The following is a 284326-nucleotide window of genomic DNA, read 5'->3' as shown; positions in this document are numbered from 1 at the left end:
CCACTGAGGTGGCTCTGGGACCAGCCCATGGTGGTCCCCAAGGTCACCCTGCACAAAGCAAGGCTCTGGAGCAGCTCAGGAGAACAAAGACATGGAGCTGCTGGAGCAGGGCCAGCAGAGATCCTCCGGAAGGACCTGGAGCATCTCCATGGCCAGGAAAGGCTCCAGAAAAGGGAGAATCTAAATTCAAGTTCAGCAATTCCTTTCTTCTACACAGCTTGTGTGAACAAACATGTTTGCTCCTGTTTAAACTCTGAAATCAGCTTAGCAGGCTCCAGAAATTGAACCATGCAGCTGAATTTTGTCTTGCCCAAACAAGTGAAATTGAGGACCTGGGGCTGCTCAGCCTGGAGAGGACACCCTGGGTGTCCCTGACTGCAGGGACGCAGCCTGGGGTTTTTAAGGGGAAAAAATACTCAACTATTTCATCACTATTAGATTAATAATATATTGCTTTCTTTTTTAGATCTTCTTTACTCAACATGCAAAGTTCCATCGAACTTTGTTTCAAGGTTCAGCAAATCATTTTTCTCGTGGGCCAGTAGCAGACCCACACGACCCTGGCTGATGTCCAACACCTAATCCCAGGGGATAAACCCTCCTGCAGAATGGATGGATCCTTTTCATCCCACAGATATTTCTAATAGTGGAAGAAGTCCTGAAAATTCCCAAGTGGGAGATAAAAAAAACCAGATTTATGTTCTCCCCAGCTAATCCCTGTCTTCTCCTCTGCTTTTTTTTTTTAACCTCTCTCTAATATCAACACACAGAGCTGATGGCTCTGTTTTGACTCATGCTCTGGAAAATAGCAATAATTCAATTAAAATCACCAAGAATTTGAATCCTGAATCTAACTGAACTCCTGATTTTTACTCTCCACAGGTCTCAAAGGAGATGCCCAATTTTTAATGTATTTATTTGAGGTTCTTTTTTAAAAAAAAAAGATGAAATGGATTTTTATCTTGGAGGACAGAAATGTACTTTAAAGCTTGACTGAAGGAAATAAGAGAAACCCATGTTTTAGCTTGAGGCTATGCATTTACCCAGCCATCTTTTCCCCTAATCTTGTAGGCACAAAGCTGCACACAGACCCTCACCTCACCACATCCATCTCTGCACTGACAGATTTCATGTCTTCCAAGGAAAATCCATCCAGGATGCAGCCAGCCCTTCCTCCTGAGTCTGGAAAAACAACCCCTGACTTGCCCATTTCTTCCCACTTCTCACACTGCTGATGATGCAACCCATTGCAGACATTTATTTCCAGGATGCATAAAGAGAAATATTCCAGCAATTAGGTAATGATCTCACAAGATCCCAAACATCTGAAAACAAGGGCACCTGCAGAATTGTGTGGTGAGATAAATCTACTCAGGAGTGTTTGTTATCCCTTAGTAAACAGACAGCTGGGAGCAAAAATTACTGCTTTGTGCAAACAACAGAGGGGTTGTTCAGTGAGCTCAAAGCAAAACAGACAAATTTGGGTTTCTGTGGGAGTTCACCTGAGTCCCTTGTGAATCCCCCACCCTGGAGAACAGGGGCTCCTGACAATGGCCCGAGCTCCTGCAAGCCCCAACTCCTTGAGCAGAACTGAAGATCCAAGCCCCAAAGCACAAAAATTGCATTTTGCACTTTCTTTTTGTGCTTAACGGCCATTAAAAATTTTTTTTAAAAGATCCTGCATTTCAAGAAGCATTTTCCTCCATTATGCACTAAGAAAAGCATTACTTAAAGATCAGTTTTACAGCTGGAAGTGAAAAACAGGATGAAGAACAATCACTCCATTCATTGCTGCAGAAGGAAGAATTGGATTTAGCAAAGCCCCGAATTCTGAATAAAGATTAAGAACTGGCCAGAGAAACTCCCCATTCTGCACATCCCAAGGGGTCCTACACTGAACTGTATGGACTGGAATGCACAGTCCTTGCTCACAGCACAGCCCCTGAAAGGCTCAGCCGCACAAACACCAAATAAAACCCACCACGGGCTCTGGGAGCCCAGGGAAAGGCAGGAAAGGAGCCCAGAGACAGAGCTGCTTTCTGAGTTTGGGCTTTCCTGTTCTGCTGCCACCCGCCTTGCTCCAGTTCCCTCCCAAATCCCTCATTTTCTGAGGAAATCTGGAGCTAGAATTTCACTTTGCTCCTTTTTCTGTGCTCATCAACCACTACAGATAAATCAAACCTATCCCCTTCTCCCAGCAATATGACAAGCCAAATCCATCTGGAATCTAATTCTTGTTCCAATGCCTATTATTCCAATATAAATCATCGAGAACTACAATACCAAAAGGAATCATCTGTGGTACTGCTAATGCTTGCCTTGCTCCATTCCCAACTATCTTTGTGAGCGAGTCAAGGGTATGATAAATGTCCCCAGTGATGCTCCTGAATTTATAACCCAGATGGATCAATAGGTTCCCTCTGACAGGCATTCCTGCAGGGATTCTGGACAGGATTATTGCTGGGATCAGGGGAAGAGCACAGTGACATCCACAGGAGGGTTTTCCTGGTATCCAGCTCCCCGCAAACAAGCCTCCAGCCCTCCTTGTCCTCCTGCTGACTCCAGGGAAGCTCCTGCTGGATGCCATCCTGCTCTCCAGCAGCTTCCCTGGGGCTCCTGGCACATCCCTGAGCAGAGCAGGGGATAAATGAAACCCTTCTAACAAAGCATTTCCAGGCTGGTGACACATTCCAGGGTGGGAAGGTTAGGAGAGTCCCACAGCAACAGACGAGAGACACAGGAGAGGAGAGGGTGTGGAAAGAGATGGAATGAGAGAAACTCATCCAGGGAGCTCCAGGCATCCATCAGGGAATATCAGCAATGAGGGATTGCTGATATTGTGCTGTTCTGTACCAGCACTGAGAGCAACGAGAGGAAGAACAAACACAGCAAGAGGTTCTTGCAGAATTGGATTCCCCTTGGGCACTTCCTGAGCCAAACCCCAGCTCTGGGACAGCAGCACCCCACACCAACCCCCAGAGCTCCCAGGAAAAGCGTTTTCCTGCTGCTTTCTTTCAGGGCAGCTGAACAAGTTCCCAGCACCTACAAACCACAGCAGTGACTTCCCCAGGCTGTTCCCTGTGTGCAAACTCCTTCTGGAGCTCACTGATTCTTCTGATGCCTTCAGTTTTCTCTCCCCTGTATCCCAGGTTCTGTGGTGCCCAGGGGCAGCTCTGAGCTCACAGTCAGTGTCACTCAGCTCTGCACACAGCAGGGACACAAAACAAATCCTTCTCCTGCTGCACACCAAGGACAACTTTCAGCCCCAAAGCACAACCAAGGGTGGGCTGGAGGGAGGGACAAGAAGGATGGGACCTCACAGCCTGGAGCTGGAATGGGACAATTCAACCCCAAGGTGCAAATGGACCAAAACTGATCCAAGTGTGAGACCTGGTGACTGTTTGTCCATTTTGTGACCATTTTGGATCCCCCTTGGGTGTAGCCCTGGCCAGGCTCTTGTCCTGCCCAAGGTGGATCCTAAAGGCTTTTTAATAAATCTCTCCTTTATTCTCCAGCTCTGTCCCAGCTCAGCCTTCCCAAGGGATCAGTTAGACCCTAAAGGTTCCAGCCCCCAACTCACTGAAGAGAAAATGAAGTGACACAGAGGCACCCAAACTGTGCTTGGGAGGGTTTGAAGTACCTCAAACTGCCTTTGGCCACTCCTTCATGCACAGCACTGCACAAAAAAGCTGATTTCCAGCGAACAGAAGGTCTTAGTGCTGCACTCCACAGACACAAAGGGTGTTTTAATAGTTACTTACTGAGCTCTTCAGTTGTGGTTACAATCTGCTGCCACATTAATCTCACCCCATAATTAGCTGCCTGGGGAAAACGTGTTATTATTCAGAGGAGCCAGGTGAACAGGAAAACAGCTCCAGAGGTCTGAACCTCATGATTTATTTCCCTTTCAGAACACAAAGGTGAAGCAAGGCATATCCCTCGCTCCATTATACGCACTGGACAATTTCGCTGTGCACTTGGCAAGGTGCAGGAGTGACAGATGACCAAAAATAGTCCTGCAGAAAATCAAAACTACTTATTCCTGATACAAGAGAACAGCAGGAAAGCCCTGCACTTAAAGATCTCCGCCAGAGTGCTCTTAAGAGGCTACAAGGTACTCTACAATATTTATGAGTGCAAGATATATCCTATAGATTAATTCATAATTTCTCCATACATAATTTATAGTCTATTTACAGAGTAAAACAGTCATCACACAGCAAGCACCACAAATGCATTCACTTAAACTTGAGGGCATCTGTAATGTCTGCTCAGAAATCAGAGCCCATAATAAACCAGTCACAGGCAATGAAAAGCTGACTAAAATGCCCAGGAAAAGAAAGGAAATGTATTTCCGAGGCAGCTGATGTGCTATAAATATTTAATGCTCTATAAAACCTTTCATTTAGTTATATTTATGTAGTATTAAGGACGTTGTTCCAGTTCAGAGCAAGAAATTAGTCTTAACTCAAGTTTTAGAGAGAACTTAGTTTTTCTTGCCTACAGTTTAACCTCACACTAAAAGCTACAAATCGTGGCTCAATGAATTTGTACTAAAGCAGCATTACTCCTCCGTTTCCTTAAAAAATCCTCCCTGAACAGAACTATTTTCTCTATTTAACAATGCAAAGCAATTGTGCACTCACAGAATCCCAGAATGGTTGGGGTTGAAAGGGACCTTAAATCCTATTTCACTGTTCCAGGCTGCTCCAAAAGCCCCAATTTCCAACCCGACCTTGGGCACTGTCAGGGATCCAGGGGCTGCCCACCCTCCCAGGGAGGAATTCCTTCCCAATATCCCATCTAACCCTTTTACAGGTGTCAGGAGTAATAAATGTACTAACTGAACACAGGCACTGATGATGCTTCCAGATATAAAGCAAGAGCCCCTGTAAGTGTGTGTTTGTCACCTTGAAATAAAAGCAGATTTTGCTGCTCCATCAGCCAGGAGAAGCTGAACTGTGACTCCTGCAGTTCTCACACGCTGGAGGGAGACACAATTCCCTGGCATCGCTGCTGCAGAACAATTAAAACCATCAGCCCTTGAGTTGCACCTCGTTCCACTGTTTCCCCATAAATCAGCTGTGAGATCACAGCCTTTAAATGCTGTTCTGTTTATTTACCGAATGCATTCTAAATTTCCATCACAGGACTAGAGAACATCTCTTAACGTGCATTATGAGGTCCCTCCTTCCATAGTTAGTTTAAAAAAACGTTGAAGGATGTTGTTAGGAGGCAGCTTGTTTCCCTTTAGGGGGAAAAAAACCAAAAAAACAAAACCAAGCAGGTTAAAAAGCAGTGGTGCTACCCTGAACCACAAGGCCCAAGATGCACTTTTTGGGTTTGCACTTGAATTTCTGCAGTAGAATGTGCTGCCTGCCTTGGCCCCAAGCCAGCAGATCCCACTCCTTAACCGAGCACTGTCCTCTTCTGGATGGCATTTTTTGTTCCTTAAATGTCTTCACCATCTTCCTCTGCATCCATATAAAGGTTTTTAATTGCTGTTTAATATTAATGCAGTTTTCAGAATCAGTGAAAAAGCTGGGGTTTAAATTTATTTTTTATTTTTTTTTAAGTCCACATCAGCTTCAAAGTTGCAGCTATAAATAGGAGTGTTGGAGACAGACATAGCCAGGAGCTACAGCAGGGTGCAGTTTATCCTCTGCACAAGACTGGAAATCACAGAACATCTGAGACGCCCCAATTTTCAGCAGAGGCTCCTCAGAAATGTGTCCTGACCCCACAAACCCTGGAGGAGTCCAGCAGCTCCTGGGTGAGCTCCATCCTTCAGAGTTGGTGTTGAGGAGTTACAGTGAGGGGAGAGGTGAAAACCGATTTCACTCAGCTGCACTTCAATCTCTCACCTGTCACTTGGGCCATGTTTGATAGCACATCAACTGCCTGTGTTTAATACGGGATTTGTTGGGATAATAAATCTTCCAGCCAGGCATTTTCCTTTGTCCTGCTGATGTTTTAATTGACTTCTAAGGACAAAGCTGATTGGATGGTTTTGGGCTTTAATTGCTGCTCACTTGCCTGGATTGCTTTCACACAATCATATTAAGCATTAGGTTGTTTAAGGAGATTAGTGAGTCTTACCATTGAATACCACACTCCCAGTTACAATGGAAATACACTCAGTGGTAGAAATTGGTTGAACAAGAACTTTGAAACTCGTTTTGAACGAATTCTCCGGGTCTGTTTCACACAGTTCCATAGAAGGGAGCCTAAGGATTATGTGAAGGAGTAAATCTGACACTGCTTAATGTCTCAAAAGGACTCGCCTCCACCTCCAAAATCTGTAATTATGTGTGATTTGCATTAATCCTCAGAAAGAAATAGAAATCCCTACACAAAACAGAGAAAGCAGATTAGGAGCCATATTCTGTTGACAGTCCCGCAAATGATTTGTGTCAATGAAGATAATTCCCGTGCTCTCATGAAATCACCTCTCACTCCATCAGCTTCAGAAGAGGGGGACACTAACCCAGAGCCACACAGCTCCACCTCCCAGGAAGGAACAAACCCCATCTGAAGTTCACCCAGTGAAAAATGCATTACATCCAACGCTGCTTCAAAAAATAAAAATGGGAAAAAAAAAAGCAAAGCCATCGAGCAGGAACAAGAGAAAAGTCATTTTTTCATTAGAGCCTGGAGATGTGCAGAGATGAAGCCATGGAAGGGCAGGTGTGATGTGTGCTGGGGCTGAGCTGCTCCTCACATATCCCTGCTCTGCTCCTGCACCCACCAAAGGTCAGGGAGGATGACAACAGGAGGCACAGCCCGTGCTGCTTTCTGCCCAGAGAGATGCTGAGACATCCTCCATCTAACAGGCACCTCTTCAGGGATATTTCTGGCAATTGATGAATCATTTTGCAAGTCAAGGCAGAAAAGGCATCATTAAGAGCACCTTGTTGTTCCTGCCACAGGCAGTTCTCGTTTCCCAACTCTTTGTCAGTGCCTCCGCAGATAAAAATTTTCCAGCCTCTCAGAGGTTTTAATTTGCCCCCAGACAGCAGCAAAGGCTAATGCTGCGCTGCAAAACACGTCTGAGGAGGAACTGCTGCGCCCTGTGATGATATCCTGTGCGTGAGTAGGGGAGGAGTTGGGACAACTCCTCCAAAAGCAAGAACAGGCTCACCAAGGCTCTCTGGCAAAACCACAGCAAGTGAACCAAAGGTGTGCAGCAGCACTGATGGCAGGCGGCTCATTTACATATATGCAAATTAACACACAGGGGGGTGTCTTGGGCCATTTGCAGTTTCCACTGGGAATTGTCAGGACTCACCTTTCAAAGGTGGTTTCCAGCAGTCACAGAACCCCAGAGTGGGCTGGATTGGGAAGGACCTTTAATCCCATCTGGTGCCACCCCTGCAAGGACACCTTCCACTGTCCCAGAGTGCTCCAAACTCTGTCCCCAGCCTGGCCCCGGACATTCCAGGGACCCAGACTCTGTCCCCAGCCTGGCCCTGGACATTCCAGGGACCCAAACTCTGTCCCCAGCCTGGCCTTGGACATTCCAGGGTGCTCCAAACTCTGTCCCCAGCCTGGCCCTGGACATTCCAGGGACCCAAACTCTGTCCCCAGCCTGGCCCTGGACATTCCAGGGACCCAAACTCTGTCCCCAGCCTGGCCCTGGACATTCCAGGGACCCAGACTCTGTCCCCAGCCTGTCCCTGGACATTCCAGGGACCCAAACTCTGTCCCCAGCCTGGCCCTGGACATTCCAGGGTGCTCCAAACTCTGTCCCCAGCCTGGCCCTGGACATTCCAGGGTGCTCCAAACTCTGTCCCCAGCCTGGCCCTGGACATTCCAGGGTGCTCCAAACTCTGTCCCCAGCCTGGCCCTGGACATTCCAGGGTGCTCCAAACTCTGTCCCCAGCCTGGCCCTGGACATTCCAGGGTGCTCCAAACTCTGTCCCCAGCCTGGCCCTGGACATTCCAGGGACCCAGACTCTGTCCCTGGACATTCCAGGGACCCAGACTCTGTCCCCAGCCTGGCCTTGGACATTCCAGGGACCCAGACTCTGTCCCCAGCCTGGCCCTGGACATTCCAGGGAACAAAGCAGTGCTGGCCATAAGTGAACCCGGCCAGGGTTACCTGGGAACGTGTGAAATGCTCTGTAATGTTTATCTCCAGGCAAACTGACTCAGAGAAATTGCTAATGAAATGCAAGAATGCTTAATTGGCACATTGTTAGGAGAACATTAATTGGCAACTCTAATACACTGAATAAATTAGCATAGTCAACAAGCTGAGGACTTACATGAATTATCACGTTCCTCACAATGACTTTTTAATTATTCAGAGAGCAAATAAATTATTCCCAAACTTGCATTTTCCTCTGTTTCGTGTTGTCCTTGTGGCTTTCAAATACATATTAACATTTTTTTTTTCCCTTTTACAATTCAAGTATACCAAGCTCTGGTAACTCAGCTTGGTTTTCTCCTTCTATGGAAGTATGGGATGGGAAGAGAAATCACTGTGTCACTTGTAAGAGCTGCAAGGTTTTAGTCATACTTTTAAAACCCAAACCCCTCAGGCTCCAATGACACAAACAACACCTTTGCAGAGGAGGAGGAAGAAGCTGCTGATATCAGTTTTAGGCACGTCGATGGGTTTAAATGTATTTAAATATGGTGTTTTTAAAGCCACACAAACAAGGTGTTAACCACATTTCAGTCCAACTAACCACAGCGTGGCTTGGATCAGTTTAAAATGCCCTTTTTTAGAAGAATAACACTTTGGACTAATCAAAATAGGCAGTTTTGATCTGCCACAGGTATCTCCTCAATAACTCCCAAGCTCATAAATCTCTCCTCCAGTTCCCCCTTTCAGTCCCAATTACAAACACTATTTTTAGCCAAAGCAAATGTCAGTGTACAAATAAAATTAAATCCGCAATTAACATTACCAGATATAATGAGATGTTTAATTACCCTTGAAACTAGGCCTTGTGAAGAGCCAATAAACTTTAAAGTGCTTTTGTTACCAATCCAATTACCCATCATACAGAGCATCAGACTGTTTGCATCGCCCTCAAACAAAGGTCCAAGAGTTTGGACAGCAGAGCAAGGAAATGATTCTGGCATTAATAGCAGAGAATGTTACAGAAACCTCTGCTGTAAAAGCTCAGTCCAAACCCTAAGAGGAGAAAAGAAAAGCTTGATAAACTATAGAATATCCGAAATACTTCCCTAGGGTCTCTTGTGGCAAAGCACTAAACAAAAAATACTTCATATATGGACCCTGAAACTGTGAAGTGCAGCACAGCAGGGATGCCACCAGCCTCCAAAGCCAAAATTCCAGCTCCCAGCACAAAGCTCTGGGGCCAGGTGAGAGTGGGGAGGAAAATAACCTGCGTTTCAAACACCCCTGCACTGTAGAGTACAATAAAAACCAAGATCTCTGCAATAGTGCAAAATGTTTAAACAGTGAGACCTGCAGGTGCCAAATCCACCGTGAGATTTTATCAATTTCATGCACATTTGGAAAAGCAGATGATTCAGGAGGGGCTGGAATCCAAATTGTCCTTAAGAAATAACAAAATCACTCACAAAAAACCCCAAACCCCACCAAAAAAAGGCAGCAAAAAAGCCCAAAACAACCTGCATCTACTTTTTGCCCAAATTCACTGGATGGTTTCCCATACATAAGTTATTTATGTCATTATTACTTTTTTTTTTTTTTTCCTGGACAAAATCAACTCCTAGGAAATGTTGATTAATTTGCAGCTTGATGCATAAAAAGTGAGCTTGTGAAATTACCAGAAGAGGTAAATAAATGATTCATGTGGGTTGGTTTTGCATGAATAAATTATTTGTTCCTTCTCCGTGTTTCATCTGATAGAAGAATGCAAAATTAATGCTATTCTATGCAAATAGAAAGCCTTTTAGAAAATTCTGACCTAATTATAGGTGTTTGCTAAGAAACACTTGAGTTTTTCAGGGAAAAAAATTCCTTGGTGCCACTTTAGTGTCACGGAAGGAAAGACTCAAACAGTAAAACATGTCACTCAAAGCTTATTAATAGAAATAGATATTATTTTCAGATTTTTTTGTCTTCTTTAACCCTTTCCATCCTGTTGGAGAGATGTACAATTAGCACCCAAAATGCTCCTCACATTGAGAACACAGCACAGAATTCCAAAGACATGACTGCACATCATGCAAAGCTCTGGATCCCAGCAGATTTTCATTAATGCCAATAAAAGAGATGGCATTGCAATGATGTGGTAGCCAAGGAAACAGAGAAGCACCTGACAGATGTTATCCCCCAGCCTTCTCCTTCAGAGGCAGCACAAATGAACACTTTGGGCCAATCCTGCAAGAGCTGATGACCAAAGGAAACATTAAATCATCCTGATTGCCAACACCGTGGAGCTGACTGGGAAGGAGCTTTTAATAAGAATTGTTCATTAAAAAACAAGTGATGAAAAAAGCCTAATTATTTCTTTCCAGCCACCATCTGAAACAACACAAAACAGCTTGACCAGAGCAGCTGGGGCTGCCCCTGGATCCCTGGCAGTGCCCAAGGCCAGGCTGGACACTGGGAGGTGTCCCTGCCATGGCAGGGGTGGCACTGGGTGGGATTTAAAATCCCTCCTAACTCAAACTATTCTGGGATTCTCTGATCTCCATTTGGAGCTTGTGTCTGGCAGTGTTTGGGTTTTGTTTTTTTTTTTTTTTTTTCAGATTTTACAGTTTTCTCTCTTTAACTGCTCACCGTTAAGAAATTCCACTAACAGGATTTCATCACAGTAACTGTCCAACAATTCAGGAAAAACTAGCCAGAAAATATCTCAAGGATTTAGACAGAGCTAAAAATCTCCAAACTAAAGCAAATTTATCCGTAAATGTGAAGATTAAAAAAAAAATTCCAAATCTAAAGATCACCTTTATTCTTTCACACCTTTAAAGTGAGAGGAACCCACACCATAAAGCTGACAGGAGCCAGAACAAGTAAAGAAAATTTGTGCTATCAACCACAATATTTCCTATGGTTGTATCAGACACTGTCGTTTCAACATACAAAGCCCTTCAAGAAAATTCACCTTAAAGTCTTATTTTATGTAAAACAGAAGACATTAAATAATCTTTCCTGTCTGACCAGCGCTGTGTTATTTTAGGGATATTCACGCAGTTGCTTTGGTCTGCTTGCAGGTATTTTCCCCAAGGCCATCCCACTGCTCTCTCACTAACTCCAAGCAGCTCTGTTTGTGTCTCTAACAGACAGAGAGACTGACAGTGATTGATTCAGTCACAGAATCACACAAGAAGGTCCCTTGCACTGACCTGGCTGCTCACACCTGGTTCTTCTGGCTCTGACCTCAGTGAGGGCTTCACTCCTTGCTGATAACACACAGCACTGGTGGTCCTGTGTTTCCTCTCTGCATAATTAACGTTCATGCAATAATTCCTCCATCAGTCCTTCTGTGGATGGTCAATTTGCCAGAAATAAATAACTCAGCTCAATAACAGGCAACCCCAACCAGACACTGCTCCCAGCAGAGAACCCTCACGGACAGAGGCCTCAGTGCACCTACACTGAAGGCTGGAATTCCTTCTTCAATGGATATTTAAGTCAGATTAATGGGAAATACTCTTTGGAAAGGTCCACAGAGCAATGAGACACTTGTGAAGCTCAGGCCATGATTCCTCCCCAGCAATCCTGCAGCTGGGAGCATCCTCAGAGCAAAATGTCCCAGCCATCTCATCCCCCAGGAGCAGCCAGTTTGGGCAGAGCTGACTCCTATCGAGATGGATCTGGCAGATTTTCCAAGGGCTGTGGATAATTAGTGGCTAGAGGTGAAACAGCCACAGAACTCTGGGACTCCATTCCAAGCTTGAATGCCCTTGATGGAAGCCAGCGAGGTGTCGATTCCAAACATTTCTGTTTCTGTACACAAAGTGGCTGCTCCGATTCAAAACACACGATTTAGTGGGCGGATCTGTAATTAAATTATTATGGCTCATATCTAATTAAAACAGATTTCAAGGCACATTTCAAGCTGTGGTTGGATGTCAGTTTGAAGCTGCCTCGCACGGCTTGGCAAGCACGCGTGCTGAAGGAGGGCAGGAACAGCATCCAAGAGTAAGAAAAGGAGGATCTAAAAATAAAACTGCTCTGGAATGCCTGCCTTTCCTTTTGAACCCAGCACTTCAGTACTGGCACGGTACCACCCCATGGATATCTCAAAGGGCCCTGGGACTTGGAGAAAGGAGGAGAAACAATTGGGAATGCACAGCCCGTGGTAGTTCCCGAGTTCTGCACAGAGTTTAACAAAATCCAGCGGAATAAAAACCTTCCTGATGTATGGGGAAACAGGCTCGGGGGGAATATGTAATTACAAGCTGGCCCAGGCAGAAAGGTACAGCCCAGTGAGACACACTACAGCGTTTGTTAAGCTGAACATACACCTCGGGCTTAGCACTGACTTCTGAGAATTCACTGATGGAGCAGGAGCAGCAGTTCAGAGATCACGTTTCAGAAACTAACAGAAGGGTTTGAAAAGCCAAAGTTTAAAAACGTTGCGACTTCTTTTTACTCTTTCATTTCCCTCCATTCACCCAGTGGGAGCCTATTTCTGTATCACGTTTGATTTAAATAAATGGATGTTATTTCCACAAGACCTCAAGGTGCTGAAGCCACCGTGGGACTGAAACCACGAGAGGAACAAGCAGGAGCTGAAACTCCAGCTCTGGGCTCCTTTGGGATCTCCCCCCAGCACGCCCATCCTGCTCACTAATTACTTCCCCTCCCCTCGTTTTTTCCTCCTCTTTTCCTTATGTACTTAAACACATTTCAAACGTAATTGCATAAAAGATTGCCTGGTTCACACAGGAACTAATAAGTCCAAGTAACTGTTATTACAAAACTCAAATCAAAGGCACTGAACATTGCCATTGCAAAGTAATTAAGGCAGTAAAAACCATCGGCGACTTGAAGGGCTCTTTCATTAGTAAAGAGAATGCAATTATTTTCCTGCCATGTCTCCTGATTCTATTAGGCTGACATGCAGGAACAGTAAGCAGGCTGATTTGTCTCCCAGCACACTGACACCCTGGAAATCCTCCTTCACGCACAGCTGAGCCACTGATGGTCACCACAATCCCTGTGCTGTCAGGGCTGAGCCTGGCTATCGAGCTTAAACATGAGCTGAGCAGGGCCTAAAACCCTTCAGCTCTCATTGAACAGCAAATAAAAGTCCAGCTGGTTCAAAGGGAGCACACAGCACCAGGCATGGAAGGTGTTCATGGCAGGGGGTTGGAATGAGATGATCTTTAAGGTTCCTTCCAGCCCAAACCATTCTGGGATTTGGGGAAAACTCAGATGTCCCAGGGAGCAAAGGAGAGGACAAGAGGAAACAGCCTCAGGCTGTGTCAGGGGAGGGCCAGGCTGGACATCAGGAGGAATTTCCCCAGGAAAAGGGTGGGGAGGCTTTGGAAAGGGCTGCCCAGGGAGGCTTGGAGATCCCATCCCTGGAGGTGTCCAAGGATGTGGCACCCAGTGCTGAGCTGGGGATCAAGTTTGACCTCCAAGGTTTGGGGAGGGCTTTTCCAACCTCAGTGATCCTGAGATTCTGTAACCTGAGATCAAAGCAAACTCCTGGGAACTCCTTAAAACTTCTGATTTTAAAGGACAAGCATCAAGCAGCGTTTTCCTGGAGCAAATTCCAGCCACGGTTTGTATCCCGTGTTGCAGCAGGCGCCTTCGGCTCGATTGTTCCAACTGTTTGAAATCAGGTTAAACAGCGAGAAGAACAGAGTCACATTTGGATCTGAGCAGGTTAAAGAATAGAAAACAAATATGCTCTGCAAGTAGAGACCCTCGCTGTGCACGCCGGGGCTCCTGAGCATAGATTTATAATGAGGAGTCACTGCCAAACTCCCAGAGCATCTTAATACCACCAAAATTCAGGCTGAATACTGAAAGGGACACAGACCGCTTGAAATTCAGCTCAAGAACGCTCCTACCTGACACACCAAAAGAAAAAGGGCTTCGTTTCAGTGGGTGGTACAGTTTTATGACAGAGGAAAATAAATTTGCCTCAGGTATGATTGGCACTTCTGGAAACTGAGTTAGCTTTGTTTCCAATCATCACGTCAAAATAGATTTGGGTGTTTCTATTCAGATCAGCACCGTAATCAAAAGACAAGAAAACACTTGCTTCCCACTACACCATTTGAAGTCATCTCTTCATTTTGCATTAAGGCTTCTCCTGATCTTGAAACCCAAAACACGGAATAAGATTTCTTCCAAAAGCCAGGGTCTCGTTTCTTCAACATCTTTAGAGGATTTCAGAGAATTGTAACTGGTTTGGGTTGGGAGGAACCTGAAAGCTCCTGTTTTTCCAACAGCTTCCTCTGAAAGGTCCCAGATTATTTCAGAGGTGACAGCAAAGCTTCTCTTTTGAAATACTGTATTATCTGACAACTATTTGTTACTAAAGAACTCCGAGCTCTCCCAAAAGAAGATGCAATTCTTGAGCTGATTACTTGCAGGAAGTCATTCCCACCCCTCAGAGCCTGTGGCAGCACTGCTGCTTATACCCACACTGAAATCTGGAAAGGGAAGGTGCACCACGGCCACCAGGAGGGTTTGGCACTAATGCCATGGACTCACAGGCTGGCAAATCTATCAGGAAAACCCCTGGGGACTTTCACAAACAGGGACAAGCAGCCAACTTCTCTCCTCTCACAAGCACCTGGAAAAGAGCTTTTCGCCTGAAACCACAATACCTGAGACATCAATAAACTGGTTTCTCCTTGTACTGTCAGCACACAGAGCCCTGCCCAGAGCTGCAACAACAGCACAGAGCAGATTTGGAGAGAAGCAGAGAGGCTCTGAGCCGTGCCTGGGAAAGGCTGAGCCCAGGGAGGACAATATTTGATCCAGAAAGGGAACCTGCAGTGCCAGGCACAGCACACTGGGGTGTAACCTCATGCTTGGGGAGGATTTGAGGTGAGCACACACGGCTCAGAAGCTGCTCACAAGTTTCACCTCTCAGTTCCAAGGCTTTTGATGTTTCTGGTTCATCCAGCGCCCATTGATCAGTATCGATGTCACCCAGCCCTTCTGGTTCAAAGGTTCCATTATCAGCCCCAGATTCATGGCTCCTTTCAAGCATCTTCAACAAGCTGTCATCTAAACAACAATAGGGAATTAATTTTTTCCATCATTTTCCTGGGGTTTAATTAAGCACTCTGCAGTGAGGGTGGATCAGCTTGGCTGGCCATGCTCCTGCCCATTTACACCACCAAGAGCACAATAAACACATTTTCCTGCCTGAAAGCCATTTGTTAGAAGGGATTTTCTTCCAAGAGCCATGGCATAAGGTCAGCAGACAGAAGGTGAGTGAGGGCTCATTCAGTTTAAGTGGGATTGGTGCTAAACACACCTGACCAGCTCACCCCATTAGTGGTTAATTCCAGGTATTAAGGACATTTCAATTAAATGTCATTTAGTCGCAAGGACTAAGAGCAAGGTGAGATTGAGGAAAAACCAATTGGATTCACATGGATGAAGCCTCCACTGGCACAGGGCCACTGATGTGAGGGATATTCCTCAGGCATCAGGAGCTCTGTTCCCCTGGCAGAGCCTCCACACTCCCATATCCAGATTTATTTTGCCAAGGATCATCTGCTGGCAACGTGTGGGCTCAAATCCCTCACCTGCCAAACCAATTTATTGCCTGGGCCTGAAAACCAGGTGCACCAGTGCTGAAATGACACCTGTTCCCATCTTTTCTGTCACCATTAGTAAGTGGCTGCTGCCAAGGCAGGATGATTCCTCTGCTCACAGCATTTGGGAGCTGCTGGGGCACTCTCAATGTCCTGACACTGCCGTGACATTAATGTTCTGTTCCCTCATTTACAGAGGAACCAGCCAAGGCCAGGGAAGGTGCTGGGGAGACAACAGGCAGTCCCAAAAAAACCTGCTGGATTTATCCAGTCCCATGGCACAGCCTCACTCCATCAGCATCCCGAGGGGCTGAGGATTTATGAGCAGAACACAGGTCAAGCAGCCCTTTGCTGGGTGAGAGAATTTACAGGGCAGCCTTTGCTCTCCAGGAGAGCAGTAAAGCAGTTCCTGGAGAGCAGAGATTTACAGGCAGCACCAGCTCCTCGAGCTCTGAGTTACTGGCAGGTTGTGGCTGTGCTTTCAGCTGCTCAGAGCAAAACCCTCCACTCCTGTCTGCAAGAATTAAGTCAAAAACTGGGTTTAAAACGGAGCCAAGCGTGTGCATTTCATCAGCTGGCCAGCAAAGGCAAAGAGAAAACCAGCCTGAGATGTGAAAAAAAAACACTCACAGGAACAGATTTGATGATGATAACATATGATAAATGAAACAGAAGTATTTCCTTCAGCCAATTATACCACTCAATCTTCACAAGTCAAACAGAAATGTTAAATAAAAATTATCTGGCATTTCCACATGGGTCTTTAATCCATCTCACAAGCACAAAGAATTTTGAACCCCATCATCACTGTCTCCATATGTATAACAAGATGGTCAATGGAAAGCACCTGATACATCCTCCAGCCACTGGAATGTTGGGAAAAGTCTCCAAAGCTGCTCTCCACGACCCCTGGATTTGTTCTGAGTTACAAATTAAGGAATAAATACTTTTTTCCCTTAAGAAGCTGAGGACACAGTGGGATTTCTGAAGACATCAAATGATGTGCAGCTGCAGCAGAATGCTTTGAATCATATCCAGATTTAGGGTGTGTTTAACAATAAGGGATAGAGTAAAAGACAACGTTGCCTACGCTTAATTCATCTGCTCTAAACAACTGAATAAGTCAAGAATAAAGCCAAAAATCAGTAGAAATGCAGAAAATAAAAATAATTATTTAACAACATGGAACAACTTATTCTCATTTGAGTGAGAGCAGATGAGGTCATCAGCCTCCTTTTTGCAGTGGCAAACTGGAAGTGGCCTGAATATCAAAAATATAATTGCAATCAAAGAGAGCAAAGCTTGGAACAGTGCAAGAGAGCTGCTCCTGTTGTGCTGCATTCTGGAGCACAAGAGCTCCTATCAGCACAGGTTGGCACTAAAATCAGCCATCTCTCTCTGCTTGCTGTGAAAAATAATGATCTGTTGATCTTGGTTTGTCATTCAAACCGTGTAACCCACGAAGGCAGCATCTGTCTCTTTACTGGATCTTCTTCTGTGGTGTTTGCCAACTGTCAGGACTGAGCAAAAACAAAAACACAGGGACAAAACTTCCAGAAGCACTTGGAAAGTGAGATGTGTAAAAGGGCCTGATGGTAATGATGGGAGTCAAAAAACCTCATCTATAATGAGTTTAGGACCATGTTCTACATTATGACCTAAGGACTGTGACCACGTTCCACACAGAAAAGTGTATGAACCCATCCCCTTCCCAAACACCAAAGTTTTCCAAATAATTCCCTGTCAGTGAATCTTTCACCTTCCCTGAGCTAAAATCTCCCCCATAAACACAGTGAACAACACATCTGAATGGGGAAGATGAGAGCCTGAGATTTCAAACTCACACAAACCACTCTAAGATGCATTTTAAGTGGAAAGATTCAAGTTTCCACAGGCAAAGGTGGGGAAGGTGAGACAAAGAACAAGGTGCTGGTGGCTGTGGCTGGGGAAGAGCTTTGCTTGGTGATTTTACCCGAGTTGTGTGCTTAAATTATTGAACACCTCCCTGAAGAGAGGGTCTGAATGCAGTTGACTTATTTCTGGGATTTCAGTTCAGGCCAAAAGGAAGCCTCTAAACTCCAAGATCCCTGAAAGCAGCTCTTTCTGCACATTTAAAAGAAAAAAAAATCCCTGAAATGCAGCAGAACAGGACCCCAAAGCTGCAAGATGTGCCTGTCAGTGATCCAAGCAGGGATTTTCCCCTTTCCCTGCCATGTGGCTGGGCTCAGTGCATTAACAAGCTTTCCACACTCCAGCTGGAGAGTGGAAGGAGCTAGTGCAGCCCCTCCCTGACAGAAAATACTCTGTGCTCCTCCAGTGCAGCCCCCAGCAACCTTCCAGTTAAAATATCTTGTCTTTATGCCTTTAAAAAATCTAATTATTAATTGTCCTGATTTGGTCACGTGCTATCATTAAAATCACTCCAAAAGCATAGAGCATTTTGGAGTTACTGTGAGAAAATGAAATTATTCTTCATTAGCAGGGTCACCCTCATCTTTGATAATGCAGAACATTACTACACCACTCCTCAACCTCCATCACACCCAGAGGAAGATAACGAGGCACGTGCTCACTGGTCAGACAGCCCAAGGTTCAGGTGGCAGATGGCACAAGCAAGCCCCAGAGTGCTCCCCAAGGAGCTCCCTGAAAGCATCCAAAGTGGGGCATTTGCTCTCTAATTGGATTCCCTGGAAAGAAACGTCCATGGAAGACCAAAAGGCTTCCATGGTGCAGGTGAAGAAGCACAAAGATTAATTATCCAGCTGGAAAGGAGCAGGCCCAGAGCTCTGCCCACACCAAACCTCCCCTGCTGCTTTGCTTGGACAGAAAGAAAACCTTTTTTTTTTTTTTTTCTTTCTAGATTATCCAAAATCAGATTCTAGTCTGGAAATTTCCTTTTAAAGAACTCTGCAGTTGTAGGAGCCCAAATTACATTTAGGCAAAGAAAATGATGGAGAAGTTGGAGCTGCTCCTGACATACCCATGTGAAGAGCAGGTGAGCTTTTGGGTTTCTAAAAGAATGAATTATTCTTTGCAGATTTTATGAAAGATCACAGCTCTAATTAGGAGCTTCAGGGGAGGCAGTTTTAGGTGCTCAAGTGATGAGGTTGGCTCCACACTGAGGGGGAAGAGCTGGCAGAGCAGAGTGGGAGGTGCCCACATTGTCACCAAGCTGTTCTCCATCCACAAAGGAACGTTTCCTTTTGCTCATCACACAAAAGGGACTGGTGTCAGGAGATGGGGGGATCCCCCAGACCCCCAGCAGTGTCACACAAACCCTCTTGGGGTGACACAGCAGCAGTGCTGCACAGTTCAAAGAGAAATGGGTGACACCAAAAATGGGTGACACCAAAAATGGGTGACACCAAAAATGGGTGACACCAAAAATGGGTGACACCAAAAATGGGTGACACCAAAAATGGGTGACACCAAAAATGGGTGACACCAAAAATGGGTGACACCCTGAGGGGCTGTATAAGCAGTCAAGACTTGCACACTTTAGGCACTGCAGATTAATTAGTGCATTTTATGGGAATCCTGATGAGAGTGTCAAGGAGCTTCAGACAAATCCTTCACAGCAATTCAGTATCCTCACACAAGAGTTCAGGCCATTGGCTTATCAATTACTAATTAACCCAAGCCACCACTCTGATTGTCTGGAATTGCTGTTGGAAGCACCCACTTTATTCCCCTCTCAGTCTACTGCAGAAATGGGTTTGATGGGCTCCAGCTCTCCTGAGCTATATTATTCCAGCTGAGCACAGGTTTCAGCAGTGAGCCCACCTGTTAACGCAAGGAAAAAATGAACACCAACCACTTGGAAATCGTCTCCTTTTGTTTGGAGGGGGAAAGAGGAGTCAGCAGCACCAGAGCAGTGGAAAAGGAGAAGCACAAGGCTCTGACTTCCTCCCTGCCACAACCTCTGGCTTGCCAGCAGCTGGATCACAGAGCAGATGAACACCTGTAAGCACTCCAGAAGGGCACGTCATTCATCTCACTACTTGTACTCTACCCAGAGCTCACAAAGAAAATAACCAACCCTTCTGGGGGTGTTCTCCACATTTGGAGGACGGAGTTCAGACCTCAGCAGTTTTACAAAGCAGCTACAAATATTACAGCACTGAAAGAGATGAGAGCTCAAAAAACTCTGAAGGACACCGCAGGATTCAAAAAAGAAAAAAAAGATTTGCCAAGTAAATATGATTATTTCTTGTCAAGACTCAGTAATTCACTAAAAGCTGCTGAAAAAAGCTAATGTATTAATAATGCAAAACAAATACATGTACACACACACTCATACAAGCAGCATCTCCAAGCACCGCTGTGTTTGTCAGGAGATGAATTGCCATGTTCCAATCACAAAATGCCAGTAACAAAAGATTGTACATCCTTCTCACGAGCAAAGAATTAGCTACCACTGACTGCAGTGGGTACTGGTCCCAGAAACCACCACTACCTCGAGCAGTATTTGCATGCAGAAACAATCCCTCCAGCGCTGCTGCAGCCCAAATGGTGGGAAGCAGACTGCCAGAATTCCAGCTGCTCAAACCACAGACTCTCCCCCATCCTGCTCATCCACAGGCAGGAGCCTCTTCTCTTTTTTCCTGCTAAAATCCTGCTCCCTTTCTCTTCCCCCTACTGAGAACAAAGGTTCTAGAGAAGCTAAAAAAAGAGAGGGGGGAAGAAAAGAAAATCCAGCCTCAGTCCTGCGGAAGGCAGAACATCACATAAGGAAAAAATACATTTTATTGTGTTCTTGGTGCAGCCTGTGCACAGATACCTGTGAGAGAGGCACAGGTGGGTTGTTGGGAGTGAAGGCAGGGGACAGGCAGGGTGCCCACCCTGGGAGCCCTGGGGACAGGCACAGGACAGGCAGAGTGTCCAGGAAGCTTTTTAGCCTGGGTGAGAACTGATTTTTGACATCCAAACCTTTACACTCCTGCCAGACCTCTGCTCCTGTTCCACAAAACACCCTCTGCATTTGCAAACGATCCAGCAGCCTCCTGGAAGCCTGGCAGACAGCTCCTGCTGCTTCCCTGCTCTTGTTTCAAGGGTACTGAAACTGTTTGTACCTCCTAAAAATGGCTAAACTTTTCTTAGGTGAAACCAATTGCTCAGAACATCTTCATTATTGAGTTTTTAGATGGATCAGGCATCCACTGCTCCAAAAACCCACCCCAAAAACCCCAAACCACATCCCTGGCATCACCAGGTACACAGGGATTTTGCTGGTAAGGAGAAACAGAGCTCAGATTGTGTATCCTGAGTGCAGGACACTCAGATTTACCTGCAAAACCAGCTCGTGCATGGTTTGAACACCAGGAATTCCGTATCAGCACCTATCCCAAACATCAGGGGGATTTTTCACCTGCTCAGTTTGTCTGTAACTGCCTGACTGGATCAGGTCTGAAGTTTCCTCACTGAATAGAGAGCAAAAAATACATGGCAACAGACCGGCCTTGAACTCGAAAGTTTCAGTTCTAGGAACACTTAAAGCAAGTTTATTTTTTATATAACACTTTGTTCCTTTAATGCACAGCACTTGGGGGAGCAGGGTGCTGGCCCCCATCAGGATTCTGAGGTGCTACAGTTCTAATTAAGTTAAACTGATTAAAACACAAATCCCCAACAATAACAAAAATCATATTGAAGAGGAAAAAAAAAAAGCTCTATTAAAGCCACAACTACAGCAGTAAGGAAGTTAATAAGCCTTCCAATAAAAGTGGCAACCACACAGAACCTCAAACCTGCTATTAATTAATTGAACAGAAAATAGCACCTTTTCTATAGCATTTTATAAGGTGGACAGCAGTCTCTGACACAGTTACGTGTTTGCTCCATAATTAGGTTGGGAAGCCCTGGAGGAAGGGCTCTCTTTTGTGCCATATTCTATTATGTCCTTACAATGCTCTGCTATTGATTTGTCAGCCCCAGTTGCCTCTCGCAGACTTTTCCAAAAGGTTATTCACAAACAGCTGCTCCCACGGGCACAAGAACCAGGAGCAGCTCCAGCACAAAGACCCTGATCAGTGTGTGTGTGCAAGTCATGGGATGGTTTGGGGTTGGAGGAACCCTAAATCCCACCCAGCCACGGGCAGGGACAATTTCCACTGTCCCAGGCTGCTCCAAGCCCTGTCCAACCTGGCCTTGGACATTCCAGGGCTCCAGCTGCTCTGGGAATTCCATCCCAGCCCCTCACCACCCTGACAGGGAACAATTCCTTCCCCCCAAATCAGCTCTGACAGGTCCCACTCTGGTTTTCACAGAGGCAAAGCACAGCAGCTAAAAAATGTTCACCACAAAGCTCACACCTCAAAACGAGGAGTCAGGTTTTGTCACTGGCTTTTATTCCACACTGAACTTCCAATTTGTACAAGTGTCAATCTGGTGGCTTTGTTGGAAATCGGTGAGGTGAGATTATTCGAGCAATTAAGAATCAGGATGAATTGCTGTGTTTGAGAAAAAAAACAACCAACCAACCAAGAAACAACCACAAAATATAACCCTTTCCATTGTCCAGCAAAAATGCTGGTTGCAAGTTTTAAACAGCAGTAACAGGTTATCTTTGAGACATGCAGGAAATGCAAGCAAGGCTTGGCTTAGAATATTTCAAATATAGTTTAAAAAAACTCCCAAGAGAACACCCCAAACAAAAACATTTGGGATATTCTCTTCGTTTTATTCTGCTGGCATTTTCCTTGCTCCATCAGATTCACCATGTTCATGCTTTCATTTTCAGAAAACGTGGAAAATTTGCATAGAACTCCCTTAGAGTTTAGTACCTGCAGAGGATCAAACAAGTTACTGGCCAATCTTGGTTTATGCAACACAGAAACTGAGACAAGTCAATGTGCATTAAGACCAGACAAACCTATTTCAGTTTTCCCTTCCCTAGTCTTAGGGGAAGATGGAGGAGATGTTGTAGCCAGTGATGGTTGTAATTGTTTTTCTGGGAATGGATATTCCCATGGAATACAAACTGGGCAGTTTATTTAACAAAGAGGAGGGTGTGTTGGCCTGGATCCAGCACTTATGGGGTGGCCATAATAAATGCAGATTAACCTCCTGCATTGAGGACAGATGACCAGACTGTGCCCTCAGCTGCTGCTGCAAGCCTCCAGCGATGCTCCTGGACTGCTCATCTCTGCAACAGTCCCAAATACACCTGGGATTAACCAAGTCACACTCAGCACACTCTCTCGGGCTCCAGGAAGCTCCTTCACCTCCCTGAAATAAAGCAGAATTGCTGTGCAGATTTGCTGGATTTTCCTACAGCCAAATCCTGCATCTCTGCTGTGGCCACGTGGTTTAAACCAAGTGAGACCAGGCTGTGTTCTGCCTTTCCTTCCCAAGAACCCAAACACCAGCAAGTTCAGCTCAAACCCTTGTTCAGCTGAATATTGCCCCTAGAATGTCTTGACCAACACAGTGTGGGCTAATGTTGGTGGTTACTGTGGCTTTCCTCTTGGGTTGCTCTGGGAATTCTGCTCTCAGTGGCCCTGAGCTCCTCTGGGAGCAGCATCAGCTGCTGGGAAGGTGTGAGGGTGAGGAAAGGGAACTGAGACACCAATAACCTTGGGGAGGAGCACCCCACAAACCTGTCTCAGAGCCATTCCCACCAGCCCTGGAGCTCCTGAAGGTGCTCCCACTGCTCTGCCAGCCGCTCTGGGAGCTCTGGGATGGAGCCCACGGGCAGGAATTCATCTGTTGGAATTTTTATTTGTGCTTCTCGCCCACTGAGTGGCCAAGGTCAGCCAGAGTTTCTTTATTCATGAGATCCTGGCTCTGCCCTGGTGGGCACAGGGCCTGAGCAATGTGGTTTTTCCAGCATCCTGATTCAAGTCCCTGCAAGGCACTGAATAAAATTCCTCTAATTAGAGGCGACTATTCCAAAAGTGCAGCCCTTGCACAGCCTTGCTCAAGGTCATGTGCTAAGTGGCTGGTGAACAAACAGATCTGCTCACTTTCAGCAGAGTGAGGACTTAAAATCCGATTTAACTTCAGCATCAGCCCTGGTATTTGACACTGTCAAAACAATTTTCTGTTTGAAAGCAACAGCAGACTGTGAGTGAGGCGGCAAAGGAAAACTGGCAGTGAAATTTCAAGTCATTTTGTTCCAAAAATTAGATGATTTTTGAAGAAAAATGTTTATCAAGAATATTAATTAAGCAGAACAAAGTTTCAAATCCAGTTTTCACTGTTCTGCCGGACTGCTAGATGGAGTCTAAATTCAAATTAATAATTGAACAAAGGTTTTCCTTAGGCATATTCTTCATATTAAACATACAGTGCCCAAAATGCCTTAAACACACTGATTTTCCCCTACTCATTGAGCTTGATCCATAACAAAGTGCACAGGCTGTGAACAGATCAAACAGTAGCAGTATTTCTGTAATTTCATACTCTGCAGCTACTGCTCAATAAACATTATCACCTGCAACCAGCATCTTGTCCTCGAGATAATTAAGAAATTGTTGGAAGAAATTATTTTTCACATTAAATGATAATTGCTGTTAGCATGTCAGCGCTCTTGTGGGAAATGCTGATTCTTCCCAGGGTTGGGCTGGAGCAGCACCCAAAGGTGCAGGGTTGGACATCAGCGCCTTGCCAAGCCTCATCCCAGCCACAGCCACATCCTCACTGCCCCTTGAGCCTCAGCCTGCCAAAGGGCAGCCCAAAGGAACACGGCAGAAGCAAAGAATTCCAAACTTCCAGGAAAAGGAGAGGAAAGGGACACAGCTGAGCCTCCAGCTCCCGGCCCAGGGCTGGGACACCTCAGACCACCCCACGCCTCTGCTGCCTGCAATTCAAATTATTCCTGTTTATGGCTCAGAAAACTGCCCTTGCCGGAACTTTCTGTGACACAAAGATTGTGAGGAGGGGTGTGAGCCCTTCCTGATGGTATCTGAGCTAACACAGCCCTTCTCCAGGGATACACCACACTCCACACCACCAGCGTGGGGGAAATTCTGCATCTGTGATGGGTGAGTGACACAGCCTCACTCCTGGGGACAAAAACCCCATTTATTTATCCTGTTTAAGGCTCAGGGGATGGCAGGAGGACAGTGGCAGTGCTTCCCTCCTGAGTGACCTCCAGAAGTGCCAACAAAAAGGCCCTGCTCACTGTCACATCTTCCCACGAGCTGCACACAGTGACACATCCTGGGCCCCAAAAATGGTAATTTTTGTGTGCTATTTCCTCCCAGAGAGCCACTTGATTTCCTTTGCCACCCTCCTCGTCCTGGGCTTTGTTACAGAGAAGGTCACCCAGGCACAACAAACTTTTGGTGGATGCTCAAATGCGGATAAATTAATAGGGAGAGAACACAACTCAAGGCAAAAAAAATTGGAGGAAAGAAGCACATGCCCAAACCTAGAAATGGTAATTATATGTAGTTTAAACCTTTCTTTTTGGAGACTAACCACAAATATTAGAAGAGGTTTCACAATTCCTTTCTCTTCTCCATTAACAAAACCAATCCCTGACCTTTATTCAGTGAAGTTATGAGAGAATCTTCCTTCTCTGCAGTGAGATGACTTTCTCCACTAAATCATTTACAGCAGGAATATTAAAAGGAACCCCTGTCAAAAAATGAAAAAATGACAAGACATTTTCTCATTTTTAGTGAACTGCCAGGGGAAAAAAAATTAAAACCAAAAGGTATGGAGATGAGTCAAAAATTGTTCATATTCCCACAAAACCATTCCAAAGCATCTGCTTTATGGTTGGCTTAAACCTTAAGGGTCCCCTTTCAGGTTGGGAAAGTTAAAACAGGCGAAGAAAACACGACCTTAGACAATTTTTAGATGCACCTTTGAGTTTCTTAAGCTAGCCAGGTATTTCTGTGTAACACACTGAGGGGTGATGAGCAATTGTTTCAACACAGGAAACTTCAAAAGGAGTGTTTATTCCTAGGAGAATATTTCCATGAGAAATGGCACTGTCTTCTGACAAACTCCACATGCCCAAAGGACAATCCTGTCCCTCACCCATACAGACTTTGGGTGTTCTCTCTCTGTGCCCAGCACACCAAAAACGACAGAGCCAGAACATTTGATATCATTTGATGAGATAAAAGTGAGGCTGCAGTGGTGAGAACCTTCTCAGGGAGCTGAAGGACTGTATTTTACAGCAATATACTCTTCTTCATGCTGTTCAACACAGAACTGCACCACAGAAAGAACCTCCACGATTTTAAAACTCCACATTTCACACCAGGGAGATTATTGGGTCGTGTTTTTCGTGGAGGAACAAACGTGTGAGGTGTTCTCTGGGAACTGGTACAAAACAAGTTTGTGCTTTGCTGGCTCAGGCAGGACAAAAGGTCAGCACAGTGCTGACAACTTTGCAAACACCCAAAGGGGAGTGAGATGTGACCCCCTTTACAATCTCAGGCCACTCTCCCTCCCACTGCAGGGCTGAGGTCACCTGGTGTGTCCCCAAGCCCCTGCAGGGTGAGGGCCCACAGAAATGCACATTTCCTGATGGTAAATCAGCACTTCAGACTTCACCTCCAACTTCTTAAACTTCTGATACTTAAAGCCCTCTAATTTTTATCCTTCCAAACTCTCTCGCACAGTCTTTGAATCAAACGTGAGTCAAGTCTGTTCCTTTATTAATCATCCACAAAACTTCTTGGCTACAGCTCTTCTGAAAACAACAACAGACAGCAGAACACTTCCATTTCTGTGTGTTAACAAGGGGCAATAAAACCACAGCCTAAAGGAATATGCCTGAACATTCCCAAGAAATATTGGTCTTGGACTTGTCTTCTTTTGCAAGGAACTCTTCAGGCCAAGACACCAAGCAGGTACAGGAAGGAGCATTATTATTATTAAGTATTCACAGAGTGCTGATAAATCTGCAGTTTTTCACAAACCCCAGTACAAAAAGTGCCAGGATATTGCAGTGATTTAAGAAGGCACAAAATGATGCTCAGCACACTGCATTTTTAACAAAAACATCTGAACACCATCAGTCCTTCTCCTTGTACCCACAGAGAAGAAAACAGTTCACAACATGAGTAATTACAGCATTAATAACCACCAAACTGGATGTATTATTGAACTGTTGGTCCTGCTCCCTTTTCAGCAGGCAGAATGATGAAGCTGCTTGTCACATTCTCCTCTAAATATTTCATATTTATGGTTTTTCCTATATATAAAAGCCAGCACAACAATTCAAGCATCACTCCACACCTGGCTGGGGATTTGTAAACCAACCTGGCTGCACTTACATTTTCCTCTACAAAAGACATTGGCCTGGAAATGTGATTCAACTCCAGCTTCTCACACAGAACTGTCCTGATCTTTCTCTCCTCGTGGTCATACAGGGATTAATGCAGGAATTAACTGGTGAATTTTACAATCCTCAGTCCCAGCTGCTCACTGAGCTCACACCCAAGTCTCCAGCTTGTTGTGAGGTTGTACCTAACCCTGTTAGCAGACAAAACCTCAGTGACAGGGGCCTGGGAAAGGTTTTGCACTCAGCAGTTACACACAGGAGTATGTTTGGAGGGGATTTCCAACATCAACCTTTAAATAACTCTGCACTCAACACAGGCAATGTGCTGAGTCAGGAATGTAACAGCAAGTCAACAGGATTGTCATCTTGGCAATTAAATCCACAATGAAACTTCCAGTAACCCCTCAGTGCAAGGAGCTGCCTTGTTTTTTGTATTGGAAAAGAAATTTGTCTTGTTTGTGTCTGAAATTATTCTGACAGTAATTCTGCACCTTCAAGTAACATCCCCAGGCTGGGACATGGGAGTCACACACAGCAGAGGCACTTAAATTACTGGGAGAAAGGATTATTCCATCCCAGGAACACCTCTGGAAACTGATTGAACAAGTTGTTGATGATTGAACAAGTTGTTCCACATCTTGGCTCTCCCATCTACCACCTTTTCTCTACAGAACATGAAAATTGAAGAGCAAAAAAAAAAAAATCACCCGGGATTTATGAATCCAATAGCTGCACTGGAAATATGACACTGTTTATCTTCAGGCTCAATCAGCCTCTGCAATCTTAAAGTAAGTAAATAGTCACAGGAGTAGGCACAGCCTCAGCTCCATCACCAGTGCCCAGGTTAAAGGGGTGCCAAGGCAAAGGTTTGCCCACAGGTCTGAGGAGCAGCTCTGCCTGCAGTGCCCCTGACTGACAGAGCCCTGCCACCCAGCTCTGGCTCATTTGTTCCCATTGCCAGCTAATAATACAGAATCAAATCCTGTATTAGCTTCGCTGCCAGAACAGGTGGCACAAGGAGAAAAACAATTTAAGAGCTTATTTGTATGAATATTTGGGCATGTTGCGCGATGTTCTTCGCTTTGTAGCAAGCGAATGGAGAATTAAGGGGTTCTGAGGAAAGCGTGCTTGTTTTTCAGCTGGATTTCCTGAGGCAGCTGTGCTCCTGCAGGGTCCCCACAGGGTCAGCTGCTCACTCAGGCCACTGCTGTCCCCAGGGCAAGGGGGACCCAGAGCCCTGCAGGTGCCTCGTGGTGTCAATTCCTGCCTTTCCAACCCCTCAAGGGCTGTCACAGGAGGGACATTTGCAGAGGTGCCCCATCAGCAGAACCCCCAGTGCCAGCTCTGCTGGGGCACTGATGAACTGCTTTGGCCAATTAGACAAATTGGGGTAAATACTGGTTTTAGGTAATTGTCACAGAGTCAGCAAGGCTGCAAGAGACCTTCAGCATCAGCCACTCCCACCATGACCACCCCTAAACCATGGCCCCAGTGCCACATGCAGACCCCCTGAACACTCACAGAGACTGCAGCCCCTCTCAGCACCTTGTCCCAGTGTCTGGGACCACCCAAACCACAGCTGCCAATAGACATCCCCCTAAATAACATTTTGTATTTTCTCCTATGGTCACGACTTTTCTTTGCAATTCTGATATTCTGCTGCTGGCAATACACCGAGAGTGAGAGCTCTTTTCTCTCTGCGGAATCCAGCTGCTCCACCTCCAACAAGCAGCTGTGGGAGCCACGGGAATGTTGAAAGGTCCTTGTGTTCCAGCCTTGGGAACCAACCCCAACTCCAGGGCAGTGACTCCTGAGGCTCGTGTTCTACCTGATCCTGGTGTAACACAATCCAAGAGTGAATTAAGCAGTTTGATCTCTGACCCTTTCTACCACAGTGCCAGTGAAGCTCCTTTCTTGCCTCTGAACAGCAGCGATAACATTTGCAGCAGGGCAGCACGGATTAAACAAGAGAACTAAGAACAGGAACAACTTCTTAAGGAGATAAGAAATTAAAGCACCTAATTGCTGCAAAGAAACACACAAAAGCAAACTAAGCTCTAGAGAAAATTACATTCTATTCCTACTGCCACAGGGGACAGGCCAAGGACCATAGAGATGCCAAACATAAACCAAATTGTGCTCCTAAAATGAGATGAGGGCTGATTCTGTGCATGCACCCAGCGACTCAGCATTCAGATGAATTTATGACAAAGAGTCCAACACATGCAAATCTCTGTCACTGCTCCTCATTTCCTGCTCAGAGCCAGCTGAAAGCTGCTGCTGTGCATTAGGCAGCCCCTCTGCCCTGGGACTCTCTGATTGTGCCATGGAAGGTGAGTAATGAAAAGGCTGATGTCAGATCTGCCGCCAGCATTCCCTACACAAAGAATTCCAGAGCCATTGTGGGCAGGACTGCAGGGGCTGGAGATAAGGGAAATGCCTGAAACAAAACTACAGCACAAATTTCTGTTTTCCCAGGGTGCTGCTGGGGCTGCTCTGTGCAAGGGAAGCAGCGCCAGCCCTCAGCAGGAAAACCCACATAAAATTCACAATTGACTTCTCCAGGAGAAATATGGAGCATCACAAGACAGAGGAATGGGCACAGAGTCTACTGACTTCTCTGCTCCTTGATATATGGGAGCTGAATTAGACTGGAATTTTAATAGCAGCTGCAACTCACCACAAATAATTACATCGTTTATTAAAATTAAAGTCCTCCATATTATCTCTACTCCAAGGGCAGAAAGGATATGGATGAGGTTATCCTAATAATTTAACTCTTTGGGATGACCCACACTCTGGCTGCAATATTCAGAAATTCTCCAATCTCTGTTCCCTACATGGAGCTAAATGAACCTCAGCTCTGTGAAGTTAAACCGGCACCAAAACCTTGGAACAAAAAGTTGTCATTCACAATCAGAACTAAATTCAATCACACCATTTCCTCTCAACGTTGTCACAGCCTACTTCTGTCTCCTGGAGTTTATGCTCTTGCCAACTGATTAATCTTTTATCACCCAATTTGGCATTAAGAAAGTCAACTATTCCATATATAATGACAGGAAACTCAAATCCAAATTTTAAATAATGCATAACAGCTCGCATTATCTAAAGAGCTGTTTTCAAGCCCTTGATTTTTTCATTTCTTTAGTAATTTTTGATCCATACAATGTGGCAGTTTTCCAGCAGAACATAAGCAAAGCAATTATTTCACCCAGTAAAAGGTAACAGCTTTTGTGACACAGAGGTCACACACCATTACCACCAGTGCTTTCTGTGGTCTTAAAATCATAAATATTTCGTTTCATCAAGGCACAGGTCAGGCTAAAGAGGGGGAAGTTGGCAGCAGTAGGACTAAGCTGCAACAGGAAAAATTCTGCACAGTCCTGCTGGAGTGTTCTCACCAGAACAGGGATTAATCAACCTCACTGGGAAACAAGGAGACAACAAAAAATGTAAATGACAACTCCACGGTAAAAATAATGAAAACTAAATACCAAGAAAACGGATAGAGAATAGCCGGGCTAATTAAAATTACATGATATTTAACTAATCACAAAATACCCTCTCAGCTCTCATCTGTAAGAACATGTGCCAGCCCTGAAGGTGATCCTGCTGGAATTCTTCCAAGAGATTCCTAAAGAACAAACCTGTTTACAGCAATGAGGCTCTGCAAAGTGACTCAAACATTCTGCACAGATTGCCTTGATCAATACCCAGCCACCTGCACATCAATAATCCAGGAAGATTGATTATTAACGGGTTCTGCACCTCTCCCCATTTCTCCAGGGGGGCACAAAAACCCTGCAGTGCTCTCCAGCATTTCTGTGGCAGGAAAATTCCCACGGCCAGATGTTCTCCTGCACCTTTTTTCCTCACCACAAGGTCAATTAGTAGCAAGATATTGCTAAGAAAAGCACTCTGCTCTCTAAAATATGTTTTGTTGCTGCACTTTAGAAAGGAAGAATTGGCAAGAATTTTTGGGATTGAGACTTTTTTTTTATTATTAAACTTTTACCTGCAGGAATCCTGAATGCCATCACACCCCTCCCAGCACTGTTCCAACATTCCCAACGCTGCAGGAAGGATACAAGAGGGAATAAATCCCTCACAGTGAGAGTTTTGAGGGTTAAAGGGTGGAAAACACCAAAATATCCAAGTCATTCTAGGAGAAACATTGACACTTTCTCAGCGTTGGAGAGGAACAATAAAATTTTATAATGCTGCAATAAAACGAGGCCGGCAGCTAATACTAAAAACTGGCATTTTACCAAGTGCCAGAAGCAAGATCAATAAATAACCACCTCAAAAACCAGAGGAAAAAGGCTGAGGGGTGTGTGACAGGAGGCTGCTGGGGATGTGACAAAAACCTTGTGGCAGGCCAGAGACTCATGAAGGTGTAGCAAATTCTGAGGGTGTCCAGCACCTCCCAGAATGGCTCAGAATTACTGTGAGAGGGCTGAGCAGATGTGCTTTGGAAAAGCAAAAATGCGTTATTAAAGCTGAAAAATTTTTAGTTATTAATATGTTATAATATATAAATGTATGCTATCAACACTATATATTAATATTGAAATATATTGTGGTATATTGTGATATTACTTACTATTATAATAATTATTAATATATATTATATTGGTTGTATACTAGTGACATGTTAATTTCTTTTATTATTATTGTGACTTGTTAATTAGAAAGTAAACTGCTTTCATTCCCAAGTTGCAGTGTCCCAGAAGCAGGAGCATCCCAAGCCAACGCTGGAGCTGCCCTGCTGAACACAGAGGTTGGATCAGGAGTGTTTCCAGAAGGATCAGAGCCATTTGGCCCAGCAGGGGATGGTCCCTTCCCTCTCCTGCACCCCCTGCCAGGCTGACTAATTAGTTTTTTTGAATGACCCAAGTGTTTTTGTCCCGTCCACCTAAACTATTATACACTCTTTAATTATCTGGAACAAAACGAAACAAAAATCAAGTGAATTACCCTGAAATACACAGTGAAAAACAGAATACATTTGCATTCCATGAGAATAAAGTTGCATATTTTGTAGTTTCCATGAGGTCCTTGAAAAGCCAACAGACAGAAAAGGAATAAAATGTTTATTGGAATAAGTTCTTTTAAAGACATTAAAAACAAGAGATGGGTGTTAAGCAGAGAATAAAACAAGAACTTTAGCAAACAACGTGAGGAAAAGAGGGTTTTGAATAATTTCTTGTTGACAAAGGAGACCAACACTGGCCCTGAAGCTCTTGGTGAGTTCCTGGAAGAGCTCAGAAGTCAGATGTCCCATTTCCCATGTCACCAAAAGCTGGGACAGTCCCAATTATCAATTGAAGTCTCTAATTTCTCATGTCACACCTCAACCAGAAGCCTTGTGAGACCTCAGAGACCTCCAAATGTGACTTGGGGCTGTGTGACTTCAACACAGACAAGTGAGAGAAAACACCATCACCCTGTGCTGCAGAGAGGAAGGTCAATATTGCATAATTCACCAGCAAATAGAGTCAGAAATGGAACTTTCTGTCAAAGTGGTCTTCAAGTGGTTTAATCTCGAGTCTCTCTTAAAAATGATAAAGTAACAACAAAGCCCAGATACAGAGCCCAGTAATGAACAGCAGACAGGTTGAGCAGGAGGGTAGAAGCAAAGCAGGAATTAAATCTGATTTTCCCTCACATGCCCTGCCAGAGTCACACCAACAACCTGTCCTCACCAGAAAATCAAAAAAGGAGAAGGAGAAGATGACCTGGCAGCTGCACCACCACTGGGCAAACCACATTTTAGTCCACGTACATTGTGACAGAAGAACTGGAAAAGCTCATAAAGGTCACTTGTTCATTAAAATAAAGCCCCTAAAACCCTTCAGCAAGGGGCAGGTGGGGCAGGAAGGGCCTCCTGTGACACAGCACAGTAAGAAAAGAGCATTATAAAGATGGAATACATGCCACCAACTTTAATTTCATTGCTTTGTGGGTTTTAGTTTAAGGCCCAGTGTTATCTTAATGTGCTTCCTGGCTCCCATAATTAAATTCACTAATCCCCAGTCTTAAGGCATCAGCAAGTTAAGCTAATTTAAAGTTAGTACCTGAGCCTACATCCGTTGGTTGATTTCTTTCCCCTTTAGCAAAAAAACAAAATTATTGAACCCTTTCCATGGCAAGGAAGTTGGTTTTTTTTTTTGTCTCTGCAGTTTTAATGGCTCCTTCTCCACAGTCCTCATTCTGTACTTGAAGGGTTACAAAGACAGCTTAGGATATTCATTCCTGAAGATTTAGATGTGTCTGGATATTTAATCAAGCACAGAAATTATCTCACAATATCCCCACTGTGTGGCTGCTTGATACTCTGAGTGTTTGGTATACTCAGCTCTCAGTATTTGGTAATATTTGCAGATTCACCTGGTTTATGTCTCATTTTTTTGTTGTTTTGGGGAGGGGAAGTCCTGAAGGCAACACCTGAAAAATCAGAGTGTCAGTCACACCTTCCACCACTGGGACCCAGCCAGAGCTCACAGGAAAAGCAGCATCAGCTCCCCATCAATCTGCACACTGCAGACAAACACAATTACCAGATAAAAATCTCCTGGAAACATGACTAGCTGGAAAAATAAATTTACCTTGCTATCTGCGAAGAAATCACCCGAGTTTCTCCATCACTTCAAAAGAACGTACCTGGGTCATCTTTTTAATTACACAGAGAACATTTCTCAAGTATTTCCAACTACCCAAAAATCTTCCTCAGGCCTTTTCCATCAGCAGCATTAGCCATCCTATGGCCCTGTTTTACCTTTAGCAATCGTTTGTGCTCTGCTTGAAATTCCTTTTTGCAGTTCCAATTATCCCAGTATCATTTGCTCCCTGTCCCAAACCACAGCATTGTCCCACATGATCTCCAGAGCCACCAGCCTTTAGGCAACACCCCACTTCCCACGTGGATTTCTCCCTGCTAGATGCCACAGTTATCCTCATCCTGCTTTTTCCCAGACACTGCACAGCCAATGCAAATCCAGCATCTATTCAAACAGCCATCAGCAATAAAAAAAATATCAAAATATCTACACTGGAACATCTGCAATGGCATTCCAAGTGAATATTGAGGAGGATGAGCAGATCTGGATGAAAGGAAAGATGTTTTTCCCCCCTTTATCCTTGCTGGAACAGCTCTGGCTCCAGACCACAGCCTCCTGCTGGTTTCCCCTTAGTGCCAAAGCCACAGCTCAGGGATGGGTCTGGCTGAACCCAAAATGACAGATAACAAATTTACACACAAACAGCAGCACGTACATATATATTACAATCAAACCTTCAGTCTGATTGCTGTCTTAATTAGCATCTTATCTGAGCAGAGCCCATGTGCAGCACTGACTCCAGAGCTCTGCTCCCCTTTCCCTGGAGGAGTGGGAACATTTCTTGGGCAGGATCTCTCCCTCCTTTCTCCACCAGCCTGCTCCTTCTCCAGCGAGGGGGAGAAAGCACAGGCAGGATCTAAAAGCAGGAACCCATTTTTCCCTGCCACAGGCAGCAGGAACTCGGGGCTGTGTGCAGGGCAGAGCTCATCCATCACTGGAAAGGATGGCTCTGCTTGTTAAACTTGGGCTCAGCCCACCACTTTCTCCTTTTTTTTTCTTTTAACATTAATTAAGCTTTTTTTTTTTTAAAAAAAAGGCAGTTAGGATAAGAAATGGCAGAAAAATTATGGCCATTTTATTGTTTGTTCCCTAACTGCACATATAATGAGGCAAATTTAAAGTAGTGCACCTCAGAAGTTGCATTTTAATGACGCTGTTACTGTGGTCTGAGTGCTAATGCCCTCGTTTATATCACCAATTGCTGCTCAAAAAAAGGCCTTGTTAAGAAAGGCTTAAAAGGCATAATCATAGATGGTTCCTATTCAGGTTACAGTTAAGAAGCCAAGAATTTATTTCATGAAAATTGACTTCTTGTGTATTACATTGTGCTGGTTATAGTCTCAGTGCTGTACAAGCACAGAGCCTTGGCAGAACCCTCATGAACAAAAGCTGTTCTGCTTCCCATTGAAACACCGAGTGCTAAATCAACCAAAAAGAGATGCTTGGCTGGTTTTCCAACTTGAGATGCATCTGTCTGTCCTGGAAAGATGAAACAGCAGCAGCACTTCTGTCTGTTCTCCAAGCAGAAAGAGCACAGAGGTGAATGCAATATAATTCCCAAACTAGGGCTCAATTACAGCTCTGTCAGCATTTGTAGTTTGATTTCCAGCAGGAACAGGCTCCCAAACTCACTCTCAGGCCAGGCTGGATGAGGCTTTGAGCAATGTGGGACACTAGAAGGTGTCCCTGCCCATGGCATTGGATGGGCTTTAGAGCTTCTTCCAACACTTCACATGCCACGATGAATTCCCTGATCCTAGAGTTCCTCTTTCCTGCCCCACAGAAGAGGGATTTCCTCTGCATCAGGACAGACAGGGCTTGGATATTAAATATTTCCAAATAATGGAATACCAGGAGATGCTCCCTGAGCTTTTATTGCAACATCAGCCTCAGTACAGGGTGAGACAGAGATGGCAACAGCAGCCAGAATTCTCTGAGTTACAAGAGAGAATTAATTCTGTGTTCCAAGGCCTTTTAACAGTTCTCTAACCAACAGCAAATTGTTAAGAGCTACAGACATCTGCATAAACCAATCCTTAAAACTACACACCCACCTTTTATCTAACAATAAATAGGTGCTTGTTTCATATTTCTTATTCCTCAGGAACTTTCTATGCTCTTCTATAAAGAAAGCACAGAGCCTCATTATTAAACTTTTCTATTTTGCTTAATGTATTTTTCTACTTGCTAAGGCCTAACTCTACTCAGCACAAAAACACAGACTAATTATTCTGTGTCCTTAATCGGGTATCTTTTTAGCTCTAAGCCTTACAGCCACATTGCTAAGCAAACTTTCTGCTTTTTCCATTTCCCACTGCAGGGGTGTCTGGAAAAGCAGCACAGGACTTGCACACCTCACTTAAAACAACCACAGAGGCTCTGAGGATAAATAACTGGATAAATAACTAGATTTTGAATTCTGCTCTCAGAGCAGTGAGAAGCCCTTACGTAATGACAGATTTATTAACATAACAAGTGACAGTAGAAAAAATTCATGTTTGCAATTGAAATGATGAATAAAATCTTCCTTTTTGCATGAAAACTTCAAGAGTCACAAGTCTTTTTAGCATCCTTTTCTATCTACTTCTGCTGTGCTGGACAAACACACATTTAACTTAATAAAATCTATGGGAACTAGTCCTATGAAACATTTCCCATAAAATCTATGGGAACATTTCCCAGAAACCCTGAAACTTTTATAACTAGAGAGAGATGGTAAAAAAAAAAAAAAAAAAGCCCATTAATTATAGAGGGATATTAACCCTGAGACTGCATCCTGAGCTATTCCCTCAGACCCCAGTGAACCCCTCATTTGCTCAGGCAGGCACAAATCCCTTCAGAGACCCAGAAACTCCTGGAATTTTGTGTTCTCTATTTGTGTTCTCTATTTGTGAGGATGTTCAGCTGCTGCTGCAAGGAAATGAGTAGCCAGGGTTGGAGTGTTCTAATCAATTCCTTCTCGGAGCTCAGCCCCTGCCCCAGCCCTGAGTGTCCCCCAAGTTCATGTTCAGCTCACAAGGCTGAGAGCTCTGGGCAGGGAACAGTAAAATCAAACAATCATTTACTTTCCCTTCATGCTGAACTTCAGTGAGTTATAATTTGCCTCTCTCAATACAAAGTCTCAGCAGGAGACAGTTAATGACTTTTTTTTCCCCACCTTAAAATAAGCTGTTCCACACTGTGCTCTCTCAGCTTTGTGTGGAAAGCCTGAAGTCAGGTAAAATAAGCCTCTTATGCCACAAAGGAAAAAAAAAACACAACTTCAAAACTAAAATTAGTCATATGGCTTAATATCCAATTTTTAGCATGTTCCATTGGGGTTTTTTCCCTGTTTAGCCTGCACTGGGAGCGTGTCTCCATGAAGTGGGATAGTCAAATTCTGCCCTAAGCAAGCAAGGAAAATGATCTTAATAAAGAACTGGAATACAAAATGTGACTGTACACAAACCCCATCGCTCCAGAGAACACTGCCTCTGCTTCTCACTGCTTCAGCCTCCTTCACTGAACACCAAGTCTCCCCAACCCCAGATTTAATTCTGTGTATGTGCAGAGCTACACTCTTCAGAACAGGGGTCTGGGAAATCTGAACACATTACAGGATTAATTATCAACTTTTTATTATTGGAAAAAAAAAAGACTGCATAACTTGCAGAGATGGCCACATGACTTCAGCTAAAAAACAATATATACCCCTTCTGTTTTTTAAATTTTTTTAAGGTGAAAAAAGAATGAGAAAGAAAAGGTGTGGAGGTAATTTATAGCAGTAAAGTAGAACTGGATGGTAGAATTCAGTGGCTAAAATCATCAAGAAAAAAAATAACAGATTTTTTTTATTAAACCAAAGCATATTTTAGTAGCAAATCTTTGGAAAAGAAAGCTATATAAAGACAACAGAAGGACCAAGGATAACGTTCCCAAGGACTGATAATCAGGAGTTTTCACATTCCTCCTGCTGAAAACCCAAGGACAAACCCTGAAAGCCAGAAAACACATCTGTGTGAAGCACAATGAACTCTTCATCTCCGAGGAGCTTTAAATGTTCAAGGACAAACCTTTGACAGATTTCATGAGTTGGGCCAGAGGTCCTTAAAGGGAACTGCGGTGATTTTCTGTCCCTGTGCAGGCTCTGCCTGCCGGCCCCACAGTGGGGCAGGGATTGCCTCCTCCTCTGGGGCACAGTGCTGCTGCTGCTTCATTGCCATGGGATAAAGCCCAGAGCATCCTCCTGGGGCTCGGCATCCCCAGCCCAGAGCATCCTCCTCCCGGGGCTCGGCATCCCCAGCCCAGAGCCATCCTCCTCCTGGGGCTCAGCATTCCCAGCCCAGAGCATCCTCCTCCTCCTGGGGCTCGGCATCCCCAGCCCAGGGCATCCTCCTCCCGGGGCTCGGCATTCCCTGCCCAGGGCATCCTCCTCCCGGGGCTCGGCATTCCCGGCCCAGCAGCCTGGGGAGATTCCTGGCAGCAAAATCCAAAGGGAATTAACAGAAGCTCCTTGCAGAGCTTTAAGATGTGGCATCCCTTAGAATTAATCACAGAATCCCAGGGTGGTTTGGGGTGGAAAGGACCTTAAATCCCACCCAGTGCCACCCCTGCCATGGCAGGGACACCTCCCACTGTCCTGGGTGCTCCAAGCCCAGTGTCCAGCCTGGCCTTGGGCACTGCCAGGGATCCAGGGGCAGCCCCAGCTGCTCTGGGCACCCTGTGCCAGCCCTGCCCAGCCTCACAGAGAACAATTCCTGCCCAATATCTCATCTAAAGCTTTTGCCTTCCAGTTATGAATTCCCACAGCTCCAAACAAAGGTGTCTAAAACTCACCGAGACAGAGGTACAGGTCTATTAATAGCACCACAATCCTTCTGTCAACCAGGTTGTTAGTGTGGTTCATTACAGTGTCAGAAAATATTTAGCCTGCCACACTCAAACGAGGTGTTTTATTCCAGGTGGAAATCTAAAAATAAACTTTTCACGCCTTAACACGCAGTTTGTCACAACATTCCCGTTCCCAGGGCCGGGAGGTGACAGCAGACAGCAGCACTGCTGATTCAGTGATGGTTACACAGTGCAGGCAGCAGTGCAGTGACCAGCTAAGCAGCTGTGGGGGGGTTTTACTGCCCAGTCCTGCTGCTCTGCCACCCCTCAGTGCTGTTCATGCAGCAGTTCAATGGAAATACCTGCTCCCATGCAGAATTTTGGGAGGAACAGCTCAGTGCTCAGCTCCCAGCTGCAGCCCTGTGCCCAAATACCTGCTCCCATGCAGAATTTTGGGAGGAACAGCTCGGTGCTCAGCTCCCAGCTGCAGCCCTGTGCCCAAATACCTGCTCCCATGCAGAATTTTGGGAGCAGCAGCTCGGTGCTCAGCTCCCAGCTGCAGCCCTGTGCCCAAATACCTGCTCCCATGCAGAATTTTTGGGAGCAGCAGCTCGGTGCTCAGCTCCCAGCTGCAGCCCTGCACCCCTGGCTGGCAGCAGGGACAGCACTGCCCCAACTGGTTCTGCATTAATTGATTTGTGGTGAAAAGGGAAGAAGAAAGTGATGCTCTGTGAGGAGATCACAATTGTTTCCTCCCGAAATTTGCCCTGAGCCAGGACAGCAGCTCAGAGAGCAGCAGCCACCACTGGCAGCATGGCACTGCCACCCTTCTCTGCCCACAGAGGGGACAGGGCACAGCCAGAACCACCAGGGAATCCATCCCCTGGCCCTGAGCCCTGCACCACGTGTGTCCCTCTGAAGGAGAAAGCTGGGAGGAACAGGAGCAGCTGGGACATGTTTTGCTCCAGCAAAGCACACAGTTTCCTTTAATAGAAGCGGATTTCTCATTTGTGTTCTACCAGCACAGCTGAAAATATTCAGACTGGTTTGGCTGCTTCAAACACTTGGTGCTCAAATAAGAGAACTTTTCTGGAGGGGTCTCCACAGGTCAGTGACACTGCAGCAGGTGTCACCGTGTCTGGCTCCAGCACAAATAAGCACACACTTGGTGAGTGCAGGACAAGAGAACTCACACCAGGAATCCAGAGCTGCTCATCCCCCGAAATGGTGGGAAGCAGTTTACCCTCTGCCCACAAACAAAATTTAAAAATAGTTTTAAACTATTAAAGTCTATAAATGGTAACTTATTGAGAGAGAAAATACACTTGGAAGTTAACATCATCCCACTCAAAGACATTTTCCAAGTGTCTCTTCAAATGATCCCCTGGGAACTGAGACCAGAGAAGGGAAGAAGGTGATCAAGTCACAAATTAAGCAACCAGCACAAACCCAAAAACTGATCTGACTCACGAAATCTTCCTCAATTCTAACTCAGACTTTCATTCTTACTTTGTTTCCCATCTACTAACAAGTTACTCATCCATTTTACACTACAAATAAATCTTTTGTTTTGAAGGGACTCTGCTGAAAGTGCTGTGAAAAAAATTAATGTACCCATTAACTTGACCACTCTTATCTCTTATCCACACATCTATTCAATCCTTGGGACAAACCTGATTTACCAGCATGAATCTCTTAAAAAGTTTTATTTTCTTACTATTTCAAGTTTATATAAGTGCAGAATTCAGACTCCACACCTGTGGTTCCCACTCCTTCCCACAAAGGACATCACCCTTTTTGTCTCTGCAGCTCTGAGGCTGATTTAAGTGACAGGTCACTCCACAGTTAATAGCCCACATTTGAGTTCTTTTTCACCAAGGATGCTGCCATCTGTTCCTGTCGTTTGGTGCCTTTATTGACTGTTTTGACCATCTCCTCCTGACACATCAATTTGTGACAGTTCCTGACGCTATTCCCACAGGAAAAGGAGCCTCCCCAAGCCTCTCTCCACCGTGTGCCGCTGCAAATCCGGCACTTGCTCTTGTGCTGTCACATCCCTTCCCTCGAATGGGACTGGGATGATTGTTTGGTGCTTTCCCATCCATTACCTGTTCGCTCAAAACACGAGTGCCAGCCTGGGAAAGCCTCTTTTTTTTTCAGAGTGTTTTCTTGGCCTTTTTTCAATTAAGGCCATCCATTCCTCTTTTTTTTTTTCAGCTTGTCTTGTGGCTTTTAACTTAAATTAATCAGAATGTATGTTCTTAACATCTCCCTTCTCTTCTCCTTCCATTCATTTTCTAACGATGCTGTTGGTGTCCTTTCCAAATCATTGTGCTTGACAGCGTTATGCTCTCAGTTGTTCTTTTGAAATTATGTCTAAACAGCCTCTCAGGTGCCTTTTGAAGTTAAATGCTCTACTGTGCCGGATTTATTGCTTCTCCCAGGAGGTCACATTTGACTAAAACGATGACAAACCTCATAGCAGCATCCTGAGTCACGTCCTGGTCGCTAGGCAGGATTAATCAAGATTTGCTTTGCCTTTTCAGATGAGGTTATTTATTTTGCTGCAAATACCAGAGGTTTGTAAGATTTCAAATCTGATCTTCAGCCCCAAACCCAGGCAGTATTCCCATAATTGCAGTCTAATTTCTGCTTTGGCAACTTTTCTAATCTCTCTTAGCCTTTCATGGACACTATCACTAGAGCACGACAAAAGCTTCTGTCATTGTCTCATGATTAAAATCATTCCACACAGATTTTTGTTTTATTCATAAAATCTCACAGCTCCTTTTGATGCAATTTAATAATTTACCCTATTTGACTAAACTGCCTTGAATTAATAAATATATAGATACATCACAATTCCTCCATAGTATGTTCCCTCTAACAATCCTATGTAATTTTTACCCTAGAAAAACATCACTCTAAGTAACTTCCTTTGAAATTTGGAGAATGAAGAGAATTATAAGATATTTGCCTGAACAGGGAACTGCATGATCTGCAATAATTAATTCACAGCTACCATGCACACACAGAGTTCAGCCCTGAAAACCCACAGAGATCAGGATATTCCAGTTACACCGCCCCTGGGCACAGCTGCCAGAGCTGGTGTCACAGGGGAATGACCAGCACCTCGCTGGCCTGCAAGGAGAGATTTGAAATAATCACAGTTTTCATCAACCCCCACAGCTTCAGCTGCTGGGAGAAGGAAAGATTTTGATGGGATGGGATCTATCAAGCTCCTGGTTTACAGAGACACATCCAGACAGAAAACCGGGGAAGGATCTTTTCCTCCCTCTCAGCTTACAAGTATTCTATTGTTAAATCACTCCAGGTTCCCGTGATTACACACATCAATACAAGGACCAGGGACACTTGGAGACTATTTGGCATCTGCTGATGCTAAAACCCTGCTGTTAAAACCAACTGTGCTGTTCTGAAATTGAGGCTGTGAAGGTCCTGAGAGCAGGACAACCAGGCACACTGCTGTTCCCAGCCCAGGGAACGAGTCCTGCCAGCTCCGGAGCCCCAGCTCCAGTGGGGAGGTGTTGACCCGGCTGTGTCTGCAGCCAAATTCCAGCCACAGCATTGCAGATGCTCTCCAGCAACCTCATTAACTCCAGAGCCCGAAATAGGCTGCTGTAACTCTCAGCAGCACAAGGGTGCGAGAGGCTGTCAGGTGTAAAACTCCTCCAGACACTAAAATAAAATATTTCCTCAGCTGAAGTTTCTTTATATCCTCTGGGTCATTCTCTCAGAGTTAACGGTGTCCCGTAAATCTGATTTAACTACAGTGCATAAATCTAACGTCTCAGTGACAAAAGCTTATGTAAACTGATCTCCATTCCTCACTGGGGGCTGGGGCTAAGTGAGGCACAGATTTAGGGTTTCAGACAAACTGAGAATACTTACAGGCTCTTCTAAATAAAGTCTGGGATTTAGGAAAAAATAAACCAACCCCGATGTTGCTTTCCCTGGGGCTGCCATATTTCTGTCTCAGCACAGAAATACTCAGCCATGCTCTGTGCTCCTGCACAAACCCCCCACACCTCCACAGGCTCCGGGGATTTACAGCTCCTGCAGCTCTTCCCACTCACAAACAGCTGCCCAAGGGGGTGAGGCATCATGAGGAACACCCAGGGGCACTTTGTTCCTGGCAGGACGTGACCTCTGAGCTCGGGTCAGGTGGACAACAAGGTTATTTTGGTTTGCCAGATGGTTCAGAATCTAAATCGAATGACTGCAAAGTAAAAAAGGTAATTTTTGTTCTGCTGGAATTCTGGTCTGGATGAGACAAGAAGCCTTGTGTCAAAACCCAGCTTTGTCCAGAGGTACCTTTGGACCACAGCCCCATGAAATGCAGGAAAACTGGATTCAGGACACCCAGATTCAGGACACCTGGCTCTACTCCTAACCCAATAACCAACCCCCTGGCCCACAATGGGGATTTTTCTATCCAGTTACAAAATACCACCCAAACCCATGGAGAAGGTGAAAAAAGGACTGGCCTCTGCCCTAAATCCTCTATCTTGCTTTATATATATATATATATATATATGTAACTATATACTAAAACCTTAAACCCTAAGTTTCCCACCCTGTGCTAGCACACATTTCTATTCAAACCACACACCCACAATCCCAGGGCTGTCACTCCATTTTGGAAGCCATCTTTGAGTTTGTCATCACACCTCAGAGCAACAAGATGTTTTATTGTTTCATGATTCATTTTTTGTGTTTGTGGGCACTTTGTTAAATAGTTTTTTCCCACTTCTATCTGGGGAGATTTTTCCCAGATCTATTGGGGAAGGGCCCATTTGGTTTTGCTTTCCAGAAGGACCCTATTTGGAGGTTTCCTCCCAAATTTGCCCTAAAGCAAGACAGTGCCACTCCTGCAGCCCCAGAGGGTCACACACACCCCCAGGGCTGTCCCCTGCAGTGCCACCACACATCCCAGTGCTCACTGTGGTTTGCTGGTTCCTTCCCACTCCTGATCTCACAGCATCAAAGATGAGCCGCAGAATACTTGAGAGGAAGACATTGTTCTGTTCCTCCCACTGAACTTGTTCTTTTTTGCATAAATAAATATTCAGGAGACACACAATTAGAATCCAGCTCTCTGTCTCACTTTGTCCATCCCAGGAGTCCTCTACCCCACTGGCTATAATCACTCCTTTCCATCACTTCTCTCTCAAAGACAGAGTTTTCCCTAATAAGTAGAACAACTTCAGTAGAAAAGGTTGAGCAATCACTCTGTAGAATACTCCTTAGCATGGTGCTTAGAATATTTATTGGCTATTACAGGAAAATAAAGAATTGAGCACAAATCCCACACTGGAAGAATTTAATGATGTGTATACAGGACTCTTAGCACTGAGTAAACTATTTGTACAAAGCAGTCCCAGAGATGCACAGCGAAGGCACCACGCAGAGTGGAGGAGAAGAGGGATCTCTACCCACTGCAGTCAGAACTGGATCACTGGGCTCCTGTCCCCAAAACACATTCTTCCAGATCCCTGACCATGCCCACGAGCCAGAGCAGCACAGGAGAGGCTGAAACCCATCCCAAATCACTGAATCCAGGCAGGGAGGCACTGCTGAGAGATGGAGCCACTCAAACACCTCCCCAACCCACAGCCAAAGGGGCCTGACTCGCCCTGGGCATTGTCACCAGTGCCCCAGCAAAGGGACCTCAGCTGTGGGGTCCAAGGAGCTCACAGAGATCCAGCCCCACCTCCCACACACTTCTCTAGGAGCTTTTCTCATTCAGTGCTATCAAAACTATTACCAGCTACGTATTTTAATCATGGAAAAGGGAATTACTAAGAGCTAATAATAAGCTCCAAAGGAGCTTCCAGGCAAACAGTTCATCTCTGAAAAAACCCTCTCTCTAAAACCATTAGGAGCTTCCCAGAACACTGCACCTATCACTGATGAACTGTGCTGTCATCCACCAAACTGTCTGGGAGATTTATGTATTCCCTCCATTCCTCTGTTTCGGTACCTTTGATGGATAAATTGATTTAGTTTTTTCTCTCCCAGTTTCTCAGAAAAATTAATTCAGTACACAGATAAATTCTCTCCTGCCATCTTGGACCTCTCCTCTTTCAATGCACAGTCCCAGCTCAAACACTGCCAAAGTCTTCTTTGGGATATTGTGCTTCTCACCTGGCAAGGGCCACGCTCAGACTGTCCTGTCTGGCATTATCATTTCAGCAAGTGGCAAAAAGAGGAGCAACAAATACTCAGCAGTTCCCAAAACACCACTCATTTTCTGCAATGGCTCAGGCAGCCTGTGATGCTGAGAAAGCAAAAAGCCATTTACACGGTTTCATGAGTTAAAAGCAGAGAGAAAGGAAAAAAGCCAGATGTGCTCGGATTTGTAACTGCTTTTCTTGGTACAGCCCTAAACTTTCCTTGCATCTGAGGGCAATAACAGTTTCCAGAACTCAGTATTGGATTTCCACTGAAGTGCCTCTTGAGAGAGCTGCATTTATTAGTGAAAACAGACTGAACCAGTGCTAAAAACACATGGACTTGGTTCTTCTGTGTCAAAGAACACAGCCAACAGCCACCAGTATTTATTCCAAATTGGACCCCTTTTCTACAGTAAAATCAACAGCTCACAAAAACAACGTTTCTGTGCAAGCACTTTGGTCTGGAGTCTCTTTGCTGATTTCCAGCTGGCAGCACCTCACGGCACCAAGGAGCCAAGGCAGGAGAAAAGCTGGAATAACCTCAGCGGGTCAGGAAGGGCTGGGCAGCTCCACAGCTTCCCACCCAAACCAGCCCATGGTGGTCTGGGAAGTGCTGGCACCACTCAGGTGCCCACATCTGGCAGCTATTCGCCTGTACCTAACATGAATATACTTCCCCCTAGGAACCCTGGCTGGAATGCAATTAGTTTATTAGTTAATTATCTAGAGGATTTTAAAACCCAAGAAGCAGCAACCACAAAACGGAGCTGAGCCTGAAGGAGAGAGCTTTGTATCAGACAGAAATGCAGCCGTAATAAATCACTGGGGTTTTCATATCCTGGAGAATTATTGTTGTGTTTGTTATTTGCAACAAGTGCCCTCAACTACAGCCAGAGAGTCCCTGCCTTTCATTATTTCCCAAGTGTTCAGTGATAATGAGCCACATCTGATTAATCCTCCTGCCTTTGGGGGTTTTGGGCACCAAGCACAAACCAGGCTGAGTTCAGGCTCTCTGAACACAAAACTCTGCCCAGCCCCACTGAAAGAGAGGGCAAATAGAAACCTGTAATGAGTCCCTCACACCTAGAGTTTGGATTAATATTTCCCAGCAGCAATTAGAACACCGTGTACCTCCAGAAAGTGGAAAGTGGCAAAGGGGAGATGGCCGTGATGTTTTTATTTGTTAAACGGTGCAGTGCAGAAGCCAGGTTCACCCCTAACACACACCAGTCAGAAGGGCAATGATCAGCCACCAGAAAGGAGCTGGTTTCCATAAAGACCCCTCCCCTGGCTCTGCCTTTCTTCTTGTGTGCTCAGATGGAGCAATTAAGAGAATAATCCATAGGAAGCCAACCCCCAAAAGCCTCTCACAGCTTGCTCCAGCTGTTTCCTTCTTTTTGTTGCCAGCAAACCCAAGCTCTGAAGAGATGATTCACCTCAGCAGGACTCCAAACTCTGCATCTGCTCTGGGGGGCATAATCTTTGCTGGCTACATGGAAGTGGTCTTTAAACCAATGGAGTCACCAGACTGAGCAAAAAAAAAAAAAAAAAAAAATCCTCTTCTCTGAACCCACACACAAAAGGGTTTATTTTTCAATTTTATTTCTAGATGGGCATTTTCAAGATGATCATCCTTCTTTTTTAATCATCATAATGCTGCTCTGCAACACACATCGCTCTCCTAAAAGGACTTTACTGCACTTTATAAATGCAAATCTGCCTCATCTTTTTACAGATTCAGGCTGTCTCCAGTGGCTTGCCCAGCAACACAGAATCCCTGGAAGAAGAGGAACTGGCATTCAGTGACCATAAACCCTCCCAAACCATAATGCTGCCCCCAAAACCAACGCTGAGAGATACAGAAATAGGTTTTTCAAATGGATTTGAGCTTCCCATTCACCAATAAAAGAGAGTGTTCCACTTGAATTACAGCAAAAAAAGCCATGTCTGGAATTCCTGGGAAGGCTGGAGAGTGTCCCCAGCCCAGGGAGAAATCCGCAGGGAAACTGAGATGGAGAGAGAGGGCAGAAGGATTCCTTTGGAGCAACACATGGAAAACCACGGAGAGGTTTTTGGTGGCTTCCTTCTTTGTGTCTCCGTGTAGAAAACACAATATTAATTAAATGAATATTAAGTTAATAACACAGGATAAGTAAAGGGAAAGGTAAATTATTTTTTCCTAGTTATATAAAATGAGTACAGATATTTTCCTCCCACATGTGGAAGTTTCTCCAATTCAGTATTTTACTGGAAAAAAACCCACTACTGCTGATCACTCCTGACATGGCCCAGACAAGTTCCTCTGGTATAAAGCTAAAAGAAACTCACACTGAACTTTATAGTTGATAAATACAATTTTCCCTTTTCAAGGAAGAATACTTATTTTCTGTGAAGTCCAGAGAAGTCAGAGAAATGCAGAATAAAGTAGTAATTTTCATCACTCAATGGTTTCCTGGCTAAAAAAATTTCCTATGGATAGCAGAAACTTATCTCACAGATGCTGAACAGGCCCATTTCCACTCTCTGGAGACCAAAAATTCTCTTTTGAACTCCTGGGATTGTGAATTGTCACTCCCTCCACATTCATTACCCAGCTGCCATCTGCCAGGAACTAATAAAAACAACAGTTACCTCATGCTCCTAAGATAACTAATCTCATCACCTTTGGAGAATCATTAACAATGAAAAAATGCAAGCTTCATAATCCCCCCCTTTGGGATTTGGAGAGCTGGGCATGTATTATCACAAATGAAATTCATTTTCGCTGTATATTTCACAACATGAGTTTCCATGTCAGACAGAAAAACTAAAGATGAGGAAACAAAGGCTGGAAAAGTCATGAATTGTGCTGGGCTTCCCCAGAGAGGAGAACATAAAAAATGGTCCAAAGCTCAGACTGCAGCTCACTGAAATAACACCAAAAGGGACCCCAAAAAGAACACAAAAAGGACTCTTGGATTGTGGGGGTTTGTTTCTGAAGCACGACAACAGAACCTGCTCATTGTCACAGCATAAAACATGACTCAATAATGAACTTGCTGACTGCCACAAAGAGCTCAACAACCTGTCGTTTGAAATGTTTTACATGGGAGTAAAGAGGCAGCTGAAATCAGATAGAACCTCCTGGGCTGGGTCACCGTCCCCCAGCGCCCCAACATTAAACTGCTGCCACCTTCAACCACCCAGTTGGTGTTTTCATAGAGGAGACTTTTCAGCCCAAACCCTGACATCACAGCAACACATCACAAGGAGACACAAACCTTCAGTCCCAAATCCTGGGGGGAACTCAGCCAGCTCCAATCCCACAGTGCATCCAGGGCAAGCAGAGGAAAACAGTTCCAGCCTTCTGAAGAGTTAAGGTTATGACCTCTCCCCACAAACCCCACTTCTGTTATGGCCTCTGAACTAGCTATTAATAAAATCGACTGATAAAACCGTGGTGGGGTAGAAATCAAACTTTGAAGTGTCCAAACCCTGCAGAAACACCTGTTGCTATACCTATTCACCCAAACACTGCTCGGTTATTCTCATCCTTGCTGACAGCATTACTTAAAATTACTTAGTGCATAGTCGTCATCAAATCAAACTCTGCCTTTTGCTCAGCTCATGAGCAGGGTTTGAGGCCCTGCTCACAGCCCAGAGTGAAGGGAAGTCCAAGGCAGTGCCACATCCAAGTGACACCCCTGTGCCAGGGCTCTGCACCCCACCAAAGGTACTCCTCAGGACCAGGGTGCCCTCCTTTACTGCTCTGTTGGCTATTTCTGTTCACATCACAGGGCTTAATGAGGCCTCTTGCAACTAAAATTACTTCTTTGGACTAATTTGTAGCAGAGAATGCTTTAAAAAACAAGTTGTTTCTGTTCCCAATGCCATGGCTCAGCTACACCTGTCCCCTGCTCCATATCAGCTGTTCTGGGGAAATCTCCCTCATTGCACAACTCTTGTTGTCTTTCAGGCTCCATCTCTCTTTTTGTCTCATCCACAAAGCTCAGGTCCAAGTTACCAACCAGGTGATAGATTTTTTCCAAATAATTTAAACCACAGACTCACTGATGTTGGGAAAAACCTCCAAGATCAAATCCAATGTTGGACTGGATCCCACTAAATCCACTAAACCACATCAAGTGCCACATTTGCCTGGTTTTGGAATAAAGCTTTAGTGAATTGTTGAAGTGAGTTGTCCCCTTTGTCCCCCAAAGTCCCACAGCCTTTCCAAGCCTGAACTTGCTTTCCTACAAATTCTTACTTGAGGAAATCCCAGTTTTCCCAGGGTTTTACCTCCTCCTCAGCCTTTATGTGAAAGGTCTGCCCACGGTGCCAGCCCGTTCCAAGCCCCCAGCACAACTCCAGCAGCACCATCAGAGCTCACTGTGGTTGTGATTTCCATGTGTTTCATCCCACTGGAGCTGCAGGATGTGATGTCTCCCCTCTTCAGGAAAACCTGCCCACATACCCCGGGCTGAGCCTGCCATCAGCTCCTGAGCCCGTGGGATTGAGGAGGACCTACCTAAACATTTAGGATGAAATTCAGTATTTTTGTTCCTGTTCAGAGAGGCCTCAGCTCCCTGGGGAATCCCTGAACACAGAGGTCAAGTGTCTCATCCCACAGCAAATGTCTGTCCTTTATGACACCGAGCAGAACGTGAATTCTCATCTATAAAAATCTTTAATTTTTACTCAGAGAAAAATCTAAGGCAGATGGGAAGCAGGAAGGAGAGTTAGGAAAACACCTCATTATTACAGAATATGAATTATTACCCACAAGTCTCTTAGGTCACCTCTGCTCTGCTGTGGAGCACTCAGACTCCTTGCACAAGGCTTATTAAAGCACAGACTATGTGACAGAATGGGGCTAGCTCTTACCTAGGCTGAACAAGATCCAGGCACCCTTCTCCAGCACTTAAACTCATCCTAAAAAGCACATTAGCAAAGCGCTACAATTGAGCAAAGTACCTCAGAGTGCAGGTTTTGCCCCATCATCCCCTTTTCTGCTCTTTTTGCTGCCAAACACAGCGAAGGGAATAATGTGCACAGGCTCCCTGTCCCACAGAGCTGATGTGACAGCAGCTCCTCCTGGCCATTCCCAGCCCAGGGACATCCCCACTGCCACCAAACCAAGGGGACACAGGAATCCCCCGAGAGGAAAGGCTGCTTTGTGTGCTGCAGGGATTCCTGACCAAGAGAAAAACTGGAATTAGGATCTTCTCAGACACTCCCAGCAGTCACTCAGCAAAAAACATCCAGGGTGCTCCTGTCCTGTGGCATCAAGGCCAGGTTGGAGCACCCTGGCCTGGGGAAGGTGTCCCTGCCCACGGCTGGGCTGTCAAACAAGGTCCCTTCCAAACACTAAAATGATCTGAATTTTTTTTTTTCCCCAACTAAAAGGTCTTCAGCAGATCATATTTAACCCACCGAGTTACAACCTTTTTGCCTTCTTTTATTTCCTGTCCCTGAACTGCTGTCTTCCCTTTCACACACACAATCCTGCTGAGAAGGGTTCACTTCTTACCTCCTCCTATCTCCAGAGCCTCTTCCTCCCCCGGGCATGTTTTTAATGGCCTTACCAACTGGCTGGTAATTAACTTTCACTCTGGTTTAGTTATTGACCATTTCCCAGGATGGATTATGCAGGAAAACTCTTTCACCCATAGCACAGCTCTAGCCAGAGGTAAAACAGATACCTAGGAACAGAAAAAAATTTTTTTTCCCCTCCCTTCTGGGAGAGTAAGTAACCATGGATGCACAAGAAACAATGCCTGCAGATAAAAAGAACGTCTCTAGATAATAATGTTTGTCAGAAGAGATTTGCACATTTCTTTGAACTGATATATTTATATCCTGCTAATTATTTGAGAAAAGTCTCAGAGACCTTATCACAAAGACAGTCAATGCTACAGTTATATATATTTTTTTTCCTTCAGGTTTACGTTTCTTCCAAATGCATCCCTCAAACTTTCAAGTTGGCTTTTCACAGCTCTCAGTCATTTGAGTAACTCACACTTATGAAAACATCCCTACCCTAAAACACACCTGTACAATTCCTCAGGAAACTCCTCCGGATTTGAAGTCACTGGAATTTTTCCACAACCAGCCCAGGTCATGTTTAACTCTGCTGTAAATACTCCCTCTCTTGTTGTTACTCTGCTTTTCCAGGAAAGGACACCAACACCACACAAGTTGTACAAGCAGGAACCAAACACGGGGAGGTCACCTCAGGGTCTTTTTTCCTTTATAGCCTCTGGAACGGCAATTTAGAGAATGTTCTGCTCAGCAGCTTTTCAGCTGCTGCTTTTCCTCACCTCTTAAAGGTGTAAGGGGGGGAAAAACACCATAGGAAGGCTTTGAAGGAACTCCACACCTGGACTGCAGGAATGGCCAAGCTCAAGGTCATCTCCAGAGATGACAAGGGGAATAAAATTCTGTGCAGTCACCTGCAGACCCCTCATTTCACTGTTTGTCACCTTCAGCATCCCCTGGGTGTCTCCTGCAGGTCACAGCAGCTGAGAGCACTCTCCATGGAAAACTCCAAACAGTGAGGGGATATCCAGGAGATCTGGGAGATGGGAACTTCTGCTGGTACTTCCCAGAAGTCAGAATTCTAACAGCATTACACAAGGTACCCCCCTCCCTTCAGGGACAGAACAACCTGCTCGAGATGGCAATTGTCAGATTTGAAGCAGCTCTTAAATTGCTCATTTTTTCAGCAGATGAGCTGATGGGAGTTGATTTGGCTTCAAGTTACATCAAACACCCCAAGTCTGAGCAAGCTGAACTCAGATCCAACCGGGGAAAAATCAGCTCTTGCTTAGAAATGACAGGATGAACCGGCCCCATCTCACTCACTGACACCACAGGGAAATGATTCCTTCTACAGAAGCAGCCCTAATTATAAGGATTTTAAAACACCCTAAAGTACAGCTGCTTCTTCACCAGCAAGGCAAGGCTGGCTAACAGAATTTCAGCCTGCAAATCATGGCACAGGCGATGTCATTATGTTCTCCTGTGCCACTGGAAGCTGACAGATTTCAAAAATAACACGCTTAAAATTGTTCCACACCACCAAATATGCAGAGCAAGCAGAAATTCCAGATGTCTTCACAGAAGCAGGGACACCTCACACCCACAGAGCAATTCCTTCTTTAAAGCTCAGTGTCTCACTCAGTCAATTCCTATTTAAATGGTTAACAGCCTTTTGCACTTTACAGTACTGAGCACTAGGCTACAAATCTTACTCGTTTGAAATAAAATATCACTTTATCATTTCACTCAAAATTTAGTGAAACAAAACCAGTGAGGCACGGGAAATCATTCACAAACAAGTTGATATGAACATATTTTAATTCCTGCAATTAAACAGCCAACCTGATGTCCCTCAGGGGCAGAATCTCTGCTGGTGTCAAGAGTCACAACTCTCTTGATCTCAGTGAGGAATACTTGGATCACCTGAGACCCATTTCTTTTTACAAAGGCAAATCATAATCAATGGTGATTAACCAATTAAACTGCTCCAACAATTATTTTGTCATTTATAAAGACCCCAGGTGCCTGATAGAAAATAGGAAGCCTGTATCTATTATGAAATACAGCTCTTTTCCTCATGCTGGAACAAAGATGCAGACACTGGCAGCACAGAGAAGCTGCTCCCAGAGCCTGACTGCAATGGGACATTTCTTTCTGCTTCCCTTGGGGAGTCCCTGGGACCCCAGGGATAAAGGCAATCACTTCTCTTCTAAAAACATCCATCAAATAGCCACAGGTCCAATCTGCAGCTTTTAAAGCCAAAAAGTGCCACAGCTCCTGTATTCTGGCCTCTCAAAAACCAGAATTTGTTCCGTTCCACAGTCCACTCCCTCAGGAAGGGCAGCATTTGGGGCTGATGGTGAGGGATATTGGAACTGAACCTGCCCAGAACTGCTAAAGGATGTTGGAAATGCAGAACTTCTGGCTGCAGCTCCTGTGATCAAGGCAGGTTTTATTTCCCCTTCTTCGTTATCTCTGTCTCCTGCATTAAACAATTTGTGTGCTTTGTTTATATTGTCAATAGCACTGTGTGCCAATTGTGATAGGAAAATTTACTCAGCATTTAATTACGTTTCAGAAGCCCCTGGGAAAACAATGGAAAGTGGGAGTGTGAGAAGAGAGGGGGAAGCATTGTCAGAGTAGAAAGTTCTAAGCTCCTTTAACTCTATTTTTTTTTAATGTGAATCTTGGACATTAATTACTCAAATTCCTTTACCACACGTACGTCCTTTTCAGGTGAGTGGAACAAAAAAATAGCCACAGAAGAATTTTGTGATGCCAAGTTGGTGTCTGTCCTTAAATCCTGGAGTCACTCTGGGAATATCCCCTCAGAAGACAAGGTGACAAAGCCCCTCATTGTCTGTTTGGGATGTGTTTATGACAGAACCCCAGCAGCCAGGTCTCCACTGGAGCTGCTGGCCCAGTGAAACCCAGCACAAACCATTACAGCTGCTCTGCATTGACACTGCCACAATAAAGAGGAGGGAACAAACCTGAGGGAGGGTAAGGATGGGGAGAATAAATCCCACACACAGCTCAAAGCACTGCTCAACTCATTATCAGAGCCAGGAAAGAAAAGGCATTTCAGTCCTAACAGAAAACATCCTAAATCTCACTAAGATTATGCCACAGAACTCCAGGAAACACAAAGTCACAAAGTGACATCCTGAAGGTGGGAGACAAGAGCAAGCTCAGATAAAAGGCCACAGGGAAAAAGTAGATCCTATGCAAAAGGGCGAAAAAAAAAAAAATGAAGTATTTTGGCTTTGTTACTTGGTGTAAAATCTTGTCAGAGTCTTTTCCCTGGAAGGAAAGCGTCTGTCAGAGCAAACGGGAGCGGCAGATCTGAGTCAGGGGAACAAAAGCAGAGCAGCAGAGTAGAAAGGAGTCAGCAGCCAGTCCCCAGCAGTCTGGCACACAATAAAACACACCAGCAGCCACAGCTTCGCTGAGAGACAGCACAGGAGCTGCAGATGAGATGAACAGATGGAAAGACAAAGCCAATCAGGAATCAAAATGCACAGTTCCAGCAAGGAGACTCCCCACCAGTGTGCATTCTGCAGGCTTTAGTTCCAGAACTAGGTCAAGAGATTTTTTTTTCCCTCCCTTTACCCCTTAACTGCTGCTCAAAGTAAAAAGTTCTGAAGTGAGAATGGATCCTAAGAAACCCCCAAAATAATCTGAGCAAGTATGGAAAGTAAAGCAGTGGATGAATATACAATATGCAATGCAAAAAAAATCAGATTCTAGCTTAAGATTTAACTGGGGTATAGAATGGGGCACTCCATGAAAATGTATGGGGAGGGGATAAAATATAAAGTGATTTTCAAAATGACTGGGGAGTTTGGGGATAAATATGTACACACAAGGCTGACAGATGGTAAAAAACCCTTGGTAATTGCATTCAGTTCTCTTATCAATAGGAATTCATTTTGCCCCTTAAGCTTAAATGTTTCTCAATACTCAAACTACATTTGCGATGGTAACAATAACATGTCTCACTCTTTACAATTCCAGGACCACGGGTTTATGAAGGGCCCCATGAAAAACCCAGGAGCAACACCAGGGGCTGTCCAGGCACGTGGACAAAACTCAGTCACTGCTCAACAATCCATCCCTGGCAGCAAACCCTGCACAGACACCCCCAACAAAAGGCTTTTCCCCCTGTGCCACCCTGGCATATGTGGGGATAATCCCAGGCAGGGAAGAGCCCAAATGCTGGGTGGGATCACAGATTGTGCCCAGTCTCCCAGGGGTGAGGCACAGCACAGAATCACTGAAGGTGTAGGTTGGAGAGACCTGCAGGATCAAGCCCAACCCAGCCCCAACAATGGCACCAAGTGCCACATCCAGGCTTTGTTTAAACACACCCAGGGATGGTGACTCCACCACTCCCCAGGCAGACCATTCCAGTACTTTATCACTCTTCCCATAAAAAAACTTTTCCCTAATATCCAGCCTGTATTTCCGTTGGTGCAGCCTGAGGCTGTGTCCTCTGGTTCTGTCAGTGCTGCCTGGAGAAACCCCAGCTGAGCACAGCCACCTTTCAGGGGGTTGTACAGACTGACAAGGTCACCTCTGAGTCTCCTTTTCTCCAGGATAAACACCCCCAGCTCCCTCAGCCACCCTTCATGTGGCTTGTTTTCATATGGCCATCATTCCCCAGAAACAAGAATTTAAGGAATCTCTGACCTGACACCCCCACAGCAGCACAGAAATGACAGAGGTGTTTGATGCTGGAGGTGATGCTCCTGTAAAACCAGGTCTAACCAAAAAGCTGCTGCTGCCAAGGGAAGGATTGCCAGTGCCTGTCCTGGGGTTTGGCTGGAACACAGGGAGAGGAGAGCCCTGCTGGAGCCAGGGCAGCAGCTCTGGGTGCTCTGCTCCGGCTGTGCCACCTGGGCAGGGAGATTAGGACACACTCCAAAGACCTGAATCCCTGCCACATCCTGCTGGGGAGCCTCTGATGAGTCATTTGTCCTCTGGCCCTCTCTCCTCCCGTCCTTCACTCGGCTCCTTCCTGAAACGCTCCTGATGTGGTTAGAAAAGTCAAAAGCACAGTGCACCGAAGCTGCACCAGCCTCTGCTGACACAGATCAAGGCTCTGGACTCCTGCTCAGAGTTGAGCTTCCCACTTTTATGTCCTGTTGGCCAAGAAGCAGCCTTTGGTCTCCCGCCAGCCATCTGCACTTGAGCTGAACAGAGGCACAAACCCGCTGAGAGCACAACGCCAGTCATGGCTTTGGAACAGACACCAGCAAGGACACACGAGTTCAGGTTTCATTTTCAAATGGTTATGAATTCGGTTCATTTATTACACAGGCTATTCCTTCATTTTCCTCAAGTGAATAATAGCTTTAGAATGACTGGCACGTATATTAAAACCTCCAGAACAATTAAATACAAAACTAAACAAAAAATAGACAAGATGTGCACAGGTAAGAAAACTAACACTCGCTCTGAAGCGAAATTATAAAAAGCTATAAAATTGGAATAACAGTATAAAATATTTATTATAGTAATGGAGACCTTAGCAAACAGTATTGGGTTGTATTAAGACAGAAGATTAAGGCTGAAAATTACAGAATTGCCCTGGTAAAGTGCTGTGATAAACATTCCATGTGAGTGGAGGAAACAGCCTAGTGCCAGTGCCATGGAAGAAACTCAGATTTTAACAACAAACAGCACCAACTGTAGAGTTTTCTCTACTAATACTTGTTTGAAAAGGGACATTCTCCGAGAACACATTTACACCCTGAACTGAATCCCTTCCCAAGTGGCAGCAGGTGACAGTGTCCCTTGTCCCTGCCCCAGGGGACACCAGGAGAGGGAGGCTCAGCTCAGGGGGTTTATCCTCATTCCTGGGGGGCTTCTCTCCCCACTCAGAACTGCAGCCAGCAGTGATAACCCAGCCTGTCCCTGCTGACAGCAGGAAATCAGTGAACACAGCTCTCCCCACAGCTGTCAGACACAGGCACAGCTCCCCAGGAGAGAAAACCTCCTGCAGACACCCAAGGCCATGCTGGAGTCACAGGGAAACAGCATCTGCACCCCTCTGAGCTCCCACCACCTGCTCCAGGAAACACAGAGGAAAAAAAAAAGGGAGTTTTTCAGCATTAACAGATCTGGGCTCTGTACGTGGGGATGTACAACAGATCAGAAGGGCTTTCACACCTGACATCTCCTAACTCTGACAAATGAGAGGGATTACTTGTCCTTTGCCTGAATCCGTACAGCACCTGCCAGGAATACAGGGAGATTCAGTTTGGGGAGGTAAAAGTGATCCTTTTTAACACTCCCTGCAACAGAAACCCCTCCTGTCAGAGGGATGGAAGAGATGCCAGCCTCAGAGCTGCCTTTGGATTTCTCTCGAGCAAAACACAGCCCAGAACCAGCTGCCAAGACCACCATTAACTCCATCCCAGCCAAAGCACTCATTAAGAAATGTATTCTTGCTGCAGGACGGGAGTGAGACTTCCCAGGGCTGACAGAGCACCGCAAAGCAGAGCATCCTTTTAATTCCGCTTGTTTTCTCAATCCGCAGCTCGGGCGATGTGAGCTGAGCAATGTGGGGCTGGTCCAGAGGAGGCTCCGGTTGTCCCAGCTCTTGGAGCAGCATCGCACCGCCACCTCTTGGCGGATATTTAGATAACACAAAAAAAAAAAAAAAAAAGACAACTATCGACGAAGAAATTCACATTAACAAACCATTACAAGCTGTAAACAGAGACATGTTTCTCTCACAAGCCAAACAAAAAAACCATTGAAGGTCTAGCCCAGGAGTCTCTATCCATTTCATTTCCCTGACTCTCAATACTCGTACTTAATGTTAAACACACTTAAAAAAAAAAAATATTGAAAATTTAAATATAGTCTAGCCCACACCCCCCCTTTTTTTTTTTCATTTTTGTACAAAAGAGTAACTTATTTTTAAAGCCAGCTAATACAAGCAGCACAATCACTATTCTGAATTCAAGATTCTACCCACTTGATTAAAAGAATAACAAATTACCATCAGACTTACAGGCAAAAATATGACTCAAGGTTCTTGGTTCTTTCAAGTATATAAAGTGGCAAATAACATCTCCTAAAGAGCAGGGAGCTGGGTTTCTTTATTTCCTAAAAACCCTTGTCAAACCTTTGGGAAAGAGATTCTTTATCCAGCTCAGAGCTGTAAAACCCACTCTAAGAGCAAGTCCCTAAAACAATGTGGGGATTTAGTCCTGGTGAAATCCCACAGCGCTTGGGGGACTCTGATAAATTTTATTCATGATTTCCATAACTACGTGCAAGTCATCAACTCAAACACACAACAGGGAGTTTTGGCAGGTCCAGGAGAGTTCACCCCTCTGCAGCAGAGGCTCCAAGAGGTTTTTAGGGAGACAGCAGCCAGAAATCAGTTAAACAAGAGCCCTGCAGAGCACCAGGGTCATTCCCCACTATTCCACCTCAGTGAACACAAACTGCAGCAGTTCAACACCAGCCCATCAAATGGGGCTCTCTGCAGCCTTAAAGGAATGACAAGAGCAAGATCTGTAAAAAAACCACCCAGAATTATGAAGTTGCAAACACTGGGAGATAAACAAGGTCACTGACTTCCTGGCCGAGATGCGGCTGTATGGGTTTGACCTTTCTGTAAAAAGTGGTAATTTCAGTGAAAATAACCTTTCCGTTCCCAGGGAAAGGGGAGTAAGTCACATCTCCTGCCCAGGCAGTGTATGATGAGACTCCCAGCCCTAATTTAAAGGTCACCAACAATCCTTTGAAAGCAAGATTGCTTTTCACTTTATCCACCTTTCATGTAATGTGGTCAGAGCTGAGTGGTCCACAACAGCAAAAGCACAGCTCCTGGCCAAGCAGGCAGCTCAGCCCTCCTCCTTCCAGCGCTCAGCACTTCCCTGGACACACCAAAATTCCAGCAGGGTAATCAGTAAGAGACCGCTGGCACAAAGGATTGCTCTGCTGCTCTGTTTTACAGTTCTGTCACTATTTTCACTCTGCTAACAGGGAGAGGAACTGAAAACCTTGCTATGCAACACTCCTCCAGCCCAGCTAACGCTGCCCTAAAATCAGAGCTCCAGGTGTTTTCCAAACAGGACCAGCTTTCAGTCCATCCCTGCCTGCTCAGCACTTTGTGATGAGGGCTGGCTGCAAAGGACGTGCTGGTGGAGGTCACAGCCAGGGCAGCACTGCTGAGCTCAGGGATAGGCTCCTAAAAAGTTCAACTTCCCACCTGGAGACTGCCCTGAACCCCCCCACCGGTGGGTTTGGGTTGGATTTGTGTGTCCAGGAAGAGCTGCTGCAGGAGCTGGCACTGATGGAGCCCTGCACACACCCAGAGGCACAGAGTGGTTCTCCTGGCTCCCATTTGTCTGCCCGGCACTGGAAACACTCCCAGGACTGAGAGGTTTCCATAAAATCCCAAAATGGTTCCCTGCCAGGGCAGGGACACCTCCCACTGTCCCCAACCCCAGTGTCCAGCCCGGCCTTGGGCACTGCCAGGGATCCAGGGGCAGCCCCAGCAGGAATTCCTTCCTGATATCTAACCTACACCTCCTCTCCATCCGCTTAAAGCCACACAAAACCAGCGTTGCATAGAACATTAGGATAAAAACTGAGGGATTACCTTCAAAATTAATAGTTCTGAAGGGTAAGTGATTTTGAAAAAACTGAAATCCTACATAAGATAACTTTTTTTGTCCTAAATTTTCTTTGAGAAGGAGCATTTAGTATTTCAGCGTTATGCCTTTGAGATAAATTGTATTTAAAGGTTACAGCACAAAACTACATCTCTCAGTCCTAGGCAAGATGGTTTATTAATTGCCCTGGATACACACACACTCATGAATTTGTTTGGGTAATTTGATGAGGGGAATTGATTTACTATCACAGTGAAATACTACATTAAACACACAATTCATTCTTTATACTGCTCCTCCCCCCTTAAAAGCATCCTGTCTGACTGCAGGCCACACTGAATTATTATTCTGTAATCATTAAGTGATTTATTTAACCACAGCACACACAGTTAACATTAATCTATATTCCTATTCTAATTTCACCTTTATGTTTTCTGTTGTCCTACCAACAAGGAAAAATTATGGATTTCATTTCAACCAGAGTACAGTTATAGAGCAGCAAGACAAGAAAAGGAACATTTTTTTTCTCAAAACATATCTTTTTCAACAATTCAAATGGAAAAAAAATGCAACGTGAAATCTTTCTGAAAGCATAAACAGCACAGAACCATCACAGTGAACATTTTGTACCATACTAAGCAAGTGTTGCTTATGGAGGAAAAAAACCCAACCCCTAATTTAATTCCTGTTAAATCACTTAATGAAGGAAAGGCTCAGACCAAGATGCTGCATGTGATGAGAACTAGAAAGACTTCTTCCATGTTTCCAACGTTTGCTTGAGATAAAAGTGGTTATGCCTGACTCAACCTTCTGTTTATCCACAGAGCACTACAGTTTCCATCAGCCTCTGCTCCTGTGCATTTTCAGAGGACTTGCACTCGAGAGACACCAACCAGCAAGATGAAACACTCTCAGCAAACCACCAAAAAGAACCACTCCAACCAGAGCACTTACAGGCACTAGGCCACACTAGTGATGAGAAACCAAGAGCAGAAAACTAAATTATTTATTTCTGAAAGGAAGCTAAAAAAATATATATATATATTCATTACACCCTGCTCTATGAGGTATAGAGATGAGAGCTGAGGAAAAAAAGGAAGCATCTAGATTGGCTGAGAAGGCAACTTCAGTCAGTACAGTCCTTTGGGGCAAATGGAGATGAAAATGCTGTATGCAATGTGTCTATCCACAGCCCAGGGGAGCTCTGATCCACAGAGAAAGAATAAGGAAACCCCTGAAATAAAGAGTAATACCCCAAAGGCTGCCCTCAGAGCTGGCAGTGAGGTTGTGAGCAGCAGCACTCCCACCCTGGCACATCACACAGCCACCTTTGTGTGCCACTGTCACCCTTAACAAGGGACTGAGGTGTCACCTCCATCAGCTGGGTGCTCCACAACACACAGGAGTCACACAGGCTCATCTGGGTGACAGCAGCACTCCCACCCTGGCACCACACACACCTCTCTGCACCCCTGGGCAGGTGACACAGCCACCTTTGTGGTGCCACTGTCACCCCTAACAAGGGACTGAGGTGTCACCTCCATCAGCTGGGCACCCCACAACACACAGGGGTCACACAGGCTCATCTGTGTGCCAAGGAAATCCCTGTCTGCGTGACAGCAGCACTCCCACACCTCTGCACCCCTGGGCAGGTGACACAGCCACCTTTGTGTGCCACTGTCACCTCTAAGAGGGGAGTGGAGTGCCATCTCCACCAGCTGGTGTCCCACAGGCTCACCTGTGTGCCAAGGAAAGCCTCTCTGGGTGACAGCACAACTCTGGCTGCTGCAGTCAGGCCCCTGCAGGGCTGAAGGCACTGGAAGCACAGCCTTGTGAAAACACAAAAGCCACCGTGTCACAGGCAGACCCACAGGAGCTGCACATTCCGGGGCAGCAGGACAGCAAATCCACGGGGATCCCCCCTCAGCTCCATGTACTCTGGCACAAGGAGCAGCACATTCAGTGCAGCCACCAAACAGAGTTTGAGCAGAAGTTTGCTGAGCCTGCTGTACCACTGAAACATCCACCTGAACACTGCCTGCAAAATCCCCGGGAGGTGCCCACGACACATGGAGCCCATAAAAGACTTGGGTGGTGTGCAAATCCACCTCCCTCATCCGGAGGGAAATGCCAGAGGTCACTGGTGTCAAATGAGGTTTGTTCATACAAGGCAGATGGGGAGCGCAGAAGGAATTTGATGTGCACTTCAAAGGGAAGGAATTGGCCCAGTCCGGGAGGCAGTTCTGTGGCTCACTTGGTAATGAGTTTCTTTTGAAGAAATACTGTCACACAGAAATCTGTTTAACTGAAAGGCTGTTCTACAGCTTTCTCTAGTAACAAAAAATGAATAATACACTCAGAAAAGAGTCCCTGCAAAACATCAGCACGGTTTTAGCCAGGAATACATTCCTAAACAGTTTGAGTGGCCCATCTAGTCTTTATAAGTGGCTCACCTGCTGCTGCCAGGCCAAAATAGGGGTGAATTTAATCACCTGAAATACATCAAAACTAATTGTCACAAAACCACCCTACTATTAATGAGGACTCCATTTGCACGGTGAGAGCTGAATTGTTCCCCTTGTTCTCACTGGTGGCTTTGCTTACACCCAAGGATATGACAAAATATAAAGCTGTAAAACTTGGTTACTCATCTCAAAGTCAAGGCTCTGAGTATTGGCAAAGGGATCGATGGCTCCTGTTACCCAATGGATGCTGCAGGAGCAGCACACGGGGAGGGATGAAATGCAGAGCCCTGTGATAACCAAGAGCTCAACCACCACTTAACTCCTTCAATGTGTCCCTGCGTCAGTTTTCTTATCGCTACAAGAAAGGAAACAAAGTTCATCTCTCTCTCCGCAAAAAACACTTTGAGATATTTTGATAAAACCGCGTTTCTCAAACACAGCATTTTCCAAGGTCAGCCCTCTCAGCGCAGCTAAGGCACACTTAAACAAGCCAAGATTCTCAACTTCTCCTCATGGCATTTACAAACATCGCTGCCAGAGCTCTCCCTGTGCCTCGGGAGGATTTGGGCACGCAGCAGGAGCCCGGGATGAGGAATGACCCTCCCCAGGAGCAGCCTCAGCCCCCAAACCCCAGGCGGAGGGAATTCCTGCACAGCCGGGAAAGCTCCGATGGATCCAGTAAATGGCCCAACCACGGTTTTCCCAGCTGGGCAATTAGCCACAGGTGTTAATGAGTTCATTACATTGTAATCAGGGAGGAGTTACACCTGTGGCAGGTCAGGTGTTGGTGGCTGCCTCTGAAGCACGAGGAGCACGCAGTGAAATGAGAATGGTTCAAAAATGGGAAACACAGAAATACGTGTTGGAGTGGCCCATTTTCAGTGCAGTCATCATCTCTACCTCATCCCGGCAAAAAGCAATAAAATCTTCATACAGGTGTCTCCACAACGCCCTGAGCACTCGAGAGCAGGCACTGCTACACCACATCCAAGTGCTCCTGTCTGTACACCTGGCCTAAATGCTCTGCAGAACACTGATATTCTGTTTTACTAGTAAAAAAACAATAAACTGCAAGTGTTCTAATAAATCCAAGCACCTCTTTGCATTATAAGCACGTTTTAAGATGTGGCTGTTTGCCAGGAACACACCTGAACAAAACCCTGCCAGGACGTGGTTTTATCTCACCTGCCCACTTCAGTGTGGGGACACCAACCTGAACTTGTCCAGCCCCAGAATATCATCACTTTACTCCACTTAATGGGATATTGACTTTTTATACTCCCCTCGCTGCAAATCGATATTCTAATAGACACAAAAGAGACCGGCAGAAGGATGCAGAGTGCCTGCCCACCAACCTGATGGGGATGATGATCCGTAAATGAAGGGCAAATCAGAGGAAAAGTTAAACCCGACCAGAAAAGAACAGCAGCACAAAGAGAAGAGTCTTTAAATAATGGAATCTTTTTTAAAAAGTAACTAAAATTAACTAGAGGAGGAAGGAGACACAGCCTGGAGCAGACACAGATAAGGCAGTTAAAACCCTCAGCCAGGGAATGACAGACTAAAGTCCCTTTGGAATGTCTGTGCTCACACCACGATTTAAGAAACTCTTCAGGAGGCATCTGCAGTGTATCACACAGGAAATGTGCTGCCTTTTAATGTAAAATAGCAACTTGCAGTATGTGAAAAATATCTGAATAAGCTACTCAGAACAAAGTCAGAGAGAAACCATGCCGAATGTAAAATAAAACACTTAAAAGGGATTACCATATTCTTTTGGAGACTGGTTCCGTAGGAAAGCAGGAAGCCAAAGGGAGCATCCAAACAGGCTCCTGATCACCTTCCCTGGGAGAGCCCTGAAACTGGGAGCCTTTGGGGCCAAAACCAGCACAAGGAAGCCACAGCCGAGCTGATGGAGAATTCACAACACCCCCGGCTGGAAAAAGGGTTGCACCAAATCTCCAAGAGCACTGATGTGACATCACAAACACAAGGAATTCCCGTGTTTATCCCCTGGGATGGTTTAGCTTCCACCACACCCATGTTAGAAAGGGCTTTGATTTCCGGGCTTTTTGCCTACCAGAGAGACAGGAAAGTTTTGACTCCAGTTTCCTCTAGACCAGGATTGTGCGAGTTTTCTGAGCACATCTCCCTTAACTGCAGCTGCTGAGTCACAGGTCCACACCTTGGTACAACACACAGCCAAAACTAGCCACCAAAATTCGGTGGAGTGAGGTAAAGACAAAAACTCCCAGTTCCAGCACAGTTACCTTTCCAAATCTCAGTTTTCAGAAGAATATTAAGAAATCCAAGGAAGCGCAAGAGAGAAGTCACAAAAACAATTTATGAGCAGAAAATATGATTTACACAGAGGAAAAAGCCAACAGTTTAATACATGCAATGCAACAAAAGGGATTTGCAGTCCCATCCCAGAGTCTGCAGAACCTCCCAGGTGCCTCAGAGCAGCAGCACAAAACTCACCTCCAATTCACTCTCCCAGCTCCATTTTAAGCTGTCCTTCCACAACAATCTTACTTAACATATGAAAAAAAAACCGAGTTTTTACCCATTTTTCACCCACCCTGAGCCTCTCAACACTTGAACCCATTCACAGTTCAACACCACAGAGCCCTGGGTCAGAGGAGAAAAGGAAAATATTGGATTTTCATGACCTTTCACAGATTCCCAGACCCCTCTCCTGTACATACAAGCAATCTGGTTCTTCCACGAGAGAGCAATGACTCATTACTTTAATTGTTTCAAAACGGTAGAGAATTCCATCTGGCACTATGGCCCAGCAGCCAAATCACAGTGCCTTGATCTAAAGGTCAGCTTGGTAATAGCAGAAAGCCCTAAACTGAGGTTATCTTAACATCACCAAGCACTCAGCATTTCAGCATCTCCCATAAAGCTGATGTGCCACCTTCCCCACGCTGCAAAGGGCTCACAAGGGTCACCACGAGCAGCTGTGGGTGGCCAAACCCAGACAAACCATTTTTAAACCCTTCCATCATGTACATTCCATTCAGTAACAAAGCACTGATAACCACAAGTTTAAATTGATAGAAGTGTTCCCCAAAATTAGGTAGGCCAGATACTGGGGAGCCCTGACCTCCAGAAGGGCCTCTTCCACACCTCCCCTTCTCTTACAGCTTCAGTGCAATAAATAACCCCTTCAATTATCCAACAACACTTCCATTATCTCCACATCAACTCTCTATCCCCATTATCCCCCATAAACACAAATTTCACAGTCCAAACTCACCAGAAACTCTCCTGCTGCTGCTCAGCTCCTTTTCCCAGGCAGAAGGAAGGAGACTCTTTCCACTTCCTAAACGCCGCAGAATGAGGAACCAGAAAAGCCACATCGACGTCCATCCCAAGGAGAAGAAGCCACAAGTAAAATCTTCCAGCACACCCCAAAAACGTCTGACGCCCAGCTCTGAGGGGGAGGCTCATTTATAGGTGCGCTAATTGAGTTCCAAATGGGAACACATGGCTCATGCACAGGGGAAAACCGTTGGAATGATGCAACGGCTCCTTTAATTACAAACGCAAACCACCTGAGCCGGGGAGATCAAACAAAAGGTGATGGGACCCCCAGAGTGGCAGCACAAGTCTGGTTTTGTTTGCCCGAGACACGGGGCAGTTTCCAGCTCAGGAAGAGACAGTGCGAGAGGCTTTAGAAGAACATCATACATTGCACGGCCGGGACTCCCCTGAGCCAGGTTTAGATGAGAGATTGGGAATAAATTGTTGGCTGTGAGGGCAGTGAGGGCCTGGCACAGGTGCCCAGAGCAGCTGGGGCTGTCCCTGGATCCCTGGCAGTGCCCAAGGTTGGACATTGGGGATGGAGTGACCTGGGACAGGGGAGATGTCCCTGCCGTGGCAGGGGTGGGATGGGTGGGCTGAATGTTGTTTCCCACCCAAACCAGTCTGTGATCCCAAGCCACAGCTTCTTCCCATGGATGTTGGTGTCTCCCATCATCCAGAACGCTGTTTTGGCTGGATTATATCCTGCCAAAAGCCACGGCCATGGCTTTTCCTGTCCCCAGGACAGGAGCGTGTGGCACTGCCTCCTCCGTACGAGGGCTCCGAGTCCCATCCGCTCATCAGACACATTAACTTGTTAGAAAAAAACAAAAGCAGAACACCTTCAAAACAAGGAAGGGCTGACAGCCACGTGAGGAATTAGAACAACTCAGTGCTTTATTATTATTATTATTACAGCAATTATTATTGACCATTGATGTGAGCGCACCATCGCACCAAGCGGCAGCGCCATTTGGAGGCGCAGCCTCGGGTAGAAAGGGACGGACCGGAGGCGATCCCACCGCATTCTCCTGTACCCTGCCACGGGCAGCTGCATCCCTGCGCCGGGCTGGGATTGGGGCAGGACCGGGACCGGGCCGGGGTGGGATGGGACCGGGAGCAGGGCCGAGGGGAGGCCGGGATGGGACCCGAGAGTGACCGGCATCGGGGCCCATGGCGCTGGGTCCCTCACAGCTCCCGCCCCGCTGTGGGCGGCACCGCGCAACACGGTGCCCGCCCCCTTACTGTGCTGTCAGTCACTGCTCCGCCCAATCAGCGAGCTGCACCGGCCCCGCGCAGCCAATAGGCGCCGAGATTCGGGGCGGGGGGCGTGGCGCGGGCATGGCGGATCTGAGCGGCGGCAGCGAGGCCGTGCCCGTGGCGCTGTGGCCGCCCGGGGAGGCCCCGCCGGCCTTCCAGGTACCGGGGCGGGACAGCGGGGAGCAGAGCGGGGCTGGGGCACCTTCCCCTGCGGGACACCTTCCCCTGAGGGACACCTTCCCCTGCAGGGACACCTTCCCCTGCGGGACACCTTCCCCTGCAGGGACACCTTCCCCTGAGGGACACCTTCCCCTGCAGGGACACCTTCCCGTGCGGGGACACCTTCCAGTGCAGGGACACCTTCCCGTGCGGGGACACCTTCCCCTGCAGGGACACCTTCCCGTGCGGGGACACCTTCCAATGCGGGGACACCTTCCAATGCAGGGACACCTTCCCGTGCGGGGACACCTTCCCCTGCAGGGACACCTTCCAATGCAGGGACACCTTCCCCTGAGGGGACACCTTCCCCTGAGGGACACCTTCCAATGCAGGGACACCTTCCCCTGAGGGGACACCTTCTCCTGCAGCCCCCTCCAGCCGGGCCTCGGACACCGCCAGCGGTACGGCAGCCGCAGCTTCTCCTGGCCACCTTACAATGAAGGATTTATCCCTGATACCTAATCTAAATCTGCTGTCTTTTAGTTTGTGTCTGTTCCTGCTTATCCTGTCACTCCAGGATGCGTAGGAATTTGCTTCAGTGGTATTAGGGAGTCTTTACAAACCAGATTGGAGAAGCTTCTAATAAGCCTTGGGAAAAAAATTCAGGTGTGATCTCTGTAGACCCGAATCTTCCTGAATTGTGTGGTGTGCTTGTATTTTACTGAAATGGGAAAGGTCGTGAGGGTTGAGGAACACTAAACTTGGTTTGGAGTGAAGACTGAGAAGCTGATGCTTATTAAAAAAAGAAACTTGCAAATGCACTGTCATCTTTCACAACACCCTGAACCTGCCAGGTACAAGCTGCTGTAAAATATAATATTTATTGATAGCACATCCTCCAGGCTTCTAAATAAAGCTGAAAGCTGAGAAGGGAGTGAAAACATACCCCTGACTGCTATATCTTGGTTTCCAAATGCAGCAGCTTCTCTCAGGTTTTGTTTTACAACACTCCGTGGTTCTGTAACCATTCACCTGCTGGGGGCACCAGTGTCATTTTGAGGACCTGATTTTCTACCGGAATTAGGAGGAAGTGTGACCGCAACGCGCTGAAGAGATAAATTGAAAGTATCTTCATTTTTAACGTAATTGTGTATTTGAAATTCTGTGGCTTAGAAGAGCTACAGATGAACCTTAGAAGTAACTTTATTGAGCATCTTGAAGTGTGGGGAGAATTAATTTAATACCTTAATCATTCTGCAAATAAATACACCCATAAATAAATATCTTTGGTATCTCCATCAATGAAAATCGTACATGGTAGAGTAAATCTAATGAGGTGATTTATTTTTTTTCTGCTGAGCATGTTTTGTGGCCAGGGAGCTATTTTGAGAAATTCAGGCACTAAGGAGATTAACAATATAGATTCCATATAGACCAAACATATGGAATGTCTCATTTGTATTCTTTGAAACATTTGGGACAAGTCTGAGTTGGAAGTTTACGGAGAAGCGACGCCTTCACGATTTGAGTTCTGGGATCAGTCCTTTGCGGACACAAACTTGTTTAAAATCGTGGTTTCGAGCAGTGCTGACGCCGAGGCTTTTCCTGCTGTTCTTTTTGCAGTACAGCCCCGACAGCGTGGCCGGAGCAGACGGACAGATCGACCCCAGCGAGGTGACCTTCCCGGGCTGCTCCTGCCGCAGCAGCTCCTGCGTGGCTCCACAGTGCCCCTGCCTGCGCCTCGGCCACAGCTACAGCGGGCTGCGCCTCGTGCTGCCGGAGCAGCAGCACCATCAGCCCTTCTCCAGGCCCGTGTTCGAGTGTAACAGCCTGTGCAGCTGCGGGGACAGCTGCCAGAAGCGGCTGGTGCAGCGGGGGCTGCGGCTGCGGCTGCAGGTGTTCCGCACGGAGCGCAAGGGCTGGGGAGTGCGGGCGCTGGAGCCCGTGCCCCGCGGCAGCTTCGTGTGTGAGTACGCCGGGGAGGTGCTGCCCCCGGCCGAGGCTCACAGGAGAATCCAGGCTCAGGCTCCGGAGCAGCCCAACTACATCATAGCGCTCAGGGAGCACCTGCACGACGGGCGGGTCATGGAGACCTTCGTGGATCCCACCCGTGTTGGGAACGTGGGCAGGTTCCTGAACCACTCCTGTGAGCCCAACCTCTTCATGGTGCCCGTCAGGGTTGACTCCATGGTGCCCAAACTGGCACTCTTTGCAGCTGCTGATATTTCTGCGGGAGAGGAACTTACATTTGATTACTCTGGAAGATTCCATAATTTCCCAGGAGCTAGCAGAGAACAGAGCCAACCTGTGGAGGAAGAGAACAGCCTGAGGAAACCTTGCTACTGCGGTTCCCGCACGTGTGCCTCCTTCTTACCTTGGGACAGCTCCCTCTTTTCCACACCAGCCAGTTCTCCATAGCCTTTCAGCCTTAAACACACCCAAAATGTACTATTTTCTCTAATAGTTACATAAAACTCTTTATGTTTCAACAAGGAAGCACACGTGGGTTTGAGGAGCAGCAAAGAGACGTGGTTTCGAGAATTAATTTTGTGCAAAAATTCAAGGACTTTTTAAGGTTGATAGTACAAGGGATTATTGGAGCTTTGAGATGTTCCAAAACCAGGAACTAGTCAGTGGTTTTGTCTGGTTTTCCTCTGACAGTTTGGTCTATGTTGAAGCAGCTCTCTCAGTTTGTATCCTGCAAGAAGAATTTGTACCTTTGGCATTTGTATGTGGACAGGACATGTAACAGCAGCAAGTCACTGACAGTGGCACAAGAAAATGACACCATGAGCCATGACTCTTGCAAAAAAAGGCATAAGGTTCCTTAAAATCCATTAAATTATTATTTTTAAATTACTTGGTGTGATTTTTTTCTTGTTGCACAAAGCATAGTAACTCCAAATTATTGACAAGGAGGAGAAGAGTAGCTTCAGTACTTTGTGTGTCCCATGCAGCTGCATGCCCAAAGCAGCTGTGACTGACTGGCTCTTTCACTCCCATTTGGCTTTGCTCAAGTGGTGCAGCACAGCAGTCTCTGAGGACCACAACATCCCCTCTTCTTTAATCACCTCAGCCTCCAGGCTGCTCCCATCACATCTCTGCACTCACAACAAGCAGCTCTTGTTACTCCCCAGCACTTTCAGTCCATGCTCAGGAAGCAAATCCAGCCCCTGCAGCATGAAGCAGGATGATGCTGACAGCTGACTGAAAGGATAAATACAGAAGTGCATCTGAACACCGACAGATTTGTGGTTCTGTGCTGAACAGATGACAGATGCACGAGGGTTCTTTCAGCTGCTCACTGATCCATGATTTCACTACTCCAGGGCCAGGCTGCATTGAGCAAGGCCTGGCCTTCCCCAGCACAGGGGGAAGGTCATTCCATCCTCTTTGCATCATCCTTGTCCAGCTCTAACAGCTGTGCAGGGCTTTTCTGAGCACCTCCTTCCAGCAGGGAAGGCACTGCCCGATGGGCACATCCTGTAACTGCACCTTCCTTCCTGCAAAGATCAGGGTAAGGCAGTTTCACACAGGCTGCTTTGATATTTAAGATGGATAAACTGCAGTGCAGTTTTTTCATTCCTGTCACACTGTGCCATCAGCAGCACAAACCCTCAGTCATTTGCTCTGGACAGTTTGATCTTTACCTTTTTCCATCCCCTTGGACACAACACGCACAAGGGAGAACATCTCATGGGGACCAGCTGTTCTGCAGGTGATCAATAACTTCATTTTTAAATGAAGATAGAAGAGCTGTAGATTAACCTTAGAAGTAACTTACTGAGCATTTTCAAGTGTGGGGATAATTAATTTAACAATACCTTAATAATTCTGCAAATAAATACGTCCATAAATAAGTATCTTTGGTATCTCCATCAATGAAAATTGATGACAACTTTGATTTGGACCTAAAAGATTGGTGCCACTGAAGGACTGAGCTGTCACTCCCAACTCCCTGTGCTCTTTCACAAGGAATCCAGGCAAAGAACTAAAAACTCTGTAATCCTGTCTACTCCCAAAGAGCAGTAATGACTATCAATATTTCAATATTCATTGGGAGGTTTACTTTCCTATTGAAATAAGATCAGAATAATTCAAGGATGCAGCTCTGAACAAACTGAAGGTCCCCTGCTCTGGGGAGAGGAGTTGGAACAAGATGAGCTTTAAGGTCCTTTCCAACCCAAACCACTCTGATTAACCTGATACTGACCAGGGATAAAGGACATTTTGCTGTTTACTGAACAAAATCCTACTTGGTGTTTACCTTTGCTTCCTTACTCAGATGCAGTGTTACCCTCTCCCATTGAAGTGCCTTCCTGCTGCTCTTGGGGTTTACACAGGGCTGTGGGTTTAAGATAAACGTTACCACGGGATTTCTCTTGGGGTTAATCATTAACCACCACTTCTGTCAGTGCAGAAACCTTCCAGAGGATTTCAGCTGCTTGTCAGAGGTAGTTCACAGGCTGAGTGGATTTTAATTTTGCTCCTTGCCTCAATAAAGGTTCTTGCTGCTACAGCAGAGAAGCTCCCTGGATCCCATACCTTGGAATGGCCAGGAGTGGAGAGCACAGCTTGGACTGCAAGGCCTCTTGTGTAAAGGAGAGTTTTATCTGAGTTTTATCAGTTTTCTCCCTGCAAAGGCACCAATGCCAGCCCCTTTCAGGCCACAGGGCTGGGAGCTGATGATCCAATCCACTTCCTCTTTCTCTCCCGAGAAAATTTCAAGATTAGTGTTACAGCATCTGCACTCCTCGTTTTCAGGATGACAGTTTGTTACCTTCCTGTTATGAGCATGCACTTGGCATGATTTTGAGTAGTTAAGGAAGTGCAGATTACAAAAAAATCCAGCCACCTTTAGCACTATCTTGGTCCTCGATCAGAGGCTGACAGCAGGAGCACAGCTGAGCCCTGTGTCCCTGCAATCCAAGCCCTCAGCCCACGCCAGTGCTGCAGCTCCTGCCAGTGCCCTAATCCCAGTGATCTGCAAACTTAGAGCAAACTTCCCAGCACAGAACAGCAACAGTGCTGGACTGCTCAAAACAGCCCCACTGGAGGCCTTGCAAAAAACAAAATAATTGGTAATTGAGTTCTAAACCATCCTGACTGTTGTTGGTGGCCTTTTCCCATGCAGCACGTGCACTGTACTGCCCATGCCTTGGCACTGCAGCTGCCTGGGGGAGTGGACCAAAATCCTACTAAAAAATGCCTGTCAAGAAACTAGAAAAGAAATAGACCCTTTGTTGTATCTGCTGAATTTCTTTCCCCTTCAGGCTCAGGTTCAGAGCCCAGTCTGCCCCTCACAGCTCAGTGTGCTCTGCCACAATGAATCCAAACAGCTCAAAGGGCTCTGAGCTTCCCCTCATCCTCCCTCCTCCTCTCTTCTCTGAGTGCAGTATTAATGATCAATATCTCAGTATTTTGCCATGTCATGGTGTGTCCTGGAATAGATTTTTTCTGCTCCTGGGCTTACCTGGACCCCACTGGAGGCTGGTGTTTGGTGAAGGGCTGTCCAGGTGTTCTTCTGGGTCACCTTTTCAACATGAAACCAGTGCAGGAGCTGGCAGCTGATGGATTTGCATTAAACTCAAACCCAGTTTTCTACAGCAAAGACAAGGCTGGCAAGGACCAGCATCAGTGCAAAGGCTTTTGACAATCCACTGTTACATTCAGATCCCAAAACGAGGTTGCTTTCAATTACTCCCATTTCCCTTCTTGCTAAAATTCCTCTCCTTTTCAGTGAGGAATTTTATTTGCAACAAAACAGTTTAGAAATTTACCCTATTAGGCCTTAGGGCTCACAGTTCCATCTGCCATCCCTTCCATGACTTTTATTCAAGTGGAATCATTCATTAGCTTCAGTTTCTAATGAGGCCAGTTTTGCATTTTCCAAGTCCTTAAAATAAGCTTACGTTGCATCCAAGAAATTCAAAGGAAATTGTGCTTTTCCATCAATAAAAGTCTTTGGCATAAACAAATGCTTGACATTTTATTCAAATATGTACAAGATTTCTAATCATCATCAGCCTGAGGATCATCACCCTCAGCTGCAGAAGGCACTTCCTAAAGATCAGCAAATATCTCCCTAGAAGAAGCCCATTTCTGGACATGATTTTCACTAGAAGTGGAATGTAACGAAGGGTGAGCTGCCTGTGGGTAGAGCTGTCATCTCCCAGCCCTTCTTCTTGGCTCCTTCATTCTCTCTCAAAGCTGCATAGAATTTCCTGACTGCCTAGAATTTCTTTTCAAGCTGTCTAGAAGTTTATAAAGCCTTTGCTTATTGCATTTGAGTGCAGAAGCTCTACATAAATAAAATTAATAAAGATCTTGTCTAAAGAGGAGCTGTTGTAGTTGACAAGGTGGTGGTCGGTCAAGGATTGGACTCATGGACTAATTCTGGAGGTCTTTTCCAGCCTAAATAATTCTGGGATTAAGTAATCTTTGCAAACATCACGGGCATGTTTCTGCTCAGTTGTGTTCCAGTTGAATGCAAACCACTCAGGTCAGGATTTAAACCCAGGATTTAAACCCAGGCCAGGTTGCTCACAAACATGAAGGTTCGCTGAGCGCTGTTGAGTCGCGCTGGTTTCTCCTCCCTCAGCAGGAAGGTTTTTCCCATTCTGTGCCATCAGCAGGGGACACTGCTCGTGTTTGCTGTCCCTGGGGTGGGCTCCAGCCCCTGCTGTGCCCTGGAGGAACATCCATGCCCTGTCAGTGTGGCCCCGGGGCGGCGTCGGCGGCGCAGCGGAAGCCCAGGTTGGACGCGGAGCTGTCGGGGGTGTTCTGGCTCCGAGCTGCACAGCGGTACCTGTAGCAGTAGGACTGCACAGCAACACAGAAAGGGAACTTCTTAGCACAGCTGGGGCTCCTCAGGCAACAGTTTGTTAGATGAACAGATTAATTAGTTGGATTAATACAGCCTAACGGCTGTGGGATAGATCGATGAAGTGATACAGATGGAAATGGCTGCGTTAGAGATGAGGGAATCCCACACAGACACCAGCTGACATGACACAAGAACGACACTGAGTGGCAAAGTGTCTGATAAAGTGTCAGCCAAGAATCTCTCCTGCTCTGGGAAAAAGCCAACACAACCATCCAGCTTCCCCCCAGAGCTGTGTATCCATGTGCTAATGCCCCACTGGAATGGACAGGTACTGGCACCTGCCTGGAAACATTTCCCTGAATGAGATGCCAGACTTTGGGGATGGGATGTACAAAGGTGCAACTTCAGGCTCTGTGAGCTCTGAGAGGGAGAAGAGCACCAGCACACAAAGATCAGTCTGAGCAGACATCAGGCACCTAATAAAGAGCCCTTGTACCAACAGCAGCCAGTGGTTTTTGTCTTGATACACAGCCTAGTTTTATCACCTACAAAAAGAGACTAGGGCAGACTAGAATCTTCACAAACCTTCAAAATGGGTCATGTTATTCATCACTGAAGAGCCTATTCCAGTGTTAATTTAATCAAAACTGCTAATTAACATCTGACATTGATTTCACCTAAGAAGGAAATCAGTGTAGAAAATGAGATCTCACTGCAGAAAATTTAATCTAATTATGAGAGTGATTTGCCAGCCACAGGCTTTGCAAGGGAAGAAGAGCAGGACAGTGTTAATGAAACAGGAGATGTACAGTGAGGGGTTTTAAGCACTGCATGAGCAGTTTAAAACACCATTTTGTGTCATGAACAGCCATGGCTCTGTGGTGACATCCCGGCTGTTCTGAAGGATTTTCAGGTGTGCCACCAACTCAGCTGAAACACTTCATCTCCCAGCCAACACCTGATATCATAGAACCACGGGACTCTAAAAGGATTTGGGATTGAAGGGCCCTTAAAGCTTATCCAGTCCCAACCCCCTGCCCTGGGCAGGAACACCTTTCACTAGACCAGGTTACTCAGAGCTCCACATCTTTTCTGGATCAAAGCCATTCTGAAATTTAAAAAACAAAGTCACATCCATACCTTCTACTCTGGTAAGTATCACTCAAGCTCTATCATGAAAACAGCGTTAAAAGCCTACATCAATTTTAAGCTCTGCATCTAAACCCCATACTGATTAAAAAAACTTACTTGTTTTAATTCCAAGCTAAGCAACAAGAGGTCCTTAGGAACATCAGGTGTTGCTCTTCATAAATTCCATGAAACCCCTTGACAAGCATCCAGGCTGCCAGGAAACTCTGTCAGAGGATCATTTCATGGTCAAGTGCTTTCAAAAGGAAGAGGAACATGAAAAGAGCACCATTACCTTATGGCACATGTAGGATCCACCCTTCTTCACTCTGTCGGTGCCCGAGGACGGCCCTTTCTGGGGAGGGGAGGACACTGGTCAGTACTCAGGGAGGAACTGCTAATTACAGGGAGGCAAGGAGATGGACAAGGAGCAATCCCAGACACAAATGGCAGTGGTGTCTGAAGCAGACAGCTTGAAATCATTGTGCCATACAGGATTTGCAGGTGACAGTAACTGTGCTCCCTCCCCAGTGCTGCAAGTATTTCACATCCCAGTTGCTGCCCACTGATAATGCCTGCTGACAGGGAGGTTCCTACAGAGGATTTTGCCAGGAAGGAAATGAGCTTTCCTCAGTGACCACCCTGTGAGCAGTCTGCTCACACCTGGCATGGATCCCACTCTCCTACCCTGTATCCCACCCAGGGCTGCATTACTGGGGTGATGTTCTAGAAAGATCTACCCCAGAAGAGCATTTGTACCTGAACATAAATCCTAGGCACTGCCAGCAAACCTTGAGGTGATGTTGGTACTCCAGAAGCTCCTGCCTGCACCCCTTGAGTTTGACTGTGGTGAAAGTTCACCACACTGATTGCAGCAGCTTCATGTTTACTGCCAAAATATTTATGTGTGAGAAAGAATTTGGCCTATCACTGCATTTCATGGCACACAAATCCTCAGGGAAAGCCACACCCTGAGGCAACATCCGCTCTTTCCAATCCTGGGTGTTGCTCCACAGCCCTGCTCCCGCTCTGAGGCCTCTGGAAATTGTCCTCACAGCCCCTGAGATAAGCTCTGAGATAAGCCTTTAACCAGCACAGTCATCCCCCAGCCTGGTAATCTCATTCTAAAGGAAGCCAGGAGAAAACTGACCTAAAAAAAGTTCCCCAGGAATGGGACAAAGCAGAACAATGGGGCTGTGGAGCAGGATTTCCCCCAAAATGCTGCAGTGATGAGCAGCAATTTGTGCTACTGACTCCAAAGACACTTGTAAAAACGAAGAGGAACATTTTTTGTTAGGGTTAGAAAGCCCTAAATCGATGATGCGTCAGCAATTACAAAGGGCTGACCTGTGCTGAGCAGTGTGTGAACCCAAGGCTCATTAAGGGCACCTTTTTATTAACTACAAATATCCTCCAGCTGCAAAAACTGAGCATCAAAGGCTATCTGGCAACAAAAAAAACCCACAACTTAAATTGACCACCCTGAAACACTTCACCACCTGCAGAAATCTGCTGCAGGGTCCTCCATTAACCTACTCTATTACAAAACATCATTCTCTTATTTAAAATCACAGAAGGTAAAGAGTTTATCATCAAACAACTGGCAAAGATGTCAGAAAATCAGAAAACCAATAGCCATCAGCAGCATTTGCAGTGTTAATGTGTGCACATATCTCACTTAGAGATGAAGGAAACTGCCTTGGCCGTGCTTCCCCTCACTAAAAGCTTATCACAGGCCAGCAATTAAGGTCACATTTGATTAAACCGAGCAAATCTCTGTTCTCTATCAAACCCCATTGTTTTATGGGCTGTCCTGGAGAAGTGCACCAGCTGGTACTGAAGGGGAAGGACCTTGGCTGCCTGGGGCAAAGGGCCAGAGCTGCCCAGACTTTGACCCCAGATTTAAACCCCAGAGTTTACTGTAAATTAGCATGGTTATTCTCTACTAGAATACTGCAATAGCCATATTGCAGTAAGCCAGTCTGCTTACATTATTACAAGTGCTTGTGCAATCCATTACCAAAGCTCATAAGAGCAGGATTGTTCTTTTAAAAGTTACTAAAAAAAAACCAAAAAAACTTGTAGCAGCTTTTTTTTTTTTTTTTTGTTAATGAAAATAAAGTTGTATTTCTTTCACTACATTAAACAAATGTTTTCTGATGGTGCACGGTGATTTTCAGTGCACAGCCATGTGGTTCCTCTGTTTTGAGAGAAATCATACCAAAAAAAATCAGAGCCAGAAGTCACCACAAAATAACCCCTAAAGGTTTGACTGACCTCACACACACACTTGGGTCTCTCTGCTAAAGGATCAGGTACATTTTTTGGGAGGAAATTGTTCCCTGTGAGGGTGGGCAGGGCTGGCACAGGGTGCCCAGAGCAGCTGGGGCTGCCCCTGGATCCCTGGCAGTGCCCAAGGCCAGGCTGGACACTGGGGTTGGGGACAGTGGGAGGTGTCCCTGCCATGGCAGGGGTGGCACTGGGTGGGATTTAAGGTCCTTCCAACCCCAAACCACTCTGGGATGCTGTGCCTTCAGTGAGGCACCTTCATCAGAATTATTTATTTAGGTGAGACACTTTGGTGTTGATGATGCCAAAGCTGCAGCACTCCCCTGCTGGATTGGGGTGATGGTGGGGAACAACTGTCCCGGGAATTTCGCTCTGGTAAACTCCAAGAGTTTGCTGAAGTTTTAAACCCAGACACTTCAGGAAGTATTTAAAAACTAGGTGTTAACAATGACGCTTTTAGGGTTTTTTTTTTTTTCCTCTGACTAATTGTCAGAATCCAATGTCTGAGGCAGAACACTTCAAAAGTGAACTCCAAAGGGTTTTTCTGGTTAAATGGGTAAGGAAAGTGAATCTCCTGATGTGAAAAGGTGTCCCAAAATAGCCAGGCTGCAGTTATCTTCTGAGACATTAGAACTGATTAGCACCAGATCTATCAGAGCCCAGCTCTTCAGTCTCTGCAGAGCACAAGGCAGTGTGACCTAAATACAGGATGTGTTCTCTGGGCTGAAAGGACTGAATTCTTCCAGAGGGTCAGAGCTCAGACAAAGTTTTTTTAACATATTTAGTTTAACACGCCAAATCTTCAAAGCAGTGAGACTCTGGGCTGTGCTGGGGATTGGTTACAAGGAATGGATGGAATTCTGCACACAGATTGTTGGTGGGGGGGTTCATAATTTATTGTCTTGCCTTCACAAATAATTACCAGGAGTAAAAATAAACCTGCAAGTGCTTTCTAAGTTGTGAGCAAATAAAAATCACGGTTTTTGGTGTGGGTTTGAGTGACAAACTCTATGTGGCCTTACTTGTCATATTCATAAATCGTGGGATTTATTAATCTTGGATAACTGGGAGAGGAGCAGGTCTAACACTGGAACTGAAATCTGCTGAGCCAGAGCATCAGTGACCCCACAGATCCCACCCTGCAGGACCCTCGGTCTGCCTAAGGAAAACAGACATTCACCTCCCAGAGCCTGTGACTTCTCCTCAACCTCAGTTTTGTCACATGTTGAATTTCAAACAAACTACCAGAAGCCAGAAAGATAATTCATGATGGTTTGTCCTCTCTGCCTGAGAGGGGGAAAATAAGTACAGCTAGTAGCAATATAAATGAACTAAAAACCTTCCTTTTTTATAGAAGTCATTCCGTAAATTCTTGATTTCTGTAACATCAGGCCAGTTTGGAAGTATTTATGGCTAACCAGGTGTGGACAACGAATCAAACAGCACAAAAGTGGCCCCAGAGCACTGTGACTGCAGCGTGGGTGAGCTGTGCTGTGATGTCCCAACCCCCAGGAGCACAGAGCAGGAAGGAGACCCCAGTGACAGAGGGGATTTTGGCTCAAGATGATGCCAAGCAAACACTCACAGGGTTGTGGAGGTCCTGTGGGGAGTGGTGCACAGCCCACCAGTCAGATGTCCACTCCCAGGCATTGCCCACCATGTTGTAGAGGCCATAACCATTGGGGGGAAAGGCAGAGACCTGCACAGGACAGGGAACACAGCTCTGTGAGCACTCCACACAAACACAGGGCAGGAATCCTCACCCCAGGCTGCCGAAGGTGCACTTGGAGGAGCCCCAAAAGCAGCCACCAGCTCAGCAGTGCAGAACTGGAACACTTCCACATCCTGCATTTAAATCCAGCAGGATGGAAAGCTGTGATCACCTCTGTGTCCTCAGCACCCTTGTCCAGTGTGACACAGCAGCTCCTGGCTGGTTTTGGAGACTGACCCTTTCCAGAGAGGCACAGTTTGAGCATTCCCCCAACCTGGCACCCACCCACAGCTCCCAGATTCCAATCCCACCAAGGAAAAGCCAGGGCTGCCAACTCCTGCTGTGCAGACTCCTCTCCTGATGAAACTTTTGGACTTACTTAACTACCATTAAATAATTCATTCACATTCTTGATTGCCTTTAAAATTCCGCTCTGGTTGTTATACTAGGCTGGCTCCACCTTAGCCCAAAAGGGAAGTTTAATTTCTTTTAAACTATTGTGTGATTTTTGAGTTCACAAAACTGAGAGGCCCAGAACTGCAGGCAAAAAGTATTTCAGCTTCTGACTACAAACTGACTGGGGAGGGGGAAAAGAGGTCAGTTTGAGAGGAACTAGAAGTTAAAGTGAAAAGTAATCTTTACTTTTCAATTAGCTTGTAAAAGAGTCCCTTGATAATGCTCAAGCCTGCAGTAAAATTTATGCAACTTAAAATCTAAAATGAAAGAGCACAGGGATGGAAAACAGCCATGGCTCATCCTGCTGAAGACAGAGCTTCATTTTAAGAAGATTAAGATAATTTCCACATGCAGGATTGTCTTTGAGACACTTACAGGTGCAGTCCCCTTGTACCCATCCGCTGCTGTGTTATTGGTGGGGAATTCTCCCTGCCAGATATTGGCATAGTGCTGCCCTTTGGGCTGCAATTTGTTGCCCCATGGAAAAAGCCTGGGAAAACAGAAACAGAGCGGCTGTCAAACACTTTTAATCAAAAAGTCAGTGTTATACAGAATTCCAGACTGCTTTGGGTTGGGAGGCACCTCAAAGCTCATCCTGTTCCAGCCCCTGCCATGGCAGGGACACCTCCCACTGTCCCAGGTGCTCCAAGCCCAATGTCCAACCCTGGACACTGCCAGGGATCCAGGGGCAGCCCCAGCTGCTCTGGGCACCCTGTGCCAGCCCTGCCCACCCTTGCAATAAATATCTTTTCCCTAAGACTCAATCTAAACCTCCCCTCCTTAAGTTTAAAGCCATTCCCTGTGTCCTGTCCCTCCAGCCCTTGTCCCCAGTCCCTCTCCAGCTCTCCTGGAGCCCCTTTAGGCCCTGGCAGGGCTCTGAGCTCTCTCTGAAGCCTCCTCCTCTCCAGGTGAGCACTCCCAGCCCGGCTGCAGAGCAGTTCTGAGGGTAACAAACCCCTCACAACCCCTCCTCCTGTTCCAAACCCCAGCTGCAGCCCCTGGTGAGGGGCAGCCCTGGGACAGGTACCTGTTTTCCAGGCCCCCTCGACAGCTGTACTCCCACTCAGCCTCCGTGGGCAATCGCTTCCCTGCCCACGTGCAGAAAGCCACAGCATCATTCCAGGACACATGCAGCACTGGATGGTCCATCCTGGCAACAAAAGGAACAGGACAAGCTGCTCAGGGCTGGGGACACCCACACAGGGGCACTCAGGACTGACAAGGCTGGAGCAGGCACCAGGTGACTTCCACAGGAAAAAAAAAAGCGACTTAAGGAAAAGCAGCAAAATGCTGGAAGGGAAATGCAGCCATCAGAGGGGATGAAGGAAGAGAAAATAATTAACTGCTGTTTGTCTCATATGTTCCTACACCCAGCTCCAGACTTAAAGGTGTTTATGGTTCAGTCAAAGATATTTATGGTTCAGTTAAAGATAAAGATTTATGGTTTGTGCTTCCTCAGGAGGCAGCACAGGACTGTCCATGCCCTGCTCTCTGTGGGTGCTTGCAGAGCCAAAAGAAGGCACCAAAGGCCTGCAGCAGCATCACCAGCTTGGCAAGGGGCATCTGGCATCAAACCAGCCTGGCAAGAGGCATCTCAGCCAGAAGCCAGGATTCCCAACAGGAAAATGCACATTGCAATTTAATGGTGATGGTTCTTCACTCCCCTGTGGCTCTCCTGCTCTGGGTCCTGTCCTTGCTGCCAGCTGTGGAGTTTTGAAGGAGAAGGGACATGAGGAAGAGTCTTACCAACATCAGCTTTTTCAGCACTCACTCCAGGAAATAGAATGGCAGAAATTTACCTGGGAAGTGATTTTCCTTGGGTGCTTTACGCAGTCCACAGTCCACACAAGAGCTCCCATCTTTAATGGGGTTTAGCTCCAGGACTGACATTAAAATCCTTGTCTCTTTTTTCCAGAAAAAAAGCCCAGGCATTCTTGCAGAATGACCCTCCCCATCCAAACCTCCAACAGACCAAAACGCTTCTAGAGCTGAGGGTCCAGGAGAGAGAAGGACTTCCTATGAACTTCTCTTTCCTGCCCCCACCATATCCCTGTCCATCCCTGGCCACTTCCACGTGGCAGGTTCCCAGCAGCCAGGTTTGCACCACCCCTGCACGAGGCCAGAGTTTCATGGCAGCTTTCCAGCTCTGTCTGCTGGCTCTGACCTCAATTCCTGGCTCCCTCTAACAACGCCTCCAGCTATTATCTCTATTTTTGCCTCAGATCATTCTCTCCTTGCCCTTGGAGAGCAGACAACTCGTTACTGAGCGCTTCAGCCATCAGATGATGGTGCACTAACAAAGTCCTGTCCTTAGAGGACTCACACACCTACTAGATCTAGGCTAGAGAGTCTGATTTGATTTCAAAATGCTGTCAGAAACTTTCACTAGTTGATGAAGTGCCAACTTCATTGACACCTGCCTAGTGAGAGGAGCAGTTGCACAAGGTTAAGAGGTCCCAAATGAAGACAGTAATTTGATTTTCTAGGCCTAAAATTCGTTCCACTTGAGAATGGAAAGCAATTGTATGAAGACAAAGATCAGGAAGTTTCAGGGTTCATGGAGGAAAAGTGTGGCACTAACTAAAAAAAAATCAGTTTTCCAAAGCATTCAGAGGCTCTAGATAATGACAACTGATTTCCCACAAAGTCAGAATACAGTTTAAAAAGCACAAAACTCCTCAGTCTTCTGTTGCCAGAGAAAATGGCTTCCAAATCCCACAGGGAAGAGCTCACACTGCCCAGAGCCCTGGAGTGTGCACACAGTGAGGATTTATTCTCCCTCTCCAAACTCAGGTCTGCCCTGGAGTTTCTGACCCTTTCTGACATCTGCTGTGTTTCACTGCTGGTAAAAAACGTGACCAGCAACCACTGAGGCTCAACCAGCCTGGTGCTGACAGAGTTTTGTGCACTCCCTCACTGACCACGGCCATGGAATGCTAAATACAGCACCTCAAAGGTGGGAAAACAGGCCCAGAAGCAGCAGCAAAGAGATTAAATAAACCCCCTTTCCTGCAGCTCCATTCCTGGAGGGAGCCCCAAGGATACTCACTGTGCTTTGTGTCATCATGTTCCTACAGCCAGCTCTAGACTTAAAGGTATTTATGGCTCAGACAAAGATATTTACAGCTACATATTGATATTTGTGATTGGATATTGATATTTATGATTGGATATTGATATTTACGGCTGGATATTGATATTGATGGTTGGATATTGATATTGATGGTTGGATATTGATATTTAGGGCTGGATATTGATATTGATGGTTGGATATTGATATTGATGGTTGGATATTGATATTTAGGGCTGGATATTGATATTGATGGTTGGATATTGATATTTAGGGCTGGATATTGATATTGATAGTTGGATATTGGTATTGATATTAACATTTAGATGTTGAATGGGTGTTCTTGGCTCACCTGCTGGAGATGCTGGAGTCAGGGCCCTCAGGGTGCTTCCAGCTGGCTCCTTTCACAGGCAACCACCAGGGAGCAGCTGCCACCTGAAAAAAGACAAGAGCAGCAGGGAAGGACACTTAAATTCCCAGCTAAGGGATTTTCTGATAAACCACCAGATCCCTTCTGACCCAAACCACGCTGTGCCTGTATGAAATTTCACTTCCTGGCTGACTTCAGTCTGATAAAATCTTCAGAGAGGGGAAAAAAAAAGATTATTTTGGCCTAAAGAGCATTTTCACCCTAATTATTTGCTCTCTGGACTCAGTGTTTTGAGATCACCGAAACAAGCCCCTGATAATGCCCTGTAGCTGGGGGTCAAACACACATCTTGTGACACATTTGCTTTCCAGGTCATTAACCCACTAAGCTGATCTTAAATTATTTCCTCTCAGCTTCCAGAAGGTGGAGACAGAAGAACCACACAAGGGAAGTGAAGCATGAAGCCTTTTCTCCTTTTTTTTTTCCTCAGCTGGGAAACATCACTCAGCCAAAATCCTCTGTAGCAATGCAGACATTGAGTAGCTCTCTTGAAACCAGAAGTCCCAGATTTGGTGCTTCAACACCAAAGAGTTTTTCCTGGAAGACATTCTTCAAGGATTTCTTCTACAAGGCTTACTTCAAAGCACAGGAGGTCGAGCTTAATTGTTCTGTTCTGATGCATGTTCACTGAGAAATACTTATTTTAATAATGGGGCAAAAAAAGGAATATTTATGCCACCCATCAACAGTGGGTATATTCCAGCAGCTTCCAAAATACTCTTATGACAGAGACAATGTCTATAAAAGAACAAAAATCAAAGGAAATAAGCCTGGAATGCTTTAGGAGGGAAACAACCCAGAGGCTCTTTAGTCCTACACTGACTTTGTCAAGTGTTATTCACAGAGGTAGGAAAGGTGCCAAGAGTGTTACCCTTTAACTCACCAAACCTTCAGAGCAAAGTCCAAAAAGTCACTGCAGGCTGGAAGTGAGGAGGCCCAGAATCAGTCTGGTCAAACAACTTGAACAGCAGCTTCTAGGGAGAAGCTGCATCCTTGAATAGAACATTTCATTACATGTGTGTGGGAGAAAAGATTATCTGTGTCACACACAGACTGCTGAGAAAACTTTGGTCACAGCTACACACCAAATCCCTCACTTGGATATTTCAGCAGGAAAACTCCCCAGAAGTGCCCAAACTCACATTATTATCCTGGGTTTAGAGCCCCTCAGCAGCCTGTGCTCTGACACTCCCCTGACAACACACACGGATTTTGCCCACAGCACATGTGGGTCTCTAAAAGCTCCCTGTAAATCACCAGCAAGCCTGGACGAAAGCTGCAGAGCCCTCAGCTTTTTGGGAGCCCTGGGGAAGGGCTGTGAAATGCCTCAGGAGGCTGCAGGGCCCCTCCAGGGAAGGAGCTCACACACACACGGTGTGGAGGGAACACCTGAGTGTTAAGCACCAAAGAAACAAAGATGCCCCCAGCAGCCTGCTGGTGACCCAGACATTCTGTCCTCTGCTGTCCCCTCTGTGGGACCCCCCAGGCAATGAGAGTTTGTACAGACCCTCTCTGACCTCCCCAGCACATCCCTGAACAATTCCAAGCCCAGTTCTGGCTCAGTGCCTAACAAAGGTCATTCTCACCCTCAGCAGAGTCACTACCCTTTGCAAAAAGCATGAGCAATACCTGATCTCTCCCGGGGAATTACAGCTCTGTCACTGAGCATTCCAACCCCAAAATGAGACCTTCCTGCAGATACTCTGCTCAACTCTCACAGCACTAAAGCTTCAGAGTGATGGAGCTGCTAAACTGATACAACAGTGAAGGGGTTTAAAACTAGTCTGATTTAACCAATTCCTTGCCCATATTGAGATTTGACCTTTAAACTGTACTGAAAATAGGACAGAAATCCAAAATTAGCATTTTACAGCTATTTAAGGAAAGCAAAAGAGCAGCAGAACCATTTGCTAAAGCTAAAATCTGAAAGATCACAGGAAAGATTTCGACAGCTTCTAAGCACAACATATTTCTGTAAATTAAACTGCTGGGTTTTAGATAAAAACATCTCTGCAGGAGACCGCAAAGATTTACACTTTAGACGCCTTTAATTTTGGAAAACATTTTTGTGATGCAAAAAGCAAAAGCAGATGCTTTCAATCAGCCTGGTTTATTTTAACCCAAGAAAAATGGCTCTCCACAGGAGAGCACGGCGTGTGCACAGCTCCTGATTGTGGCTCTGCTGAGCTGAGCACCAAATGGCTGCCAGGCTCTGCAGAGCACCCAGAGCTCCAGAGCAGCCCCACATCCAGTGCTGGGACAGGGACAACAGGGACAGGGCAGGGAGAGCCTGCAGGAATTACCTGGAGATTCATCTAAGGCAGCCCCTGGCTCCAGTGAACTGGCTGCTCCTTCCAGAAATCTCCTACCTGAAATCCACAGTTCTCTCCCAGAGAACTTCTCACAAGTCTTTAAAGCTTTTAATTGCTCTAAATCTAATTAGCAGAAGAGCTAATTAGACAGAGATATTACAACATCACAGTTAATACAGCCAAGTCCTCCCTTGCCAATAATGAGCTTAGTTACTTTCATAACACTTCACGTTCTGCTTCCCTCCGAAACATGTTCTGTGCACTGGCAACAGATTCCTGCTGTCAAAACAGCAGCAGATGCTGCTGAATAGATGCTGAATCACAGGACAATCCCTTTCCTTTTGGTTAATTCTTGCAGCATGTCACCTGTCCCAGGTTACCACACCTGCCCTGCAACCCTCATACCCTGGTGCACAGGGAAACATTCCCAAAGCAGAGGCACAAAGGCTCGTTTTGGTCTGATCCAGCTGGAAACAGGGATTATCCAGCTCTCCCCTTCAGGATTAAACCTTAAGAACTCACTGTTCTGCTTCTTGCAGCCTCAGAGCACTGTGAAAAGAAAGCCCAGTGTGCTGACACTGGGAAGAGCTGGAACAATTAATTCCGACCCACGAGCTTTGCACTGGGGCAGAGCAATTTGAACTCCCACTAAAAGCCTGCAGAAAACTCTCCTCCTAAGTATTCCATTCTCCTTTCCAAGTAGGCTGGGACAGCCTAACTTTAATTGCTCCATTACCTCACAATGTCAAGATTTTTAAACTACTTCACAAGTACCTTGAGGAAAATTCCTTCCTAAATCTATGTAGGAAAAAAAAAAATAAATTAGAGCCAGGAACGTCACCAAGTGAGTTTCATTGTCAGCATTACCCTGCTGCTGCTACAGCAGAAGGGGAATATCCCTAAAAACCACCCCAAAGCCACCCAGCCCAGAGCCAGAAAAACATTTCTTACTCATGCACTAACATGACACAGGCCATGTTCAAGAACTACAACCCCCACTTGAGGAGCAAATCTCAAATTCAAATCAGATTTATGTATTCGAAAAAAATTACCAAAAAAGAAACTCAACAGAGTAGCTCATCTTGGCTCAGACTCCAACGTTTCCATCAAGTAGCAAGTCCACTGAAATAACAAAGCTGTAGATTTGAGCCTTAAGTCAGGCCCACAGAATGATGACAAATTCATGCTGCTGTCCAGACACAGAGCACCAAACATCTTTTTTTTTGTGCTACAGCATTCTAAAGCTACTTTACTGTAGCAAAGCCTTCCACCAGGTCAGGATAAACAGCTGGGAAAAAACACAAGTGACTGCAGAGTAAGGACTTCAGAATTAACTGTGTGAAGAGAGATTTGGAGTGAAAAGTAGCCCGAGTCTGGAAACCGCTTTAAGAGTCATTTATTAAGTGGTGGGCTCTTAAAAAACCACTCCAGTTCAGAAGCTGACTTAATAGGTTACCACTTGTTTGAATCAGATGGTGTTAAGCTCTGCACATCTTTAATATGCAAAAGGATCTTGCAAGCATTGGTAGGACGTGAGAAAAAAATTGTTATTCAGTAAAGAACATCATTTTTTTGGATGAGGTTTTATTTTACCCATGTAAGGCAGATCCACATAAATCTCTGACAGTTTTTCCTCCTCTAAGCCAGATCCTAAACCTTGAGCACTGATTAATGAACTACCAAAGAAAGAGGCAGGCGGAAAATGGCACATTTTTAGTAGGGTGAGAAGTTTAAGAAATAAAAATAATTACTGTGCAATGGATCCACTTCATTGTCCCTGCAGAGAACAAAGCTGCTGTAATTATGGACAAGAAGTGAGGAGAAATTGGGCCGTTCTGTCACACACAAACCCAAACTCCCAGTTTGTCCAGCACAAACCCACACCTTCATGAGGATCTCCAGAGACCCCTTCCAAACCCAGCCAGCCTGGGATTTTGGGAGTACCTGGTTTTGCCAGCCCCTGCAATTCCCATGCTATTTATTCTATCAATTAAAAGTCCCAGCTCCCCCAAAGCTCTAATTACAGAAGAATCTGTTCTCAGTCTCATGTTCCAAAGTTAATGGCCTCCCTCATGAGCTCCGAAACGGAAGCAACAAGGGGGTTTGTTTAATATTGAATATTGATATTATCTGCCTTAAACCCCAGGGTTTTACAGCAGTTGGAAACTGCGCACCAAGGAAAGACAGCAGCTTTAAAATAGATTTAATTTTATTTTGTAAGTCCTCAACTACAAAAAATATTTCACACTTGACTGGAAACAAGCACTTCTATGAAGAGACCTTTTCTTTGCATAAGGAAAGGTCATTGAACTTCAGTTCAGACAGTGTAAAACTTCACAGCCCTGTCAATCCTCCAAGAAAAATAACCACAAATACGTGATGTTAAAATCCAGTCAGATTCATTAAGTGCAAGTTTTGGAATCAGAAGAAGCTTCTTTTGAGGAACCGATATTCCTGGTGAAGGCAGACACCTCTGGAAGTCTGATTTCCAGCCAACATCTAAATCTGCAGCCCCAACTGGTCATTTTTTCCAATAACCACGTGCCCATGAGCTGTAAGGAAACGAGATGAGCACGGATTTTATCCCCAGCCTGAGGCACAAACCCTGCTCTGCTTTCCTGCTGCAGCTCTGATAAACACAGGCTAATATTCCTGGCAATTCCCAGGGAGAATTCCTGCACATCCTTCTTTATCCCAGCAGTGGGAGTAGAGCACAAAAACCCACAGATGAGCAGTTCAAAAGCTCCATCTTCCAGCTCCTTGCAGGGAGAAGCTGAAGCACTGGGGGCTGCAGGGAACAGCTCACCCTGCCCACACTGGCACTGTCCCACCTGCACCCTGGGCTCCTCTCAGCAGCAGTTTGAGATGTTCAGCTGAAATGCAGAAAGTTTCAGTTATGAAAGAGGCATGAAAGCTCCAGGCCACTGCAGAGATTTCCATACCAACAGGGAGGAAAGTAGCACCCCATCGTTCTGGATTGGCCAGAGCTTAGTGTTTGCTTGAGCTGCCAGTGAGCCAATTCCACTGTATCCCAGACCCAAAATTCCTTACAAAGGGGCAGCACACACATTTATATGTTCTCAGGCTCTTCAGTGCAGAATTTATCTGGCCTTGAAGCAAAAAATAATTTTTCTGCCTTCCACAAGCCAAGAATAACAATGTCCCCCACTGCTCTCAGTGAGCAAATCTGAGGCTGCACTCCTGTTGTGCCATCCTGGTTCCCTCTCCCATGGTACCTGGGCAGAAGGCAAATCCTGCAGGGATTGGCAAGAGCTCTCAAATTCCCTCAGAATATAATGGAATTCAAGAATGGTTCAGGCTGGAAGGGACCTTAAACCCCATCCATCCCACCCCTGCCATGGCAGGGACACCTCCCACTGTCCCAGGTGCTCCAAGCCCAATGTCCAGCCTGGCCTTGGGCACTGCCAGGGATCCAGGGGCAGCCCCAGCTGCTCTGGGCACCCTGTGCCAGGGCTGCCCACCCTCACAGGGAATAATTCCATCCCAATCTCCCATCTCTCCCTGCCCTCTGGCAGTGGGAAGCCATTCCCTGTGGCCCTTCCCTCCAGGCCCTTCCCAAAGTCCTCCTCCATCACTTCTGGAGCCCCTTCAGGCCCTGGAAGGAGCTCCAAGCTCTCCCCAGAGCCTTCTCTTCTCCAGGCTATATGTGAAGAACTTCAGATGTGGAGTTCTCATAATTTTTTAAGCCCACACAAATAATTTCAGCTTCAAAGGACCTTGCACCCTTGCCCTACAAATTGCTTTTCCATTTGAAGGAGCCCTCCCCAGCTCCACCAGCAACACCCTCATCTGGCACAGCCCTAAATCCTCCCTCTCTGCCACGTGACCACCACAAACTTGGAGGCCAAAACTACAACTTCAGTTCCCAGAAATCTGCAACAATTCCATCCCTGGCTGCTACACCCCTTTTTACTGCTTCCCCTCCAGAGGCTGAGGCCAGCCCACATTCCTTTCAGTGGCTATCTGGGAGCGCACCTCAGCTCCAGGAAAGGCACACCCAGAGCTCCAACAATCACCCTACGTGCTCAACTGGGTCACTCCTGCAGCAGCTGCCACCAGCCCCAGCTCTGCCCCCAGCCAATGGCTTTGAGGCTCTGAGAAATCTGCTTTAAGAATTGGAGAGGGCAAAGTGGCCAAACAGAGCAAAAACCCCAACAGACACACACAGCTCATCATTTGTGTTATAAATCATTTAGTTTGGTACCTCCACTTTCACCTTTCCCCAGTTATTTCACTGCATGTGAAATAGTGCTTAAAAAATTTACATTCCTGTTGCTCTTGCCCTGTAGTCACATTTGCATTTCACATCTCTTCACCTGGAGAAAGTCCTTGAGAAAATACTCCTGAGCCACTGAGGCAAAGGAAAACCACAATCCTTTCTCCCACTGGTTGGTTGGAGGGATTTTCAGTGCCAGTAACACACCAATATTTATATCTGATTTCTGCTTTTCATCTGGCAGTTATTACTGAAGAAGGTGACTTTTAACAGCAAGTTTACTTTTAACAACTCCAGAAAACCTTCATAAAGGAGCAGCCAAAAAAGACCAGTTTGGGCTCCATCCCAGGCCTCTGGCACAACACTTGTCCTGTGAGCACTGCAGCAAACACTTGGAAATTTGGCTGACACGCTCAGGAAAGTGGCTCCCAACACTCTGTCTTTACAAAATTGCCAAGGCTGAGCTGACAGCAGCGTTCTTGGGCTTTGTTTGTTTAAAACAGAGAACTTGATTTGGGGATTTCTGCATCCCAGGACTACACAGGAGAAGGAATTTCTGCAATATTGACTGTTGGGAAGATAGGATGAGCCACTCGTTTTTTTTTTTAATTTGCATTTGTATTATTTTTATGAAGGCAGAACAAATCCACGGATGGATTTAACATCAGTTATGCTGGTGGTGGGAACTACAATTTAGCCTTATCTCTCACAGTGCACAAATGCTAGTCCTGAATTAAAAGATTACAAACTGCACTTGTAATCTTCCTTTCCTGGCAGGAGGAACCCAAATCCCACGTCCTTTGCCAGTCCCTCACAGCACACACTCACCCAGGGCTTCCTGAAACCTCCCATCTCTCAGGCTGCCCCTTGAAAACAAAAATCAAACTGGTGCCCCAGCAGAGCTGAGGAGAATTCTGACAGGAATCACTCAGGATTTTGTCCAAACCTGTGCTCAGAGCAGATCAACTCCTCCAGGAGATGACAGGACACAATCTGCTTATCTGCCAAGAGCTGCAAAGGGGACCTGACCTGTTAAGGAGGTAAACGGAGCCTGAGGAAGGCTCAGCAACACGTCCACAACAGAAAAAAGAGGAAAGAGAGGGCAGGGAAGATTTACTACAGAACTTTCTTTTTAAATCAGTATTCATTTTGACTCAAGAGGAAAACTGGATCAGCTCCAGCGTAGTCAGCACTGCCCCTCCCAGGATCACTGTGGTGCCCAGGGGGGATGAGGGGAGCTGCAAAAGCAGCAAATGAACACAGGAGCTTCTGTAGAGGAGGAAACATCACCAACTCCAGCCATTCACAACACAAGGGATATTACAGACTCAGCCTGAACTTCTCAGATAGGAGGCAAAAAAAGGACAAGAGGTTGATACCAACTTTTGCTAATCAGGAATAGAGGTTTTTAATTGTTGGGGGGTGTTTTTAAGGAAAAGGATAGAGAATAAATTGCAACTCCTCCCCACTTCAGTCCATGATTCCAGGCCAAACATCTCTCCATAATCCCCATTTTTGCACCTGGCTTTGGGGACATCACAGAGTTCAGTTTTCCCTGCTGGGATTGCTGACAGAGCCCAGGAATTCCTCAGGGAGTTCCCCCTGCTGTGTTACTCACTGCTTGGTGGATGTCAGCCTTCACTGCTTCACTCAGCATCCCCTCAAACACAAAGGAGTCACCAAATTTCTCTGCCTGTGGAAAGAACAAAGGGTTCAACCATTGTGTCACCAAAGGAATGCTGTTCTTAGAACCACATGCAGCTTTGACAGCTTTGCTTTATCAAGATAAGAAAATCCAGAGAGTCATTAAGGTGGGAAAAGACCTCCAACACCATCAAGTCCAACCTTTGACCAAACCAATTCTAACAGTGAATTGGAGTTCTCTTTCAAAGAATCTGTTTTGGAACAGAAAATAAGGGCTTTTTTTTTCCTCTGGATGTTGTTTTTGTTCAGCAGCCACGGGGCAGATGGCAGCTCACTGAGCTTCTGCACATGTTTTGGCTTTTATTAATTAAAAATGCAGTTCTGATTGTCCCAACTGCTTTCAAATGCTACAATCATCACTCTAATATGAAAGGGCATATTTCATTCCTCTTATTTTTCCTCTGGGAATCACGATAAGAGACTTGAGCCTTGTCACTGCTTCATCATCACTAGAACCATGTTTTCAAGTGCTGCTACAACAATAAAGAGTTAAAAGTAACTCAGTCATTATATCTAGCATTATATAAATCCAAAGAATAAAAAAAAATACCAATATTTTCCATCAATCACAGTACATGATACCAAGAGGAAAAAAAAAGGGAGGTGGTGTAAGTGGAGCACACAACTAAACCAGCTGAGCCAGGAAGTCTGAAACAGACCCCACATGATGCAGTTCTACCTGCCAGAGCTCCGGGAACATTTGGATAACACTCTCAGGCACAGGGTGGGATTTTTGGGGTGTCTGTGGACAGCCAGGGGTTGGACTTGATGATCCTTGTGGTCCCTTGCAACTGAGGATATTCTGTGATTCCACATCTAACCCCAGCACGAGTTCATGAGCTTTGTTTCAACTCCACAAAGAGTTAAACTGCCTTTTTATTCATAATTATCAGAGCTAAGAAACAGAAAGAGGAGACAAAAGAAGCTCTTCATCCACGCAGAGGATCCTGCCTTGAAAATGAGAACCAGTTCACCAAGTGAATTCAGCAAAGTGCCTCCTTTGAGACCTGCTCATTACCGAGGCTTTCATTTGCCTAAAAGGGCTGTCAGGGCTTTGTCAAAATTGTGTAGGAACAGTCACCTGTCAGGAGGGATCTGAGCTTCAGGCGGCTCCTTTCTGGGAAGAGCCTTCACACATTCTCAGTCCATTGTTCCCAGAACATGCACACAATTCCCACTGCAGCTGCTATTGTCTCCTCCTTAGGCTCTCTGTCAGCAGCCAGGAGCTGTGCTCAGCCAGCCTGCAGAGTCCTCGGCCATCTCAGTTCGTTACATTCCTTCTCCAAGCTCCTCTAAAATAAGGAAAATCTAACCTGGTACTAGTACAAAGAGCTCCAGGACCCAAATGTCAAAAAATCTCAAACAAACCACCCCCAAAATCGCTGTAGAGAGCTGCTGGCATCATGGAGGCTGCAGGGCCGACAAGAGTTCAGATGACAATTATTAAACACAGCAACAAACCCCTGACTGCCCTTTCAGCCCAGGACAGCAAGGCCAGACAATTCCTTCTCCCCACTACTTCCATCAGAAATATTGGAGTGTGCAAATCCCAAACAAGTATTGTGACAGCCTCCAAAAAACAAAAGCCTGGGTTTTCAGCTGTGATTTTCTCAGGCTGAGAGGAGCCAGGGCCCCCTGGTGCCTTACCTCAGTGATGTAGCCCGTGGAATTGACAAATCTCTCAAACTCCTGGTTGCTGACCTCGTACTGGTCCATGTAGAAGCTGTCAATGTGGACTCTCCTGGCAGGCCCCTCTCCATCCTGCTGGATTTCAGGCTCCTGGGTGCCCATGGTGAACACCCCTCCTGGAATCGCCACCATCTGCACAGCAAACACCACCAAAAGGTTGGCAAAACGCAGGACTGAGGAGCCCCAACCTGGTTTTACTCCTCCTGCATCTCATCTTTGCAGATGTTTTTGAGACAGCATTTTGGCCAGCCCATTTGGGGGAAACAGCAAACAGAACTGAAACTGAGAACAAATCCCCATTTGCAGCTTTTTCACGTCAATTCTGGGTCATGCTTGTGCTCCCATGAGGAGAAGCATGTTCTGTTTCCTATGTTACACTTGGCTGTCATTTCTGCACTGCCAGGGTAGCAGAGGAGCAGCAAATGAGGGCACAGCAGCTCCCCTGGTTCTTCAGGGCAGCTGGAGTGAGTATTTGGCATCACCTTCCTCATCCCATTTCAGGGCTTTTTCTCCGCTGTAGTTCTCTCCTGCTTGGGTCTCTCCCAGCAGCACCTAAAATTCACACAACTTGCAACTGGCCCATAAAAAAATGCTACAAACATCTTCACCTTCAGGCTACCCACATCTGGAGCTGCCTGTGTCCTCGAAACTTTCTCCTCGAGAAGAATCTGAGCTCTGACAGATAGTCTGAAAGTGACTCCATAAAAGGGCTTCAGAATAAATTTGCTTACATTTTTTAGGCCTTAGGAAATGACAACGTGGTGCAAAGTTGCATCACACCCTCCCTTCCAATCTCTCCTCAACCCTCGGTGGCTGAACCCCCTGAAGAGGTTTCCAAGCCAGGCTCAGAGCTCACTGCTCTGAAGCCATGTGCAAAATTACCTCTTGCTCTCTCCCAGTTATAAAACCATTCTGGAAATAAATCAACTTGTTTGTGGGTGATGCAGAGGGCAATTCTTCTCTCACTTCTCTGCCAGTAAAGATGTTTTCTAGCTGAGCATCATTAGGTTATATTCTGAGCATAACTTAAACCAGCAATAATTAGCTTTCCTTACTTACTGCTGGAGCTGACAACCGCACAAAGAGACAAAGGATTTTTTCATCCTCCAGCCCCGCAGTGAACCGCTCAGCTTTGTCACACAAAATACCCATTGGCGACACTGAACCCAAACACCGCGGGGATTATTCAACTCATACTCCTTAAACATTTTGCAATCTGTGGGGGCAGGCTGCAAAGCCACAGCCACAGCTGCCGCTGTTCACCTTTCACTCAGCGAGCTCGCACACGGCCTGCTGCATCCAGCCCTGGCCGGCACCAGGGCACAGACATCCCTGAGGGAGCCCCTCGGCTTCTCCTCTTTTCTCCGCGAGGCAACAGCCAAACGGGGCCAGAAGCAGCACCCGAGCCCTGTTTCTCAGGGGTTCGGCCCCCCCGCCGGTAATTTAATTTAAGTTTCTCCACAGCGGTTCCCCGGTCGCTCCGTTATCCCGGAGGAGGCCCCGGCCCGAGCCCGCCGCTCACCGGCCCGCGCCCGGCGCTCCGCCCGCTGCCCGCCGCCGCCGAGTAACGCCGCGCCGCCGCCTCCCGCCCGTCCCCGGCCGCCCGGCTGGCGCTACAGCCGCAGTGCCCGGTGCCGGGGGTGCCGGAGGAGCCGGGGGAGCCGGGGGTGCCGGAGGAGCCGGCGGCCGCCGCCAGCCCCAGTGCCAGCAGCGGCGGGAGCAGGCAGCGCCACAGCCGCCAGGGCGCCGCCATCTTGGCGGCGGGGCCGCGCGCCCTCACGTGACCGGGCGTGGCCTGAGGGGCCGTGAGGGACACGGCGGGCTGTGTGCGCCTGGCGCTGCCCTGTCCGCTCCTGTCCCTGCCCTGTCACTGCCCTGTCCCCTCCTGTCACTGCCCTGTCCGCTCCTGTCACTGCCCTGTCCGCTCCTGTCACTGCCCTATCCCCTCCTGTCCCCTCCTGTCACTGCCCTGTCCGCTCCTGTCGCTGCCCTGTCCCCTCCTGGCACTGCCCTGTCCCCTCCTGTTCCCTCCTGTCCCTGCCCTGTCCCCTCCTGTCACTGCCCTGTCCGCTCCTGTCACTGCCCTGTCCCCTCCTGTCCCTGCCCTGTCCCCTCCTGTCACTGCCCTGTCCCCTCCTGTCCCCTCTTGTCACTGCCCTGTCCCCTCCTCTTCCCTCTTGTCACTCCCCTGTCCCCTCCTGTCCTCTCCTGTTCCCTCTTGTTCCCTCTTGTCACTGCCCTGTCCCCTCCTGTTCCCTCTTGTCACTTCCCTGTCCCCTCCTGTCCCCTCCTATTCCCTCTTGTCACTGCCCTGTCCCCTGCTGTCCCCTCTTGTCCTTCCCTGTTCCCTCCTATTCCCTCTTGTCACTGCCCTGTCCCCTCCTGTTCCCTCCTATTCCCTCTTATCACTCCCCTGTTCCCTCTTGTCACTCCCCTGTCCCCTCCTGTCCACCTCCTATTCCCTCTTGTCACTGCCCTGTCCCCTCCTATTCCCTCATCACTGGCTTGTCCCCTCCTGTCCTTCCCTGTCCCCTCCTATTTCCTCTTGTGACTCCCTTGTCCCCTCTTGTCACTCCCCTGTTCCCTCCTGTCCCCCCCTATTCCCTCGTCACTGTCTTGCCCCTCCTGTCCTTCCCTGTCCCCTCCTGTCCCCCCGTGTCCCCCCGTGTCCCTGCAGAGGCCGTGCGGACGATGGAGCAGCGCCCTGCTGAGGCCTCTCTTGTCCAGAGAAGGTGGAGAGAGGAGCTCAGCAATCCACAGAAATACCTCAGACACCCGGGGGAATCTCACCCGTCCGTATAAACACCTGCAATATCCGTACAGACATCTCAGAACGAGCACCAACAATGTGCTTCCAGGCCCTTTCCAAGGAAGGGTTGTTTTGGTGCTCCCCCTCTCCATCAGGGAACTCGCAATTCTACGGTCTCCTGCGTTTTTCCTGCAGTTCACTGGAGTTTTTCAGGATTCTGTAAGATCTTGACTTTCTTGTTGAAGCTTCTGTTCAGAACTATCAACAGAATGGATCTTCTGCATCATCCCCCATGCCAAAATAAATCTTTACTCATCCTGCGGGACGTTAATTCAAAGTATTCAGTGTAATTTTCGCTTATACTTTGCAGCAAAGAGAAGCACGGCCAGAGTGAGGGAGGGGTTTTGTTGTTTGGTGTGTGTGAGTGCACTCAAATGTGTTTGCTCTGTGAAGTTTTAGTGTGTGTAAAATGGCACTGCTGGGAGGCCTCGCAGGGATGAATTCCAATTATCCATCATTTGTCCCTTTTGCCCTGTGACGTGCTCCAGAAAACCATCAGCATGTGGGAAAACAAACGAATGCAAACTTAATTATACAACCAATCCTTTTGCTCTTTTAGGGTCAGAAAATGGAAATATTCCTTCTGTGTTGACACGGTGATCTTTGCCCTTTGTTGAGGAATGAATGTCTGTGAAAATGAGATCTAAACCAAACTTATTTTCTCCTGCTAAATTTTTCCCAACACAATTCAGTGAAGCGAGAGCAAAACGTAGGCATCCAAATTCTACAGACTTCCAGAACTGAGAACAGTCTGCCAGGATAACGTCCCCTTCCTAAAGCCCTGGGATTCTGCCTGTATGGTGACAGAATTCAGGAAAATCAGCTGATTTCCAATGAGCTGGGACAGCTCTCTGGTGTATCCTGCCCACTCATTCTCATGGCTCGTTTTCCTGGAATTCTTGTGTGCAGCATTTGTGTAGTTCCATCAGGAGAGTTCACACTTCTTGCTCTCCCCGGAGAACAGATGAAATAATTACAGTTTGCCTCTGAGCAACATCCAGCTTCCAGTCGGAGACCCTGAGGACTTGGGAGAACTTTTGCTGGTCTGGATCATTTTGTTGCTCAGCCACGCAGGCTTTAGTTTTTCTCTTTCCTCACACTGAGTCCCCACACTTCTGATCTTGCTGTTACTAAAATGTGATGGGAATGAGAGATTTTCCAGCCCTTCGCTGAGAGGCTGAGGTGTTCTAGCATTTGTCAGGAGTGCTTTTCATCCCCATGGATCTCCCTGAGGACAGGGAACCTCTGGGATCATCTTCCCCACTGTGAAGACCAGCCATGAGCAGGAGGAGACAGATTGATCCTCAGAGTCCTGGAATATCTTCTGCTCTCATTTTTCTTCCAGGGCTGTTGAGCTGCAGCTGAGCCAACAGCAGAGACAAAACCTGTGCAAAGCCACCCCACAGGCTGGAGGTGCAATGTTTTCAAAAGAGCCCAGGAAAGCCAATGGTTTGTTGTAAACTTGTCGGCATAAAACAAGACAATGGATATAAAAAGCAAATAAAAGACGTCAAACTTCATTTTAGCATCTTTCTTCCACGCTGAATTTCCATAATTGCTAAAAATAAAGTCGGAGTGGGGCAGAATAAGGTTCGAAAAGGAGAAAAAGAGTGAAGTACTCCAATAGTGAAAAATAAAAATCCCTCACAAGTTGTTTCCCTGTGACTGAAACCACACGTGAAATTGGGCCAAACATTCATAGCACAGCTCCCAGGGCTGAAGTGATACCTACCCAGTAGTGTTTTTTCGCCATTTCCTCTCTGAATTCTTGAGTTCATTCCCTCTGGGGGTGTGTGGGCTCCAAGCCCAGCCCTCATTTGCTGCTGAGTGAACAGGACTCCGTTCCCATCTCAGGGCTGCCTCCTGTAATTCCCATTGTCAGGGAAAATTCCTTGAAGGGAATAGCTCTGGTCCTTCCCGAGGTGACCTTTCCCACTCCTACACTGCCCTACGATTTTACCTCTTTTCAATGCTGTAAGATTATCGGAGCCCCATGAGCTCACTGTGTCTGCAGCATCCCAGAGCAAGTTCCTAAAAACAAATGGGAACGATTTCTTCCATTGGAAACTTGCATGATTATCTTGTCTTTGCCAGCACCCCTTCAAATCTAGCAAGTTCTTCACAGAGCTTGGTCAGGGTTTATTTGCCTGGAGGCCCAAAAATTGGTGAGGGGCCAGCAAGTGCATGGAATGACAGGATAAGGAGGAATGAATTCCAGCTGAGAGAGAATAGGTTTAGATTGGATATTGGGAATAAATTGTTCCCTGTCAGGGTGGGGAGGCCCTGGCACAGGTTGTCCAGAGAGAGAAGCCGTGGCTGCCCCATTCATGGAAGTGTCCAAGGCCAGGTTGATTTGGGCTTGGAGCAACTCAAAACTATTCTGGGCTTCTATGAACTCCTTAGCCTTTGAAAAACTGGCCAAGACCCAGAATCCAACACAGTCCACAAGCAGAACTGTGGCCTTTGGTATGTGGGAGAGGAATGTCTCCAGATGGCAGACTCCATTCCCTCCTGGGCAGCCCGTTCACCCCCAGAGCTGCTGTTGGGATTTAGCCCTCAGTGCTGGAGCTATTTCAAGGCACGCTGTTTGCAGGGCTGCTCAAGGTGCTCAGCAGGCAAAGCTCTGCCCCTGGCTCTGGTGACAGCCCTTCTGTCACTGCCTCGGAGCCACTGCAGCCACTCACAGCCTCCGCCTGCTGAACCCATCCAGAGATTAGATTTGATTACACAAGAATTCATTAGGATTATCTAATGATATTAGGCACCACTACTCTGCCAAATTCCTGATGAGTAATGGCTTGTAGTATTGCAGCCATGTAGGAAACCCATAAAACTCTGTTCTCTGACCTTCGCTTCAGTTCCTGAGTCACGGGCTTCAACTTCTGCATATCCTTGTTCCAGAGCCACAACTACAGCTCCTCTGGAGGTATTTTTAACGGAGAGCCAGTGCAGGGGGAGGTTGTGTTGATTTCAGACTGGTTAATCTGGGCTTGTTCCCATCCATCAGCGTTCTGCTGCTGCTGTAGGGAGGGAAACAAGGAAGGAGCTGGGCACCATTCATACCTGTTACCCCGGGCAGCAGGTGGGTGTGGGTAAAGTGACCAGAGGGAAACATTTCCTTCACCTAAATCTCAGTTCAAGTGATACAGTTGTTCTGCAGGCAAACACAGCACCCACCCTGTGCTCTGGGTGCTGCCAGCCAGCCACAGAGGGCAGGAAAATTAGGGTGTAACAGTGGGAAATCCCCTTGGCTAATATTTAAGGGCAAATAATTGCATAATACAGTTAATAAATGAAATATTACTGTTTTTTTTTTTTTTTTTATTCGCTGCTGGTCATTCTGGCTGAAGTCGTGATGTCTCCTTAGTGATACCCCTGTGCTGTAATTTTAGTGAAGAGGAAGCCCAGTGACACTCGCTATTCCCAGAGTTTGGAGCCGTTTCTTGCAGAACCGCCGTGATTCTTCTCAGCCAAGGGCAGAGAGTCACGGCAGAGGTGACAGCACCTGTGCAGGCAGGTCCTCACCTCAGCCGTCCCCTCCCCGCTATTCTGTGCTCCCCGAGTCGCGCTGACACCCGGTTTACTCAGTGTTTACTGCCCGGTACCCCCCGATCGCCCCCCGCCCCATCCAGGGCTCTGTGACAAGCCCCCGGGGCCAAAACACATCCTCGTCCCCGCCGGGGGCTTCACTCCCATCGCTGACAGCACGGACCCGGGGGTCCATCCCCGTCACCGACCTCAGGGGCCAAGCTGTCCATCCCCATCACTGACCACACGGACCCTCTGTCCATCCCCATCACCGATCCCACGGACCGAGGGCTCCATCCCCATCACCGACCGCACGGACCCGGGGGTCTCTCCCCATCACTGACCTCAGGGACCATGCTGTCCCTCCCCACCACCGACCGCACGGACCGAGGGCTCCATCCCCGTCACTGACCGCACAGACCCGGGGGTCCATCCCCATCACTGACCGCACGGACCGAGGGGTCCATCCCCATCACTGACCGCACGGACTCGGGGGTCCATCCCCGTCACTGACCGCACGGACCCTCGGTCCATCCCCGTCACCGGCAGCACGGACCCTCGGTCCATCCCCATCACTGACCGCACGGACCGGGGGGTCCATCCCCATCACTGACCGCACGGACCCTCGGTCCATCCCCATCACTGACCGCACGGACCGAGGGGTCCATCCCCGTCACTGACCGCACGGACCTTCGGTCCATCCCCATCACTGACCGCACGGACCGAGGGGTCCATCCCCATCACTGACCGCACGGACCCGGGGGTCCATCCCCGTCACTGACCGCACGGATCGAGGGGTCCATCCCCGTCACCGACCGCACGGACCCTCGGTCCATCCCCATCACCGACCGCACGGACCCGGGGGTCCATCCCCATCACTGACCGCACGGACCGAGGGGTCCATCCCCATCACTGACCGCACGGACCCTCGGTCCATCCCCATCACTGACCGCACGGACTCGGGGGTCCATCCCCGTCACTGACCGCACGGATCGAGGGGGTCCATCCCCGTCACTGACCGCACGGACCCTCGGTCCATCCCCGTCACCGGCAGCACGGACCCTCGGTCCATCCCCATCACTGACCGCACGGACCGGGGGGTCCATCCCCATCACTGACCGCACGGACCCTCGGTCCATCCCCATCACTGACCGCACGGACCGAGGGGTCCATCCCCGTCACTGACCGCACGGACCTTCGGTCCATCCCCATCACTGACCGCACGGACCGAGGGGTCCATCCCCATCACTGACCGCACGGACCCGGGGTCCATCCCCGTCACTGACCGCACGGACCCGGGGGTCCATCCCCGTCACTGACCGCACGGATCGAGGGGTCCATCCCCGTCACCGACCGCACGGACCCTCGGTCCATCCCCGTCACTGGCCGCACGGACCCTCGGTCCATCCCCGCCACTGACCGCACGGACCCGGGGGTCCATCCCCGTCACTGACCGCACGGATCGAGGGGTCCATCCCCGTCACCGACCGCACGGACCCTCGGTCCATCCCCATCACTGACCGCACGGACCCTCGGTCCATCCCCATCACCGACCGCACGGACCCTCGGTCCATCCCCGTCACTGACCGCACGGACGGAGGGTGGCCGCTGCCCCCGCCCGAGCGCGGCGCGGTGCACGCTGGGAGCTGTAGTCCTGGGGGCCACCCCCCCGCGGCGGCGCGGCGGCGCCAGGACTCGCTTACCCAGCGTGCCTCCCGGGTTATTTAAGGCACGGCGGCCGCCGCGGAGCGCAGTGACCATGTGGATGCGCAGCTGAGGCAACGGCGGGCGCAGCCTCCGGGAGCGGGACCGGGAGCGCCGCCGGAATGGGGCTGCCGAGCCGTCCGTAGCCCGCCCCGCCGCCTCCGCAGCAAGGTAGGGCCGGGAGAGAGCGGGCACGGCTGGGCAGGGAGGGAGGCGGTGAGCGGCCGCCGGGGCAGCCCCGTCCCGCAGCCCGAGGGATGCAGCCTGGCGCTGGGCGGGGATGCCCGGGGATGCAGCCCGTTGCTAGGCGGGGATAGCCGGGAATGCAGCCCTCTGCTGTGCGGGGATGCGTTTCCGTGCTCGGCGGGGATGCCCGGCCGCCGCAGCCCGGGCAGGACCGGGCACAGACCCCTCCGCCCTCCCGGCGGGTCCCGCGGCGCTGCCGGGCCGGGCTCCGGTCCCCGGGACCACCGCGGGCTGGGCGGCCGAGCGGCGCGTCCGCTCCAACTTTCCCCGTGGTTTTAGCGCCGTGCTCGGGGCTGGGCTGCGAGGGATGGTTCGCGTTATGTAAACACTGTGAGCGCCGATGGGGACTTGGCTATGGGCGATCTTCCTCTTAAATGGTCAAAGAGCGGGCAGCTGTGGGTGGATGTTTCGGAGGGTCCCGGCGACCGGCCTGACAGGCCAAATATTTGGCTGTTTCCCGGACTACAATAACTGGACTTCGGCGGGGGAAGGGGTGGGGGAACATGTGCATTCCCCATGCACGTACGTGGGATGTGCCATAATCCCGGGAGCTTTCCCGTCTTTCTGGCCGCGGGTTGGGGACGGGCTCCGGGGCTTTTCCCCGCGGGGAAAATGCTCCGTACCCCGGCACCAGCTGCTCTGCCTCAGCCTCTGCCCTCCCCGCCCCAGGTGGGTTCGCTCTGGCTGCCAGGAGTTTGTCTGAAAAGACTCCAACAGGTGAAGAAAGGTTTGAGTTGGATTTATTGCCTTTGCGGCCGTTCTGTGCCTGCTCGGCCGCGGATGGATCGGGCTGCGCTCCTGCTGCTCGCGGATCAGGAAGGGAGAACGTGGCTAATGCAATCCAGATCTTTGCCTGATGAAGATTTAGTGGCTGCAAGTCGTGTGGGGAGTACTGTGTGTGGGAGCCGGCGGTTTTATTTGTTAGTGAGGGTCGGTACCTGCGCGTGTGTTGTATTCCTTAAAGCGCGTTTAGTTATTTGCCTTTGCGGCCCTTTTCCTGGGCTCAGCAGTGTATCCCGGGACTCGCAGACCTGTTGAGCTGCAGGATTGTCTCACTCACAGCCCAGAGGCCCACGGTGGAGCTGTTTTCCTACAGGGCTCATCTGTGTGAGTGTGGGATGCCATGTGAGACCAATATCCCTTCCCTTCCACTCGCTGCTTCCTCTGCGGCCAAGTTAATGGGCTGCCAGGCGCTGGATTTCTCCTTGGTTGCTTTTCTGTACCGTAATTTACGCCAATTTCCTCACACAGCGAGGATTTCACGGTCTGAATGGCTGGTGGTTTCGCTGGTGTAAGTGCCTGAAGCAGCAGCAGCATTGCAGGGTGCTGTGGCTGGAGCAGAGCTTTGGCTGCCCCAAAATATTGGATATTCGGTGAGTGGAGAAGGATGGGGAATTGATAAGGCCAGAAATTCAGGGTTAACAGGACGCTTGGTGAAACGAAGGTGGGGATTGACCGCTGTGAGATACAGCAGCTTGAGCTGGGGAGAATGCTCAGTAATGCTCAGTGTGCCTGAACCAAAAAAAAAAGGAATCGCTGTGAAAATAAACCCACAGTTCCAGTGTGTTTCAAAACAAGCTGATGCTGAGCTGATTATTTCTAATGTTTTCTTTAAACCGCCTGTTGTTTGTCAATAATAGAGGGTTTTCTTGTTAAAATACCTTCTTTCCCCAAGATTAAAGTGTTTGTTTAGACGAGATTTTTTTTTCCCCCATCTGCTTGTTTTGCAGTGTTGATTAAGCCTTGCAAATAGTTTCTTCTTACAGGGTTTCACAAATTCGGAAGTAAACAAACAAGAGTAACTTCGGCTTGCCTTTGCAATCATTGGGTGGAGCTTAGCTCGGGGAAATGGTTTTTATGAGATGTGCTAATCCTGAGCACCATGGTTTGAGGGTGGAGGAGGCCTTAGTGAAGAGCACAGGAGAGGGACATTTGGTGTGTTTCTTTGATGATGGCTGGTGGAGCTGTGGGTGTGGATGGACAAAGCTGTCCTGGGACTAGTGAGCAGTCCCAGGGGGTGTAAGGGGCAGTTGTGATCTCTGGTTATAAATGAGAAGTGTAATTTTGGGAGGAATTCTTCATTTAAGGGGCTGCCCAGGGAGGTCATGGAATCTCCATCCCTGGAGGTGTGCAAGGAACTCTTGGATGTGGCCCTCAGTGCTCTGGGCTGGGGACAAGGTGAGGATTGGGCACAGTTTGGACTCTACCATCCTGGAAGTCTTTTCCAGCCTCAGTGGTCCTGTTACATGATCTTATCCACAGCACCATCAATCCTCTCACGTTCCCTCAACAAACCTGTTTTGGAGCGGCGTAGTCTAGAAAACGCACAAATCAAGTTAAAGTGAAGAAACAATCTCAAGTCCTGGCAGCTGACAAGTGAGGCTGGTGCAGCTTAGAGGGAGACTTGCAAACCACGATGTCCTGCTGCTGTGTGGTGTGAGGTCTTGGTCTGATTTTGTAGGAAATCCTCTGGTGGAGACAGCACAGAATGTCCCTGACAGCGTGGCAAGCACGAGAACAGGGTACCCCCAGGGGAGGCAGGTTTGGGGTGAATTTTGGGGATCCAGCTCCTCCAGTACTGTGTGTGTGCCAGAGAAAAGGGAACAGTCCTGGGCTGGTCCAGAAGTCTGTTCTGGATGCTCTTTTTGGCTGCCTCTGGTCAGATGAGCTGGTCTTTCCTGGTAAATCACTGAAATGGACAGCATTGAGGTGGAACTGCTTGTTCAGTGGTGTCAAGCAGGATTAAAGCAGATCCCAGGTATCCTGAGCTGTTGTCTGGTACCTGCCCTTGAATTGGATCCCTCAGAGCAGATGCTGCTTGTTCTGAAGAGCTCTTGGAGCAGGTGGAGCTGCTCTTGGCCACTTGGGCTTGTTTGTGCCCAGGTGGGCAAGAGACCAGTGCCACCTGAGCTGTGCCAGCAGTGGTGTGACATCAGGACCAGGGCACTGCCTGTCCCTCTACTGGGCATTGCTGGGGCAGCTCTTTCTTTCTGTCAAAAAAAACCCAAACCCAAACATTTAGGAGCTGGAGTGCGTCCAGAGATGGGAACGGAGCTGGGGAAGGGTCAGGAGCACCATGAGCAGCTGGGAAAGGGGCTCAGCCCGGAGAAAAGGAGCCTCAGGGATGATCTTGTGGCTCTGCACAACTCCTGACAGGAGGAGGTGGTCGGGCTCTGCTCCAGGGAACAGGGACAGGAGGAGCAGGAACAGCCTCAGGCTGGGCCAGGGGAGCCTCAAGGTCAATATTAGAAAAAACCACTTCACTTGAAAGAGTAGCCAAGCACTGAAATGGGCTGCCCAGGGAAGCAGTAGGGTTCTCATCACTGGAGGTGTTCAAGGATTGAGCAGATGTGGCTCTTCCATGATTCTGGCTGGTCCATTGCTGCACACTGAGGAATCCCCACAGTCAAACTCCTTTGGAATATCGGATGTGTCAGCTTGCAGAGTGTACTGGGAGTCTTGGAGACATTATTACCCCATAAATACAAGACAGTTGTAGTTGTAGGATTGTCTTCCAGCCAGGAGGAATCCGAGGCTCCCGTGGGAGGTGGGATGAGGGTAGTGGCTCTGTAGTAGCTGGTAGACGAGCTGCTGGCTCGCCTGTGGGTGAGTGAGAGGGAAGGCGGCCTCACCAAAGCAGCTTAGGGAGACCAAAGGCTTTAGAGGCAGAAAATCATGTGCTGCTGGAAAGTTATGTAAATGTAACATCTCTGTCACAATGAGCCCGTGCTGTAAATCCTGACTCCTAAAAATCTGCATTACTGTATGTCCCAAATTAGTTTCTTCTGCTAAGATAGCAACAGAAACTGAAGGTGCTTGGGTGACCTGGAGCCTTTTTTTTTTTTTTTTTGTGCTGTTTGTGTGTGATAATGCACAAGGGGAGTCAAAAACTGCCCAGTTTCATCCAGTGCAAGGCAGGGACAGGTGCTGCTTTAGAGAGTGGAAGAGCAGTGGGCTGTCCCTGTGCTGCAGGGCTGGATGCTGGCTGTGTCCATGGCTGTTCCCAGTGATTCCCGTGCTCTTCTGCCGAGCCTCCTCTCCTGGAGGCTGCTGTGGGGGGCAGGATGCCAAAACTGCACGAGCTTTGATCTGGCTCGATATTCCTGTCTAATTCCTGCTCCCCATGGACACTACAGAAGCCCTACAGCAATTATTGCCTGGTTCTCTGTCTTGGCACGAGCGGGCAGTGATGGGGGATGGAGGCAGGTCCCTTTTTCCAGGGTGCTGTAACTCCTTGTTGGATTAGCAGAGGCACCCAGAGGCTCCTCGTGTGGCTCTTGCCTGTGCTGTACCTATTGAGAAAATACATTTTCACGTCTTCAGGGCAGTTGTGGTTTATGGGATCAAATTTGCTCAGAGAAGCCGTGGCTGCCTCATCCCTGGAAGTGTCCAAGGCCAGGTTGGACAGGGCTTGGAGCAGCCTGGGGTGGTGGAAGATGTCCCTGCCCATGGCAGGGAGTGCAATGAGATGATCTGGAAGGTTCTGGGATTCTGTTCCGTGTAAAAGATGAAATGGAAACTGCAGGAACGACAATTCAAGCGAGGAAAGCTGCAACATTCAGCTGTGGATTCTGAGCTCAGAGGAGTTTCATTTTCATGCTTGTGGTTTTGGTTGAGCTTGTCAAAACTTGGATCAGAACTTCCTAGCAGCAGTTCTATGGAGAATAAAATGCCGGTTGATATCTGAGCCAGTTAACCCTCTGGAGTGAAAAATGGGTTGGAAATGTGCATGGAAGTCTGTGTTATTTGGGGATTTGTGGCTTGTGGCAATGGAATTGCAGCCTCACGTGCCAGAACGCCAACATGAAGGCTGCTGCAGGAAGCTGAGTGTTCCTATGTCACTGATCATCTTCTCTGGAGGTGTCCAAGGCCGGGCTGGACAGGGTTTGGAGCAACCCGGGACAGTGGGAGGGAGTGGAAGGAGATGAGGATCCAGGTCCCTTTCAAGCTAACCCAGTCTGACTCTGATCATTTGGCTGCAGAGGTGATCAAAGGAGGGAGAACAGCTCTGAGAAATGGAAATGCCAGATGTTTCTGGGTTAGGACGTGAGGTAATGCCTCTGCTGTGGGAGTAACGTGATGCTGAGCTCTAAGGGAGGAGGTTTGCTTGGTTGAACCCAGCGTCACAATGGACACAGGCAGCTCATCCTCTCCTCATCCTGGTGCATGATATCTGTGCTCAGAAGGTGATAATCTCTGAGGATGCACATGGAAGGAATTTCTGATCACACTAGGCCAAAAAATGGCTGCTGCCCAAAGGCCGTACTTTGTTGTTTTTTTTTTTATGGAATTGTTTAGTACAGTTTTGCATGAAACTTGTATAAACATTTCTTTTGTGCCTTGGCCCATGCTGTTCACTTCTCCAGAAATTCAGCAATCTGCCAAGAAGTTGTGAAGAGGAAAGCTTTGTTTGCAGTCCAGCTCTGTCCCATCTGCATCCCACTCCAGGAGGAAACACATGGCCACAGATGCAGGCACCGACCTCAGCTTGAGCTGAAGGGTTAATTGCAACCTTCTGATTGAAATAACTCTGCAATCCTTGGCTGCTCCTCTCTTAAGTGTTCAGTAGATTCAGATGCTAATGCTCGTGGGTGGTTCAGTAGTTCTGAACTTTTGCCTTCTAGAAAATTACAGTTGGGAGGCCAACAGGTACAAGTCAGCCTGGGAACTGGAGCCTTCATCTGTAAAGGAGCCTGGCCCATCAGGGCTTTGGGGCTCAAAGTAGGTCCCTTGGCCACCAGTGGCTCCTCCACACGTGCTCATCATGTGCTGGCAGTGGCTCCTCCTCTTGGGCTGGTTGTCCCGGGCGCTGAGGTTTTATCCAGAGAGCCGGGAGCCAGCCGCGGTGTCCGGGAGGGTCTGCCTCGGGGACAGCAGCAGCCCTCGGAGCCTGCAGGAGCTGCCCAGCAGGACTTGGAAGCTTTGGCTTCGCTGCCAGAGGAGCCCCAAACGTGCCGAGGGCCACCCTGCCCAGCGCAGCCCTGGAGACCGACAGCGGCCCCGCCATGGAGGAGAGGGAGCCCCCGCCCAGGTGCGGTACCCGGGAGGGGACGGGCTGGGGACAGAGGGATGGAGGCTGCTCAGGGGACAGGCAAGGAGACTGCAGTGCTGAGTTTGAGCTGATGTGGGGAGCGGGAGCCAGCCCCTGCTGTGGTGAGCCCTCAGTAGACACTTGGTCACGCCGAGTGACATTGGGGCTGCTCTGTGCCCTCTCCTTGCCTGGCCATCGTTGCTCCTTGGCCAAACTCCAGTCGGTGTAATAAACCAAGCTTGCTGTCTTTCCCCATGACATTGGTTGTCCTGGTCCTTTTTGGCGTGTTCCAGCTCTCTCCTGATAGAAATCCTCTGGCAAAGGTTGTGTGCTCACAGGGGCCTCGTCCAGAGGCTGACGTCCAGGCTGCCTCCTCCCTGCAGGGCTGGAGCCAGCAAGGATGGACTTCAGCAAGTGTCAGCTTCAGTAAGTGCTCCTTACTTTTAATGGGATTAAAAGATGCTGTCAGGTCGTGCTTGGTTTGGAACAAAAAAATGATATTTTTTTCCCCTGACAGTGTGTCTCTAATAGATCTTCTTTTTCCAGCTGTCTGCAGATGCCTGTCGATAGGACCTGTCAGTCATGTTCCTTACCTCAGTCAGTGGCTGCTGTGGAAGGGATTGCTGTCAGAGTGTAACTTCCATGCTTTTGACCTGAATTTTCTGTAACTAGCTTGTCTGGTTGCACTGGGCCAATAATTAAAATTAAAAAAAAAAAAAAAAAAAAGGCAGGTGCCCTTTCTAAGGAGAAAAGGACATTGTGCACGTTTGCTTTCCTGTACTGAGGTTTTACTGAGGTTAAAGTTACCGAAATGAGTTGCTTTATCTGTTTTCTTCAACTGCTGCTGCACCTATGAAATAGTAACTTGTGAACAAGTTTGTCAGTGATACGATAAAAACCCCTCTTTATCTGCGAAGTGGCAGATAGTATGAATAGGACGTAATGAACTCGGCCATCATCTTGCTGTGTGACTTGACACTCCTCTTCCTAATTATTTTTAGAGGAAGGGGAAGCGTGTGCTGGATCAGATGTGGGGTGAGACTGCTCTCCCTCCTGGGAGCAGAGTGGGCTGGTGGATGGGGATTCAGGAGACCTGGATTCCCGTCTGGGCTCTGAGTCTGACCCGCTGCGTGTCCTTGAGAAAGTCACAGTGCTCTGCTGCTCCTTCCTTCCCCTCTTCCCCAGCCTCCATTTTGCCTGCTCAGCCTGGAAATTGGGGGAGAAAAAAAAAATAAAAATAAATCTGCTGCATTTTCAGCGTCAGGAGGAGAAATAGTTTGTCTGAGAAAAGTGCATTTCTCCTGCTTAATCTAACGGTTCATCAGCAGCCCATGTGTGGCATCTCGCAGCCTCCTGGACATGAAAGGTTGCAGCTGAAGGGGAAAACAAGATCCTGTGGTAGATAAATGTACTGCACTGATGGGGTTTTTTCCTTTTTTTAAGGTGTAATCTCTGAAATGGAACTCCATGTGCAAAAAAAAAAAACCCAAAAAAACTGATCAGTGCTGAACTCTCCCGGCACCCTGAGCTGGGTCCCACTGCAGGTGTGGGAGGATCCCAGTGTTCAGGGCTCCACTTCCCAAAATTCCCTTTATTTGCCTTTCCCTGGCGAGTGCAAAGAGCTCCTTTTAGATTTGCTAAGTCAGAAGCTTTGCAGATGACAGAGCTCTGTCCTCAGCCCCAGCACGCTGATTATTCACTGGGTGAGCTTTTAAATAAAGCACTTCCTCCCTTCTTTGGCTGTTTTAATGGGATTCTTAGGAATCTTTCTTAGCTTCCTTTTTTTTACTGAAATAAGAACGAGAAACATCAGGTTTGGGTTTTGATTTTTTGAGTTAGCTGCACCTGTGAAAATACAGAATGCTCTGTGGGTGTTACCCAAAAGAACGCATGAAATCTTGGTTTAGTCTACAGGACCAGATTTTCAGCCAAGTAATCTTGTAAAATTTGGATTTACCAGATTATCTAAACATTGGGTTTTCAGTATAATACAGGGTTTGATGGCATTTAAAAGATGTTATCTTGCTTGGCCTAATTAACCAATATTAATGACCTGATTCTATTTAATTCAGACACAGACTTAGCTGGTCTTGGGGCTTCTCAGATCTGTTAATTTGTGGAGGATTCTGCTTATGCCATTAAGCAGTTCTTTCTGTTTGCTTCTTTGTTGTCTCCCTACCCTTAAACTCTGGTCTTGTTTCTGTCAAAAACTGAAACAGAATTAAACTTTCTCTCTGGAATTTCCTGTCGGCAGTAATGAAGTTGAAACACTTAAATACAGTTGGAGATTCTATTCTTAAACAAGTGAGATAGTGAAAAGAGACTTTGATAAAAGCGCTGCTCCGGTTTTGGTACCAGTACATGTAAAATTGCCAGTGTTTATTGAATTGAGCACTAAACCACAGTGAGAAATCTGCCAGCAGAGACCTGAGTGCATCCTGGGACTGCAGGGCACAGCAAGGAGGTGTTTTTTGGGTTTTTTGGGGTTTTTTTTGCTCTACACAAACATCATTAGAAGCATCTTAGACACAGTAATTTGTGTCCCGGTCGCCGGGAATCAAGCAGTCGGCAATAAGACACATTTGGGCTTGTTTATTTTCCAAACAGGATTCGCAGCATTAAAATCCCACACGAGGCAGGCGTGTGAGGTGTGAATTCAGGGGAAGGGAATTCAGGTTCTCTGGGGGTGAGGGATGGCAGCACAGGGATGTTGTCACACACGGTCCCCGCTTCACAGGGGCCTCGACTCGGCTCTTCAAGGAGCACAAACTCCCTCTTGAAACCTGTTTTTTTTAAATTTGACATCGGGAGTGATGGGAGAGATTAGCTGGGAGCGCTGATGGAGCAGTGGCTCCCCATCCAGAGGGTTTCCAAAGGCAGCTGAGGTGTTCGGTGTTGGGCACTCGCTTGGGTCTCACGCTGTTCTCACTGCTCATCCCGCTCTACCTGCCGCTGGGAAACGCGTTTGCATGAGGAAAAGGGATGAATTTCAGGAGCTGTGTTAAGCTTATCCTGGTTTATTCCAGGCCAGGAATATGCTCTACTTGTGCCATGAAATAAAACTGAGTCCCGAGAGCCACTGGGACCGTTCTGGGTCTGCAGAGCTTCTCCTCGGCTTTGGGGACAGACCGTGGTCAAAGGCTCCTACAAACCCTTCTTTTTATTTCAGAACTGGGTCTGCTCAGTCCTTTTCACTGTAGGAAAAGCAGCTTGCATTGAAGAGACACACGAGATCATCTGTAGTAAGAAATAATGGGAACTGAACCCCAGAGCTGTGTTGTTTTTTGTTCAGTCAGAAAATCAAACTGTGGTGCAGATTTGTGCTCGCCAGAGCAGGAGAATCCTGAAACTCCTGGTTTTCCTGGGTTTAATTCTCTGCCTGGATTTAGCTAATACATGTTCAGCTCCAGCCCCATAGAGCAGAGCTTGTGGGTCAGTTCCTTGAAATTCGCATGAAATTCAGCAGATTTTGATGTTCATTGATTTATTTTAGTCAGTTTCTTAAACACAAACTTGATTTTGTTTTCCTGGGCAGATAAACCGTATATAAAACATACCGAGAAGCTAACTTTGATACAGACATGAGGAAACAGTCACCGACATAATTATAAAAATTCAGGCTTTCAGAGCTTAAAAAAAGCGCTGCAGAATGCGTTCATATCTCGGGAATTTTTTGGTGTCTATGGGCAGATATAGTTAACTTCTCAATGTACAGTCCACTTTTAGTTCACGTTTCTTTTGTAGCCTGGCAGGTCCTCCTGTCTGTTAAAATTAGAACCTGGGGCTTAGTGGGAAAAGAGCATTATTTTGAAGCTGCTTGGAGAAACCCGACTTGATTTTTGCTAGGTAATGCCATGCTTATCAGTGCTTCATCTTTGATTTATTTTTTTTTTTTTCCAAGAGGATTTACCTGGAGGGAATGTTGTTTTCCTGCAGCGTTTAAGGGGAAGAGGAGGACAATGCTCCCTGGGTAACAGTGCCGTGTTTCAGCTGGAGCAGGATGAATTTCCTCTGGCAAGGCTGTGAGAGTGCCATTAAAACTGGGATTATGCACAGAAGAGCTGCAAGTGTTCTCTTAGGGCCGTCCCCTCCTGTAGCATAAATCAATTGCTCTTGGCACTGGCGTATCTAAAACAAATAAATAGTGGGGTAATGGTTGTGTTTGTCTACGGAGCACGATTGCCCTGTTGAGCAGCGTGATTGTGCTGGACCCGTGAGAGGCAGGTACCGGGAGGATGTGGAAATCCTCCTGTGCTGCTCTTGCAGGGAGTTCAGCTGGTCATCCCTGTCAGCCCAGTGCCTTGGGGAGGGAAATGTCCCCTCCACAGCCAGGGGACACACAGGGATGCTCTGACTGGCGCAGGGATGCTCTGGCTGGCGCAGGGATGCTCTGACTGATGTGTCCAGGAGCAAACCTCTTCTCCTCAGTCCCTGTGCTGTGAACTAGGCATAAATGTGCCAAGGCTGACAGATTTTTGCTGCCTCCGCTTCTGGCTTGTCCTGCAGAAGAAAATCATCAGAAATGACCCCCACAGAGGTCTGGTTTTGGGAGGATTAGTGTGGTCAGCTGTTGTTGAGGGCAGCTTTTAGAAAAAAAAGGTTTTCAAGTTGGATACCTGGGAAGTTTGCTCTTGAAAACTTGCCAGTTTTACTTTTGGCTTCACATTTCCCAGTTGTCAGAGGTGAACAAATACTCCATTTGAGGTGGCTGCTCATTTGGTGTTTGATGCCAATAACTGGAGCGATTTTGTTGGCGCCTTGTGAGGAGACTGAGCTTCAAAGCTTTTTACAATCAGTGTAGCAATGATTCTTTTCCCCTGAATGTGGGGAGGCCTGTGGGGTCACTGAGTCCCTTCTCCATCTGCCAGTCCAGCGTGTTCCTGAGCCCTGGCCAAGCTGGGCAGCAGCATTTGTAGGGAGAAATGTCAGAGGGACTGACTTTGGCTGGTAAAGAATAGATGTAGCCAGTTTTCATTTTGACTGTGGGGAAGCCTGAGGATAAATCAGTATTTTCTAAGAGTGAGAATTGGCTCCCTGCTTCCCGAGGTGGTGCAGCATCTCCTGGTGTGTTGGAGATGGCATCACACTGACAGGTGTCAGAACAGTGTTCAGAGCTACAGGAGCAGGGGAAGTGAGGATTTACGTGGTGATTAATCCTTGCTGCAGCCTTGGGAAACAAGGTTATTGCAGCCACATCAGCCCTTTGTAAAGCTTGACTCCAGCTTTGCTGGAGTTGTGAGGAGCACAGGGAGAGGCTGGGGTCCCAGGCTGCACCCCAAACCCTGGCTGCAGTGATGCTTTTTTTTTTTTTTTTTTTTTTTTTTCTTTCTTTTTTTTTTTTTTTTTGTTTTTTGTTTTTTGGTTTTTTTGCCAGCTCATCCAGAAATTCTAAGGGTGGTCTGGTGAAGAACCCAGCAGTTCAATTCACTGAACTGCAGCCAGGCTCAACATCATCTTTGTTATCCAGAGCTCTGTGATGGTTTGGGTAAAGCTGATAAACATTTTGTTAGTGGAATTGTCAGTAAATTGCTGAAGTGTGTTTTTTTAGGGGGTTGCACTATCATGATCTGTCAGTTACAATATCATGGTGTGTTGGGGTCTCCCTTGCTGGAGAAAATGTAAGAAAATTGAGGCTGTATCTTGGAAAGTGATGCAGGAGTTTGCTTGTCCATCCCTGAGCCTGGTTTTGGTCAAGAGTCTGAAACTTTTTTTTTTCTCCAAGAAAAAAATCTCGAATGGAAGTCAATAATTTTGACCTTCACATTCCCTTGGGAGCAGCTGTGGTGAGCAGCTGCCTCTTGTGAGGAAAAAGCAATCCCCCTCACAGGCTGGGAAGGAATCCTTCATGCCATTGTAGGAAGGGTTAATTTTGGGAGTATCTCTGGGTTTTGTTGGCTTACACAGCTTTTGCTTTGGACTCTATTAATTCAGGGCTGAGCCGAATTTTGAGGGATGAGAAGTGTTTTAGTCTGAAGTTGGTAGTTTTACATCCAAGTCAGGAAACGGGGAAAATTTTATTTCCAGTGGAGCTAATTCACTCCCTCTGCATATTTCTGTGTGTTTTGTGGCATAGATCTGAAAATAGGTAGCAGTGTTTTCCTGTCCACTTAGCAAGAGAGAATGGGAACAGACTGTGTGACTTCAGTGGCTGCAGGACTTGGCATTTAACAAGCAACCTGGAGCCAGAGGGGTTGGGTTTGTGTGTGCCCAGATGTGATTCCAGAGGAGCTGAGACCTTTACCTGCACATCAGCCTGCCCTGTTACCTCTTGGTTTTCCTGGATTTGGTTTTACTGTGCCAGTGACACAGATTTCCAGGGACAGAATGTCAACGGTGTGCTTTGGTTTAATAATAATAATGGAATTGTTATGGATGTTCCCAGCAGGGCAGATCCTTTGGGAGTGAGGAGGGAGAGCTGGTTGGAGTTTTTAAGAAGTGTAACTTCAGGTTTTTATTGCCCTTTCATAGCTGCAAACATCACCCTTTTAGATCTCCGTGAATTTGTCCTTGTTGAGCTCCAACCTTTGCCTAACAACCTGATCCTTTCACTTTTGGTAAACAAGATAATGTCCAGGGAAAGGGGATATTTATCCCTCTCCAGTCAGGGCTGTGCTCTAGAATAAACAGAATTTCCTGTTGCTCAATTCTTCTGCTCTTAGACCATTCAGAGCCCCTTTGGGGTGTGATGGAGAGAGAGGGTGGGAGTGTTTTGAGTTGTTTTTCCCTCCCTCAGCAGTGGCAGCGTGGCCCTGGGCAGTGCTGGCTGGCAGAGCTCACAGCCTGCCAGGAGGAGCAGCCTGGAAGAGCCTTGGTGCTCCTGCTCTTTGAAAACCTGCAGCAAAGGAGCTGCTTGGGCCGTTTTGGACTTGGTGATCAAACAGCAGAGCTTGGGAGGATCTCCAGGAAACCAGTAAAGGGGCTTGGAAAAGATGTCTTTGAAAATCTGTTCCAATGGGGTTTTTATCCGGGCTCATGTTGCCTCTTTGTTGCTGTGACAGATGGAAACTCTGGATTCTGTAGGATTTTTTTCCTGTATTTATTGAAATGACAGGTGGGTCCTGTGTCATTTGGACTTGGGGTTTTAGAGAAAATCAAGTTCTTAATACAGTGGCAGTTGGCAACACTCAGTGTCTGTCTCCTCAGTGTTCCATTTAAGCCATCTATTTTAAACCCAGGATTGAAGTATTACTGATTTCACAGGGATTTGGGTTCCTGATCAAGCATTTGACTTTGAAAAATCTTAATTTTTATGTTTTTACATACAAAATCTGCTGTCAGGCATGCTGAGGGGGTCTTCACCTAATTCTGGTTTGGGGCCTGCAGGTGTGAGCAGGAGGCTGCTGGTGTCGTGTCAAAATTTTGATGTGACCAGTAAATGTTACCATGAATCGGGTCAATATTTTGAATTTCTCAGGAGCACCATTGCAGCACAAAGGAGAGCCTTGAAAGGATGCTCAAACCTATCTTTAATTCTGGCCAGGAAATGTGCTTTAGATACAAATGCGCCTTGAACTGAGGCAGTCTCCTCTCCCCCTTACCCCCGGCAGGTGGGAAGGGTTGGTGGAGCTGAACTCCAGCATGCTCTGGGATCAATGCCTGCCTGTGAACCAGCCCCACGTGGAATGGATGCCAGTAGCTGCTTGTTTTTCCCTGGTTTATTTTTCCAAGCGAGCGCTGCTGGCTTTTCTTTGATACCTGAAATTCCACTGCGAGAAACTTGTTTGGTTTTTCAAACAAACCAGCAATCAAAGGCAAAGGGTCCTGTTGCTGTAACCTCTGGTAGCTGCACCAAGGAATTCTGCCTGACTGATGTTGTGCTTTATTCTTTCCTCTTTCTTCCAGGGGCAATAAGCCAGAGATGACTGACAAGATGTCGAGCTTCCTTCATATTGGAGATATTTGTTCTCTCTATGCAGAGGGCTCAACAAATGGATTTATTAGCACTTTGGGGTAAGAACAGCTGTTCTCTTGTACTAAAAACACCCTAAGAAGGCCTAGCAGAGCTCAGCTCGCTCTCCTGAGCCTGATCCCAGGGAATACTGGCTAAAACAAGGGAGCTTTATGGATTGATTCGGCCCTACGTTTAAAAACGGCCTGAAGTGAATATGGCAAGGTAGATTTTGGGAGGCTGGAGAGTGTATCAATGGCTGTGGTGCAGTTTTGTCCCTGGTGGGGAGGAGGAAGAACCTTGGCAGGTGAAGGGGTAGAGGGGGAATGAATGCAATCCAATGATTTTCATGTTGTTGTCTGTCCCGTGTCCATCCGTGTGTCCCGTCCTGTCCCTCCCTGCCCCTTCCCCCAGTCAGGGATGAACAGACCCCAGTGCACTCTGCACAAAGGATGGAGCATAGGCAATGGAAGTAGTTTAAAAAAAAATCTATATCTAACAAAAAAAAAATGAAATTCCCGAGTGAAGTGGTTTAAATACCAATAACTCACCACTACAGCTAGTTTGGTCTTAAAGCTGAGGTTTAATTTGAGGTTTCTCCAACAAACATAATTGTTCTTCTCCTATCAAAGGAGAACATGTTTTGACCCTTGTGCTTTGCCAGAGCTCTGGAGCTGCAGTGGGAGCTGTGTTGTGCCAGCTCCTGCCCTGGGCATCCTTCCCACAGAGCCCCTTTGTGCTGCCTTCCACAAGGACACGGAGCAGGGAGAAGTGAATGCTCCTCCATTAACCCCAAAAAAAGTAGCTTTTCACGTGGGAAAAGGACGAGCTGGCAGAGCAAAGCCATGGGATTGGAAAGCAGCTCTGAGGAGGGCCAGGGAATGTTTGATCCTGCTGAGGAGGAACCTCTGCCAACATCTGGGTGCTGTTTGGGTGAGAAGCTCCAGGAGCACCTCTGGCCCCTGTTCCCACGTGGCCCTCGGGGCTGTGCCCAGCAAGGGGCACACACACAACCTGCTCTTTCTCATTTCCAGTAGCCTTAAGGGCCTCAGGGTGGGTACAGTCACAGCACATTTTTTGCTGCCTACAGTCCAGATGCACCTGATAAATGGAGCTCCCAAGCAGGGTACAGAAACAGCATCCTGGTAAGTGCCTCGGCAGGAAACCATGGGCTGGAATCTCACCTGAGTGACTCCAAACTAACTTGTAGGTTTAGTCCTCTAGCTATTAGGATTCTGGAAAATAAGGGGGCAGAGAAGGAAGCAGACACTGAAGATGCACCATGATCTATTATAGGAAAGAGAAGAAAATATGGGATGCTGCCAGAAAGGAAAGAAGGTATGCTAAAAGCAAGGGATGTAGTAAGTAGGGTTGGTCGAATAGTATTTGGCGAATGTATTTGACAAATTTCCCAGGTCCTCGTCAAATATGACACGTGCACTCTGCAGGCCTGGATCAGCTGTGTAACGGGCCAAATACTATCTGCTGAACACTGGCAACATGAATTATCCTCTACATCTGCCCATTGTTTCTCTCCCCAGCCCTGAAGCGAGTTGGGCAGTAAATAATTCCAGGCCAAGTAGAAAGTTGTCCTGCCATGTGGAATCCCACGCGGTGCATGATGAACAGTACGCAGTGGCTGTGGCTTCTGATGGCATTGCTGAGCAGAGGTTTTTCACCATGGGTAGTCCTTTTGGACATGACAAGCACGTGTGTTTCCTAGGCTTGAGGAGATGTCCTCGTGCCAGGCCTAAAGGCCTCTCAGTGTTCAAGCCTCCTCTTTGATTTGCTTAGTGCTGTTTTTAAGGTAACTGCATTATACAATGGCCACGTATCTCTGAGCCTAATTTAAGCCAGAAATCCTAATTGCTGTGTGAAACGTGAAATGCATTATCATCTTAATAAGCCTTTGTAATCGAATCAGTTTTTGTCCCATATTTAATTTAGTCTTTGTCCTGGAGAAAATTAAAGCAGCAAAGGAAAGATTTGGTGTAATTGTCCTCCAGCCCATGTGGAGTTTGGACAGTCTGATGTCATAACCATGTGTAATGCCTTGTTATGTGGTTACTGAAGGTTGAGGAGCAGATACCACTCGACATTCTAATGCTGTCCTAAATCTCTGAAGAGGGTTCCTATTTAATATTCCTATGACGTGTTGCTTAATCAGAACTTTACTCTTGCTGTTTCCCAAACTCAGTGCTGTCATCATGATGATTACTGGTGTACAATATATCCTCTTCTGTCTTCCTCGCCCTGTCAAATTTCCCTCTCACTAGTTTGGGAAGTTCCTCTTTACTTTCAACTTAATCTCAGATGAGAGGGATGCACTGCACTGAGATGATCTGTATGGGATGATCAGAGCAACCTATTTCCTTGATGTTTTTGGCCCTATGTTCACCAGAAGCAGGTGCTTCAGCTCAAATGTGAATTCACATTGGAGCACCTTTATATTTTTATATATATATAGTGCTGAGTAGGGAGCAAATCCATGGGGAAAAAGCAATTCACTCTGAATGTTTGCATATGCAAATTTTAGATGCCTAAAACTGTTGATGAACCCCCTTAGTTTCTCTGATCTCTGAATTTTCATGCACTTCCTTATTTTCTCTAATTGTTGTCTCAAGATGCTCCCTGCATGTGACCAGCCTCTGCAAGGAACAACTCTCATATTCTAGGTCTCAGTCTTTCTCGAGTTGATTCTGCATGAGAATGGACCTCTCAAACCTCTGACCTTGGAGTTTTACTTTCTACGTTTGTGTAGAAAGCCTCTTTGACAGATTGGTTGTAAGGGGCCCAATTTGAGTCATTTAGGATCAAATCCAACCCCAAAGTGTTTGGTTACAGGTGCAATTTCCCAGTTTGGGAAAAGCCCCGTTCCACCTTGATCCAAAGCTGCTCAGGCAGAGCAGTGGGAGCAGCTGCTTTTTGGCTATTCCCTTTATTCTGTGGGATTTCAGCTGACCCTGTGGGGCTTGTGCAGGGACAGACAGCTCTGTCCTGCCATTCCCTCTTGGAATCTCCTGGGATTGCTTGTCCAGCTCCCCCCCTTCCTGCCAGAACAGGAGGAGGTTGGCTCAATCAATCCCTCAACTCACCCTGTGTTTGGCTGGTGAGCAGGAGAGTACATTTGTGCCTTCCTTTCTCTCAGGAGTCCGCTTTGACTGTGGCAGTGACTGTTCCTGCCATTCCTTAATCCTGGAGGGGTCACAGGGTCAGTGTCCAGTTTGCACAGCTGTGATATGTTCTCCATTCATAGAAACACATTTGCAGCGTGACTCAAATCTGTCCAAGAGGCAAGAATTGTCCTGAGGCTGTCTGTCACCTCCCTAGAATATGGGCTGTTCTGTCTGCACCTCGAGCAGGGGACATAAAGATGATGCAGAACACAGGAGCAATGACTTATTTATTGTCCCACCCTACCAGGAGCATAGCTCTGGGCAACAGCCAAAAAATCAGCTGCATGCTTCTTAGAAAGATCTGGCATAAGTTGGCATTTGGGGAATGTCTTCTGCTGAAGCGGCCACTCGGATGAAATATTGCAAGTGAACGACTTTGGTTTTGTTGAGGAGGATGGAAGGGGCTGCAGGGGGCTGCAATCTCACTTCACTGCTCATTTCTTTGCAGCCTTGTGGATGATCGGTGTGTTGTACAGCCAGAGGCAGGTGATCTTAACAACCCACCCAAAAAATTCAGAGGTAAGTCGGTCAGACAGCTCCTCACCCTTCTGCTTGGCAACGAGTCTTCGTTTTGTGCAGTGATGTGTAACAGTTTCTGACCTCCGTGCTTTTCTCTGGCATATTTTAGTGTCACCTTCTTCCATGAATGACATGTCAGGGGGAAAAATGTGTGTGTTCAATGTCTGTGGGACTGTGGTGGTTTAACCTGAGCCCCACCCAGAGGGATGGGGGAGAGAACGGGGAGAGTGTTCAGATAAAGCAGTTCAGGAGATAAAGGAAAAGCTCCACGAGGAAAAGCAAAGTAGATAAAGGAAAAGCAACGCAAAATAATGAATTGATTGCCCATTTCCCTGGGCAGGCAGGTGCTGGGCCAAGACAAATCCCATCTCCACAGGCACTCCCAGCTCTGTGTCCTGGTGGGATGCCCCGTGCTCTGGGCTGTCCCTGGAGCCCCTCGTGCATCTCCCTGGCAGGAGAGGTGAGGAGCAGAGCTCTGCTCAGCACTACCTGAAACCTCCCTGTGGTATCAACAGCTTCCAGCACAAATCCTGAATGTGGCTCTGCCAGCTGCTGCAGGGAAAATTAACTCTGTCCCAGCCAAACCCAGGAGTGAAGAAAGTTTCATGAGGGGATGGGGTTGAGGTTGTCAGTTGTTTGCCTTTCAGATCCAACTTTCAGGATCCCAGAAATTAATTACTTTTCCTCCATTCTACCACACATTCTTTTCATTACCCAGTACCAAACCTCGGGGAGGAGGAAAATGAAAAGGAGCAAGGGTTTGCCACAACTATTGCTGTCTGACCTAATTTGATATGAGCTACCTTGGGCTTTGCTTTCATTCTGCCAGGAAACTTTTGCTCAGTGATAAGAAATTACTGTTCTGCTTTTCACTGTTTGGCAAAGGCTGACTTGTTCAAGAAAGGCTTCAGACAGGAAGAGAAGCACTAACTGGGATTTTTTTTTTTTTTGCAAAAGCTTTGAATTCTTTTTCTTGCCCTTGGGTTGCATCTTTTACCCAGAGGATAACTCAGCCAAATATTCTACGATTTTGGTCTGGATTTTATTATTTCAGGTGTAGCAGCAGCCGTGTGTCCTGTTTCTTTGGGTGAATCTTGTTTCCTTGGTTATGCTTTGTCTTTATCAGGGCTTCAGAATCACCATAATTCTATTCAGGTTTGGCCAGAACTGCAGGTGATTGCCCTTGAAAAATGATGTACAATCTGTACTGTTCGTTGTACTTGCTGTTATTTCAGTAGTTTGGGTTTTTTTTGGGTTTTTTTTGCCATGACACCATGTCATAGATAACAAAACTCTCCCTTTAAAATATTGCCGAAGTCTGTGAGCTCTTGTTGGTCTTATTCCTCCCTTTTTCCTGGAAAACTGAAGAGCTGATAATTGAAACGCTAAAGAGGCAACCTGGGGAAGTTTCAGCATTCAGTGGTAAGCTCTCCAAGAAAGAACAGTGTTGTTATGTGAAGCAGAGCCTTGACTCGAGGCATTCTTGAGGTTAAAATCGCGTGGAAGAATAAAGGCAGATTTGACTGAGACTGCTGGGTGCAGAGGGAGGCGGAGGGAGAGACAGAGAGAGAGAAAAGAATGAGAGAAAGGCAATTCTTGCTAGCACAGTTTAGGAACTGCAAGTACAGAGAGACATTTGTCTGACATAAAACACCGTGGTTAGACATTGTAAATGTTCTCATATTACTTATAATTTATACAGGGAGGAAGAATGGTGTGAACCTTTTCCAACCTTTGTAGTTGCTGCAGTGAAGCTTTCATGGGGAAGTTTATGCTTAATGGTAAATGGCAACAAAAGCCATAAAATTTTAGCAGCCTTTTCTCTTATTTATACACATCCTTTGCAAGTGTAGTCTGAGATAAAATGCTTTCCGTGATAAACGTGTTCAGAAGGAGTAATAATGGAGTTTATCACCCCCTCTTCACCAGAAATGGAAAATACCCTGGTTTTCTGCAGCAGTTGGGTGGGGTTGGAGCAGCCTGGGACGGGGGAAGGTGTGGAATGGGATCAGTTTTGAGGTCCCTTCCAACCCAAACCGTTCTGTGGGTCCTGTTGGTCAGCTGCAGGCCTGAGGAGTGGGGTCAGCCACTGGGAAGCACGAAGGAATATTCCAAATTTTTCTTGGAGCAAGCAGAAGATGAATCAAATGGAAGTGACTTACATTACACCCTTAGAGAGGACTGGAGAAACACTTGTGTGGTTCTGTGACCTTTGTGTCCCTGTGCTCCAGGATGTCCACATGCAGCTCAGTCCCCTCCTGGGGGGACACTGAGCCTGTCACCTTTGGCCAGGCTTGGGGGGATCTTCTTTTTGGGTGTCATTTTTTAAGAATTGTCATTCTGAACTTCTTGGAGCAGATGTAAACCAGTTGTAAATACAAATTTCCTGCTTAATCAGCGTGAGGAGAGATCTCTAGAAGCAAGATTGACTGCTTAGATATGCATGGATGACTCCAAGAAAATTCAGGGTGAACCTCAAGCCTGTTTATCCAGTGGCAGAATGAATCCCTCCTGCTTTTTTTTCCCCTAACCACAGGTGCTTCAGGTTGTAAAAAGTCATGTTGCCAAGGCTACATTTAATCACTTGCATTTGGTGGCAGCAGCAAGACCCTGGTTTAGAGGGTGGGGGGATTTTCTTTTTGCTTCAGAGCCTTGAGCTGGAGCAGAGCTGCTGTGCACAGGGTGAGGAGTGTGTGCAGCATCCCTGTGCCTGGAGAGAGGGATGTGCAGTGCTGAAATGTGAGTGTTTCTGTCACTGAGCACTGCTGACCTGCTGGAGGTGTGAAAACAGCCCTGCCTGAGCAGCCTGGTCCTAAAAACAGCCGAAAAGGAGCTGGGGTTTGTGTTCTGGGGAAATCGCTGCTTGGAAAAGGAGTGTCTTGGAGGCAGCCAGGGAATGTGGATTTATGTTTGGTGGGACAGGAGGATGTGCAGCAGCAGGGCTGGAGCTGGAGCTGGGAGGGACAGAGCTGCTCAGTGTGCAGGGAAGGGATCCTGAGGACACCAGCACTGGCTTTGTTGACAGAAAATGTGGAAGAAGTTGGCTGACAGATGGATCTGGTGGTGGGGGAGCCCTGGGAAGGGTGAGGTGCAAGAGGCAGCTGAGAGTCAGAGGAGGAGTGTGGAGTAAAAGTGTAAATGAGATGGTTAAAAAAAAAAAAGAATCCCAGGGTTATTAAATGGAAAAAAGTGAAGTGCTGGAGTTGGAAAGAACTCTAGAGGAAGTCAGTGCAGCATGCTCAAGTTCCTGTGAGTGTTTACCTGCAGTTATTTCACATGTTAAATGCTGTGGTGCCTCTACATCATTAAAATATTCATTTGAGCACTTGTTGGTGTGGAGGCTGATCCTTTTTCTTACTCTTCTCCATCCCAAGCACAATTACTTAGCACCTGAGGTCAGTGGTTTGAGGTTGGATGGTTATTATGGTGTAAGATTTCAGTGGATTTTTTTTTTTTTTATTCTGGCTTTCTGTGTCCACTTTAAATACAGTGGTTTGGGTGTGTTTGGGTTGTTTTTTTTTTTCAAGCAGAGCATTTCTGTGGCCCTTCGTGCTTCCACCTCCAAACAATTCAAAAGTCCTCTAAAACTGCTTTTCAGAATGTGAAGACTGAGGAGTACAGTATGTTCATTAGGATGTTTCTTTTTAATAATGTTAATATGCAAAAGAGGGTTTGGTTTTTTTTTTACTCAACTGTTGTAAATGTACTGTGCACAGATGAGATTCCTGGAAGAAATCCTACTTGTATGAGTCTCCAAAAAAAGAAAGTGTGTGTGACATTCCCTTAGTTATCTGCACTCCTTTAAACAGAAGAGACCTTGAATGTTTTTATTAAGCCCTAATTGCCACGTTGGAGTGTGACTGTGCAGCTGAAGAGGGGCTCTGGATGAATTTCCTTTGAATGTGCACGGATTGATGTGGGGAATGTGAATTGGGGCTGACCCTCAGCTGGGCTGAAGCCCCACATTTCACTGGGCACCATTCCTGCTCAAACACACACCTTTACGCTGCAAAATGAAAAATCAGCCCTGCCCTGCTGCTGGAGCTGCAGCCGAGCCCGAGGGTGGTGATTCTTGTGCTCTGTGAGTGAGCTGGAGTGTGCATTTATTCGCAGGGGTTTATTTGTGTCCATTTGTACTGGAGCTGAGCCCTGCGCCGAGCCAAACGCGTTTGTTTAATGCGAGACGCTGCTACTACAGCGGAGCAGTCTGTCTGACAGGCTTCTCAGGAAATTCCTTCCAGCTCTGGATTTGGGATGCAGAGCTGTCTGCCAGCCCTGCCTGCGGCTCTGCAGGAGCTGCTCAGAGCTCTGGCTGAAAGGGCACTCACTGGGTTAATCTGGCCAGCAGCTCCCCTCCTTCCAGAACATTGTTTTAGTAGTTGCTGGGCAACACTCTTTTTTTGGCAAGATGTTCAAGGAATGAACCCGTATCTTAGACTTAAAATACCCTCATGGCGAAGCAGAAGAGGAGTAGTTCAAATCCTGTTTGTGCTTTTGATCCTAATGCAGGCTGTGCTCCTGTGGCTGGTGCCTGTGCAGGTGCTGGGGGCCAGTCCTGGGGGGCTCAGCCTGGGAGCTGCAGCTGCACTAGCAGGAACTCCCTGGGCAGCTTCAATTTATAGTTTATATATAAATTTAATTAAATTTATAATATATATTATATAATTTAATTTATAATTTTATGATAAAAAGTGTATTTAGTATGAATCATGGGATAGTTTGGGTTGGAAGGGAGCTTAAATTCCCACCCAGTGCCACCCTGGCCATGGCAGGGACACCTTCCACTGTCCCAGACTGCCCCAGTGTCCAGCCTGGCCTTGGGCACTGCCAGGGATCCTGTGCCAGGGCCTGCCCACCCTCCCAGGGAACAATTCCTTCCCAATATCCACAGCTTTGATGGATGTTCTGGAGTTATCCCTGGTGCATGAGCTTCTCCCTGGCAGAATTATTTCATATTTTGTCCTTTGTAGCTTCACCATCGGTGATCTGAAGCCTCGCCGCTCCTGCTTTGTGTTACGTGCAGGAAACTCCATATGGAGGAAAAACATGAAGGAAATCTGTGATTCATGCAGGTCTGCTGGAGGCTCTGCAATCCTGTTGCACACATACACATTATTTACCCTTATTTAGCCAGGCCAAGCTGGCATCAGGGCTGACGTGAGGGATTCTTTCAGTTGAAGGGTCACGTACATAATTTTCCCAAACGCTTCTGAAAATGAGGAAACGGGCTAAAACAAATAACCAGGTCCCTCTGGCTGTTAGTTTTTGGGGAGTAGGAGCAGCAGATAGAGTGCCCTTTGTAGGCTGTGGGATGGTGCAGTGCCACCCCCTGTGTTCATCACGAATTTTCTGTGGCATCAGCCTGAATTCCTGTGTTCTGCCTCCAGAAAGTGGGCAGCCTTGGATCCTGGGGCTTTTCCTGGGATGATATCAGCTTTTTAAACTTTGATGTGAAATAGCCTGAATTGTTTGATTCTCTCAGATTTGTTGCAGTGGGTGTTCTGCAGAGGTTTGAGCTGGAATGGTGGTGAAGAGGATGGGGTAGACCTGAGCGGCACAGCCAAGTTTGGGCTTCTTTTCCTTCTGAACATGGAGTTTGTGATGCTGCTGAAATGCTTGGATGCATTAATTATTAAGGTGCCTGGATTCTAATTCAATTTGAATTAGAATCTAAATTTTTCTTCTTTATTCGCCTTCTGATATTAGCAGTTCAAATAGCAGGGTTTGTTTTTCGTGCAGGAAACAGAACTTTGGGGAGTGCCTGAGTGCTGAGGCCAAAGCTTTCTTACAGAGGCATCCATCACTTGCAATAGAAACTCTTTTCCAATTCTGAGATGTCCAAGTCAGACTCAAGTGCCAGTGCTGAATACCAGCAGTAGAAATTGGAGCATAATAGTGAATGCCCACTTACCACTTGTCTGTTTTGCAGCCAAACACCATAAAAAGAAAAAAAAAATGCCTCTTACCCACTTTTCAAAAAGAGTAAAAAACAAGATGAGGACTGTTAAATGAAAATAAAATTTTAGGTTGCTTGATGGAAGAGAAAAATTGATAACAATACAGTCTGTTGTTGTGCCTATAATTTTTTTTTTAATTCAAAACTGAGGCATTGAGCATTTTGAGCTTAAAAAAAAAAAAAGTCTTGCTGAATTAGGATATAGTTAAATCTAAAATATATTTTGCTGCCTTGATGAGGAATCTTTCAGTATTTATAGAGCTGTGCTAGAAAACTGCCAACTGCTCGTACACATTTGAATTTGCTGCCCTTTATAAGATGAAGAAATCCTGAATCCTGTCTCTGAATTGTGAAACTTTAGCCCACTGCAGCCTACGTGCAAGCAGATGTTGGGGGCAATTGTCACTGCAGCATTTAGGTGTTTAAAAAAAGCTGGGAAGTTGGGAGAGTTGCTTTTTCATGCAGACAAGTTTGCCTTCTATCTGCTAAAGCTTGGGGCACCCTGACCAGGGAGGAGGCAGGAATCAAAGGGAAGGTTGGTTGGGTTTTTTTATCCTGGACAGTGAATTGGAAAGCTGTTTTTTACTCCAGTTCCCACATCTCTTGCAGTGGTTCTTTACTGGCCTGTGAGGCCAGACAGGTTTGTGGTGCAGTCAGGAATTATCTGTGATGGAGTACCAGGACATCCCCAAGACCTCCTGGCTCTGGGGTGCTTTGTTACCCAGAGCAGCTGTGGCTTCTCCATCCCTGGCAGTGCCCAAGGCCAGGTTGGACACGGCTTGGAGCCACCTGGGACAGTGAAAGGTGTCCCTGCCCAGGGCTGGGTGGGAATGAGGTGGGATTTAAGGTCCCTTCCCACCCAAACCCTGCAGGGATATTCTGTGTTGATGTGCTTAGCAGAGGTCAGTGACTGGCTGAGTCACTGCTGCCTTTGTCAGGGTGGTTGGGGTTCTTTGTGTGACAGGGATGGGGGACTGAGATCAATGGGGACAGTGTCCAGCCTGGTGTGACACCTGGGGACAGTGAGGCACAGGTCAGGAGGGTCTGCCCAGCCTGGTGTGACACCTGGGGACAGTGAGGCACCGGTCAGGAGGGTCTGTCCAGCCTGCTGTGACACCTGGGGACAGTGAGGCACAGGTCAGGAGGGTCTGTCCAGCTCTGTGTGACACCTGGGGACAGTGAGGCACAGGTCAGGAGGGTCTGTCCAGCTCTGTGTGACACCTGGGGACAGTGAGGCACAGGTCAGGAGGGTCTGTCCAGCTCTGTGTGACACCTGGGGACAGTGAGGCACAGGTCAGGAGGGTCTGTCCAGCTCTGTGTGACACCTGGGGACAGTGAGGCACAGGTCAGGAGGGTCTGTCCAGCTCTGTGTGACACCTGGGGACAGTGAGGCACAGGTCAGGAGGGTCTGTCCAGCTCTGTGTGACACCTGGGGACAGTGAGGCACAGGTCAGGAGGGTCTGTCCAGCCTGGTGTGACACCTGGGGACAGTGAGAGGAGGTGGCTGTGTGGCGCACAGGCTGCAGACGGTGGCTGGGCTGTTTCCCTGCTGCTCTGTGCCTGGGCTCCTGTGGCCAGCAGCTGTCTGCCAGCTCCAGGGCTGGAAGCACTTTCATCTGGGATGTTTTGCAGGGAGATGAAGGCAGAGCAAAGCCCCTTTGAGACAGAAAGGGACATTAATCTGCATAACTGGAACACTGTGTGAAACCCAATCTGTTGGTCCAGGTACAGCAGGGGAAGGAGAGGGATTGATTTGAACTCCTGGGGAGAAGTTTGATCCCTGCACTCAATCCATCTGCAGATGTGGGTGGCAGTTCCATCCTGATGAGTTCTGTGTGGGACCAGGGGAGTTGGCTGTGCCCTAAAATCGAAGACATGAACCAAATGCTCTTCTGAGCGTTTATTCTTTCTCAGCTCTCACGGGTCTGAGCCTTTTCCCCGTGGAAAGCTCAGGGTATTTCAGGTAGCATCGAGGAAGGGATTTGCCAAAAAAGCAGGGCTGAGCTATTAAGTGGAGCAGTTCTGTTAATAAACCTGGTCCCAACCTTGTAGACAAAAGAATACTGTGGCTTTGTTGCCATAGTTTCAGTGCAAAATCTGACCTTAGCTACAATAACATTCGGTTAGAAAGAACTAGCTAATCAGTTTTCTAAAATTAGTGTGTTCCCTAGTACATAAGCCAGTATGAACAGGATATTTAATGAAATATTATACTTAGTCACAAGAGCCCAAGGGAGTGAAATGCCTTGATGGATCGTGGGGGTGGGGTGACATTGGTGCCTATCTTTTCATATTGCAAACTTAATAAAATTGGTGGCTTGCTTAATATTTAGAGTAGTCAAGTGTGTTCTTGTGTGCAGCCCGTGTAGTTTGCTGTGTCCTTTCTGAAAGGCTCTCAGAGCCTGTCCTGTGAGCTGGCAGGGTGGAGATGCTGGGGACTCTCATCAATCCCAAGGAATTCCAGAGGACCTTCAGGTCCCCCTCAGGGTGTGAGTGTTGTGTTTTCTGCCAGCACAGCCCCAGTGCTCTGCACAGGAAGGAGCTCACTCGTTCAGAAGGATGCAGGCAGATGGATAGTGTCATAAATTGTGGGGAAAAAAAAAACCACCCTGTGTGTGAGGACACGAGTCTCTCAGGTACTGGGAACATCTTGAGCTGTGCACTCATTATCTGAAATGCTGAGAGACTTAAGGGAGAGCCTCAGGTGTGGTTTGGGGTGTAAAATCCTGCTGACAGTCCTGAGCACCTCCCTGGGAGTGCATTTATTGTCCCCAGGCTCACTGACCTGGCCCTGGGTGAGATTTTATCCAACTCTGCTAAGTTAGAGGCAAAGATTTATTTCTTTGCAGTGCAGGAGATGAGGTGAATTACTGTTTTCTCATGTGCAAGTTGGTTACTTGGGTATAAATATAAAAAATACAAAACAGGCAAGGCTGGGGTGGGAGGCTGCGTGAGGGCTGTCTGTTCTTCTGCTTGGAGTTCTTTGGAGCTGTGTTCACCTGCTGTTGGGTGTTTGAGACGCCCAAATACACAGGAAAAGGTCTTTTAGGCAAGGATCATCTAAATTATGCCTTCCAGTTTGGTGAGAGCTTTTGGGATTTGCTACCCAGTGAGTTAAAGTCACCAATGGGTCATCACCTCTTGTGGCAGGGCTTTGCAGTTGAGGCTAAAAGTGCTTTTATCCAGTCTAAAGCAGCTGTAATTCCCTTAAAGACATTTCCAGGACTCAGCTGTGGGCTGTGCTGGATGTGTGTGGAAGCACAGCACCACCAGCATTTGGTGCCAAAGGCTCTCAGGTTTGGTGGGGAAAAGCATCTGCAGCTTGGAGAAGTGCTGACACTTGCAGGGCTGAGGCTGTGGCTCGTGGCTGCCCTTGGCTGGCTGATTCCTGATGAGCAGAGGGAAGGTGTGATGCTGCTCCTGCATCCTCCCCTTCACATCCACACGGGCACATTGATGCTTCAGGAGTTCTGGTTTTAGGTTTGCCTTCCCCAGGAACCACATCTGGCCTCTCAAGCTTTTTCCCCTTGACATTTCTCTGTGGCCAGGTTTGATATCCTCTCATCCCTTGACTCGCTGTCGTCATGAGGAGTTTGGTTGTTCAGAGGGAGCAGTGAATGCTCTGTGACACCCCTGGGGAGCTCATCTGTGTCAAACTCTGCTCTGGATCATCTCCCTTCTCTCACTTTTAGGACACAGTGGAGTTCTGTGCTGCTTGCAGTAGTATTTAGTATACTAAATAGCACTAGTTTAAATAGTAGTAATTTTAGTATACAAAAAAGTTCAATTATTTTACTTAAAAATAATCAGGCTTTACACTTTGAAATGAGTTACAATTCAAAAGCATTTCCAGTTTAGGTTATTTACTTAAGAAGACAAGAGATAAATATGCTAGGTACCCATATCAAGGAGTCCTTCCAGGTGCTGTGTCCAAGTGCCACATGGAAGTCATTATTCCAGGAGGAACCCAACCCAGAAGTTAAATAATTTCACTCATGATTTTCTGGGCAGCCTGTTGTTCACTGAGGCAGAGTCCTGACTGCAGTGGTGCTGTCTCAGGGAGGAAAAGCTGGGAGTGTTAGTGTTTGGGAGCAATCAGAAGGAAAGTGGAGAGGCTGCCAGCACAGCCAGCCATAAAAATGTGCTGTGAAGGAAGCCAGAGTTGCCAGGTGTCTCCAGCAAACACTCTGTGCCACTCTCACCTCTTCCTCCTTCCCACACTCCTGGAGATGGAATATTCTGCCCTTCTCCTTGCAGGATTCATCCTTCAGGATGAAGTGTGGTGCTTCATGTGTCAGCAGCTGAGTGTGAGCCCTCTGCTTCGATTCCCGCTGCAGTTCCAGCACCTCCAGCTGCATTTTTCACATTGCTGGGTGGAGATGGTGGTGCCAGTGCTGATCTGTCAAGCTCCTGCTGATTTGGGGCTTGTCTCTATAAAAACCTCCAGTCTTTCCTGCCTGACTCGAAAGTTTGTGATCCAAACTCCAGGAAACAAGTGAGCTGTTGGTGAAGGTGCTTGTTTCTGACAACTGCTTTGCATTTTTTTGCCATCCGGAGAGGAATTTGCTGCTTTGAGGTCGGTCTTGAAAAGCACCTGACTGGAGTAAACTTTGTTTCCTTGCTTGGCAACTGGGTAGGGAGCTGCAAAACTGCTGGATTAGCTTCAGTGGCCCCAACAAATGTGTAAAAGAAGCCTTGTGTCTCACACGAGTGTGGAAACACCAGAATGGCCATTACAGATGGACACAGTGTGCCTTGAGAGCTTTATTCCAATGAGCAGCTCCTCACTCAGAGAGGGACTGGGACTAACCCTTCTTCATTCCTGATCTGTGAAAAGACTCAGCACTGAGCCCTCAGTGTTGGCAATTATCATCTGTTTTGATGATGTGACGTGCAGGAGTTCAGTGCAAACATAACTCCTTGTGTTGTTGGTTGAAGAGCCTTGCTGTAGCAAGAAATCTCCTGCAAGCTCTGCTGCCAGCAGAGAAAACCATGACAGTGCTGAAAACACTGCCCCAGGATCCTCCCCTGCCTCAACCAGAACAAATTATGCCTGAGCTGGGTTTTAGTGAGAGTACAGGGAGCTGTGCTATGCAGAAGCAATCTGGTAGCACTTAGACCTTGCATTTAGTGAATGTCAACCCTTTTTATTTGTCGAGGTTAAAAATTACACGAGGAAAAAATAAACACGGGACTTGCAGGCATGAGGAAGTGAGGGAGCAGCCATCCTGAAAAGGAAAAAAACTCTGAGCTAGAGCTGCAAAAATGCTTTCCCTCCCCTTTGGAGCACCCCAGTTGGCTTTGAGCAGCCCCAGGGGCAGAGGTTTGGGCTGGTGGTGGCCCAGCACTCTCCGGGAGCCAGTCCAAAGGGGCTGCTGTGGCTTGGGGATTCCAGCCCACAGCTGCTCCTTTTATTGTCGGAGAAGGAGGAATAAATCTCGGCGTTATTCGAGTGTAAGCAGCAGCAGTGTGGAAAGAGGGAAGAGTTCAGTCCCCTCTGAAGGGGAGGACAGGAGCAGGGAGGGCTGAGCTGGCTGTTGACTCTGGTGCTTTCCCAAACTCCTCCCAAGAGCAGGAATTGCAGTGCTGATCTGGCAAATGCTCTGCACTTGCAGATTTGATTTACCCAAGGCCTCCAAGAAAGCCCTGAGTGGTGGCTCTGTGATGTTCCCTGCTCACCAGTGCCTTCAGCACAGGGCATTGCTCAACCCCACTGTGTTTTCATGCACATTTAACTGGATTTTTATGGCAAAATCCAGGTGCCTTTGGCTTCTTGCTCGTGTCCTAAACACCAGGATTGAGCCAAGAGGCTTTTTGGAGCAGACACTTTGGTGCAGCTTTGCTGGAGGAATGTTGACTTTGTTCTGACCTTCAGAAGTGCGTTTTCCTTGTTGATTGGAAAGCAAATCATGTCCCATACTCACAAAAACTGGTCAGAAATTGAGGTTCTGTGAGAGTGGCTGAATCACCACGTTTTCCTGGGAAACCAGAGTGGTGTGTTTGCTGCAGAAACTTTGGGCAGTGTTATGGGCTGGTGGCTCCATGCCCTGCGTGTGCTCTGTACGGAGAATAATCCTCCCCTGCTCCAAAGTGCATCCCCAGTGAACAGGAATGGCAGCACCCCGAGCTCCAGCCTTGGCTGGAGGTAAATCTGAAGGCAATATAGATTTTACAAATAACGTTCTTGCTTGGCATTGACAAGCTTTAAAATAAGTGAAGAATTTTCTATCCTCCCACTCCCTGTCAGGCAGATGGCCTTGGTCATGAAGAATGACAATGAGGAGAAGATCCTTCAAACATGATCTATAAGATTTAATCCCCAAATATAATTTTTTTTCCATATGCAGCCTGTCATGTGCTGCGAGTTTTTGTGTGCTGGGAAGATTTGGGCAATTTGACAGATGCTAATTCTGCCTTGGGATCAGAGTTTGCCTGCAGAGAACTCTGGGCTTTAATGGTTTATTTGTATTGCAGTCTCCCTCCAGGTTCATGTGCACATCTCTACATGTAGATATAAACAAGTAAACACTGTAGGAGAAAGGAGTACAACACAGAAAGCTGATTTTTTATTTAGTTGTAGTAGCTTATGCCATGAATATCCACTAATACTTCCCAGCAGCTCCTTTTAATCTTAATGTCACGGTTGACATTTAATTTGTAGCTCTTATCTTGATGCAAAAATAACTGAGAGGATGTGTTATCGTGTTTATTTTTCAGTGTTTAGGTGCAGTTACCTTGAGGGATCAGAAAGCACCAGCAGAGCTGCTCAGTGTTCCCAATCCTCAGTGCTGAGCAATATTTGGGAGGACCTCGAGGGCAGAGGAGGAGCAGGGAGATGTGAAGGGAAGGAATGTGATGAATTCTTTGCTTTTATGGAGTGTTTGATTGAGGGAAAACCCTGCAGATGTGCTGGGGCTGTTTCAGGGTGTGTTTTCAGAGGGGTGTCACAATTCCCTGGGCTGCCTCTGCACCCACGAAATGGTGAGAGGGGAGGAAAAATCTTAGCAAGGTTTGGAGATGTGGAATCCACATGGAGTTCTTGTTCTTCCCACTAATGAGTAAAACTATGTGCAGAGTTGAAGAGGAGAAAAAATTTTCTTCTTCCAGCTTCTCCATGAATCCCTTACTGAGAAAAAACATGAAAATATTCAAGTTTCTCATTTTCTGAAATCCAGCAGGGAAAAAAAATGAAGCACAACCCAAAACCTCAGAGAAAAAGTAAAGTTCTTTGGGGGGGAAAGATAAAATCATAAAAATTGGTTCTTGTTTTCAGACTCTTTCCAGGGACAGGGGATTTTTCTGAGCAGAAATTCCTTTCTTTGAGCTTTCAGTGTTATTTTCGTACCTGATGGCTGCATACATTTGTGCAGTGCTGAGGATCTTTGTGATCCTTCACCGAGGTTTGTTCCTGCCTGAAACCAGGAAGGCATTGAGGGGAGCAGTCTGCATCTCACACTGAATTAATTCCATCTTGTGTTCCCTCCAGGTATTTCCAGTGTTTACATTTGCTCTTCTCTTTCTTGTGCCTTTCTTTTCTGTGCAGAAACTGTGAGATTTGCCTGTCTGCTCTGAGTTTTTAGAAGTCTGCTGAGCCTGCTCCTTGCTCTGATGTTTAATGCAGGATTGAAGTTAAACATTGTGTTGGGAGCTAGATATCAAAAGTATTCAAAAACCAAAAATAAAAAAAAGGGGGGGGAAAGTGTGGTAAAGAAGCTGCAGCCTTAGACTGAACAACTCAGGAACTTTAAAAGAAAAACTTTTTTATCTGTCAAGAGATTTTTTGAAGTGCTTGTCACTTAATGTTCCTTCCTTCAAGTCCTGGTTGGAGGCTCATTTCAGAAACCCACAGTGACTCAGCTACTTTGAATAATCTGTTCTGTGGCGCGTGTTGGAAGCTCCCAGAGTTTCTCCCGCCTCCAAATGTGCCTTTTATTGGTGGATAATTCACTGGCAGTATCTTGTGCACTGTGCTAAATTAAACCACGCTGCCAATATTTAGCTTTTTTTCAAGTGTAAAGGCATAGTGCCCTGATATTGGGGAGTAGAAAGGAGAAGGTTTGTTTATCAATATTTATTATTTTGCAAGTGTTCAAGGTAAGCTCCTCTAGATTTTTGTTCCAGATAAATGCTGAGTTCCTCTGTACAACACTGGATGTTCTCGAGGGTGAGGCTTGCCATGTGCTGTTTTATGTCCTCGAGCTCTTTGGGAATGGTGTGGACAGAGTTGGTTCTGGACAGAGCTTTTGCTGAAGCAGTCAGGTGTCCTGGTGAGAGTTCCTGAATGCATCCAAGGGAATTTCTGAGCAAATCCTGTGTAAATACACAAAACCAGAACTAGTGGACTGCACAGGAAGGAACCACGTGGCTGTGGTTGGGCTGCAGTAACCTTTTTGTTCCTGTTTAACACTCAGAAGGATGAGGATGGTAGGAATAGATGGTAGGGACTGGATATTTGTGGTGGTTGGGAGAGGAAGGTGTCCAGTGGATATTGTGATGGTTGGGAGAGGAAGGTGTCCAGTTGATATTTGTGATGATGACTGGGAGAGGAAGGTGTCCAGTGGATATTTGTGGTGATGACTGGGAGAGGAAGGTTTCCAGTGGATATTGTGATGGTTGACTGGAAGAGGAAGGTTTCCAGTGGATATTGTGATGATTGACTGGGAGAGGAAGGTGTCCAGTGGATGTTTGTGATGGTTGAGAGAGGAAGGTGTCCAGTGGATATTTGTGATGGTTGAGAGAGGAAGGTGTCCAGTGGATATTTGTAATGACTGGGAGAGGAAGGTGTCCAGTGGATTTTTGTGGTGATGACTGGGAGAGGAAGGTGTCCAGTGGATATTTGTGATTGTTGACTGGGAGAGGAAGGTTTCCAGTGGATTTTTATGATGATGACTGGGAGAGGAAAGTGTCCAGTGAATATTGTGATGATTGACTGGGAGAGGAAGGTGTCCAGTGGATATTTGTGATGATTGACTGGGAGAGGAAGATGATGACTGGGAGAGGAAGGTGTCCAGTGGATATTTGTGATGGTTGAGAGAGGAAGGTGTCCAGTGGAACCACCTTTTCCTCAGACATGGATCCACAGAATTCCTCACCCATCTGTGGTGGAGCCCAGTGAGGCTTTGCTGTGCCGGGTGCCAGCACCAGCTGCCAGGTGGGCTTTTGGGCTTACATGGAGCCAGCCCCACCTCTGGCTGGAACTTTTACAAGGACTGAGGAGCTGAGGGGCTGCCCTGGCTCCGCAGCCGTTCGGAGCTGAGCTCACAGCCACCATCCCACGTTCCTCTCCCCGAATTTCCCCGGAGTGCAGGGAAGGGTTGCCATGGAGGAGAGCGTGGGGTGGGTGGGAGTAGGCAGGAGCCAGCTGCCGCAGGGCACTGGGGGAGGATGCTCCTGCAAGGCTGCTCTTGCAGGCAATCCTGGGAACTTCTGTCCAGAGCTCCGTGTGTTCCTCGGGGAGAGCTCACGCAGTCTTCCTTGGGGAAGGATGGAGCTTTCATGTGGGCAGAGTGGCTTTTCCTGCTCTGCTTGGGAGGGAGGAGGTGAAGACCTCATGGGCATGGTGGCCTTCATGGACCTTTGGGTTTAGTGAAGCTCCGTGTCCCTCCTGTGTGCATTTCTCTCTGTTTAAACTGATTAAACAGAGTCTGGATGTGGTGGCACTCAGTGCCGTGGTTTAATTGATGAGGAGGTGTCTGGTTGTAGATTGGATTTGATCTCAAAGGTCTTTTCCCACCCAGTTCGTTCTGTGGTTCTGCCTCTTCATGATGTGCGGAACAACTGTTACTTCATTGGAAGTCCTCTGCAAGTTTTTCATCTCTGCTACTTGTTTGAAAGTCCTCTGCAGATTTTTTAATCTGTTACTTCTTTGAAAGTCCTCTGCAGATTTTTTTTTAATCTGTTACTTCTTTGAAAGTCCTCTGCAGATTTTTTTTAATCTGTTACTTCTTTGAAAGTCCTCTGCAGATTTTTTTTAATCTGTTACTTCTTTGAAAGTCCTCTGCAGATTTTTTTTAATCTGTTACTTCTTTGAAAGTCCTCTGCAGATTTTTTTAATCTGTTACTTCTTTGAAAGTCCTCTGCAGATTTTTTTAATCCGTTACTTCTTTGAAAGTCCCCTGCAAGTTTTTAATCTCTGCTACTTCTCTGAAAGTCCTCTGCAGATTTTTTTAATCTAGCAAAAGGGTGTTCTGATGGCGAACTGACGGATCCATCTGCTCCATCGCAGTGGGTTTATCAACAGTTTGAGTTTAAATATTTTTAGTGGAAAAGTTGCTTTGTGTATGTAACAGGCATATGGCTTAAGGCTTGTACTCAGCAGCTGTTTGGGTGTATTTATTAGGGAAAGTTCCACGCAGGGATGTTTGGTAAGGAAATCTTGTGTTGTGGGGCGAGGTTGGGGTGTTTGCAGTCACTCAGAATCCACGAGCAGCCCTGGAGTGCAGGCTGGAGGCTTCCTCAGCTTAGCGGTCATTTGTGTCCCCAAACGTGGGACACAGTGTCTGAGAGTGTGGGCAAGCTGATGACAACTTTCCAGACATGTTATATCAAAGGAATGGAGATAATGTTCATGAAAATTACAACACTTGGCGGTGTCTGTAGTAGTGCAGTTCAGGGCTGGAATAGCAAATCTGTTCCATCCCTGTGTGCAGCACTGTTCTGTGCCTGCTCTGACCTGCTGTCACACTAACAGCCTCAATATTGCCTTGTAAAAAAGACAGGATTGTTCTCCGTGTCAGAGGAGGGATTTGGCTCAGAAGCTGCTCTGCAGTGCACGTGATTCTCCAGCAGCTCATCTGTTTCTCCTCAAACGTGGAGGTTTTGTCACGTTTTTAACCATGCTTGCAATGCCTTCACCTTGTGAAGAAAACCCTTCAAAGCTTTTTTTGAATGAGCAGGAGGGGAAATGTGCACAGGGGCACTGGTGACACTCGTGTTCATTGATGGGTCTCTGTTCCTGCAAGAGCTGGAGATGGTGGAAATGCAGTTCACTGAGTTTGTGCCAGCCAATATCTTTTGTTTACACCCATAATCCTGTCTTGAAGAAGCTTTTCATTTCACTTACGGTGTAGTATCCTAAGTGCTCTTTAATAAAAAGTAATGGTTGGTTCTGCAAGTGCCTAAGATGCAGTTTGTGTATGTGAATGGAAAAGCAGCAGACTTCTGGAATAGTTCCAGTGGGCAAAGAGAAGGCAGGGTTGGCATTGAGAAGTTCACCTTTTAAAAGTCCAGAGACTTGGCAGACAAATTCACCAAGTTGCTCCTAGTGGTGTCCTCTTCACAACATCTCAGTAAAATGAGAAATAGATGTGGAAAGTCCCAAGTGCTCATCCAGATCGAAAAGCTCAGGAAACTGCAGAATAATCAGCTTTTCACATCTTTTTCACGTAGTTTTTTGGGGTTTTTTACATAACTTTTGTATCCTCAGATGTTTGGAGGGGAATTTTTGTTCCATTTGTACCATTTATCTTGTAATAAGGTTCAGATATTTCATCAGGACAGCTGGCACTTTCCATGATGGAGCCTTTGGATAACATCAGTTGTCTGGGTTTCATTTGGGATTTGCTGAACCAGTTGTTATTTCCAAATTTATTTTTTTTTGAGCATCTCTAAGACCAAGGACACTTGCCATCCAGATTTCACAATTTGTGTCTGGTTTATCACGTGGGAGATGCTTGTTGGACTGAGAGCTTGGAAATGTTGTGGGTAAAAATTATTCCTGTGCCCTGCAGGTGAGTAACAGTTGGGTACTACCTCGTGCTGCTGCAATTTTGTTTTTCTGGGGCCATAAATCTGGGAAGCATTGTTTGAAACCTCTGTGGGAGAGCTGGCAGGGGCATTGAGCCCTCCTGGAGCTGAGGGCTGGATTTTAGGGGCTGGAACCAGCAAGTGGCACCACTCAGGTGTGGTGAAGATCTGAGAACTCCCCCTCAATTGACAGCAGAGCCAGAGAGGGCTCCAGGAGCTTTTGGAATGCTCCAGGCTGGCTGTGAAACCACCAGGACTTGACTCTTCTGTGGGATTGAATTGAAGTGTGGCTGCCTTGGGCACGTGTCACCATTTCAGGCTGTCCCAGCTTGTCCCCACCAGGGGCTTTCACCTCCTGCTCCGTGGCTCTGTCCTGCTCTGGGTTGTGAATTGATATCATCAAATCTGTGGGATAGAATCAGATTGGTTTGGTTGCTTCTGCTGTTCCTGAATGGCAGGGTTTGTGCAGAAAAGGGAAATTCATCTGAAACCCAAAATCCTGCAAATCAAGGCACAAAACTGGTGTAGGTCTGGAAGTAGAGACTGCACCACCTGACAGAACCAGAAAAGGGTTCTAATGCAGTTATGATACAATTAATAATTGGAAATAAAGACAGTGATTGAAACAAATGAAGGCAGAGAACGGAAAGGAGCAGACAGTGTTAAAAGAAGATTTCAGTTCATTTCTCTGAACTTGGAAGGTTATTTCTGCTTTGAGGCTACTGACAGGGGTGGTATTTGTGAGCCAAGAGGACTCTTTGCTGACTCTGGGTGGATGGGAGTGTAGGATGCCTTCAGTGGTGCAGCTGTGTCATTTAATAATTCTCCCAGCCCATCCATCACTTCTGAATCCAGCTTTCTCCCTCACTGATTCATGTGTTATCATTGTGTCAGTAAGGCAGCTTGAAAGATGGCTGAAAACAGTGAAAATACCTAATTATTGTTCTTTGTGGAAAAGGAAGTTTTTAAATAGCTGTAGCACAAAGCAGCTTGAATACATTTATTTTCTCTAGAGTTTCCAGGCTCACACACAGGATATTCTTTTTACTGGTTGCTTTTTCTCCAGGATTTCAGGGCAATAAGGGAGGCACTGTCAGCACCTAAACCCAGACTCCTTTCCTTTGTAGTGCACACAGAGTTAAAGGAATGAAACCTGTGGTTTTCTTTGCAGGTGTGTTTTAACTCCTTGGTTTATCCCATGGAGTTTTGGTGCTCCTGTGGGCGCTTGCAGCCTGTTCTCCATGGGGGTAATCAGCTGTGATAAACCAAGGAGCCAGAGAAGCTGGAAAATAGGCACCAAGTTAGCAGAGTGTTTATTTCTGCAGAAGGCTCACACTGGGAGCGTGTATGAAACATCCCTGAGATGGAGATAGCACTTTCTGCCTCTTCTGCTGGAAGACAACGAGCTGGGAGAGCAGGCAGAAATAAATTGAATTACATCCATGCGTTCAGAAAAGAGAAGGGAAACAACAGCTCAGTTGACATTGGAAAAGGAGCAGTTTTTCTTTAGAATCCCCGTGTTTGTGTTTGTGTGGAAGCACTTGGGCAGCTCAGGTGAATTTTATCCCTGTGGAACACACGGAGCATCCCCAGGACCCGGGGTGGAATTTGCAGGCTTTGTCTTAAGTTGAGCCAAGGGAAATTTAGGTTAGGTGTTAGAAGAAAGTTTTTTAACTGAAAGAGGGATAAAGTACTGGAATGCTCTGCCAGGGCAGGTGGTGGAGTCACCATCCCTGGGTGTGTTTAAACCAAGACTGGATGTGTCACTCTTGGTTTATTGAGAGTGTTGGGGCTGGGTTGGACTCGATGATGTTGAAGGTCTCTTCCAGGCTGGAGCTTCTGTGGCTCTCAGGTGCTCCAGGTGCCCCGTGGGTGTCCCTCTGGGGGTTTCCCTGCTGGCAGTGGCAGCCCTGCATTAGCAGCCCCACGGAACCCCCCGAGGCCGCGCTGCCGGCGAGGTGAAATCCTGCAGACCCATCCTGGCGGGCTCTGCTTCCGTTCAGGACCATTTGTTCTTCCCATCTGCAGTGCAGCCCAGCGGGGCTGGCTGCCTCCCATCCATCCCTGTGCTCCAGCTGTCTGTGCTCCCGGATCCAGCGTGCCTCTGCTGCCTTGGCTCCCGCCGCTCGCTTCCCTTATTTGGTAACGCGCGGCTCTTCAGCCCTTCCTGGAAAGGGGCTGTTTTACTACTTTAGGGACTATTTTCCACTTTCATTTTTGATCTCTAAAGCCGTGGATTGTGTTTCAGCAGCGCTGCTGGCACGGCTTAACTCTTAAGTGCTGTCAGACTGGAATATTGTGCTTTTCAGAAGTGCCTGGCTGTTTTACGCTCTGCGTTGCTGCTGCACAGGCAATCTATGGCAGCACTTGTGTTTACGGGGTATATACACCTTGTCAGCGCAACCTGCTTATTAAAATGACTTCCAGAGTGCAGCCTTCAGTGCTGAGATTACGTTCTGGAGGCCAGATTTTAATTAGCTGCATGATTTGTTGGCCTTTCCCGTGCTGTGTTCCCGGGAGGGGAAGCGGCGCCCAGCGCCGGAGCGAGCTTGGACAGATTGAGCTGCATCACTTGATAAGGCTCAGCAGAGCATCTCTGGGCCCCTGCCAGAAAGGATGGGGACTGTTTAAAGTGGAGAAAAGGGAGAGGCCTTCAAGAGGTGGAAGACTCGAGCCCAGCAACAGAAAGCAAAGAATAAAACTTGCAGGCTCGGAACAGATGTGGGCAGAGGTGTTCTGCTGGGTTTGCCCGGGAATGCAGCACAGCTGGGCAGCAGGGCTCTGCCCAGCTCTGCTCCAGGGTGTTGTCTCCTATAGTTAAGGCAGGCCTGGGTTGTTTTTTTTTGTTTTGTTTTTTGTTTTGCATTTATCTTTGCTTTATTAAACCAGTTTCTGGGAGGCTGAACATCTGTGGCAGCTCAAACCTGCTGGGTGCTGCCCACAGTGTTGGTCACAGCTGGCTGTGCTCTGTGAGCTCTGCAGAGCAGCCACCAGCTTGGGAATTCACTAGAATCTGTCAAAGACTGCTCTCAGTTGGCTGCATCCAGAGAGGAGGAGGGTGGGCACGTGGCACTGTGATAGGGAAGGATCCATGGTGTGGGAACTGTGGTTAGAGAAGGAGTTGTCAGTGCTGTGCTGTGACAAAAAGTGCAGTTGCTGCCTTGGAAAATACAGAAAAAGAAACATGGCTGTTAAAAACAGGAATTTTTTTTTTTCTAGTTTTGAGCTCTGGCAGAGCTTCAAGTGAAGTTTCTTGTACTTCCAGAAAGGTAGGAAAGAAAATCCAGGAGGGGAATGGGCAGGAACGCCACCGAGCAGTCTCACATCTCAGTAGCTGTGGGACAGAGGAGCCTGCAGATATTGCTGGGAGAGGGAGAGGTTCTGTTCTGCCGTGTCCATGTGGAGAGGGAAGAGAATCATGGCATGAAACTGCAGCAGTGAATCAGTTAGATACAGAGATGGAATGCTGGGAGGGATCACTTCAGATTTTTGTGCCAGGAATGGAGCTAATTCTGCCCTTGGAAGGGAGGGATGAGCTCAGGAAGCTCTCCAAGGGGCTGCCAGCCCTGGGAACCTGCATTTGGAATTCTGCAGGAGGCAGTGGGCCCGGAGTTCAGGGCAGCACCTGGTGCAGAAGGAAGGAAACAAATAAGCAGTGTTCAGGCAAGGGATCCCAAGTGCTTCATTAGAGTAAGAAAAATTGAAGCACTAAATTCAATTTTATTATTTCTTCCATTCTTCCAACCAAGACCTCAATAATATTATCAAATATTTATTTCATCTCCCTACCTCTTTTTATTTTTTTTTTTTTTGGCAATGCAGTTTTTCTTTAAAGCCAAATCCCTTTAAGAGCTTGAAAATGGAGCTGCTTGATTGAAGAGCTGAAAAATTTGCCTTTTCCTCTTGCATGATGCTGTGGTGGTTCATTCCCTGCGACACACACACGAAAAGTGTGTTTTTAAATAGAAGTGACTTTTATTGTGCTGTTCAGGCAGCTCTGTGTAATAGCACAACAGTGTTCTTTCCATGCTGGTCAACACTGACGCTTCCAGAAGGGGTTTGAAATTTGATCTTGCCTTGTTCTTCCTGTGCTCAGATTGTCCAAAGCTTTCCCTGCCTCCTGCCCCCACTTCCTGCCCTGTTTTCAGCAGGAACTTTCATCCGGAAAAGCAGGAGCAAGTGAAGAAGCAAATTGTGAGAGTGAAATCCACTGGGATGAGCAGCCAAAAAGTTAAATGAAATTTGGCCAGAAAGTCAATATGCCTTGGTGTAAAGCCAGGGTGAAATGGGGACTGAAAGGAGCCGAAGATTTTGAGGAGGGAATGTTGCAGGGTGCCTGTCCTGAGAATTGTGTTGGTGTCTCACTGGGAGATTTGTCATGGAAACTATTAAAATGGGGATTGGGAAGGAGTTCCTGGGTCAAGGATCCAGCTCTCCCCAGGGCTGGGACAAAGGCTAGAGCCACAACAATTTACTGAAAACTGCTCCTGCATCTCATATGACATTAGTTTGCTGACTTCTCTTCTTATAAAGTATGAATCCTTCTCCTTGTGTGTAAAAATTGATTTTCGGCGCTTCTGAGGGAGAGAAATTCAATTCATTTCAATAAATAAATTTCAATTTATCCGGGTGAGAGTTTATTCAGGGTTTCTTTTCATGCTGGACCAGAGGCTAAGGCAGAGGCTCTGACTGGGACCAGCAGCTTCCTTGGGATCCTGGACTAACTCACAATCATTTGTGCAGCTCTGAACTCCTCACTTAAGGTTTTTTTCCCTCTCCTCAACGTGAAGAGGGTGGTTTTTTTTTTTTTTTTTGTTTTGGTTTTTTTTTGTGTTTTTTTTTCCCTGACTTATATCTGTTATTAACCAGGAGCCATCAAGGTGCTTTGATGATTTATAAAGAGATTATTCTTAATTAGCTTCTGCTGGTGGAAGTGATCCATTGTGTCCATAAATGAGGCTGTATTTTAGTGCCCCAGGGGTACCTGGTGCATTCACTGTGTCCTTCACAGCTTTCTCTGAGGAGCTTGCTCTGTTTTATCATCTCAGATCTTTTGTTGCCAATGTTGCCCATCCAGGGACACATTATCCATTGTGATGACAAGGAGAGGAATGGTTTTCTTGCTTTTTTGAGCCTGAATGGATGTCAGATGGGATGTGTTGTAGTTAAATCAGTGAGGTTTAGGGAATTTTTTTCTTTCCTTTCTACTTGTGCTGCTCTCCCTTCTGGCTCTGAGTTTTCACGCAGCATCTTCCCTCAGTACCAGAGATAGAAAAAAAGCATCTGGTCTTTCCTGCAAATGTTTCCTTTTGGAACTGCCTGTATATCCAGTGTCTAAATATTTCTCTCTTTTCGAGTAGCAGTTTTCTTTTTGAAGGAGACCAAAGAGGTTACGTGTAGAAATAAAACAAACACTGGTGTGTTCTGAACTCTTTGGACCACAAGGTGTTTACTTAAAGGTGCATTTCTCAGGTCGGCTTTAGCTTCAGCAGACGTTGCTACTCAGTGTCCAGCCCTCAGGTAGATAATTTTTCTCTCTCTGAAATCTCTGTTCAGTCTTCTTCCTTTGCTTTGATACCTCAGCTCCAAGTTAATAACAATTACATTACTTCCTGTGTTGTTACAGCTTGAACAAATGAAGCAGCAATTCCCATTGGCAGGGCTTTGCATAGATGAATATAATAGCAGGAGGGTGGTTACCCTCGTGTCTTGCAGATAGGAGTTGAGGGTGGTTATTTTAACAGAAAAATTAGAATATATTTAGATCACAAATCGTGCACGCTCTCAATTTAAATGTTGGTTGCAAGGGTGATTTTCCCCCTCTTTATTCTGCTTTAAAAAGCAAAGCATTGAAAGCCCTTGGAGCACAAGATGCAGCAGCACAGAGCAGGGAGGGAACAGGCATCACCACGGCAGAAAGCCCTAATAAATGTTGTCATGTCATTAGTTCAGGGTTTGCATCCTGAGTGATCGGGAGGTGACTGCTGAGAGATCTTTGGGCCTGGAATAGAATCCCAGAAGGAAGAGGATTCTACTCTATCCCAAAGACTGCTGAGAGACCTTTGGGCCTGGAATAGAATCCCAGAATGGGTTAGGAGGGGCCATAAATCCCATTTGCTCCACTGCCATGGCAGGGACACCTCCCGCTGTCCCAGGTGCTCCAAGCCCCATGTCCAACCTTGGGCACTGCCAGGGATCCAGGGGCAGCCCCAGATTTCCCTGTTCCCTCCCAGTGCCCTGCTCACCTGGGCTTCACTTTCCCCACCTGTGGAATGGCAACACGAGGTTGGAATTCAGTTGAGTTCTTCCACCAGGCTCAATGTGGTGCAGGGTCCAGGTTTGGTTCTTGCTGGGATGGAGCTGTGCATGGATGGAGCTCCTGTGGAAAACTGAGCTGCTGTGCTCCCAGCAAAGCTTCATCGCTGCAAATTGAAAATGAAAGGATGTCTTCTCATCACTAAGAGAGTGGTTTCAGCAGGCTCAGGTTCTTTCTTTCTCCCCCTTCATGGAAATGCAGGAATGATTAATAATCAACACATTTCTGCAGCTGCTTTTGTTCTATATTCTTTGAAGCTCTTCGGCTGTCATCTATTAATTTTACATCTCAGAAGGAACAGAAGTATAGAAATAGATGATGGAGTAATCCGAGGGTTTCTGGAAAGGTGAAACTTGTCTAGGATTGAATACATGCATTTTGTATTATTCTGAGTCTCCTGTGGGAAAATACTGCATTTGAGCACGAGAGAGGTCTTCATTTTGTCTTTAAATAAACTCCTTATCTTGTGGTGCATTACCATCCTTGTGAGTGTATTAAAGCTGTGCAATTTTGTAAATACAAAGTCAACAACTTCTATTTACAGTCTCTCCATCATTGCCAGCTTTGTTACTTCTTCGTTGCTGTTATTCTTTCATATTTAAAATAAAAAAATAAAAGATCCTATCTGTGGATTTATTCTCTCCTGTGAGCAGGCTTTGGCCTTGGGAAAATATCAGGTATCTAAGTATAGAAAAGTCTTAAGAGAAAATGCTAAATTTCAGCAGGGAATTGCAGGTTTTCTTTTAATTTTAGTTTTGCTCTGCAAAGATGAGTTTGGTTTTTTCCAAGTAATGAAGAAACAGCTGTGTTGGTGTTAAATGTTCAGTGGATTTGTAAGTGACTTATTTAAAGAGCTTCATCTTTATAGATTTCCCTCACTTGAAAGCGCCCTAAAGTATGATTTTTGTGAGGGGGAGTAATTCCTCTTGGTTCTTACCTTTCTCCAGTTGGCATTTGGGAGAGCCTGGGTTTAAAACCCGAAATAACGACGCACCTTTTTGTTGCCAACGGGAAGTATTTGATTCCTGCTCTCTCCAACTGCAGAAAAGTTGGTGAGGACCTTCTCCTGAGTGCTTAAAATAGGCAGTGGAGATTTGGAAAAAATGATGAGTGGTGGATTGCACAACCAGCCTGGCTGGAGCTGAGACTGCTTCCAGATCTTTCTGGAACGGGCACGCTGGAGAAGGGCAGAGGGAGGAAAATGGGCTGGGGCCCCCAAAAACTGAGCTGAGCTCTGGCAGCAGCCAGGATGCCACCTGAAGGAGCTACAAAAAATAATAGGAGAGGGACAGGACAAGGGGGAATGGGTTCCCACTGCCCCAGGGCAGGGTTGGGGGGATATGGGCATTAAATCCTCCCCTGGAGGCTGGGGAGACCCTGGCACAGGGTGCCCAGAGAAGCTGTGGATGCTCCTGGATCCCTGGAAGTGTCCAGGGCCAGGTTGGGCTTGGAGCAATCTGGGTGTCCCTGCCATGGCAGGAGGTGAACACAGGGTCATCTTTAAGATCCCTTCCAACCCAAACCATTCCATGATTCCGTGAGTCTTTGTCATCCTCTGAAAGGTGTTTGACGTTGCCTGGTGGAGCTTTGGGTGTCAGCAGTGCCTGCTCAGGAGCTTTCTGAGCTGCCCTCATGGACTAAGGGTAGAATTGATATTAATGCCTCAAACAGTAGGAGAAGCCTCTGAAAGGAGGACTGGAATTACATGGGAATGTTTGACTTAGGTATTTCTAGGCAGTTTTTTGTCAAAGAAGGTGATGATGCCTTGGGTGGGCTCTGAAATACTCAACTCCTTTCTCCATATCATTTCATCCTCTCTAACCTTGGTATTTGCAGTTTTGGACAAGTCTTGCATTGTATTTTCAAATAATCTTATGAATGTGCTGCCTCAATGTGACTTGAATTCCCATGTGGTGGAGTCAGCTGTAAGAAAAAGAAGCAGCTCAGTCTTTGTCAGGTTTTTCATTGTGCTCTGAGAGCAAAAATGGGGCATTTGAGGTGTGGACTGGAGGGAAGGGTTGGAAGTTTGGAATCCATGCTGGCTTGGGAAGGAGCACAGTCTAGTCAAGAAGGGAATGTAGAAGGGAGAAGAGCAAATAAAAAAACATGGGGTAGAAGGAATTGGCAGTTGGAATAACATCGCTGGCAAGTTTCCCCCTTCCTCTGAGCCCCAAAATACTTGGGAACACGGGGGTTTCTATCCATCCCAGGATCCCTGCTTTTGCCCACTCCTCTGTGCTGCCGGTGCACGCAGAGGGTAACCAATCCTGGCTGTGATATTTCGGGGAGCTGCAGGTGGCAGAGCCCCACGTGGGCTGTCAGTGTCCCACCAGCGAGAGCATTCATCTCTCACGTGGCAGAGTTACAGCCTCGCTTTGTTCCGCGCGGAGCGATCGCTGACGGAAGAGCAGGATTTAGCTGGGGAAAGCTTTGAAATGCACATTTAAAGCCTGCCCATGAAGCCTTCATCATCCTGATGGGGTGTAGTGGAGGATTATGCAATCCCCTTTTTCCTGCAGGACCTTTGTTGGGTGTTCAGGGGCTTGATGTATTGTGATTTCATCAGCAGTGACGTCGTATTTTATTTTTATACTTCTTCATTGTGCAATTCTGCCATTTTTCACTGTATATCATGGAGATCTGAAAGGAGAACACATTCCTTTCTGGTTAATATGCAACAAACAGTCTATAAAAAGATGTCGTTACCGTGCAGTAATTGCTTTATTTATCACCTTTCCTATGTGGCTAAAGCTGCTGGAATCACTGAGCGGAGCAGTGAGCTGATGCTTTGGGCTGCTTTGGCTTGGCTTTTAATTCTTGGCCTTGGATTTTCAGCTCCTGTTGTAGAAATAGACCTAAATTCCGAAAGGATGGTGTCTGACCAGCGTGGGTTTATCTTGCACAGTCATCAGGACTGTGGGTTACAGATCAATGGCCGCGATGGTTCTCAGCCAGCACATCCTTGACTTTGTAAACATCCAAGGCAACGGGGTCTGGAGATCTGAAAAGTCTTCTGGCCGTAAAGTTCACGTAGTTTGACCTGTGGGGAAATACATTTGGTGGCCATATGAAGGTGAATAAGGCAAAGTTGAACTTGTCAACCACTTCAGAAATGGATTTCGTAGAACAAATACTAGAAAACAAAATATCGTGTGCTTTTTGTTATTTGTTTTAGATCCACAGCTTTGTTACTAGGGAGAAATCCTAAGGAAAATATGTTGTGCTTTCCCTTCTTGCACTGGATAAGGTCAAACTCCGGTAGCCCTCTCTGGGTGCTTCAGGCAGGAGAGGGGGTTCCTTGCAGTTAGCAGTTTGGAAGTTAAGCCTAACTTGACAACTTTCTTGACTGAAGAGGATGGAAAGAAGTGCGCTGTGACTAAATCTAGCATACAATTAATTCTTCTCTGCAGTTCTGTGTGTTAATTGCTGTCATTGTGTGAACTGATGGTTTAAGCAAAAAATAGAAAATTTTATAACTGGTGTGTTGCTTACAATGCAGAGTCTCAGCTCGGAGTGCCAGCCCGCAGTGGCTTTTTGAATCTCTGCTGTGCTGTCAATCTCTGTGAATCATCCTGATGGAAATGAAAAAGATGGTGAAGAGCACAAACCTGGGAAGTGTGGTTTGCACTTTTCCTGGTGGTTCAGCAGCCCCAGGCTGGCAGTGTGGATGAAGTGGAGCTGAGTGTTTCTGCAGAGGTGCAGCTCAGTCTCCCTCCTCGTGCCCTGAGCTCTTCCCCAGTGCCATACCCAGCTCCTGCCACATCTGTTTTGGGGTCTTGGGCTGGTAAACCAGGGTGGAATGGAATGATCTTTAAGGTCCTTCCAATCCAAACCATTCTGGGATTCTTTGCCCTTCTGTGAAAGGTGTTTCATGCGGCCTGGTGTGCTCTGGGGATGGATTAGAGGAGAGGCATGAGCAGAGTGATGGTGTCCATCTCACACAGCATCCCGAAGTGAAATTACCAAGCTCTGTCTCAGCCCCTTCAGCAACTTCAGCCTCTGGCAGAGCTGCCACGACCTGTCTCCAGCATGAGCTTCTTCCCAGTCTGGTTGATGTGCATCCAGAGTGACCATGGACAAGCAGCTCTGCTTTTCAGAACCCTCAGGTGGGATTCTCCTCCCCTTGCTGCTTCCCCAGCTGCGGTGGGATACAGCAGGAGCCTGGAGAAAAAAGGCTGTGTGAAATGAGGAGCCTGAAGCCTTACATCCACCCTGCTGCCAGCCAGGCTGGGAACAGCCTCCTGGCTCTTCTGGTACTTTGTTTGAACTTCTGCTACTTTAGGCGCTGCCTTTGAATAGCTGAATTTATTTTTTTGTGTGTTCCGTTGCTTGGCGACGACAGGAGGAAAAACAGTCACTGCGGCTCGTGTGGGTTTATTACTGATAAGTTAGCATCTCTAATACAGAAATGTATTTTTAATAAGACTAATGAGCTGTGATTCCTGACTTTTGCCAGGCAGAATGTTAAATCAACTGTGTTGCTGCAGTGGGTATAGAACCTGACAGCCTGAGGGGTTTGATGTTACCTCAGGCCATGCCTTGAATGTCTGTGCTTGTGCAGGCTGTTGTTGGAGGGTATTTTATGCTGCTGCCCCTTCATTAGGTGAGGAGTTTCTCCTATTTTTTTTGCCCCGTTTTCCTTAGCAATAGAAGGGATATGCTTTAAAAACTAAACTGACAACAACAGCGGCGAAAAAATCCAAAGCAAAACCCTCTCCCACCTGACGGAATTTACCTGCTGAAGTACAAAAACTCCAAGCTGAAAGTGCAGAAACCAAGTCTGTTTGCCTGGGAAAGCGCTGGAACGTGTTCTCATTTTAGTCTGGTACTGTTTTTGACTGGGACAAGTTATAAATTTTCTGCTCTTGCATCAGATGTTGGCAGCAGCAGTTAGTTTTTATCATTCATGGGGCAACATTCCTGTTACTCAAAAAAGCATTCGCCTGATCAAGAGCTTTTTGGAATTTGTTTATAAAGCTTTTCCTTGCCGCTGGAATATTTGGGGAGCATTAGCAGCAAGAATCCAGATAACTGTGAGTGGCTGCAGCCATGCCTGTGTTTGTTCCATGTTTTTCTAGATTGCCTGTTCAAGCTGTGTCCCATGAACCGCTACTCGGCGCAGAAGCAGTTCTGGAAGGCAGCAAAGCCAGGAGCCAACAGCACCACGGATGCTGTGCTGCTCAATAAACTGCACGTGAGTATTCCCCTCCTCACCCCCAGCACTCACACCCATCCTGCCTGAAAGGAGGGTTTGCAGTGAGCTTGGCACGGAGTGAAGGCAGAAATGAATCGGCGTGCAGGATTCCTTTGGAGACGGTCACCCCGAGTCTTCAAGCCTCTGATTTATGGCAGAATCGTGGAATAAGCTGAGGTGGAAGGGATTCACAAGGATCATTCCAGCTCCTGGCCCTGCACACACACCCCAGCAATCTCACCCTGGCCCCAAGAGTGTTGTGCAGTGCTCAGCCTTGGGAATGTTCCCATTGCCTGGGAGAAGAACCTTTCCCTGGTCTCCAGCCCAAACCTCCCCTGGCACAGCTCCAGCCGTTCCCTGGGTTCTGTCCTGGCCACAGAAAGTGGGCAGAACCCCCTCCTGTTCCTGCTCAAGCTCTGTGTCCCCCAGCACTGTGTCCATGGTACTGGGGTAGCCCTGGGTGCTCTTGTCTTTAACCTGTGACAGAGATAATGGTGCTCCAGGGGAGCATTTTGGGTGTAAAAAGCATAAAAAAGGGACTTTTGAAACCATTGCACAGAGGAGTCTCAGCCCTGCATCTCAGCATGGGAACTCAGGAGCTGCTGCTCTGATCAATCTATTGGGACTGCTCAAACAAACATCTCTGCTGTTGATACATGGAAAGGTTGATGGGTAATTATGAATAATTACAAGGCCAGACAGCCTCTCCTTCCGTATTAGCTTGCAGTATTTAATATTTTCTGGGTAAAATGTTGACATTCAGCAGCTGAAAACTCAGCAAGGCAGTTGATTGCTGTTTTTAGAGCTCCTATATCAAAAAAAAGCCAACTTAACTTAAATACCATCTGTTGACTTTAGAGTTAAATAAACTCAGTGTTTATGTTAAAATTACATAGCTGGAGTACTTCATGTCAAAATTACAATTCTAAATATTTTTAGGCTCTTTAAGCCTATATTAAGCTCATTGTAGCCTGGAATACGAAATGGCCCCGTAGGAGAGTGTCACTTGCTGATTGCCATATGGCTGCCTCGCTCCTGCACTTCACAAAGGCCCACTGGTGGACTCCTTCTGCTTCAAGAAATGTATTTATAACCCAAAAGTATCAGCTTGGCAGGGACAAAGCTATTTTGGTAGCACAAAGCTCCCTCACCTGGGCTGTGTTCCTGGTGTTGGTAGGGGAGGTGGGCTGTGGCAGCAAGCTGAGAGTGATGGGGCTTCTGGGGTTCAGGAAAAGGCAGAGTTCATGGGTTTTAGCAGAAAATAGAGTCTAAATGCTGCAACGTGTAGAAGAAAAAGGCTTTGGAATTGCCCTGGATTACATTCTCCTGTGGAGTTGTCTCCCCTTCCCTAAGTACATCCCAGTGCAGGTGTTTGGGACCTGTCCCTGCTCCTCTGACACTTGACCCTTTAGTGCCAGAGTCCTGGAAATACAGGATGTGATCCTTCCAGGGTGAGATTCTTCCAGGGTGAGATTTTTCCAGCATTAGCCTGAGCCCAGTAATGTTTGCACACAAGTGTCCCACCAAGACCTGCCTGATTTGGAGCAAGGATTTGAGTGCCTTACAATTCCGTTGGGGTTTATTTAATCTGCATCACTTGGCCGTGAAGTCTGATGGGCTGAATCAGGTCTGCAGTGACCCAGGCCTTGAAAATCATTGTGTCCCATGGCCATCACTCATACCAGAGCTTCTTCCTGCCAGTGCTGTGTGTCCATGGGTCAGCTTTTCCATTGGTGGCGCGTGGAGTGCTCTAAACCCTTGTGCCAGTGCTCACAGCTCTGAGCTCTGCCCAGGAGGAGATTTCTTTATCAGTGCTTTGCATTCCCAAGGCAGCTGATGATGCAAGATGCCTTCATCATCATCACTTGCCTTTTTTGGCTTCTGTTTGTCTGCTGGTGGAATTTATTGTCTGCCACGGAGCGCTCCATGCTGAGGTCAGGTTATTTTAAGTTAATGCCATTTAAGGGATTTCAAATCTGGGACACTTGTCTCTCTCTGTGGTCGCAGCATCCGAGCTGCTTGAGGAGCTGACATCTAGTGGCCAGAAAAGTGGTTTTCCTGGAGTGACTGTCAAGTTTGGGAGGTGCTTTTGAAGTACGTCCTAAATCCTGGTTGTACTTTCACAGAAAGAATTGTTTTCTGTGTTTATAATCAACGTGGCACCCAGTTTACTATAAATAAATGTAATTATAATAAATGTATTTTTAATAAATGTGGCACCCAGGATCTGTGGCAGGGCAGTCCTGGCTGTGGTTGCTGTTATTTGGGAGGGCTCTGGTGACTTGAAGAAGCCTTTTTTTGACAGAATACTTGGAAATCAAGCAAAAAAGTTGTGTTTTAGTAATACAGAGAAAATTGTGTTGCATTGCATGGCTGAATAATGTTTTGAATTTGAAGGAGCAGCTGTATCTCAGGTTCTCCTGGAGTAAGAAGCCAGTTTTCATACCCAGCACAGCATTTGAAAATAGCAGATTTTGAATGAGCTGGAGCTGGTGAAATTCTCTAACAGTGTGCAAATAGCTGTTCCTTTGTCCTGGTACTTCACCTCACTGTAGTGGGGAGCTGTGGGCATTTTCCTTCTCCAAGAGAAACCTGGGCCCATCACAGTCCATGAGACCTGAGAACCAAACTATAATCCTTGGTGCTCAGCCTCCTAAAAAGTCCAATTTTAAATTGCTCTCCACCTTCAGATAGCAGTTAAAGCAAATACAGATTTATGTTTTTAATTCGAAACATCATCTTGCCCGTAAAGTGAAGTTCTTTACCAAATGAAATTGTTTCAAACCAGCCTGGGCCAGATAACTCCCTTTAAAAACAAGAATGGCAAGAGGCTCATTGTTAATTATTAATGAGGTCTTTGTGCCATTATAATAATTAGATTTTGCAAGGGCTTTCCCTTTCCTTTCCCTGCCTGTGCGGTGCAGGAATGCTCAGCTGTGGATCCATCCCCTCAGGGAGCACAAGCTCAGGTTTGGGGAGTGGGGAACTCTCAAATCCAGAGCTGCAGTGGGCATTTGTGTGTGCCTTCCCAGCGATCCTGCTGCTTGGGGAGGGGCACTGGAGGAGAAAACACAGCCTGGAGGGCAGCTGGAGCCTGTGCAAAGGAAAACAAAGCATCAAAGTTGAGGTTTTTTTTCATTCAATTTGTGTAGAAGTCAATAGAAAGGAAAACAGAATTCCTGGCTGGAGTTGTTAGCCATCCCTTTTTCACCTTTCTCCCCCCCTAGGTATCTGCCTTTTGTCTTGTCTGAGCTTTTCATCTCATGTCTTATTCCAGAATTTTGTCCAATTGTACCCAAATTACAGGGTACTTAAATGATGTGTGTCTATCTCCCCAAACAGTTGAAAAAAGGAATTGAAAATTACACTGTTGGAAGCTGGAAAAAGAGGAAATTAGGCTCTTTCAGATGCTCGCTGTTTTTGCAGTCCTTTGAAATAATCTTGAAGAAAAGGGAGTTTCATAAAAGCCCCTTTCCTCAAACACTCAGCGATTGAACTGCTCTCCTTTCATTTCAGCATGCAGCGGATTTGGAGAAGAAACAGAACGAAACTGAAAACAGAAAGCTGCTGGGAACAGTCATCCAGTATGGGAATGTCATCCAGGTAGGCTGTGGACATGTGTGCAAGCTGGAGAGGATTTAGTTGAAAATTCTCTGCTCAGTGGACTTCAGATTTTTGGGATTCATGGACAAGAGTCTGTAGTGTTGCCAGGTTGCACCAGGCTCTGAAGTGGGATCCTGGGAAGCAGGGCCTGGGTGTTGTATCTGTGCTGAGGTCGGGTTTTTATTATGGGTTGTATTTGGTTTTGAGGTCCCCATTGATTGTTTTCTTCAGAACTACTTGTTAGAGCCCTCATTAGAGTCGTTGGAAGGTGGCACATTCACGGCACCAAATAGCCTCTCTCAGTGGAATGTTGACACTTAAATCAGAAACACAGAGGAGGAAAATCAATAGGAATAGTTACATTTGCTGTTCGATGAGACCAAGCAAAGCAAGAGAAGAGCAGCTTTGCCTCTTCTTAGCAGGAAGAGCCACTTAATCCCCAGCATTCCACAAGCTTTGGTCCTGGGTGGTTTTTGAACAGGTTGTCGTAAGTGATGAGGGCATCTCCATGTGTTTGTCCTAGCTGGGCAAGGGCCAGTGGGATTACCTGGAGGTGTTTTTGTTCTGTGTGTCCCAGTGTGAGTGGAATTGTGCCTGAAGCCATCAGTCTGTACACAATTCACTTTGCAGTCCTGTGTAGCATTGCAGTTGTCTCACGCACGCTCGGGTGATTGAGGGGAGGAAGAGGAGCATTCTTAGAACTGAACTCTGATTCTTATTCTAGCTGCTTCACTTAAAAAGTAACAAATACTTAACAGTAAATAAGAGGCTTCCAGCTCTGCTAGAGAAGAATGCAATGAGGGTGACCTTGGATGAAGCTGGAAATGAAGGCTCCTGGTTCTACATCCAGCCCTTCTACAAGCTGCGCTCCATCGGGGACAGTGTAAGTGCTGGGAGCAGGATCCTCACACACCCCTTTGGGCACTTTTGGGAGGCCTGCCTTGCAGTTAATGCACTGCACAGATCTCCCAGTCCGTGATGATGATGCAGGAACAACCTTTTTGCTATGCTGTCATGAGGGGGAGGAAAAATTGCTATGGTAACTTGTATTTTGGAAACGCGGAATGATCTAACATTGGAGGGAATAAGGGACCTAATTAGGCTGGCCTTGCACAGTTCCTGCTCAATTCAAAATGGTAGGAAGTGTTGAGCTCCTTCAGGAGGTTTGGAAGGAATAATTAGCATCTTGGTTTTCAGTGTTGTCAGCTTAGAATCAAAATTCGTCATCACCTTGGATATGAGGCGTGAGGTAGTAAGGAAGTGAAATGCTCCTGTTCATGGGAAATCTTTAAATGCAATTGCCATTTTAATCCCTTCCTTTGAGTCACTTGGGTACAGAAACTTCCTAAAAGCAGGAGGTCACAAGCTTCACTGTGCTCTGGGGGTCAGGCCACGTATATTTGGCACCTAAACACGATGAATTTATCAATCAGCCATCATTTATCCTGTAGCCCCATCTGTACCAGAGCTCAGTCTGCTGCTTCTGCAAGGCTCTTGAGGCCAGTGTTGTATCAAAAGCACAGGGCTTTTTGCCTCAGTGACTGAGTTTGGGGAGCTAAAATCTGAACCAAACAGAATCCTGGTAGAATACCCAGACTGGCATCTCTTCAGCCTGCAAAAAGGTGAATTCCTCACATTGCTACCATTAAAAAGAAAAAAAAAAGGAAATAAAAGAGCTTTCTCAGGGTGCAAATGTGTCTGATGCTGCACTTCTCTGCAGGTTGTCATTGGAGACAAAGTAGTCCTGAATCCTGTCAATGCTGGCCAGCCTCTCCATGCCAGTAGCCATCAGCTTGTGGATAATCCAGGGTGCAATGAGGTAAGGGCACTTTGGCACAGCTGGAGCAGCTGCACAAACCTCTCTGTGCTTCACCTTAGCTGTTTATACATAGTTTAGAATTCAGCAATTGGTTGGTGCCCGTGGCACTGCTAAGGAATGGCAATCCTGGTAATCAGTGACTTAAAAGTCTTGGAGCTTTCTGCTTTCTCTTGGGTGCTGGCAGAGGTTTGAGTTGGATTTCCTTTGCATGATGGGCTAAAAACAAGCTGTTCCTTCAAAATCAGGAGTTGTGGCACAAGTGCTGTGCCCCATACTAGTCACTGTGAAGAAAATTCAATCTACCAGCACAGATGGGTAAAAAGTGGCTTCTAAGCAAGTCAGCTCTGAAATTACTTGTTCTGGAGCAGATACAGAAAGGACTTTGCTTCTGCAGAGCAATGCAGCCAGGTCTGCAGTGTCCTGCTGAAAATTGTCTGAAAAATCAGACAGTGGCTCATGGCAGGATCTTGTGCAGGCTCAGGACAGTGGGACTGATGATTATCTGAAAAATCAGACAGTGGCTCATTTCAGGATCTTGTGCAGGCTCAGGACAGTGGGACTGATGTTTTGAGTTCTCCTTCTAGGTCAACTCAGTGAACTGCAACACCAGCTGGAAAATCGTGCTCTTCATGAAATGGAGCGACAACAAGGACGACATCCTCAAAGGGGTGAGAGGCAGAGCTGTGGCTGTGTGCAGCTGGGGCCCTGCTGGGTGGGCACTGACCCTGCCGTGCCTGCCTTTGGCAGGGGGATGTGGTGAGGCTGTTCCATGCCGAGCAGGAGAAGTTCCTGACGTGTGACGAGCACAGGAAGAAGCAGCACGTGTTCCTCAGGACCACGGGCAGGCAGTCGGCCACGTCTGCCACCAGCTCCAAAGCCCTGTGGGAGGTGGAGGTGAGGACTGCACCCAGCCTGGCAGCAGCAATTGCTCCTTCTGTTTAAAAACACATCTGTCTGCGTTTCTCCCTTTTGTTTCCCTGGTGTTACGAGGTGAAATGAGAATTCCTTCTCGCAGTGGAGCTCTGCTCTCTGATGGTGCAGCGCACAGCCCTCAGGTTCAGGTGCTGTACAGTTCAGGGAAAGGGCACACAGAAACATCAATGAAGTCATTTTCTTACCAGTCACTGGAGTTAAATAGTGGCTTATAATTTCCACTGTCCTGCTGAGTGTACCGAGGGCTCTATTTTTGGTGTGGAATAATGTGATTATGTATATCCTCATCCGATAGGAGGCTGCAGCCCCTTGCTACTCTGTCTGAACTGGCTTTTTCAATTGGCTCTTAAACAGAGTGACTAACACCTTGGCCATCACTGGCTTCTGAAAATAGCCTCAATCTGTTGGTATTATTAGCATTGGTTTATGATCTTAAATCTGATTAAATGATGAGCTGCATATAAGAATCAAAAAATATATTGTCATGCTGGATAGGTGTTTTTATACTCCTTTTCCAGAAGTATCTGCTGTGACATTCAGCTTCTCCTGTATTTCAAAATGAAAGCCTGGCTGTAATTAGCATTGCTTGGGCATGTTATCAGTGTGTGGTAACTGTCCATAAGTGTGTGTGCAGTTACCTGGCACAGGTGAGTTCTTCCCTGACAGGTACAGGTCGGCTGGGATGAGTTTTCTTTAGGAATCAGGTGTACCCACAGAGCAGCCAGTGTGGGGTTATAGGTGATGGAGGCTCTGCTTGCCCCACTTTGCCAGTAATTATAAATAGAAATTCTTCTGTGCAGCATTATTGCATTTGAAATGTTTCAAGGAGTCTTCTCTCATCCACTTCAACCAGTCAAAACTTTAGTTACAGCCATAGGGTGGTGGATTTGTTGCCACATGCACGTAGAGAGCACCTTCTTTAATTCCTTCATAAACTGAGGTGAGCTATTCCCAGCCAGCTCAGAGCATTCCCTGCACTGTCCTGGGCACAGATAAAAGCTGATTTGGTCTTTCCTCAGCCCCTGGTTGTGTTTGCTCTTCCCTGCACACGACCTGAGGCAGCTCCTGTGGGGAAGGGGGGTCTGTGCAGCATTCCAGGTGTGTTCCCTGTCCCCCCAGGTGGTGCAGCATGATCCCTGCCGAGGAGGAGCTGGCTACTGGAACAGCCTCTTCAGGTTCAAGCACCTGGCCACGGGGCACTACCTGGCAGCAGAGGTACGTGGGGCTGGGCTGGCACCTCTGCCTGCCCTTGCACTGTGCTCTCCTCCTTCAGCACCTTCTCAAAATCTGTCATTTCCCACCCTAAACCTGGACACGGGCAGGGGAGGAGAGTGGTCATTTGGATTAATACAACAATAGGGGCTAAATGGAGGCAGTGAGATGAAAGAGCTGAAAGAGGACCCGTGGTTTGGGGTAGTCATGAGCTGATTATACTTCCCGTGTGAATTCTGGAGTCAAGAACTTCTGCTGCAAAGAATAGGCACTAAATAGTATCCTGTCATGTGGGCACTGGAATCAATGTGACTTTATTAACTGATGAATAAATGGTAAATGACTGAGAGCCTTTGGGGGGAACATGAATTCAAGTGTTGGTAATTTCTCTTGAATCACTGATTTTTGAGCAGAACTGAGTACAAAATGAAAACACTGACTTCAGACCAGTGTGTAAGAACTGCAGATGGAGAAAAGTCCAGATTAAATATCCCATTTTATATTCTTCTGATAAGCAGATTAGAAAACCAGAAGCATTTTGTCACATGCACACTGCAAATCCTTTTCAGTAGTGATCCAGTGTAGAGCTTTTCCAGTAAATCTCGGGGTTTTCTAATCAACCCAAACAAAAACATGCTCTTAGATCATGCAGGAATATCCCAGAGGAGATTGCTCACCTGATCCCTGGTTCGAATAATATTTGTTCTAAAAGATTTCCCCAAGCCAGTCATTTCTAGCTGGAAATTCCACTTGCAATTTAAACAACAAAAAGAAAGCATGAACTGGTTAACTCTCCTCTTGCTCCTGTAGTGATTCTCCTGAAGGAGAGACATCTCCCTGCACGTTTTCAGGTTGTTTAACTGTGATTTGCAGCCTGGTGCTGGGTTTGGGCAGTGTGCTCCTCATGCCTGCTGATGCTGGAGCACTGCAGGGTGACCAGGAGAGTTTAGGTGATGCTCAGGCTGTTTCCCACTTGCAGCTGTGCTGGAGTTTTGACTGTGATTCTGTTCCATCAGGTAAACCCTGACTATGAGGAAGATGACCTGGAGTGTCAATCCTCAGTAAGTACAGGCGAGGGTATGGTCCTGCCCCTGTTTGAGGAGGGCTTAGGGCTCACGTGGCCAGTGCCCAGCTGGCCCAGGCTTCTTTGTTAGTGAAGAAAATAAAAACCTGAGAATGCTCTGGAGGCTTTTAAGGCCTCTCCATGGAGTGGGTGTTGACACCTTGGTGAAGAACAACCCACTCGGAGCTGAACACATCACCTGAACCCCCCTCAACTCCTCCCTTTGTGGCATCTTTTTCTGTCTTCCTGTTTTCCTCAACCTTTGCTTCCTTGGAGCGCTGTCCTGCCAAGGGCTGGAAATGAAGTTGCTCAAGATGGGAATGGTCCCTGAGGGAATGTCCCCAGTGCTGTGCCTGTCTGACCTCTGTGGTGGTTAAGCAATGAATTCACTGTCATTGTACCTTGTCTCAGGAATGGCAAGGGGAGGGTGATGCCAGTGCCATCCTCTGATTTTCCTGTGGGAGCCAGTCTTTGTGTTGTCAGTAAATGTTGTTGTGTCAAAAACTGAGTGTGTGGTGCTTTGTATTGACAGAAGCTTCTCTCTGGTGTCAGAGGGAACCAGCATTGCTTCAGTAGTTGAAAACAGAGAAAACTGGAACAGCACTTTCCATTGTGGGTTTTATTTATTTAGTTGGATTTGATCAGAGGGTTATGCAGCTTTCTTGGTCATTTATTCTGTATTATGGAAGCTTTGCACCATTTGGATATGACAAAGAGCTATTCCTTCCGTTCTTAAGAGATGGATGTGATGCTTGGAAATCCTGCAGGGTGCATTTTTCCTCCTGAGGGGGTTTTCATTATAGCCTGGCCATTAAAATGCTTCCCTTGCCCTCAGATATTGAACTGTTTTCCTGATGACTTATTGCTGGCATTTGGCAGTTTGACTGCAGTAAACATGGTAAAAAACCTGAACAAACCCCACCCATAGCTGTTGTCTGGGCTGTGGGGGGAATCCAGTACCCAGATGTTCTGTTGGGTTAATTTTTTGAGAGTTAATCAATGTTGAGGTCCTTCAGATAGACCCTCCTGCTCCTGTGATGTGTCCTGCTGACATGTGCATGGATAACACTCATTCACTGTCTCAGCTCTCTGGTTTTTCCCTGCTCTGTCTCTTTACCACTAGATGGCAAAAACAGACCAGCAAGAAGGGGCCCAGGAGCACACAACTCAGCTCTGACAGGAAGTTGCCACATCCTTCATCATTCGCTGCTGACAGCAGGGTGTAGGCTGCTTTAGCCAACTTGATCCCAACTCCAGCTTGGTCCAAGAGCAAGGTGTCTGCAGGGTCTCTGTGCACAGCTCAGGGTTTGGTTGTTGCTTTCTCCTTGTCCCTCTCAGGGCTCTGCAGGAGGAGTTTCCAGGGTGAGGTGCCAGCTCCACCTTCAGCAGCAAAGGTGCTCCTGTCACCTTTGGGGCTGAATTTCAGTGCTCCCTGAGTTGCCCCTTTTCCTGCTTTTTGGTTTACCGCTCACGTGCAGCTTTGGCACAGTTGGAAGAAGTGACCTGAAGGACAGGCTGCGAATGCAGAGCAGCTGGATCCCTCCCTGTATTCCCTCCCCTTGCTGGAGGGGATGAAGGAGACAGCTGAAATTCGGAGAATTCATTCCAAGTGAGCGACTTTCTCCCAGAATTTCTCTCCAGATGGACTCTGAGTGTAGAGTTGCTCCTTCCCTTGAAGGCACACTCCCAAAGTGTATTTCTGTTCCATACAGATAACTGCCTGTTCCCATGTACAAAATCAGACTTTAAATGTCACTGCTTTGCAGCCAAGTTCATTGACTGCAAATATGTTAACTTGGGAGTATCCTGAGGCACAAGCAACACTGGATACCTTTTCCATCTGCTCCAGGGTGGCAGTGCCTTAGAGCAGGACTTTGACAGGCAGGTGCCTGAGTGCTGACTCCCTTGGGTGCCAGCAGCACCGAGAAGCTGAGAAATTGCTTTCTTGGTCAACTCGAAATCCACAGCCAGGATTTTGGTGGTTGTACATGGACAGCTGGTGCCTGGGTGCCAGGACAGTGAGCAACTTCTTCAGGGGCTTGTGAGAGCTGGGAGTTCCCTAGGAAAGGGTTTGGAGAAAGTTGTTGTTCCTTTTTCTCGGTTCAGCTTTGTTTTTCCCTACCCTTTTGTCCTTTGAGCTGAAGCCCCGGGGTTTTATCCAAGTGATGTGTCTTTACTTTGCTGAAGGAGCCTGAGGATTTGCTGGCACCTTGGGAATAAAGATCCTTCTGGTGCCGTGGCCTTTGGAACACGTTTTTGTGCTTGAGAGCAGCACAAGCTGTAGTGTGAACAGCAAGGCTTCCAACTCCTTGATTGGCTTTTTGTTTCTCTTGCCTGGGATTGATGGATGTGGGTCCAGTTTTGCTGCTGAAGCTGATTATTTCCCAGCAAGGTTGTTGGTAACACGGTGTTTTTATGTTTTCAGCTCGTTAATTATGTGGTTAGAGGGATAATTGCAACGTGTGGGATATGTTTGGAGAGCTGGTAGCGTCAGGATTGGGGATCTCAGCTGATGTGTGTTATCAGAAACCAGTCAGAGCTCCCAGTGTGTGTGAGCTCAATGGCTGGGGAGGTTTGTCTCTCTGGCACTGTCTGTGAGACACAAATTCCGTGTGGAGGGAGAGTTCCTCTGCTGCTACTCAGGAGTTACACCGAGCAGTGGTTGTCCAGAGCAGCTGCTGTCAGTGTTCCTGGTGTGCTGCAGCCCAGTCTGGGGAGTGCAGCCCACACCCCAGCAGGGTTCCCATAGAGGGGAAGGTTTAACACTCACCCCTTGCTCTTCTTCTAAGGTTAAAGGACCCAGAAACTTCTTTACTCTCCTGGCAGTAATTGGCTCAAAGCCAAGACAAAAACACTGATGATCTCTTTACCTGTTCCTCAGAAAAGCAGCTATTCTCTGTTGGGCCAAAAACCCCACCTAAATCACCCAATGCTGAAGGGAGAGCGTGAGGCTTCTCAGGGCATTTTTGGAGTGTTGTAGCAGGTGTGGAACCTGTTTTATTGCCAAAAAACCCACCACAGTCACCCAATACTGAAGGGAGAGCGTGAGGCTTCTCAGGGCATTTTTTGGGTGTTGTAGCAGGTGTGGAACCTGTTTTATTGCCGAAAAACCCACTTAAATCACCCAATACTGAAGGGAGAGCTTCTAAGGGCATTTTTTGGGTGTTGTAGCAGGTGTGGGACCTGTTTTATTGCCAAAAAACCCACTTAAATAACCCAATACTGAAGGGAGAGCGTGAGGCTTCTTAGGGCATTTTTGGGTGTTGAAGCAGGTGTGTGGGACCTGTCCCTACACTGCCAATGGCTTTGTTCTTTGGTTTCGTGTGATTTTCTTCTTGCATTAAAACCATTTTGCTTTTTCACGACACACTCCACTCCATGCCATCTCAAGTTAAGCCGTTCTCTGTGAGGTGCTGGACGCTCTCAGAGGTATTGAACCCTCTCAGAGCTGCACACACCTGGCTCTGGGAGAAATTCAATAGGAGCCCAGTGCCCCAGCAGCCTGTCTGCATCCCCCCGTGTGTGTGGGGCAGTGGGGATGGCTGGGCAGGGCTGGGGCTGACTCAGGGGCTTTCCCTGCAGCTGGACCCCGAGCAGGAGGCAGCACGGCGGGGCAGGGGAGCCCCAGAGAAGATGGCCTATTCCCTGGTGTCTGTCCCCGAGGGCAATGACATCTCCTCCATCTTCGAGCTGGACCCCACCACCCTGAGAGGAGGAGACAGCCTCGTGCCCAGGTACGCTCTGCCTCAGCTCGGGGGGCTCTGCGTGGGTTTGTCAGCTAAAGCTGCCCCAGGATGGTTTCCTTTTGTCCTTGGGAATGGGCTTCCTCCTGAAATGGGTGTAGAAATCCATTAGAAAATGCCCGAAGCGTCACTTGAGTGCTTTACAGCTGAGGTTGAAGTAAGAGAACACCATTGTACACGTGGGAAAATTGAGATTAAGTGACTCCCCAAGTGATTCCCCTGCCAGGAATGACCTGGGGCTAAAAGCCTTGGGGGTCTTATCAAGGCATTTCTTCCTGTGACCTGTCTGTACTGTGTTGGGATGTAACACCAACTATTTAGCACTGGATTTTCTGTTGTTTATGTGTTCTTTACTGTTCTTGTGGCACATCTTGGTGCTGAGAAGCTGCTGCCCCCTTCCAAGTCATGAGCTGCACACAGCTCTTTGCTGCTGATCCCACTGAGAAAGCACAGCAAATTTGTTCCATCGATTCAGCAACTCCCTCAATCATCAGGTGCCCATATTTTGGAGCATCAGGGAGTTCTGGGCTGAAAACCCCCGAGGTAAGGGGAGAAGCTGGCAGCTCCTAGCAGTGGAGAAGTGAGGATGGGAAGAGGTTTAGATTGTTGCTGAGTTACAGCAACTCAGAGTGGCCATGGTTCTGTTTTAGAGCAGGATGTCTTTTGTTAGAGAAGAAGCCTTCCTCAGGTGGATTCACAGGATGAGCTAAGGCAATAAGAATGTTGTTCCAGTTGTGGGATGCAGAGTGGACAGACTCTTCCACTTGTTCCTGCCAGCAGTTCCAAACCCCAGCAATGCAGAGACTTCCCAGCTGGGAAGCTGCCTCATGCTGGGGCACTCCTGACTTTCTTTCAGGAACTCCTACGTGAGGCTCAGGCACCTGTGCACCAACACCTGGGTTCACAGCACCAACATCCCCATTGATAAAGAGGAGGAGAAACCCGTGATGCTGAAAGTAAGTTCTGTTACTTCGTGTTAGCACATCCTCTGATTCCTGAACTTCCACAAAAGTGGCCTTGGCAGGAGTTTGACTCCCTGAGCCTGTCACACACGGAGCATGTGACAGTAATGAACAGTGCCTGTGCAAAATATTTCCTCTTAATGGCTCAGTTTCATGGTAGTTTTCAAGTTACACTGTTCAGTTTCTACTCCACAACAGTCATCAGGAGGAGGATATTTTTTCCACTGGCTACAGCAACATTTTGCCATCTCACTTGCTGTTCCTTTGGATTTAGGGACAGCTCTGAGCTGGCACAGGGTGCTCTCAAGGTTTGGGTTCAGCAGTGGTCCCATGGCTGCCTAAGCAGAGTGTGACTTCTCTGTTTCATTATCACTGAGTGTGTGAGGCTTTGTTCCTGCCTTGGGTTTGCTGATAAAGCTTCTCTGGGTTTCAGATTGGGACCTCTCCAGTGAAGGAGGACAAAGAAGCTTTTGCCATCGTGCCAGTCTCACCTGCAGAGGTTCGGGACTTGGATTTTGCAAATGATGCAAGTAAAGTTTTAGGTTCCATTGCTGGCAAGCTGGAAAAGGGAACAATAACCCAGAATGAAAGAAGGTAAGGAAACCAGAACTGGGATCAGATAACGTTGCTTCCTTTAGTCAGTAAGTGTTTCTTTGGAAGTTTTATCGGAGGAAGCTACAGAAGAGGGATTTGGTTTCCTCCTTGAGGAGATTTGATATTGTTGTGTCCGTAGTGGAGGTTCTCAGGCTTGGTCTGTCCAGCTCCCCTTGTCCTCTGTGAAGTGAGAGCATGAGAAATGTTGTGAGCTTGGGGGACTAATCCCCAGCATTCCTCTGCAAATGGAGTGTGGGAATTCCTAATCCATCTTGTGAGGACTGAGCATGTGACTGGCTGCAAATCCTCTGACCGTGGCCCTGAAAATGTGGCCACACAAAAAGAGCACAGGGGTGGCTGTGTCACCCCAGGGCCCCTGTGCTTCCATAGCCAGGGCCTTTTATTTGGCCTTGGGAGAGATTATCACCTGATTTATTGTTGGTGGCAATTGAAAGAAGTGCCAAATAGAACTTGGCAAGTGTAGAGTTGTCCTAAAGTGATTTTCTTCTCTTGCTGCTGCTCTGGTTTAGCTGTTGGACAGTGAGCCTGCAGCAATGGGGGAGCATTAGTTCTTAATTGTAAGTTCTGTGCAAACCTCTGAACTTTATCCAGTCTCTAATTGCTGTTAGGTTTTCACTTAGCATTTAGAAACCTGTGTAAATTCACCCTGGCACTGCTCTTTTAATTTGTATTCTCATGTTAACAACTTGTGGCTTTTCCATAGATCTGTTACCAAACTGCTGGAGGATTTGGTCTACTTTGTTACTGGTGGAACTAATTCTGGCCAGGACGTCCTTGAGGTGGTGTTTTCTAAACCCAACAGAGAAAGGCAAAAGCTGATGAGAGAGCAGAATATTCTAAAGCAGGTGGGCTGTGGTTTTTTCTAGGCTTTGCCTATGAGAAGAGTTCTTGGTAAAAAAGGACCTGATAACAGAGAACCTGGCCAGAGGTGTCCCTGCCCATTGCAGAGGATTGCAGTGAGATCATCCTCATGGTCATTTCCAACCCAAGCCCTTCTGTGGCTCTTTGGTCTCAAATTACTGGGACCAAAAGGTCCTCTGAGTTTCCAGCTTTTAGCAGGCTCTGGGCAGTGGACTGGAGGCTCACCACACTGCTGGGACTAAAAATCCCAGCAGATGCTGTTGAATAAAGGTGATCACAGCATCTTCTGTCCGGGCTGCTCCAAGAACCTCGGTGTGACTGCCGCCTATTTCCGACGTACCTTTTGAAACACAAAGGCACAGAGCTCTGACACTCACTCTGAGCAGGAGGAGGCAGTGCCTCATGGGTATGTGTCTGTGTTTTTCACCAAACCTGTAGATTTTCAAGCTGCTGCAGGCGCCCTTCACGGACAGCGGGGACGGGCCGATGCTGCGGCTGGAGGAGCTGGGTGACCAGCGGCACGCGCCCTTCAGGCACATCTGCAGGCTCTGCTACAGGGTGCTCAGACACTCCCAGCAGGACTACAGGAAGAACCAGGTTGGGAATATGTCTGTCCTCATCAATGGCACCAGTGTGGTTCCTGTGCTTGTAAGAAAAAAAAAAAAAAAAACCAAAGAAAAAAGCTTTATCCCATAAAGTGAATTCTGCTCCGCTGTTGGTTGCGCAGTCAGCAAGAGGTTTTGGGATTGCTCAGTTTCATTCTGTTTTTTGGGTTTTTTTGTTTTTCCTCTCTGTCAGAGATTGTAATGTAATTAGCACTTGTTTTAAGTGAGATTTAAGAAAACAACAGGATTTTTAACTGTCCCACACAGGGGAATTACAAGACTCTGTTCACTCTTGCTGGCTGAGGGTCCATTGAAAGTTGCCCTGTCAATTAAGGCTGTTCAGTTTTTCTTGCCATGTGTCATAGACAAGGTCCTGTCAGATGAGTATAAATGCCATGCTGGTGTCTAGCCCAGGAGAGAGGGGAGGGATGGAGGTGTTAAGGTTGTCTGTCATTGTTTGCTTTCCTTCACACAAACGATTTGGGATCTAACTCAGTTTGCTCCTCGGGATGTTGGTATTGACAAACATCCGCCCATTCTCTGCTGTTCTTTCGAATTCTGAGGGTTAATTCCAGCCCTTCCCTCCTTGCTGTGTGTTTTGAAGGAATACATTGCCAAGCAGTTTGGCTTCATGCAGAAGCAGATTGGCTACGACGTTTTGGCCGAGGACACCATCACAGCCCTGCTCCATAACAACCGCAAGCTCCTGGAGAAGCACATCACAGCTGCTGAGATTGACACCTTTGTGAGTCTCGTGAGGAAAAATAGGGAGCCCAGGTGAGAGCTGCATTTTTGAATTTGTGATTAGCCTTCTCCTTCTGGGAAGAGTGTGTACCTGCCAGCTTGCTCAGGAGGAGGCACAGCCAGTTCAGTGTGTTCTGGCACTCGCCCTGCCGTCCCCTCGGGCACCGAGTCTTGCTCTGCGCTGTTCAAGTGGAGTTCTGAATGTTTGCTTCCTGAGATGTAGATGGCTTCAGTTGAGATCTCAGCCGTGATTGATACCCTTTTGGCTCGTGTTCCCCACCAGGTTTTTGGATTACCTCTCGGATCTGTGCGTTTCCATGAACAAGTCTATTCCCGTGACACAGGAGCTGATTTGTAAAGCCGTGCTGAACCCAGCCAATGCAGACATTCTCATTGAGACCAAGTAAGTTCGTGCCTCTCGAGATGGTTCTCCTGGTGTGAAGCAGGAGGAAGGTGCTGGCACGTCCCAGGGGAGCAGGGGATTGTGTGGAGTGCTTCTCAAACCCAGGGAAAGGAGCTGGGGACAGCAGGTGTCCGCCAGGTGCATCCTCAGCCCCGCAGGCAGAAACCTGTCAGGTCTCTCCTGTTTGATCCAAAGCACTCAGACCTGGCAGGGAGGTGTGCAGGCTCCTGCTCTGAGCCTCCCCCAGCCCTGAGGGAGCTCAGCTGGCAGCAGAGATCATAAGCTTTCCACTCAAACCTTAAGAGCTGGTCCAGCTCTGCTCACCTTTCCTCCCCCTGGGGTGAGGTTTGGGTCTCCAGCTCTCCTCTGCCATTGCTGAGGCCTCAGAGCAGGCACCAGATCCTGGTTGTCTTTGATGGTTTTATTCATTAAATATACTAGAATAGAGAACCATTATCAAAATACTGCAAAAGGGAGGCAGGTAGTATTTAAAACACAAATGGCTGAGGGTATTCTTGCACGTTTAATTCTTGCAAGGAAATCATAAAGGCTGTATTTATTTCCATGAGCACTTAACATTGGTGCATCACTTATTTGTCCTTGAGTATTTTTAATTTGGGTTTTTTTCAGATGTTGATCTTTTCTTTGCTGGAAGCCTTTTTAGTATCAGCAGCTGATATATTTCTAGTTACTTCATCACATAAACAGATAGAAGTTCTGTTCCATTTGGTGTTTATGTGGCACAGAATGAATCCATTTTTTCTTTCCCATATCTTTCCCTAGTCTGTTGAATGATCTTTGAATCTTTTCTCCTGTAAAGAACGTCTTGAAGGTCCATTATTATGTGTCTTTAAGTTCCTTGTTTCTTCATCTTTTTTCGCTTGAAAAGAGCTGAAATGTTCATCTTTTTAAGGCTGAGAGGAAAGCTTATGATCTAATGCTTTTAACAGTACACCCCAAAGATTTGGGGTAGTAAAATATTAATGCTGGAAAGGTAAGATAGATTTTAGCATGTGTCTGAAAAGAGATGTCAAGGAATGTAACCTCCCCTCCTCCTGGCAGGCTGGTGCTCTCACGGTTCGAGTTTGAGGAAGTGTCGAGCGGAGAAAACGCTTTGGAAGTTGGGGAGGATGAGGAGGAAGTGTGGCTCTTCTGGAGGGACAGCAACAAGGAGATCCGCAGCAAGAGCATCCGGGAGCTGGCCCAGGACGCCAAGGAGGGGCAGAAGGAGGATCGGGACGTGCTCAGCTACTACAGGTTAACATCTCCCAGCAGAGCTCAGCAGGGCTGCCTGGGGAGGGGGCAAAGCTCCTGGGTCAGGCTCAAAACAGCCTGCAGACTGGGAGGGTGGAGTCTCTCAGAAGTGAGAGCTGAAAGCACAGAGTTATCCGTGGTGAGGAGTCTGGGTGTTGACGTGAGCCAGTTTAAACTGATTTTTAAAGAATAGTTCAGGTTTTGAGCGTGTTGAGTTTCCCAAGCACTCCGTGCCTGGTTTCCTGCTGGTGGGTTGTTGGAAGAGCTCCTGCAGGTGACCTCTGGGTTCCCTGTGTCCAGGGGACACTTGGGCATTGCAGGTTTGGGTGAGTTGATGGCTTTGCTTTTGGTTTTCAAGAAGTCCCTGCTGTTCTCTGTGCCTCCTGCCTTCTCTGCAAGGCTTTAGTGGTCCTGTACTGCCAGCAGCACGGCGGTGAAGCAGTGCTGGTGCCCCAGGCTGGGTGTGGAGGGTGTGCAGGGCTGTCTGCACAGCCCAGCCCGTGCTTTGGGCAGCTCTGACACGGCTGAGGTTTCCAGATGACTCGACAAGACACCGAGTTCTTGGCACAGTGTAAGGTCAGGTTTCAGCCCAGACCAAATTCCTGTGTCTGGGTTATAAACCCCTGGGAGTCATTTGACAGACTCACTTGTGGCAGTGCAGGAAGCACAAGTGGATTATGTGTTTTAATAACCATTTCATTTTGAATAGTCTCTTCCATTGAAGTGATCAGTGCAGGAGAATCCCCAATACCTGGTTTTATTTGAGCTTGTTGGAGCTCTAAAGGAGACCTTTTCGATCAAAGGTTTTTAGAACAGAGTTGCTTTCAAAGTAGGTATTTTGAGTGGTTTTTAATAGAATTGATGAATTTTGGTGTATATATATATTGGTATAACAATGGTAGTGTTAACTATTTTTCAGTCTGTTACACCTCATAAACATGCTTAAAAGAAGGGCTGAGGATATGGTTTGGTTCAATTCCATGAGGAGTACTAAAAGTGAAAGGAATCTGCTTTCAATTAACTCTTCCTTAGGCAGCCTCACACTTGACAGGAGTGAGCAGCAGGCTGAGTGTTGTGCTGTATGGCTGAAGGTGAATTGTCAGTCTGTTGGCTGGGTGTCAGGGAGTGCTCAGTTCATGGACTGAGAAGCTTAGCCCTGAAGTGCAGTTTTTTCTCTACCAATTCTCTCACTGAAGAGAGCAGAGCTCAGTTGTTTCATCAGGTACCTGATTTTTGATGACTGTGTTGTTGCCTTGGGGAAAATTGTGGCTTCAGCATCTGTAAGAAGCCTTTGGCCTTATTTAGGCTGAGTTGTTTTAAGTGTTGTTTTCATTCTGCTGGAGCTTTCATAAAAACAATTAATTATTATTTCCTGGGAGGATGGTGAAGCTGGGGCTGCCCCTGGATCCCTGGCAGTGCCCAAGGCCAGGCTGGACACTGGGGTTGGGGACAGTGGGAGGTGTCCCTGCCATGGCAGGGGTGAAATGAGGTCATCTCTAAAGTGCCTCCAACCCAAACCATTCAGTGATTTTATGATATTTAAGGAGTGATTCTGTGTTATTTATTCTATGTTTTTTAACTTTGTTCCACTGTTGGCTAGTGCTTGCTGTGTGCTTTATTCTTTCCACACTAAGGATGGAGCTGTATTACTAGGCAATATAATATTATTTCTATTCATATATGAGTATATCAGTGTGCTTCAGAGTATACTTTTTATATAGGCTTTATATATAGATGCTTTATATATATTTATGCTTTATTTTTACTTATATATATGCCTTATACTTAGGCTTTGTCTATACACTTTATATATATGCTTCATAAATATATACTTTTATATATTTATAAAGTATACTTGATATATCTAATACTTGTATCTAATGTATCAAGTATTGTATATGTATTTATATATACTTTACACAAGAAATCAAATCATAAACTTCATGCCTATATAAATTAAGGCATATAATTTTTTTTCTTTTTTTTCATTTTTTCCCCAAAGATAACAGCTGAACCTCTTAGCTTTTTTATATATGTATTTTTATGTATATACAGTATACTTTATATATATTTTTATATGCATTGTATCTAATGTATCAAGTATTGTATATATATTTATATATACTTTACACAAGAAATCAAATCATAAGCTTCAAGCCCATATAAAGCATATAATATTTTTATTTTTTTCCCTTTATCCCCCGAAGATACCAGCTGAATCTCTTTGCTTTATATATATGTGTATATTTTATGTACATAAAGTATACTTTCTATATATTTGTATATGCTTGGTATCTAATGTATCAAGTACATTATATATATATTTATCTATGCTTTACACAGAAAATTAAGTCATAAACTTCAATTCTCTGTAAATTAAAGCACATAATTTCCTTCTTGTTTTTCTTTTTTGTCCCAAAGATACCAGATCAAACTCTTTGCTTTATACATACGCTTTATTTATATTTATATATATATATATATATAATGTATATGAAGTATACTTTATATGTGTTTGTATATGCTTGGTATCTAATGTCTACAGTACATAGTATATATATTTATCTATACTTTACACAGAAAATTAAGTCATAAACTTCGAGTCTCTATAAATGGAAGCACATAATTTTCTTCTTTTTTTTCTTTTCCTTCTCTGAAGGTACCATCTGAACCTCTTTGCTTTATATATATGCTTTATTTATATATATTTTTAATGTATATAAAGTATATTTTCTGTGTATTTGTATGCACTTGGTGTATCTAGTGTTATCAAGTCCATTGTATATATAATTATCTATACTTTACACAGAAAATTGTCATAAACTTCGAGTCTCTATAAATTAAAGCAGATAATTTTCTTCTTTTTTCCTTTTCCCCCCAAAGACACCAGATGAAACTCTTCGCTTTTATATATATGCTTTATTTATATGTATTTTTAATGTATATAAAGTATACTTTCTATCTATTTGTATGTGCTTGGTATCTAGTGTATCAAGTACACTGTATATATATTTATCTATACTATACACAGAAAATTAAGTCATAAACTTCGATTCTCTATAAATTAAAGCACATAATTTCCTTCTTTTGTTTTTCCTTTTGCCCCCAAAGACACCAGATGAAACTCTTTGCTTTATATATATATATATGCTTTATTTATATATATATATATATATTATGTATATAAAGTATACTTTATATGTATTTGTATACGCTTGGTATCTAATGTCTAAAGTACACTGTATATATATTTATCTATACTTTACACAGAAAATTAAGTCATAAACTTCGATTCTCTATAAATTAAAGCACATCATTTCCCTCTTTTGTTTTTCCTTTTGCCCCCAAAGATACCAGATGAAACTCTTTGCTTTATATATATATATGCTTTATTTATATATATATATATATAAAATGTATATATATAATGTATATAAAGTATACTTTATATGTATTTGTATACGCTTGGTATCTAATGTCTAAAGTACACTGTATATATATTTATCTATACTTTACACAGAAAATTAAGTCATAAACTTCGATTCTCTATAAATTAAAGCACATCATTTCCCTCTCTTGTTTTTCCTCTCCCCCTCCCGAAGGTACCAGCTGAACCTGTTTGCCCGCATGTGCCTTGACCGGCAGTACTTGGCCATCAACGAGATCTCGGGGCAGCTGGACGTGGACCTGATCCTGCGCTGCATGGCCGACGAGAACCTGCCCTACGACCTGCGTGCCTCCTTCTGCCGCCTGATGCTGCACATGCACGTGGACAGGGACCCCCAGGAGCAGGTGACCCCCGTCAAATACGCCCGCCTCTGGTCCGAGATCCCCTCCGAGATCGCCATCGACGAGTGAGTGGTGCTGCTGTGAGGGAGAGAGATGGGCAAGGCACCTGTTCTTCGTGCTGCAAGAGCTGTTCTGCCTTTTTCTGCCCGTCCCTTTTTCTGCCTGTCCCTTTTCTGCCTGTCCTTTTCTCCCCGTCCCTCTTCTCTCCATCCTTTTCTGCCTGTCCCTTTTCTCCCCGTCCCTCTTCTCTCCATCCTTTTCTACCCGTCCCTTTTTCTGCCTGTCCCTTTTTCTGCCTGTCCCTTTTTTCTGCCCGTCCCTTTTCTGCCCGTCCCTTTTTCTGCCCGTCCCTTTTCTGCCTGTCCCTTTTCTGCCTGTCCCTTTTCTCCCCGTCCCTTTTCTCCCCGTCCCTCTTCTCTCCATCTTTTTCTGCCTGTCCTTTTTCTGCCTGTCCCTTTTCTGCCCGTCCCTTTTTCTGCCCGTCCCTTTTTTCTGCCCGTCCCTCTTCTCTCCATCCTTTTCTTTCCGTCTCTCTTTCTCCCCGTCCCTTTTTCTGCCCATCCCTCTTTTCTGCCCGTCCCTTTTTCTCCCCGTCCCTTTTCCTCTCCCTCCTCAGCCCTTCCATTCTATTTGGTCAGTAATTCATTGCTGCCCACTTTGATGGTCAGTAGCTGCTGGAGTCCATGCTCCCCAAACATTTTTTCCTCTCTGAAGGGAGTTTGCATTCTTGTCTCCTGGGTACAAAACGCTTCACACGGGTGCCAGTCCCTGGTTCCCCCAGGACAGGCTGATGTGCAGCTGATGCTCAGGGATTCCCTCCAGACCAGTCCTCAGCTCTCCTGAGCTGTAGTAGCAGCCCTGAGCCTTGATTTTTACAAGGTCTTTCTTTTGTAAGGTTTCACCCATTGCAGCAGCTCTGGGGTTTTAAGGCACCATCAGTCCTAAAGCTGTGCATTGTTTATCCAGTTGCTGTATGTAAAAAAATCAAGCCCCCCCCTAACGTGTTGCTGGGAGGGAAATAAGCTCCATTATTTAATGTGTGGGGTGAGCTTGGTGGTCACAGCATGGACAGGGAAAGGGGGTTCCTGTCTCCTCCTGCCTCATTTGTTTGGAGGAGAACCACGGCATTGTTAAGCTTGGGAAAGCCCTTCAAGCTCAATGTCCCCAAGTGCCACATCCACACTTTGGGACCGCCTCTGGTGGTGCTTCCACCACTGCCCTGGGTCTTGTTCCAGGGCTCAGCCACTGTCCCAGTGCAGATATTTTCACTAAAACCTCTCAAAACCTCCCCAGTTTGAGGCCATTTCCTCTGAGAGTGGTTCCTTCAGGACAGATTGTCCTTAGGGGAGCTCACCACCAGCAGCAGAAACAAGGGAGAAGATGTTCAAACGAAACATTTCCCCTTCCTGAACTTGCAGTGGAAAATCCTCTGGCACAGTGCTCAAAAACAGAACCACAGCTGGAGCAGGCATGTGGTTTCTTGATCACTTGCATTAACTCTATAATTAATAATTCCAAATTTATAGTACTCAATTGTTCAGAGCTCAGTTTTTTTGGTTGGAGAAAGTGAGCACCTGGAGTTAATGTTATGTGTTAGGAATTTAAGTCTTGTCAATGTTAATACTGGTGTTCAGTGGTTTCTGATATTTCCCTCCTTGCCAGCCTGGTTTTCTCTGCTGAGAGAGATGCAGTAGATAATAAATCAAATTTAAAGGCCAGAATATAAACCCAAATGGTTTTAGCTCTGCCAGAAGCTCACCAGTGATAAGTGATCAAACAGGAAACGAGAGTATTTTGTGGGAGGTGGTGGGATTGTCCTTCTCAAAGTCACTGCACATACTGAGAAAAAACCCTCTAGAATTTATATTAAAAATTAATATCTGCTTTGCGTATATATTGGTTTTATTTGGAGGAAAAATACCATCCCCATCAGCCTCTCTTGGCCACCCGTTGTCCTTAGTGCTGCACATCACTTGTCATTGTTTCCACTCAAATAATGAGCGTTGCTTTTTCTGGTTTTTGGGACAAAATTGTCTTTTTTTTTTGTGTGTGTTTTCCTCAGATATTTTAAAATAGTACCCAATGAGCATATGGGATAAACCAACAAAAGCCAGGAAATTCTGGTGTCAGTGTCCTGACTCCCTCGTTTGGATAAATTATTTACCAGCCTTTAGCTTTTCTTGGATTTTGACAAACCAATGAAAAATTCTACTGGGGGGAAAAGAACCCTGTGTGTTTGCATGCTAAGTTTTGTTTTCTTTTTTTTTGTTTTGTTCTTTTTTTTCCCCTTCTTCAGCTATGATAGCAGTGGAACTTCCAAAGATGAAATTAAGGAGAGATTTGCACAAACAATGGAATTTGTAGAGGAATATTTAAGAGATGTGGTGTGTCAGAGGTTCCCTTTCTCTGATAAAGAGAAAAATAAACTCACTTTTGAGGTAGTTATCCAGTTCTGATTTTATCCTATTCATTTTTTTTTTGGTGGAATGTTGGTTATTTTTTCAGCACCAGGTAGTTTGGCAAGTAATTAGTGAGTGTAATTAGTGAGCGCTGAGCCTCAATTAGTTCCTTTCTCCTCGTGCAAGTAACCCCACTGAAGTTTGTGAGTTTGCAGTGATGGTTCTTGAAATAAAATTATGAATGTGAGTTTCTGTCTGAGGTTTGCAGCAGCCCTGTTTACTCTCTGTGCTCTCAGTGTTATTGCAAAGGCTTTACTGGAATAAATGTCTCAAAAATCAAACACTGTCTGCACACAGAGAGAGTCTCCAGAGCTTATTGTGATGTTCACCAAGAGAAAAAGTGTCCTGGGACTTACTGACCTGTTAAAACAGCCTGTGCAAATAAAATGCAGCAAATCTATGCAACAACTAGCCATTAGTTTAAGAAAAGCTGTGATATTCTGTAAAAAATACAGCTGATGTAATATACTTCTGATAGTGGGGCTGGATAAAATATTGGCCCTGAATGTGATATTTTTATGTGGATCTTTATGGGGTGGACTTATGGGGAAAGTTCATAACTTGGAAGTTGCAAAGCTCAGCTTTATGAGTGTGATATCTTTTTTTTTTTTTGTAAGACAGTGATAGAAATTATCTGTTCCTTCCCTCTAGTCTTGCCTTGTTTCATACTGAGACAAGTACAGTCTGATTCTGTAGCTACAGAATATCAATTGCAGATACAGACATTAACTGCACGGGGAAAACTTTCTGATGTGATACAGACCTAGACAGTCTTGCAGAATTCCTAGATATTTTGATAAAACGTGACCCTCAGCCAGGTTCTTGATCTTATCACTGTGTTAAGACAACTTGACTGTGATAGCAAAATGTTTAGTATTAATCAGGCTTTTTATTGTTATTTTGGTAGGTTGTTAACTTAGCCAGAAATCTGATATATTTTGGTTTCTACAACTTCTGTGACCTCCTCAGACTAACCAAAATCCTCCTTGCTATATTAGACTGTGTGCACATCACTACCATCTTCCCTATTACCAAGATGGCAAAAGGCGAGGAAAGTAAAGGTAAGGCTGGCAAACGTAGGACAGAAAGTTCTTGGGTGGCTCTAGTTCATCTCAAAATGCCACTGTGGGGTGGAATGATGAAGTCACACAGCATCCTGAGCTGGAAGGGACACACAGGATCATCCAGTGCAGCTCCTGGCTCTGCACAGTCACCCCAGATCCCACCCTGGGCATCCCTGGAGTGGTGTCCAAACACTGCTGAAGCTCTGGCAGCATTGGGGCTGTGCCCAGCACCCTCTGGAGGAAGAACCTTTCCCTAAAATCCAGCCTAAACCCCCCTGGCCCAGCTCCAGCCACTCCCTGGCTCCTGTCAGAGCAGAGATGGGAGCTGCCCCTCGGGAGGAGCTGCAGCCCCAGTGAGCTCTGAGCTCTGCACACACCGAGTGATCTCAGCTGCTGCTCATATCCCTTCTCCTCCAGTCTCTTCCCCATCTTTGTAGCCTCCTTTGGGTGCTCTCTAACATCTTCAGCTCCTACATTTTGGCCCCCCAAAACTGCCTCCAGGACTGGAGGTGAGGCTGCTCCAGTGCAGAGCAGAGAGGGACAGTGCCCTCCCTCCGTGGGCAGTGATCTGTGCCTGGAAATCTCCGTCCTGTCCATGGCTGGGCTGTAAAGCTGGGTAGTGCCTGTGGTGGCAGAGGGCAGGGGACTTCTCCAAGCGCTGCAGTGCTGCTGTTGGCTCCCCCTGTCCCCAGGATGTGGATGTGTGATGCTGAGACAATTTCTCTTTGGAGGATATGTCCGGGGCTTGCCCTGTCAGTGCAGTCCCACTGCCCCACGCTAACCCTGCTCTTTCCTCTCTGAAGGGAGCAATGTGATGAGGTCCATCCACGGCGTGGGGGAGCTGATGACCCAGGTGGTGCTCAGGGGTGGGGGGTTCCTGCCCATGACTCCCCTGGCAGCTGCCCCCGAGGGGAATGTCAAGCAGAGTGAGCCAGAGAAGGAGGACATCCTGGTCATGGACACCAAGCTCAAGATCATCGAGATACTCCAGGTACCACCACACACTGATGCAGCTTCTCGTGCTGTCCTCCAGCATTAATTGTGTCCTGCAGCCTCTTAATGAGTTTCTGATTAATCTGGAAAGGTATGGCAAGGGTGACCTTGTCAGGCACAGGGCTCTCAGCTTGTTTATGGCACTCCTGTGCCATTACTGGAAGAATTTATTAGAGCCGAGTTTGCTGTTGGCATTTGTGGTTTTAGCAGTGATTTTTAAATATCTGACTTGAGGCAGAGCTATCATTTTCCACCCTGTTGTCTTCCCAGTTTCTCTGAGTCTGCAGGGCCATCTGAATCCCCTGAGGAATGGGGAGATCTCGAGGCTCCTCTTGGCAGAGCCATCAGCCTGCCATGTGTTTGCAGCATGCAGAACCAGCCTCTCTAGCTCTGATTTTCTCACTTGCTCACCCCAAAGTCTTTGGGACACACACTTCTTTCCTCGTTATGGACTCAGAGTTACTGCACTGAAATGCATCTTCCCTCTGTGAGTGTGGGAGTCCTCTCTGTGCTCAGTAGCTTCATCATCGAGGTCCTGGGGGTCAGAATGCTGCCAGAGCCTGGTGGGCGAAGGCAGGAGAGCAGCAGGAGAGCCGTGGTGTTCCTTCCCCGTGCCCCGTGGGAGGCTGCACCCTTCCCTCAGCAGCAGGTGCAGCACACTCCATTCCTTCCCTGCACATAGCCAGTTTTAGCTCAGGCCAGAGCTGCTCTCGTGGCCTGGCATGTGCAGGGGGATATTTCAGTGTGCCACTGTTCCCTGTCACCAGGGGCCATTCAAATGGCATTAAGCGTTTTCCCCGAAAGCTGCAAGAGCTCTGAGTGTTCTTGGCTGTGTAGCTCTTTCCTCGAGAGGAAGACCATGGGGAAGGTGGTCCCTGCTAGGCTGGAGGTTTCTCTGGCACCAGCTGGTCCAGCCCAGCTGAAGTGGTGACTTTTATGGCACAGCCTGGCTCCTGGCAGCTCGTGTCCTGCTCCTGTGTCCCAGCACCCCAGGAGTGCAGCAGCACGTGTTCAGGATGGAGATGGGAATGCTGCTTTCCTTTCCTGGGGGCCAGGCTGAGGATGCCAGCATCACACAGGAATGAGGCACCAAAACTCTGCCAAAGGGTTTTACTCATCAGTGCTTAATGTGTGTGTGTATCATTGCTCGTTGAAATCCCTGGAAAATATTACTGAGTTCTGGGGGTTTGTAAGGCAACATTTGCAGATCTTGGGAAGATGGAATCCCGGAATGGTTTGGGCTCAAAAGGACCTTGAAGCTCATCTAATTCCACTCCCTGCCATGGCAGGGACACCTCCCACTGTCCCAGGTGCTCCAAGCCCAATGTCCAGCCTGGCCTTGGACATTCCAGGGATCCAGGGGCAGCCCCAGCTGCTCTGGGCACCCTGTGCCAGCCCTGCCCACCCTGGGTAATTTCTCCAGGTTAAATCCACATCTCTGCTCCATTCACGTTGCACATTGTGTGAATTGTAGATGTGATGGAAACACACAAATTATTTCAACGTTTTTCCTACTTCTGTACCATCAGTTTATTCTGAACGTGCGGTTGGACTACAGGATCTCCTGCCTGCTCTGTATATTTAAACATGAGTTTGATGAAAGCAATGCCCAGATGTCTGAGTCCCCCACTGGAAGCAGTAGTCAAGAAATGCCATCTAATGTACCAGGTGGGTTATTTGGTGAGGAATGAGGCTGCGTGGCTTAGGGAGGATTCTGGAATCTTCAAGGGGCTCATGGGATGATTGTTTCAGGTCCCCACTTGCCCTTTGAAATGTTTTTAAGCCAGAAAAACATCTTTGTTGCCACTCTGACCTCATGTATTTTGTCTCGTTTATTTTTTCAGGAACCCTGGACTTTGAACACATCGAAGAACAAGCTGAGGGGATCTTTGGTGGAAGGAAAGTATCTCTTCACAGGTGCTAATCTTGGGGCAGTGCCCAGGCTGGGAAAACAGCTGCCACAGCTACCCAGGCTTCATTTTCCCAAAATGACTTTGATGCAGCTCAGGGTAGGGTCCATTTGGATCAAAACCCAGAGATAAGGGATTCTTCACCCAGAAGGGTCATCAGGGAAGGGCTCCGTGCTGTGGGTGGAAGCCAAGGTGCAGGAATAGTGCATCTCAGCTCAGTGCTGCAATAAAATCTCACTACTCTTTCCCCCCTTATTTAAAAGTAAGAAAAAAATACCAAAACAAACTGGTTTTCTGCCACTGCTAAGAAGACTTAGAAGCTGCTGGGACCCTCAGTCTAATGTGCTGCTTAACTCCTGCTGTGTTTCCAGTGAGGAGAACACCCCTCTGGACTTGGATGATCACGGGGGCAGGACTTTCCTCCGGGTCCTGCTGCATTTAACCATGCACGATTACCCTCCCCTGGTGTCTGGTGCACTGCAGCTGCTCTTCAGGCACTTCAGCCAGAGACAAGAAGTCCTTCAGGCTTTCAAGCAGGTACCTGTGTGTTTGGAGAGAGTTATTCCTCATCTGAATGTGCTTATGGCAGCTGAGCCCAGCCCTTTTTGTGCAACTAATGGCTTTGCCTCCCTCTAAGGTTCAACTGCTCGTTACCAGCCAAGATGTTGACAACTACAAGCAGATCAAACAAGATTTGGACCAGTTGAGGTCAATAGTGGAGAAATCTGAGCTCTGGGTGTACAAAGGCCAAGGTCCTGATGAGGCCATGGACAGTGTGCCAGGTGAAAACGAGCACAAGAAGAAAGAGGTAATTAGGTTGTGTTTGTGTGGATTTGGGTGGGTATTTGGAGGGTGGAGCTGCTTTCAGAGCTGTGACAAGGCCCATCTTCCCAGCACACTGCCTAGGTGAGGTTCTCTCTACTGCTTTCAGGAATGAGAGGAGAACTTGAGCCAGGTGATGGCCAGTAGCAGCCTGAGGTGTCACCTTTAGGGTCTAACAGCAGGTTTGGGTTTGCTCTGGCTCCCCAGCTGTGTCCTTTCAGCACTGACTGATGGCAGGGGATTTGTGCAGTCAAAAGTACCTCAAGGCAGGCAAGGGCAGAGCTGTGAACTGCTCAGGGTGGTGCATTTTGAGTCATGGCACTTGATTAAATGACAGCAGAGAATTTATCTCTGCCTGATAACACAGGGTTTTCCCAACGTGCACATCTGGCTTAGAGCTCTTTGAGCATCTTTTGCCTCTGTATAATGTGCAATCAAATAGGAAAGATTGGATGAGGGGATGCAAGAAGCAGTCCCTGGTTTAGGAACATTTATTGCTGGAAGTAAATACAAGTAATCCACTTGTTGCTTTTCTTGTACACATTGCTGTGAGGAATCTCTTGGTATTTGTGCAGTGACAGCTTAATAGCAATAGAGAGGGAGAGAAAGGAAGGGGTTTTCTTTGAGGGGAGACTTGATTAGAGACAGAACGTGACAGGCAAAGGACAGGAGGTTGCTGCCTCTGAAATCATCCCACCCTCACCTTATTTTGTGTCCCAGAGGTCAATGTGACTTGACAGGATAATTGTATGTGCTTTTCTGAGGCTGTCAGAGAGCTGGAGGATGACAATCCTTCCCAGGAGGAGAGCGGGCGCTATCCTAGAACGGTAATTTTAGCCTTCATGTAGACAGTAGTATAAGCCACTAATAAATTGTCTGATTTTATCCTCAGGAAGGTCACAGCAAGTCTCAAAAGCCTGAAAGTACTAGCAGCTACAACTACCGGGTAGTAAAAGAGGTAAAACTTTGCTTCTTGATAGTTCACTGGAAGTGTAAATGAGTAACAGAGCTCTGGAGAGCTGCAGTCAGAGGGAGGCACCCAGGAAAGTCTGAGTCACTCTGCCATTGTGGAAACTATTTGCTGAGTAATAACAAATCCCAACTTGAATGAGAAGCCAGGATAGAATAAGCACGACGTGTGTATTCTTTCCTTAAGAACGGATTAGTGAGAAACGTGACGTTTGCTGCTGTCTCACTGGTAACACAATGTTTTTATTGTGAAGGACTACAAAGGCAGTAAGCAAGGGGAGAAGCCATTTAATTTGCCCTGTCCTGAGTGCCTTGCACTCAAAGCCACTGTGCTGTTGAAATTTAACGTAGAAAATACCAGATGGAGAACGTGCTGTGGTGCTGGTGTGGTGTGAGCTAAAGGTGGTGTGTCTGTGGCTCTGCTGTGGAGCTTTGATGTTGGCTTCACTCGACATGGCTGAGTTCTGCAGGAGCATAGAATCTCAGAACTGTAGAGTGTCCTGAGGTGGAAGGGACCCACAAGGATCATCCAAAGTCCAGCAGCCCTAGTCAGATGCCACGGATGGAGCCTGGGCCACGAGGGGCTGCCTGGAGCTGCCCTGCTCCGTGCAGATCAGTTGGTCCCTGGTGCTGCTCTCTGGGACCTGGCGTTCTCTGGAAGAAAAGCCAGAGTTGGGGCTCTAAGGCCAGTGTCTCCTGCAGATCCTGCTGCGGCTCAGCAAGCTCTGCGTGCAGGAAGGGGCCTCGGTGAGGAAGAGCAGGAAGCAGCAGCAGCGACTCCTGAGGAACATGGGAGCCCACGCCGTGGTGCTGGAGCTGCTGCAGATCCCTTACGAGAAGGTGGGGCTTTGTGTCACGGTGTCAGGCTTTTCATACCTCCTCTGGACCTTCCTGAACCTCCTCCCTGTAGATTGGATGCACAGAGGCTGGTTTCTGTAGGCTCACAGTCTGTAAAATACCCATGCTCAGACAAACTCTGCTTATTTGAAGCCTTTGGATAATGTGTACTATTGCCTGAAGAAATATTCAAGCATCATACTTCAGAATTAAAGCTCAACTCTGAGCTTTCCATGTGAGGCAGGTGCTGCCTTGAGGTTCAGCTGTGTTGGTGGAAGCACCTGTGTGAGCACCATCCTGGGAACAAGGAGGGAAGAGAGGATGCCTTGTCCCCCCAGGGGTTTTATGAGCAGTAGGTACAGACCCTTCCCCAGCTGAAGAGTCCTGAACTCCCCTTTAGAGGTGAATAAATGGCTCTGCAGGTGAGGCCTGCTGCTCCTGATCAGCCATTTCAGTGCTCACACTTGCCAGCTTGGCAGGTTGGAGCCCACTGGGGCTGGGTTGTGCCTGTGAGCCTGCAGAGCGCCAGGCTGTGCCGACACTGCACACCCCGAGGTCATCAGGTTGGCTGCTCCTTAATCACAGGTGACAGGTATTTATCAGTACAGAGTGAGGCACCTCTTCACATTTCCCTGGTCACTCTGCTGGCCTCCGTTCCAGACTCATCAGGTTTCTGAGAACCAGTAATTCTACACAGCAGCTTTGATTCACGTTAATTCTCCTGGTTTCTTGCGTCATGTTTTGCAAAAAAACCGGCAGCGAAAACACCCTTCAACACCTTCTCATCAAATTCCTGTCCCCTACGTGTGAATGTGCCTCAGACAGGCAGCGTGGAAGGGCTTGCACCCTTGGAAATAAGCGAAATTCCTTAAAAATAAAAACAGGCAGTAATTTTCCAAAGAGCGGCTTCTGCCCTCGGCGGGTTGGGAATCCGCGCCGACATCAGAGGAAGGGCACAGGTTCCCCAGCAGTGCTTGGAAGGCTGTGAGGAGCGTGGAGGTTCCAGTAAAGAATAAATTGGGCTGAGCTGGTGCAACAGCAACTTTCCATCCCCTCTTTGCCACGAGCTCCCCCGTCCGTGGCGGCGGGAACACGCTGCAGTGGAACGTGGCAGCTTTCCTGGGCAGCCCCGAGGTGATGATGTGTGGTTTGGCCCAGGGGCTGGGATGTTCAGAAGAATAGAAGTGGCTAAAGCACGTTGCTGGCAGGCCCAGCTGTGGAATAGGCACTTTTAGAGAATGAGCTACTGTAATTCCTATTATGGGCTTTATTTTTTGACGCTCTTTGGAAGAGTGGAGCTGGCCCGGCTCATCCCAAACGTCTGTGAACTGGGTGGAGGTTTGTTTTCCTTCGGGGTGTGAGGGACGTGACAGTTCCCTTGCTGGAGCTGTGGCTCATCTTGTGCTCACCTCAAGGTGAACCTTTGCATTCCTTTTAACCCCCTCTTCTTTGTCATGCGATGCCAGGCTGAAGACACCAGGATGCAGGAGATAATGAAGCTCGCACATGAGTTCCTGCAGAACTTCTGTGCTGGGAACCAACAGAACCAGGCCTTGCTGCACAAGCACATAAACCTGTTCCTTAACCCGGGGGTAAGAATAACCTCAGGCCACGATTATTTTTTTTGTTCTGGTGAGAGAAAGGGACTGGATTGTCCTCGGTGATACCTCTGTTGCAAGATTGGTTGAAGAGGTCGCATTCTGTTTTCATTCTAAAACCTCAAAAGTTGGCAAGATGTTTGTTTAGGGCAGTTTCAGTGTAGAAAGTTCAAGAGGCTGAAGTGGAGTGAAAAACAGGCTGAGATAAGAGTGGTGGTGATGAAAGCTGAGGTCCTCAGCAAAGTTCCCTTCAGCCCCGTGCCTGCAGGAGTGTTGGCTTTACCCTAACTTCAGTGGGGAGGGATGTGGTGGGTTGTTGATTTTCTGATTTTTTTTTTTTTTTTTTTTGTTCCCTTTCATCCTCTCCGTATCAGATCCTGGAAGCAGTGACAATGCAGCACATCTTCATGAACAACTTCCAGCTCTGCAGCGAGATCAACGAGCGCGTGGTCCAGCACTTCGTCCACTGCATCGAGACGCACGGCAGGAACGTTCAGTACATCAAGTTCCTGCAGACCATCGTCAAGGCAGAGGGGAAATTCATTAAGAAATGCCAAGATATGGTAATGGCTGAGGTGAGAGCTGCAGAGATTTGCAGGGTCTGAACAGAAGTTTGCACATAGCAGTTGGTGAACATGACAAATTGATCCTCTCGCTTCGGGGACTGCCAAGAAGCTGACAGCTCTCACCGTGCAAAAAGAGCATTGCAGCTCCCAGGAAGCTCAGGCTTTTCTGTGACCAAAAGCTCTCTGAGCTCTTGACTCACAGGTGTAACAAGGCAGGAGTTACTTCCCAGGCCTGTACACAGCAGCGTGTAGGTGGGGTTATGAAAACAAGGGTGCTTTTGTCTAGTAAAAGTGGCTTGAAGAGAAATAGTTTAATTTCAGGATCATGAAAGCAGAAGGAGAATTTCACTGTGATAGCGTTTTGATGGGAATTTTTTATGAAATCATTGAAGCACCGTAGAATCACCTTCCACTATCCCAGGTTGCTCCAAGCCCCATCCAACCAGGCCTTGGGCACTTCCAGGGATGAGGCAGCCACAGCTTCTCTGGGCACCAGCCACAGCTTCTCTGGGCACCCTGTGCCAGGGCCTCCCCACCCATCTTATTCCTGCCATCTAAACCTGCTCAGTCTGAAGCCATCCCCCTTTGTCCTGTCCCTACAAGTCATTGCAAACAGTCTGAGCAAAATGTTCTTATTCCCCTGTTTAAGTGCTGAAGGGGAAGAAGATGAGGATTGGTTTTAGGTGTGTGGGTGAGTGGAAATTGGGGAGTCAGGACAAAAGGGAGAGGTAAGAGAAGGGTGAATGAATGCCTTTAGGTGGGATCTTGGATGGGATCTGTTTGGCAGATCTGCACTTCTGATGGGATGGTTTGGCCTCCTCAGCAGGGGGAGCCCCAGGATCAGATTTGTTGTATCTGGCTCGGGAGCATCAATCCTGATAGATGGGTTGAAAATCTTTCATATTTCAGCTGAAAAACAGCTCAAAAATGAGCTTTTCAACACATAGTCATGTGTGAGGTGCTCAGCAAGGGGCTGCCCTGGGCTCAGCAGCTTTCCTGGGGGTTTTCTTCTGCTTTTTATCCTGCTGTTTTTCCCAAACCCTGGGTGAGGGCAGCCCTGGATCCCTCCAGCTGCATGTCCAGCCTGGACCAGGGCTCAGTTTGCTCCATCTCCTGCCCTTCCTGGAGTTCCAGGAGCTCTGAGCTGCTCTGAAATCGTGGCCAGCCAAGTATCAGACGTGAAGCTGATGGAAATTTTCGGGGTGTGACTTAATGTGTCTCTCCCTGGCCTTGGAAAGTGGCAGGTGTTTGTTGGAAGGGCAGAAGGAGTGAGCCCTGCAGTGCTCCCATCCCCTGTGCCCTGGGCAGCTCTCCACCAGCACAGGGCTGGCCACAGCAGTGTTAGAAAGTCACCTGGGGTGACAGACGTGAAATGGAGCGCCACCATGGAAAGTCACAAACTTCTTGGCACAGCCTCTGGCTGAGCAGGCAGCTGGAGTGGCTGGGAACTTCTTCAGCAGTTCAGAAGTGGCCAGCTCAATGGGAGATGTCCTCCTGGGGCCCTGTGTCCCTGAGGAGCAGCAGTGGGGACGTGCAGTGGGACAGCGAGGGGGATGCTGTGGGGGGATCCCAGGCTTTGCTCTGCTGATGGGATGTTCTCCTTGTGCTGTAGCTGGTGAATGCAGGGGAGGATGTGCTGGTGTTCTACAACGACAGAGCCTCCTTCCAGACCCTGGTGCAGATGATGAGGTCGGAGAGGGACCGGATGGACGAGAACAGCCCCCTGATGTACCACATCCACCTGGTGGAGCTGCTGGCTGTGTGCACAGAGGGCAAAAACGTCTACACAGAGATCAAATGCAACTCCCTCCTCCCCCTGGATGACATTGTCAGGGTGGTGACCCACGAGGACTGCATACCTGAGGTGAGGGCTTACAGGAGAACTGGGCTCTTTGTGTTTGAAATGTGCTGGCTTTGGCTGGGTTTGGGTTTGGTGCAGGTGGGCAGTGAGCTGGGAAGCTGAAGTCCTTCCTGCTGCTGCTGTTGGCATCCCCAGCCAAGCTGGGTAGTCAAGTTAAATCCTTTTATACTTCCTCCTCATCCTGAGAGTGGGGAATGTGATGCTGTGCTTGGTTATTTTATAGGGTTCTTGAGGCAGAGAGGTTTCTGGATGTGCTGCTAACCTTGAACAGATGGTTCTGCAGAACTGGAAATTATTATTATGCTGACGTTTTGTCTGCAGTAATCCGGGTGGTTTTTTATTGGATGGTGTCTTGCTATTCATGGCATTAAATTTCACCAGTGTTTAAGTAAAAGGGAGAAGCAGAATTCCAAATGATCTATGTAGCAGCTTTAATGTGACATTATATTCATTCATGCCACCGTTCAGGTTTTTATTCTTTATGAATTGTTTTCTCTGCTTTTAGGTCAAAATAGCATACATCAACTTCTTGAATCACTGCTATGTGGACACAGAAGTCGAAATGAAGGAGATTTACACCAGTAATCACATGTGGAAGCTGTTTGAGAACTTCCTGGTTGACATCTGTCGGGTAATGTATCTGCACCAAGGAACTGAGTTCAGAAAGCTTAAAAACCTCTTGAATCCAGAGCAGTGAGGATAAGACATCCCAGTGCATCAAGGCAATAAGTCCCCTGAATACTCTGTTCCTGCAAATATGTGCCTCCTTTTCCTTATGCCTGTGGATTTCATTAGTCATATTCCATGGAACACATTCATATTTTCCTTTTTAAAAGAAAAAAAAGCCAGGCCCAAACCCAGTGAAGCTCCACACCCTTTGTCCAGTGCCTTTTCTGTCTTGCCACCTGGCTTGCTTATTCTGGCCAGGATCACTGAGCTCCTTCCTGAGCAGCACTCAGCGTTTTTTGGCAGGTCAGGACAGATTGTTTTCCAGGCTCGGTGTTTATTTGGCCATATGGCTTTTTGCCTGGGATTCCAAGTATTTCCCCATACGAAAGCATTACACCTCAGTGCTCCCTCCCCATCCTGCTCCTGCTTTCCTCCTCCAAGGCACTGTGGTTTTTTTTTCCCTGCCTCCAGCCGTGCTCTGTGCCAGCACATCAAACCAGGAGCTGTGCTCCGGCGTGTGCTGGGAGTGCAGAGCCCCAGTGCCACCAGTGTCACTGAACTGCTGGGACCAGCAGAGTGTGAAAGGAGGAATTCCAGCCTGAGCTGCTCCTGACTGACCCTGCTGTGGTTTGTGCTGCAGGCCTGCAACAACACCAGCGACAGGAAGCACGCGGACTCCATCCTGGAGAAGTACGTGACCGAGATCGTCATGAGCATCGTCACCACCTTCTTCAGCTCCCCCTTCTCTGACCAGAGCACCACCCTGCAGGTGGGGAAATGCACAGACACACACAGGCCAAGGCAGTTGTGTTCCTTCCACTCTGGTGCCCTTTAGCAGTGCAGAATAAACCCAGGAGCAGTGGTGGTGTAATTGTGGAGCAAACACCTCGCTGGTCTCGGTGGCCAGACTGGGCTTTTTGCTGTAGAAATGGAAAAATACATAGGTCACAGTTCAAATGTTCTTGTAGAAAAACTCGAGTGTCACATTCATTCATCGGTGGATTCAATTCTGTGCTGCCACCAGTGTCTTTTGTAGAGAGTTGTGTGTCATTGAATCCCAGAATGGTTTGTGTTGGAAGGGACCTTCAAGTCTATCTCATCCAAGCCCCTGCCATAGGTGTCACAGAGGGGGCATAATTAAGGTGATAATTAATCACAGGGTGATTGATCAAGGACAGCACACTTTACAGAAAGATTGTAATTTCCCTTTAAAAAACAAGGATTCAGAACAAAAATCCAGAAGCTCTCACGTGTGTCTCCCCGAGTAGATTTTTGCCTTGTTCAAAAGTTGGGGAAATGCGAGGAGGAGCTTGGAGCACTTGTGAAGGGGAGAAGGCAGAGATGCGTACAGCAGTGTCAGGAGCTTTAATATTTATATTTGCACAGAGATGACACTGCTCTTTATTCATCAATCACTTTCTGGAGGGTGTGGGTGGAGTGGTCAGGGGGCTGGCAGCTCTGGCAGGAGGTTGGGAGGGGCAGTTGTTGAAACTCGATGTAACCTGGCAGTGCCCAAGGCAGATGTTTGCAGTGCAGCCTCCAGGTCTCAAAGCTCATCCAGTTCTCCCCTGGCCATGTCTCTGACCTCAGCTGAGGCTGAGCAGTGCAGCAGCTGATTTGCTCCTCAGGTGCCTTCAGTTGCTACTGCCCATCACCTTCTGTGCTCATCAGAGCAGTGAGAAATGGAGACTGTGGCCTTGTCCCTTCCCCTCTGTGCCACGTCCCTGAGCTGCCCTGCTCTCAGCTGCCATCTCTGAGAGGCAGCATTTGAATACACATCTTGCCATCCTATTTTAGCCATCTGTTAATGTTCTATCAGCAGTTTTTCTTTAGTTTCTCCATCTCCCCCTCTGTCTGGCAAGATGAAGTCACTTGGTTCACCTCTTTTCCCATCTCAGTTGATAGATCTGCCTTGTCCTAGATTCATCTTTCCTCTACATCTCCAAGTTAAAAGCAGTTCCTCTCCTTTTCCCTGCCTGTCAATACTCCTGTGTATGCCCAGGGATTCTCCCTGCTGAGGAGCACAGCCTGTTGGACCTCCTGCCTGGTGTCCATCCCTGCTCCGGGTGGGATTTCCTCCCCCTGAGGTGCTGCAGGTGGCCTGATCTCTGTAGATGAGGGATGTGGCCACTCTGCTCTGGGTTCAGTCCCTTCCTGCTGCACCTTCTCATCCCTTCCAGCTTCCTCTTGCCTCCTGCTCCTTCATGTCAGGGCTTGTTTGCCTGAAATTCTTCCTGCCCTGAGTCAGGCCCAGCCTTGCTGGTTCAGGGAACACCTTGTCCATCCGTCACGTGGTTCAAATCATGTAAAATTAGGAGAGCACAAATCTCTTGGCAAAGGACAGCTGCCCACAGCTTCTCTTGAGCAAACATTGTTCAGCCTGTTTGCCTCCAGAGTTGTTGCTGCCCAAGGTTTCCTTTTTTCCTTTCCCAAGTGCAGTTGGAGACACGGAGTAAATTTCCTATTTGATTTATTGACCTTTTTTAAGCAAATGAGACATTTTAAAGGCTTTTTAAGACCAAAAAGTCTTTGGACGTGAATTGAAAGGAGTATGTGGGTGGTTTAAATCCAAACATGCAGGTATTTTCAGGGCCCTGGGTGAATGCTGCTGTTTGCCATGGTTTTTGGTGTTTGGCTTATTTCCAGAAAGGATAATGGGTATTTGCCTCCCAGCAATTTTTGGGACTCAAATTTTGGTTCTCCTCTTGTACATTTTGTGATGGTGTTTAACTTAAAGGATCTAATAGATTTCATTAGCTCACAGATTTTGGCTTTTTACTCTAACTCCGCTTTTTTCTTGCAAACAGGCTTTACTCTTGGCCACAATAAATGAGGTATTTTCTTCCCCTGGTTCCTAAGTCCTGTGGTGTTTGCACTGTGGTGTAGCTCCTGTAGCTGATAGAAGCATTCCATAGCTAGTGGTCACAGGTTATTCCCCCTCAGATTGAAATACTTAAAATGCTCTTTCCTCTACAGGTAAAATATGTTGTTGTACTAAGTGATCACTGTACAAAACCAAGTGGAGGTTTGGTCACTGTTGTTGGGCAGCTGTGAAGGTGAAAGAACAGAGCTCATGGGCTTGGGTGTGTTGGAGCAGCTCACCTGTCTGTAGTGGAAGATCCCCGTGTGAAATCCAGGGGGGAAAGCCACACCTTGATCTTGGCTGAGCCGTAGCAGCTGCAGCGTTGGCCACTAACCACTGCCTGTGTTCCAAACAACACACAGCTGGGTTCTCAGTGGATTGGAGACCAGCTAATAATGCTTGGAATGATGAGTTTCCAACTCTGGAGCTGTGCTGTCACACAGCCAACTCCCAGTTACCTGTGGCCTCTTGAGTCAGCTGCTGGTCAACGCTAAAAGAGGAATCTGTGTGCCGGGGTTGCTGATAGCTCTGATAAAACAGATGAAGGCAACTGCTCATTTCCTTTGCTTAGTCAGGCCTCAATTAGCAGGGCTTTCTGCTGCAGAAGCTCCTGTTTCACGTTTCCCATGCAGTGTTGGTTCCCACCCTTCCCATTGCTGATCCCATGGTAGATACCCTGCCACCACGGGGACTTGCCCAGCGAGTGCTGCAGAGCAGCTAGAAGGGGCTGGCGTGGCCAGTGGCGGCTGGGCTGGGGCTGGGCTGAGCTCAGCCCTGCTCTCAGGGCAGGAGGAGGGGTGTGACTGTGCTGTGCTTTGCCTTGCAGACCCGGCAGCCCGTCTTCGTGCAGCTGCTGCAGGGGGTGTTCAGGGTGTACCACTGCACCTGGCTCATGCCCAGCCAGAAGGCCTCTGTGGAGAGCTGCATCCGGGTGCTCTCTGATGTGGGTAAGGACTGGAGTGAGCAGAGTCCCTGCTGGGATGTGCCCATCCAAGGCTTGCTGCTGGTGTGTCATCCTGCCGCAGGGACGGTGTGGGTTGTGTCCTGCAGGTGTCACCTGGGGATAACTCATGGGTGTTGTCACTGTCACCTGAAGTGCTTTCTCTGTCTGCCCTCCAAACTGCCTGCAGTCCTGTTCATCTGCAGCAGGGAGAAGTTTGCATGGAATCCTGGAGGTTGGAAAAGCCCTCTCAGGACATCCAGTCCAAGCTGTGCCCAATCCCCACCTTGTCCCCAGCCCAGAGCACTGAGTGCCACGTCCAGCCCTTCATTGGGCACTCCAAACCTCCCTGGGCGGTTCCAAAGCCTGACCACCCTTTCCATGAACAAATTCCTGCTGATGTCCAACCTGAGCCTCCCCTGGTGCAGCTGGGAGTGCCTCTCCTGCCCATAAATTTGCTCCACTTCCAGTGCCCACAAGAGTAGTTTGTGCTGGATATGGGGTCAGTTCTGCTGCTCTGTGTCCACGTGTGCCAGCACGAGTTGTTGGGGGTGTGTGTTCAGGGCCAGATTCCTACTCCCACACTTGAAACAACACTAACAGCTCTGAGGTGTGGAAGCCTCTAAACATAATCCTGCCCAGGCCTGACCCTGCACAGGGACTGAGAACTGTTTAAAATACACTCAAAAGAGTCATGGAATGGTTAAGGTTGGAAAAGATCTCTTAAGGTTGTCAAGTCCAACTGCCAGCCCAACACCTCCACTGTGCTCACCAGTAAAACATGAGCTCTAGTGCCACATGCAGATGTTTTTTGACCACCTCCCTGGTGGTCTTTCTGATGCTTTGCAACCCTTTCAGTGAAAAAACATTTCCAGTTTCCCAGTGTCTAATGGAAACCTTTCCTGGTGCAGCTTGAGGCTGTTTCCTCTCAGCCTGGGAAGGAGGGTTTGTAGTGGGAAGGAATCGCTGAGACCTTTGTCCTGTTTTTATGTTGCTTTGTGGGCCCGAGGTCTCACCTCCCACTGGCTTTGCCTGTTGCAGCCAAAAGCCGAGCCATTGCCATCCCCGTGGATTTGGACAGTCAGGTGAACAACCTGTTCCTGAAGTCGCACAACATCGTGCAGAAGACGGCCATGAACTGGCGGATGACGGCGCGGAACGCCGCGCGCAGGGACTCGGTGCTGGCCGCCTCCCGCGACTACAGGAACATCATCGAGAGGTTACAGGTGACTGCACAGCTCCCCCTCCTCCTGCAGGGCCACAGCAAGGCTGTGGGGCACGAAACAAAGACTCTGAATGTTTCAGAAGGTAAAGAGCGTAGAAAAAAGGCTTTTATTGTCTGATTCTTACTGGCTTTTGTAAGGTGTTCCATCCAGACTGACCGTGGTTGTGAATAGGAACAACACCTCTCTGATCCCATGGGTTAAACCTGAGAAACAGCAAAACATCACCTGGAGAAGGATTGTTCTGAGAGAGTTGTTTGGCAAGATTGTTTTGAGAAGAAACTTTCTTGAGAAATTTTTCTTTGGGAAAAAGTCAGCAGCTGCCAGCAGGCCAAAATCTCTCAGAGCCACAAATATCAGACCCACACACAGCAAAACTGAAATCTCACCTGACCAAACCCTGAGGTGTTTTATTCAGGCAGGACAGACCTAACTGTCCTGTCCCTCATCCACTGTTAGTAAAACGAATTCAGCTATGAATGTGTGTGGTGTTCATGTTGGTTTAAACCTGGCTGTGGTTGTTTCTAGGACATTGTGTCAGCCTTGGAGGATCGTCTGCGCCCTCTGGTCCAGGCAGAGCTCTCAGTGCTGGTGGATGTGCTCCACAGGCCCGAGCTGCTCTTCCCAGAGAACACAGATGCCAGGAGGAAATGTGAAAGCGGAGGTTTCATTTGCAAGTAAGTTGTCCTAGAACTTGTTTTTAGGCTCATTTTGCTTTTTTCCCATCTTCCATTGTGGAATGGAGCTCTCTTGCCCAGCTTGGTAAATACTTATTATCCCCTGCAATCCTACAAAAATCAATATTTTGTGATATGGTCAAGGCAGTCTGTCCTTGGAAGAGGAAAAAAACTGCTTGTGAGTATGGGGAAAGACTCTTTGATACGTTCTCCCAGCTAATGCTTAAAAATGTCTATTTGCTGCAAGGTGCAGATGTCCTGAGCAGTTGTATAAATTAGTTAAATTTGGAGCTGATCCAGTTAATGGTACCTGCCTTCACCCCAGGAGTGTTGGGAGGTGCTGGTGAATACATCAGGGTCAGTTGTTGTCATGGGCATCACCACAGCTAAAGGAGGGGAAAGGGGAAGATTATTATAAAGTCGTTTAGAGGGCAGTTCAGAGCAGATCCAGCTTCTCCTGTCACCTCTTGGAGGGATGGGCTCTATACAGAGGTTGTGGAAGCTGAGCACTGGGTTAATCCCAAATGCTGGATGGGATGGATTTGGAGTTGCATCTTCCAGGGCTCTCAGTCTGTTTTTTAACCAAGATGAATAAATCTCTTACTGTTAACTGGTTGTTCTGAAGGACCATCAGCTCCTGGATCTCACTGATTCCTTGCTGCCTGCAGCCAGAGGGAATTTTGGGCTCTTTTCCTGCCCAGGGCCTGCAGGTTCATCCACAGCTTCCCCTGACAGCAGTCAGGTGTTGCTCTGGAGAGAAAGCTGCAGACTGGTTGTGTAAGATGATAAACCTTGTTTGCAGCATGAACCAGTTCAGATAAGCACATAGATCTTAGCCCATTTTTAGACTATTTGCCTGACTGATGGCTTCTTTCAGGTTAATTAAGCACACCAAACAGCTTCTGGAGGAGAATGAGGAGAAGCTGTGTATTAAGGTATTACAGACGCTCAGGGAAATGATGACCAAAGATAGAGGCTATGGAGAAAAGGTAAGGTACAGTCCATCATTCTGTTAAACACTGTCCTTATTCAGTGAAGGAAATGAAAACTGCTTTTTCAAGCTGTTTTGTATGTGTAAGCACTTCTAGGCTGGAGCAGGGACAAAACATTTTTAGTCAACTAATACCTTTCAAATCATATTTGAAGTTAAGCTTGTTTTCTTCTTGAGACTGGCAAGTTTAAGTCTAATCCCTGCAGTTACTGGCACTCTAAAATATCAGTTTTGTTACCTCTTCCTGAAGGCCATAACCTCTCTATCTTCTCCCTGGGTTTAGGTGACTCTTCAGGTCATGTAACCTTGCCACAAGAGGGTGTTTTGTAGTTAATAAGAATTTGTGTGCCAGTGAGTAATCTTGTTGTGATTTATAGATGGAAACTCTCTGTACACCCACCCCTGTTTCTTCTTTCCCTTTTCTACATACAACTCCTGCCTGGTTGAGAGGAACATATTCCTGTAGGTCCAGACCTATTCTTTATTTCCCTCAGGGGAGTGTGTGTGTGCAGCCATCTCTTTGTGTTCCTAGGAGTGGTTGCAGTCAGGGCTTTGGAGATTCTCCTGGAATTCTGCTCAGCTCAGGTCCTTCCCCTGGCAGCCAGTGGGTACAAGGAGCAGACCCTGCAGGAGGGGTGCTGGGGAGCAGCTGGGAGTGGGCACTGGGAGAAGCTGGGACGTGGCAGGACTCTCTGTGCCCCTGTGCCCAGGAGCAGCTGATGTCTCAGTCCAGTTCTCCCCCACAGATGGGTTTGGAGCTGTTGCCTCATGCTCAATTCACAGCAAAAAGGGCAAAAAAAAAAACCAACCCACTTCAGAGATGAGAGTTTTCCTGACAGCAGGAATCGTTTGCAGCAGCTGCCAGAGAGGGAGATGCTCCACAGGCACAGGGACCTGGAGCATCGTGGCCAGCTGGGAATGTCACCAGGAGGCAGGAGCAGGGCTCTGGGCAGGGAGCAGTGGCAGCCTGGCACACATGGGTGTGCACGTGTGGGCTGCTCCCAGCACACCCAGGGAGCACAGGCAGTGCCAGGGAGCAGGAGACTCCCAGGAAAATGCCCCAGGGGTAGGGATGGCCAGGGCTGTGCTCCCTGCCCTGCCAGGAAGGCTCTTCCCACCCTGCCAGCTCCAGCTCCAGCTCTGCTCCTGCCTGGGGACTGTCTCCTTGTGCAGCAGCAGAGGTTTTGAGTGAATTCACTGGCTTGAGGGAATTCCCTGGCCAGCTGCAGGCAAGCAGCACATCCCTGTGGGGTGAGGAGGGAGCAGGCTGGGTAGGGGAGGGCGCAGCTGCAGGTGTCAGCTTGGAGCACATTGTCCTTCTCTGCTCCAGTGGTTGAATCCTGTGCTGGGGCATCCCCTGAAGGGTCCCTTCCCTGACACATCCCAGCAGGAAGGGGCTGGCTGTGGCCTGCAGAAGTCAGTCTGCTCCTGGGAAAGGAGTGGGATTGCTGAGCCTCTAATGGATGCTGGTATTTCCTGATGTTCAGCACTGGGGGTGTAACAGATTCGGTGTAAGCAGAGATCCCATTTTACACTCCTCTGGCAGATCCTCCCAGGAGCCACTGTCCAAGGTCACCTGAAGTAATAAAAGCGGTGTGTGATGCATACTGTGTGTACTGTACACCACTGAAACCCAAATCAGAGCTTTGAGAGTTTTCCTTAAGCGTAACCTACCACTGAGAGAGTTCCCAAAATGGAAATACATTTCTAGGAGTTTCTTAGACTTTATTCAGCTAACTTGGAGGAAGCAGTATTTCTAGAAGCTGCAGTTAACATCCCTTACACCATTCAGACCACGGAGAACCCCACAAGATGCTAAAAAATCTTCCAAGTGTGGCAGAAGCATTAATTTCTGCAGCAGTGGCTCAGTTACATAAGGAGTCAGGATATGCCTGCCTGTGAAGTGATTTCCGAGTCGGAAGAAGCAGCTGATTGCTCACAGATAGACTGTGAGTAGTAGTAGAACAGCTTTTACTGTCTGGCTGTGAGCAGTGCAGGGGGATTTATTCTCCCTTGTGACTCAGAGAACTGAATTTAGTCACCACCTAAAAGGCAGCACCTTTTGTTTTTAAAAATCGTCCTGTAGCGTAACCAAAAAAAAAAAAAAAGAGAAAAAAAAAAGAGGAAAACCCCCTCTTGTACTGTGAAAAACCCCAGTGTAAATCCTGGAGCCCCTAGGTGGAGGTGAGTTCTGTACACTGAGGTGAGCAGCTCGTTGACCTCACGAGCACACAGCCATGGGAAGGTTTAGAGATGAGGCAGTTCCCTCTCTGCCATGGGCAGGGACACCTTCCACAGCCCAACCTGCCCTTCAGCCCTCCCAGGGAAGGATTGATTCCTGGGAGCCCGTTTAACCCTCTCCAGTGCCTGTCCTGTCCCCGTGCCAGGGCTCTCAGCGGTCCCTCCACAGCCCTGCCCAGCCCCAGAGCTCTGGGGAGCTTCTGGCAGCATCCCTGGTGCTGCTGCAGCCCCACATGGCGCAGATCCGTGAGGATGGGGCTGCTGCCCTCCAGGCTGTGGCAGCCCACTGATCAGCCCACCCTGCTGGCCCAGGGAGGCTGGGCAGGGCAGGAGGACACAGCCTGCGCTGCTGTCACCCAGGGGCCGCAGCTGGGGCTCCTCAGCAGCCAGCCAAACCCGTGGGGAGCAGAGCACAGATGCACAGAAGCCTGTGGGAAGGCTGAAATTTTTCCATCTTGCTGCAGACTCCTGGCTTGGCAGGCGCTCAGGGCGGCTCGGTGACGGCGAGCATACTGTGGAGTGTTTAATAGGCACCCAACTGCTCCACGCTGACAGTGTAGGCTAGACCCAAGTTTTTCACTGTGCTGAAACATGTCATTCATGCACGTCTCTCCTGGTGCCTACCAGCTGACAGGGCTCGCGGTGGAGAGCTCCATTTTTCCTCCCAGGGTGGAGGTGCAGCCTCTGCCCTGCTGCTGCTCACAGCTCGTGACACTCCCGTGCCCAAGGGTGAAGTCCTTGGCTCCGGGACAGCCACAGCCCACGTGGTTTGTCCCTGGCACAGGAACAAAGGCAGGGTACATCCTGCCTCCCAAGCTGCCTGGCACAGCATTCCCAGCAGTGTCTGTTCCCTCACTCACCCAGTGGCAGATGTTCCTCGTGCCCACTGCAAAAAGAACGTTGGGCTGCAGCGTTCAAGTGTTAAATGATTTATAAGATCCTTAGATGAAATTGATGTTTCGTTTCTCTTACTAATCCTTGCTTTCAATTCTTCCCCTTCTTTCTTTCCCGGCAGATTACCATTGAATTGGATAATGCTGAGGTTTTAATTTTATTTCTTTTTCTCCAGTGTTGTTTCTATGGTGTTTGTTTTACCAGTAGCCCTGTGATGTGTCCTGTCTCTGCAGCACTGAGCGTTCTGATTTGTGTGCCTGTGTCAGTGAATTAGTGGAGTTTTCAGTCTGCTCTGTGTCCATCCTGGGGATAGCTAATTCCATAACTAATTCCATATGTCATTACTCGGAATATTAATCCAAATGGAGTTATTATCATTTTGGGTATCTGCAATCGGCTGGTGCTGTGGTAGATCCCGTGAAGTTTAGGGTCAGGATGAACTGCTCTGAGCAGTCAGCATTTAGCACTTGGCCACCATCCCTGTGTTATATGTGAAGGGGTTATTTCTTTTTATTTGGAAAGCTAAACAGTGAGCTTTAATGGTTTAATGCAGGAGCTGGAAGAAGGTGGGTGCAGGTGGGGCTGGGGAGAGGAGCAGGTCCTTGTGCTGCTGCTTTTCCCAAAAAGGTGCCAGCCCTGACTGGGAGCATCCCAGTGCCCTTGCTGTGCCTCACTCGGGTTTGGGTGTCAGGCAGTGGGGTGGGTGGTGTGTAACCCTCAGGACTCAGTGATTTGGGAAGCTGTTTCTGGGTGGAAAGCCCTCTTTGAGGGAAAACTTGGAGTTTAATGGAGTGGAGCTTGGCAAGGGCTCAGAGAAGCTGAGTGTCTGGTCGGGGCAGCAGCACAGGGTGGAGGGAGCTGAGCTGCCTCTGCTGTGCAACTTCCTCATCAGCTCAAAAAAACCCTGGTGTGGGCGTGGAATTTGCATGAATGTATAATACTGAGAAAGTGATTGACTGGCACCTTATTTTACTGAAATACCACGGAAAAAAGAAATATTTTCCTCTCAGCGCTTTGTTTCCTGTGTTCTCTCCCAAGCCAGCCTTTTATTTGGAACAAAGCTCAACCACTTAAAATGTCTAAAGCATTTCTGACCTTTATTTAGTGGAGTTGGTAATGAGATCTACAGAAAGCAATTTGCAGTGTGAACTTGTTAATTTTGATGTTAATCACCTGAATTTGCTGGGTAAACTACATCCTGAAAATGAAATATTTGGGGACCTTGCCTGGTGGAATGTGTTTGAAAGCCAAACTCTTCATCACTAAAGTAGACAAATACTGTGCACATCACCCAGGGCTGGCCTGGAGGGTGTTTTCTCTTCAGGGGGGTGTTGGGGCTGGAGCTGAAGGTCCCTTCCCTAAGAAATGGGTTTGCCACCAATCACTACCTTCAGCCCAGAGTCTGGTTTTGACCTGAAAGAAAAATTTCTTGTTGCACAAGTTCCTTTACTGCCCTGCCATCACCTCTGAGCTGTGCTGGCCTGAGATCTCAGGTGTGTCTCCAAGCTTCACACACACTTCTGGCATTACACAGGTGCTCTGCTGTCTGTTTCTCTGGGGTTTTTTTGTTAATAACCCCATTTTTTTTCTCTTCTTACCTGGGGCATACACACCAGCAGCCTGCTCTGGTTTCCAGAAGTTAACCTGTAGCACAGAAACACTTCCATCAGGCTGGGTCCTTTGGATGGTGTGCTGCTGCAGCTTCCCAGAATAGCACGTGTGTATATGTATCATTTTAACTTGGAGAAACTTCAGAGAGAAAGTTGAATTGTTTAATTGCAAATTAAGTCATAATGTGAAACTCTTTTCCCCTTTGGTTTCTGGCTGTGTTCTGTATTTGTCTGCAGTAAATCAGCCAGAGCGTGCAGAGCAATTTAGGATTTGGTCTGGAGGCTGCAAAGGAGGAATTTTATTGCTCCTTAATGGAGCAAGTGCATGGCAGGAGCAGGTGTGTGTGTAACCATCAGCACTGAGCACTGGCTGCACAGGGAAAGGGATTCAGATGGAGCTGGAGCCACTGGCAACTCTCAGAAACCCTGGGGTTTTCTCTTTTCCTTTTTTCCCCTTGTCAGCCCTCGAGACTGTCAACATTTAGGGCAAAAAATACGAAAGCCTCCATTATTAGTAAAATTATTAACTTGCTTTTCTGTCAAAACTGTGCACAATTTAATTGTTCTGATCAGCTGAAATGGTCCTTATTCCCTCAGGGGAAACTCCTCTGAAGTAACTGTTGATGGCATGATTTCAGGGTGGTTTTTTATGTAGGTTGTGTTATCTCAGTTGTGTCCTGCAAGGTAATCCCAGCGAGGAGTGGGCCCAAAAAACAAAGGAGATTAAAACCAAAGGAGATCCATGTGTTTGTTAGTGAAAGTTGTGATAGAAAGTCATGACAGACCCCTTTTAACATTTTTGTGAGTGAAGAAGGGAGTGTCTTTGGAAGTGGATGAATAGTGCTGGAATTCACCCAATGGCAGGAAATCCATCGGTGGGGTTGGCACCAGCCCTGAACAGTTCTGGGCTGAGCTGGGGGGCTTTGGGTGCTGGAGAAGTGGAATGGAAGAGACCAGCAGAGGTGAGGCTGTTGTCCTGACTCACACTTGTGCTGAGGGTTTATCTGTGATTCCCTTTGTTGTGCTGGAAAGGAGGGACAGGGAGGAGAAGTGCAGCACTGACAGAAAACCCAATCCATGGGGAAGTGGGCACTGTCACCCCACGCTGGCACCATGGTTGTGCTGGTTCTCTCCTGCTCCTGGGGAGTTGTGAGCTCAGAGCTTGGCCTTGGGGCTGTGTTGGGGTTGCTCTTTGCCTCTCCTGGAGCACGGGGCTGGAGAAGGAGAAGAAGAGCTCAACAGGGTGTGTTTGACCCTGGCTCTGTGCAGGTGACAGAGCCAAAACCCCAAGGCAGGGCATTGTCCTTAAAATCCCTTGGGCTGAGTCTCTGGTGGTGGCCTCCTTCCTGGGCTGGAGCTGCTCTAATCCTGTTCCTGATGGAGCTGCTGCCTTTCTGCTGTCTCAGGGCTTCAGGGCCGAATTGTTCCCGAGTGCCACCAAGTGTGAATCTTCACACAGCCAGCAAGAGCTAAACCCTGTTTGTAATTAGACACAACAGCTTAATTTGCTGTTAATTCAATCCTCAGCCCACTGAGAGGTGCAGGCGTGATGCAAATGCAGATTTGCTGCTGTTACGTGGAGAGCTGCACCGTGGGCTCCCTGTGCTCCAGCCCAGGCTGCTGCCAAAGGACATTCCTGCCCATCCTTCCCCGGCCAGGGCTGGCCTTTGGGGACACCGTGGCCCAGTTTCCACCTGGCTACTATAAAACCCAGGGTCCTGGAGGAAGCAGGAATGTTCTGTGTGCTGCCAGGCAGGGCCCCGCTGGTGCTGACCTGCAGGTGGCACGCTCAGGATGCTGATGGTGCTGCGACATGGCCTACTTTGCCTTTGCTAGGTTTTTTTTTTTTTTTTATATTCCTTTTTTTTTTTTTTTTTTTTTTCTCCCCTCCCAGCCACATTGCAGTGAGCTGTTCCGCTGGGCACCTGCCAACATTCAGGCAGCAGTTACATAAGAAGAGGTTTTTTTTTCCTGGAATTTGGGCCCGCTGCTGATGTGTGACCTTCAGCAGTAATTGCCAATAAAGGCGGTGGGGATGTTTACAGGCACCGGCGCTGGCCCGCAGCCTCTGCTGGTAGCAGCCGAGCCCGGGGCTGTGCTGCTGCTTCCCCAGCCTCAGCCCACACCACTGCAGCTCTCTTTGGTTCTGCGGGGTGAAACAGGAGTGTTCTGATCCCTCCAGCCTGATCCCACACCACTGCAGCCCTGTTTGGTTCTCCGGGGTGAAACAGGGGTGTTCTGATCCCCCCAGCCTCAGCCCACACCACTGCAGCGCTGTTCTATTCTCCAGGGTGGAACAGGGGTGTTCTGATCCCTCCAGCCTGATCCCACACCACTGCAGCCCTGTTTGGTTCTCCAGGGTGGAACAGGGGTGTTCTGATCCCCCCAAGACTGATCCCACACCACTGCAGCCCTGTTCCATTCTCCAGAGTGAAACCAGGGGTGTTCTGATCCCTCCAGCCTCAGCCCACACCACTGCAGCCCTGTTTATTCTCCAGGTTGGAATAGGGGTGTTCTGATCCCCCCATCCTCAGCCCACACCACTGCAGCCCTGTTTGGTTCTCCAGGGTGGAACAGGGGTGTTCTTATTCCCCCAAGACTGATCCCACACCACTGCAGCTCTCTTTCCAGGGTGAAATTTGGGGACTGTCTTTCCCCCCACAGCCTGATCCCACACCACTGCAGCCCTGTTCCGTTCTCCAGAGTGAAACCAGGGGTGTTCTGCTTCTCCTCAAGCCTGATCCCACACCACTGCAGCTCTATTCCATTCTCTGGGGTGAAACGGGTGTTCTGATCCCCTCAGCCTCAGCCCACACCACTGCAGCCCTGTTTGGTTCTCCAGGACAAAACAGGGGTGCTTTGCTTCTCTCAAAGACTGATCCCACACCACTGCAGCTCTCTTCCATTCTCTGGGGTGAAACAGGGGTGTTCTGATCCCCCCAGCCTCAGCCCACACCACTGCAGCCCTATTCCATTCTCCAGAGTGAAACCAGGGGTGTTCTGCTTCTCCCCAAGACTGATCCCACACCACTGCAGCCCTATTTTGTTCTCCAGGGTGAAACAGGGATGTTCTGATCCCCCCCAAGCCTGATCCCACACTGCTGCAGCCCTGTTCATTCTCCAGGGTGAAATGGGGGTTTTCTGCTTCCCCCAACCTTTGGGGCTGGGGTAGGGACCAGCAACCATCCAGCTGAACCCAGCAGGGAGTTTCCCTTGTAGTTATTTAGTTATTTTTTAGGGTTGTGTTGGTGTTTTATCTGTTGTTTCAGTAGTGACTCTTCTTTATGCAGCTGATTTATCTACAGGCGGCTCTATCCAGTAAAATGCACTTGCAGACCCACTCAGTAGAGTTTGAGTTTGGTTTTTTTTTTTTCACCTCTTGGCATTAGTCTTGAGGTTTCAAGTAGGCAGAAAGAGAACTGAAAATCGTGGTTCAAAGGGGTTGCCTGAATTAACCTCCTCACTGCTCTTTATCTATGATAAAAGTTAAAATTCCAGTGGCTGAGGTGCAAAATATATGCTGTTCTGTGCATTTTTGATTGGAAAAGTATTAACCTCTTCAGAGCTGGAAAGCTGCCCTTGGGAATTATTTTCCTTTTGGAGAGCTTACTCTGCAGTCATTCCTCCTGTGTATTTTGCACTTAGACAGTGCTTCACTTGTTATGTCTCGAGCAGAGGAAATGCAGGCACTCATAAATTTTTGTGGGCTGCCTTATATTTTTTTTTCCCCTTGAGAAATCCTGCAATCTTTGGACTGGGGTGGTTTTTTTCTTGATTTTTTTTTTTTTAACACGGACTGGAATCGGTGAGCTCCTTGGAAAAGGAGACTGGAACATTTCTTACAGTTACTTGTCACCAAAAAAAAGTAATAGTTGCACCATCTTCCTGGTTCATTAAAGCTGCTGCTGTAAAATGAAGGTAGTTCTGGTTGTGTTCAGTAGAAGTCGTGCAAGATTGAGGATTTAAAGAGGAGGAAGTGGCTGCACTCCCACTGAAGGGCAGAGACTGAGGTCTCCAGCTCCTGGAAAGTCCCAGCCCAAGTTAAAACATGATTTCTGCTCTGAAAACTCTGGAAAATGAGGGAAGGCATTCTCATAGGCAGGTCTTGGTGACCTTTGAGTGCAGGCACCAGCAGCCTTTGTGGCAGATTTGCCACCTCCTCACCTGGCAGTGCACAAAGCCCCTGCACATGCCCTGAGGTGAGGGAGGATGTTCAGCCAGGGCTGGGGGGCTGCTCCTGCCCCCCAAAATCCCACCTGCCTCCTGGGGGACCTGTGCCAGGGTGAGAGGCTGCCCCACATTCTCTGCTGCTGCCTGATTTAGGCGGGTCTGAGCTACTCCAGCCCTGGAAATGCAACGTCTGTACGGGGGGAAATGGGACGTGGGAAGTTTGTCAAAGCAGTTCAGTGCTCCTGGGTCCCAGTTATTCCCCTCTGCCCTGAAACTTCTCCATAACAAGTCAAATGCTTGTTTGACAAACACCTACAGATCATCTGCAGGGGCTAGAAATTTTCCTATCCGAATTTCTCCTCAGCTCCACAAGGTAACAGCGTTGGCTTTACAAAGGGGACTTGGCAAGGAAGCTGCACAGAGTTTTGTGGTATTTTTAAAGAGTTCTGAAGGACAGCAACATAATTTGTGCTCTAGTCTGTTGCCATGAATCAGACAAGGTGATGCTTTTGCTGCGTGCCTTTCAAGGAAGAGCTGATGGCATTTCAAAGGGAAGAGCAGAGAAGTTGTGAGAAGGGAGGAAAAAATGGAAAGGGACTTGCAGTGCTCAATCTGAAATCTGAACAGCCATTCCCACTGGAATTCCAGCTGCTACTGGAGATGGCAATGCAGGAGCTGAGGCAGAGGCTTCAGAATAACATATATCTGAGATCTTCACTCTGGTTCCTCGCATCTGGGTGTACAACCTGGCTGTCCAAAGCTTAATGTGCTATTTGGCTGACTCTGCAGTTGTGTTTTTCCCTTTTTATTTCCTCCTCTCTGCCAAATGTCTCCCCCTGCCACCCCAGTAATGAGATGCCATATGCATGGAGTTGGGTCAGTTCCCGAATTCACAGATTTTGGGACCAGAAGGGACCTCTCTGTGATTGAACCCGAATTTCTGCACAGCCCAGGGCATCCCCCTCCTCACCATTGTGTATCCACGGAGCCAAACCCATGGAGTTTGGCTCAGCTTCCTCCAAGTGCTCAGTGTTGAGCTCGAGGACCTCCCAGGACAGGAGAGAGGGATGTTTGGAGAAAAGACCTGAAGGAATTGTGTGGAGGTTTGGAAGATGTCATCGGTTCAGCAGTCTGAGGTTTGTCACCTCTCAGTCCTTTGAACTGTGGGGCAGCCTGAAGTGTAGGGGATTTGTGCTTGGAATTGTGCTGGTTTGTCCATTATTCTGTCAAAATTCCAAAGTCTGGTGGGGCTGAAGAGAAAAGAACCTGGTTTTTGTATGTGTATTTGTTTGGTCACACAAATGTGAGTTTTCTGATAAGATTATTTCCCTTCCATTTATTTACAATGTGAGATGGTTTCCAGCCTGTTTTGCTGAAGCCACTCTTTGGAGCAGCCCCAGTCTGTGGACTGGAATCTCCACCAGCATTTTAAATGCATTTCAGGCCTTCTCACTGCTGGTCTGGGTGTTCAGGGCATAGCTGGGTAAAAAAAAGTGGAAAAAAGCAATTCTGATGCTTCAAACTTGAATGAAAATCTTTCTGCTTTTTCTCAAACCTTTTCCACTCTTATCACAGCAGGAATTTGAGTTTTCTGTGAAGGAAGGATTAGACATCTTCCATTGTGATTGTTATTTTGAAAGCAAATGAGAGTAAAACTTCGAAGAATCCCTCCAAACCGTAAAGAAAAAGGATGGGCAGCTCATCTGTATCTCAGAAATGGAGATGTAAGAGACTCCCTCTGGAGCTGTCACGTGCTGTGGTGGTTTTTGGGGAGGGTGCATGCACTCCTGAGTCAGACAGTTCTGGGAAGCAGACTGGGGAAATGGATGCTGGAAACACTCCGGTCACCAGAGGGTCACAGCTTGTGCATCTCCACTCATGGCTCATGGGCAGTGGTTTATTGGGGGAGTGGAAACTTCAAAGGAAGAGAGGGTTTTGCTCAGCACGTTGAAAGGACTTGTCCTTACTGCTTGTAAAAAGCACAGATGTTGGACTCTGAGCCGCCCACCCGCTGGGCTCCAGTTGAAAAGCTGCCCACTGTGTCCTGCTGCTCACCTGGCTGTGTTTGGTGTTCCTCACACCTGCCCCCCAGACCATCACTTCCTTAGAGCTGGAGAGCTGAAATAGATGGAGGCACAAGAAATCTTGGAAAATAACTGCTTTGGGCAGCTCTCCTTGTAAAGCATGAGGTGATACTTTGCTCTTGCAGCACACAAAGGAGTGTGCAAAGTGTAGCACAGCAACAAGAGCTCAATAATCCTTTGCTATTTCAACCCATTTTGACTCAAGGAATAACAAATTCAGGGTTTGGAGTTTGTATTCTTACTGGAAGGTTGCTGAGGGCTGTGCTGCTGTGGATGACCCACGTGGGCATTGCCCAGGGCAGTGGTTTTGCTCCCAGGTCACAGTGTGGGGCTGGCTCTGATGTGCTGTCTGTGCCACAGAGGGAAGCACAGGAATTTGTGAGCTGGAATTTGTCATTTTTAGCTTGGGGAAAAAAAGCAAACTATAATTTTATGCTGGTTCTTCGTCTGTGCTGCTTTTCAACTCCCAAATGTAAACGGGCATTTGGTTGAAATGGGGTCAGGGTATCAGCCCAGGAGTCCCAGAATGGGTTGGGGTGGAAGGGACCTTAAAGCCCATCCAGTTGCACCCCTGCCGTGGCAGGGACACCTTCCACTGTCCCTGGCTGCTCAGAGCTCTACCCAGCCTGGCCTCGGACTCCTGAAGGGATGGAAAATCCACAGTTTCTCTGGGAAACCTGTCGCAGTGCCCAGAAGGAAACTTTTGTTTGGAATCCTGAGTCCAGCAGTCATGGCCACTTGACCTGTCAGCTTGAGTCTCCCTTCCCCAGGAGGAAGGGAGCTCATTTCCCCTGCAGGGGAACAGGTCCAGTTTCCTTGCTGCTGTTGGCTCCTGGGGAAGGCAGGGACGTTTCCTGTGCCCCAGGCAGGTTGTGCAGGCAGGACAATGTGCCCAGACTCCCCGTGGGCTGTCACAGGTCCCGTCTGGGAGCAGGGCAGGGACGGTGTGTTCCCCTGCAGGAACTCTGTGCTGCATCCTGTTCGCTTGTGCTCCCCTGGATTAAACCTTCCCCACTCCCATTTGGCCACACAAGGGGTTTGCATGCTTGAGACGTGTCCAGGAGAGCTGACAATGCAAGGAAGCCACCACCAAAGGCCGTGGGAGCTGGCCAGGAGCAAAGTCCCTTAGGAGGAGAACGGAGAAGGGTCTTTTTCATGGCCTGGGAGCACCACAGGGGAAATGTTTGCTCCTGAGGCTCCTTCCTGGGAAGTGGAGTCTGGTTGTTCCTGCTGCTGGCAGGGATCTGTGGCCTCCCTCTCCCTTGGCTGGGCACTCCCCAGGCTGCAGCAGGTCCTGGGTTGCTCTCCCAGTCTGTGCTCTCTGTTGTTGTGTCCATCCCTGTGGCCTCTGGGCAGACGTGGCCACCAGTGCCTGCCTTGGGTTGGGGTTTCAGGACTGTGAGAGTGTTATTTCCTGGTGTCTGCCCCTGAGAAATTACAGCAATTTCCCCACAATTAAGTCAGCAGTTGAGTTTGAGTGTTCAGCTCTCTGTTGTGTGTCTGTGCTTGACTAGATAAAAGTTACTTGTCTTCATCTGTTTCAGTTGAAGATCAGCATTTTAAATTTGAAAAGCTGTCACCAATTCAGTCCCTTGTTCCATTGCCACTCTTTGGTGCTGTACCATGCATCTTTTATCTTGAGAAAAGTATGTTTATAGATGAGAATCCACGGAATACTTTTTTTTAAGCTACAATTATAAGGCTGCTACCTTTGTGATATGCAGCCCTGGCTTCCCTCTGCTCCCCAGTGGGATGGATGTGCAGCATTCTGGTGACAGATCCTGGGGCTGGGGTCCCCAAAAGTGCTCTGGGCACCTGCAACTACTTTTTTTTTTTTTTTTTTTTTTTTTTGCTTGGCCCCAGAGTTCATGCAAAGCAGTTTGGGAAGTTCAAAGGATCCCTGTGAAATTAGCCAAGTGTGGCCCCTTTAGGAGCAGGCTGGGAGGGGTTAAACACTAATTACACCTCTAATTCATTAGTGATGATTCAGCTGAAGTCAAGTGCTTTGCCAGCTCCCTTCCCCTCACTTGTTGACCACTGGATTGCTGTTGGGATGAATGAAAGGTTCTGGAGGAATGACTAATTTTTTTTCTGCATTTTTACTTTCAACTAGCTGCCGCAAGCTCCAGAAACGGAGAGCCCTGTAGAGGTGTGTCAGCCACCTATATTTGTACAGCACACAAATATTGGTGTTGGAGTAGTCCTAGTGGAGTGTCTTGTTTGGTAAAAACCCCTGTGAAGTGTGTGTTCCTGCGTGGTGTTAGACAGTGGAAATCAGTAGATTTGTTCAAGTGCCTTAATCCAATAGAGCATCAGGGTGGTAGTCTGAAAATATTTTAAAAAAATAAATCTAAGCTAATCTTAAGTCTGTTCCTTTCAGCCATTTCTTTTGTTCCTTAAGAGTGGCACCGGGAAAAGTCTCTCCTCTCAAATTCTCCTACATTGGGAAAATGAGACTTCATTTTGGCTGCTAGTGCAGAATTTGGTTTTCCCTTTGCCTCACATGCTTAAAAACTTCGATGCTTTTAAAGAAAGGGAGGTGTCAGAAGTTCTTAGTGGAAGCTTCATGACTCCAGAGCAATTGGTGTCCTGTTTAAAATGTCCCAGTGGACGAGCTCAGGGTCACTGCACATTGTCAAGGTCACTGGTTCTAAGGGAATTGGATATGTGGAAACATGTCCTTTATGTGCATAAAAGAGATTATTTGCCAAAAAGAAGGTGGGAAAATTTGTCAAATCTTAAATTCCTTTGGAATTCGTGGGAGATCCAGGCATGGCATTGGTAGGTTGTACAACTGGGTGCCAAATCTAAATGAAACAACATGGAAGTCTTAATCTGGGAGAATTTTGATTCTCTGAGCTGTGAAGTTTATAAATGTGAGATCATGTAGAAAAAGAAATGTTTGTGATGGTTTAGGCCTTTGTATTTGTGAGTTTTGTGGAATAGTGTTTAAGTGTAACCTGAAACTCTGAGTGGTCATCAAATGGATTTGAGATGTCTGGGAGATGGCTCCTGGTTTCTGATGGGTCCTTGTAGAGCTGTTATTCTACACCTTTCACAGATGCTTTAAAGCAGCAAAACCCCAAAGTGTTTCAGCTTTGCCAAGTGGAAGTTGCACTCCTGAAAACGATTATCCAAAGTGAGAGAGATTTGATTTGGGAAATGCCTGTGCCAAGGGGCTCTGTTCAGTGACTCAATGACACCCCAGCCCAGGCTGTTCCAGAAGCCCTCCGCAGTCTCAAACGAGTTTCAGTGACCACAGTGGGATGTGTTGGGGTCCCTCACCCCCAGAGTGTGTGTCCCGTGGGCTGGGGGGTGTTTCTGTGTGTCTGTGCATGGGCATGCGTGGGCTGAGCCCCCCAAACCCTGTGTGTGTGTGTCCCTGGGGGCTGGGACACCAGGCAGACGTTGTGTTTCCTGCAGCCCCAGCACTGCTGGCACACGTGCATGCCAGGGGGGTGTGTGAGGGGGGCAGAGCACAGGGGACAGGGCAGGGCTCCTGTTTGGTGGCTCCTCAGTCCATCTCCCCCCTGGCATCCAGCTGTGACTCCCCCAGTATTCCCCTTGAGTGCCAAGGTGTTGGTCTCTCTGTGAGTGTTGTTCTGCTCTCAAATGAAAACTTTCTGCACGCACAGCAGCAGGAGCTTGATCAAACTCTACCACAGAGGCAACTGGAGGATCATAGAAGGGTACGTACAGCAGACAAGAGCGTCCAGAACTCACCTCTCCCTTTCCCTTTTGAGCAGTGAAGCCTAAGGCATGTAAGGAACTCGTGTGGTTAAATGCTGGCTCGTTGGGCCCTTGGGAGATCTCAGGCATGAGCCAGATTTACAGTGAGGTGCTGGAGCCCCTTCTCTGGGGTTACATGGAAGGGAGGAGTGCTTGGCTGTTCCAGTTAAACTCAGATCCTGCTCTGGTCCATCCACGCTGTCAAAACACTCCCGTGGCTGGTGATCACTCCCTGTGAAGTGACAGTCATCCCTGCTCGTGGAGCTGGCTCCTCTGGCCACACCAACCCCTCTGCAACCAGACAAGCTGCAGCATCAGCATCCTTGGTCCTTTTCTCCATTTCTTCTGCTCTTGCAGCTGGGAACACAACAGCAGCAACTTCCAGCTGCTTCACTCTGAAATATTGAAGGTGCTCTGTTTTAAAGCTTCCAACAGGTTTCTGACAGCACTTAGAGTTGTGTGTTGCATCTGCATTGCTGATACACGTGCAGTGATGTTTCTGTGTGACTTTTACTCTACCTGGTGTGAGTGCAGATGAAACTGGACGCTGTTGGGCTTTTTCCTAGGTACCATATTTGATTTTTCTGGTTACTGCCAAACATCTGATATTTGTTTGCACACTGCCCTCGTCAAAGTGGTGCTCAGCACTAAGAGGATGGTTAAAGAACTGTTCTGGAGCCAAGCATTGCAGCTGAATTAATTAGAACATTTCTTAAATACCACTTATTTTTGCTCCCTTCTGCTTTGATCACAGACTCATATTTTGTTAGCTGATGCCGTGGGTTTGGATAAATTTGTAGGAACCAAAGCTTTTCTTCCCAGTTAGGGTTTGAAATGCTGGTGACTGTGTATTTCCAGACCTGCATCAGCACGCTCTGACTAAAAACAACTGCTTGATACTTGTTCCTACTGTATTTTCTGGTGATTTGTCTTGTTTTGGATACACAACACCTACAGACACCGGAGGGGCTTGTCCTGGTCAGGTCTCCTCTCACCCCAACTGTTTGGACCATGGAATAGAAGTCACCTCCTGTCCCACAAGGAGAATCTGGGGGCAGCTCCAAGAGCTTTAGTTGCCCTCCTGAATCCAGGCACAGTGGAGTTTGCTAAGCAGCTGTTCCTGAAGCTTGGATATGTGTTATCTTGGTAGTAAGGAGTAAAAATCCCTGGTTTAAGAGCCAGTTGACACAATGGCTGCCAGTTAGTTCAACAGAGGAGGAAAAAGGTGATGTGAGAGCTCCCTTGTAGCCATTTGTGTCCTAGGGCCCATCTGGGTGTCGAGTTGCCTTTCTAATCAGTGCACATGTACAAGGAAGATGTAGTTCAGGGATTTTTTTTGTTGTTGTTGTTGGTCTTGGCCTTGTTCTGTCATGTAGCCTCCCTTACCTGCCAGACTGGGAGCAGGGAGGTGGGTAAAGCACTGCCTCTCTCATGTCTCTGTCAGTGACAGGAGCTCCTCCAGGACAGGATTTGCTGGAGCTCCTGAGCTGTCTCTTGCCCTCCCACATCTTCACTCTTTGGCCCAAGCAGTGATGGGAAGCGTATGTCCCTTGGAGAAGTGCTCATCTCCTGCTACTCTTGCTTCCACCGGAATTTTCCTTCTTTTTTTTTTTTTTTTTTTCTTTTTTTTTCCCTGTTGTTTGGGAGCTTTTGGAAGCAGCTGGTTGGAACACTGGCTCTGTGTTTATTTTACATCCTGTTCCCTGACGCTGTGCTCCCTTCCCCATCTGATCCCATGAAATGCAGCTCCCGTGCTGCAGCTTTCACACTGATAATCCCCGGGAGCCGTTTCTGAGCTGCTGGATGGTGGTGACAGGGTGGCACTGGGAGCCCTGACTGGAGCCCCAGCCCTGTGGGGAGGGCACAGACCCCTCACCAGCTCAGGCATGTCCTGGGCTTCTCCCTGTGGAAGTGATTTATGAAATTTGGTAAAGAACTTGATTATCAGACAGGCTTTTGTCTTTTTTTTCTTTTGGGGTGTAAGGATCTCTTGCAGTGACTTTTGTGAGTGCCAGCTGTGTATAACATCAGTGAGACTGCAGCAGGGCTGGAGTTCTGTACAAGCCAATTAATGCACATTTATGTTGTTCCATTTTCTGACTTGTGTTTTAAAGGCCTCCTGTGAAAGTTTAAACAGAATTCACTTTTGTGTATTAAATGACATCTTGAATCTATAGTCAGGCAATTAATTTCATTTGAAATACAACTGAAAATCAGTAAATCAGTGACAAGCACATGTTTTGTGAGTGGAATTAAAGATAAGATGCTTTAGTTCACTGGACATATTTTTAATATGAAATTATTTTTGGCTAGATAGATTTTTTAAAAAATAATTATTATTATTTATTTTCTGGGTCCCCAGAAAAGCCCTTCCCTCCCCTCTGCAGCACTGTCCCAGGATGGTGCTGCTGTAACCACGCTGCCATTAGCAGGGCAGGAGCTCCCAGTGACAATAATCACAAAATTCTCCTTCGGGCACAAAGACCTTACAAAAATCCCTTAATCCCCTTATGGTGTTTGTGTGCTGGCAGTGCCACCAGCTTTGTCCAGCTCCCCAAATTCCTGGGAATTCCTGTGAAGGCTGAAGTGACAGCAGTGGGGTGACATTCCCCACTGGAGGTGTTGGATCACAGCTGGGGCTGTCCTGGAGCTCCTGGTGCTCCAGGATTTGGGGTTGTGTGAGGATGTGCCCTGTGCAGTGCCCTGGGATGGGGTGGGGTGGGATGACTGGGGCAGCTGCCAGCAGGGAACAAAGAGCCAGGATCCAGCAGGATTGCTCAGGTTTCTGCTCAGCAGCTGATGGATCGTGTTATCTGCTGGTGGGGGCACAACGGAGCACAGTCCTGCAGGGTTGGTGGGATTGCAAAACAGGAGAGGTGTGAGATCAAACTGCTCCTTAAAACCATTTCTAATGTTCCTCTAATCCACCTCTTGATTTGGTGTTGGTACAGATGCAACTCCATTGCGCTTAACACCGAGACAGCACAACTTAATTAAAACGAAACTGTCGGAAAATTAAATCTGCCCGGAAAGCTTCACACAAAACCTGAACTGCCGCTGTCTCTGTGCTGCATGGGGGAACCCACAATCTTACTGAGCCCCATGAGAACCCCTGCAGTGTCCCAGCCTGCCCCAGCACATCAGGAGCTGCTCAGTGGATTTTTCCCAGTCCTCCAGGGTTTCATCCCCCCCCCCCCCCGTCCCTCACCCCAAGAAGGGCACTGATAACATCATCCCTGCTGCCAATGAACGTGGGTGGTTGGCTTGTTCACGGAGCTCCCCTGATGATCTCCTTCTGCTCTTTGCCCCCAGGGCGAGGCCCTGAGGCAGGTTTTGGTGAACCGCTACTACGGCACGGTGCGCGCGGCCGGCCGGCGCGAGAGCCTGACCGCCTTCGGCAACGGGCCCCTGTCTGCCGGCAGTGCCAGCAAGGCTGCCCAGGGAGGTAGGACACCTCTGCTCACCCCTTCCCCTGCCCTCTGTGCTCCTGGCAAACCTGCAGCTGCCGTCGGGATGTCTCACGGTTTTGTCTGTAGCTCCCGCAATAAATAAACCAGCCATGGGAGTGACTACGGTTGAGAGCGAAACTAGCGGACACAGTTCTTGACTTTTCAGTGGTTGGCTTGATGTTTGTGGCATTGCAGCCCTGAGATGTTCTGGTTTTCTGAAATTCCTTTCCCGGGGAATTTTCTGTAAGCAAAAGATGTGTTTGTGGTGCTGCAAATTGTTTACCTTCTTTCCCCAGGAGGGACTTCGTCTTGATGTCCCTCTGCTCTGACCAGTGTGATTGAAGAGGTTTATCTTTGCTTCATCAATCAAATTGGTCTGTGTAGAATAGTATAAAAAAGGAGACACATCCCAACAATAAAAGAGTCATTTTTCAGCCTTCTGAACTCAGAGTCGTTGTGGTGTACAACAGCATCATGACATTGATTTGAATAAGTGTACTTAGAAATCCTGATCAATTTAAATTTGCAGTAATATCTTAGGAGATGTGCCCATAAGGGTGTCAGATTATTAACCACTTCTGAAAGAAAACCACTTCATGCCATTGCAGAGATTATGGGTCAGGATGGGCAAAGATTCCAGTTGAAGTCAGTTATTTAATTTGAAGTTTATTTAATTTGAGGCCGTGGCTGAAAAAGTCACTAATGGAATCGCAGAATGGGTCGGGTTGAAAAGGGACCTTCAGACTCATCCTGTTCCACCCCCTGCCATGAGCAGGGACACCTGCCACTATCCCCTGTCCAGCCTGCTGTCCCCGTGGGGTCAGAGCCAACCTGTTCCTCATGATCACCTTTGCAGGAGGAAGCTCTGGGTCGAGCTCCATGAGCCGAGGGGAGATGAGCCTGGCAGATGTCCAGTGCCACCTGGATAAAGAAGGTGCTTCAAACCTGGTCATAGACCTCATCATGAATGCCACCAGCGACAGAGTCTTCCACGAGAGCATCCTGCTGGCCATTGCCCTGCTGGAAGGTGGGAACACCACGATACAGGTAGGGAAATGGAAAACTCCATCTTGGGCCTGAGCCCTGTCGGGAAGGGAAATGTTTTTATGAAATGCAGGAAATTTGAGAGGGTTAAGGAGGCAGGAGGGGAAATGATCTGAATGGTCTTTGACCTGTAATTAAGGGAAATGTTGGTGTCTGCCATGCAAAAATGAACTTATTAAATGATTGCAGGGGCACTGGGTGCTTGAGGTGTTTTCCCAGGGTGATATAGAGGAATGTGTAATAAAACAGATTTGTAGGTAAGTTACCGACTGCTCTTACAAATAATTTAAGCAACTGCAACAAGCTCAGAGACTTTTACTGTTAAATTTCAGACTGGAATTTGAAATAAGTGTATGGTAAACTCCAGACCAGCACCATTCTCCAGTAATCTCACTGTTCGTCCTTTGTGTTTTCAATAAGGATTAGATTTTCCTAATAGAAAATTGTCCCCTGTGTGGATTAATGAACACACACCAGTGAATTCTTAGGTTCTTCTAGATGAAAAGCAAAACCGTATTCCAGCAAAACTTGCTTACAAAGATGATTGAACCTGTGATATCTTATTAATTTAGTTCTGCACATGTTGTTTGCAGTCTGTGGGGCTGAGTCCTGACCAGTTAAAACTGATAGCTGTGGTTGAACACACACTAGACCCCTACAGCAGCACCTCCTGTGTCCATGCAAACTTCTCCTGAGAGAGCAGGGAATGTCTCTGGGCTCCTTCACTCTGTCTCTGTAATCAGTACCCTCATTAATCCCCGATGTGTGAGCTCTGGAATGAAACTTCTTTGCGAAGGATAAAGTGGGAATTGAGCGCTGAAAATCCTGTGTCACCTTAAACTGCAATGACAGGATTAATGTTCCTGAGGGACAGTCACTCCTTTAGATTTCCCGCTCTTCTCTAATGTAAAGGGAGCTGAGCTTTCATCTTTACAGCTCTCAGGGAGCCTCAGGTAACCTCGTCACGCTGGAAGGAAAAACAAACTGCACCAGCCTGACGTGGAGAGATCCTTTGCTTGTGCTGGACCTCAGTGCTAAAGGACTGAGCAGAGTCACTTCCCACTGTGCACAAATCCGTGTTGGAAGCAGATTCCTTAGCTCACCCACTGAAAACCAACAGGAAAATCTGCAATCCGTCTCCAAAGACACCTTTTTGCCCAGAAGGGAGGTAGTTTAGTTTGCATTTGCTGTCTGTAACCGGGATCTGGGAGGCTGTGGAAATAACCCTGCGGTCAGGAATGATGGATGGCTCTCGGGGCAGTGGAACTTCCACCCCACACCATGCACTGCTGCCAGGTCCTGCTGCATTCCAGCCTCCACAGATGTGCCTCCACAGCCCAGAGTGGCTGTTTTCCATCCTTTCCCACTCAGGAATAAGTGCTTGGCAGGTGTCTGGAGGACGTGCTCTGAGCAGGCAGCAGTCCTGGGTGTGTGTGTGCTCTGGGCTGGGGCTCTGCTGGAGTGTGGGCTGCTTTTAACTACAAAATGTTTGAGGAACCAAATGACTTGTGATGCCTACAGCTAATGCTGTGAGCTCTGAGGGCTCAGACACGCCCTGCAGCTCTTACTCATGCATGCAAAGCACGAGGGGGATGTTATTGAAAGTGTCCCGTGGAGCGGTTGGACATTCCGTGCTGGAACGCTCCATGGGCTTCGTAGCAAAAGGCAAAAAAGGAGCATAATCAGTGCATAGACGTGTTCTGTGGCTTTTCTCCATGTTGGTTGAGCTGCTGGTGGTAGGGAGAGAGTTCTCTGGTGCCTTGCAGTGGCTCCAGCACAGGGGGGCCCATGGGATGTTGGCAGTGGCAGTCAGGGACAGCTCATCCTCAGCACTCTGAGCTCTCAGTAGGGATAAGTTCAGGAGAACCCCAGCAGGGAGAACACCAACCACCAAGCTGAACTTCTGGGAGAACAGCTGGCTCCACACTGGGAATCAAAGCGAAGGTGGAGGCTTGTTCTTTAGTGGAATCATTAATTCAGGGCTGTATCTCCCAGGGTAATTGCTGAGTGATGTGATGGCCAGGTTAAACTGGTGTCCTGAGACAGTGAACTCACGTAATCAAGCTTTGCTGTCTCCATGTAGGAAGAACGGCTCACAATGCAGAGGGCCCTGGGTGCAGCCCAGCTGTTCAGGAGAGCTGTGTGGATACTTGCTGATCTGCAAAGCTGATGGGTTTTGTACAGCAGCAGCCTTTGGCTGTGACACAGTGAAGATTTACTGGGTGCAGCAAAGTGATGGTCTCCCCTTAGCAGGAATTCATTTTTACAAAACACGCTGCAAAATTTGGCTGCTTATGGAAACAAGATGCACTTGGGGAAATGAACCTGATACTTTCCTTGTGTTTTATCTCAGTCTTTCTCTAATGTTCTCTGGTAAGTTTTGCAGACTGGGTGGGTAGGGCTTGGCAACCTCTGCAACCTGCAGAGTGGATTTTCTGCAGTTTCCAGTAAGTGCCAGTGGAGCAGTCATCCTCAGTCTCTGGACTAGTGACTGTCTTCATTTTGCATTAGATGCATTTGTCATTGGGAAAGTTGACCCAGCCAAACCAGCCAGCTTTGTCTTTGAGGTCTAACAGAGTTTATCTTCATTTCACAATTTTTTTTGTTATTATTAGCAGCTTTTGATTGATAGTGTTCCAAACAAGCTTGTTCTGTGCTCAGTTTGAATAATTTCTTCTGAACTTCAATTGCCTCTATCTACAGGCCTTTGAGAATAGGAAAGTGGTGGGATAGGGACAGGTTATGTAAAAAAGGCTCTTTGGCAGCAAAGCCAGAAATGTGTCACCCCTGCATGGCATTTCCTCAACTCCAGGTTTTCACACGGGAAATTGATTCCGCCCGAAGTGGAGCAGAAGGTTTGTACCAACACACAGGAACTGGCACGTGATGATTGTAATGTGGTTAATAATGGGAGTTCCCAGGTAACTCCCATGAGCCTCAGATGCCCACGATGCTGGGAAGGGATAACTGCAATAGGTGTTGCTGTTTCATTAGGTACAGGCAGGGCCAATATTAAGGGTAGGCAAAGTAGGTGGTTGCCAACTCCAGCAGAAAAGCAAATCTCGAAACGTTCCTCATTGTAATTGGTAGGAGGGGTTTTCATTGTATTGTGAAGAAAATGAATGTGGGGGAGGAGAAGCAGGACAAGAGAAAAGTCTCCTGGTTCACCCCAGGAAGGAGGCTGGGCTGCTGGTGTGTGGCACCACGAATCCCACGCTGCTGCTCCGTGTTTTGCTGCAGGGCTGAACGTGAATGTGGCAAATGAGCTCTTCTGGGAAGGCCTTTGTCCGCTTCCAGCTCTCTGGGTGGAAACTTCCCGGGCTTCAGCTTTTGGAATGAGCTTAGCAACACTGTCAGGTTCTTGGGGAGCAGGATGGTGGTGACCTCGTGGTGGCTGTGCCTGGTGAGCTCCTCGCTCCGGCTCGGTGGGACGCCTGCCCTCGTTTGCACAGAGACAGAAGCAGAGGTGGCACCACGGGGTCAGCACCAGACAACAAATTAACTTGACAAACGCTGCGACTCGCTGAGCTGCAAATTACACGGAGCCCTTGATTAATTTATATAACCCTGAGCGTCCCCCTGGGGAGCGCTGGCTCATGGTTCTGAGCAGCCCTGGGGCTGCTCCAGAGGCTCAGGGCTGAGCTTTCCCTGCTCCCCAGGGGCCAGTGCCTGGCTGCAGCCCCGGGCTCCCTTCTCCAGGGAATGCTCTGCTGGGTGCTGATGCTCGTGGGCACTCGGAGCTGCATCTCCTTGGGGAGGGATGAAGGCTGAGTCGCTTCCCACACGCATGGCAGCGCAGCCAGGCTTTCCTCTGGTGCAGCAAGTGAGTGACAGTGCAGGAAATTGCTGAGGACTTGTCCTGCAACGCTCGTCTCTCATCTGCTAAATAAAAATTCCCTGTGCCGTTACCGTGCCTCACCTCTGCTGGGTTTTGGGTTTCCTCGGCCACTGGGAGTTAATGGCAAGTAAAGCCCCTTATGTAACGCCTCTCCACGGAGACTCTGCTCCTTTAATTAGGGAGCTTCTCAAAAGTCAGCCTGCGTGACAAATTACCCACACGCACACGTCGGTGCTTTCAGCAGGGGAAGGTGAAACCAGGTTGGTGACACTGGTGGTTTCAGGCACTTTTTAAAGTGCTGCCCCAAGGTGACACAGTGCACGTCTGCCACTTGGTCCATTGCTGTCCCCTGGGTGGGCTGCAGTCACAGAGGATGAGGTGATGGAGGTTGGCACACAGGGAAAAGGGGATTGTTCTTCAGGAAAGAAGTGGGATTTGCTCCTGGCTTGAAGGCATCTGAGCAGAGTTGCTGCCCTTGCACAGAGGGTGATGGTGGGATGTGGTTCACAGCCCTCTGTCCCCTAGCAGCTGAGGATGGGATGGGGACCAGGAGCCACCCTGTCTCAGCACTGATGAGCTGGTGGTGGTGAACTGGAGAGCTGTGCCTCTGTCACAGCATGGCAGGAGTGACCCAGTGCTGCATGGAACGGTGGCTTGGAGCTCACCAGTGTGTCTGAGGCTCCTCTGAGAGGTGACAGTGCAAAAAGCTTGTGGCTCTGAGCTGTTTGAACTCCCGGAGCTCCTTGGTTGAGCCTCCCCAGAGGATCCATGTGCCCTCCCTTGGGTGCACCCTGGGGCTGTGCTGTCTCTGGAACAGGTGCCCTGGACACAGAAATCTCAGCAGCCAGCTCCTCATCAGTCAGGTTGGGTAGGGAATTCTGCCCTGGACTCACACAGCCCTCCCATCCCAACCCTGTCTTGCTCCATGCTTGGACTCATTGACATTTCTCAACGTTTCTCTTCCTGTCTTGCCACCAGTGAGGAAACTCCACCAGGGTGAATTGTGGTCTCCTCTTCTGTGCCTCCGACTGTCCAGAGATGACTGACAGTTGTTGGATAATTGCAGGATTGATGCACAAAAGGGATTGAATCCAGACCTGTCCAGTTCTTTGTGTTCCTGGCACTTGGGGGGCCCAGGGAAGCCCAGAGCTGGGGGCTACCAGCCACTGGTGCTGGTCAGGCACAGCCCTTGGCACTGAGAGAGCAGACCCTTCAGGACAAATTTATGTCCCTGAGCTCATTGTAGTACTGGCTGTGAAACACTGTGACCAAAATGTCCCATTTGGTTGCAGGAACACTTTGTTTCTCTTTTTATGTGACTGCAACTGCCCTGCAAAGTGAGGGGAAAACTCTGCAAAACATTACAGGAGTACTGGTGGAGTAGAATGTTGGCTTAGTGACACAATAGTGCTTTAATTTGTGGTTTGGGCTTTTAAAAACAGATTTATTTCTTGCAAGATTTGCAGCAGTCGTAGATGTCAGTGAGCACAGACAATTGTATGTGATGGCAAAGGCTGCAGAGGCAAGAATGTCTTTGGGTCACTAAACTTTGGTAAATAGCACTTGAAAACTTCTGATCATTGATAAAACAAGCCTTAAATTTTGTTTGTTTCAAACAGACAGAATTCTCTGATACAGGATGTTATCTCTGGTTTTACATTGTTTTAATAATAGCTGTTTAGGAAATCAGTGCACAACCAGCGAGCTCTTGGCACATGTTAAACAACCACCTACCTGTGTCTTTCACTGTTTTAATGTGTTTTTCCTCAAGGTAAAACACACCTTTTTTTTTTATTTTATTTTTAAATTCTGAATATGTTATGAACATGACAGTAAAAAAAAAAACATTGATAGGGACCTGCATCATCAACTGTGGGGAGAGATCTTGTGCTTTTCTGAAAGAGCCCTCTCCAGAAGGAAATCTTGTGCAAATCCTGACCTTGATGGTGGAGTTGCCTTCCAGAGAGGGCACAGGACCTGCAGTAGCCACGAGGAACCTCTGTCCTGATGTTCTGCTGCTCCACAGCAGATAAGGAGATGGGGATGCCAAGCCTGTAGGGGCACACCCATCTTCTCCTTGTATATTTTAATGTATTTAGCACACTGGAGTCCCAGTGTCCCTCAGCTGGTGGATACCACCATGCTCAAAACAGCCCACCCCACTGATAATGCATGAAAATGGAACCTCCTCTTCCTGCAGGGGAGATTCCATTTCCACTCAGGGCACTGGGATGCACAGATGAGACTGAGGGTGGATGAGGTTGGATGGTAACGATACCACCTCATCTTTGCAGCTCCTGCTGCTTCCTGAGGTGTGTTTGGGCCATCAGTATTCCTGCAGCAGAACATCTTCCAGTCTTTCTTCCCAAAGGGGAGTTTTCTGCTGGATTCTGAGGTGCCCATCTGTGTGGTTGAGCAGTGCAGGTGGAAAAAAAAGGAGAATAGTCGCTACCTCAGGGTGCAGCTGTGTCTTGATGGCCTTGTGTTGGGTAGCACCTCCTGTGTGGCAATCCCCTCAGCATTCCACTGGGATCCTGGTCCTGCAGGGAGGTAAATGAGTAATTCTCCCAGTTCCTCTCCATGGCATCCAGGTCCAACACAAACTTTCAAGATGATCCCTAGCAGGATTAAAGTCCTCCCCGAGCAGGCAGAGGCAAAGCTATTCAGCAAAACAAGGTCATGCTGCCTTTTTTTTTTTTTGGTAAGCACAGGAATCAACAAAGCGCTGTTATATAACTTCTATTTATATCCCACTTGCTCACTAGCTGCAGGCACACAAGAGTAGCTGAGAAGGGAATTTAATGAGCTCTCAGGGCTTGCTCACCTTCCAGAGCGGGTAGGAGCCAGCTTGTTTTTGAAGTGCGTCAGCAAATGAAACTGGTGGTGGGTGGGTGGTTTGGGTAGGTGGACTGACTTGTTGCTATGGTTTTCTTTAATTCCTCTGTCTCTCAAGGAGATCTTACACTTTTTTCTTTTGGGGAGTCTGCAGACTTCCTTGTTTCTCACACCTACGCAGCACTTGCTGGTTTGGTGGGGAAGTGGGATCCATGGTCCTGCCATGGGGAATGGGATCCATGTTCCTGCCATGGGCCATGGGATCCACACTCCTGCCATGGGCCATGGGATCCACGTTCCTGCCATGGGCCATGGGATCCACGTTCCTGCCATGGGCTATGGGATCCATGTTCCTGCCATGGGGAATGGAGTCCATGGTCCTGCTCTTAGGAATGGGATCCATGCTCCTGCTGTGGGATAAGAGATCCATGTTCCTGCCGTGGGGAATGGGATCCATGCTCCTGCCATGGGGAATGGGATCCATGTTCCTGCCATGGGGAATGGGGTCCATGTTCCTGACATGGGCTATGGGATCCACGTTCCTGCCATGGGGAATGGGGTCCATGCTCCTGCTCTCAGGAATGGGGTCCATGCCCCTGCCATGGCTGAGCTGAGTGACCCAGCACTGTGTGTTCCCACAGGGAGGCAGGAGGAACCCAAATCAGCTCCATGCTGGGCACACCCCGAGTCTCCCAAGCTCCTGAGGCCGTCTGTGAGCCCAGACCCCACAGTGATGTTTGTGCCTGTTTTGCCCCCACTGTGCTTTCACCAGTGTCACCTCATCCTTGCAAGGCTCGTGCTGGCTCTGGAAGGGTGTGAGGGAGCTGTCTCTGTGTGAGGTTTGTTCTTGCTTTCTTCTGTGGAATGACTTCAAGTTGCATCAAGATTTTGGGCATTGCAGTAGGAGAAGGTGTAGGATCTGAGAGCTCTTCCTGTGCTGCTGATCCCATTTAAACCTGATGAGGACAGGCAAGCATTTCTACAGGTCAGGCTCTGTGCACTCATCACCCCTAAAAAACATTTCCCCATAAGGTGGGCAGAACCCCCAGCAAAGAGCAGAGCTGTGCAGGGTGGAGAGTGAGTGCTCATGGCAGGGAGAGTTTGTCTTATTTGTGGAAAACAGAGCTGGGAAGTCCTCCTTCTGCTTTCAGGACAAAGTTTATTTTACAGTTTGCAAAGAAAACAGGCAATTGAGGTGTTCTGGCAGATTTTCCTTATGGGTTTATTTCAAACTGTGAAGTATGTTCAGTGTGAAATATTTCAGCTGCCATTTCCTTAAGCTATGCAAGACTAATGATATCCATCACTCCTGCCCAAAGTGATGGATCTGCAGTGAGCCAGGACGTAAGAGAGATTTTCAGAGAGAGAGAGATTAGCGATATTTAAAATAAATAAATGAGGAGGGACCGAAAGCAGAGTTAGCTTGGAATTTTCTGCAGTGGAAGCCCTCGCAATATGTTTAGGCAGAATGTAGAGGGCTGGCACTTGTGCCTAATTCAGCGCTTGTGTTAGAGCAGTTCCCCTTAAAATGTGGCTTGTTTGAAGTAGTCCAGCTCTAAGAACTCGTCTGGGGGTGGCAAACTCTTCCTGCAGAGATGAAGTAGCACACAAGTTTTGCATTAGCTCGTGCTGGCAGCCTGGCCGGATAACCCGGGCGAGCTGAGGTCCCTGCAATGATTTCTCTCTAGTGCTGGAATAAAATGTCCTGAGCTGAAGCCAGATCGCTGAGCTCTCTCCTCTTTCTGGAGGGACTTTCCTCTCTCTGTCTCACCAAGTTCACGGGGTGTTTTCTGTTCACTGGCATTAGAGAAATGGGGAAGGAGACGACAGCTTTAATTGGCGAGGTGTTTGCTGGGACCTGGCTTCCCCTGATTTCTTGCTAATCAGAAGCTTGTTTTGCGGAGGAATTCTTGGGGATGTGCAGGGATGGTCTGGCAGGGCTGGGTGGCTGATGAAACACTTTGGGAAGGGTGCGGTCCCGGGAACGCTCCGTGGGCTGACTCGGGCTGGCTCCTGCAGCCAAGGCTGGCCACTCCTCGTGGGGAGCAAACCCAGCTGAGCACAGCCTCCCCAAAGCCAGGGCCCAAACCCAGGGCTTGCTGCTGGCCTTTGCTGCTGCTTCTCACAGGATCAGACAGCCCAGCGCGGAGCGAGGCTGCGGTGGGAAGTCAAACTCTTCCACGAGAAACAATCCAACTGTTGTTCCTTCTCTTGGCGGCCAGAACAGTCGTGACTTTGGGGCAGAGCCAGGTGACAGGGCAGGCAAAGGTGTCCCCAGTAAAGGGGACAGCACACACAGCCCAAACTGGCAAGCCTTTCAGAGGCAAGAGCTAGAAATCAGCTGCCTTCAGCTGCTGCCTGGGGTTTTTTTTTTTCCCCATTTAACAATCCTACACTGAGCACAAGCTCGCTCGTCATGAAATTTACTGTGGATTAGTTACATTTATAGTGGATTGGTTACCTGGGTCTGTCCTCTGTACGCCTTCCACAAAGGCACCAGACTGCTGTGCTGTACAGTTTCACTCTGCACATGACAGATGTCAGTTCTGCTGGCTAAAATCCAATTTGTTACTGACTGCTGGTGTCAGAGACACGTTAAAGAGCATTTGTCCCTGCCCTGTGGTTATCCTGCCTCCGTAATCCCACCCCCCTGAACTGCTGGGGAGTCAGCTGAGCTTCTCTTCCACTCATCACTAGATATTTTGTGTATTTCATATGTCAAAGGTCTTAGAATTAAATGCTAATGCCAGGAAATGTGCCTCTTCTTTGCCAATTTATTTTTTTTAATGGGGTTCTACAGTCCAACTTGTTAATGATTTGCAGTATTTAGGAACATGCCAAAAAATACCCACCACAGAAAATGATATTAATGCTGAATAAAAAGTCAGCGAGCAAAAATGGTATTTTCAGTTTAGCACAAAACGTTAGGTAAACATTTCACAGAGTATGTAAATAGTCAGAAGGGAAGAGGAGACCAAGCCCCTGGGAAGAACTACAGAAGAGACACTAACTTAAAAAAAAAAAAAAAATCTGTAACTGGAAGTTAGTGGTGTAAAAAAGAGCTTAACCACATGTCTCTGGCAGTTGTTAACTACTGGAACAGACCGTGGACAGACACAGTTCATAATCTCTGACACTTTCTCAAGAAAGACAGGATTCTTTTCCCAGGAAACCACGTTAAACACAGGCTGAGGTGGGGAGGGAGCTCCAGGGGCTGTTGGTGCTCCAGGGTGAGCAGGGCTGTAGTTGGTCAAAGTGCTGCAATTGAAACTTGGCCTTCAGTTTCTTTTCCAGAGAAATCCATCTCTGGATTTGCAACTTTTCTTCTGCCAGGTGTGGTGTGGACCAGGAGATGAAGTCACAGGTGATGATGGGATTTCCTTGCTGCCCTCCTTTGGCCCCGAGGGGATGCTCTGGAGGAGAAGAGGTGTAAGGGGGATGTCCTGCTGGGCACAATTCCTTAGGAGCAGAGCTGGGTGATGGAGAGGAAAGGAACTTACTGCCCAGGTTTCCTGGTGTTACCAGTTGTTCTCTGTGGTGCTGTAATCTGGATCTCTGGAGGAGCAGTGGTGCTGCCTGTGCTGGGTTCTTCCATCCCCTTGAAACAACGAACGTGTGCAGGAGGTGCTTGCTCCCTCCTTAAAAAGGATGGAGAGCTCTGTGGTGATGTCCTTGCCCTCAGTGGGTGTCTGTCCTGTCAGACACTCGTGCCTGTCACGTGGGGTGGCTCTGGGTTTCCTTCTGTGCCTGTGTAATTAATTTCCATCCCATTATCTCGGCGCTGTCGCCTCGGAGCGGCCGCGGTTCGTTTGCTGTGCTCCGGAGGTCTGCTGGGCTTCCCTGAGCCCTGGGCACTTGTAAAGCCCTTTGCTGAGCCTGAGTTCATGGGGCAGCCCCCATGGGCTGCTCTGGCTCCTGTCCTGGGGCAGTGACTTGACAGACATTAACAGCACAAGGTTAAAATAAAATGCAGTTTCGCAGTGTGTGAGTTTAGCACTCTTAAGAATGCCAGGATGATTTGGGTTGGAAGGAGCCTCAAATATCATCTACTTCCAACTCCCTGCCATGGGCAGGGACACCTTCCACTAGCCCACAATGCTCCATCCTGGCCTTGGGCACTGCCAGGGATCCAGGGGCAGCCACAGCTGCTCTGGGCACCTGTGCCAGCCCTGCCCACCCTGCCAGGGAAGAATTTCTTCCCAAAATGCCATCTAACCCTGCCCTCTGGCAGTGAGAAGCCGTTCCCCTTGTCACAAATCCCTCTCTGGCCTTCACTGCCTGTGTCTCCAGTACCTCTCAGCTTTTCCATACTGGGACAGCCAGACACAGCCCGTACCAGTTCCTTATGGGACACAGTGCCCTGCCTGCAGTAGGTTTTAGGAGCTCCCAGACCCCGGTGTGGTGATGACTGGATTCTCAGGGATGGCTGATGTCAGATGCTGCAGTGCCAGGGCTATGTTTAAAGCTCCTTTTCCTCCAAATCCCACGGGAGTGTGGAGGTTGGCTGTTCCTCCTCACTTGCTCTTTCAGCAGCCTGTGGTTCCGTGGTGTCTGTACACAAGCCAGGACCCCAGCAGACGGTGCTCTAAAATGGCCACTCGATTTCCGTTTTAAAAAGGGAGATTTCTCCACTTGCTGCTTCGAGGCTATATCTGTAAATAAGATTTTAGGATTTCTGTCATAATTATCACCACCCGTTACCTGCTCAAGCGCAACTTGCAAGATCACACCTCTTAAAATACAGTATCTTTGGGAGCTGGCATGTGGTTGATTCATATGTGTGAAGGTGTTAGGCATCCTGACCTAAACTGAAACAATCATTTGGTGGCACCCCTTCAGTGTATGCACAGCATGCACAAAAAGCTTTACTGGAAATGCTCCTTTCATTTGGGTGTTTTTTTTTTTTCTCTGAAGTGCAGTGGAAACTCAGTTAAGAAGCTTGAAAAGACAACAAAAATCAAGTCTGTCAGCAAGTAGTAATTACTCTCATAAAAGGTATTTCTTTAGTGTGGTTCATTAAAAAAAGGCTTCCTTCAGCACGGCTTCATCACAGGGAAACTCCTCCAGTCTGGGTCTGCAGAAGTGACAGCCAGGTCATGGCCATTGCTGCCTGAAAACCTGATTTTTCAGAAAGTGCTTGGCCTTTCTAGAGCCTGTGGTTTCTGCTGGTCTATCTGTGAATTTTTGTTGTTGTTCTTTTATGTAATCTTGGTAGAGTGAAATTTCCAAGATGCTTCTGAGGCACAAACTCTTCCTCTCTGTCCTTCTAGCCACCAAGCCACAGAGTTAGTTCAGGCTTGGCTGCCTCAACCACCCCGTTATTGAGGGGTTATTGTCAGCCTCAGCCCCTTCCCAGGGAGGAATTTCATGGCTGTCTCTAATCCAAGTCAGCCCTCTTTCAGTTAAAAGCCATGGGAGAACCTTAGGAGAAAGCATTCAAATTTTTGGTAGAAAGTCTTGGATTAGATGTTTTATTTTTACTGTACCAATACTAATAAATGAATTTGGTGCCCAGATCCCCAGTGGCACATCCCAGGCCCAGCAGTGTTTGGGCAGAGGGGGTGTCCTGCAGTGCTCTGACCCCTGAGCTTTGCTGGATTCTCTGGGTGGGTGTCAGGAGGGAGGACTGGTGTGCCTGGATTTGGGATGTCTGTCCTGGGTTGTTCTCCTTTCCCTCCTCTCTGTCCATCACTAGCAACAAACACCATCTTCAGAGTTTACCTGAGGTGCTGAGGGCAGGTGGGAGGGACATCTCGTGAATATTGACCACGTGCTTTAAATAGCCACCCTCCTGCTCTTTTCTGTAATCAAAGACACAACTCTGGGAGTGTTCAAAGTCACTCCGTGTGTTCTCCGTGCAGCTGCTGGGGAGTGATCAAAGGCAGCAGCAGCCAGGGCCCCGTGTGCTCCTCGGCAGAGCGGGCAGGATATATTGCTGTTCCCATTTTAATTTGTTTTTTCAATAAATCAGGCTTCATTCCTATTCATCATGTAAAGCTGTTGGATGGCGAGCCGCTGCAGAATGCTAACTAATTTCATAATGCTCTGCATAAGGTGACCCACTTACAAGTTCATCCTTCAGTCGTGTTTAAGCTCTGGTCCTGATTTATGTAACAGCATATTGGTTTCATCAAGAGTTGTCTGATCACTCACTGTGTTGGCTCCTTCTTGACCTGTACATGATTTGTATTCTCCTCGATTTTAGGGAGAACTTTCTGTCTCCGTGCACATATGTGCAGAAGAAGAGTAATAAACCTTCTTAAAAGTAGTCAGTGCTTTGAGTTTTTTCTGTCACTTCAAGATATAGTGGAGTGGGAACTAAAAGGAGTTTTAAGGAGCCTGCTGTAGGCAGGGCAGGGGAACCTCAGCACGGGACGTCCCTCACAGGCATCGCCCCGTTTGTACAATTTTGGACTGTGATTAGAGTTGGCTTTTGTGTGCTGTGAGTCACAGTGCCTTGGATTTGAGGGTGGGAAGGCAGGACGGTTCTTCTTCCTCTATATTTTGCTCATAGTCTTTTGTTTCTGAACCGAGAATCAAATTACAGGGGATTCCCTTCTCCTTACCTTAATTCCTGATGCTTAGCTTATCTCCCTTTGTTGAGAGTGAGGTGTGCTGCCCGAATGTATCAGGCTGCTGTGATTTATTGCCCTCACTTCTCTTTAAATCTGTGTTTGAAGTTGTTAATGAGGAACTTAAGAAAGCTGAGACACTGGGGCTACCTCACAATAAACTACAGAGTTTCCATTGCTCTGAGTTTCAGTTTACTGAGGACTGCTGAAGTTCCCACTCCTGCAGGATACCACACAGTGCAGAAAGGTGGAATTGTCTGGATTCACACCTGGGTGTGGAGCTACAGGTGCTGTTCCTTTTCTCTTGTAGCATTCCTTCTTCTGCCGACTGACGGAAGATAAGAAATCTGAGAAGTTCTTTAAGGTGTTTTATGATCGCATGAAAGTGGCGCAGCAAGAAATCAAGGCAACAGTCACAGTCAACACCAGTGACTTAGGAAACAAAAAGAAAGATGACGACTCGGACAGAGACGTCCCCAACAGGAAAAGAGGTAATCCCCAGTCGTTCCCCTTCTGAAGTGACAAGGGAGTGTCTTTTGGACTCATTTCAGTTGCTGCAATAATGCTCTGATCTCTGATCCCACAGAGCAAAGTTCAGAGATCAGTGGTGCCCTGGCTCGGGATTTCGAGAGCTTCATCCCCTCTTCATCCATTTGTGAGGTTGTGCTGTTGAAATGAGGAAAAGTCTTTCTGAGCTGAGACTCTGCTGCCTTGTCTCGTGACAAGCTGCCCAAATCCCTAGTAACAACCCCGGACTGTGGGTTGTGGTCAGTGCCTTCTCTAACAATGAGTGAAGAAATCCTAATTTTGTTCTAAAGCAGGTCCTTTTTACCATAACTCCTGCTCGTGCTGGATGTGTGTGCCCTAACCAATTAATCCCCAGATGTATAACCCTGCTGTGGTTGGTGTACAAGGTGCAGAGTGTGACACGAGCCCCTCGCCTCCACTAAACGCACTCACCAAAGAGCTGCTGCTCAACAGCTGGGCCTGCGGGTGAAGCTGCCAGGGGAAGGTGTGGACAGATTTCCTGGCCCCTCTTCATCCAGCCTCCCTTAGGCAGCTGTGTCCTGGTGTGTTGCAGTGAGGGAGCCCATGACCCAGATCACAGAGGAGGTCCGGGACCAGCTGCTGGAGGCGTCGGCGGCCACGCGGAAGGCGTACAACACCTACAGGAGAGAGGCCGACCCCGAGGAGCACTACTCAGCAGGAGAGGGGGCCCAGGCTGCGGCAGACAAGAGCAAGGATGAGCTGGAGATGAGTGCTGTCATCTCCATCATGCAGCCCATCCTGCGCTTCCTGCAGCTGCTCTGTGAAAACCACAACCGGGATCTGCAGGTACCGCCTGGCTCCGGGTGCTGCGTGCATTCGCTGCTGCCACACCATTATCCCTAATCCCAGGCCTTTTTAAATGGATTATGGGACCAATTATTCTCTTTGGTCCTGATGTTAATCCAGGGGAAAAAAGCACTTATACCTTGCTGGGCTGATCTGAGCAAATCCAGTTATGCAGTGGTCTTTGAAAGGTACATAAGAGGCGGTGGGCTCAACGCTTCTCGGGGCTTTTAAAAAACTTACGTTGAGAGCAAGCAGGTGTTGTCCTGTGAAGTTACTGGTTTGTTTTTGAGAGGGGAAGGAAAGAAAGAAAAATCATGTAGGAAAATGAAGAGGGTATTGGGACTTGGGTTCCAGCAACCCTCAAGCTTAACTTTCCCAGGTTCTCCTGGATTTTCTTGGATCTGTTCACGTGCCTAGAGTTGAACACGTGGTGGTGTGTCAGGAAAGCCTCAGCTGGAGGTGAATCTGCTGAGGGCCATGAAGGGCAATGAGAAGGATTTCTTGGTTGTATCCACACAGGAGGAGGTGGGTTTGCTGTGGAATGGGCACAGCCCCTGGGGACAGAGGACATGGAGAAGGTCAGGGCTTGATGCCACCTTCCCCTTGCTGCTTTTGGGAAGGACTGGCCTTCACCAGCCCTACATCCCCGAGACCCTGGAGAGGTCTGGAGCAAGGGAGTCTTACCCTTGGTGGAGAGTTGGGATGGGAAACATCTGAACAAGCTGAACGTGCATTTAAACAGGCTGGATGCCCCAGGCTCCATGTGGGATTCTGGCTCCAATCCTGGGTTCCCAAGTCCAGGCAGTCTCAGAGCTGACCATGGAGCATCTGATGGGCAAGGAGGGGCAGGGGGAGGTCAGGCTGGAGAGGAGAAGGCTCAGGATCTCTGACCATGTGTGCAAACACCTGATGGGGGATGTGGAGAGAAAGGGCCAGGCTCTGCTCCAGCTGCCTCGTGACAGGGGTTGGAGCTGGCAGTGTCCAAAGGTCCTGGCAGCCTCGGTGTCCTCTGCTGCCCTGGGACGTGTTTGCAGAATTCCAGGGAGCCCAGAGCAGGTTCCCCCTTATAAAAGGGTTGCAAAATTCAGATGATTTTTGTTCAGCGCAGCCGCTGCTGCCGGCTTGAGACGGAGGAGCTGCTCAGTGTGCTAAATGCCCTCATAAAGAGCAATAATTGCCTTGATTGCCCATTGTTCCCTGGCCGGCAGGAGCGTGGGACCCTGAGAGCTCTGCAGAGCTGCCAAATCGCTTCCTCTGAGCTGGGATGCCCCGGCAGCACGTGGGATCACAGCTGCACCCAGACGTCCTGGGAGCATCTCCGAGTGCCCAGGTTACATCCATCAGCCTTTCTCTGCTTTGACAGCAGAGGAGCCCTTTGATGTGTGCTTTGTCAGAGGATTTTCCTGCCGCTGGCGGTGGCGGTTCCCGTGGCGCGGTTCCAAACCGCACGCGCAGGATCCGCCGCTGCCTTTGGCGACGCACCCGCAGCTATAGGAGCACACACTTGAATTCCAGCCAGTGCAGAAACTTGGCCTGAGCTCTCCCCCATCCTGAACAATTAGATTTCCCAAACAGCAGGTAGCCGTAGTCAGCTCGGAGAGAAAAAGGGATTTCTTTTTCTTAACGGCAACAAAAAAAAACTGGTAGAACAATTTTTCCGGTGTAATCCACAATTTTTCCAGTGTAATCCTCTTGCTGCCTGCCTGCCTCGAGGTTTGTCCTTTTCCTTCAGCCCCAAAGGGAAGGCAGAAGTGACTGATCCTCCAAAATCCCGGTGTGTGTAGCTGAGCTCCCTGCGGTAGTGCCAGTGCTGCCTAAAGGATCAGGGGAGGACTCTCCAGGCAGGATTTCACATTCTGTTTGAATGAGGAGTGAGTTGGGATCACCTGCCTGCTGCAGGTGTGGGCTGGGCACACTGTCAGCCTCTCCAGGCAGCTGTGGGAGCTGATGTGCAAACCCAGGGAAGAGCAGGTCATGCTGGAGGAGCTGCTGTGCTGAGGAGGAGGAGGAGGAGGAGGTCTCTGGGCTGCTCAGGCAGCTGCAGTGCTGTGCCCTGTGCATCAGTCAGCCCTCCCCAGATACAGCCCCGGTTTGCTCCAGTGGATGCTGTTCCACAGCCCTCCCTGGGGCTGCAGGAGCTTCTCCAGAGGGAGGCAAGGGCTGGGATGATGCACAGTGGGTGGATGCACAGTTCCCACATGTTCAGGCTGAATGTGCCTGTGGCTGCAGTGCAGGGGCTGTCACAGCTCGGGGTCATTCCCACGGGGAGCAGTGGGGTGGCACACTGGGCACTGAGGAGTTGTGTTCCCACTCTGCAGCTCTGGGAGATGCTCTGGGTGACTGAAAATGAAGAGTTCACTCTGTCCTGGCTGAGACAGCAACAGACACTCCCTGGGGCAGTTTCTCACATTGCAGCAGGGGTTTGTTTTCTACAGTTATTTTCCTTCCCCTTGTTTTAGCCTAACAATGTCCTCCTGCCTCTTGGGCCTCATTCCTCTTCTCTCCTTACTGACTGTGGATCAAGCAGCTCAGATACAAGCTTAGCTGTAACCAGAATAAATGCTGTGCTGCAGCCTGGGAGCATTTTACTTCCTCACTTAGGGTATTATCCTTTTAGTTTGTTGGGTTTTTTTGGTTTTGTTTTTTTTTTTTTTCCTGGAGGGAAAGCACAAGCTCTGATTTCTGTAGGATCAACCTTTTTTACATTCTGACAAGTTAATCAGAAGTCAGGATACTAAATGAGCAATCAGCTGAAATGTGCTGAATCACTGTCACCTTTAGTCTGCATTCATAGACAGCGTTTTCCTTTTTTAGCTTTGCCTTCCATTGAATCTGCAATTTCTCTGTTTGCTTTAAAACACTCATTAGTCTGAGTCAAGCAGAGACAACCAGGGACCACTGCTGCTCTCTGTGCTGACAGGAAAGTCCCTGCTGCTTCCACACTCCCATGGCTCCTGTTCCTCTGAGGGCTTCTTCACCCTGGAATTGTTGTTACCTGCCAGAATTAAGCTAAATAAGAGTTTTCCTGCTGAAACTTCAAGGAAAAGCAAGTGGTAGTGGCTGCTAATCTTTGCAGCACTGCTGAGAATGCACTGGCAAACAGCATCTGAGTCACTGGGAAACTGGTTTTCATTAGCTGTCCTTCAGTTTTGGGTGGGTTTGGTGCTTTTTTTCATTCGGAATGTGGGAGAGCAGAAAGCTGGTAAATCCACCGTGGTCAATCTGGCTTTTCATTAGAGGAGCTGCTCCTAATCAGCAGCTTCAAGCAGGACTCACAATACTGACATGGAAAAAAATGCAGTGGGCAGAATTCCATTTGAAGGCACCTTCCTTCAAGGTGTGCACTCAGGTCCCTCTGGTGCAGGTGGAGCTGCTGGAGCCAGGGAATCGCTGCTTCCACCTTGGGGAGAGCTCTGGGAGGAGGAGGAGGAGGGAGCCTTGAGTGATGCTTGGCAGAGGTGAGGCTCCCAGGCTCCAGAGAGCTTCCCAGAGCTCCTGTTCCACGCTGGGTGTGTCAGGCTCTAATGGATCTCCCTGTTTATGGGATGCACTCTGTTATTGCTGCACAAGGTGAAACCACAAGCTGCTCAGGAGAGCAGCACGTTGCAAATGAGCCCTGGAAAGAGGCTTAAACTGCTTGTACAGTGAACCAGAGCAATCCAGCATGCAGTGGAATTTGGAGATGGATGAACTTCATAAACACTATCAGCCAAACAGCATTTTGTATGATTTTTTTTTTTTTCCTCTCCCTCATGGCTTTGACACTCTCCTCACAGAATTTCCTACGCTGCCAGAACAACAAGACAAACTACAACCTGGTGTGTGAGACACTGCAGTTCCTGGACTGCATCTGTGGCAGCACAACTGGGGGACTTGGACTTCTCGGGCTGTATATAAATGAGAAGAACGTGGCACTGATCAACCAGACGTTGGAAAGTTTGACTGAGTACTGTCAGGGGCCCTGCCATGAGAACCAGGTAATGAATCCAGAGCTGTGAAATGCATCCCCCTTTCCACCTGGGTCCCAGCTCTGCTTATAACACTTATAACACTGCCCACTTTACTTGCCCCACAGCTTGAAGGATTTTTTTTTTTCCTTTATAAACTCCTCATAATCAGCTTGTCTTTCTCAGGGACCCCTCTGAGGAGCTGAAACACTCAGTAGAAGTATTTCTGCTTTACTGAGATCTGTTTCATGACACTGGACAGGGAGAGTGGAGAGTTTCTGTACTTCATACAAGCCCAGAATGGTTTGGGTTGGAAGGGATCTTAAATATCATCCAGTGCCACCCCTGCCATGGCAGGGACACCTCCCACTGTCCCCAACCCCAGTGTCCATCCTGGCCTTGGGCACTGCCAGGGATCCAGGGGCAGCCACAGCTGCTCTGGGCACCCTGTGCCAGTTTCTGCTTATTCTCTCCATAATATTGTCCTGAAAGGCTGGGATGTGACTTTTTCTGTCTTTCTTGTCTCTGCAAGAGAATGAGTGAGGCAGTGCATGCCTGGGAGAATTGTCAGTGTCCCTCTGCATCGGGTGGAATAAAACCCTTCAGGTGTTTGAGGTGTGCAGTTCAGTCACAGAGCAGGGCTGTGTCTGGATTTTGAAGCCAGCAAGCTGCTGTTTGTACCTTTTAGTTAGGGACCATTCCAAAAGCAGGGCTGAAGGTAATGGAAATTCCCCTTCTTTGTGTAAGCAGCACTGAAGTAGGTGTTGATTGGCACGTTTCTAATAAAGCAAACCCTTCCCTAATCTCAGTAAAACACCGTTCCTCCAGCCTGCACACTTTGGCATGGAAATGCTTCATTTATCAGCTGTGGTTCTTGGTGCTTCCTGAGGCCAGGGGCTCCAGCAGGACCGTGGCTGAGGAGAGGAAAAAGCTTGGAACAAAATGCTTTATTTAATCTTTTGTTGTTGCCCTGCCTGGAGCTCTGTGTGCAGCTCTCCATCCTGGGCAGCCCACGAGGTGATGACAGAGGGGACTCTGCTGCTCTGGCAGGGTCACCAGCCCGGGCTGTGTTTGTAGTGCAGGCAATTAGTGAAGCCTGATGACTTTTCTTTGGACAGAACTGCATTGCTACTCACGAGTCCAACGGCATTGACATCATCACAGCATTAATTCTCAATGACATCAACCCTCTGGGAAAGAAGAGGATGGACCTCGTGTTGGAGCTGAAGGCAAGTGAATGCTCTGTGTGGAGCACGTTAACAGTGAGATGAAGCATCATTTCATTGTTGGAATTACGTGGGTGTTTGTTATATCCCAATATTCATAAAAGCCCCAGAATGACACACATCAGTGGGCTGCAGGCAGTGCCCAAAGATTCTTTGTCACAGGTATTTCATCTTTTAAATGATGACCTGGAGCCACCAGTTCTTGGATGGGAGATGCAAGCACTCAGAATGTGCTGAGGAATCCTAAAATTACTTCCTGTAAAAAAATCTAAAGCTGATGAAAACTGTTCTGTTGTTGTGCTGAGCTTTTACCTGGGCAATGGAAGTGAAATTTCTGGTGTTGCAACTACTTTCCTAACACTTTATTGGGTGTTGTTTAATTTGTTGCCATTAAATCGCAACGATTCTTTAGGGCCGTCCCTATTAATGCTGAAATAATTAGCCCTGGTTTCAAAACACAAAAACACAGAGCAGGTTCCCCTCTAGCAACAGCAGTCCCAGAGCACTCCTGTTTCAGCCTGTGCCTGAGAAATATTTCCTTTCTGACTTATTGCCCTGACTGACACTGCAGTGTCTCCTTGTTTTCCGTTGCCGACTCACACCATTATTATGGGTAATGTGGGTTTTTTATTATTGTAAATAAAAAATGCTTTTAGACTCGATTAGCATTATACTTCAAAATTAAATACTTTTATTGGGTTTTATTGTCAGGCATGATGGATTTTAATCTTAATTGTTCGTATTAAAGTAGTCTGGTGCCTTGTGGTAGTTTCCCATTTCCTCCCTGTGTTCCTTGGCGTGAGCAGACTGCAGAGTGATTTCAGTTAAAAGCAGCAAAGCACGTCTGTCTTCAGCCCTGGCTGTCCCTTGATTTAATCAGCAGCATCTTCAGCAGAGCTGAGCTGCACCATTTGGGAGCTCAGAGCTGGTGGTGATGCTGCAGTATCTTTAAACCGAAACAAAACAACACGAGCATGAAACTGCAGCATTTTTAGAAAGTCAAACCTCGGCTGGGCTTAATTTGATGTCTCTCAATAAGTAGGATTTGGGGAATAAACTGCTAAAAGGTCCTGTGAAGTTGCACGGGTCAGTAATTAGAGGAGAGGGAGGGCTGGGTGAGGTGAGGCTGTGGGTGCCCTGGGCTGGCTGGCACCTTCACCCGTGTCCCTAAAGCCCTTGGGGTATAGGGCTGGGTATCCTCATGCTTTGGCTCCCGGCAGTGATTCCAGTGTGTTTCCCCCCTCTCAGAACAATGCTTCCAAGCTGCTCCTGGCCATCATGGAGAGCAGGCACGACAGTGAGAACGCTGAGAGGATCCTCTACAACATGAGGCCCAAGGAGCTGGTGAGTCCCGGGGCCACTCCCGAGCTTCTGACTGTTCATTTGCACAGGGCACAGAGAAGTGACAATTCCCTGAGCCCCAGGAGCTGTCCAAGAAGCCACAGCAGGGTTTTGGGGCTGGTTAATGTATGAACTGATGAAAACACAAGCAGGAAATCCCAAACGTACCATTGACTTGTCGCAGTGCTCGGGGCTGCCTTGGAGCTGGGGTCAGACTGTGACACAGGTACAGCGGGGATGTGTGGGATGTGTTAGCTCCAGGGAAACCTCAGGGTCAGCTTGTTGTGCCAGTGAGCCGAGCTGAAGCTGAATTCAGTCTATCCTGGATGTTGAGGAAGCCACTGACCTCCCTTTGAGTGTCCCTGCTCCTCTCCCATTCCTGCCCCTGGGAGTGCCAAGGGAACAGCAGTGCCCTGTGCTGCCCTCAGCAGCCTCCACGCTTTGCCTGAGCCTCCTCTCCTTGCCCCTGCCTCCTTCTGCAGGTGGAGGTGATCAAGAAGGCTTATCTGCAGGGAGAGGTGGAGTTTGAGGATGGAGAGAACGGGGAAGACGTGGCGGCGTCCCCGCGGAACGTGGGGCACAACATTTACATCTTGGCTCATCAGGTAAGAGTTTCAGCAGCAGGCACAAACTGGGAAGAGCCAGAGTCTGCTTTTCCCTGGAACTGCTTTCGTGGCTCATCGCTGAGACTGACTCACTGCACGTTCCCTTGTTATCAGAGCAAATCCGAATTTTCATCAGAAACAAAAATAGTAGAATAAAAGGAAATTTGGGGAATTTTCTGTTACAGTGGGAAGCAGGCAGGCTCTGGACCGAGTTCCTGAGGACACGTGGCTCAATTCTTGGCAGCACTGAGCAGCAGTGTATTATTTTTCAGCCGTATCAAAGGTTACTTTATACTCCCAAAGAAATTCTACTTACAGATCAATTAAAGTGTAATCAGAAATCTCGATCCTTGCCACATTCTCTCTCTGCTGGAGCCAAGCAGAGCCATTGTGTTGATACAATGTGTGTTTGAAAGGTAAAAAAACCAAGGGGGAGAAAAAGGTATCGAAATCTACTTGATTTATTGGTGCTACATCTCTCACTGTATTGGAGACTCCTTGTTTCCTCCAGCATCTGAGCAGACAGCCCTTCACTGTGCTGCAGGATGAATTTGGAGCATCCAGCAGCATCTTTGGAGCAGTGCTCTCTACATCTGCTGCTCAGCTGATGCAGATTTTCTCTTTATCCCTGCCTGCATCCTTGGGCGATGAGCACACCTTTGGGTTAGAAGGTGGTGTAGAAGGACAGAGCCCGACTGTGAATTTCTGTGTGATCAGAAAAGATTCCAGGCAAAGGGTGGGAGAGGATGGGGAAAAGAGGAGTACAACACTGGCATTAAAGAAATACATATTTGAATCATTCTGACTTGCTCCCAAAATAGAGCTGCAGGGTGTCTGGTTGGAACAGAACAAGCCTTCTGTCAACTTTGCCCTTTCCTAGCAGCTGACTGCGTACTATTTCTTTTTTTATGCCAAAAAATCAGAAATTTAATATCGCGCAGAGACATCTGGTGTCTCCCACTCCCTGTGCATTCCTTTATTTCAGTTGGCTCGTCACAACAAAGAGCTGCAGAACATGCTGAAGCCAGGGGGTCAGATCGAGGGGGACGAGGCGCTGGAGTTCTACGCCAAGCACACGGCGCAGATCGAGGTACGGGCACCCTCGGGGCTGAGCCCAGGGAGTGCAGCCCCAGGGCTTTATTCCTGCTGCTCCCGGGGCTCTGCCTGTGGACTGTTGACTCTGATACGGAGCACTGAGTTATTTATTTAATTCCCTGGCAGTGGCAGGGGGGAGCTATTCCTGAGCTGTCATGTGTGGGCTCGGGGATGGAGCTGAGCAGAGCTCTCTTGGCAGGAGGAAGTGTGGCTTCGCTTCTGTTACATTTTGGCCGGTGCTGTTGCTGAATCCAGAAAGTTTGTGATAGCTTTTTGCCACTCTTTCTGGATTCAGATGACAGTTTGGCCTCGTGTGCCATCTAAGAGCTTTATAAAAGTAAAACGTTCACAAATACGGAGATTTCCTGGAGAAGCTGTGGCTGCCCCATGCCTGGAAGTGTCCCAGGCCTGCTTGGAGCAGTGGAAGGTGTCCCACTGGGTGGGCTGTAAGGTCCTTCCAACCCAAACCAGTCCACGGTTCTGTGACTTCACAAAACTCTCTAATAAGCAATACCAATATAACTGTTACTCCTTGTACTTGCCCATGGCTCAGATTTGCCAATATTCTTGAATTGGGCCACCACATTGCTCTGGATTCCATCCCAGCTTTGGTGCAGGGTTCTCTGGGCCCCTTGGAAATCCTAGCTAAGGCCAGAATAAGACCACAGCATAGAAATCACAATTCTGGAGCTGAATGTAGACCTGCTCTGAAAGGTAAATTAAATCAAATCCGTGTCGAGCCGCTGCTCTTTGGAAACACGTCTGCATGTAGCTGGTTGGAAAGGGGGAGCAAAACAGGCAGAAACCCCGGGAAATGAAGGCATTTAGGAGCTGTGAAGGAGTGAGTGAGGAGGCTGCTGTTGCAGATTGTCAGGTCGGACCGCACCATGGAGCAGATCGTGTTCCCCGTGCCCAGCATCTGCGAGTTCCTCACCAAGGAGTCCAAGCTGCGCATCTACTACACCACGGAGAGGGACGAGCAGGGCAGCAAGATCAACGACTTCTTCCTCAAGTCTGAGGACCTCTTCAACGAGATGAACTGGCAGAAGAAACTGCGAGGTGGGTCAGTGCTGCTCCACGTGGGGCGGAGCGCTGAGCTGGGTGATTGGGGATTTGAAACGTTTGGTGGTTCCCCAGTGTGGCAGAAACATCAGGAATTGTTTTGTAAGAGCTGCTCCTGTGCAGGGTGGCAGGAGGCTGGGATAAAGGCAGGCTGAGTGCTGGAGCAATAGGGATCCTCTGGAGAGGAGATCCAGGGCAGGGGGGGAAGGAGCAGCACAGGTTGTCCTTTTTGAGGTGCAGCAGGAAGGAGCAAAAAAAAGGTGGAATGAGGAGGAGACAGGGGGAGGACCCAGCTGAAGAGAGCAGTGGCCTGTGCTGGAGGCAGGGAGTAGGGCTGGGGAATGCAGCAAGGTTGGACTTGGTGACTGTAAAGGTCTTTTCCAACCGTAAAGATTCTGTGGACTTGGGGCATCTCTGGGAATGGAGGTGTTAAAGAACAAGTCAAAGATGGATTTCTCAGCAGTGGTGAAGTAGAATTCATCCCTTTTTTTGCCAAGTAGGCTGGCTGACAGGTTGACAAGTCCCTTCCATCCCTGTGATGCGCAAATGTCTGAACACAGGTGTTTTCAAGCACTGATTTCCCTTCCCTCTGAGGTTCCCACTGGCAGCTGGGAAATCCCTTTAAAATGATATTTTAATTCACACAGTGCCACCACGTCCCTCAGTAAACCTTCTAGCTCGTTTGCTAGAAAATACCATATTTGCACAAAAACAACCTATTTTTGTTCTTGTTCTGCTGGAGGCCGAATGCAGCAGCTGAGGCTCAGTGGGCAGTGCTGGGCCCTGACCAGCAGTGACCCTGTGAAATGTGAGATAAGGCAGGTCCTTCCTGCTGCATCACCCCCTGCCATCTGACAGCCCTGCTGCTCCCCTCCCCTGCATCAGCTCCACTCCAGTTTTTATGTAAACTGCATAAAGTTTTTTTTTACTGCAAGAGCAGGACTGGTCTGGAACCCCGTCTTGGAGCAGATGTGGGACTGCCTCCAAAAATCTGAGAGCTCTGTAAGAAATCTGGGAGTGTGACATCCTAAACAAATTGCAACTTCAATAGCATCCATATATTCTGTTAGATTTTGTTGCTTGAGTCACTTTGTCTTTGAGGCTGTCTCCAAGCAAGCTGTGAAGGCATCCATCATTAATAACAGACCACAAATTAGCCAAGATCCACCTGCGGGAGTGGAGAATATTTTGGGGTTTTTTTCCTTTAAAAAGCAGAGATCATTTATTCTGTCTCTAATACCCAGGTCTTGTCTGGCCTCTGAGTGATGTTTTGCATTTTTACAGTTGTTTCTCACATTTTCAGCAGGGTTTGTGTTGGAGCTGTGACCTCTGGCAGTGCTGTGTGTGCTCATGTGATGCCAGTTAAAGAGTTTATCAACCCTCAAAAAGACTTCTAAAATAAAGACCCACGTACCTCTCCCTTCAGCTCATGGTGCTGGCTCATAATCTGAGCACCAGAAGCCTCTTAATTGTTAATTAAGAATGGAAATGAGCTGCTAAAGCCAGGCAGAAGCACTACACAGAGTCGGTGTCCTTCCCCAAAGGAAGGTGTAAAGTTAAACCTGGACCTTTATAATCACCCTGATATAATTCCATATAAATTAATTAAACCAGGTTACAAAGTCTTCCAGTTCAAAGGAAATTGAGGACACGGAGATCCTGTGGAATTCTTTACCCCTTTGTTATCTGGGGGTGTTAGAGGAGGGGATTTGCTGGTGGCTACTGCAAAGCTCAGAACTGCTGCATGTAATAAATTACCCTTCAACCCAAAGTCTGCATTTTCAGCTTTGCCCTAAATTTTACTGAGAGCTTCTTCTTTGCTCTCTGATATCTAAGCACTCTGCCTCCTTCCACCAGGGCAAAACACTCCTTTGCCTTCTCTGAGAGCATTTTTAATTTTTTTTTTTTCACCACTCTAGATTTCAGGAGGACACAATTGGCTGTGCAGTAAGGCTGCAGGAGCTAAAATGAGAGGGATTTTGCCTGGATGCAGAGGGAATTACTGCAAGGCAGCTTCTTGGCTTCCTTGTCTACTTTGGGTTCACGACCACTTCAGCAAAGGAATCTCTCTGCTTTCTGCCTCTTGGTTCTGGCTGCGGGGATTATTAAAATCAGGAGTCTTTTGGAGAAGTGTTTCTGTGTAACACTTCGGGATTTAAATGTGCTGTTGGGCTGTACGTTTGAGCTCTGTGCAGATGTGCTGAGTCCTTTGCCCCCAGGGCAGAAGGAAGGCCAGGGAGCTTCACCCCCTGGTTATTCTGGGGCTCTTTGGGGCTGTTCTCAGCAGAAAATGAATTTGCAGGTGGCACTGCCTGGTGCAGGTGAGCTGCTGGCAGCAGCAGAATGCAGAGGGATGAGGCTGGAGCTCGCTGCTCATTTTCCTCGTCCAAATTGTTCTTGGTGTGAGCCTGAGTACAAAGTATATTATTAGGGGAAGCCTCAAGGGCTTGATCTCTGCACTTTCCCAGCTTGTTCTCCTGCTGCTGCTGAACCATGTTTGAAACAGAGATTCTTTGCCTTAAAACACCCTCTAGGAAACTTGAAGGGCCCCCAAGATGAAGGATAATTAAATAGAATAAGCCATGAATATTACGACTTTTAAAGCTGAAAACAAATTTGTTTTGGTGGTGATTTTTTTTTTAAATAGAGACGTCTTATTTTTCCTAAACCCATCCATGAAAAAGAAATAATTTCCTCTTTTGCAGCTCAGCCCTTCCTGTACTGGTGTGCTCGGAACATGTCCTTCTGGAGCAGCATTTCCTTTAACCTGGCTGTCCTCATGAACCTGCTGGTGGCATTTTTCTACCCATTCAAAGGAATTCGAGGAGGTACTGATATTTAACCTAAAAAAAACCACATGTGGAGAAATAAGGTGTCATGAGCCAAACTGTGCTCTCCCCATTCCTGTCTGTGCACTGCTGTTTACATCCGTGGGGGTAGGAGAAGAGAAATTTGGCTTTTTTAATTGCCTTGTTTTAAATTGTGCTGTTCTCTTACTCTTTCTTGAAGCATTTTTAAGGAAAATGTAGAGCTTTTTCCTAGGGGAAGAAATTACTCACGGCAAACATCCACCTTTAATTGCTTGACTGTTCTACTTTGTTTTAAAGTCCTGTAATTAAGGATTCAGCTAAAAACAAGCGAAATGGTGAATGTGCTGCTTTCCTTGAGCTTGCAGATTATTAATGGCATTTTCCACACACTTTTCCTGGTGCTCCAGGAGCCCTCTGAGTGCTGGGGGTGGGTGACATTAATCCTGCCTTGGCAGGGAGGGAAATGATGAGTAGGAATCCGTGGAGGATTAGGGTGAAGAGCCCATTCCCAGGGGTGTGGGGAGCAGGGCATTCATTCCCACGGGGGAATTCCTGCCACGGACTGTGGGATTGCACAGTGACAGCTCCAGGGAAGCTGCTCTGCTCCCAGCCAGGGCTGGTGAGCACTGAGCACCTCCAGCTTCCCCCCAGGGCAGGGCTGCAGCCCCTGGGAGATCTGCAGGGATGTTCTCAGCAGTGCCAGCACTTGCAGAGTGATGTCAGTGTCCAGGTAGGAGCCTTTCCCTTGTGTGGAGGGCGTTTGCATCCTAAAAAAGCTTATCAAGGGGATGTTTGAGACCAAATCCCAGCGTTCCTGAGGGGGGGATAGAGGAACAGTTTTACCTGCTGCCATCAGAACCACCAGGCTGCTGCTGCTGTTCCTCTGTGTCACACCCAGAGTGGGGACAACCCAGACCCTGCCTGGAAGGTTCTAGCAAGCCCAAAGAGCAACTGGATTTCTGTCTCTAGTTGCAAAGATCCCAGGTTAAAAGCTCTGAGTTTATGGCCGCCAGGAAAGCTGCTGGTTAAATGAGTTCCCTGAGATTACAAACTGCAAGACTGTGGGGGGGATTGTTTGGCATTTTGAAGATGCCCCACCCTCCATATTTGAAATTCTTTATTTATCAGGTAACGTTCTGATAAAACCTCTTCCTCTCCTGGTTAGAATCCAAAAAGTAAAATAAATAAATACATGTGTATCTTATATTTAGCTTTAAAAAAAAAAAAAAAAAAAAAAAAAAAGACTCTTCCAAACAGACTGTTTGGGGGAAGTTGTCAGTGTCTTAAATTGCTCAGACACGGTGAACTGAGCAGCTGATGAGCATCTGACAGTAGCAGAAGCTGTAAAACTTCTGACTTGAGGAGCAGAAACAAAACTGGATGCCTGGAATTCTGTACTGGAATGGTGAGAATTCCAGAGACGGGGAGAACTTCCTGCAGGTTGCATGTTCATCCTGCCTGTGGCTGTGCAGGGACTCCCTGTGCTCCCAGCAAGGCTTGGGGGCCAGGTTGGGTGCAGAAGTTGATGAGTGACCACCCTGATCTCCATGTGCCAGGACAAGGATGCTGCTCCCAGCCTCTCTCTGTCCCTGGGGAGGAGAAAGGAGCCTGTGGCCCAAGCCCTGCTCTGCCCTGAGGTGACACAGCTGGGTCCCAGGAGGTCCTGCCTCTGCCCTCCTCTTCTGGGGTTCTGTGGGTGTTCCAGGCAACACCTGAGGGCTCCAGTCACTCCAGGTGTTTCTTCAGGCCTGCTGAGACCTGCTGCAACTCCTGAAAGCCAATATATTCCCAATAAATCTTATTTAGATTTTAGATAAGTCATTCCCAAATAAGCTGCTGCACATTTCCCCTCTGTCCCCTCTCCAAGCTGTTGCTTGTTCCCACCCAGAGCCTCCATTCCCAGCTCTGCACCTTGTGCTGTGTGACAGCTCCAGGAGCCCAAATTCCCCCCCAAGGCAGCCAAAACAGCTGTTCAACTTTACGCTTATTAACTTTTAATTTCCATCCATCCTCTGCTGTCTTTATTAATCTGCAGTGATTTGGAACAAGATTAAATGGCTGCTCGTGGTAGTCAGATGAGAGTAATATTTCCTAAGCTGCCTGAATTTGGGAGCAGGGGGAAAAAGCCCTGAGTGAGGATCTTGCCAGTCAGACACGAGTTCTGTGAGAATGGACTTGCAGAAGGGCTGTGAAATTTGGGGGAATCTTCCTTTTTTCTCTGTTGAGGAGCCAGTTGCTTGAAGACAGAAATTTTTGGAAGTCACCTTTGAGAGAGAGTTGTCTGACTCACCTTCTGCGTAAACCTGGGGTAAATGGTGTTTTGGGCTGAGCCTTTTTTCTGGCTCCTTCAGGGAAGTGTATTTTTAGCTACACGGGCTCGGTGTTGTGTAAGCAGCCAGCCTCATGGGACAGCCTAAATAGACCCAGAAATAGCAAGAGATGCCAAAACTGGGTCCGAGGGTCTGACCAAAAGCACATCGGGAGGCTCTGGGAGTGTCCTCACCTGCCCAGACACTTCCCCTGCACAGCACATCTGCAAAGGGCCCTCAGCACTCAGGGGAAAAACAAAATGAAGATCCTCTAGTGCTTCCCATTAGCACAGTGGTTTAGTAACAAGTTTGTGATTCAAACCTGCTGAAGGCTTTGGGCTCAGGTGTTGCTGCTGTGCAGTCAGGGGTGGCTGAACATCCCTGGGGCTGCGTGTTGGAACCCTGGAAACTTAGAATTTAAGGCTTTAGATTACAGTAATAGATAGAAAACAATATGGAGGATTTAAGGTGTGGGCTTAGTTCTTCTTCTTTCACCTGCTTCTTCATGGTTTTGGGTGGTATTTTGCAATTGGGTGAAAAGGTCTGTACTGTGGACTGTGGTGGTTGGTTATTGGGTTAAAAGTATAGATAATAGAGGTGTCACCTTGTTACTGGATAATAACAATGATAATAATTTAGAGCTTTAAAAGAGCATGGAAAGAGTTAGAGATGGAGCCATTTTTTACCTTGTTGGCTGGAGCTCACAACTTGTGAGACTGTGCTGGAGATAAGAATTAACAAACAACTGAGTCGGAGCACAGACTGTGTCTCCCGTGCTTTAATCCCGGCTCCAACACAGGAAAGAAGGTAAAACCCCCGAGCTGGGTGATGCTGCAGCAAGGACCATGCTGTGCTCAGTCTGCTGATGAGGTGTTGTGGTTTGAAAACAAACCAAGTGAGAGGCTCTAAGTCAGAAATAAAATTTAATGAGAAGAAAAGGAAAAAATAAAATAAATGCAACAATACAAAAAGAAAAACCACTGATAGAGTCAGAGTACAACCTGATCAGGGTGATGGAAGCAGTCCAGGTGAGGTGGTCTTCCTGAAGCAGTGATCTCGTAGAAAGGTCTGGTAGCTCTGGGAATCCTGGGAATTCACCTCACCAGTGGGTGAGGGCTGCTTCTACTGTCCCAAATCCCAGTTTATATCCAGGTGACAATGCTTGGCTCCTCCCCGTGGGCGGAGCATCTCCCAATGGGATGATGAGTCATGGAAGAGGGCCTTGATGGCCCATTAAAGAGAGATAACACCCGGAGGGAGTTATCTGTGAGTCATGCACAAGGCATTGATGGGCCATTGACTGAAGATTGTGATAGATCCATCCTAAATTCCAACCCAGGACATGAGGGATGGGTTTGTTTTCCCTGTGCCCAGGCACTCTGGAGCCCCACCTGTCTGGGCTGCTGTGGACAGCCATGCTGATCTCTCTGGCCATCGTCATCGCCCTGCCCAAGCCGCACGGCATCCGCGCCCTCATCGCCTCCACCATCCTGCGCCTCATCTTCTCCGTGGGCCTGCAGCCCACCCTCTTCCTCCTGGGAGCCTTCAACGTGAGTGTGCAGGGGGCTTTGCTCACCTCCTCAGCTGTGTGTGAACACACGCAGCAAAAATAGCCCGGGGATGTGGTTTGAAAACAAACCAAGTGAGAGGATCTAAGTCAGAAATACAATTTAATGAGAAGAAAAGGAAAAAATAAAATAAAAGAAATGCAACAATACAAAAAGAAAAAACCGCTGACAGAGTCAGAATACAACCTGATCAGGGTGATGGAAGCAGTCCAGACGAGGTGGTCTTCCTGAAGCAGTGATCTCGTAGAAAGGTCTGGTAGCTCCAGTCCTCTGGGAATCCAGTGAGTGAGGGCTGCTTCTACTGTCCCAAATCCCAGCTTATATCCAGGTGAGAATGCTTGGCTCCTCCCGGTGGGCAGAGCATCTCACAATGGGATGATGAGTCATCCAGGAGGTCCTTGATGGCCCATTAAAGAGAGATAACTCCCAGAGGCAGTTATCTGTGAGTCATGCACAAGGCATTGATGGGCCATTAACTGAAGATGGTGATAGAATCCATCCTAAACTCCAACCCAGGACACCGGGGATGCAGCAGTGGGACTGGTGGGAGGGGAAATTCCCTCCCTGGGCTGCTCCTCCCACAGGGGCTCTGTGGTGTTCATTTAATCCTGGTTCCAGGCAGAGCTCTGGGGTTTTGCTCAGTGTAGGAACAGCTCAGGCAGACACGGGGAGGAGTCTCTGTGACCTAAAGCACGTGGTTATTCACCCAAACCACTCCAGGATTTATGGGGTTGTGTGAGGCTCAGTAAATGATGCAGTGGGAATCTGATGGGGAGCAGTTGGGAAAGGGGCTCAGCCTGGAGAAAAGGAGGCTCAGGGGGAACCTTGTGGCTGTGCACAACTCCCTGACAGGAGGGGACAGCCAGGGGTGGTCAGGCTCTGCTCCCAGGGAACAGGACAGGAGAAGAGGGGACAGCCTCAGGCTGGGCCAGGGGAGGCTCAGGTGGGACACAGCAGGAATTTCCCCATGGAAACAGCAGCCAGGCATTGGAAAGGATTGCCCAGCAAGGTGCCAAGTTACCGCCAGCTTGAAGAAACAGCCTGTTTTCCCTGATACTGTAACTGATTTATGATTGATCTTTCCTTAGGTCTGTAATAAAATCATTTTCCTGATGAGTTTTGTGGGTAACTGCGGGACCTTCACGCGAGGATACAAGGCCATGATCATGGACGTGGAGTTCCTCTATCACCTCCTGTACCTGCTGATCTGTGCCCTGGGGCTCTTCGTGCACGAGTTCTTTTACAGCCTCTTGGTGGGTGTTTGTTTGGCCCTCAGAACATCTTCTGGTCTGTTTGCCAAGTCCCATCTTGGGCATATCCAGGAAAATTCCTGCTTTTCTGCTAGGAAACTGTTGAGCAGACACTGGGAAGAGGCACAGACTGGAGGTTTTCTTTAGGAGAAGTTGCTGTGGGAGACAACAGGACTCCTGCCACATCCCTTTTGCTGATGGGTGACCTCTTGCACAGACAGATAGGGAGGGGACACGGGGGGATGGTTTTAAACCAAAAGAGGAGAGGTTTAGATTAGATATGAGGAAGAAATCCTTGGCTGTGAGGGTGGGCAGCCCTGGCACAGGGTGCCCAAACCTGGATCCCTGGCAGTGCCCAAGGCCAGGTTGGACCAGCCTGGGACAGTGGGAGGTGTCCCTGCCCATGGGGAAGAATGAGATGGGCTGTGATGCTTTAATGTGTTATGTCAGTAACTACAACACAGTGTCTGTGCTTTCTGAGCAGCTGGATAACTTTGGAATGTCCCCATGGCTGTGTCCAGGCTCCAGCCCTCATGGGATGGACACAGATCCTGGCACACAGAGTGTACCTTCTGTCTGGGGTGGGATTCACCTTGCACCTTGCTTCTAGAATAACAGTGAAGGAGGGGATCTAGTGTTGGTGGAGAAAATGTGTCACTGTTGAAGCAAAGCTGAGATCCCGTTCAGAACAGGCTATTTTTGTGCTTTTGGTGGATGTTTGCCACATCCTTTGGTACCTGAGCTGGTTATTTGCTGTGTTCATGGAGGTCCAGTTTAACAAATACCTGTCCTGTGATCCACCAGCATAGCCACAATCTGTCCCAGACCCAGTGAAAAACGAATGAAACATCAGCAGAGAAATCTAAACGCAGGATTTGGGGAAAAAAACATCGCTTCTTTAATGAAATGCTCCGTAAATTAAGACTTAAAGAAAACAGCCAACTGCCATTTGAAGTGAGCTGTTTGGAGGCTGTGAGGGGGTAGATAATACTCCAAAAAGCAGGCAGCAGTGTGTGCTGGCAGCTGGGTGAGTGTCTAGCACTGAGGCAGGAACATCCCACGGCGGGCACGGGCTGCTGGCCACAGAGCAGGGCACAGCTGCCTCAGCCCCTGCTGCTCCCAAATGCCTGGCCCAGGACACGATGCCACCAGCGGTGCTGCTGCTCCATGTGCTGTTGTTGGCTGTCCCCAGCTCTTTGACCTGGTGTACCGGGAGGAGACGCTGCTCAACGTCATCAAGAGCGTCACCCGCAACGGGCGCTCCATCATCCTGACGGCCGTGCTGGCCCTCATCCTGGTCTACCTGTTCTCCATCGTGGGCTACCTCTTCTTCAAGGATGACTTCATCCTGGAGGTGGACAAGCTCCCTAACGAGACCCTGCTGCCAGGTCAGTACCAACAGCTGATTCCTGTGCGGTTGTGTTGGAGAGGTAAATCTTGTTATTGGGCTCTTGTTCCCCAGGGCATGGGCAGGACAAGGGAATGGCCTCAGGTTGTGCCAGAGGTGGTTAGGTTGGATATCAGGAGGAATTTCTTCATGGAAAAGGGTGGTCAGGCGTTGGAAGGGGAGATTTAGAGTGCCCACCCTTGGAGGTGCCCAAGGAAGGGCTGGAGGTGGCACTCAGGGCTCTGGGTTGGTGACAGGGTGGGCATCGGGCACTAAAAGGAAAGTCTTGAAAGTCTTTTCCAACCTCAGTGAATCTGGGATTCTGTGAAATAGAAATGCTTTTGTGGTTGGATTTAAAACCACGGAATGTGCGAACCAGATCTAAACTCCAGGGTAAGGTACTGCTCTAAATGCCCTGTAATTGCACACTGAGTGTGGGTGGGGAACCCCAATCCTTGAGAAGTCACCTTGCCAGGTGTTAAAGCATCCTTTGATGGAGCACTTTGTGGTTCCAGATCGCACAGAGCCAGGTGAGACCATGACTGGCGAGTTCCTCTACTCAGATGTGTGCAAGGCAGGGAGCAGTGAGAACTGCTCCTCCATCATCCCCTCCGACCGTGAGTACCACTGCAATCCCCAAATCACACCCTGACTTTTCACTCTCCTTTTTTTTTTTTTTTTTAGTTCATCACCTTCAATTAAAATAATTTCTTTAGAAAATCCTATGCAATGAATTTGGGAACAAAGCTATCACGAGATTAACTTGAAATGGGATTAATTTAGGCCAGCAGCATAAATAACATTTGTTACACAGAGTGACTAAAGCAGAGAAACTCAGAACTAAACCAGACTTCATAAAACACTGCCATACTCTTTAATTTTCTGCATCAATTGGAGAAGGAAGGGATGCAGTTTGCCTCTTTGCAAAGTTTATTATTTTAAAGCATGAGGCTATTAAATGTGATCTCAGAGGATAATGCCCTGTGAAATATGGTTTATTGGCAGCATCATTCTCTCTCAAACTAAGGAACTGTTTTAATATCATGGCAGGAAGTACCTGATGGATTAAGTAGGCCAGGGTAGATTTGGGGGGTTTGGAGATCAAGAAAGTGAGATATTACCTGGGCATTGAAATATTTCAGTTTTATTTCTAGAAAATGTGATTTCCTCGTGGGAGATTTACGGTGCTGGCTGGGAGGGGCAGACAGAACTATCCCAGTTCCTCTGGGAAGGGCAGCTCTTGCCTGACCATCAGAGGTCAGGGGTGGCCACCAGCCCCAGCTCACAGGAGGGGAGGGCTCTGCTTTGCTCAGGGGTCCTCTCTGAGATGGTAAAATTCAGCCTTGCTGCAGCAAAAGCTGCTTCTCTCAGCTCCTTGGCTCTGGCTGCAGGAAGGAAAACTCGGGGATGTGTTTTGTATCCCAAGTAATCAGCACAGTGCCAGGGTCTCCTGTGGTATGGGATGTTCGTGGTGCCCCAGATTTGGCCACTGCTCTCAGGTTCTGGTTATTTCAGGGTTGCACAGGGACTGGGGCCTCTCCAGGCTGTGGGAAGGTGGGATCTGCTCATGAGCATTTTTGTGATGAAATGAAAGTCGTGAGGTTTTTAATGGGTGCAGGGGAGTGTTTGAGGTTAGGGAATGGATTTTTTAGTCTGCAAGTGAAACAGTGAAGCTGGAGCCTTGAGCCAAGCGAAGAGAAGGTCAAAAAAAAGTGTGTTGCTTTTCTAGCAGAACGCTGTTTCCACAAGCAGTGATCTTTTAGCCATTTGAAAGCTCCGAGTGGAAGTTGCCATTTTGAGTGCAGCCCAAAGGCTGTGCAATCTGTCAGGCACCAGGGGAGAGTGGAAGAGGCAACACTTTGTCCTCTGAGCTGTCAAAAAGCTTGGATTCTGTATAAACAGGCATCTGGTGATCTGAGCTGTGCAGGCGAGCAGGGATGGGAAGAGATTTCACCCAGTCACAGGCAGCAGCTCAGGCACAAAGGGAAACTGGCAGTGGGGAGAGGAGGGCAGGGGGGAAATCTGCTCCCAGGGTGGTTCTGGAGAGGGGAGGCCACGGGATGAGGAGGGGTCTGGAGCATCTCCCTTCTGGGGAGAGACTGTTTAATCCAGGGAAGACTGATAGAGGATCCCATCAATCCATACAGTATCCCCAGGGGGTGTCAGAGAATGGTTTTGGACCTTCCCCAGTGGTTCCCAGGGACAGGACAAGGAGCAGTGGCCACAAGTTTAGGCAGATTTTGCCTCAACACGAGGAAGAGCTTCTTTCCGTGGAGGGGCAGAGCCCTGGAGCAGCTTCCCAGGGAATCCTGGAGTTCCCCTCTCTGGAGACATCCCAACCCCACGTGGATTATTCCTGTGTCACTGCTCCAGGTGACCCTGCCGGGCAGGACCTTGGATGGATGATCTGCAGAGATCCCCCCAACCCACCCTGTTGTGTGATTTATCTGGGGAATGAACCTCCAGGGACTTGCAGCGCAGGCTGGCAGTCTGAGGGGGGAGAGAGCATACCCAGCAAAGAACGGAGAGGAGGATTTAGAGCTAATCTTGGCTGTGAAACGTGTCTTTGCTTGCTGTGTTCCCAGAGCTGATCACTGAGGAGATGGAGGAAGAGAACAAGGAGCATACGTGCGAGACGCTGCTGATGTGCATTGTTACTGTACTGAGTCACGGGCTCAGGAGCGGGGGTGGAGTAGGTGATGTGCTCAGGAAACCTTCCAAAGAGGTAAATTACCCCTGGCTGGGGGTGGAGGAGTGATACTGAGCAGGGCTGGGATCTGCCTGGCTGGGGACAGTGTGTGTAACACGGCGAGGAGCTCCTGCAGCTCTGTGGGGACATCTCTGGGGTCACACTGGCCACCAGCCACCCTCAAAGGCTTCTCCCCAGCCTTGTACAGCTTGTGGGACGTCCAGAGTGGGGCCAAAAGTCTGAGCTGGGAGCTCAGGAGCTGAAGGGACGAGATGAGTACAGATCAGGGAGGGAGGAGCGTGGGGTGGCCCAGGAAGATGCTGTGGTGCTGCTGGATGCCAGGGGCAGGAGTTTGTGGTACCTAGGGAGAGGTAAAATGGGAGGGATGAGAGGACAGGGACCAGGCTGAGTTGGTGGGAGTGTGAAGGAGAAAAGATGGATGTGGTTTGGAGCCATCACCAGAGTGAGGACCAGGCTAAGCAGCAGGAATTTTCAGTAGCACCCCTCTGCCTGCTGTTTAAGCTGTTGGTGTCCATCATTTAGGGAGAAATCCTCCCCTGGCAGGGTGGGCAGGGCTGGCACAGGGTGCCTAGAGCAGCTGGGGCTGCCCCTGGATCCCTGGCAGTGCCTAAGTTTGGACACTGGAGTTGGGGACAGTGGGAGGTGTCCCTGCCATGGCAGGGGTGGCACTGGGTGGCCTTTGAGGTCCCTTCCCATCCATTCTACAATTCTGTGATTTTTCTGTGATCTGAGGCTCAGGCTGTCACTCCCAAAGCCACGCTGGGGGCACTGCTTTTTTTGTTTCACATGAAATCTCAGAGGTTTTTTTTCCTAAAACTTAGCCTTCAAAGTTACTTAATAAAAAGTTTGGCACTTGACTGGCAGGATGATTGTGAAAGTGGGGGTTGGATATTTGGGTGTTCAGGCCTGCAATAAATGTGGAATGTGTACTCAAAAGTCCAGCTTAGTGTTCCTTTACATGGCTGTAAAATTCAATTCACGGTGTTAAATTCCAGTAAAAGACTTTATGGTCCACACCAATCCTCTGTTGATATACTGCAGATTAATATAAGGATATAATTTGGAAGGGCTTCAGAGAGGGGTGACAACAAATCTCAGTGTGTGAGAGAAGAGTTTTTTTTCTCTTGTGAAAGTGAGAGAAGTCCAGAATCTTGGACACAGGAGGAGCAGCTCTGCAGAGATCCCACACTGGCAGCTGACTAATTTGGCTTTTCCTTCAGTGATTTTTGCATTTTAGTTTTGCATTTTAGTTTCATTTAATCTGTGAGTTGTGAGTTTCTCTTGGAGAGCATCAGCAGAGGAGAATCTCAGGCAAAGGGGCGTGGGGCAGGGTGATAAAATAATAAGGGTGAGTTGTGTACCTAATTGGGCTGTTAATAATTCAAAAATGTATTTTGCAGGAGCCTCTCTTTGCTGCTAGAGTGATCTATGATCTGCTGTTCTTCTTCATGGTCATCATTATTGTCCTGAACCTGATTTTTGGGGTGATCATTGACACTTTTGCTGATTTAAGGAGCGAAAAACAGAAGAAAGAAGAAATTTTAAAAACCACTTGCTTTATTTGTGGTAAGTGTGGAGACACACTTCACAGGAAGGGGTTACTCTGGGTAAGCCAGGGATAGCTGCAAACTCACAGAGGAAAAAAGCCTTGAATTCCTGGCTGTTCCTCCTTGCACTCCTCAGCCAGTTCATGTTCCTGGGTACCACTGGAGCTTGGCAGCAGGAACACATGGGGAATGCTCAGGATACCATTTTTCCTCAAGGCTTCACTTCTTGCTTCTCCTCTGCCTCGAAGAACAGTTTCCTATTGGGACAGGAGAGATTTTTATGAGCAGTCTTTTTTTTTTCCAAGCTGCCTGGGGAAGCTTTTCCCACCAGGAGCTGGGGAATGGAGGTGCTGTGGTTGACTGACATGGTCCTGCCATGTTGCATAACACACAGCCTGACGGGATAACCTTTGGAAGTTTGCTGCAAAGCAAACGTTGCTTTTGCTATCAGTTTGCCTAAAAATAGGAGATGTGTTATGAAATCCACCAAACTGCTTGCTACAGGGTTGTTGCCTTTTTTAACCAAATTTTTTTCTGTTATGTATAATAAATATAAGCAGTACTCGTTACACTTTACTCTTCATCCTCTTTTTCCTCTTGTCTGTCTTGTCTGATCTTTGTTCCTTTTCTGTCCCTTCTCCTGTCCCTTCTCCTCTTCCTGGGTATTTGTCAGATCTTATCCTGATATTCAGTTCCATTCCACAATTCCAGAAGTGCAGCAGACTTTAGAAACCAGTTTTGTTCTGGAGCTGATTTTGCTGGTCCCCAGCTGCCAAACACTCAGGGTTTGTCCCTGTGTCCCTCTCACAGGTTTGGAGAGAGACAAGTTTGACAACAAGACAGTCACCTTCGAAGAGCACATTAAGGAAGAGCACAACATGTGGCACTATTTGTGCTTTATTGTCTTAGTGAAAGTCAAAGATTCCACAGAATACACAGGACCAGAGAGTTACGTGGCAGAAATGATCAAGGTGAGTTTGGAGTTTTGTTTTGTTCTTTTCCCTATATTAGACCAGTGGAAGATTTGGTACAGTGCTCTGTGTTGTATTTTAACTTATTTTGGATATGTAGCTGTGATTTCCCAGCCTCCAGAGCACTCTGTGTGTGTGCTGGAGGAGGTGACAGTGAGTGGTGACAGCCAGGTACTCCCCATGGCTTGGATCAGGGGAAGAGAGAACCTATTCTGCCTTCAATTCACATATGGGGAGAGCATTTTCAAGCTGGTGGAAGTCTGTGAAGCACAAACCAACAGGTTTTAACCTGTCCTGGTATAAATATCTCCCAACTGACATGTAGGATTTGTTGTCATATGATTTGAGCTCAGTATTGTGAAAAACTACAATTAATGTCTACTCAATTGGAAGGGCTTTTAATGAGAGAATTAAAAGCCTCATCTCTGCCAAGCTGCAGGTTCAGAGCTCCTGGAATTAGATCTGTAGCCTAGTCACTAATTTGTGTCTTCTGGCTGGGGAGAGCAAAAGCTGCTTGATTTGTAGCATTTCAGTGTGATTTCTTTGGAGCAGAGAGCACTTTGCAGCTCCTCTGCTGTGAGGTGCCACCTCCCTTGGGGTGGGTCTGTAAATCCCCCCTCTGCCCTCTGCCAGGTCAAACGTGTTATTTTGGGGTCACCAAAGTGTCCGTCCTACTTCTGGATTTCCACCCCAGTAATGAGGGCTTAAAGAAACCTTGTGAGCAGTCACCTGATGGAGGATTAGCACAGTGAGATAACCAAGGGCATCACTGCTGCTTGCCAGTCTGCCTGATTATTCTGCTCCCTTCCTTTATCCCCCTGCAGCACGCATGACTTCAGGGGAGGAAGCACTGCACTCCTCTGAAAGGTTTTCAGCTCCTAAAAGACAATTCCGTGTTGTGCTCTTGCCTCTAAAAGATGATTTTGTGCCGTGGTTTTGTTGCTGCTAAAACCAGTTTAAAGAAAGTTTCAGTTGGCAACCAATTCATTATTTCAGATGAACGGCTCGAATTAGATAAGAAGCAGAAATTAGTCACTGAATATGTTTGCATGAAGCACAAAAACTGGAGAACTTTTATGAGAATTCTCATTCATTAAGTGTCAGCGAGGGCTAATTACTGTGTGTGGATGGGAGTAGGGATAAATTATGCATAGCCAGAGTGTCTCATGCAGATGCAATTTTATGTAACCATGTGCTCTAGGTAGAGGTTTGGAGTGTGTCTGGAGCTGCTGGGGTTTTGCATTTCATGAGGCAGTTTTCAATGAAGATCTTAAGAGCAGGTCTCAGTGAGGGCTGATGAATGTGGGGTGTAGCTGCATGAGCGTGGAATAGGCAGGAAATTTGGATTTCACCTCAGTGCTCTGTCACCATCCTGCCCCAGGCTCAGACTGCTGTGCCCTGACTTTGGAGGCCTCTGCAGTCTTGAGGAGCCATTTGGCAAAGCTTGCTCTGAAAATCAATTTCTTTCCAGTGTCCTTTCACATTAAAACTTCCTTTTCTGCCCTAAAATCTGGGTGTAAAACATGATGAATCTCTTTCTCTACCAGACCTGTTGTAAATGCTGCTGTAGGAGTCAGAAGTGCTTTTTTTTTCCCCTGTTTAAGGTGTTTTTAGGAATAATTTGGGTGGGTCCTCATTCGTCTGTTCCTCAGGCTTTCTGTGTTTATAGAATCCCAGATTGGTTTGGGTTGGGAAGGACCTTAAATCCCATCCAGTGTCACCCCTGCCATGGGCAGGGACACCTCCCACTGTCCCAGGCTGCTCCAACCTGCCCTTGGACACTTCCAGGGATGGGAACTCCCCAACCTCAACCTGTCTGGGCAAAATCCTGTGAATGCAGAAGGACAGAGAAGGGAAACCTTTAATGCTGTCCCTGAGTGCCAAGGCAGAGGTTGGCTGTGGAGGTGCTGCTTTCCCATGGGCTCTCCTGGGAAGGCTCCTTGGGGCATGGCTGCCTTTTAAAGGGATTTTCCTCCCGTATTTCCGACTGAAGGTGGCACTGTAACATCTTGGATGGTGACAGAGATTGGGGCACGTCTTCCCCGGGCTGTGTGTGGGACCCACAGCCATCAGCTGCTGTTGGTCCCCATTTTTAGGAGTTTTGGGGTAGGCAGCATCATGTGCTCCAAGTCCCACTGTGATGGCAGAACACACCTCAAGTGTTCCACCTGTGCTCAGACTCCCAATAAAATGCCTTCAGAAAACTCTGGGATTTCTGCCCCTCGGTAAATGAAAGGAAAAAAAAAAAAGAAAATACCATTTTAAAAATTGCCTTTGCCATTTAGTATTTGTGGGTTGTTCCAACACTACGGAACAGCAAAAAAAAAAAAAAATTAGGACACTTAAATTATATCCACTGTCAGTTTGTGAGCTGCTTCCAGTGCTGCTTGTACAGTGCTTTAAAGATATTTTAAGCACTGTGGTATCAAAAGAATCCTGGACAATTTCATTTATGCAGTTAGTGAATATTCAGGCGCCGTTAAGAGTGATGTTGAATTTTGATGTTTTCCTGTCTATAAATAATGTGTGTAGAAAGGCAGTGTTGAGGATTCCCACTCTACTGGGTATGGCTGAGCTGGATCTGGCCCCCTTCACAATCCTGACCCCACATTAAAAGAAATTGCAGCCTTGGAAATCAATGATTAACTACAATTCCTTAGTGAATTTTATATTTCTTCACAGACAGAAGCTCATTAAAATCCAAACACATCACAAGGAAAGAAGTCAACAGGTACACTTGGAAACAGAGCTGAGTTTAGGGCACTGAAAACTGATCAAAAACTAAAAGTTAAAAAAAACCAACCCAGCAGTGATCTGACCTGAGCAGCCTGGGCTAGTGGGAGGTGTCCCTGCCCATGGGGCTGCAATGGGATGAGCTTTAAGGTTCCTTCTAACCCAAACCAGTCTGGGATTCTATGAAATAAAATCTGATAACTGTTCTGACAGTGCTGCTGGGACTCTCCCTCCCACAGCCCCGTTCTGGGACCAGTTTGGGGCTGTTGGTGGCTCTGGGATCTGGACTGGTTTGGTTGAGTCCTCTGCAGGGCCAGGCTGCCCTGGGCTTGTAGCTGCAGGTCCAGGCTGCTGATAGAGGCTGGAATTCCTCTCCCTGTAAACAGGGATAATGTTCCCTTTCATCAGCGAGGGGAGCCTGTGCCTGCTGCCACAGATGATGTAAAACTCGGGGTATCTCAGGAATCTCCGCTGGGGATGCTCAGGGAATGGGGCTGCAGGGGTGGGGTGGGGGAAGCTGAGCCTGTGCACACCCCACTGCTGTCCTGAGCATCCCTGTCCTGGTCCATCCCTGTCCTGGTCCATCCCTGTCCTGAGCCATCCCTCTCCTGTGCCATCCCTGCCCTGGTCCATCCCTGTCCTGGTCCATCCCTGTCCTGAGCCAACCCTGTCCTGTGCCATCCCTGTCCTGTGCCATCCCTGTCCTGGTCCATCCCTGTCCTGGTCCATCCCTGTCCTGAGCCCTCCCTGTCCTGAGCCCTCCCTGTCCTGAGCCATCCCTGTCCTGTGCCATCCCTGTCCTGATCCATCCCTCTCCTGTGCCATCCCTGTCCTGAGCCAACCCTGTCCTGTGCCATCCCTGTCCTGTGCCATCCCTGTCCTGGTCCATCCCTGTCCTGGTCCATCCCTGTCCTGAGCCCTCCCTGTCCTGAGCCCTCCCTGTCCTGAGCCATCCCTGTCCTGTGCCATCCCTGTCCTGATCCATCCCTCTCCTGTGCCATCCCTGTCCTGAGCCAACCCTGTCCTGTGCCATCCCTGTCCTGTGCCATCCCTGTCCTGGTCCATCCCTGTCCTGGTCCATCCCTGTCCTGAGCCCTCCCTGTCCTGAGCCCTCCCTGTCCTGAGCCATCCCTGTCCTGTGCCATCCCTGTCCTGATCCATCCCTCTCCTGTGCCATCCCTGTCCTGAGCCATCCCTCTCCTGTGCCATCCCTGCCCTGGTCCATCCCTGTCCTGGTCCATCCCTGTCCTGAGCCAACCCTGTCCTGTGCCATCCCTGTCCTGTGCCATCCCTGTCCTGGTCCATCCCTGTCCTGGTCCATCCCTGTCCTGAGCCCTCCCTGTCCTGAGCCCTCCCTGTCCTGAGCCATCCCTGTCCTGTGCCATCCCTGTCCTGATCCATCCCTCTCCTGTGCCATCCCTGTCCTGAGCCATCCCTGTCCTGAGCCATCCCTGTCCTGAGCCATCCCTGTCCTGAGCCATCCCTGTCCTGGTCCATCCCTGTCCTGGTCCATCCCTGTCCTGGTCCATCCCTGTCCTGAGCCCTCCCTGTCCTGTGCCATCCCTGTCCTGAGCCATCCCTGTCCTGAGCCCTCCCTGTCCTGAGCCATCCCTGTCCTGGGCCATCCCTGTCCTGAGCCCTCCCTGCCCTGCTGCCCCTGCCCTTGCAGCCTCGTGGGTGTCAGGAGATGGCAAATAGATTCCAGCAGCTTGGCCTGGAGCATCCCTGAGCCACCTCCCTAATATCCGTGTGATGGCCCAGGCAGCGCTGCAGGATGTGAGGAAATGGTAGCAGGGCTGATCTTTGGCTGCTGGTGTTTGCCCAGCTCTCCTGGCTGGAGCAGGGATGGGGCTGGCTCCGTCCCTGCAGAGAGAGGGGCTGGCTCCGTGTTTGGAGCAGGGCTCATGGGGAAGGATGCTGAGGGTGCCTCCCGTGATTCCCAGGAACAAAGGGCCCGGTTCTGCGAGGCTCTGCAGTCACCAGGAAGATCAGGTGATGTCTGAATAACACCCTGTGTGTGGGAGGTGGGGGGATCCACTTATCGCCTTGGCCAGACATTGACATCCACACCCTAATGACTCATGTGAACTCCGTGCAACTCCCTGCAGATTAGTTCATTTAAATGTCTTATCTTCCCATCCCGCCTTGAGAATTCCTCCTGGAGTCCTGTGCCTTTGCCTGCAGTTGCTGTGGCAGCCCGGGCAGCACGGCAGCCCTGCCAGCTCAGCTGTCACCGGGGCCTTGGCAGGGCTCTGCCACAGCCAGCTGTGTGCAGGCATTTGGGCTATGTAAAAATCTCTCACTCTGCAGCTCGAGACACGGAGAAAACCACACAGGCACCCGGGGCTTGTGTGCATTCCTAAGCTGTCTGCAGGCAGCTGCATGGGCTGTCACAGCACAGACAAATATTTGCATGCCCAACTCCTGCATCCCCCTGCTCTGCACCTTGAGCAGTGTGGCTACGGCTCTCAGGGCTTGTGCATGCTGATGTGCCTGTTGAAAAATAAAGGCTGCTTTGGGAAAGTTTTCTAGCAGGGAGCTCCTGCAGTTGCCCCATGTTCTGAATCCAAGCAGGATCTGTGTCATTAATAACCTTTATTACAGAAATGAGGCAGAGGTGTCACGGTTGCCCAAGCTCCCATGTCTGGATCCAGGGCGCTGAGTTCCAAATCTGGATTGTGTTGTCATTGAACAGGAACCTTTTACAAATAGGAGTGATGGCACAGATATCCCTAAAGGAATCTGGAATAGGAATGAAGGCTACAGATTTCCCTTTGTGCCTTAGTTAACCTCCGTGTACAAACCTGGGGATTGAAGTATATTATTGGGCTTTTTCCTTGGTGTCCCGAGCTCTGTCCTGTAGTGGGAAGTGTTTCTGGTGCTGGGTTTGACTGACTGCTGCCAAGGCACGGCGTCCTGGTAAGCAAAGACAAGGTCCCATCAGTGTCAGCCTTCTAAATTTTATCCTTTCAGAAGTACAAGTGTGACTTGAAGCCTTTCCCAGGGAGTGACCCAGCAGGGACAGTCTCTGTGCCCTGAAACCCAGCAGGAAGGTGGCATCCCCCAGTGGTGGTGGCTTTGGGGAGTGGCTGTGTCCCAGGTTCTCTGTGAAATCCGCTTCAGCTGGAGGTGACCAAGCCCAGCTTTGCACTGCAGCACCCACAGGAAAGACAAGGGCAGACCGTGACGCTCCCAAAGCATTCCAAAAGGCCCTTAATGATTCCAGCAGTGGTGAAAGACATATGTGTGTGAAATTACAGTCTGGGAAAGTGTTGGAAAATTTGTTCATCTGTCATTTGTGCCTGGAAATCCTGTACTTGAGGCAGAGTCAAATAGGAGAGATTTGTCATATCAATATTGAGCAAACCAGCTGCAGACACAGAGAGTGAGCAGCCCGTGCAAATGACTGGGTTGCAGATGAGGAAATTGGGGTTTTGGGGCTACCAGTCACCGTGATACTGGTGCAAGCTGGGAGAGGAGGAGGAGGAAAACCAAGGAGGTCAGGATGTGACCTGGAGCTGACAGGGCTTAGTTTGGTGGTAACTTCCCAACAAGCTGCATCTTGAGATAGCTGGCTGGAGTTAGCCAATATAATGACAGGGTTAAACAAGGAATCATGGCAGCGGCTTGGAAGAGCCAAGAGTGTTTGGCAGCAGGCCCTGAGCTGCTGGAAACACTGTGTCATCAGCAGGGCCTGAGCTTTGTGCTCACTCAGGGGAGGAACTTGTTCCACCCTTGGTGCAAACCAGGAGCTGCGCTGGGAGAAAGGAATGGTCACCTCGTCTTCCCCAGCCCTGGCACAGGGTGCCCAGAGCAGCTGGGGCTGCCCCTGATCCCTGGCAGTGCCCAAGGCCAGGTTTGGATGGGGCTTGGAGCAGCTGGGACAGCGGGAGGTGTCCCTGCCATGGCAGGGGTGGAACAGGATGAGCTTTAAGATCCCTTCCAACCCAACCCATTTGGGATCCTCTGGAGTGTCTGAGCTGGCTGCCCCGTGGTGCTCTGCTGGCAGTAACCCCACGGGGCCCAGTGCTTGCTTTTCCCTGATGAACCAGCTGCTATCCATGCTGGGAATCCCAGGTTGGCATCCCAGCCGACCAGGCAGAGGTTTCCCTCGGGCCGAGCGTGTGTGTGAAGAAGGCCGGGGTGGATGAAAGCAGAAGGAAAGGCTTGGGGCCAGCTCTGGGCAGTGGGATGTTTGCATAACGTGCTGGGTTTGGGTGGATCCCAAGCAGCTGCCAGGGTGGGGGCCGTGTCCTGCCTGGAGCCCTGGGAGAGGGGGAAGGCTCCTGCCTGGAGCCCGTGGGGTGACGCAGTGGGAACACAAACCTCCGTGGGGCCGAGGAGGTGGCCGGGAGCGGGGCGAGGCTGGCCCTGAGTCACTGCTGTGACCCCACGGCGCTCTCGGGGCGTTGTGCAAGAGGCCGTGGGTGACAGCAGCGCTGCCACCAGCTGTGCTGCTCAGCCCCTGCTGGGGAATTGCTGGTCCTGCCCAGCTGTGGAGGTGGAACGTGCCCTACTTCAGTGGGGATGCAAACAGCCCCGAGGAGGTTGGTGCGGGCAGCTCCTTGTCCTTTCGGGAGGCAGGACGTGGCCTGCAGGAATCCTGTCCCACACAGGGCTGGGGGGTGCCTTGCTGGGCTCCAGGGAGTCCCCACAGCACAGCTGTCTCAGGGCTGTAGGGCCACGGCCATCCTTTGGGAGTGGGGTCTGTGTTCCAGGTTCCCTGCTCTGCGCCTGCCCGAGTGTCACTTGGGTATTTAACGGGGAAAAGGAGGTTATTGCACCCTAAACCTTGTGTCATCAGCCTCCTGTGGAACAGCACGGGGCAGGTGAGGAGATGAGAATGTTCTGAGTGTGGAGAGGGGACACCACCAAGTGCTGGTTTTTGTAGAGGGGAGAAGTGCAGCTCGCTGTGGAAGAAGTGATGGGGAGCCCTTTGCAGCAGAGAGAGAACCTGATGTGGGGATTTTTCCAGGAAGCTCAAGAAAGACCCAAGAGGAGTCCCATCTCACCACAAACAAACAGATGAATTTTCAGAGTGCTCCCACAGAGCTTGTTTGTAGCTGTGTGGGTCTGAGTTTTAACTTCCCATGACAGAAACTGAAATTTGCTGCTGCCACCTTTCCCTGCTTGTGCTCGAGAAACAACTGGACGTGGCACTCAGTGCTCTGGGCTGGGTGACAAGGTGGGATGGGGCACAGCTTGGACTTGGTGAGCTTGGAGGTTTTTTCCCAAGCAAAATAATTCTGTGATTCCATAAATGATGCTGCTGGGCAGCCCTTTGGGGTTTATTTTGGAGAGGGTTGGATCAGCCCTTCAGCAGCCTGTAACTCTCAGTTAGTAGCTGGATCCATGGGGACCCTGGAGAGGGGTGGTGAGTCCTCGGGGTGAGGAGAGCCCCACTCCCAGCCAGGAGCTTGCCCAGGAGGAGCAGAGCTGGTGCTGAGGTCACCTCTGAGGCTTTCTCAGAAGCAGCTCTTCGGCAGAAGCCGGGGGGAGCCGGCGCTTCTCAGAATGAATGGCGTGTGCATCACACAGCACCGCTTCCTCTTCCTCCTGCTCCCGCGGGGATGGTCACCGCTGTCACCCCTGTCACCCCCGGGCTGACACTCCGTGCTGCTTGGCCTTACAGCAGGGACTTTTCCAGCTTCACCTCGAAAAGAGCTGCAACCCGAAACGTGGCCCTTGTGGTCAGGCAGCTTCCGCTGGGGCTGCTGCAGGCAGGAGGCTGTGCCCGTGCTGGGAACGGGGGCTGAGGGTACCCCAGGATCCTGGGAACGGGGGCTGAGGGCACCCCAGGATCCTGGGAACGGGGGGCTGAGGGTACCCTGGGAACGGGGGGATGAGTGTACCCCAGGATCCTGGGAATGGGGGGCTGAGGGCATCCTGGGAATGGGGGGCTGAGTGTACCCCAGGATCCTGGGAACGGGGGGATGAGTGTACCCCAGGATCCTGGGAATGGGGGGATGAGGGCACCCCGGGATCCTGGGGCAGAGGGCACAGGGGGCATCGCTGTGTGGGTGCCAGCAGCTGCCCACGAGCACAGGCGGCCTCCCCTCTCCGGGCTCACTCAGGGCCTCTAAAACACCTCCAAAACCCCAAGAGGGAAGAGAGGCCGTGTCTTTAAAGGCACCCCAAGGCTGAGCTGAAGCAGAAACTGGATCATGGAGATATAAATGTTTTATTGACCCCCGGGAGCCAGGCTGGCCCAGCAGGATCACCATCCCCTGACCTTTCAGCATTCCTGCTCCGTTCCGTTGGTGCTGGCTCTGCTGAAATATTTATTTATTTGAAAGAAAACACCCCCACACTCCCAGCAGGGACAGGGGCTGTGTGTCAGCAGCCTGGACACAACCAGCTCCTCTCTGCGGGGCTGGAGGAGGCTAAAGAACAGGCTCAAGGTTTCCAGTGAAATCCAGGATGTGCAGTGTGTGCAGGAGCTGTGTCCTGCTGTGCTGGCAGCTCCCCTCTGTGCTCTCCAGCACCAACCTGGTGCCTCCATGACCTGCATCCACGGGGATTTATCTGAACCTCTGTCCCCAGCCTGTTGGGGTGGACATCCCCTCGTTTCTTGCTGGGGGGCAGCTGGATGTGCCCAGATAAATTCTGGGTTTGTGGACGGGGAGATAGATCAGTGCAGCCCACTCAGGGTGGGCACTGGGATGTGCAGGTCCTTCCCTGGGGCTCTCCCTGCACAGGGAATTCCAGGTGCCTGTTAACCCCTTCCCAGCTGGGTCAGCACTCAGCAGGGCAGTGCCAGTTCCAGCTCAACTGTCCCCCAGCTCAGAGACACCCTAGAGGGCTGTTTCTCCTTGTCCTCAGCCTTCCCTTTCCTCAGCCCGTGGAGTTCATGGTTTGCTTTTTAAGCTTTGAACGCTCCATGAGAACTAGAGGTGCTTTGTTGGTTTTTTTTTTCGAATCAAAGCCAAGGTTTACCGACTTTGAGGGTTGGGGCTTTCAGAAACCCAGCGAGTATGGAAGCTCTGAGGAGGCTGCAGAAGCTGTGGGTGCTGTTTGATTTCACCTTCCGGGCCTGGAACGATCAAGTCACAGCCTCTGCAGCAGCTGCAGCGTTGGCTGAAATTGCAGAGTAATGTTGGAAAGTGCTTTGGGGTATTTGTTATGAAACACTGCAGGTAGGGAAAGTTGGTGCTTCCCTCATCCCTTTCATCCTTCTCAAGGATGGGGCATGGGAACGCTCTGGGGACGGCCTTAGAAACGTTTTTGGGAACAGGGGAAATATTTCTGGAGCAAGAAAGGGACAGGCAGGAGCTTCAGGGCTCCTCTCTCTGCCTGGAAACCTCAGGACATGGGCCTGAGGGTCCAGGCAAACCTGCAGATACAAATTGCATTTTAGTCTGATTTTCCTCGTCCTCTGTCCTTGTTTCTTCCCTGGAGGAGCAGGGGGAAGTGCAGTTGGTGTGGTTGGTTTTCCGTGGCTGGGAGATGCTGGACCTGAGCACAAATGTTGAGCTGCCCCCTCCTCCCTAATGAGGCTTTTACTACTGAAAGAACACAGTGCAGTGCTGCCTGTTCCTACGATTAAACCTTAATTGTGGGACTGGCGTTCCCTAAAGTCCAAAATATTTTGGCACTCGTCTTGGTAAAGGCATATTTTTTTTGTACATAGATTTTTCTTTCCCCCCCTTTTATTAGCAGAAACCATCTGCCCTGTAAACAGAGACCAGGAGCAAACAGCCTTCCTGGCAGTTCTGCATCACGTGGGAACGCTGTGGTGCCTGCATGGGAAAGGGCCTGCTTTGCTTTCTGCCTTCTCATCCTGGCAAAAGGAAACTCCAGGCAGATCAGAAGCAGCTAATTTAAGCTGATGAGTCTTGGCATCGCATCTGAATTGCAGAGAGGATGTGACTGGAGCTCTCTGTAGAGGTGCACAGCCCTGATTAAGCAGGATGGATGCTCCTGGGGATGAGGGGGAGCACCGAGGGGAAGCGGGTCGGGGCTGGAGATTTTGGCAGGGAATGACAAAAAGCCAGGAGTTTGTAGTGCTGCAGAAACAAGCTGAGAGCCCAGAGAAGAGCCTGGCCAGCACGGTGGGGTGATCTTTGGCAGCTGTTCATCATCAGCAGTGTTGATTGATTTTTGATGAACAGCATCCCTTGGTGTTAATGCAGTCCCCCATCAGTGTGCCTGGTGTGTTTAAACCTGCCCAGCTGTGTCACCTGTGAGGGCACACACACCCTTCCCTCAGCCAGCCCCAGGTCAGCTTCCATTTCAGAGCATATCTCCAGCGTGGGAGGAGAGGCAGACTGGATGGGAAACCAGTTTGATGTTGAACTGTAAGGTGTCAGGACGTGGGGTGCACCCCCTCCTCTTTTGTGGCTTTCTGTTCCGCTCTTGCCTTTATTTTTAACATCTCTGGTGTGTACACGAGTGCCTGTGTGAGCTTCTCTACAGGCTCCCCAGACTGAGAGTGTGTCCAGTGGCATTCCTGACTGTGACTTACACATGGACCATCAGAGAATTTGTGTGGCTGAAGGAAAACTCTACAGGCAGTGCACTGTGATGTATCTGTCCCACATTCTAGCCTGAACCAGACAGTCAAAATATGATTTTCTTTTTCATTAAAAAGGAAGTATTTCAGCTCGGGAAGAATTTCCAGGTAGAACTTGGTTTCTTTTATTATCAGAGAGCACAGCCAAGCTTTTCTTGACCAAAAAAGCAGAAAATCTTCCTCAAACACGAATTAAAAGACTGTAAGTTGGCAGTGGGTTTCTAGCACTGGGAAATGCTTGGCCAGATGTGAAATCTGGGCTGGTTGAATGTCCAGTGTTTGTACATTCATCCCGAGGTGTATGTGAGGGAGCACGGGTTGGGGGCAGGAGAGGAAATGCCAGCACTGAGCAGCCCCAATTCCCAGCAGTGCCTCGGGCTGGCACTTTGCAAACTTTCCAGTGAGATGCAAATGCAGATAACTGCAGATAAGTGCAGAGCTGCTGCATCCGAGGAATGTCCCGTGGCTTTAGAGCTCTGTCTGCTCTGTGCTCTGGGGGCAGGTTTTCATGTGGCCAACAGCTAATTGTGGTGTGTGATCCTCAGGAGAGAAACCTGGACTGGTTCCCCCGCATGAGGGCCATGTCACTGGTCAGCAGCGACTCGGAGGGAGAGCAGAACGAGCTGAGGAACCTGCAGGAGAAGTTGGAGTCCACCATGAAGCTCGTGACCAACCTCTCTGGGCAGCTCTCAGAGCTCAAGGATCAGGTAAGGAGCAATGGGCAGCACAGGGCTCCTGCCACCCCTCGGGCCAGCTGCAGCTCCACGGCTTCTCCAGACCCCAGGGAGAGCTTTCCCAGAGCAACTCGTGGGTAGGAAAGAAGTGAACAAACCAGATGTCCCTCCTGACCCAACTGGTGAGCTCCAAAGTGGCCATATCAGAAAGGGAAAACTCGTGCTAATAAACCCACCAGAGTTGACCTAAATCAGTCCTGGCTGGTGCAGGGAGCCCGTGTGGTGGTGGTGGTGTTGTTGTTTGGGGTTTTAACCCCAAGAGCTGAGTGCAATCCTCTCAGCCAGAGGGTGTGACACTGACACAAGGGCTGTGACACTTGTGTGCACCTCAAAACCCACCGAGAAACTGGAGAAGCACTCGAGTGGTTACTGGTGGTGCTGGTGCTGTGGCTGTGCTGCTGTGCAGATGTGATTTGGCTGCCAGCCTGCAGCTCAGCCATCCCCAGGAGAGGTTTGCACTGCACCAGGCGCTGCTGCTGTGCCCCACAGACCTCACAGTGCTCTTCTGCTGCAGCAGCAGCTTCTCTGCAGCAGGAGCTGGTTGGTTTCTACTTTGGCTGGGCTCGAGGGCATCGTGGGGCTGGTGCCCAGCCATGGCTTTGTGAAGGACAGAGGCAGCAGGGCTTCACCTCTTGCTGTCCACAGGCTTCCAGCCTAACTGGAGGGAGCAGGGAAAGCACTGCTGCCTGTTCGTGGTGCCTGCTTATCTCTGTGCATTAATAACCTGAGCCAGATGGTTCAATTAGTGAATTTATGGAGCTATTGGCACTGGGTGAGATTAATTGCTGACTTGCACCCGGGTGGTGGTGGATGGAGCTGGCTGGGCAGGAGTGGCCCACAGCTCTGGGTCAGTTCTGTCCCAGCAGCAGCCCCATCCCTGCTGGGCTGCCTGGGTGTCTCCGCGAAGCACTCCCCTGTCAGGAGCCCCTGGCACTGCCGAGATCCGGCTCTGCCTTCCCATCCCGCTGTGCCCTTGGGCTGGAGCACAAGGAAGGGATTCATCTGGGGGACTGGGAGCTGACAGCCCTACTGCCCCGGGCTGGAATTCGTTCTCAGGCACGGTGCCACAGAGCCCCTTGCTCCAGTCGGGAGGAGGATGGAGGGCAGAGGCAGTTGCTCTTTTGTCTGGGCTTTAATTCTTGCCGGGCAGTGGTTTGGCCGTTCTGCCTGGAAACAATCATCCTGCCCCGTGTGTCTGGTGTCTCCCTGCCGAAGGCTCTGACTCCAAGGGCTCTGCAGGCACAGGAGCCTCCCCACCGGCCACAGCCTCACCACACTTTTCTTTCTGAAGCTGGCAGCCCTCTTGGCTGACCAAGCACTAAAACCCCTCCTCGCTCTTTGTGAAAATAAGAATGAAGGGTTTAGCTTTTAGAGAGCTATTTGACTGTAAAAGCAAGAGAGGAAACCAGCTTCATTAATGTGGTGATAGCTTTTAGGAATTCCCCTAAGTACCATTATTGGGAGCCCTGCTGAAGATGCAGGATGCTCCAATTATGTGACAAAGCCAGTATATCCCTCCTCCTGACCAGGAACTGTCTCCAGGAAAGGAACTAACTCAGAGAGTTTTTATTTGTATTTATTTTCTTGTAATTAAATAAAGGGAAAACCTCCCATTCATTTGCTCTTCAAGCTCGTTAGGTTTCTGGAGACTCTAATTATTAGAAGCCGAGTTCCAGCCTGCCTGCTTCCCCAAAGTGCACCAAGAGCCATTAAAATCCTGATCACTTTAATTCTGTGCAAAAAAAGATTACACCGTAATTGTCTGCAGCAGCAGCAGCAGGGGATTAGATGTAATCACCCAGAAATCCTTCCCAGCGCCTCCTCCGGTGTCACTGAGTGTGAGGGACAGCCTGGGGACAGCCCCCCTGGGCTCCAGGTGTGACACTGTGACTCAGCAGTGCCCTGTCCAGTGGGGATCCTGCCCCTGGAGGTGCCTGCAGCTCAGCATAACCTTTGGAGGCAGGCAGCCTCTGTCAGTGCCCGGTGTTATCGGGGAGCCCAGCCTGCCTCAGCTGAACCCCTTGGGCAGTGTTTGGGTCCTGTCAGCACAATTCCAGGGCCTGGCAGCTCCCTGGGGATTCGCTGTGCCTGGCTTTTATGGCCTGTTAGCCCAGGTGTGCTGTCACTGGAAAGCTTTTGCAGGAGATTCACTCTCCAGTGACTGTGATGGCAATCAGTTGCTCCCTCCTGCAGCCCCGTGCCCTCCACACAAGCGTTAAGCGTCGTGCAGGATTAATAATGTTCTGCGTCGACACTAAAATTGCATTTCTCCCTCTTATTTATGGTTGGTTGCTTTATTCTTCCCTTTTTTAAAAGCCACATGTTCTACAAACACCTGCATCAGGGTGCACCATCCCTTTTCTACAGCCTGAAAAATATCTCCTCCAATCCCTTTTCATTATTCCTCTTTCTTTCCATTTTTATTCCACGCGTCCTCGGAATCAGTTTATTGGCAGTGTGAAATTGTGACTCTCAGTTTGCTCAGTGAAGGTAATTAATGCAAAGGGGCGTTTTTAACCCAGGTCCTCGTGGCCTCCCTTGATTTCCCCTTGTAGGTTATCTTAGAAGCAGTTTAACACTGAGGTTCAGCAGGGAGTGGGTTGTGTGTGTGTTTCAGAGAGCTCTGGGAAGATCCCCCTCCTCCTGCTCCCATTCCCTGTGAAGCATTAGAAGCTTTTTGTGGGGAGAATTGCTGGAGGTGTGCTCTGGCCTCGGGAGGCTGTGCTCAGCCCTGGGAAAGGGAAAAGAGCAGCTCTGCCTCCCCTTGGGCCAGGCAGTGGGCAAGGTGCTGAGGTCAAGGTTAATTACGGTTTCAGGAGGATGACGATGTTTCAGCCCTTTTCCTGGTTGTTAAGGGAGTTAAAGGAGTGCCACTGGGCACTCAGGGAGGTGTGGGGTGTGCAGCACATCCGGGATGTGGAGGAGCCTTTTGGAGGCTGTCCAGCACTGCCCCTTTGGATCCCATTCCTGCAGACCCAAGGTCAGCCACTGGCTGGCCACCAGGACACCCTGCACCAGCTGGGAAACTCCATCAGCTGAAACTGGGCTTTTAAACAGCTGCACTCAAGGGTTTGGTGGTGACCACGGTGGTGGGGCTGGGTTGACTGTTGGATTTGACCTTGGAGGTCTTCTCTAGTTTTAACAATTCCACAATCCCAGGTGTGTTACAAATAACATGTACATGCCACCTCCCTTGTCCCGGGGTTGCTGCCACAGGCAGTGACATTGGCTGACATTTGTCATTGAACAGGAGCTGGAGAAGTTAAATAAATGGTGGATGTAGCTGGAAGGAGCAGCAGGAGCAGGATGGGAGTGGGATCCTGTGCTGAGCCCTAAGGGTGTGGGGTTTTTTGGGAGACCCCAGATGCCCTTGGTGTGGTGCAGGGATGAGGCTGTGTCCTGGCGTTCCCTGTGAGCCATCCCACGTGTCACAGCGGGAGCTGTGGGATCCAGCTGTGGGATCCAGCTGTTCACTCCCAAGACCCTGCCCAGCCACAGTCATTCCTTACATGGCTTATGTAACTTGTCAGAAACCTCCCAAAGTTTTCAAAACCCAGAGCAGAGCCATTGGCCTGTGGCCATTTCTCAGTATCAGTGATAACAGACAGCGATCCATTTTCCGTTCACGGCTCACCGATCGGGAGGACGTTAATTCATGACTGGGAAGCGGATGGGGAATGCTGAGATTTGGGCTGTGTGGCAGCGAGGTGGTTAAGTCCTGCCTCGGCAGATGGGGAGGGCTGTTGGCTCACTCCGGATGAGAGCAGGGGAGTGCTCAGTCTTTTCCAGCAAAGGCAAGAAGGGTATTCCCAGCCTGCCTGCCTGCAGGGCTCGCCCCTTTTTCCGCCGTCTCGTCTGCTGGACGGGTTACAGAGAATTCCTGACAGGGGAGGTTTCTGCAGGCTGCTCCCCGTGCAGATCCCCGCCGGGCTGTCCCTGGCACAGCAGTGTCCAGGCACACCAAGGGGCTCCTGGCCGTGCCAGGCGGGGCTGGAGTCACCCCTGCCCCAGGAGCGGGCGCTGGTTGCAGCCCGTGCTCCAGCAGCAAACGCCAAAGCACGCCAGGCCCTTGGGCGAGCTGACGCACAGGAAGCGCCCGGGCCTAATGAGCAAACTTGTTAATTTTCCAGATGACGGAGCAGAGGAAGCAGAAGCAGCGCATCGGTCTCCTTGGACACCCCCCGCCCATGAATGTGAACCTGCAGCAGCAACCAGCCTGAGCTGGGAGGGTCACGGCCCCTCCGGGACACCCCAAACCCTGCCCGGCCCCGGAGGCTGCTCCCTGAACCTTCTGTGCATCCTGTAAATACCCTGGTTTTATACTTAGATGTATATGACTGCTACTCTATCGAGCTGGGGGCGCGTGGATTGTGATTAGAACTCTTGGCACGGGACAGAGGTTAAACTTTTGTGCCAAAACTTATCGAAATTTTGCCTTTTCCTTGGAAGGACTAAAAAGAGAGCACCTGAATTGCACTTGAAAAGATTATTTGACTATGTGACATGTATTTTGTATTTAAAAAAAAGAAAAAAAAAAAGAATAGGATAGCTAGTATTTATGTTTTTATACAATTGTGCAATATGAATTATGCAATCACAATATATTTGGAACTCCTGAATGTCCTAAAGGGAGTGCACATCTTTGGAGCTGGTGTGTCAGTACAATGTAATAAATGGTATCAAATTACAGGTGTAAATGAGGCTGCTGCAAAATTGTGTAACTGGTGATTTTTTCATACCCTTGGACATTTTTGTACCATGTGTGTAAATATCTTGCAATGCCATATTTGTTGCCTCTTCCTCCCAGGGATGAAGCTGGGACTCCGTGAGCTGTTCAATTGGTATCGATTTAAAGCAAAACATTATTTTGAAGCTTCCGAGTGAGGAAAGCAAGAGGAGGTATTTTTCAAGAGATTTCTTTAGAGTACTGAGGCTAGAAGAGCTCAGACACCGGGTTTTTTAAAATGCTAAGATTTCTTAAAGGGAAACTTTTTATGCAAAATGAAGTTTGGAGTGAGGATGCACTGCTGGCGAGTCGGTGCAGTCTCCCAGGACCGAGCTGAGGCTGCCCAGGCTTTGCATTCTCAGCGTGTAGGATCCTCTCCTTCTATTTTTTCATTAGAGACCTATGTGCCTGCTAAAGCTTTTGCAAACAGGCACTGCACCGACTGAAATGTGTCCTGTAGCTGAGCACTGATGTGTGTAATGCTTGTGTGAGAGCCACTGGTTTGAGGCTGCTCTGTCCCACCCCTTCCTCTCCCTGTCCCCTTTCATTTGGTCACTTTCTTTGGTTTCTGATTCTCCAGAGTGTGAAAGGAAACTTAACGGGTTGTTGTTTGGTTGGTTGTTTTGGGTTTTTTTTTTCCTCCAATCCGCTGCATAGTTTTATACATGGACCTCATTTTACAGAAGCTGACTTCTCTGCAATACTGTCTACAAAAGGAAAAAAAAAAAAAAAAAAACCCAACAAGAAAAAAAAGCTACAGACAGAGCTATGAAAATTTGTAAATGCATAAATATAGGTATTTAAATAAATGATGCAAAATACTCTACGGTCAGAGGCTGCTGGTGGTTTGTGTCCCCTCCAAGGTGGTGTGTGGCAGTCCTGTCACACTCACCTGTCCTGGGATGTGGCATCACAGGGGCCTGGCAGGTAAGCATGGGGCTTTACCCAGTGCCCAGAGGGGCAGAAGTTGATTTTTTTTAAACCCAGAGCTTGTCCCTCCTCCAGCAGTGAGAGGCACTGGCACCCAGGGAACTTCACCTGCGGTCACTCTGGGTTGGGATAGTTCATACTCTCCCACTGGTAGTTTAGGTTTGGGGCTGTCATTGGAGCATGTGAGAGTTAAAAACCCCTCCAGCTCCAAGTATCGTGTGCACAGGAGCGTTGCTGATTATGTGTATTTGATTAAGACGTAGCAGGAACTACCTGGCACAATTAATCATCTTTAATCTGGTAAGTGCACACAACTGTCTGAGGTGGGTGCGTGCCCCCGGCTCAGGTCACCAGGAAGGCTCAGCGGGAGGAAGGAGGGCAGCCTGACCAGCAGTCTCCCAGCCAGACTTATCGCTGAGACTGTGACTCCTTAATCACATGTATTTCCATAAATATCTCCTGGCAAATCTGTCTTCCCCTCTGCAGCAAGGTGTGTGCGGAGGAGCAGGATTTCGTTTTCCCTGAGCAGCAGAGACACGTACCTGACTCACTCCTTCCCCTCCTGCCATCCAGGGACAAGCAGACACACAAATTTGTCAGGCTTCCCGGAGCCTGTGCCAGTCAGGTGAGAGGGAGGCGGCTGAGCACAGCCTGAGCTGTGAGGGCACCCCTGAGGATGTGCGCTGTTGCTTCATCTTGACCTTAAAAAGGCAGAAGCACCGTGTGCCTCAGCTCTGGCACGGCTCTGCTCTGCGATCCGTGTGAAAGCAGCGGGGTGGAACCCGGGCTTCTGCCTTCCCTGGAGCTCCGGGAGATGGAAAAAGGGAAGGTTGTGTCCCTCGGGTGCAGCTGCGGCAAGAGAAGCAGAGCGCAGCCGCCACGGCGGCAGTGGGGATGCAGTTGTGAAGGGCAGGTGGGTGGTTCCAGGGGTGGCTCAGGAGGTCACACTGTCCCCAGCCTGAGCAGAGGCTGTGGCAGCTGGTCAGCAGGGGAGGGTGACTCTCTTCCTCCCCTCAGCCCACAAACAGGTCATTCACGTCTGCGGATTCATTTCTGCAGTGACATTTCATGCATGACCATCACATTTTTCCTTTTTCCTTCTTTCACTCTTGGGTTTTCTAAGATTTTTATTTTTTTTTTCCCTTTCTGGCTGAACTCCTCTGCCCATGACGGCTGTGCCAACAGAGGCAGGGGATGGTGAAAACCCTGCTGGGGCTGGTGGTGGTTCTGCCCCTGCAGCTTCTGAGGTCAAATCTGTGTTAGGACTTTCCCGTTCTGGACTGAGGTCTGGTGCCCCGTGGCAACTTCCTGATCTCAGAGAAAAGCTGTAGGAGGGAGCTGTTAATTTCCCCATTTGGGGTACTCTTTTCCACAAAAGCTGAGTGTCTCTGACATCACAAAAAGTTTTATTCACAATTGGTGGTCTCTCTAGTGAAAAAGACCCTCTGAAACCTCAGGGAGGCATCTGTAATGTAAGGTTAGGTCCTGCACAGGAGGGAGCTCTTTGGCTCTAAAAACACATCGCTGGCATCCAGGAAAATTAATGTTTGGGTACAGACAGATGGCTGTTGGTTTAAGGATTAGATTGAAACCAGGGAGGTTCCACCTGCCCTGCACACACCTTCGTTTTCCTTGGGCATCAGGTTTCATTAAGCAGGACTGTTGAATGTTCAAGTTTGGGACCACTATTACTTTTGTCTCTTAAATTTAAGAACACATTTGGAGGTGGAAATCAAAAGTGACCTTCTGAAGAGGAAGGAACAAACCGAATCTTACCAATTTTGCTAATAATGGAAAGTCCTAGAGGGGAAGGATCTCCCTGCATTCCTCAATTTGCATGACTGGCTGAGTGTGTGGAGGAGCCTTTTCTCCGCTAATGAAGCAGGTGACATGCTAATGAAGGCAATGCAAATAACCGCTCTGAAAGCACAGCCGCGGCCCCGCCACCGCCACAATGGCAAATTCAAGCCTCATCCTCAATTTTGCAGCAAATTGGCGGAGGGCAGGACAAAGGAGCCGGGATTGCAGCCTCGGTGCTCGCGGCGGGGCCTCGCACTGGGGCGCGTGTGATGGAGACCTCGTTACATAATGGGGGCTTGATTGATATCAGGGAAGTCATAATACAGCTCCCTAGCAATCCCCCTCGTCTCCCCGGATGGGAAATGCTCCTACACACACGCCTAATAGGGGGTTTAAATTGCCCATTGTATTTCCGAACAAGAGAAACTTATTTGGAGTACTTTCCCCTTTTCCAACATAAGCAGCTGAAGACGCTGCCACGTGTGTTGCTCCGTGCTCTGCAGCCCCGCTGGCTGCCATTCCAGGCACGCATCCGCTCCCAGGATGGGCCAGGTGGGAAGGGATCGCCTGGTCCAACATCCCTGGGATGGGAGATGGTCCAGCATCCCTGGGAGCCATCCCAGGGCACGGGGCAGGAGCGCACAGGAGGTCCCAGGGGACGCCTGCGGAGCCACGACAGCCAAAGCCAGTTCCACGTGCCGTGCCTTCCCCAGCAGGGACACAAAGGGGCCCTGAGCTGGTGCTGACAGGCTGGGCTGGCTCCCTGTTTTCCTGGGAGACTCCCTGGCTGTGGGCCAGCGTGCCCAGGCTCTCCCACGCCGCGCTGGAAGTTCCGTGCCGGGCTGTGAACTCCCTGGCCTCAGCCAGAGCAGAGCAGAGGGTAACCTTTACACTCAGCACGGTGCATTTTGCTTCTACAAACACACTGACCAGGCTCTGAGCTCGCTCAGGACGAGCTGTGGGTATCTGGAGTAAAATCAGGACAAATATTCCTTCTAAGCGGAACTGGCATTGTCGCTGCGACATAAGGAGTAACTTCTGGAGAGATGCTGTACTTCTCCATCCAATTTTTTATTTACTACCTTTCCAACCTTCTTTCAGACTAAACATGTTAATGAGCTGAATGTCAAAACCACCCACGAGTAAACTGAGCTGTCCCATCCAGTAGGCTGATGTTGGTTTGTTTTTAGTAACTAGCAAGGATGCTGGAAAACCCCTATAAAGATTTCATTTTTAACAAAAAGTACCAAAAACTCCACCAGTTTTGCATCACAAAGTTGTGGGTAAAGTCAAGATTTGAGTAAAGCAGCATGTCTGTGGTTTTTGTGGGTGGATGCATCTCGGAATGACTATCAATCTGTCAGAGGGAGATCTGCATGTCATCTCTGCATATGACAAGCAGAATCTGCAGTGACAAAAATCTTTCCAGTACTCGCTGCGCTGAGCCTCGTTCCCCTCCTGCCATCCAGAATCGCCAAGTCTTGTCAGCACATAGCTTGAACCCATTTTGGTTTTTTTTTTTTTTTTTTTCTTTTAAACAGACACAAACAGAGGAAGGAAAGACAAATACAGAGCAGTGCTCTGGGTATGCCACTGAACACCAGTGCCAACGTGCTTAGTCACCCTGGAATTGTGATGTGCACGCAGGAGATGCCACACAGGACACTCGGATCAGAGCAGTCTCCCCAATCCTGGCTGCTTTGCTGCACTTATGTGTGTGAGGGGCACACTTGGAACTGAAATTGTGTAAGGAAAAAAAATTTAAAGAATAACTCTGGACCGATTCAGAGTAGCTCAGGAGATGCAGCTTGAATTGGACGGAGAGGTTCGCAGGGGAAAAAAAAAAGCAAAACAACAAAACAAACCCCAGAAAATCTGATTGATTTAGAGCTTGACTGCTGGTGGGGACTGCCCAAATCTTCTCTCTGCTTTCAGGTCTCCATGGGAGAAACAGGAGCAGTTTGAGCCAACGCAACACAGGAAAAAAAGCCTGAAATTCAACAATAACCAGGAGATGGGAAAAGCACCCTGTGCGCAGCCGAACTCCCAATGCTGGGATGCATCCAGAGTCTGTGTGAGAACACGCTGACAGCTGGATAAATTGCCTCGAGGCAGGTGCTTCCCCAGGAGCCCCGCAGAGCAGGAACAGCCAGAGCCATTTCCAGGCAGCCCTTCCCTCCAGAAGCACTATCATCCCTCAGACCTGTCTCTCGGCTTTCTCACCCATTAGTGCTCCTCAGCTGGCTCTTCTCACCCGGACTCTCAGCCCCTTTTTTCCCCTTTCTTGTCTCATCTCAGGAATGACTTTGCAGCTCTGCTTTGCCCAGAGCCTTTCCTCTGGCTGGAAATGGTGCCTGGTCCCAAGGGAACGGGCAGGAGCAAAGCCGGTTCCTGGGCTTTATTGAGGCAATGGGTTTGTTTTCACTTTCCTTTTCTAGCGCTAAGTAAATACACAGAACACCAAATCTGAAGGCAGTGAAGAGTGGAATTCCATCTCTGTTGCATGTGTTCCAATATGACTCTTAAAATAGTGGAGATGCTGTGTTATGATTTCCATTTCGCTTGTGTCCATAACACTGTTTTTACGCAGCAGAGATGGAAACACAATCTGTTAAGTCTGTAAGAAACTTTTCCTTATGAATGATGGGTGCAAACATCATGTACAATCACATTCCAGGAAGAAAATTCTATCCCCTCAGTGGTAGCAACCCCAAAAGGAGCTAAAAACTGCAGCTTGCCTCTATTTCCACACCACGGGAGTTTTCACATCAATTTAATCGCAGGATGATTCATTATTCATGAACCAAAGAGCCATTATAATAAAGTAGAACCATAGAATTGTTAAGGTTGGAAAATACCTTTAAGATCATCAAGTCAATGGTCAATCCAGCCCTGCCACCATGTTCACCGTTAAACCATGTCCTCAAAGCCACTTCCACAGGTTCTTTGGGACACTTACAGGGATGGTGACTCCTCCACTTCCTTGGGCAGCATGTTCTAATGCTTTACAACCCTTTCTGTGAAAAGAATTCCCTAACATCTAATCTAAACCTCCCCTGGTGCAACTTGTGGTTGTGCAGTAGCACAGCTACCTGCAGGACCCAAACCACAGAGTATCTCCCAGTGTCCAACCCCAAAGTGGTGGGAAAACTGTCCCACATCTTTGAGAACATCTCCATGTGATGCTAAATTTGGTGTAGACCTTTGCAATGTGGCCCTGTGACTGACAGCCTTCACTGATAAATGTACTTATTGCCTTTAATTTGAATTTTTGCTGCCAGCAAATCTCATTCCGGCACAAAAGGTCACCTCAATAGCCAGCAGATTTCTGCAGAGAGCAACCTGGATCGTGTCCACTTAGATCTAGAGGCGATGAGAGAATTAAGCTGTTTAAACCCAAAGCGCATGGAAATCCAGACTCACCCTGGAGACACCCCCAAACCTACGGCTGCTCCAAGTCTGGAAGAAGCCAGGACTAAGGCTATGGAAAAGCTCAAACAAGCAGGGCTGGCCGGGTGGGATGAGTCAGCCACAGGGAAATGCTGCTGATGGGCTCCTCCTGAATGTGCTCGCAGACATCCTGCTCTGCTGCGTCAGGAGCCTCTCTCCCAAAGGTGTGTGTTTGTGGTTGGCAACCAGAGCTCGTTCCCTTTTTTTTCCCCTAAAATTAGGAAGTGGGAGGAACAGAAGGAAATGGTGGCCTCCAAAACCTGCTCAACGTAAATGCTGGGAAGAGATGGAAAGGCAGGTTCCTCACAGCCCTTTGATGTCACTGCCATCACGGCCGCTCCTAAGTTTCTTCCTGGCCCTGTGAAAATTCCCTGCACAGAGCCAAGGGCAGCAGTGCAAAGGAGGACTGGGATGAATGGATGGCCCTGAAGGAGCCACCTTGTACCACCCCAACCACAGCAATCCATTCATTAAGGGAATGCTCTAGCAAAAACTACTCCTTAACACAACACAGATGCAGAGGGCAGGGGTGGAGTGGATAAAAAATCCTTGGCTGTTGTCTGGAGCAGGCATGGATAGCAAGGCTGGGGCCTGCAGGATCCCCTCGCCTGGGGAGGGGTTTGAAGCAATAAATATCCAAGGAGGAATGAAGCAGCTCCTGTCTCAGGAAGATCTTGCTAGTTAAAGCTTTTACCTGGCTCTTCCAGGCTGCTGCCCAGTGCACACTGTGCTTTGTTTGCCACCTCGCTTCACAGAGCTCCCAGCTGTGATTCCAGCATGGAGAAAAGCAGCTGGAAGTGTGTTCTGTGCTGACCAGAGGCTACATCCCTGTGCCAGAGGCTCTCCTGCCTCCTGTATACACCCACCCTTCTCCCCATTGCCTGTCTAACAACTGAGACCCCAAACTCAGGGCCTGAGTTGGTGCCCACAAAGTATGAACTCCTGGATTTTTGCTTTTCAGACCTTTTCTAAGCCTAGCTCTTTCTGTGAGTCTAGTACTCAGTCTGTCACGGCTGTAGGAGAAAGTCTCGCTCCTTACCCAAACCCTCACCCTTATTCTGAGAAACTGGAATTGTAAAGCGAGAGGGAAGATTACATGATTGTACAGTACCTACAGTGCTGCCCCCTCCCCTCTTTCCCAGCTTGGTTCTCGGGGAGACCAGGGTTACCTCAGCCTGGGCCAAACCCCACATTTTATACAGTGAAAAAAATAAACAGGCAGAACATTCAATTTTCCCAAACCAAAAGCCCAGAGGTGGTGCACGAGCTCGTGCAGGAGCAGGCCGGGCAGACAGCGTGAATCAGAGGCTGGGGTGACTGCAGGGAGCAGGAAAGCCCTGGTGGCAGGCGGCCAGGCTGAGGCACAGCTCCTGCGGCGCATTCCCGCAGCATCCTGCCCACCCCTGACAAATCCTTGCAGGCACCAGTGAGTAACAGTGCGGAGCTGTGACCAGCAGCCCTCAGTGGCTCCTCGGGGGTCACTGTTCAAGGTGCTCCCTGAAAGGCAGTGGCCTTTAAATTCACAGTTGGGGTTAGGCTTGTGATTCGAGCCTGTCACCCACAGACAGGAGCTGTGTGTGACGAACAACTGAGTGTGAACAGACCAGAAATAGCAGGGTGCCACCTCCAGAGAGGAAAAGCACCTGGTTTCAGTTCTAAATGCCCTTGAGCCCAGGCTCAGCTGCTGGTGGGCAGCAGTGGGCAGGGCCCTTCGCTGCTCCCCGGTGTCATTCTCATTCTCTCCAGGTGCAGGTTAAATCGAGCTGCTGACCTGGCTGCTCACCTTTGTACACCGTATTTACAGTAAGCATGGGCTGGCTGATGTCTCTAAATTATTGCTTTTGCGTTACACTCAGCCCTTACTACACCTTTTTGGGGACGCACTTAATTTTTAACTCCAAATCCCAGACTGATATAAATCATTAAACCATCCATCCTGCCCAAATGAATATATTGCAGTCTTTTAACAGATACAGGGAGGAGCGGGTGTGAGCTGCCTGGGAGGGGTTTGGGGAGGAAAGGGCATTTCTGCTCTGGCTATTCCCATGCTGTCCCCCGCAGCAGCGGTGACCGTAAAGGTTAAGCCTGCCACAGACTATTGTACCCAGCGGCACTGCTTGGCTGGGCTTTGCAGTCTAATTGCCACTGACCCCGTGACAATGAGGTAATGTCTCTGCCTCCCGGGTCAGATAAATACTGCTCATTTTATAACCACCAGACACGTTACTGAAAAACAGATAGGAAACGACCCAAAGTCCCATGATCACTGGAATATAAACTCTACTACAGCTGTTGCTCTTGTCCTTCGTTTGAATGCTCAGGGGTTTTTCTCCTAACACCCACTCAGAGGCAGAGCTCAAACTCTGGCCGGGGATCTTCTCCTCAGGTGGCCTCACCCGAACTAAGAGGGAAAAGCAGGAAAATGCCACAGTGGAAGGATGTGACTGATAGGAAGCAATGGGGATAAAATTGTCTTCCGACAGATTCCCAAACCTCAGCCGCTAGAACAACTGGGATGGGAATTGAAGCGAAGAGCAGTGCTGGGACCGAGAGGCAGCCCCCTCACACAGCTCCAGGGAGCTCCAAAGCCCCCCAGAACACCCCAAGTTCAACGTGGCGGGTTGCAGCTCTGCTGGGGCAGCCACGGTTCAGCCCAAAGTCCTCGTTCCCACCTCTCTCCCCGTGCCCCAGTACAGCTCCCTAACGACGGGGCCTTTGAAGATAAATGCCCGAGTGACGCCAAAGTGACGAGGAGGACTTTGCCTCTCTCCTGCGAGCCACAGGACAGTGATAACCCTCACTCCAAAGCCATCCCCTGGCCTGAACCCAGCCTCCCTTCTCGGAAAGCGGCGGGCAGCGGGAATGGCACGGAATGCTAAAGTTGTTTTGCCGGAGGAGCAAAGCAGATTTTCTCCCGTGTCTCCACAACCAGCACGGCCCTGCGTCCTCACTGCTGGGGAAAACAGGGTTAAGATAAACCTGGCAGCCTTAAACCAGAACCTCTGCGGAATGAAGCCCAAAATATTTAGAGACATTAACTCAGAATGACCAAGAAAATCATGTCCATTTAATTGATACATCCTTATTTTATATCAAATACCCCCGGAGCTGATAGCTGGTTTTGCTGTTATTCAGAATTTTACCCATCTACTCTGCTGTACCTTTGACTTTAAGAAGTTGAGGGCTTTTTTTAAGCTGTTGAAAAATGCTGAGATGAAAAGTTTTTTTTCAGTTCCTTACCTGATTTTTACGATAATTTGGGCTTTATAAATGTTTAAGTTGTTTTAAGCATTTCTTATCTTGATATACTGTCCCCTAATTGTACGCTGTGGCTGTCATGAAGGAGTGGTTCAAATTCCAAACTCAAAAGCTTTTTAAAGTAATGCACTTTAAATTACCTTTTTTCTCCCCACTCTGGCCATGACTCAGCAGTGTTGATTTGCATCGGGCTGGCACTTTGCATACGAGCTACAGAGAAGTGGTTTAAATACAAACTGGTCAAATATTTCATAAACCTTCTATGATCTTTTCAATTGCTGTGCTGCCAATTTCTTTTCTACACGTTTTGATGGGAAGGGCGATTCCTCACATGGGGTGTTAGAGATTGTTCCAGGCTTCTCCACATTTACCATCAGCTCTCTGCACCAGCCTCACTGGGATTTGGATTTGCCATCTCTTGCACTGCAGAAAAAGCTTCCTGCTCATTCTGAAGATACACATGTGCTATAGAAGGTGGCCACTGAATTAAAAAAAAGGTACAATGAAACCAAAACACCTTTGGGGAAGTCACTGGTACTTGGGAGAGTTGCTGGTACTCAAAGTAACTATTTTTGATGTACTTTAAAAATTTCTTGTAATACAAGAAGCCCTGTGTTGTAGTGAACTCACTTTTTAATGGTGTATAAATATACATATATATATATATAAATACACACATATAATATATATTCATATATAATATCTTACTAACCCCTGCTTTCTTCCATGGAAGTTTTAGTTGCTGCAGTAGTAGGGATAAGACTCAAACTCAGCCCCACAAGCTGTGTTTCCTCACAGAATGGGTTACTAACAGTTATGTATGGAATTCTGTATGGAATTAGGGTGTAATCCCCCTGTGAAGCAAACTGGGGGTCGGGTCAGCCCAGAGGGTCTGGCTGCACAGAGGGGACACTGAGGAGCAGCTCCCAGCCCAGACCCTTCCATCCATCCAAGGACAACCTGGAACAGTCACATTTAACCCAGGGATGCTCCTGGTGCCAGGGCGAGGCAGCAGCAGCTTCTCCAACCCCCCTGATGTCATGTGAAAATGCAGCAGAAAACATTTTCCCTCTCTGCTTGGCACAGCCTCTGTTTGACTTAACAAATGACTGTGCTGGGGGTTTTTCTCTTGGTTCTTGTTAACCATCACCACCTTTCCCTCATTACTGGAACAAACACGAATGCATTTGGACTGCATTTCATACGGTTTTAAAGAGAGATCGCATCTCTCTGTGCCCTGTTAGGGATCAAGGTCTACTTAAGGCATCACTCATATATTAGGTATATTTTACTTAAGAACAACGAGGTTTTTTTCAGGATTATATGGTGGAAATACAATACCTCCAGCAGATTAGGAGACATTGAATTAAAAACCCTGAAAGGTTTTTTTTTTTCTTCAAGGAAGCAAGACATCGATTGTGCTAAATTACCAGTTTCTGCTGAACCACGATAATGCATCGACTGGGGCAGATGAAGCATTTAAGACCAGCCCAAAATGCCACTAATGGCACTGGCACATCAGATGTGACGTTGCAGCCATAAATTGCCCACTGGGCTCTGGATATATAAATGCCAACACAATAAAATCTGCGAAATCACATTGTCCTTGCAAGCCCGAGTCAAGTGGATCAGTCAGATCCCAAGTAACTGCAATTCGGAACCAATAAATAATAAATTGTAAGGTAACAGCCTGGGAAACAGTGTTTTTATCGTTGTAAAATATTATCTATAAAATATTGAGAAGCGGAAATATTAGTTTCTGCAAAGTGAAGTTCTGACTGAACTTTTTTTTTTTTAATATTGTGAAAAGTAAAACCTAATGTAATTACAGGGATAACACTGGAATATTATGCAAGTGCACGCTTAGGCCTTTTTGGAAAGAACAAGGTCTCACATGTTTTTCTATTTTAAATGCCTGCCGCACCTCCCGAAATTCCCGGGGAATGTGCTTAGCAAAAGGTGAGCTGAACATTTCCAAAGGCACAGAGCCGCTCCGCTGGGAAGCGGGAATTATTGGGGAATTGGGGAATTCGGGCACCGGCGCTGTGCGGGATCGGCACAGCGGCCGCGTCCAACGCTGCGCCAGAGCCCGGGCTGGCTCTGGGGGCTGCGGGTGACATCCCTGCCCACGAGGGGGGTTAGTTTATAAAAATCCAGCAGCGCTGTTGTTTTATTTATCGAAGAACGGCTGAGAACAGCGCGGCTGGCGGCGGGCCCAAGGGGCGGGCGGTGATGCGGTGCAGCCGCACTCTGTCCGTGCCCAGCGCTACCGGGGCTCGGCCGAAGGCGGTCCTGGCCCCCGCGGCCGGCGCAGCTCGTGCTTCTGGGGGCTTTTCTCGCCTTTTGGCCCCGCGGTGCAGCCCCGGTGCCGGGCGCGGCGGCGCTGGAAAGCCCCGCGGGGCGGCTGCCAGGCGGCGGCGGGGGCGGCAGGAAGGCGGGCGGACACGGGCCGTGCCCGCGGGGGCCGAGCTGACGGGAGCGAGGGAGGGAAACAGGACAGCAGCCGGCCGCCCGGGACACGCCTTGGCCGCCCGCCCGTCCCCGTGCGGGGCCGCGGCTGGGCCGGGAAGGAGGCGGCGCTTCCCCCGCTGCCCGGGCGGGGCGGCCCCGTCACGTTCCGCTCCGCATGGCCCGGGCGGGACCGCCCCGTCCTGCATGGCCCGGCCCGTCCTGCATGGCCCGGCTCGTCCTGCATGGCCCGGGCGGGACCGCCCTGCATGGCCCGGCCCGTCCTGCATGGCCCGAGCGGGACCGTCCCGCATGGCCCGGCCCGTCCTGCTTGGCCCGGGCGGGACCGCCCTGCATGGCCCGGCCCGTCCTGCATGGCCCGGCCCGTCCTGCATGGCCCGGCCCGTCCTGCATGGCCCGGGCCGCTCTCAGGGCCGCCGCGGGGGCCGCTCGGGGCCGCACGGCGCCCGCCCCTCACGGGCCGGGCCGCGGGGATGGAGCCCTCACAGCGGCCCGAGTGGGGACAGTGACCCAGCCCGGCCCCGGGACAGTGACACGGCCCGGCGCCGGGACAATGACACAGCCCCTCGGCGGGGATGGAGCCCTCACAGCGGCCCGAGTGGGGACAGTGACACAGCCCGGCCCCGGGACAATGACACGGCCCCTCGGCGGGGATGGAGCCCTCACAGCGGCCCGGCCCCGGGACAGTGACACAGCCCGGCCCCGGGACAGTGACACGGCCCCGCGGCGGGGATGGAGCCCTCAGAGCGGCCCGAGTGGGGACAGTGACCCAGCCCGGCCCCGGGACAGTGACACGGCCCCGCGGCGGGGATGGAGCCCTCACAGCGGCCCGAGTGGGGACAGTGACACAGCCCGGCCCCGGGACAGTGACATGGCCCGGCCCCGGGCATGGAGCCCTCACAGCGGCCCGGCCCCGGGCAGCCGCACGCCGCTCACCCCTCACCTCACCCCTCCTCAGCTTCCCACAGAAACAGTGTGAATTCCGCTCCTCAGGGACGCAGTGGATGTCCCGGCCGGGCAGCGATCCTGCTGATGGAAGAGCGTGGGAAACGGTGTAAAATGAATGTGATATTTCCTTCTTCGCACTTAGGCTGTGTGTGAGTGTTGTCAGCGCTGCCTCACTGCGTGAGCTGCGCGCAAGGGTCACTCACTGTCCTTTCCAGATTCATGGAATCATAGAATGTTAAGGGGTGGAAGGAACCTTAAATCCCACCTATTCCCACTCCCTGCCACAGGCAGAGACACCTTCCACTATCCCGGATTGCTCCAAGTCCCATCCAGCCTGGCCTCGGACACTTCCAGGGATCCAGGGACAGCCACAGCTTCTCCGGGCACCCTGTGCCAGGGCCTGCCCAGTCTCACAGGGAAGAAGTACTTTGTAATATCCAAACTAGATTATCCCTCTTTTGATTTGTACCCATTATTCCTTGTCCTGTCACTACAGGTCATGGTGGGATCCCTCTCCAGCTTCTCTGTAGCCCCCTTCAGATGCTGGAAGGTTGTTATGGGGTCTCAATACAATCTCTAAATTGTCTCCATGAGTCATTAGTGACTGTCCCTCACCCACCTGTGGTACCTCAGTGTTCTCCTGCCGCTGATACTCACCTGGACCTTTTGGGTTTTTACTACACAAAAGCGGCAGCTGGTTGCACACATAAATGTCTCCTTGGTCATTGTTGTCCCCACTTGTACCACAGCTGGCACAGTGAAGCCCCAAATGATTAAAGCACAGACATGAAGCATTCCTCAAAGGCCAATTCTGTGCCTGCCAAATCCGGGGAAAAGAGATGCCTGTGCAAAATTAATTTGGCTTATCTCTGGGCATGGATTAGAAGCCTTATTAGATATTCATCTCCTGCTTTTTGCACGGAGCCCTGTCTAGCCAGTGAGCAGAGCAGAGGGTGTTTCTTAACAAGCAAGGACTCGGTGTTCTGCTTTACCTTTGCGACTCGGGGTGTTGCCTGTGGCTGAGAGACCCACATGCCCCAAGCCAGCTCTGGGGCAGTCAGCCATGCTCTCACAACATTTTGCACAGGGCAGAAGGTTTCATGGACATTTGCAGATGGTGAAAGTGCAATGGGAGTTAGAAGATTTAGGCTCTGGTTGAAGGTTTGAAAGGGAACTGCCAGACATTGGGCTTGAGCCCAGCAGGACTCTGTTCCTTTGCCTTCCCCTCTCATGGCTGCTTGTGCTTACATCCTTGCCTCAGCCCCATCTCCCTTCCAGCCCTACTGCTCTCTACCACTTTCTGAAAAAAGTAATCAATTTGAGCTAAAGCAAACTGCAGTTTCTCGAACACAAGTGTAGGTGTTGCCTTCTTGGTACTTGAGTGGGGCAGTTTCTATCCCTAGGAAAACAAGGAAGTTAAATATCCCATCTTCAGTCCAAGTGCCCAGGCTGAGCCCAGAGCATCTGCAGTTGCAGAGGAGAGTCCGCTGGGCCTCACATGGATGGGATCCTCCGGGAATTCAGCTGGGAGCATCTAGCAAACCTCTGTTGAGAAATGCAACAACTGCAGCTTCTCAGAAGCTTATCATTTATTAGCTTATCAGGTCAGTGGCCTCATCGTTAAGATGGCAGAACTCACCCTTCCCTCCACTGCCGGGTTTTGGGTGCAAGCCCAAGGCATGTTGGCGTTGGACCTTTCCACAAAAAAAAAAATTTTAGAATTATTTTAGCGTGGATAAAATATCCCTGCTCCCTTGATTCCTTGGCAGAGAGAGCCAGTGAACGTTTTCAAAGTTGTTATCAGCTTAAGACAAGGGGTTTATGATGGAGAGTGTTGGACAACCTTTGTGATCAGTGTACTGCTCTCATCTGGAATATTCATGGAACAAACAAGAACAAACAAGGGCGGCGTGCTAAGGATGTGTGTGGGTTATTAAGATAAATGTCTAGAAGGAAAGTTCGATCACGGTGCTTTCTGCAACCTAGGAAATGTTAATGCCAGGCAACCTGTGGGCAATGACAGGGGTGGTGTGGTAGTGAGGAGAGGCCAGAGTCCACTGGAACACATCTGCCTGGGAGGCAGAACTGCCGTGACCTCTGCCCGTGGCACTCGCTGAGCACGTCCCTGCAGGACCAGGCCCTGGGAACAGACAGGGCTGGTGGGGCTGAGGTTTGGTGGGACATGCAGAGAGAGATGCAGCTGTCCCAGCTGGAAAAAGAAGCAACGTGACAGTCTTTGAGCACGTAAATCTGTGTGTCTGTCAATGATTTATGTGCTGGGGGTGGCTGTGCATTGTGACTCCCTTCACCTGGGCAGAGACCTGAGCCCCAGGCTCACCCGAAGGTCCATCAAGGAGGCCTGCAAATGCATTAGAGTCAGAGCGGGATGGAGGAAATAAATCTTTATACAACCAGCTGTTTTCATATACCAAGATACAGCCACCTCTTCTCTGTCCTCAGCGATGATAAATGCGCTTGTTTGGGTAAAGTTGTGCCCTTCAAAAATCTGTCTTGTGGTGACTATTGCAAGTTTGATTAAAAATCTTGTGCTCTTTCTCACAAACATGGCCCGCATAACAAAATTAATGTGATGGACAATTGGCTTGCTAATAAGTGCAGTTAAGCAGTATGGGGGCTTGGTTTTATCAGTTTGTTGGGAAAGCCACAGAATTTTTTATGAAGCTGGTTTCACGGAAATGAAATCATTGATAGTTTTGTACGGGAATGCCATGGAAATCCTTTTGTTTTCCGGGCTCAGAAGACACACACCATTTTTCAGAGTGAAGGAATTCATTTGGCTTCTCTTTGTTACTCATAATGACTTTCTGAACCCCTCACCCAGGGACCTCTGTGGGGTGGTCTCACTCGAAGAACCTCACCACTGGGTCAGATAAAGTTTGCATAAAAGCCAGTCAAAATACAGCTGTTTGTTAATAATGCAGTGAGGGATCAGTCAGGATCCAAGAAAAAATATCCATCTTGCTTGATCTGCGGAGTCTGAAAATGCTGTATCCCCATGCTGGCATTGTCCCCAGTGCCATGGGAAAATTGTGTGAGGTGGTATAATTCCAAAGAGATATTTCCTTTAATTTCTGTGTGGCTGGTGGGCTCCTCATCAGGAATGGGGATTGAGCCTGGACCTGAGCCCCATCCAGAGCACTTTGAGTTGATGAACTTACACAGGGACTCCAGTGTGCCATTTTTAGGGCACACTTGCTATTAAAGAGAAATATTTGCTGGAAATACGGTACCTGTACATTAATTGGAAGATAATTCCGAAGAGATGGGGAACCTGTAAGGTGCTGTGCCACAGAAGTTGAGAAATGGAAGTAATTGGTGAAATAAAGCATAGACCACCTGTCTAAAAAACTGTTCTGTGACTGTTCTGTGAATGAACCCAGGCAAGGGCAACAAGCAGGAAATTAGGAGGGTGTGCAGGTCATGGATTGGTGAGAGGGCACAGCACAGAGACAGCTGCTAGCACAAAACTGCTGCTGGAATGATCAGATCAATAATGACCTGGGTGGAAAAGGGAAAGGAGAGGGAGCCAACCTCCCCATGAAAGCAAGCACGGATGGCAGGAGTGAGGAGCACGCAGCTGGTTGGGTTGGGCCTGGGTTGTTTTTCAGGAAAAGAAAACTTCATCTAGTGAGAATCATAAAAGGTTGCAAAATCAAAGAGCCAAAGACTGGAAGGGCTTTGGTAAATATTAACAAATAAAGACCTGCATGCTTTGAAAGTCTAAATGAAAGGCAGTGGGAGCCTTTGTAGCGATTCGAATGGCTGGGGGTCAGTTCTTAGTGAGGTTACACAGGGCTCGGGGCCGAGGGGTGTCTGGGTGGGAGCTGGGATCCTTCCTCAGGGTGTGTCAGTGGCTGCTCCAAGGAAAGGGCTGTGCCAGCAGCATATCTGTGCTGCTGGAGACACCCAGGAGATACTTCAGAGTGAATCTTCCTGCAAGGGACAACATGGGAGCAAAAAGAGGCCGGAGAGGAGCCAGAAAACGTTGTGAGGTGGATCTGGGTGGAGGGGCCCGTTCACAAAGGCTGGCAAAGGCATCTCCCACCTCTATAAATGAAGGATTGTCAGTTCCATTTTTGAACTTTGCCCTCCCTTGATGATTTGGCATTTGCACGGTGGCTGTTCCTGCTTGTCTTCACCTCAGCAGTTATCTACCAGCAGGGTTTGATTATCTCGGGGCAGCGCTCTGTGCCTGTGACATCCCTTAATTAAACTGTGACAGTTGCTAACTACGGAAAAGAAAAATACTGGAGGGAAAAAAACCCTCACTGCATTCTCATTACACCACAGTATTCGAGAGACTTTGGGTGCCACACAGGAGAGCGCTACAAAGGATATTTTTAATGAGCTTCAGTAAAGGTGCCCTTGATTTTGGTTTGTCTCTAATTGTGCGAGCTTTGATCTTGATATCTTCAAGAGATATTTTACTGTGCACTTAGGTGGCACCGAGAGACTTGAACAATTTTTCTTTGTCCACTTTCTAAGAGAGGAAAAAAGTTTCCACTGGAAAATGTTTCCAGGGAAAGTTTCACCAGGGAAAGCAGCATCTTCAGGATCTGTCCCTATACTTGTCTCCAGACAGGTTCTGCAGAAGGAAGTGTGCTCCAGTGATATGGAACACATGTATTGGGATGAGTGAAGTCAAATGCTGACTCCAGGGATGTGTTTCATGCTTGGCTATCACGTGCAGGGAGAGGAAAGCTTTAGAAATGCAGGAAAGCCGCTGAGGAACATTGCAAGGGTGTGTAGCTGCACATACCCAGCTCGTGGCCTGGGACTTCTTGGCCCATTCACTGTCCCTCACATCATAGCTCCAGTTAAGACTGGAAGCCTCGTGGCGGGGAATTCCTGCATTTATCACTTGGAGTGAGTGCCTGGCCTCCCTGAGAAGGCTGTTGAAATCTCTTTTCTAATATGAATCATTTAGTGTTTTGTTTATTAGCAAAGCAAGAAACAAGATGCAAACTTGAGGTAATTGCGAAGCTGTTTTTAAATTAATCTTGGCATTTTGCTGCTTGACAAATCCAAAGCCTCTGAAATCATTGCACAGCTGTAACAAGTGAAAGTTTTTATTCAGGAGGGACCAGCTCTGGAGGTTTTTGTGTTTCCAGCCATGGCTTTACAGCTAGGGCTGCCAGGAATTAAGCTTTCTAGAACTAGACCGAGCTCACCGAGGGAAGAGCCTTCACTTCAGAGGGAGCACAGGCCACCTTAAATTAATACTTAATTCAGTGGAGCCTCAGAACTGAGTTTAGGGGTAGCTGGCATAAAGGCAACGCTGGAGAGAATATCTGTGGTGTGAGAACAGCTGCACTCAGGCTGTGAACCCTCCTCTTCCCAGCAAGAGCACAGGATAAAACCTGCTGAGACATCCTTGGTACCCTGCCACGAGCTCCCTTCTTCGGTGCCTTTTCATCTCCCCCCGCCTTTGCATGAATATGAGCAGCAGTTGTTTCCCTCTGAAGAGCTGCAGTGCCAAAATGCAGCCAGCGATGCCTCCTCCTGAGCCGTGGAGAGGAGCTTTGCGGAGAGGAGCTCACTCAGCCCCCGACAGCCGCTGCTCTGCGGTGCACATGTCGGACACTCGAGCGCTCAAACCCGCTGGTGACTCCTTGCCATTACTGAACTAGGCTGGATTTAATCAAGAGCCGTGGCGAGCGCGGCGTTTCCAGCGCTGCGCCCTCAGCATCGGCTGCTTGGAGGTCACCGGTGGCAGGGAATGCCAGCCTGGAATCTGGGGCTTCCCTGCCGAGAGGCTCACAAAAGGCAGGGGGAAAGAATTCATCTGAAGTTCCACATGTTCCCTGGAATCAAGTTCCAGCATAGTGAAAGTTTAGCTGCAGTGTCTGCAGCTCCTTCATCATGACTCAGGGGAAAACCTCCTTTTTATTGGTGTGAGTGAGTGCTTTAAGGGGCAGGTCTGCAGCTGAGGGAACATTCTGCTCCCAGGTTTAACACTAGCCTTTAGAGATGCTGTGAAAGCACTTTTGGCCCGCTGTCTCCTCGATATTTATTTGCTCCTTTTTTATGTTTTTTTCTTTAGCTATCTGCAGATTCCTCCGACGAAATTACTCAGGGAATAAATCACTGCCCTGTGAAAAGCACCTAATCAAACAGATAAGTCTTGCGTTTCACCCTTGCCTCTCTCACTCCCACACATGACTTTGCATGTGAATCTTTAAGACCTGTATGCCCTATATTTTTTCACTCTAATGCTGCAATTAATCACATTACATAACCAGCCTACTGCTGTTTCTAATTAAATTTTTCGGGGAGGGTGGGGAGGGAAGAAAGAACCCTGCATTTAAATACCGTGAAGGGTCTGTCTTGAAATGACAATGCCAGGAAGCGGCGAGGGAAGGCTCCCCTCCATCCTCCTCCTCTCACCCCCGTGCGCCGGGAGCCGCGGCGCAGGCCCGGCTTATGCAACATCCCACGCCGGCGTCTGACTCACGCGCACTTACCTCACCCAGGACAGGCTAAAAATAGGGATTCATTCTTAACTCTGCACAGCCGGGCTCTGCCTCGCTCCCGAGAAGACCCTTGACGGGATTAAAATAGAGCGCGCTGTGCGCTGTGTTTCCTGCCGGGGCTGCGCTCCCGTGCGCCGGGTCCGCCCCGCTTCGGGCAGCGGAGAGGAGCGGGCTGGCTGCTCGGGGGGCACGGCAAACGCCTTCCTCCGCCCGCGGGGCTTTCCACGCTGCTCCAGACACGGAGCCACCGGGAGGGGTTGGCCGCAGGGGCGGCCAGACGTCGGCAAGCAGCGCTGGAGTAACTGCGGGCCAGCAGCTGCCGCGGCTTTGGGAAGGGACACCGGGCTGGAGGATGTGAAATCAGCCCTGGGCTGGGCTGGGCTGGGAGGAGGTTGCTGCTCCCGGAGTCGGGATGCTCCGGGGCTGTAGGAACAAGCCTCTCTCAGAGGTCTCTCTGCAGCTGCAGCTGAGACCGGAGCGCTGCCCCATGTCACCCACCCCGGCTCCAGGGTACAACCAGCCTGTCCCCCACACCCTGCCGTCTCTTTTTGGGAATGGTCCAGCACAGGACAGGGCTGACACAGCCCACCGCTCTCAGGATGGGCAGGGATGGCACGTCCTTGGCACAGGGATGTTCCCACCTTTGCTGTAGCAGCGCTGCCCCGGCTTTGCCAGGCTCACGGCAAGTCCAGAGCCCCCACGCCCGACGGGGGTTGTCTCAAAGGCTCTGCTGCCGGTTAAAACAAAGCAGTTTCCGAGCTGTCCGGGTGGCTGCAGAACGACTCAAAGCGCAGACGAGCGTCTCAATACTTAGAGCGAGTAAACGTCCAGATGAATTAGAAAACTTTAAAAATATTCTGGCAATTGATACATCACTCCAATGAATTTTCTGGCTGCCCTGAAGAAAAAATGCTGGAGCCTCGGCTTGGTGTAATTGGCACCAGGCTGCTTCCCTTCCCCTCTGCTTTCTCAGCACACGAACCTTTGGCTGAGAGTCATTTAGAGGGGCTGGAGATGTTTTTCCCTACCCACTCTACCTTAAACCATTTGGGAGTGAAAAAGTGATGTGAAAACCCGTACTCATTTTGCTTCCATTGACATTTTTGAAAACATCTGTTTCTAGGTTGCCTTATTTTCCCTGGAATTTCAGTCTCAGCCCATCTTTAACCTGGCAGTCGGGATGAGCCAGAGGCTCTTGTGACAGAGCTAACGCAGCTAGACATATTCTTCATAGATTTACCATTGCAATCGAATTTCTTAAACACAAATCATGTGCTTGAGGAGATCCACGACCATTCCCTGATTCTGCAGCTAACTTTAAAGTGTATTCGTAAGGAATTTTAATCAGATTATAATGCACATCCCTAATTCCTAAAGGCCACGTAAAGACTTGTCTTCTTTAGCTTTCTGCTCCTCCCCGAGGGCACGGGCAGCAGCGGCGCAAGGGAGCTGTGTCCCGGTTATTTTGCCTGGGGCATCCGATCCCTCTGAGCCCTAAGCTCAGCTCTCACCCTGTGGCAGTCAGCATCATTCATTTCATTTCTTTTTGTGCCTCACAGGAGCAGCAGAGCTGGCCTGAAGAGACGCACGGGAGGATGTGGTTTTGGTCAGCCAGGATCCCGTCCCTTAGAGCAGAGGGGTGGCTTTGGGAGTGGCACGGTGGCAGCGCCTCACACACTTGTCACCTCAGTGCCATGTGAACCTGAGCTCCTGCTTCA

The 284326-nt window shown here is 48.2% G+C and overlaps 3 protein-coding genes across 11 annotated transcripts; 2 read left to right on the top strand and 1 right to left on the bottom strand.

Moving 5' to 3' along the window:
- The first annotated feature begins 65835 nt into the window (after positions 1–65835).
- On the top strand, positions 65836–68772 carry LOC136366233 (histone-lysine N-methyltransferase SETMAR). Its single transcript, XM_066327150.1, has 2 exons — positions 65836–65913; positions 67537–68772. Exons 1-2 carry the CDS (start codon positions 65836–65838, stop codon positions 68329–68331), a joined length of 873 nt encoding a protein of 290 aa, XP_066183247.1. The 3' UTR covers positions 68332–68772.
- A 2874-nt stretch (positions 68773–71646) lies between these two features.
- SUMF1 (sulfatase modifying factor 1) lies at positions 71647–93530 on the bottom strand. 2 transcript variants are annotated; one of them, XM_066327149.1, is made up of 9 exons: positions 93288–93530; positions 91724–91897; positions 89991–90065; positions 81746–81828; positions 79351–79473; positions 78699–78813; positions 77742–77855; positions 74163–74222; positions 71647–72735 (listed from the first exon to the last, which is right to left on the bottom strand). In XM_066327149.1, exons 1-9 carry the CDS (start codon positions 93516–93518, stop codon positions 72625–72627), a joined length of 1086 nt encoding a protein of 361 aa, XP_066183246.1. In that variant the 5' UTR covers positions 93519–93530; the 3' UTR covers positions 71647–72624. The 2 variants fall into 2 exon arrangements, 1 of the variants encoding a protein (XP_066183246.1); XR_010744492.1 differs by lacking the exon at positions 74163–74222 and adding an exon at positions 73988–74123 and having other exon boundaries at positions 72618–72735.
- A 6336-nt stretch (positions 93531–99866) lies between these two features.
- ITPR1 (inositol 1,4,5-trisphosphate receptor type 1) lies at positions 99867–264085 on the top strand. 8 transcript variants are annotated; one of them, XM_066327137.1, is made up of 62 exons: positions 99867–99977; positions 113926–114033; positions 117596–117666; positions 146762–146877; positions 150394–150480; positions 151205–151363; positions 152201–152299; positions 152884–152967; positions 153047–153193; positions 154352–154447; positions 155461–155505; positions 159090–159241; positions 160107–160206; positions 160646–160806; positions 161531–161672; positions 162127–162285; positions 162898–163070; positions 163321–163440; positions 164503–164697; positions 168297–168548; positions 170780–170921; positions 171850–172003; positions 172810–172997; positions 174529–174667; positions 174844–174898; positions 175281–175446; positions 175547–175717; positions 176624–176689; positions 177403–177540; positions 179004–179129; positions 179510–179710; positions 181314–181565; positions 182068–182193; positions 182872–183000; positions 185039–185065; positions 185921–186041; positions 187076–187260; positions 187786–187934; positions 188812–188923; positions 192182–192208; positions 202038–202073; positions 203563–203613; positions 206966–207098; positions 207959–208149; positions 221702–221882; positions 222473–222726; positions 226503–226703; positions 227792–227902; positions 229148–229243; positions 229723–229845; positions 230831–230935; positions 231807–231999; positions 234708–234830; positions 238496–238671; positions 239778–239942; positions 241132–241327; positions 241842–241943; positions 243912–244051; positions 245437–245602; positions 246394–246554; positions 258345–258506; positions 262664–264085. In XM_066327137.1, exons 2-62 carry the CDS (start codon positions 113942–113944, stop codon positions 262751–262753), a joined length of 8280 nt encoding a protein of 2759 aa, XP_066183234.1. In that variant the 5' UTR covers positions 99867–99977; positions 113926–113941; the 3' UTR covers positions 262754–264085. The 8 variants fall into 8 exon arrangements, with proteins under 8 accessions (XP_066183234.1, XP_066183236.1, XP_066183235.1 ...); XM_066327139.1 differs by lacking the exon at positions 185039–185065 and having other exon boundaries at positions 174844–174902; positions 175285–175446; positions 203566–203613; XM_066327138.1 differs by lacking the exon at positions 185039–185065 and having other exon boundaries at positions 174844–174902; positions 175285–175446.
- The last annotated feature ends 20241 nt before the right edge of the window (positions 264086–284326 follow it).

The sequence above is a fragment of the Sylvia atricapilla genome, chromosome 11, assembly GCF_009819655.1.
Source record: "Sylvia atricapilla isolate bSylAtr1 chromosome 11, bSylAtr1.pri, whole genome shotgun sequence".
Taxonomy (NCBI): domain Eukaryota; kingdom Metazoa; phylum Chordata; class Aves; order Passeriformes; family Sylviidae; genus Sylvia; species Sylvia atricapilla.
Note: the sequence above shows the minus strand (reverse complement) of the source record. Positions and strands in the feature narration are given on the sequence as shown.

Excerpts from the sequence above, each read along its gene's own strand:
- LOC136366233 (XM_066327150.1), top strand. The coding sequence starts at position 65,836 with ATGGCGGATCTGAGCGGCGGCAGCGAGGCCGTGCCCGTGGCGCTGTGG. Across the intron at positions 65,914-67,536 it reads AGGCCCCGCCGGCCTTCCAG|TACAGCCCCGACAGCGTGGC; the intron begins GTACCGGGGCGG and ends TTCTTTTTGCAG.
- SUMF1 (XM_066327149.1), bottom strand. The coding sequence starts at position 93,518 with ATGGCGGCGCCCTGGCGGCTGTGGCGCTGCCTGCTCCCGCCGCTGCTG. Across the intron at positions 81,829-89,990 it reads AGGCTGACATCCACCAAGCA|GTGGCAGCTGCTCCCTGGTG; the intron begins GTGAGTAACACA and ends GTCTTTTTTCAG. Across the intron at positions 74,223-77,741 it reads CACAGGACCTCCACAACCCT|AAAGGGCCGTCCTCGGGCAC; the intron begins GTGAGTGTTTGC and ends TCCCCTCCCCAG.
- ITPR1 (XM_066327137.1), top strand. The coding sequence starts at position 113,942 with ATGACTGACAAGATGTCGAGCTTCCTTCATATTGGAGATATTTGTTCT. Across the intron at positions 159,242-160,106 it reads GGAGACAGCCTCGTGCCCAG|GAACTCCTACGTGAGGCTCA; the intron begins GTACGCTCTGCC and ends ACTTTCTTTCAG. Across the intron at positions 170,922-171,849 it reads AAAATAAACTCACTTTTGAG|GTTGTTAACTTAGCCAGAAA; the intron begins GTAGTTATCCAG and ends TTATTTTGGTAG.